Source organism: Chiloscyllium plagiosum, unplaced genomic scaffold, assembly GCF_037043375.1.
Source record: "Chiloscyllium plagiosum isolate Xiang-an unplaced genomic scaffold, Cpla_swu_hap1 HiC_scaffold_32, whole genome shotgun sequence".
Lineage (NCBI taxonomy): Eukaryota > Metazoa > Chordata > Chondrichthyes > Orectolobiformes > Hemiscylliidae > Chiloscyllium > Chiloscyllium plagiosum.
The window spans coordinates 16,251,141-16,519,458 of NW_028270170.1; the positions used below are offsets into that span (position 1 = coordinate 16,251,141).

At 40.9% G+C, this 268,318-nt stretch overlaps 1 protein-coding gene across 5 annotated transcripts; it reads right to left on the bottom strand.

Annotated features, from left to right (window-relative positions):
- Window positions 1-36,947: 36,947 nt before the first annotated feature.
- kcnh4b (potassium voltage-gated channel, subfamily H (eag-related), member 4b) lies at window positions 36,948-206,557 on the bottom strand. 5 transcript variants are annotated; one of them, XM_087977817.1, is made up of 16 exons: window positions 205,596-206,557; window positions 139,508-139,741; window positions 131,575-131,706; window positions 127,113-127,243; window positions 123,400-123,643; window positions 117,385-117,542; window positions 104,397-104,604; window positions 98,618-98,812; window positions 97,557-97,756; window positions 90,628-90,877; window positions 84,732-84,775; window positions 75,219-75,257; window positions 71,259-71,620; window positions 60,647-60,753; window positions 43,290-43,357; window positions 36,948-40,784 (listed from the first exon to the last, which is right to left on the bottom strand). In XM_087977817.1, exons 1-16 carry the CDS (start codon window positions 205,669-205,671, stop codon window positions 39,786-39,788), a joined length of 3,447 nt encoding a protein of 1,148 aa, XP_087833943.1. In that variant the 5' UTR covers window positions 205,672-206,557; the 3' UTR covers window positions 36,948-39,785. The 5 variants fall into 5 exon arrangements, with proteins under 5 accessions (XP_087833943.1, XP_043530898.2, XP_087833944.1 ...); XM_043674963.2 differs by having other exon boundaries at window positions 84,561-84,775; window positions 205,596-206,556; XM_087977818.1 differs by lacking the exon at window positions 205,596-206,557 and adding an exon at window positions 190,322-190,634 and having other exon boundaries at window positions 84,561-84,775.
- Between the last annotated feature and the right edge of the window lie 61,761 nt (window positions 206,558-268,318).

The window sequence follows — 268,318 nt, forward strand, 5'->3', positions numbered from 1 at the left end:
TTCTGTCTCAAGGTATTCTGCCTAATATTCATTTATATTTTATGTTCATTTGGTATTTATGACACAACTCCTCAGAAATTCCTCACCATGTCCAAACCAATCCACACAGACAAAAAAAAAGGAACTGCTGGAATATTTTAGGTAAAAATTCTGTTTGCCTAATATTTTCTCACGGGGACAAGCCCCATTTACCTTATTACGGAGAGCTCTGATGTAGTAAAATGAATGAAAAAATATAGAAATACACAGAAGTTGTAAGGCAGAAACTGGTGATTCAGCCCAAATTTAACTTGGGAACAGGAGTAGGCCAATTGGCCCCTTGAGTTTGCTCTGCTATTCAATGAGATCATGGCTGATCTGATTACCATATTTCCATATGCTCTGATATCCTTCCAGTCAATTTCTTATGAGGAATCTATCTACCACTGCCTTAAAAATCTTCAAAGATTCAGCTCCCACTGCGTTTTGAGAAAAAGAGTGCTAAAGTGTCATAACTCTCTGTGAAAAAATAAATTCTCCTTATCTCACTCTTAAATGGGTGACCCCTGGGTCTAGCTTGCCCCATGAAAGGCACCATCCTTTCCCATCCTGTCAAGACACCTCAGGGCCATAGATGTATCAATCAAGTAACCTCTTTCTCTTCTAAACTTCAGTGGATACAAGTTTAGCCATCAAACAGTTCCTTATAAGACAACCTGCCCATTTCAACTTTTGGGAGAATGTGAGGGCTGCAGGTGCAGGAGTTCAGAGTCAAAGAGTGTGGTGCTGGAAAAACACAGCCGATCAGGCAGCATCCGAGGAGCAGGAGGATCGCTGTTTCGAGCATAAGTTCTTCATCAGGAATGAGTCTTATTCATGATGAAGGGCATATGCTCAACATGTTGATTCTCCTGCTCCTCGGATGCTGCCTGACAGGGCTGTGATTTTCCAGCACCACACTCTTCCATTCCAACTATTTGTCTAGTAAACCTTCTCTAAACTGCTTCTTGCACATGTATATCCTTCCTTAAATAGGCAGACCAGTACTGTACATTCTATCCAGCTGTTGTATCACAATGCCCAGTATAATCTCCCTGCTTTTATATTCAACTCCCCTTGAAATAAACAATAATATTCTGTTAGTTTTCTAAATTACCTGCTGTAGTAACATACTTGCATTTTCTATAAATCATGCACTAGGAAACTCAGATCCTTTCTGCGAGCTCTGCAATCCCTCAGCATTTAGATAATATGCTTATTTTTTATTCTACCAAACAAATTGGACAATTTCACATTCTTCTGTAATATTCTCCATTTACAAGATCATTTCCCCATTCACTTAACATAACTATGTGCATTTGCACATCACTTGTTGCATTCATTTGCACACCACTTGTTGCATCTTGCCAATCAGAAAATGACCCATTTATGTCAACTTTCTATTTCCTGTTAGTGCCTAGTATTCATGCCTAGTGTTATCTCCGAACACCATGTCCTTTAATTTTCAATATTAACCTCTGATGTGGCACCTTATTAAATGCCTTATGGAATCTAAGTAGAATTAAAAATAGTCTATACTTTCCACACAGATTATTCCACTCTCTCACACTTATCTAATTCTTTCACATGTAGTGTGTTATCCACATCCATTTGTCGTAGACCCTCCATTACATTGTTTCATTCATTTATAATATTGAACACTTCTTTCAAGCTACTGAAATCTCTTCTGCAATAGGAAAACAGCCCCAAATTCTCAAGTCTTTTATCCTGTTGGTTCATTGCCATATGACCAGGATCATAGTGGACTTGTGCTGTACACTCTCCTCTGTCTCAATACCCTTGTTGTTAGCCCAACGTTGGGAGCCACTGTGCTCTAATTATGACGTAACTGAAGTTTTATGTAGATGCACCAGCATGATACTACTTCAGTTTTCTTTGGATAAAGCTCAAAAGGTCAATTTCGACTTTTGGACAACAGTTTGAAAAAGTGCACTAGCTGGAACAACTATTTGATAGCAAAGAGGACCACTTGATTTTGAAACTCTGGCTTCATTTAATTTCTGCATGAATCAGACATCCCAATGTAACTTAATGGACTGAGGCCTTTGGACGAGTTAGGCATTGCTGACAGAAAGGTGAATTACAGGGTGAGGAGTAACAACTGGGGCAGGAAAATATAGTAAAATTTGAATATTTAGTCCAAATGTGTCATCTTTACCTTAATGCAGAAGTCCAGTTCAGACCAGCACCATTATTTACAGGATTTACTTGTTTTTGCTTCTGGGTGGATGATATGAGACAGTAACAACCCATATTGGTTTTGTGGATCTTAGGGATACTCCTCTGGAGCTGAATGTGAAGAATCCCAGCCTTTAGTTTCCACTAGTGAGCTACTGTGGCTCATCAACCTTCAACAATAACGTGGAGCACAAAATGCCATAATAGCTCCATGAAAGCTGGTCCTCATGAGGATGTTGTCAGGAAGAGGAAGTACGACATATATCGTTCTGAATCTCTATTCACATTCGAATTAGAGTGAGAGACCGTTGGCTTAATAAGATCAATTATTGACTTGTGCAATCCTTTGAGCAGAATTCATGAATTCTTTGTGTTGAACAAACTGCCGGGATCAACTTCAATGCTAAATCAACCTTTACATTTGTTTCATTATTTTATTTTTTAATCAGATTCTCAAGTTAATCTGTATGCATGAATTGTCTTCCTGAACTGCTACAGTCCTTGGAGTGTCAGTGCACTCACAATGCTGTTATGGAAGGAATTCCAACCTTTTGACTCAGTGACAGTGAAGGAAAAGGGATGTACTTGTAGGTCAGGATGGCTTGTGGCTTGGAGGAGGATTTGCATGTTGTGGTATTTCCATGCGTCTGCTGTCCTTGATCTTCTAGGTTGTAGAGATCACAGGTTTGGAGCTGCTGTCAAAGCAGCCTTGGTGAGTTATTGCGGTAAATCTCATAATTAGTACACACAACTGCCACATTGTACTGATGGGAAAGAGAGCAAATGTTGAGACTGGTAGATGGTGAGCCATTCAGGTGAGCTTCTTGAGTATTGTTAAAGCTGCATTTGTTTGGCAAGTGGAGAATACTTCATCACACCTCTGGGTTTTGCCTTGAAGATGGGTGGTCAGGCATTGATGAGACTGGATTTTTTTGTCCCCATTGGCAACTACTTAGAGTCATAGAGTCGTACAGCACGGAAACAGACCCTTTGGTGCAACCCATCCATGTTTCCCAAACTAAACTAAACCCACTTGCCTGTGTTTGGCCCATATCCCTCAAAATCCTTTCCTATTCATTTACTTGTCCAATTGTCTTTTAAATATTGTAATTGTATCTGCGTCTACCACTTCCTCTACCAGTTCATTCCACATACGAACCACGTTCTGTTGGAAAAAGTTGTGCCTCAGGTCCCCTTTAAATATTTCTCCTGTCATCTTAAAAATATGTCCCCTAGTTTTGAACCCCCTTAACCAAGGGAAAAGATCTTTGCTATTCACCCTATCTATGCCCCTCATGATTTTTAAACCTCTACAAGGTCGCGTCTCAACTTCCTATGCTCCAGTGAAAACATCGCAGCCTATCCAGCCTCTCTTTATCACTGAAACCTTCCAACCCAGCAACATCCTGGTAAATCCATTCTGAATCCTCTCCAGCTTAATAATATCCTTCCTACAGTTGGGCGACCACAACTGTACACAGTACTCCAAAAGTAGCCTTATCAATGTCCTATACAACCGCAATATGACATCCCAACTCCTATATTCAAAGGTCAGAGGAATGAATGCAAGCATGCTAAACAGCTTCTTAACCACCCTGCCTTCATGTAATGCAAATTTTACCCCTAGGTCTCTCTGTTCTACAACATTACCCAGGGTCCTGCCATTAATTGTATAAGTCCTGCCCTTATTGTTTTACCAAAATGCAATACCTCGAATTAAGCTCCATCTGTCACTCCTCAGCCCATTGGCTCAATTGATCAAGAATCTAGATTAGAGTGGTGCTGGAAAAGCACAGCTGGTCAAGCATTATCCAAAGAGCAGGAAAATTGACATTTTGGGCAAAAGCCCTTCATCAAGAATGGAGGCAGGGAGCCTCCAGGGTAGAGAGATAAAGTGGGGTGGGGGGGGGGGGGGCAGGTGCTGGGGAAAAGGTAGCAAAAAGTATTATAGGTGGATGGGGGTGGGGATGAAGGTGATAGATCAGAGAGGAGGGTGGAGCAGATAGGTGGGAAGGGAGATTGGCATGTAGGACAGGTAATGAGGATGGTGCTGAGCTAGAAGTTTGGAATTGAGGTAAGGTGGGGGGAGGAGAAATGAGGAAACTGGTGAAGTCCACATTGATGTCCTCGGTTTGAAGTGTTCTGAGGTGGAAGATGAGGCGATTTTCCTCCAGGCGTCAGGTGGTGAGGGAGTAATGGTGGTGGAGGCCCAGGACCTGCATGTTCTCGGCAGAGTGGGAGGGGGAGTTGAAATGTTGGGCCACGGGGTGGTGGGGTTGTTTGGTGCAGGTGTCCCAGAGATGTTCCCTAAAGCGCTCTGTGAGGAGGCATCCAGCCTCCCCAATGTAGAGGAGACTGCATCAGGAGCAACGGATACAATAAAGGACATTGGTGGATGTGCAGGTGAAGCTTTGATGGATGTGGAAAACTCCTTTGGGGCCTTGGATGGAGTTGAGGGAGGAAGTGTGGGCACAGGTTTTGCAATTCCTGCAGTGGCAGGGGAAGGCACCTCAGAACACTTCAATGCCAGGGCATCAATGTGGACTACACCAGTTTCCGCATTTCCTCTCCCCCCACCTTACCTCAGTTCCAAACTTCCAGCTTAGCACCATCCTCATGACCTGTCCTACCTGCCAATCTTCCTTCCCACCTATCTGATCCACCTTCCTCTCTGACCTATCACCGTCATCCCCACCCCCATCCACCCATTGTACTCTTTGCTACCTTCTCCCCAGCCCCACCCCCTCCCCATCCCCATCCCCATCCTCCCATTTATCTCTCCACCCTGGAGGCTCCCTGCTTCTATTCCTGATGGAGTACTCACTTTTGCTCAATCGATCAAGATCCCATTGTAATCTTAAATAACCTTCTTCACTGTCAACTACGCTGCCAATTTTTGGCATTGACAAGCTTACTAACCATACCTCCTAAATTCTCATCCAAATCATTATGTAAATGACAAACAACAGTGGACCCAGCACCAATCCCTGCAGAACACCGCTTGTCACACCCTCCGTCACCACCCTCTGTCTCCTACCATCAAGCCAATCTTGTACCCAATTGGCAAGGTCTCCCTGAATCCCATGTGATCTAACCCTACTGACCAAATTAACAAATGAAATCTTGTCAAAGGCTTTACTAAAGCCCATGTAAAACAACATCTGCTGCTAATCCCTCATCTATATTTTTGGTCATGTCCTCAAAAAACTCATTTGTGAGATATAACTTGCCTCGACATAACTATGCTAACTATTCCTAATCAGTCCTTATCTCACTAAATGCATGTAATGCTGTCCCCCAGAATCACCTCAGACAATTTATCTACCAATGACATCAAACTCAGTGGTTCTGAGACAGCAATCTGTTATTATAAGCACAATATTTATTTGGCTGACCTACTCCATTTCTGGTCAACATTTAACTTCCGGGTGTTGATAGAGGGGGATTCAATAATGGTACTAAGGTTGAATGTCAAGGGGAAATGGTTAGATTCTCTCTTATTGTAAATGGTTATTGCCTGACACTTGTATGGCACAAATGTTACTTATCACTTATCGGCTCAAGCCTGAATGTTGCAACTGTATTTATGTGGCTAGTTTAGTTTCTCATTAAGGTGACCACACACCCCCTATTCCCCTCAACACCCCAGGGCGTTGATAGCTAACATTGAATATTAAGGCACATTGATTAGATTCTTCCTTGTTGGAGATGGTCATTACTTGGCATTTGTGTAACATAAATGCTACTTGCCACTTTTCTGCCCAAGCCTGGATATTGTGCAGGTCTTTCTGCATTTGGATATGCACTGCTTCAGTATTTTCAGAGTCACAAATTATGCTGAACTTTGTACAATCATCTGCAAACATTCCAATTCAGACCTTATGATGGATGGAAGTCACTGATGAAGCAGCTGACGATGGTAGTGTCTAGGATACTAAACAGAGGAACTCCTGCAGAGAGGACCTGAAGCTGAGATGACTGACTTTCAGCAATAACAACCATGTTCCTATGTGCCAGGTATGACTCTAGCCAGTGGAGAGTTTTCTCTCCTTCCCATTACTCTAGCTTTGCTAGAGCTCCTCGAGACCACACTTGATCAAATATGTCCTTGACATCGATGGCAGCCATTCTCACCTAATGTAGCTCTTTTGTCCATGTTTGAGGTCTGGAACTGACCAAGGCTGTATTGAGGTCAGGAACTGAGTAGCTCTGGCAGAAACCAAACTGTTCATCAATAAGCAAGTGCTATGCAATGGCATTGTTGATGACAATTACCTCATTTTACTAAGAGTAGATTGATGGGGTCATAACTGGCTGAGTTGACTTTCTCCTTTTTGTGTACAGGGCATACCTGGGCAATTTTCCACATAGTTGGGCAGATGCCAGTGTTGCAGTTGTACTGGAACAGCTTGGCTACAGGTGAGGCAAGCTCTGAAGCACAGGTCTTCAGTGCAATTACGGGAACGTTTGTCATGGCCCAAAGCTTTTGCCTTATCCCCTGCCTTCAGTCATTCCTTGATACCACATGGAGTGAATCAAACTGGATGAAAACTAATATCTGTGATGCTGCAGAGCTCTGGAGGAGGCCAGGGCTAGTCATCCACTTGGCACTTCTGGCTGAAGGTTGTGAGTGCTTCCGTCTTATCTCTAGCAGGTTCTCCATGAACAGGTTAGTAGCTGCCATGGTGAGCCAAGTCCAACACTGTCAGGGTGTGCTGGAGAGGTGCATACACATGTACTCCATCGCCCAAACATTTGTCCTCAGATTAGAAGGCATGACAACAAGGGGACAGGGAGGTGCCCTTTCACAAAAGGACTCAGAATGTGTGAATGGTTGCTTGTCACTGTATGCAGTGTCCTTGCAGCAGTCTGTCAATGTTAGCTGCTAGTGTGCCCTGCAATGCAAATTCCTGGGCACATCCTGCAGGTGGATGGGATTGGTGCCATGTTGACATGCCATGTGAAATGCCAATGTCAGTGGATGTGAAGTGCGAGCAGCTAGTGCCTATGGGTCATGCCCTGTGATGTTGTTTGATCCTGAGAGACGCAGAGGCTCCTTGCAGTCAGCGGCGAGCTAGAGTCGCTAGGTACCTGTTCTGACTTCCATTTGCAACATTCAGTTTGTTCAACACATTTGCAAAGATAGGAATCTGAATATTAATGAGGCTTGTCGAGCCATTAATGAGGCATTTAATAAGCTATAATCCTCTTAATTAGCAGCTCTTTGTTGCCTAATGAGAACCTCATATCATTGTGGGCAGTTGCATAAAAGATCTAATGAGTGAAGAACCTAATGAGTTACCCTTGGTGTCAAAGATGGGGTACTGGGCTAATGGTCGGATACTTGGTAGTGTGGATGAGCAGAGGGATCTTGGTGTCCATGTACACAGATCTCTGAAAGTTGCCACCCAGGTAAATAGTGCGGTGAGGAAGGCATATGGCGTACTGGCTTTTATTGGTAGAGGAATTGAGTTCCGGAGTCCTGAGGTCATGATGCAGTTGTATAAGACTCTGGTACGGCCGCATCTGGAATATTGTGTGCAGTTTTGGTCGCCATACTATAGGAAGGATGTGGAGGCATTGGAACGGGTGCAGAGGAGGTTTACCAGGATGTTGCCTGGTATGGAAGGAAAATCGTATGAGGAAAGACTGAGGCACTTGGGGCTGTTTTCACTAGAGAAAAGAAGGTTTAGGGGTGACTTGATTGAGGTGTACAAGATGATTAGGGGGTTAGATAGGGTCGACAGTATGAACCTTTTCCCGCGTATTGAGTCGGGTATTACAAGGGGGCATAGCTTTAAATTAAGGGGGAGTAGATATAGGACTGATGTTAGGGGTAGGTTCTTCACTCAGCGAGTCGTTAGTTCATGGAATGCCCTGCCAGTAACAGTGGTGGACTCTCCCTCTTTATGGGCATTTAAGAGGGCATTGGATAGGTATATGGAGGTTAGTGGGTTAGTGTAGTTTAGGTGGGCTTGGATCGGCGCAACATCGAGGGCCCAAGGGCCTGTACTGCGCTGTATTCTTCTATGTTCTATGTTCTATGTTCTATGTGTCGAGATAGGCTTCACCTGACTTCCTGTGCAAATCCCAAGAATAGACCACATTGTTCTCTTCCGTGGTTACGTTAGAGCCCGGGTGTCCTTGGAGAAGGAGCACGCGGTGTCGACCAACACCCTGGAGGAGTTCAGGGAGAGGTGGGCGCCGCAGGGAGTGGAGTGCATCATTTCTCCCTCCAACTCTATTTTGATTTAGTCCCTACCCTCCCCTTCACTGTTTTGATCACACAGCACTGCCCTTTGATGTGAAGGGCAGTGTTTGTCACTGGCCACCCGGGTGTTTTCCTATCTTCCTGGTGGTGGAAATTGAATAAAGATTCGTGCACTTTGTGCCTTTCACTGTGTCTCACACCTGCACACACACACACCATGGGTGCTGGGGATAAAATAAGCACTACCACACTTAGGTGGTAGTGTGGGGGTTTAAAAAAGAAAAAAGAAAAAAAAAGAAAAAAAATTGACCACATTGTTCAGGCCCCTACATGATTTCAGTGGCAGTGTCCAAAAGGTTTTACTTCACATGTGTTCAAGATATTGATTAATCATTGCCTTCACCTAGCTATCATTAATCTTAATAATACAATAAACATACCATGAATAGTCCTCTACTGGAACCATTCTATGATATTTTGTTCCATTGATGGCAATATAACTGAATTGCACTCACATGATATAACAGTGAGGACATTTGATAACATTTACTGTGTACCACTGTTTGCAACAAATTTCCACCATGTATAATTGAAGTGTGTAGAATGGAACAATATGTAAATGTAGACAGCTACTATACTCTTTCAAGAATCCCTGACCACAGTTAATGCTAATGCCGCTTTCTTCTTCTGTGCCAAGCTTATTTAATTATGGAGGATGAATGGATCTATTAGATTGTGGCAACTGTTCTGGGGCTACAAAGTGACTAGATCGAGACATATTATGCAGATCAGATATGCAAACAGCCATTTAAAAATGTCACCAGCTCTTCTCGTTCACTTTCAACTATTACATGGTTTGACTCATTGCTTTGCAGTCCTGTTCCTTGAGGAGACATGTGGTGTTAGATTAACAGGTTTCCTTAGCTGCAAAATCGCTGATTGTACAAATAAAAAGCAGAACAATTAGTCATAGAGATGTACAGCATGGAAACAGTCGGTCCGACTCGTCCATGCTGACCAGATATCCTAAATTAATCCAGTCCCATTTGCCAGCATTTGGTCCGAATCACTCTAAACCTTTCCAATTCATATACCCATCCATTTGCCTTTTAAATAATGTAATTGTACCAGCCTCCACCACTTCCTCTGGCAGCTCATTCCATACATGCACCATCTTCCGCGTGAAAAAATTGCCCCTTAGATCGGTTTTAAATCTTTCTCCTCTTACCCTAAATCTATGCCCTCTGGTTTTGCTCCACAGAAAAGAACTTATCTATATAGCCTATCCATGCCGCACATGATGTTATAAACCTCTATGAGGTCACCCCTTAGCCTCGGAAGCTCCAGGAAAACAGCCCCAGCCTGTTCAACCTCTCTCTATAGGTCAAACCCTCCAACCCTGACAAAATCATTGTAAATCTTTTCCGAACACTTTCAAGTTTCACAACATCCTTCCTACAGGAGGGAGACCAGAACTGTACACAATATTCCAAAAATGGCCTAAGCAATGTCCTGTACAGCGGCAACAAGACCTCCCAACTCCTATACACAATGCTCTGACCAATAAAGGAATTCCTTACTTTCTAAGTTCAATGCAGCCATAAAGGAATATTATGCTGTCAAAGGTGCCACCTTTCAGAAGAGATATTAAATTAAGTTACTATTTTATCTCTCACAAGGGGCCAATAGAGGCCCATCAAGTCTGCACCGACCCTCCAAAGAGCCTTTCTTTCTTTTATGTAATTGTCTGACTTAGCAGCTCACAAACTGTGATTCAAACTGACATTTCATGCAAGTGTGTCCAGAGCAGGAAGGATCTTACTGGCATTTTTCCAAAGATCAAAAAGGAAGGAAGTAGGACAAATGCACGTTTTGGTGCTTTAATAAGGCTGAGAATTGTTGGTCAATATCCAATGAGGCTGAGCACATAATGGCACAAACTGATGTGGGGAACCAACACAATGTGCATTTTGTGCATCGGGGGAGGTGTGCTATATGGGGCTGTTGTATCTGATGATTTCAGCAGTAATGCCCTTCAATCATCAAGTTTCAGAAACAGTAGAAAACAATATTCAAATCAAAAGAAAATAAATTTCAGATGTTGGAAATATTCATTTTATTTGGCTTCTTTTTTATGTTAATGGCCAAATTTACTTGTGTCTTCTAGACCTTGCAGACAGGAAGCTAAGGGGCAGTGAAACCAGGTCCCATGACTGAGCCTCCCAGTTCCTTATTCATCATTCAACTGAATTTTCCTGTGTAGATTTGAAGTTCCTTCCTGTCAGCTTTCCTGTGTTAAGTCAAAATGAAACAACCTGAAAGAGCATGGAAATGTTACAATCAAAGCTGTAATGAAGAATGACTGCAGCAAGCTATAATTCACAATTCATAAGGATTGAAAGACCCTTCTGATTGAGACTATTTCTAATGAATTGCTGGCTTGCGATATGTTGAAGGAGTTATAAGACCATAAGACATAGGAGCGGAAGTAAGGCCATTCGGCCCATTGAGTCCACTCCACCATTCAATCATGGCTGATGGGCATTTCAACTCCACTTACCTGCATTCTCCCCGTAGCCCTTAATTCCTTGTGACATCAAGAATTTATCAATTTCTGCCTTGAAGACATTTAGTGTTCCAGCCTCCACTGCACTCTATGGCAATGAAATCCACAGGCCCACCACTCTCTGGCTGAAGAAATGTCTCCGCATTTCTGTTTATGATTGGGACCATTAATGGTCCAGAGCAACGATTGAACTAGATTGCGTTCCTTTGATATAGATAAATACATACATTATTCCACCTTGAATTGAAGACATCTGGAATAATAATGCAGTTTACATTATCCCCATTTTGTGTTTCTTTAATTGGTTTTATAATTGTTGTCAACTCATGGTAGTGGAATCAGTGCCTAATGCAGAGGTTCCATGCAACTGATTACAACTTGGTAGTAAATCTGCTGTGAGTTTGCTGAGGCCAATGGCTATGAAGACCAGCTAACACAGGCCCCTTAGCACAATTTACTGGCCTGAGTTGAAAATAGCCAAGAGACCTCTACTAATGGCATTACACCATCCAGAATGTCTCTGAGCAAGCCTGAAGGTTTAGCTTCTATTATCATTCTTTTCATGTTCAATTGAGTTAGTTGATGTCTTGTAGGAGTGCCTGCTGATGTGTGGACACTAGTATACGTGCCCCTGGGCTTGGGAGGAATAAAAAAGCTCAGAAGTCAGACGATCCCAGGTTCTAGTCCAGTTTATTTGAATTCACAAGTTTTCGAAGCATTGTGATTGGAAATAAACCTGTTGGACTCTAACCTCATTTTGTCTGACTTCTGACCTTGTCCACCCCAATCCAACACTGGCACCTCCACACCAATAAAAAAAAGAAACCTGCCTTGTTTGTTGGCCAATGCTTGAAAGTGTGAATATGTCAGCATCAAGTCAGTTTGGGATCAGGACCAACTCTGGTGCCTTCTGTGATTAAATAGCCTGCCAACACTCAGGGTTAGGCTTCCACATGAGGAACTGGTACTTGGATGAGACACCTCGGGCTTAACAGACTCTAGAATTCACCCATAAGTACTTTACCACCTTCAGGAGAGGGGGAATAATTGGGGAAAAATATAAAGGATGTAGAAAATCTGTTGTCTACATAATTATATTAGTGGACATTTCTGAGGAGACTTTCTAAATCTTGATACGCAAGCAGGAACAACACAGCACACTGTGCTAAATTCTGTGAATTCCTTCCTGAGTAGCAGAGGTGATTGCAACTCCTTTAAACCATTCATTGAGGTCTGCATTTATTTGGTCAGGCAAACACAGCGCAGAGATAAATTCGCACTCCCTTCAATACGATGAAGCAAGATTTGTTGACTCTGACATGCAAAGGAGTGGTAATTTTGTTCGGAGCAGAATCTCCTTCATTTCCTGTAGAGGGTGCTCTCAACCATCTTAATACAGCCAACAGAAATTAAGTAACAACAGAGTTAATTCCCCGACAGTGTGATGTTTGGTTTTCAGGAGTGCAGCATACTCTAAGTTTAGAATATGTTGAAAATTAAAAACAAATCATTTGAGCGTTCTGTCAGGTTTTGAAAATTATGTCAAAGAATTGGTGACGATGAGCATGGCAATTTCGAAGGAATGTTACAGCACAGGCTTAGCACCATTCCAAATAATTCTCCATAAAACCAGAACAATTTCCCTAGGTTAGAGTGAGTTACCAATTCTCATTGAGCTGCCAGTTATAGACATTAGTAAATAAGGTTTGCCAGTAGACATTGTATTGCTGAGTGCCTTTAAAGGGCTGCAGCATCAACCGTATAAAGTCAAGTTTTCTAGTCAAATAGGCGCAACCATTTGTGTGCATTTTATCCTGCCATTATATCATTGTGAACAAATAATAACAGCCCCCAGCTTTGCAGATAGCAATGGGGAAAGGTTTGTTTAGCACCACAGTACATCATACCCACAGGCAAACAATTCCGGGCACCTGGGATGATAAATGCAACATCCAGAGAATTGTTCACCATGTAAGGACAAAGGTTTCAGGCTTGCAAATATCAACTAAGACAATGCTACAATGAGTAATTTATATCAAATACATAAAGTATGTATGACACAAAATGTTGCATTTTATTATATTGCATGTAGTTGTCCCATACAATGCTTAGAATCTTATTTATTTCTTAACAGACCTGCTCATGATGCAAGTCTGTTGCAGTTTATAGTTGAAACACAAGCCTGGACTAATTAAAATGGCATCACGCACAAAATAACCTTCTAACAAAAGCAAACTGCCCATTCTGATTGGATAGTTCAGATTATCTTCAAATTGCCATGTTCTTGTCCAATCACTCAGTCTGTCCAAATCCTAGAATCACAGAAGTGTTTTGGTGTAGAAGGAAGTCATTTGGCCAATTATGCCTGCACTGGCTGGTCAAGTGAGCACCATTACCTAGTGCCAGTCTCCTGCTTATTCCCCATACCCTGACATGCTATTTCTATCCAAATGAACATCCAATGCCTCAATTGAACCAGCCTCCACCACATTTCCAGGCAGTGCTTTGCATACCCAAACAACTTATTGAGTGAAAAGATTTTCCTCACTTCACCTTTACTTCTTTTGCTGATCACTTTAAATCTATGCCCTCTGCCCTTGTTCCTTTTATGAGCAGAAAACATTTCTCCCTATCTATTCAGTCAAGCTCATTCATGGCTTTGAAAATCTCTATTAAATCTCCCCTTCAGCTTCTGTCCAAGGCAAACAGTGCCAACTTCTTCGATCCATCTCCATAATTGTAGTTCCTCATTTCTGGAACCATTTTTGGAAACAACTTGTGGACTCTCTCATTAATTTTATTTATGCTGATGGGATATGGACTAGAATTATTGTTTTGTACACTTCTGAAATCTAACACTTTTGCAAAAGGTAGAGACAGTGAAGTTTGTCTTAACTCAGGCAGTTTCTGTTTCTTTGGGATGGTGTACATTGCTCATGGGATTTGATGAAGAAAAGTCCAGATGAAAAGTCACCAGACTTGAAATGTTAACTCTTTTTGCTCCCCACTGATGCTGCCAGACCAACTGAGTTTCGCCAGCAATGTTGGTTTATGTTTCAGACTTCAAAGAAACTTGGATGTCCTTATTTTAGGATTCATTAAAAGTTAACACACACACAACGTGCAGCAAGCAATTAAAAGGCCAATGGTATTTGACTTTTATTACAAGTCATTTTGGAGATAGGATTAAAGAAGGCCTTACTTGAATAATGTGGAGATTTGATGACACCACACTTGGCACATTGTGTACCAGAGTCTAGATTAGAGTGGTGCTGGAAAATTACAGCAGGTCAGGTAGTATCTGCAGTCCTTGTTTTTACCTAGTTGATTTTAACCCTACTGTGAATTGTCTTGCAAGGATGCCTGCCTTTTGAGTCTGTTCAAGATGAATAGATTTTAAAATATTTTTTAAAAGTCAAGGATATGGTGATATTGCTGAAAAATGGTGTTAAAGTTGAATACTAATCATGATCTCATGTCTGAACAGTGTGAGCTCAATAGGCTAAATGGCCCACTCCTGCTTCTCTTTCTCGCGTTCTTAAGGCATTGAAAGCAACCAAAGCCATCAAAATAAAACTGTCTTGGAAACTCTCATTTGTATCACCAAAGGTCTCAAAGACCTCAGTTGACATGGAATGTAAGCAGCAACGCATACGTCAGTAAGAACAGCACAGAAAGAAAACTGATGACAAATCATCTGAATTCATGAATCTTCTCTTTTCTTGTAAAAAAATCTACTTGCCTTGAAACTTATAAAACATAAAAATTGCACAAAAAGCAGTAAAAATGCCAAGAATTGTGCAAACATGTGAACAAAAGAAAAGCTATAAAGACTATGAAAATAATGATAATCCAAAAGGTGATGTTCCCCACAAAAACAAGAAAGATCTTAAGAAGCCTGCAAGCTCAGGTCACCAGTTAGTAAATAGCTGCATGCTCCAGTTACATGTGGGACACCACCAAGTGTTTATACAACAACTACTGACGGTGTATTCCAGCTCAGACTCACTTATCACTGGCACTCAATTATTTTTGTACAACTGTCCCATGAACCATTTACCGTGGGCTACTGTTGAGGCTGTGTCATAAAGTACGTTTAAGCCCCAGATTCTTAATTAGTAAAGGTTATGGGAAAATGCAGGAAAGTGGAGTTGAGGATGATCAGATCAGCAATGACCTCGTTGAATGCTGGAGTAGACTCGATGGGTTGACTGGCCTACTTCTGCTGTTACATCTTATGGTCTAATATAGTGTGTTTTTTTTGTACAATTTATAGGAGATTACAGTTCATCTGTAAGTATCAGCAAATCAAAGGGGTCTGAAGGATTTTAATGCAAGCTCCAAGTTGGCAAATTTTATGGTGAATAAGGCAATGATGTGAAAATATGTAGAATGCTGAGATTAATGTCCCTGAAAATGCAATGGCACTTTGTGAAAGGTTACCCTGACAAGCTCCTGAAACTGTGGCCCTCTCACCTTTGGCAGAACACAAACCCATTCCAAAGCATGAGTCTGGGTTACTAGAATACTAGTAGTGACATTACCACTATCCCACCATCGTCCTTTAAGTTGTTATGATCCATTTCATTCAAACGTTTCATTTCTTCTGTTGAATTCATTGTAATATTTTTAAGAGGTAGAGGTAGACAAGTTTTGTTAGGCAAGGGAATTAAAAGAGATCAGGAATAATTAGGGATATGAATTTCAAAATACAAACAGGCCAGACATGATCTTATTGAATGGCAGGGTCTGCTCAGGGAGAGAATAATTTACATCTGCTCCTATTTCACATGGACAGAAGTTCATTGGAAAGCATTTGCCCTGGAGCTTCTGAGTTGCGCTGACAATAACTGCAATGTTGTCTGTAATCTAAAGAGTTTCCCCACACCCCACTGCTCCCATTTTCCAAAGTATTTATGTTAAGCTATGATTTTCCCTTCCCATTATTAAACAGCTTGGAGCTTCATTTACTATCCAGTCTCACAATCAGGCTATTGGAGGAGATTCTGGATTAGTGGTGCTGGAAAAGCACAGCAGTTCAGGCAGCATCCGGGGAGTCTCGAATGCTACCTCAACTGCTGTGCTTTTCCAGCACCACTAATTCAGAATCTGGTTTCCAGCATCTTCAGTCATTCTTTTTACTTATTGGAGGAGATGCCTAATTTCCCATCCCTTGGTGTAAACCACCACTTTCTTGGGAAGACATAATAAACAGACAATTAAATAGCAAACATTATCCATTTATAGGGAAATAAAAAGAATTGTCCAAATTGTTAGCTGATAAACACTTAGACCAGAAGCTTCACTATTTAATTCCCAGTCTGTGTGAAAGTTTCAGCTTTCATCCCAGATGGAAGTAAATACTCTACAATTGATGTGTGTTAGTTATTATTGACAACGGTGCCAAAGGTTATAGTGTTGCAGAAAGACAAGTAGACTGGGGGCCACAATCCAATGAGCCATGATTGCATGAAACAGCAAGGATTTGAGGAGCTGAAGAGCCTACTCCTGTTTCTAAATCCTTGTGGCCTTACTAGCCTTTGGACAAAATGAGGAGGTTCCAGTCTTGATTGCAATCTCGTGATCCTTATTACAAAGTGCTGATGCGTGACTGTTTTATCTTGTCCGTGCAATTAAACCTTATTTAATCTTTGCGGGCTCTTGTGGTGCAGTGGTAATGTCTGTCTTTCTGAGCCAGAAGGCTTGTGTTCAAGTCACACCTGCTTCAGAAGAGTATAATAACATCTCTGAACAGTTGCTACAGTTTTAAAACCTCTTCTACATCAAGAGCTGTGAGTGACTGGTGCCAAATAAAAATGATTTAGAGATAATGTATATTGTGGCACTGAAATACCCATGCTTCTCAATGCTGATGTTGAACACCCATCAGTGTTTTTAGAAGATCAGAGAGGTACCTGTTGAGCAAATGGCTTTGTTGAGCCATTTCCCCCTCCTTAACACATTGTCACCCTACATTAATTAAAGAAGACAGAGGGACAAAAATCAGTTCAGGTGACTTTCGGCCTTTCTTATGTTGCTGTGTTGTTATCATCAATGGATGCTAATGCATTTCTTCCTCAACTTCATACACATGGAATATATGTACATGGGGTGGCACGGTGGCTCAGTGGTTAGCACTGCTGCCTCACAGCACTGGAAACCGGGTTCAATTCCCACCTCGGGCAACCGTCTGTGTGGAGTTTGCACATTCTCCCCATGTCTGAGTGGGTTTCCTCTGGGTGCTCTAATTTCCTCCCACAGTCCAAAGATGTGCAGGTTAGGTGAATTGGCTATGCTAAATTGCCTGTAGTGTTAGGTGCATTAGTCAGAGGTGAATGTAGGGGAATGGGTCTGGGTGGGTTGCTCTTTGGAGGGTTGGTGTGGACTTGTTGGGCCGAAGGGCCTGCTTCCACACCGTAGGGGATCTAATCTAATCAAATTGATACACTTAACGATTATCATAACACTGCAGACTAGTTTAATGAATGCAGTTTGCCAGTTGTCCTCAGCTTTATATTAATGTGAGAACGTGATCTGGATTTTATGTAAATTTGTGCTAAACAAATAAAAAGAGGTCTAAGTAAGTCATAATTTCACCAGTACTTTATCTCTACATTTAAGTATAAAGTGGAATCTGAATAAATTTGAAGGAAAAGTTCACTTCTTGTGCCTGGGAGATTTGGTTGCCTTGGTGCTATTTACTAGCAGATGTACAACTGGTGTGAATGTTCAGGAGCACATTCTGCTTCTCATTCACTCTCTTCCTTATTACTGTGCAGCAGAGGAGACAGTACCAGAGTGAAACGAGTGAAATCAAAGCATCAGGACTGTGGATCATGTTCCGGTGATCACCCAAATGATGCATGAAAAATAAGTGACCTATAATTGGATTCAGCCAATTTTGTTCAGATGTCTCTGACATCAGTCTAAAACAAGTTTCAGAACTGAGATTTTTGTCCATGTGAGTGAAAATGGGAGCAAGTGCACTTTGCAAATAGCCTTGACATTCTATGATGTGCTGAATTTTTCAAAGTATGGCTGGTCAAGTAGGGCAAGGGGAATATGGGAGCCTATGTACCTCCAGTTAATTGCCAATTAGTGTCTTAAGTGTGGTAATAGGGTGACAAGTCTAAAAACAATTTTCCAATCAGTGATTGGCAAATCCAATCTGGTTTTTCTATCACATCAGGTAAAGTATGGTGAGCCATCGGGCAATTCTCTCTCTGAGGAAAATGTTTTAGCAAGGAAAATTGTTGGCTGGATCGGGTATCTTTGTGTTGGCTTCTTGGCCAGTCCACAATGGGGTCAGGTTGCTGGTCTTCTCCATTCTCCAAGGCAGTGATGTGCCCCATCATGGCTGCCACCTGCCTTTGAGGATGAGCTCAGCTGTCAGCTGCTACCTCCCAGCTGAGTTCAGCACCAGTTAGTGGGAACTGACCTCTCTGCCAACCCAATCAGAGCAGCTCCGCATGAAGATAGGTTCACATGAGCAACATAGACACCGTATGGAAATGGCACCTGGACATTTTACTCACATTGATTTCATGATCCCAGATTGACAATGAAGCCTTGGGTCAATTGTATCTCTCAATGAGGAGCTTAATCTGCTACAGGCTTTTCTCCGTGAAATTCTGATGAGCAGACTAGGCATCAGGCTTACTTTGCTTAGGATTCTGCAGCACAGCACCCATCATCCAGAAATAAATTTCCTTGATTTTAATTTGTACAGAGACCATCCTGTGATACCAGCAAAAGCAAGAGTTAACGGTCATTTTGATGACTCCTGACTATAGCCATCACCGTGTGCTCTCTCTCTCCACAGATGCTGCCAGACCTGCTGAGTTTCTCTAGCACTCTGTGTTTGTTTTTACTGTTGATGTTCACTATCTGCACCTCCACCAGCTCCCCCGCTACAGGAACATACCTTCGGCCTACAATCAAGGGAAAGCAGCCTGACATTTTACACCTGTTCAAAGTTGCCATGAAAGTATACCAGCCACTGGTCCCTCAGGTGTAGAATATGTTTCAAGGTCCAGTTTTGTGCTGGTCTTGGGATTTCTTGCTAGGCAACCATTGAGTTGTACTTTCATGATGGAGTCTCGAGCATCTTTATTTGACGGAGGAGGCACAGCATGTGAGAGCTGCTAGTGAAGAACATTCTGAAGGAGAGTCATACTGGATTCAAAACATTACGTCTGTTTCTCTCTCCATAGATGCTATCAGACCTGCTGAGTTTCTCCGTCACTCTGTCTTTGTTTCGGATTTCAAGCATCTGCAATATTTTGCTTTCCTTATAGTGTTATGGAATCATACAGCACAGAAACAGGCGTTTTGGTACAACCAGTCCACGCCCACCATAATCCCAAACAAAATTAGTCCCACCTGCCTGCTCCTGGCCCATAACCCTCCAAACCTTTCCTATTTATGTACTTATCTCAGTGTTTTTTAAACATTGTAACTGTGCCTGCATCCAACACATCCTCAGGAAGTTCATTCCACACCTGAACCACTCTCTGTGTGAAAAAGTTGCTCCTCGTGTGTTATTTAAATCTCTCTCCTCTCACCTTAAAAATATATGCCCTCTAGTCCTGAAATCCTCCATCCTAAGGAAAGGATACCTACCATTAACTCTACCTATATTCCTCATGATTTTATAATCCTCTGTAAGATCATCTCTCAACCTCATACACTCCAGTAAAAAATGTCCCAGCCTATCCAGCCTTTCTCCATCACTCAAACCTTCCATACCTGGCAACAATCTGGTAAATCTCTTCGGAACCCTCTCCAACTTAATAAATTTGTTCCTATAACAGGATGACCAGAACTGGACACAGTACTCCAGAAGAGGCCTTGTCAATGTCCTTTATAACCTTAACATGACTTCCCAACTCCTCTACTCAAAGGTGTGAGCAATGAAGACAAGTGTGCTAAACCACCCTGTCTATATGTGGCACAACCTTCAAAAAATTGTGTACCTGAACCCATATGCCCCTCTGTTCTACAACACTACCCAAGGTACCACTAATTGTATGAGTCCTGCCTGTTTGTTGTACCAAAATGCAATACCCTGTATTTATCCAGACTGAACTCCATCAGCCCATTTAAAAAAAACTGATACAGTAATTTTACTGCCTTAGGACTCAACTTTCATTCAAGTGGGCAAGATATTGATGTGCATTGATGGCATTAGACGAGGAACCCACAGAAGCATCCTAATACCCTGAGCATATGAGTTCAAATCCTACCAGGTCAGCTCGTGAAACTTACATTCAACCAACAGTATGGAATTAAAAGCTAATTTCTTTGATTGTAGTTATAATTTTAACTAGAATTAATTGCCTGAAAACCCTTCTGCCTTTTGAATGCTCTGTAAGCAGCGAAATCTGCCATCTTTACCTGATCTACTCAAGGAGAAAGTGAGGACTGCAGATGCTCATCACAGAGTTCCTGACCCACAGGAACAGGATTCCCTCTCAAATGGCCAAACAAGGCATTCTGCTTAATTTGGGACAGGCCACAAGTGGTGGTTTTTCCAGTGACACCAACATCCCAGGTAAAAATATGTTTCAAAAGTTCCAACAGTAGAGCAAAAGGTGAAAAGTTGAAGTTCTAAATTGGAGAAAGACCAATTTTGATGGTATTAGGCAAGAACTTTCAAAAGCTGATTGGGGACAGATGTTCGCAGGTAAAGGGACAGCTGGAAAATGGGAAGCCTTCAGAAATGAGATAATGAGAGTCCAGAGAAAGTACATTCCTGTTAGGGTGAAAGAAAAGGCTGGTAGGTATAGGGAATACTGGATCGACTAAAGAAATTGAGAGTTTGGTTAAGAAAAAGAAGGAAGCATATGTCAGGTATAGACAAGACAGATCGAGTGAATCCTAAGAAGACTATAAAAGCAGTAAAAGTATATTTAAGAGGGAAATCAGGAGGGCAAAAAGGGGACATGAGATAACTTTGACAAAGGAGAGACCAAAGGTTTTCCACAAATACATAAAGGACAAAAGGGTAACTAGGGAGAGCATAGGGCCCCACAATGATCAGTAAGGTGGCCTTTGTGTGGAGCTGCAGGAGATGGGGGAAGATACTAAACGAGTATTTTGCATTCTATTTACTGTGGAAAAGGACATGGAAGATATAGAATGTTGGGAAATAGATGGTGACATCTTGAAAAATGCCCATATTACAAAGGAGGAAGTGCTGAATGGCTTGAAACGCATAAAAGTGGATAAGTCGCCAGGACCTGATCATGTTTACTCTAGAACTCTGTGGGAAGCTTGAGAAGTCATTGTTGGGCATCTTACTGAGATATTTTTATCATCGATAGTCACAGGTGAGGTGCCAGAAGACTGGAGGTTGGCAAACGTGGTGCCACTGTTTAAGAAGGGCGGTAAAGACAAGCCAGGGAACTATAGACCAGTGAGCCTGACCTCAGTGGTGGGCAAGTTGTTGGAGGGAATCCTGATGGACAGGATGTACATGTATTTGGAAAGGCAAGGACTGATTAGGGATAGTCAACATGGCTTTGTGTGTGGGAAATCATATCTCACAAATTGAGTTTTTTGAAAAAGTAACAAAGGGAATTGATGAGGGCAGAGCAGTAGATGTGATCTATATGGACTTCAATAAGGCGTTCGACAAGGTTCCCTGGTGGAGACTGGTGAGATCTCATGGAATACAGGGAGAACTAGCCATTTGGATACAGAACTGGCTCAAAGGTAGAAGACAGAGGGTGGTGGTGGAGGGCTGTTTTTCAGACTGGAAGCCTGTGACTAGTGAAGTACCACAAGGATCAGTGCTGGGTCCACTACTTTTCATCATTTATATAAATGATTTGGATGTGAGCATACGAGGTATAGTGAGTAAGTTTGCAGATGACATCAAAATTGGAGGTGTAGTGGACAGCGAAGAAAGTTACCTCAGATTACAATGGGATCTGGACCAGATGGGCCAATGGGCTGAGAAGTGGCAGATGGAGTTTTAATTCAGATAATGCGAAGTGCTGCATTTTGGGAAAGCAAATCTTAGCAGGACTTATACACTTAATGGTAAGGTCCTAGGGAGTGTTGCTGAACAAAGAGACCTTGGAATGCAGGTTCATAGCTCCTTGAAAGTAGAGTTGCAGCTAGATAGGATAGTGAAGAAGACGTTTGGTATGCTTTCCTTTATTGGTCAGAGTATGGAGTACAGGAGTTGGAAAGTCATGTTGCAGCTGTACAGGACATTGGTTAGGCCACTGTTGGAATATTGCGTGCAATTCTGGTCTCCTTCCTATCGGAAAGATGTTGTGAAACTTGAAAGGGTTCAGAAAAGATTTACAAGGTTGCCAGGGTTTGAGGATTTGAGCTGTAAGGAGAGGTTGAATAGGCTGGGGCTGTTTTCCCTGGAATGTTGAAGGCTGATGGGTGACCTTACATAGGTTTACAAAATTATGGGGGGCATGGATAGGATAATTAGATAAAGTCTTTTCCCTGGGATGGGGGAGTCCAGAACTAGAGGGCATAGGTTTAGGGTGAGAGGGGAAAGACATAAAAGAGACCTAAGGGTAGGCAATTTTTTCACGCAGCGGTTGGTATGCATATGGAATAAGCTGCCAGAGGAAGTGTTGGAGGCTAGTATGATTGCAACATTGAAAAGGCATCTGGATGGGTATATGAATAGGAAGGGTTTGGAGGGATATGGGCCGGGTGCTGGCAGGTGGGACTAGATTGGGTTGGGATATCTGGTCGGCATGGACGGGTTGGACCAAAGGGGCTGGTTCTGTGCTGTACATCTCTATGATTCTCTGAATCTATAACAGCAACTCTGATAAGATTTTGATTTGACAAATATATGTTTTTATTTCATTCAATATATTTGCTTGAGATTGTGCAAAAGAGAATTTCTTTTAATCCCCAGCTTTTGAGTTGTGATGAGGAAATGTGTTTTTTCCCATGGGCAGATTGATAATGGCACTAGTTTACTCCATATTCAACTAATAGCTGGAATGTGTTCCACAGTTTTAAGTGTAAATTGCACACAGCAACTGAATGGTGACGGATTTAATTGAATTGGTAATTAGTGCAGATTGAATCAAAACCAACAGGCTCTCTTTGTATCTAAGCTCATTGATTGCAAGTCTTTCTGCTTCACGTTTAATAAATGCAGATGAATAATAGCCCCAGCTGCAAAGGATGTACAATCGACAATCTCCAAGGCAGAATAACAACAACACTCGCCTGTTCAGATACCCAGGAGCAAGTCACAAGACTAAAATCTGATTGATGGACTCAGCCTTTTTGAAAAATATTAAAAGCAAAGTTTAAGTGGTTCATTATTGAGCTCCAAGATTATGGCAACAACCTTTTTGCTTCCTCCCTCATATTTGATATAATAAAATGTCCTGGGGCTGCTATTTCTTAGCGGTCATGATTAAAATTAAATTGTAGATGGGAATCAGTTGTCAAACAAGCACATTTCTTTTAAATAAGTTTTTAATCAACCTGTTCAGGAAGGTTATGACACATCTTCAGTGCAAGTGGGACTTGAACAAATGTCTGTGGGACTACAGGTACGGAAACAAACACTGCAACAAGACACTTACACATGTTTTAATACTCATAATCGAATTTAATTATGAGAATTGCATTCTTTGATCCTGTCCCATTTTCTAGAAAATACTGAAGAAATAGTCATTGTTAGACATTCACTTTATTTCTAGGCAAAATTGGGTACTGCAGATGCTGGAGATTAGAGTGATGCTGGAAAAGCACAGCAGGTCAGGCAGCATCTAAGGAGCAGGAAAATCAATGTTTCAGCCAAAGCCCTTCATCAGGAATGAGGCTGGGAGCCTTGGGATTGGAGAAATAAATGGGAGGGGGTGGGGCTGGGGAGAAGGTAGCTGTGAGTGTGATAGATGGATGGAGATGGGGGTAAAGGTGCTACGTTGGAGAGGAGGGTGGAGTGGATAGGTGGGAAGGAAGATTGACAGGTGGGACAGGTCATGAGGATAGTGCTGAGCTGGAAGATTGGAGCTGGGGTAAGGGGGGGAGGGGAAATGAGGAAACTGATGAAGTCCACTTTGTGCCCTGGGGTTGAAGGGTTCCGAGGCAGAAGATGAGGCATTCACTTTATTTCTGATTGTCTTGCTGACCTTGCCACAGTCTTTTGATAATAGTGTTATTTGTTCCTTCTCTGACTTCCCATTTCCAATGGCATGGGAGATGTGTGTTTGTTTGTGTGATGGATGTGTGTGTGTCTATGTGTGGGGAGGAGGGTTTGTGTGCGCGTGTGATGAGTGTGTGAGAGAGGTATGTATGAGCTCTTTTTGTTGTGTGTATATGTGTGGAGTCTGTTTCTGAAGCGTTTATGCACTGTTCAATCTAACACACCTTTTAGCTGCATTTTTCATGTACTAAATCATGGCATCTAAACCGATACAGTGTATAAGTCATCCCCATTTTCCTGACCTCAGAATCATGGTTTTGCATGTACTCAGTATACAACTTGACTTTACTCACATGAGCAGTTATCCTCAACTTTTCAGCTACAAATACAACAATTGCTAATATTTTAAACTTACTTATAAATACTTTCTAATCGGGTGCAAGGGATCATGTAATCACAATATGGGTTGCATTGCGAAGAGACAGCTCACTGCTTTGTTTAAGACAAGCATTGAATACAGAAAGCAATTCAGAATGGCAACCATGTCAGCAGTTCAATTTCATATTCAGTATATAAACCCAACTGCATTTTCCAAGGGATTCTTCTAAGCATAAAGGTCAACTAATGCGTGAAGAATCATGGTACATCAAAGTTAGCAATCAAATATATGAGTAAGTAAGTATGAATAAATCAAGACATAAATTGTAACAATATGGCACAAATGGAATATAAAACAATCAAAATAAATCCTTAGGAAAAAGAAAGATAGAATCTGGAGGAAAACAGGAATTAAAATCAAGACATAGAATACTGTGCACAGTCTTTGTGATTCCAACACCCAACTAGACCCATGTTCAAACTAATTTGTGACATTGTTATCTTCAGTCAGAGGTGCAGGTGATCCTTCTTTAGCTCCTCATGATGTCTCCAGCACCATTGGTAGTAATTTTCATGACATTCGATTCACTCCGTGTGACATCAAGGCACAGTTGAAGACACTGGATAATGTAAAGGTTATAGGCCCTGACAACATCCCAGCGATACTCATGAAGACTTGAGCTCCAGGGCTGCCCATGCCCTTCGACAAGCTGTCCCACCACAACTACAACACTGGCATCTACTGGACAAAGTGGAGAATTGTTGAAGTCCAGTCACAGCAGGACAACTCCAGTCTGGCCAATTACCGACCCATCAGCCACCCTTTGCTCATCTGGAAAATGATGGATGGGAGGTTGCTCACAAATGCCTGTCTCTCCAGTAATACCCACATCTCAAGAAGGATAAAGAAATGAACCATCCGTGCACACAGCCCCAATGACACTGGCATCATATCCAAAACCGAACTGTACCAACAAGCAGAAGTGAAAAGCAGAGCCATCACACCATTCTATTTTTGAATAACAGGGATAAATTGGAATAATAGTTTGCACTTTGCATTATTTGAATTTTCTTGGATGGGAGCCACTGGCATTTATAACCTAACACTAATAGCCCTGGAAAGGATAGTGAACAGCCTTCCTACACCACAGCAGTCCTTGGGCTGTTACAAATGGAGTTCCCAGAGTTTGACCCTGCAGCAGTGCAGGAGCAGCAATATTGTTTGGTGTGTAGATTGAAGAGGAGCTTTTAGGTTATTTATGTTCACGCACTAGTGCTCTTGATCTTTTCGATGGTGGAGGTCTCGGGCTTGGACAGTACCTTTAAAGGATCCTGAGTGAGTTGCTGCAGTGCGTATTGTAAGTGGTACACACATGGCGTCGAACAATGTGCAATCATCAGTGAACATCTCCACTTCTTATGATGAAGGAAGGGACATTGATGAAGCTTTCTTCAGCACACTGAGGAACTCCTGCAATAATGTCGCCGGGACTGATGATTGTTCTCCACCAACCACAACCGTCTTCCTTTATACCAAATATGACACCATCCAGTGGAGGACTTTCCTTTTGAGTCCAGTCTTGCCAGGGCTCCTTGATGCCATACTTTGCCAAATGCTGCCTGGATGTCAAGAGCAGTCACTTTCAGCTCAGCTCTGAATTTCAGCCCTTCTGTCCATGTTGGGCTGATGATGGAATGATATCGAGGTACCAACAATGAAAAGACTGACCATATAATCTATTTTTGATTGTACTAATTGGGAAGTAAATTTTGGGCAAGATGCTGAGGTAGCTCCCCCCCCCCCCCCCCCCCAGCTTGTTTCACAATATGGCCTCATTCATGTCCACCTAAGATGCAGACAAGATTTCTGTTTATCATCTCCCTTGATGCATCTCTGATCCAGCAAAACCTGCTCAGTCTTCTTCTTGACCAGAATCCATACATTGTGAAAGCAGGCCCACACTGACTCTCCGAAAAGCATCCTACCCAGACCCACCTCATCCCTGTAACCCATGGCTAATCCACCTAGCCTGCGCATCCCTGGACACTATGAGCAATTTAGCATGGCCAATCTATCTAATTTGCACATCCTTGGACTGTGGGAGGAAACCACCCAACGGAAACCCATGCAGACACGGGGAGAAATTGCAAACTCCCCACAGATAGTCTCCCGAGGTTGGAATCAAACCCGCATTCCTGGTGCGTGGGGTAACAGTGGTAATCACTGAACCACTGTGCCACTGGATCATGGCTGATGTCCTGCCACATTGGCCTGGTGGGTCCTGAGATAAAGTGGTTAAGAAGGTATATGGGATACTTTCCTTTTTTAGTCAAGGCACTGAACTCAAGAGCAGGGCGATTATGATAGCGCTGTATACAACTTTAAGCCACAGCTTTAGGCCGTGTGCGATTCTGGTCACCACATTATAGGAAGGATATGATTGCAGTAGAGAGGGTGCAGAGGGTATTCAAAAGGATGCAACCTGGCTGGAGAGGTTCAGCAATGGAGACAGGCTAAATGGGGTAGGTTTGTTTTCCTTAGAACAGAGAGACCTGAGAGGTGCACCTGATTGAGGTGCACAAAGTTATGAGGGGAAGAGATGGGATGGATAGGGAGAAACTATTCCCCTTAATAGATGGGTTAATAATTGGACAGAGAGTGTACAGTTTTAAGATAAGGAGCAGTGGGTTTGGAGGGATTGCAAGAACCTTTTTCCCCCAGAGGGTCGACTGCGTCTGGGACTCACTGACTGAAAGGATGATCAAGGACACTCAAGATATTTAAGAAGTATTTAAATGAGCAGTTGAAATGCCACAGCAGACAAAGCTATGAATTTAAATGGGGTCAAGATAGAATGTTTGACGATTGGTATGGACTCAATAGACTGAAGGACATCCTTCTGCGCTATGAAAACTCTGAGTTTGTGACTCTGTGGCTGATAAGTCCAATGCATGGCCAGCAGACTCTGCCAGATGCCAGGCAAGTGGTTCTTGGAGAGTTTGTTATTTGGAGCTTGGTACACTCTGACTCCTTGACTCCACCTCTTCCTGTTCTTGTTGGGTTCAACCTGAAGGAATATTCTTCTTGAGTTGGTAGGAATGTTGGCCTCCTTCTGGGGTGCTTTGACAACCTCCATAAAGTATTTCTACTCCCCTCCAGGGAGACTTACATCGTAATCAAATTCTAAGCATAGCGGAAGTCTACTGTTAGGCATATGAACATGTCCTGTACTGTGGCACTGGATTTGAATGACTAATGCCTCAGTGCTTTTGAGAGGATACTGCTGTTAGACTGCTCTTCTTGCCACCAGATTTGGATGAGACTGCGGAGGCATTGCTAGAATACCTCACAAGTGTTTTGAGTTGCTGCTGTTCATTGTTCAGTTATCTAAAGCATGTTCAGGTACTTAAGGGCTCTTGCAGAGGTCTGCTTTCAAGTCCCAGCAATGTGTAGTAGCATAGAATCCCTACAGTGTGGAAACAGGCCCTTTGGCCCAACAAGTCCACAGCGACCCTCCAAAGAGTAACCCACCCAGACCCATGTACCCCAGACTAATGCATCTAACCCACACATCCATGAAGACCATGGGTAATTTAGCATGGCCAATTCACTTTACCTGCACATCTTTGGACTGTGGCAGGAAACCGGAGCACCCGGAGGAAACCCATGCAGACATGGGGGGGGGGGGAATGTGCAAACTCCACACAGTCAGTCACCCGAGGCTGGAATCAAACTCATGTCCCTGGTGCTGTGAGGCAACAGTGCTAACCACTGAGCTACCGTGCATATCTGGTCATTAATTAGAACATATCTATCCAAATGCTTGAAAACCAGGATCTCACACTCAAGATAAAAGCAAAATATTGTGGATGCTGGAGACCGGAAAAGAAAATAAACTAGCAATATTTGTGAAGAGAGAAGCAGAGCTGAGGATTCAAGTCCAAAATGATTCTTTGAGACTGAAGAGAGATGGAAACATTATATGTGTTATGCTTTTGAGAAGGAGGGGCAGGCAAGTGGACCAGAAGGACAGGCTAGGGAAAGGTTAGGGGACATTGAACATCAACAACAGCTCATTAAGCAATGATGTTATGAAGACAAGGCATAAACCCAGCATAGATGCTAATAACAGAAAACAAAACCATGAAAAATAATACGATACAAACACCAGTGGAGGGCTAGGAGATGGAAGGGTGCAGAGAAGAGGAAGAAAAAAGTATCAAATTGAAGGACAGAAATCATGGTCTGAAACGTTTGAACTCAGTGTTGAAGCAAGAAGGCTATATCTTTCAGTCAGAGCTTTTGGCTTTCAGATGAATCCAATATAGTTAACATCAGAGTAACCCACCTGTGGGCAGTTAGCCCTGCTTCCCTCTCGTCCAGGCAAAAGTGAGGAAACCAGAGTCTAGATTGGAGTGGTGCTGGAAAAGCACAGCAGGGCAGGCAGCATCCGAGGAGCAGGAAAATCAACGTTTCGGGCAAAAGCCGACTTTTGCCCGAAATGTTGATTTTCCTGCTTCTCGGATGCCGCCTGACTTGCTGTGCTTTTCCAGCACCCTTCCCTCTCATCCATCTCTGCAAAACTGGCCTGGCATTGAGATAGAGCAGCTCACTGGCCCTTTTTTCAGCACCCACCTTTTTCCTGAGCATTCACAATCCTGCCCACACTCCCCATCTCCGGAAACAGATTTCATCTTGCTGCCCAGTTGATTTCAATTGCCTACAAATAGATTGACTAATTAAAAGTTTGTTAGAGACAGGCTATTAAGGAATTGCTTCAACCTCTGCATTCAAACCAGAAAATGCTAACCGTTTCAGAAAGAAAGAAAGAATTATCTGTAAGCACTCACCCTTATCCTCATGCTTGTATTCAGCTTTATCCTTGCTCACACTCACTCTGTATCATTAGTGCCTCTTATCCTTTTTTTTAAAAACGACTGCATCATCTCACTGATGATCATTTATATCATATTTCCCTTTTCCATTAAGTGGTTTGCAGGTGATTTAATGCAAACACACTCTATGACTGGCGAGTCTATCTTTTCTCTTCCCACTCTTTTTACTCTTTATCATTTCTGACCTTACTAAAATGCGTCTGTCTGTCTTTCAGTCTTACTCAAAATCTTAATCTGTCTTAGTTTTCACTGCTGTGTATTTTCTTGTATTTGGATTTCCAGTGCTTGGCAGCTTTTCTCCTTGACTTGACCGGCTTTTTTTTTTTAAAGAAAGCAATTTCATTGTTTCATTCCATGTTCATGGTTGTTTATAAGTTCCATCTTATTTTTAATGGGCTACAGTGAATCATTACACCTACTGCTGTTTATTTAGTGGCATGTATCTGACCTTTGACCTGTTATTTTTTCCCTATCTTGAGTGGTTTCTGCTCTATCAGTTCATCAGCTGTACTCTCCTACAATTACAGGGGATGGTGGAAATGCAGCATTTGCCTTTCATTAAACTGATGACAGCACAAAATCATCTCATCAAGGGTGGGTCGAAATTAATTATTTTAATGTGAAGTTGATGACCTTTCTGGCTTAGGCACCTCTGATGTAAGATGAGCAATGGATAAATGAATGTGTAAGGTAGAAAGGCAGGAAATTAGCCCAGGAAAAAGAAAGGATAAAAATATCTTCTCCTTACCAGGTCTAACAAGCCTACATATTTTGCGCAGTCTCACTCAAGTTTCTGATGGGATCTGCACAAAAACACTGTACCAATGAGACATATTGCTGAAGATTTTTAGACCATCAGGACAAATTCAAGAATATGAAATTTCAAATGACCACAACAATTTATACCTCAGCAGGAAAAGGTGCTTATTGGTTTTGTGTTTGTCATGATGAGTGTAAGACGATTAGATTAGATTAGATTAGATTAGATTACATTACAGTGTGGAAACAGGCCCTTCGGCCCAACAAGTCCACACCGACCCGCCGAAGCGCAACCCACCCATACCCCTACATTTGCCCCTTACCTAACCCAAGGGCAATTTAGCAAGGCCAATTCACCTGATCTGCACATCTTTGGATTGTGGGAGGAAACCGGAGCACCCGGAGGAAACCCACGCAGACACGGGGAGAACGTGCAAACTCCACACAGTCAGTCGCCTGAGGCGGGAATTGAACCCGGGTCTCTGGCGCTGTGAGGCAGCAGTGCTAACCACTGTGCCACCGTGCCGCCCACTGTGCTTTTAGTAAGATGTCTCTCTTTTCATCTTTTTTTAATTGATGGTTACTAAATTGGTCATCTGAACTGCAGTGTGCAAAGGTGGCCATTTTTTGGAAAATAGAAATACCACAGGCTGCATTTTCAATCTGGGTTTAGGAACCTGGGTCATTTCCAAACAGTAACTGCCACAACCCTACCCATGCCAGTGATGAGGTGCGATCTTTATATATAAAGGCTCCAGCTGAGTTGGTGAGCTCAGCACTCAATTAATGGGATTAAGTAATGCCTGGAGGCTGAAGCTGGCTCTGCAAGAGGATTTGCAAAGGTGGACAAGCCATGACTGGTCTGCCACTGTCTTAAGGAATGGAGCAGGCTGAAGAGTAGAGAGTCTGCAGTTCCATGGTCCATACCAGTGCTCCTTCATGAAGTACTTACTGTGCTCTGATTAAGTGATGTCAATTTAGTACCAACATTTGCAGCACTTCAACTTAACTAGCCTTTCTTTAAAGATGCTAAAGCAGCAGCCATAAAGTGTAATGGTTGTCTGTTAATGCTCCTAACAGCTACACACCAAGTGACCCAAATGATTCGCTCTTCCCATTCTTATCTTTGACAATATGATTCTCCCACTCTCCAGCCCATTTACAAGTTTTTTGATAAGCTTAAAAGTAGCTTAATTTGGAGGTATACAAGTTGCTGTTGTCTCCTCATCTCTTTTGTAGCAGATGTCAATAAAAATGACAGACAGGTGTTATTTTCAAAATGTGCCCAAATCCACCCTCGCCCTCACAAAGTACTGAAAATCCAGCCCCACCTCCCTTAAGTGAAGGTTTTTGGTGAAAGTTTGGGGCTATGGTGAACTTGAGTGAAACACAGATACATCTTACCTTAAACATTAAAAAAAACGTAGAATCTGGAAATCAAAAACAAAAGCAGACAATGCTGGAAAACTTAACTGGTCTGGCAGCATCTGTGGAGAGAAAACAGAACTAATATTCATATCCAGTGATCCTTCTTCAGAACCCTACAGAAACCTGTTCTGTTTCACATTTTACCTTGCGTGTGCTATGCTTGTTTGGTACATGTTTGATGCATGTACCCTCTACTGTGATCATAAAAACAAACCATCAATAAGCTGCCAGAAGAAGTGGTAAAGGCTTGCACAATTATACACTTAAAAGACATTTGGACAGCTACTTGAATAGGAAAGGTTTAGAGGGATATGGGCCAAACACAGGCAAATGGGACTAGTTCAGTTAGGAATTCTGGTCAGCATGGATGAGTTGGGCCGAAGGTTCTGCTTCCATGCTGTGTGACTCTATAATTTGAAAATAAAAATAACAGTTCAATGTTATCATATTTTACACTTGGAAATCCATTTCTCGAGATTGTTCTCTTAAAGTGATCAAAATTTGATTATAAAACCAGAAACCAGCTGGTAATGTGTTCTGGTAATCATTCCGTGATCACTTCACTATTGCTTCCTGTGATCGTATTGGAGGCAGTTTCCCCCACTGTTAGACGCCAGTTGTCCCAATTGTAAGATTATCCATTTGCATTTCATGTATCTGAGTAATGGCATGAGAATGCTAGCCATCAATAGTCCTTTAAGGATATCTTATAATTCTAACCAAGGATAACATTGTTGAACAGTGCTTCTCTGTGTTACGTTGCTAAGCAGTGGCCCATTCCAAAATGGAGAATTTTAGGTTGAGAGCACCAAATAATAGCACTAATGAATGATCCTTTTGTAAGTGCTAACATGCTGAGCAGCACGTTGTAGAGGCGAGGTTGGGCTGCTTGTTAACAACCTGCTTGAAGTTCCACTGACTGCTGAGCAGAATTGCTCAGTCATGGAGGAACAATATGGAAACATCAGCTAATCAATAGTACATAACAGGGGTCATTATTCTCTACCTAATGATCATTTGGGAAATTATTCAAATCGACCAGTACAGTCAGGTGCCAATTTAATAACAATGTATAATAAATTAAACATACATAGCAACTATTTTCACATGGGATGTAGTGCCTTGAACATTTTGACATGGAGCCAAGAAAGCAGTATTAGGAAAATGACCAAAACTCTTAGTCAAAAAAAAAGAGACCGTTAAAGGAGGAGAGGGACATGGAGAGGGAGAAAGACTCAGTGAGGGATTTCTATAACTTAGGAGCTGGAAGCTGTAGCTACAACTTATCAAGGCATGGCCAATCCCAACAGAAAAGTGAGAATCTACAAGAAGGCAGAGAAGGAAGATCACAAAACTTTCCAAGGCTTGTAGTAGCTTACAGAGATAGGAAAGAAGACTATGATATCATTTGAACACAAGGATAAACATTTTATATTTGAGGTGCCAATACTGACCAATAAGCATAAGAGTGTTGCATGTGTGGAACACTTTGCAGGGTATGATATCTAAAGCAGAGATGTGGTTGAGTTAATGAAGCTTGGAAGATGGGAGGTGTTCATGGAGCATTGAATTAGTCAATTCTGGAAATTTCTGATTTCAGGGGACAACTTGAATTTCCATTAATCACCGAGTTATTTCAAAGTTTCCTGAAGTAGGGATTGGGTCTGCAAGGGTGGCATGGTGGCTCAGTAGTGAGTGTGCTGCTTCACAGCACCAGGGACCCAGATTCAATTCCAACCTCGGACGACTGTCTGCATGTGTTTCCTCTGGCTGCTCCGGTTTCCTCCCACATTCCAAAGATGTATAGATTTGGTGGAGTGTTCAGGAATGTGCAGGCTAGGCAGATTAGCCTGGGAAATGTGGGGTTAGGAAGCTAGGGAGGGAGTTCTGGGAAGGTTTCTTTACAGAGGGTTGGTACAGAAATGATAGGTTTAATGGTCTCTTTCTGCACTGTAGGAATTCAATGAAGTGGGTTTTCAAGCTGAAATTTTGGGATCTTGAGCTTCAAACTCCCCATCCATCATCACTCTAGTCAGTCTCCCCTCCCCTCAGCCCACTGTTCACTGAGATGATGGGGCAACTTTGAAGCCTCAGGGTACAACTTTAATTTCCATTAATCACAGAGTTATTTCAAGGCTTCCTGAAGTGGGGATTGGGACTGCAAGGGTGGCATGGTGGTTCAGTGGCTAGCACTGTTGCCCCTCAATACCAGGTACCTCTGTTGACTGTGTGGGTTTCTTTCGGGTGCTCCTGTTTCCTCCAACAGTCCAAAGATGTGCAGGTTAGGTGGATTGGCCATGGGAAATGCAGGGTGACAGGGATAGGGTAGGGGGTGGGTTGGGGTGGGATGCTGTTTAGAGAATTGGTGTGGATTCGAAGGACTGAATGGTCTGCTTCCACAGTGTAGATATTCTATGAAATGGGGTCACGTTGTGAAAATGTTTGGAAAGCACTGCATAGTGCTCTAAATGAAATTGCATAAATTCCAAAATCTGATTGTGATTGTCACTTGCCGAACCAATGTCTTCTTTCTGTATTTGTTCCATGATCTTGACATTGATAATGAACTGGAAAGAATTTGTCTGCTCAAGGATCTGTGAACATCATTTAGAAGGATTGAAATTATTCTGGAATGATGCTTAATTTTAAAAGTGAGTCAGAATAATCTGATACTGTAATATTAAAAACAATACTGTAATATTACTAACCTCAAAACGATGCGATTGACCTGTTATGTTAAGTATAGATCTGCTGTTCTTAATCAATGCCTGGCACTCTTCTGCAAAATTATCACACGCAGTTTGTTACCAAACTTGAACTAACAGCCAATGACCTGACAAAGCAACGCTTTCTTGCTATAAAGAACATCATGTACCAATGCACAAGTGACAGTACTTCTATTTTTAGAGGGAATGTTTAGCAAATGTTTTGTAATGTCAGTACTCCACTCAGCATATAACAAGAGCAAAACGGTGTAATATTTTATCCTGCACACAATTTTATCCTTCATCAAATTAAAGGTTTGTTCCCTTGTCTTCTTCTCTATCCCATTTTCTCAACCCTGCAAAAATGTGACACTATTTACTTCTTGCAGATCCTTATTTATTTTGCTTTTGATGTTAACTGCTTTTTGATTATACAAATCTCCCCCAATTTCTTTCACCGTGATGATGTTGTCTACTGTGGGTCTCAGCTCTTCACCTAGACCTGGTAATATACAAAATAATCAAAAGATGAAAAAAGTAAGTCTAGAATTTTAAAAGTAGAATGATTTGTTCAATAGCCATTCTTCGCAATACCACCATTTGATATAAAATGAAAGAATCGCTTTTCAGAGCAACCTATGCACACTCAAATCCAAGAATCAAGTTCACCCCAAAGCCACCCGAACTCCAATATTTTGCTGTTATTTTAGATGATGTTGAACATACTGCCTTGTAATTCAAACTCTAATTAAAAATTATTTTAATAATTCTATATTGATCTCAGTCTCTGTTAACTGGTCTTCCATGGTCTGAAGAAAGGATTTGAACTGCCTTAATGTTGTTGTATTAACCATACAGGGGAAATGCTGCTGCAGAATTGCAATTAGGTAACAGCTTCAGCACAGTTATCAACTGATCACCATCAGCTCAGTTCTGGGGAGAAGCACTTTTAAATAATACTTTGATAACAACAAAGGTAAGGGAATTCAGTGATTGGCAACACAACAGCAATTAAGAACCAAGTGTTGTCACTATACATGTGCAAGTCCTTTCTAGGTTGCAGCAACAGTAAGCAAGCAATACATTATGACTGAATCCAGCGGATGCAAAAAAAAAACAAATGCAACTCATCTATTGCCATATAATTTTGCTTGCATATTTGAATAATAGGAAAGAGCTGAACTACATGTTCCCTGCAGCCATTATAATCATCTGACTAATGGCCATTAATTAGTAAATTCAAGATAAGTGGACAATTTGGCTATAAATACTAATTGAAATAAATTACAAACAGTTGCAGTTACCTAAATTATAATTAAGGAAAGAACAATACTTAAATTGTAAACACAGAATAGCATGAATTAACAGGAGCCATCATTTGGTAAAAATGTTGCAGGACATTGTACCAAGCTATAAATGAAGGAACACAATGGTATGATTGCTAGCACCTTATTAACTATGCTGCTGGAAATGTATTAAGAACCATTGTCAAAGTCTGTGTGCTGGCAAACAGCTGAGGCCAACACAGCAAAGCATGAGTGGACATATTGAAAATAATATTTTCAGGAAACCCTGTGTTAATATTCAGCCTGTCTCCCTCACCTTGAAAATGAGGTAATAGCTATTTTCCCTTTCTTTTTTTCTTTTACTCTTTCTTTCTCACAGTCACTTTTATCTGTTTTCCTTTTCTCCCTTACAGTTTCACCACCATTATGTCCTATTCTGCTTTTCTCTTACCATGCCACTTGTGCATTCCCTCCACCACATGGCAATTTCTAAGTATCTAGTTTTATTTCTTTTGAGACATCAATAAATCTCTCTTGACAGTCAAGGTCAGTGGACACGCAGTCTCACTAAGATGGCACCATGCTCTGTAACCCACAGTGCCTACCTTTTCATAATTTGGAGACGCCGGTGTTGGACTAGGGTATACACCAGGTTATAGTCCAACAGGTTTATTTGGAAACACTAGCTTTTGGAACACTGCTCCTTCATCAGGTGGTTGTGGAGAATGAGATTGTAAAACACAGAATTTATAGCAAAAGTTTACAGTGTGATGTAACTGAAATTATATATTGAAAATATATATATATATAGTTTCCGGGTCTTTTTCAATACATAATTTCAGTTACATTACACTGTAAACTTTTGCTATAAATTCTGTGTCTTACAATCTTATTTTCCACAATCACCTGATGAAGGAGCAGCGCTCCGAAAGCTAGTGTTTCCAAATAAATCTGTTGGACTTTAATCTTGTGTTGCGTGATTTTTAACTTTGTACCTTTTCATAAATCTTCTGAAAATCTGTATCCATCAAAACAACCATGTTTCCTTTAAGTATAGTCATTTCTTCAAAATGTAACTTGCCTGTCACAATTCTGTAAATTAATTATCTTAATTATTCCATGCTTCTCTAATTACTCATTAATTTATCCTGAATTCTGGATTCTTAGAGTTTTCCTGTGGCTGGTATTAGACTAATGGATTTCTCATTACCTTGGTTATTGTCTTTCTCTTCCACGAAGATGCTTACATTATGACAAAGTAATTTCATTGTGAAAATAAACTGAGATAGACAGAAGATGGCAAGCTATATGCACACTTTTCTTAATGTTCATAAAAAACTCCAGAAATTTAATTTGATCGAGTTCTTTATTACAAACTAATGCATTACTTTCTCTGTCTTCAAAAACAACCACTTTAATTTTATGGAGCAAGAAATTAGCCTCCTTAAAACCACCTCAAAATGACAACATACCTCCTTTAACCCAGCGAGCACTGATTTTATTATGCACTTTGAAGACATTAACAGAATCCCTTTGTTTCATAGCAACAAGAATGCTATTCTGTAAATTAAAATGGATATAAAATAACCAAAACAAATATTTTTAATGGAATAGAAATATCATGTATTTAACCTTCTGCATATGGCAAAAAATACTACTTGGACTTCAAAGAGTTTTGTATAAAGATAGCCTTGTATAGAATACAATTTTTTACAGACGTTTAAGCAAGGAATCTCGCAAATATATTAACATGCAAGTAGAATTATGACATTGAGACAATGTACTTTTTCTTCCCTGCAGCCTGGAGGGAATGTCCTCTGCCCCTCACATTTATATCAGATGAAAATAACTCAAAACATATTAAAAATACGTTACATTTTACATTCAACTGTCTTTTGTATCATGAAAGAATTCTTTGTATTGTTTCTTCTACAGTGCTTAGTACCTTTCAAAGCAATTCTGCCTTGTTTGTTTATATTCTTTTCATATCAACTGGGTAAGCAGAAAATACCACATACATCTTTTGGTTTCGAGGTGCAATCTCTCCACAATGTAGGTTCCACGAGGCAATTTGCTGAACAGCCCTCAGGATTACCACAGATTTACCGTCAAATAGACACCAGCATTTCACATTCATCCCACCCGGGCTCTTTGGATCCAGTTAGCCCATTTATAATTTATTCCTAGAATACAGAACATGGAACAGTACAGAACAGGAACAGGCCCTTGGACCTACCCTGTCTGTTCCAACAATGATGCCATTCTGAGCTGTTTCCATCTGCCTGCACAAGGCCCATATCCCTCTACCCCTTGCCTGTCCATGTGTCTAAATGCCTCAGCAGCAACGCGCAAAGTTCAGCTGCTCTGGCTACATTGTCTATAATAGCAAGATCCCCTTGTATACCAGCCAATATGCAAACCAGATGAATGAAACCAAACTGAACCTCACTGTGGGATGGGTTCATCTGTGGTAGATATACATTACCAGGGTTTTAGTTATCAAGTAGGTTCAAAATAAACAGATAATCTAAGTCCCCCTGAGATTTATATTTTTTCTGATTTAGCTTTCAATAGTTTTTTTTGTCTGGGTTTCAACATATGCAATTCCTGCTTTTTTCATTTTGTCTTCCCTGTCCTCCGTCTCTTTACAGTCTTCTGGCACCACTCGTGAACCAAGCCAAGCAGGTGACCCGATTTCAAAGTTTGACAAACATTGTTTTGTACCCACTCAGCAAGGATAGTATGGACTAAATTGTCTTCCTGTGTTACTTCCCTCCCTGTGGGTAAAAGGTACCCCATACCTTGGCATATCTGCCTGATTGGAACTGAGCTATGACTCTTGCCCTACCTCTCCATGCCAGTGCAAATTGGTACAATACTCCACTGCAAAGCACCAGCTCACTTCCAAATTTTTTTTAACTTTAAATATAATTGTTTGCAGAGATCTGTCGAGCTATAAGAGGTGAGTATTTGTTCAGTTTCTGTCAATTAACCTGTTCTTTGAAGTAGGTTCCCAAATTCTTTGAATAATAATGCTGAAAAGGGCTTTAACTGAATGTTAATTACTTCCATCATGGTGTACTTTATTTTTGTGGTGGTTTGTAGGCAGGCGGATGAGTCAAACTTTGACTCGCTCAGTTCCTTGTCATAGAGCCATAGAGATGTACAGCATGGAAACAGATCCTTCGGTCCAACCCGTCCATGCCGACCAGATATCCCAACCCAATCTAGTCCCACCTGCCAGCACCTGGCCCATATCCCTCCAAACCCTTCCTATTCATATACCCATCCAAATGCCTCTTAAATGTTGCAATTGTACCAGCCTCCACCACATCCTCTGGCACCTCATTCCATACACGTACCACCCTCTGCTTGAAAAAGTTGCCCCTTAGGTCTCTTTTATATCTTTCCTCTCTCACCCTAAACCTATGCCCTCTAGTTCTGGACTCCCTGACCCCAGGGAAAAGACTTTGCCTATTTATCCAATCCATGCCTCTCATAATTTTGTAAATCTCTATAAGGTCACCCCTCAGCCTCCGACACTCCAGGAAAAACAGCCCCAGCCTGTTCAGCCTCTCCCTGTAGCTCAGATCCTTCAACCCTGGCAACATCCTTGTAAATCTTTTCTGAGCCCTTTCAAATTTCACAACATCTTTCCGATAGGAAGGAGACCAGACTTGCACGCAATATTCCAACAGTGGCCTAACCAATGTCCTGTACAGCTGCAATATGACCTCCCACCTTCTGTACTCAATACTCAGACCAATAAAGGAAAGCATTCCAAATGCCGCTTTCACTATCCTATCTACCTGCGACTCCACTTTCAAGGAGCTATGAACCTGCACTCCAAGGTCTCATTGTTCAGCAACACTCCCTAGGACCTTACCATTAAGTGTATAAGTCCTGCTAAGATTTGCTTTCCTAAAATGCAGCACCTCGCATTGGGATTCCATTGCTTTCAAATCCGACCATGATGAACACACAACAAATTGTAAACTGGCACTTGCACTGCGGAAAGTCAATCCTGAAACTAAGCAATCCATAAGTCCAGATAATCATTTTAGCATTCACTTCCCTAAATGTGTCATTTGTTTAATAGTTAGAAGTAGAACACAAATAAGGAAATTTAATCCAAACCACAAGGCTTATTTGCAAGCTATTATCTGGGCCTCTAATCAATACTCAATTCTTGATCTCAAGATATACGTTCATCGCCCGTGCTTGTAGAGTTCAGTTCCATCAAATCCTCCTTAGAACTCAAGCCAGAAACAGCAGATAATGGGAAACACTGTTTAGAGCTTGGTGAGTTAAATATGGAGTGGCTAGGATTGGGAATAACTGAGAAGGATTGACAAATGTTTAGAGAGGTGGTCTCAGGCTGATAAGGTGTAGGAATGATTGAAATCAGTGGGCTGGGGGTTGGCGAGATTTGAACAGAATGCACAGAGTTTGAAGAGTTGTGAACAGGCTGCACGGAGCTTGAAGTTCGCAAAGCAGATAGATTCGCACCCGCAGTAATCAGAGGAGAGGTACTGGCACTTATAGATGGACAGAGAGAATGACAAGGGCTTGGCAACGTTGAAAGGTTGAGATTCTGGGATGCTAACGTAGGCCGCCCAGAAGGAGAAGCAGCAATGGAGCATCCACTGTTCCGTGAGACCGACCGAGCAACATTTGGAGAGCCTGCTACAGCTTGAGTAGGAACTCGATTCAAGTCTGAGTGATGCACTGGGCTCTTCCCCTGATCACCTGGAGGTATTTGATAATGAAATGATGCCACAGGACTTGAGACTGTGTGGAAACAGTTGACCGTTGGATGGTGAAGTTCTACATCCGCTGTCCTTTGGCATGATACAGTTGCCCTCACAGAACTCCCTGGATAGCATGCTGCAGTTGAAGGATTGCTGAAGTTCCAGGAGCTGGGAGTCCTTGTGTTTTGGCTGTGCTGAGTCCCAGTGATTGGGCCAGGCTGTGCATGTAGAGCAGATGGCTGTAAAGCATATGAGCATCTTGGTTGCCATTCAACCCCAGTGCTGTTTACAGAAGGAGTTGAGGATGAAACCATGGAGACAACATAGGGGGAGCAGTTCATTGTAGGGGTGTACTGTGGAGCAGCCAATTGCCTTTGAAGAAGGTGCATCATATGATGAAGCTCTTTGGCAAGCTGAGATACTTCCTGATTCAGATCATTCATCTGTAAATAGACAAGACAGATTCTTAGCAACTGAATGATTTTTGTTGCGTTAATTTCAGAAGATAGTATTCTAATTCCTGCAGTAACAGGTGTTATTGAAATATTAATGCAGGTTTAGCATTTGAACAAAATGCCAAAGTAAAATTAAAGTGGCTAATAGATCTCTTGAGCATTATAAGAATGCTGAAGGCATAAGTGCAGGTCTGGAGAATTACATCTTTCAAGGTTTTTAAAAAACTTTCTGTGAAGCCTGTAGCAGCAGTGTGCCATAGAATATTTATTCCACAAAAAACAGCAAATTCAGAAGAAGTCACTACATCAGTCAGTTTTTATATGACTTCATTTATTTCCTTCATATTCACATTTTTGACTTTCACCAAGAAACAAACCTACAGTGGCAAGGAATGGAAAGCATGAAAGCTTTCAGCAACACCATAGATGCTGTTCTTAGATTAGACATATGGGGAAAGATTTAATTCACACTCTTTCCTGCAGGGTACACAGCATCATTGCTTGAGTGACTTAACTCTGTTCTGCAAAATAACATGTGGCAAATTAGAACAGGCAACAGACTGGCAGTGCTCAAATACCAGGCATGCACAATAATGATAGCTGCCAAGGGTGTGAATTCCTCTGGGGCAGTGCCACAGAAGAAGGGGATATCCTCAGGAGGGGGAAGAAAGAAAATTGGCAAGAAAAATGTTCCAGTCTCATCAAGTTATGACATTACATATAAAATAGATGCCTTTTGTGAAAGCAACAAAATAGTAGAGACATCATCCAGAGATTAGGAAACATCTGGGAATAATCTTCTTGCTACACACAAACTGGAATACAATGAACTCTAGTTCCCACGTATATTTTGTGGAATTCAGCAAGCCTCCACCTAAGCACACTTTTCTGCATAAATGCTACTAATGATATCTCCACAGGACTTCATATGTAGAGCTGCTATCAAACAAATGGGAAATGTCAAGTTTTCAAGTTGTTTTCTCTGTGTGGGTGTAATTGTTAAATGTAATTAGTGCAGTGAGTTAGATACTAAAGGATATTGCTTACTTAAATTCATTTTACCTTTTGCCTTCAAGACATCCTGACTTTTCACATCACCTTGAGTGACCAATGTTTTGGGAGGCATCTGGAATACAGACTAGGCACCTTATCACAAAGAATGTGGTAGTCCCTCAGAACAAACATGACGCTTTGCTTTTGCCAAAAACCTGCAGTGAAGTCTTTTAACATTGGAAGGCTGCTGTGCTACCATATAGTTCTAGCTGAGCAGAAAACTCTCCCAACCTTACTGCCTGCCATAGTGTTATGGAGCAGACCAAACCCCCTCAATATATTTTAAGAAGGTAGCCTAGACCTGAACTTTTCTTTATTTTAAAGGTAGATGTGAAATGCCATGTTCCGGATGCTATGTGACTGATCAAACTATTCGACGTTAAGCAAAACAAAATGTATTTAAACATTATAGTTAGAATACAAACAAATAAAAGAGGAATTTACTGTAACTTAATGATTGGACACCTTAACTGAATAGTAGATACAGTCACTATTACTAATTAACTCTTCCAGTATAGTAATATCTCATAAACACATCCCTGGGCAACAAGGCAGATTCAGGCACAGTTTCTCTCATGCAGTTCTCCAATCCAGAGGTAAAAACCATCAAGAGAAGATTCAGAGAATGGCAGCTAGGAGACATTCACTGAAGCTTCCAACTCTTTTGAGACCCCAAATCGTTTCTGCTCAAAACTAAACCTAAAAACTAAAAAAAAACGAGAAAATCTGGTCTGTCAGAGCTGGCCACACCCAGGCTGCTTCCATTGTTCCAACTTTAAAACAAAACCTTACAAATTGTTTACTTTCTTAGAGACAGCTCGACACCTCTGTCTTACAACCTCTCTTCAAATTAAAGGTCAAAATGACCTCTTAAAGTGATAGCATCATCACAATAGCAGTATAACTATGTGTATCTGAACCTGGGGTGATGGGAGAGAAATCTGTATAATAACCCTCTGACTCAAGGACTCAGACCTTAGGAAGAATAACCTGTACTTCTTTTCTAGGATAAAGTGAGGACTGCAGATGCTGGAGATCACAATCAAAAAGTGTGGTGCTGGAAAAGCACAGCTGGTCAGGCAGCATCTGAGGAGCAGGAGAGTCAATGTTTCGAGCATGAGCTCTTCGTCAAGAATGTTCCTGATGAATGGTTTATGCTCAAAACATCGATTCTCATGTTCCTCAGATGCTGCCTGACTGGCTGCGCTTTTCCAGCACCACACTTTTCGACTCTGTCCTTCTTTTCTGAAGAGCAGTTTGAATTTTTGGTCCATTTATAGTGATGTTTAGTTTTAGTTTCCGTGAATCTTGAAGTTGCAAAAGCAACAACATTAGAGAGCGGCAACTATCCTATTTGAAGTGGCACGGTGAACAATCTATTACAGACAATTCAGCTGTAACAACAATCAGAAAGTTGTCAGAGTTTTCCACATACTTTACCTCCTGGTTAAGTCTGCAGATGTTCCGTTTTATTTCTTGTGCCTCAGCTGGGTTCACCTGAGATGCAGCTGTCAACAAAAGATAGAATCATTAAGGGAATATGGGGACAGAAAGGAAAGGGTTGAGAGAGGAGGCCTGAAGATATTGCATGATCAAGTCTGAGAGAACTGGAAGTTTTCATTTTATTTTTAAATTTTAACTTCCAGATTGGTGTCATTACTTATAGAGAGAAAGATGTTTTGGATGTAAGTTTGCTCGCTGAGCTGGAAGGTTTGTTTTCAGAAGTTTCGCTACCATACTAGGTAACATCAGAAATGAGCCTCCTGTGAAAGTACTGGTGTTGTGTCTCATTTTTTATTTGTTTCTTAGGGTGGGTGATAACACTTCTAGTTCCTCTTCTCAAAGGATGGTAGATGGGGTCCAAATCAATGTGTTTATTGATGGAGTTCTGGTTAGGATGCCAGGCTTGTCTCAATCGAAGTGGTGTCCTTCTTCGTCTGTATGTAAGGATACTAGTGATAGTGGGTCATGTGTTTTGGTGGCTAGTTGGTGTTCATGTATCCTGGTGGCTAGTTTCCTGCCCGTCTGTCTAATGTAATGTTTGCTATAGTCCTTGCATGGCATCTTGTAAATGGCATTTGTTTTGCTGGTTGTTTCTATTGGACCCTTTAGGTTCATAGCCGATGTTTTAGTGTGTTGGTAGGCTTGTGGGCTACTATGATGCCAAGGGGTCTGAGTAGTCTGGAAGTCATTTCAGAGATGTCTTTGATATTGGGTAATGAGGCTAAAGTTTCTGGGCGCATTGTGTTTGCTTGTTTGGAATTGTTGTCGAGAAATTGGCAGACTGTGTTTATTGAAGGGACAGCAAGGACTGTAGCCAACAATGCATCGGACACTTGGGCAGGAAACTAGCCATCAGGATAAATGAGCACCAACGAGACACCAAAAGAGATGACCCACTATCACTATGTCCTTACATACAGATGAAGAAGGACACCACTTCGACTGGAATAACACATCCATCCTCGGACAGGCTAAACAAAGACACATATGGGAATTCATAGAGGCCTAGCATTCTAACCAGAACTTCATCAATAAATACATCGATTTGGACCCCATCTACCATCCTCTGAGAAAAAGAACCAGAAGTGATATCATCCACCCTAAGAAACAAAGACAAATAAATAGAAAGTGGGACATAACACCAGCGTTTCACAGGGGGCTTACTGATGATGTTACCTAGTATGGTGACGAAACATCTGAAAATGAACCTTCCAGCTCAGCGAGCAACTTATATCTAGAATCTCAACCTGAGCTATAAATCTTCTCAAAGAAAGATCTTTGATAGTTGAATTGGTTCTATAGGCATCACTGCAGGTGGATTACTACATTCCAAATGGCTCCATATGCCATTGAGTCATTAGATATGCCTCAACAATTGGAAGTTATTAATTAAAAGTAATTGATACTTTCTCCAAATGTTTTTCAAAAAAGAATAACAAGAGTTTGAAATGGCAATACAGCCCCCACTTCAAAAACCAGAAGCAGATGTATCCTGAATCATGTGGCTGGATAAAGCATAAGAGACAAGACAGAATTGGCTAGGGACCTGGTGAATTATGCTGTCCATCAAAGGACCACAAACTGAGCATAATCCAATCTTGTCCACCCAGATAATACTCCAGAACTGTTGCCATGGCCACAGAACTGCACATCTCTGGGAATTAACAAGAAGTTGGAAACATGGAAATAAGGGCTATTAAATCTCTGTTGATGTTACTCCAAAATATAATGCATTTGTATAAAATTGTTCTGTCTGCTGTTTAATGCCACTAATGCTGACACTTCTACTGAAGTCATGGACTTACAGATGCATTACATGTTTTTCCATGACTACCTTCACCAGTAACTTCCAGACTAAAATTCTGAAGCGCACACTTCAATATAATTTGTCTTTTGGATTAAAGCATCAGGAAGTTTCTTATAAACAGGTTTTAAGAGGTGCATCTGAAGCATTGTTATGGATTTGGGGTTGTTAAACTGCAACTCATTGACTACAGTTCAGCCTTCAACACTATTATCCCCTCAAGACTGATTATTAAACTTAGTGATCTCAGACTAAGCCCCACTCTTTTCAACTGGATCCTTAGTTTCCTGACCCATGGGCCACAATCAGTGAAGACTGGGGACAATATTACATCCTCACTAACACTCAACACTAGAGCTCCCCCCAGGAGTGTGTACTCAGTCCCCTACTGTAGTCACTGTGTACCCATGACTGCGTCGCAAAATACCAGACTAATGTCATTTACAAGTTCGCTGATGACACCACCACAGCCAGTCGAATCTCAGATGGTGATGAAACAGATCACAGACGGGAGGTGGAGGACCTGGAAACATGGTGCACTGAGAACGACCTAGCTCTCAATGCCAGCAAAACCAAGGAACTCATTATTGACTTTCAGCGGGATGTTACTCATGCCTCCTACACATTAACACGCAGAGGTGGAACAAGTGGAGAGTGTCAAGCTCCTGGGAGTGGTCATCCACAACAAGCTTTCTTGGACTCTTCATGTGGATGCACTGGTTACAAAGGCCCAACAATGTCTCTTCTTCCTCAGGCAGCTGTGGAAATTTGGCATGACGACGAATACCTTTGCCAACTTTTATGGGTGCGCCATCGAGAACATTCTGTCTGGGTGTATCACTACCTGGTATGGCAACTGTACCATTCAAGATCGGAGACAATTATAGAGAGTGGTGAACTCGGCCCAGACATTCACAAAGGCCAACCTCCCATCTATAGAATCCATCTACCAGGCCCGCTGTCAAGGAAAAGCCGCCAGCATTCTCAAAGATCCATCCCACCCTGGCAATGTCTTACGACAACTCTACTATCAGGAGAAGGTACAGAAGCCTGAACACACCCACCAGCCGGTTTTGCAACAGTTTCTACCCTACTGTTGTTAGAATACTGAATGGACTCACAAACTCTTAAAATTTGCCTGTACCTGTATTTTTGTTCTTGCTGCTGTTTACCTGTTGTTATTTACTATCTATGCTACTTAACTCTGTGATGTGCTTGTATTGCTCACAAGACAAAGCTTTTCACTATGCCTCAGTACACGTGACAATTAATTCAATTCAATTCAATTTAAGATTTACGGAAAAATAATTATCCAGCCAAGCACAAAAAGAAGATATTCTCCTCAAGTTGTTATAATGGCATAATTATAATGATTATACGGATCTGATATAATGGCAGCAGTAATTCTAAAGTATTGGCGTTTTAAATTATCTGGAAAACAGGTGGATGTCTTACTAGACAGGAACTAGACAAAGTGGATACCAGGATGATATTTCCACTGAATTATCTAGACCTGGCAGCCACAATATTTGAATTATGGTTTGACCATTTAGGACTAATAAGAAGAATATTTTTTCACTCATTGTGTCATGAATCTTGTACCTCAAGAACCTATTAACGCTCAGTCATTAAACATATTCCAAGACAGAGATCAACGGAATTTTGGACATTTAGGAAGTTGGGGAACTAATTAGCTCAAATGGTTAGAGTGTGGTGAAGATAACTATCAACAGCAAGGGTTTAATTCTGCACTGATATACAGCATAATGATATCCTGAACAATTAGTTGCTGTATAGAGAGAGGAGGGATATACTGCAGGAAGGCGAAAGCAGATTTTCCTGTTCCTTGATGCTACCTGACCTACTGTGCTTTCCCAGCTCCACACTCTCGACTCTGTACTGCTGGAAGGTAGAGTTGAGGTAGAATATCAAATATGATATGCTCAAAGGGTCAATTGGCTTACTCCAGTTCTTATATCTTAGGTTTATAAGTCTGATCATCAGAGCAAGCAGTCGTAGCTTTACAGGACTTCATATTAAGAGGAAGAAATTTCAAATTCAATAGTTGCAGTCTGCTGGCAGATTGCAAAGCTGTTTCGGAAGCCACAACAGAGATTTTCTATCATCACCAGCTGGGAGATTTAATAGAGAAACAACAATGTGGGCAAAACCCAATCAATAACTGCTCACGGTTAGGCCCAACATGGTTAAGCAGTGATAGGGCCAAGCAAGACAAAAACATTGAAAAAAGACAACACAAAAAGTGCTATTTATTGACCTGGCAGTTGAGCATGTGGTGGAATATAAAATTGAAGGGTTATGCTGAGAGAAAAGGTAACACAAATGCAAGTATAAAGTGAATGGGCTGAATTTGCCTCTTCCTGTGCTGTCTGTTCTGTTATTGCTGGAGGGGTGGGAGATGTTGGCCCTGCCTTTTTGTTCTGGGTGTGACATGTGCTTCTGCTGTAAAGAAAACGACAGCAACCTCACAAATTGGAAATTTGGACTATTTTTTTTTCCCTCTAGAGCACTTCACTTCTGTGAAATGTTGTTTTCAGAATTATTCAAATATAAAAGCTAATAATCTCACAAGAAACGAAACATTGAAGATCAGCTACAACTGAATCAGGTATATATTGAATGGCATGTTATTCCTCCAGTCCTTTGTTTATATCCCATTTTCATGCTAATAACACTTCAGGTTGCAACTGCACTGTAGCTCATGCACATGAGACAAATGAATGGGTTTGTTTAATTCCTGGAAGATGAAGCAAGAAACACAATGTAAAGTAATAGGTGATGCATTATATATCACCCATCACTCCTGTGACTACAATAGAACTGCCTTCAGAAAACAATATGATCTGCATTCTCACTACAAATAATTTTCTTTCAATCATTATATTCATAGCATTGTACAAACTGTTCTTAGAGAGTATATTATGAGGCCTTGACTTATATCATGGTTTTTAAAAAGCCAATGAGTCACTATTGTTCATTACTATTATTTGGTTACATTATAGCAATTGTAGTATTGAGCAAGTACATCTTTAATTAATTGTTGATGAGCTAGACCAAGATTTCCGTGACTGGAATTGTACGAAAGCTAACCCAATGGGAGAATATGGGGATGTGGAGGTGTAATATGTTGGGGCGGTGGGGGGGGGGGGGGGGGGGGGGGGGGGGGGGGGGGGAGAGAGAGAGGGGCCTTGTCTGTTGGCTTTCAAGTATTGGGATTTTACCACTGGCATGGAAAAAGGTGGCGAATATCTGCACATTCCAGGTCAATTGAGGTCCGCTACAATGATGTTTTAACAGCATTGAATGGTGACTTATTCACACCTTTAATTCACCAGCACACCCTGGGAACGTTCCTGTGGGCTCAGGAAGTGGGCCTCCTGAAAGGGCATGCTGTGACCCACAGAGGACCTCCTGAGTGCCATAGGCTTCCTTGGCTGGAAGACCCCTTTTCTCACTCTGACATAATGGTGGACACATTTCAATTGCCAGGGCTTTACAATTAGGCTCCACTGAGCTGCGATCTGGGGTTCCTGGTTGGCGGATGTTCTGGGACTTGTTGCACTCCTGACGGGCACTGAGGTTCTACCCATCCCTGGTGTTGCAAAGGGCGGGTCTGGTTTCGGCACCATGGAATACTCCAAATAATTAGAGCATTCCGTGTCACTTGACCTTTATGGAAATATTTGCAAGGAAAATTTGACCACAAGTCCATCAGGAACTTGTGAGATCTTTCATGTATGCCCGCGCTCTGTGTGCCATGCATGCTATCCTCAAAGCAGCATTGGACCACCGAAGTGGCCCAATGAACAGTCTCAAAATGACAGTTTGGGTTGGTATTTGCCTACACTGTTTGCTTGGAATCAAAAATTTGCTGTTCTCCTCCGAGACTTCAGCACAGCAATCCAATATAATGTTGTTGCCAGTCTGCTTATTTACACACTATGAAGAGCTTTGAAGTCTCCTAATTTGAGGAAGGATGTTCTGGCTATGAAGAGAGTACAACAGAGATTTACCAGAGTGATTGGTTAGGACTATGTTCACTGGAGTTTTAGGGGGATGGAGGGGGATCTCATAGATGTCAATAAGATTCTAAGAAGACTTGACAGGGTAAATGCAAGAAGGATGTTCCCAATGACCAGGGAGTCCAGTACCAGAGGTTACTGTTTAAGAAATCACATAGTCCACTTAGGACTAAGATGAGGAGAAACTTCTTTTCCCAAAGAGCGGTGAGACTGTGCAATTCTCTGCCAGAAATCCATTGAGGTCAAAACATTGAATGTCTTCAAGAAGGCATTAGAGATAGATCAGAGGGCTAAAGAGATCAAGAGATATGGGGAGAATGCAGGAACAGGGCACTGAGTTGGATGATCAGCCATGATTATGTTGAAGGGGAGAGCAGGCATGAAAGGCCAATAACTCCTACTCTGATATTCTATCTTTTTATGTTTTGTAATGGATTCTGACAGTAATATATGCAATTACAAGGTCTTTGGTTGACAGCTTTACGAGAAGGTCAGAGGACAGTGTAATCCAACAATTGTGGAATAGTTTTTTAAAATTCTTTCTGGAGACTACAGATCTCCAGGGTTCATGATTTCTCTGAGAAACTGCAAACCAAAATCACGAATGGAACCAACCTGACTCTATCAAACTTGCCAGAGAGGGTTTAAAATAGCCACGCCTTGCCAAGGCTAGGAACACTGCGTGGAAAGGGATGTGGATAATGAGTGTTAATGCTTAAGATCATCTCAATCTTCCAACTCAGGACTTCAAACATAACGAGCAATGCTTGATTTGCATTCATGAATAAGCTATTTTGAATTCCTTGCTGCACTGAGCAGCCAAACCCCTTGGTCCTGCAATTTTGTCCATCGAACCAAGGAGTTTGGCCGTCCAATGCAACAAGGAATTCAAAATAGCTTCTTCATGAACGCATTTCAAGCATTGCATATCATGTTTGAAGTCCCAAATTGGAGGATTGAGGTAATCTTAAGCATTAACACTCGTTATCCACACCTATTTCCCATGATGTCTAAGAATGTCAAGAACAGGAATGGAGACAGGAATCTTGGAAATGATCCCCCCTCCCATTTTTAAAGGTTGGCCAGCTTGGTGAAAATCACAGATCAGGATCATCAGATTGGGATCAGGTTTCTGTAATATTAACAGGTTTTGCATTAATTTATGTGGAAATCAATTTGCATCAACGCAAAATGGCAACACAGCAGCAAATTGAGCCAAGCATTTGTTTGTATTTTTGGTTTATCCATTTTTAAAACAATGGATTAAAAATTTATGAACTTCTCAGAGAGACAACACCAAAACCTTTCGACATTTCAAAATGCAATTGAATATGCCCAAATCTTTTTGATCTCTCCTGTAGCAGCCAATTAACGTAAAGGAAAGCATTGGTTTAAAATAATTTCTGCTTTATACACAAGCCAATCATCCACTATCTGTTTCCCAGTAGTAAATTAAACTAATCAAATTCATTAAGACAATGCTAACAATGTTCAAAGTGGATGCTTCCGTCTCACTGACGAGCCATCTACTCTTACAACGAATTAGTCTAGAGATTATTCGCAGCTCCTTTTGTTGCAATGTCTAGCTTTTTATTCCTGTTACACACAAATCTAGAAGTCCTGCAATTTGTCCATCAAACCAAGGAGTTTGGCTGTCCAGTACAGAAAGAAATTCAAAATAGCTTCTTCGCGAATGCATTTAATGCTTTGCACATTATAGTTGAAGTCCCGAATTGGGAGATTGAGGTGATTTTAAGCATTAATCTCTCCCTAGAGTCAATTAATTATTTACATTTTGTAACTAACTAAATTAGTGTTCAAAAGGAGAAAAGCTACTGTTTCAAATAATTAAGTTTCTTCCATGGTTTCTCTCTCAAAGCTGGTGTAACTAGACAATAAGCTAAGTTGCTCCAACAGATGTCTCTGCTTTAGCTGAGTGGAGTAGTGTTTTTTTTCAGAATATAAATACCTCCAGGCAAAAAGATCCAAGTTCAAGTCCAATATTCCCTATCAGACGTGTCATAACCTGTCTGGAGAGGTTGATTAAGACAATTATAGATATAAATGTGGTTTCTGTGGCACAGTGGTAGTGTGCCTATGTCTGGGTTCAAGTCTCACCTTCCCCAGGGATGTGTCATAGCATGTTTGAACAGGTCAATTTAAAAGTATCTATAAATGCAAGTGCCTCTCAGTGCTTGCTGTCTGCCCAGACTGTCGAACTGAGAGTTTGAGTTATAACATTGAAATATGATGCAACATTGAAAAAAGTTAGTTAACATAATAAAGAAGGCCGGATCGATGTTGTGTTAAAGTTGCAGTGTTTGCCCATTATAATCTATAGCAACCACATCAGTGATAAAAGTGTTGCTGCTTTAGCTTGGAGGTTTTTGAGCTGGAGGCTGAGCTACAAACATTGCAACACATCAAAGAGGGGCACTGTTACCTGGATGTTTTGTTCCAAAATGCAGTCGCACCCCTTGGTGGGAGTTGTTTGCAGGACACTGAACAGCAGTGATAATGTGGATTACAATATGAGTCAAAAAATTAGAAATGGACATGACAAAGGTAATACAGTATTCATAAGGCACTCTGATTGAAATACAAACTTAGTAAACCTAATTAGCATAAATGTTGTGAATGACAGTTGCTTGGTTTTGTTGAGCAGGGTTTTGAGAAACCTACTAAGCAACAAATAATCTTAGACCTAATACTGTGCAATGAAAAGGGCTAATTAATAATCTTGTTGCAAAGGATCCATTAAGACAGAGTGGTCTCACTTTCTGATACCATTCTATATGTTTGAAGTGGTGTAGTTCAATTAGAAACCAGGGTTTTGAATCCAAACAAAGAAAACTTTAAAGTTCAGAGAGACAAATTAGTTATGGTGATTTGGGAAACTGTACTAAAACATATGACAGTAGGCAGGCAATCGATGGCATTTCAAGAGATGGTACATAACATACAACAAAAATACATTCCTTTCAAGCAAGGAAGCTGTTCCAACTGTAACTAACAAATGAAACCAAAGAGTCTTAGAGCAAAGGAAAGAGCCTATAAAGTTGCCAAAAATATTAGCACTCCAGATTTTTGAAGACTTTAGAATTCTTCAAACGAAAACCAAGAAAAAGGCTAAGAATGGGAGAATAGAATGACAGTAAACAAGTGTGAAACATTTTTTAAAATGTAAAAGCTTCAATAGGTATGTAAAAAGGAAAAGATTTGCAAAAACAAATCTGGCTCCATTATAAGCAAAATGAGGAGAATTTACAATGAGGAATAAAGAAATGACAGAGAAATTAAATAAATGCTTCGTGTCTGCTTCCACTTAAAAAAAAAACTCCCATGATTAATTGAGAATTTAGGAGTTAGTGTAAGCAAAGAACTGCAAAGTATTAGTAGAAAAGTAGTACCAGAGACAATAATGGGAGTTAAAGTGGATAAATCCTCAAGACCTAATGATTAACATCCCACAGTGTTGAAGGAGATACTCTTATGGATATGTTCACGGCGAGGAAGATGCGATGACAATTTAACAGGATTTCTGAAGAGGCTAATGGATTTGCAAAAAATTGCAGATGGAATACAACATAAAGTAATGTGAGGCTCTGGAATTCGGTCAGGAGTTTGGAAATGCAGATTATTTCTTAAATGATAAGAGGTTATAAAGCATTGAACTTTAAAGGGTGTCATTGTTCATGAGCCTCTGAAGGTTAACATGACCGTACAGCAAGTAATTAAGAAAGCAGTTGGAATGTTGGCCATAATTACAAGAGAATTTGAGTACAGGAGTAGAGATGTCTTACCGTTATATACTGCATCAAGTGGAGAAAGACCACCATCAAAGGTCTTTCGACCAAAGTATTGTGGGGGGGCCTGTTCAGTTATCGAACCCTCCCGGTGCCTCGATTATATGTAAATAGCATCTTGCATAAGAAAGAATTGCCTTCAGGTTTATTCGAACTGATGGGAAAGTTAAACTCCAATGTTTGTTTGTTCTCCATATGCAAAGACTGTACAGAACTAAACTGTTTTCATGACTTTACACATATAAAGATATTTTTATCAATAAAGTATAATTTCGAAGTTAAAAAAAAAACATGCTGCACTAAGACATAGCTTGGCAGGTGGTGAGAAGGGCACTACCTGTGAGATCCTTCATTACATCTGGACTCTCTCCGCTACTGCACACTGCCCTCAAAGTGGCTGTGGGGTGGGGGTACAGACTGTCACACAACCCTTCTGGAATGTGCCTTTGTAAAGAAGGGCTGGACAAAGATGCAGTGGTTTTTTGACGAGGGCTGTCCCAAGTAGCTCCGTGAAATGGGACTCCGTGCTCTACAGTCTGTTCCCCGGGACATATATCAAGCCAAATATTGACTGCGCTGGGAGGACCATCAACTCAATGAAAGGGGAATGATGTTCTTTGAATCTGTCCAAACACCTGTTGGTCTTCCAGATCAAAGAGTTGACCTCAACAGAGTGTTACAGACTGGCATATTCCAAGGCTTAGGACTTCAGCACCATGGGGGAAAAAAACACTGTCTACTGTCTTTCCTCTACAGTAAAATGGGGGCACATTCAGCAGTTAGACCGTCAGACCCTCTCACTTCCTCTAATGTACATGTACATAAATAGTGTAAAAGTAAGAACTGTCTTCGGCCTTTGCAAACGCAGGGATCGTCATATCCAAGGTTTGTTTCTCTTAATATGCAAATACTATAGAGAACTGTTCTAGTACCTGCGTATGTATATGAAAATATTTTTTCTGAATAAAGCATATTTTTATGATAAAAAATTATACAGTGCCTTTGTGAGACTGCACGTGGAGTATTGTGCACAATTTTGGTCTTTATGCTGAAGGAAAGATATATCTACCATAGAGCAGTGCAACAAAGGTTTATCAAAATAATTCCGAGGATGGAGGGATTGTCCGGTGAGGAAACGTTAAGTAGACTTGGCCCATATTCTCTGCCACTTAGAAGAATGAAAGGTGACTTCATCCAAATATACAAAGTTCTTACGTGCGATCAACTGGATAGATGCGGGAAGGATATTTTTTTCCTGGATGGAGGATCTATAACCAGGGACAGAGTCTCGGAATAAGGAGTAAACCATATAGGACTGAGATCAAGAGGAATTTCTCAAGGGGAGTTCTCTGCCCCAGAGGACATGAAGCTCAGTCATTGAGTCTTTCTAAGATAGATGTCAATTGACTTCTGCATATTAAAACAGCAAGGATATCGGGATACTGCAAGAAAATGGTGTTCGTGTAGAAGCTCTGTCATTAGGTCGCTGACTGGAAGGCCTTCTTCTGCTCCTACTAGTTATGGTCTTCAAACAGAATCTTACAGCATAGAAGAAAGCAATTTGATTGTTCACGCATTTGTTGGCACTGTGTAAAAAAGCTATCCGATTACTCCTACACCCTTACTCTTTCTTCTGAGAAAGTCTGGAAACCTTTTCCTTTTCAAGCCTATATGCAATGTGTGATTGAAAAGATTTATTGAAACTGATTTCACTTCTCTTTCAGGAAGCTCATCCCAGATTATAACAACTCACCATGTTAAAAAACAAACTTTCCCTTTTCTTCCTCTCTGGTTCTTTTGTTTTAATGTTTGCCTAATGTTTAAACACGCAACTTATTTTTTCCCAGCTACTTTCCACTTGAGTGAGTCAAGGTCTGGGACTCTCTCAGTGCCTCAACAACCAGCTACAATAATTTATTATACCTAACTCCCACTCAGTTTTATGTCTTCTACAGACTTGGATAATAGATTAGACTCCCTACAGTATGGAAACAGGCCCTTCAGCCCAACAAGTCCATACTGATCCTCCAAAGGGAAATCCACCCAGATCCATTCCCTCATTTACCCCGACTAATGCACCCAACACTATTGACAATTTAGCATGGCGAACTCACCTAACATGCACATCTTTGGATTGATGGGGGAAACCAGAGCAAACCCACACAGACACGGAGAATGTACAAACTCCACACAGTCAACCCCGGCACTGTAAGGCAGCAGTGCTAACCACTGAGCCACCATACTGCCCTAAATTCCACATCCAAATCATTAATATAGGTTGTAAATATCTGGAGCCCAAAGACTGATTCTTGTGATATCCCTATATTCACAGCCTGCCAACCTGAAAATGACCCATTTATTCTTACTGTCTGTTTTCTGTTTGTTAACTAGTTGTCAATCCATACCAGGATATCTTCTCAATCCCATGTGCTCTAATTTTATTTACCAGTCTCCTATTGATAGTCGCTGAAAATGTGTTGCTGGAAAAACGCAGCAGGTCAGGCAGCATCCAAGGAGCAGGAGAATTGACGTTTCGGTCATAAGCCCTTCTTCCAGCAACACATTTTCAGCTCTGATTCCTTGGATGCTGCCTGACCTGCTGCGCTTTTCCAGCAACACATTTTCAGCTCTGATCTCCAGGATCTTCAGTCCTCACTTGCTCCTTTTGATAGTCTTCTGAAGCTCTAAATACATTATTGCCCACTAGTTCTCCCATATCTGTTCTGCTAGTTACATTCTTAAAAAAAAACACCAACTGCTTTGTCAAAGGAGGTCTCAAAAACACGCACATGATTGATTCTTTAATGACTGGCAAGGACTCTATTTTTACAAATCCTATTTTTAAAAAGAAATTGCCTTCCAATGTCAACATTTCCAACTTCTCTATGTTGCTCTCAGTTCCACATAGAACCCATCTGGGACTAGTGGAGACCATTACAATGGAGTTTAATCATTTCCTACACTCCTTCCATCTGATATCACTCAACTATTTTGGAATCTTGGCTCATTATTTCTCCCCAGACCAAGTGATGGATGCAAATTCTGAGTAGGGGCAGGCAGGAAAGTCAAAGGACCTCAATCAAGTCAGTCATGACCTGATCAAGTTGCTCAAGGGGGTGAAATGACCTATTCCTTCTCCATGTCTCCAGCGCTATCTAGTTTGATAGCAGCTGAACAACTCAGACAAGAAAATCAATTCATTTTAACCACAGTACAATACATCTGGCAAAAAAGCCTGAAGACTAAATGCATTTAGCAAAGTTTCCTCTCTGGACACCATTTGTGTGAAAATTAATCTCCTTTTCTGATACAATGACAATGAATGGAGAGCAGAAGGTTAAATACTACACTTCTATAAACAGAAACACTTACATTTAGACAATGACCCATGACCCAAATCACAAAGGCATCTTGACATTTTGAAACATTTAGTAGCCCACGCAGTGCCGTACAGAACATTTGAATGTAGTTAATGTTGTAATGTAGGAAATATGGCAGCCAATTTACACAAAGCAAGCTCCTTTGGACAGCAATGTGATAATGACTGGATGATTATTTCAGTAATGCTGATTGATGATAAATACTGACTGAAATCCCCCCGGCTCTTTCTTGAAAACCACCTGAGAGGGCTGACAGGATCTCAGTCGATTATTTCATTCAAACTTACAAAAAGAAAAATTAATAAAACTAATTTGGAGCCTGCAATTTCATTTTAATTTCAAGTTTCATTTCGCCACAATCATTAAAAATTCCAAATTAGCCTTGGTACAGTCATTACATTTCTCAAATCTCTGTTGCCACAAGAAACAAAGAGCTCATTATATTTATTGGCAAAGATTTCTCATTTATCACATTTGTTTTTATTTCAAAACAACTTTAATACTCGAAAACATCTGTTTTCATTTTGTATAAAGTTACATTTATTTATTGCCAAAAATGTGGGTCCTGTTTAAGCTTTGTTTAGTGAAGAAATAATAGTTTTGTAAATCGAAATAATAGATTCACATCATGTAGAGCAGCAGATGGCTCAGTGGTTAGCACTGCTGCCTCACAGTGCCAGGGACCTGGGTTTGATTCCAACCTTGGGCTACAGTCTGTGTGGAGTTTGCACATTCTCCCTGTGTGGGCTTCCTCTGGATGTTCTGGTTTCCTCCCACATTTCAAAGATGTGCAGGTTAGGTGAATTGGCCAAACTAAATTGCCCATAGTGTTCAGGAATGTGAGGGTTGGTTGCATTAGTCAAGAGTAAATATAGGTTAGGGGGAATGGGTCTAGATGCGTTACTCTTCAGCGTTTTGATGTGGACATGCTGGGTCGAAGGGCCTGTTGCCACACTGAGGGGATTCTAAAAGTAGTGAAATTAAATGCGCAAAGCAACTCAACTGGGTAATTACAGAAAAAGCATTTTCACAGGTGGGAAACCCAATGGGGCATAATCTTAAAATGATAGTATGGCCATGCAGAAACAAAATAAGGAAGCACTATTCTAGCAATGGCACCAGTGCCACTCCTCGGTCAGTGGGAAGTTTTGGAGAGGTACATTAGAATCCATATTGTAACAAACGAGGCTCATGAAGAGCCTTGGTAAAAGCAGTTGAAGGAGGACACTGGGATTTTCTAGTTGGCCTCCAATTTCCCAAAGCAAAGGAATGAATGGAGTTTAAATGCCTGGTTGTGCCAGCCTGGGGAGCCTGTGCTCTGGCTAGGTCTAACTCTGCCCGGATGCTAGTGCAGCTAAAGGCTGCCCTCTAGATTCAAGGGACCACATTTCATTGGGCAGGGAACCTATACCGGAGGTAGAGCAGCTTGGTAAAAATCCTAAAGAGTGACTATTTGCCCATTTGTGGTTGAGTTTGCAACGCAGAAACAGTCCAGCACCTTCAAAGGAAGATTGTTCATAACTCCTGGAATTGCTGTCATTGCAACCTAGAAACCATTAAAAGTCAGAGACAAATCATCTCAGAAGTAAGTCCTGCTCATAGGAAAGTACTGCTATTTTTTTCATCAAGCTAGATTACACTCACAATAAAGGCAACATGAGGATTGCTTCTGGTCAATATGATATGCTTCAGAGACATGACAGACATTCATTGAGATAGGGTTGAGCCAGTCAATGGAAAATGCTAATTAGTGAATAAGATTGTAGGTGTAGGAATAGAAGCTGGCCACTCAGCCCATTGAGTCTGCTATGTTACTCAATAATATCATAGCTGATCTGATGATCCTCAATCCCCCAATACCTGTTTTATCCCCACTATACTTAGTCCCCTTATTGATTAAATAGGTTGAGCTCAGCCTTGAATACACCGAACATCCCACCCTTGATAGCCCTCTGTGGCAAAAAATTCCACAAATTCACTACCTTCTGAGAGAAGAAATTCCTCATCTCTGTCTTAAATGAATGAGCCCTCACTCTGAGATTATGTCCTCCAAACCTAAACGCCTGCACAAGGAGACACATCTTTCCACAACTACTCTGTCAAGTTCCTTAGGAATCTTACATGTTTCAATAAGGTTGCCTCTAATTCTTTTAAACTCAAATGAGTACAGGCCCATCCTACTCAACCTCATAAGACCATCCCTCCACATCTGGAATCTACCTAGTGAACCTTCTCTGGATTACCTCCAATGTCATTATATTTTTCCTTACATAAGGAGACCACACATGCAAAACATGCTGATTTCCCACATTCAGGAATGAACGTCATTCCTATTAACATGATGAAAGCATTGCTCCATGATGGGTTGGGAATACACTGACCATATGGCAGTGGTATAACAATGATCTCTACACACCTCCAATCCTTTTCTTTCTCACCCCTTCTATCCTTGTGCCATGAATTGGAGAAGAGTGATTTCTGCTTACATGTACTGGGCTTAACTTTTCTTTTTAGATTACTTACAGTGTGGAAACAGGCCCTTCAGCCCAACAAGTCCACACCGACCTGCCAAAGCGCATCCCACCCAGACCCATTCCCCAAATTTACCCCTTCACCTAACACTATGGGCAATTTAGCATGGCCAATTCACTAACCTGCACATTTTTGGATTGTGGGAGGAAACCGGAGCACCCGGAGGAAACCCACGCAGACATGAGGAGAATGTGCAAACTCCGCACAGAGTCGCGTGAGGCGGGAATTGAACCCGGGTCTCTGGCGCTGTGAGGCAGCAGTGCTAACCACTGTGCTATCGTGCCGCCCAACTTCTTCAAACGCATGTCAGAATGGACAAATTGTTTTAAATAAATATCCTCAAGAGGGTATTGGATGATTATTTGGATAGAAATAATGTGCAAAGTTAGGCGGGAAAGCAGGAGAGTAGCAGGAGGTGATGATGCTCAACTGAAGAGCTGGTGCAGCCACGTTGGGCTGAATGACCTCCTTCTGCATCAGAATAACTCCATGATTCCATGAATTTAAGCTGCTTTATTCCAAAGTACAGGAAAACATAAAACTGGGCACAGGAACTCATCACTTCATCAGGAAAGAGCCACAAACCAGTAATCCTGTCGCAACATCTTTCATCTGCTGATTTGCATTGGAAAGACTAGCAGTCACCGAAAGGAGTACGGTTTTTGGTGTTGGCAGGAGGGGAGGGGATCAGAAATGCCACTTGGTGAAGTATCCTGGTTTCTGAGGTGCTGCCTTATGCAAATTTAACTGTACATCACAGCAACCTGCTGAACATAAATCTTCTCACTTTCTTCAGTGGTGTTACACAGAAACCTTAACACCCATGCTGCTTGCAGCTGCGCAAGTAAGAAAAATACGTTGGAATTCTGACAATTTCTCAACAGGGCATTTTTAAAATACCCACCTCACCCCTTGAAATCATGACTACAAAGGGTTTCTTTCAAGGACTTTGCAGCTTGTGAAGATTAGAATTGCCTCAGATCCCCAGGCAAATGGGCAGAATCAGAGGCAGGGACTCACTGTGCCATGAGGTGGGCTCTACTTGTTGGATTAATGGCAGGGAGTACCATTAAGAAAAAAAAGTGATTGGGGATTTTCATAACAGTGGTTTTGCATGAGGCTTGTTTCAGGAACCTAGTCAAATATGACCAACCCATGCTGGTGGTTCGCAGGATTCTGAACCACAGAATAGAAGATTTAAGTGATTCATTGTAGAGCATGTGGGAGTCTGAGGTGGATGAAGAGTTAGCCATGGTCCACCACCAATAGTGGGCATCATTGCCTGTTAGAAAGGGACCGCAGTTATCCCACTTCAGTGGCACGACTTTACATCAACCATGGGTCACGACAAGGAAAGAAGTTTCCATGAACTTCCACAGTCAATATAGGGCTTGAACTTAGTCGATCGGTATCGTTCTACATCAAGCCATCAGAGCCCCCCCTCACCCTCGCTCACCTCCCCGCCCCCCCAACTCAACTCCCCAGGGCAAATGTGAACACCAGAGAAGGGCCTTAACTTGAGCCCAGCCAATGATCCCAGCAAATTCTGGCAGTAGAAGGTACTAGTAAGTATATCAATGCAATATTATATCATCCATAGTCTCTACATGTTGTTTAGAATATTCCTTTTGATCCATCTTTTTAATTAACTCAACTCTGGTGCAAACTTCCCTAAATACTTCCGGTTTGGATCAACCTTCCAAATGTTGAAAAACAGTCAGTCAATTACCTTTCTTTGGAGAAATTTTGGTCAGCTTCTGAAAATTCTGATCCACGTTAAAGTGAAATGTTGGTGTTTCATATGTCTTGCCATCATCTTCAATCCCATCAACAATTCTGCAAAATAAAATGTGAGAGATTAAATGTGAACTGCTTGCTCATGTGCTGACTATCAAGCTCATGTTTCACCCAGTAGGTGACTGTACCATTTCCAACTCACTCTATCAGGAACTGACTCGAGTGAATCTTACTGACTGACACCTCGACACACAGTAAGTAACAGATTCACCTTCAGAGCCGCATTTGATTCTACAGCCCCTGCTAAGCTATCACACACCCTGTCACTTCACAACCACAGGTCTGCAGTGCCCAGCACTCAGTTTCTGATAACTTCAAATATAAAAATTATGACTGGAACACTTTCCTTAAAATGTATAAACCAGATGGAAATGTAATTTGTGACTTACATTTGCCTTACACTGGTGGAAGGATCGAGCACCAAAAGTCACTGATTTAATGCAAACAGCAAAAGAAGTGATGACCGCATTAGGTTTTTATTCTTGCACGGCGAGTGGATAAGATTTGGAGTCCACTGCTCGAGAGTATACTGGCCGCAGATTCAATCCAAGCTTTTAGAAGATAATTGGCTATATATCTGAACGGAAAACATTCGCACAGTTATAGGAACAAGATGGTGCAAGGTGGGACTCGGGTGAATTTCTCTTCAAGTGCTGATTGGCTTCCTGGACTGTAATCATTCGATGATTTCAGAAGAGAGTGTGAGGAAGTGAACAAGAGAAATAAAATGAGAGGGATTTTTGGAGCCCAGAATGCTCCAATGGCTATACAGCCAATGTCCTTCCGATGTAAGATGACAAACAGCAGTTAACTAATTCCTGATGAAGGGCTTATGCCCGAAACATTGATCCTCCTCCTCTTTGGAAGCTGCCTGACCTGCTGTGCTTTTCCAGCACCACACTCTCGGCACTGCAAGTTCCCTCAAACACCATGAAGCCAATTGTATATTTTTATAATTGTGCACTATTTTAGCCACATTGTATATTTTAGTAATGTTGGCTGATGGCTAAATATTCTCCTTTACAATGATACCACCTCAGAAAGCTGGTGGAGCCTCTGCTTAAGATTTTATTTCAGAGACAGCACCTGCAACATCGCAGCACCAGCCTGTCTCACGTTATCAGGCCTCTTGACTTGGACTTGAATGAAAACCATCCAACTCCAAAGAGAAGGCACTGTCCTTTTTGAGCTAAGAATTACATTTAAGAAGCAGAGGAAATTATAAAACTGGAATGACAGGATCATCATCGAGAGCAACAACAGAAAGGGAGGCAATGACAGAATGGCACAAGGAGAAATTGGTAATCACTAAAGCTTTTGCAGTAAACCTGTCAGTAAATAGTAAAGCTGTGAGCTTTCAATAAAAATTCTATTTACTTTATTGCAGATACTGATGTATTTCTCTCAGTCCCAATTCGCTCTTGTTGCCAATTGTGCTGAAGGGGATAAACTCTACATTGAGGATAAATTCAGTGATTGCAGAATCATTGAGAAGTGGATACTTTGAGTACACAAATCCTGTACAGCCAGCACCCTGAAGCTGACCATGTAGAAGCTGCACTGCGTAGCGGGAGTGGGGAATGACACCCATATTTCTGCAATCGCTCTGGCAGCTGTATATGGCTACATGTTCACCTGGTTCTCAGCTCCTGACCTCTATTTTCCTCAATTTCTCTTTTCCTAAACTGCTACCACCAGGCTCTCCATTCTTTCAATAATATCTTCCCCTCACCATGAAAGATTCAACAGGTATCTAATCTAATCTAATCTAATCTAAGGTATCCTTTTCCTCCTCTTTATGCTGCCTGGTTTCTAGGATCTACAGCATCTCAAAGTGCACAGAGATTTCCAAGTCATCCAATGCCCCATATCCAGAGCTGCTGTTTCCCTGTGCCCCTCTAAAATCTCCCAGTTGACATTTCACTGAATGAATTCAGTTGTAATTAGTTTGTGTAATCCAGTGCAATCTTTTGTTGATTAGGTTTGTGCTGATCAAAATTTCAGATCTGAATCAGAGGAAAACAAATATTACCAATGCTGAAAAAAAATCAATGATTTCTACAAGTACATGTATATAAATCTAACAAAAAATGTTTAAATGGCTTTCTATTATATTTAAGGCTGTAATAGATCGATTCTTGAGCAGTTTAGGAATCAAGGGTTATGGGGAAAGGGCAGGAAAGTGGATTTGAGGAATTTTGAATCAGCCACAATTCTATTAAATGGTGAGCTCGGCTCAAGGGACCAAATGGCCGACTCCCAATCTTATTTCTTATAGTCTTGTGGTCTTATTCAGAAAGAGTTAATCTCCAGCATGGAGGCTGGTTTGTCCTCTTATCACCAGCTAACGCTGCCTTTGACTGTAGTCTAGCTGCTGGGGAGTCTGGGCTCACTGAACTTATCAGGTTGTTCCATACATGGGAGGTTGTGCTGCCCCCAATTGTAGGTAAACCCTCTCATACCAACAAAGTTCATTTAGTGAAGGCTCAAATGAGATTAGTGTATTCAAGGTGATTGAGTTCAGGTTTGAAGGTTAGCATCCAAGTGCGGTATAACTCATATTTCTTGCAATTGTCCAGGTGTAGAGGGTATTGATTTGCTAAGCCAAAAATGAACTTTCATCTCTATTTCTTTATTTTCTACTCATACCTAAGAAGGTCTGCAATGTGTAACCTTTAACTTTATTTCCTATGTTATGCTATAATTACTGCACTGTTTAACTTTTGACTTTGTTCTGTTATTCTGCCCTGTTCTTAGGTTTGTGTACCTTCTACCTTGTACAGAGGTAGCACGTTTTGTGGTGACATTGTACACGTTTCACTATACTCATGTACCTTTGTACTTGAGTAAGCAGGACAATAAAATCAAAACCAAATCAAATCAAAATTCAAAAACTGACATGGGAAATCAATGTTTCAGAAGGTGGACAGATTTAGCTTCACCCTGATATTATGGTTACCTTCAATTTAGATAAAAAGGTTAATGGCGAATTTAAAGGTTTTTTTACACCCCGGTTTCATCTTTGTTTCAGCTTTTTGACATTTTGATGTACTATTTACATTCCTGTTCAGCCAGTCTCCCACTAAATTTAATTCCTTTTCTGTCCTCTCCCAACTGCACACTTCTCTTGTCCAGATCCTCCCCACACCTCCATTTATATCCACAGTTGCTTTAACTCTTTCACATTCCCACTTTCAATTAGCATTACTCTCTCTCAATTATGCCATTCTCCATCAGCCACTGGATGGAAACACACTTGCTCAGGCTGGCTGTGCACATGGCTGGTTGTAAATGGCCAGCAGTTAAACCATTCAAAACTCTTCCAATAGATTTTTATACCATTTCATTTTACAACCAGAATCTAACCTCACTGGTGCAGCATGAAGGCACTCTGAAGAGTCTAGAAAGATAACAAAGCAAAAACACTCTTAAGTTCACACCTATACATCAGTAATTGTACTTTAGCATTCTTTTGTCTGTAATGTCACCTAAGTTTTCCTTGCAACTTTAGCACCAGATAATTAAATATAATTAGCAGCTCATTTATTTTATTTTTCCACCCTCCCTTGACAATGACTCATGCAGTTTTCTAACCCACATTCCATGCTATATTCAGGATTAGCAAAGAAAAATGCCAAAGGGTTTTATAATGTATTGCCTCCTTCCATCCCATTCTTTTTCGCAAAAGCTCCGTTGCACTTCAACTCTTTCTTCAGTATGAGGCGTTGCAGGAATATACAGTTCCTGTGTTGGATTGTAACTCAAAGTGCAAGTTCACAATTTGTTATTTTTAGACCTGACAGCATTGATATCTGATCAGTTAAAGTGTTACAGATCACAATAGCAATTAAATAAAATCAAGCTGTGCTTGGTGTGTCAAAATAAGTATAGTAATGAGCAACTGTCACTTTGGTTGAGCATCAGATAGCGGAGTTTGTACAATCCTAAAAACGCTTTAGACCTACAGTCCTTGTTCATGCTCCATTTTTCTTACTGTACAGAAAATAACTCATAATAGTGAAGAATATCAATAAATCATTAAAACCATTGATCATTCTTCTGCAGGAAATTTATTTCTTTTAACTGAGCAACAATTGTTCATTCTGACAGAGACACTGGACCCGAAAGTCAATTCTGTTTCTCTTCCAGACCTGCTGAGTTTCTCCAGCACTTTGTGTTTCAGAACTCCAGTTCTTTGCTTTATTTTGTTTCAATTGTTAATGTTTGTTAACATTTACTTCAAAATACCTGTGACACAGGCAATTGGACACAATGTGCCTCATGAAACAAGTAGACAACCCTCAGGTAGCAAAATTATCAACACAAGGTCAGCTTTAAAAAGCTTGGCCAGGGCTTTCTGGCACGGTCGGTAGTGTCCCTACCTCAGAGCCAGATGTTCACAGTTCAAATCCAATCCTGTTCAGGTGGCTTGTCATAACAGAGTCATAGAGATGTACAGCATGGAAACAGACCCTTCGGTCCTACCCATCCATGCCGACCAGATATCCCAACCCAAACTAGTCCCACCTGCCAGCACCTGGCCCATATCCCTCCAAACCCTTCCTATTCATATACCCATCCAAATGCCTTTTAAATGTTGCATTGTACTGGCCTCTACCACTTCCTCTGGCAACTCATTCCACCCTCTACATGAAAAATTTGCCCCTTAGGTCTCTTTTGTATCTTTCCCCTCTCACCCTAAACCTATACCCTCTAGTTCTGGACTCCCTGACATCAGGGAAAAGACTTTGTCTATCTATCGTATCCATGCCCCCCATAATTTTGTAAATCTCTATAAGGTCAGCCTCCAACACTTCAGGGAAAACAGCCCCAGCCTGTTCAGCCTCTCCCTATAGCTCAAATCCTCCAACCTTGGCAACATCCTTGTAAATCTTTTCTGAACCCTTTCAAGTTTCACAACATCTTTCTGATAGGAAGGAGACCAGAATTGCACGCAATATTCCAACAGTGGCTTAACCAATGTCCTGTACAGCCGCAACATGACTTTCCAACTCCTGTACTCAATACTCTGACTAATAAAAGAAAGCATTCCAAATGCCTTCTTCACTATCCTATCTACCTGTGACTCCACTTTCAAGGAGCTATGAACCTGCACTCCAAGGTCTCTTTGTTCAGCAATACTCCCTAGGACTTTACCATTAAGTGTAGAAGTCCTGTTAAGATTTGCTTTCCCAAAATGCAGCACCTCACATTTATCTGAATTAAACTCCATCTGTCACTTCTCAGCCCATTGGCCCATCTGATCAAGATCCTGTTGTAATCTGTGGTAACCCTCTTCACTGCCCACTACACCTCCAATTTTGGTGTCATCTGCAAACTGACTAACTATACCTCTTATGCTCGCATCCAAATCATTTATATAAATGACGAAAAGAAGAGGACCCAGCACTGATCTTGCAGCTCCCCACTGATCACAGGCCTCCATTCTGAATCACTCTGTCTTCTACTTTGAGCCAGTTCTGTATCCAAATGGCTAGTTCTCCCTGTATTCAACGAGATCTAACCTTGCCAACCAGACTCCCATGGGAAAACCTTTTCAAATGCCTTACTGAAGTTCATATAAGTCACATGCACCGCTCTGCCCTCATCAATCTCCTTTGTTACTTCCTCAAAAAACTCAATCAAGTTTGTGAGACATGATTTCCCACGCACAAAGCCATGTTGACTATCCTTTACCAGTCCTTGCCTTTCCAAATACATGTACATCCTGTCCCTCAGGATTCCCTCGAACAACTTGCCCACCACCGACGTCAGGCTCACTGGTCTATAGTTCCTTGGCTTGTCCTTACCACTCTTCTTAAACAGTGGCACCATGTTAGCCAACCTCCAGTCTTCCAGCACCTCACCTGTAACTATCGATAATACAAAAATCTCAGCAAGAGGCCCAACAATCACTTCTCTAACTTCCCACAGAGTTCTAGGGTACATCTGATCAGGTCCTGGGGATTTATTCACCTTTATGCATTTCAAGACATCCAACACTTCCTCCTTTGTAATATGGACATTTCTTCCATGTCCTTTTCCACAGTAAATACTGACAAAATACTTGTTTAGTATCTCCCCCATTTTCTGTGGCTCCACACAAAGGCCACCTTGCTGATCTTTGAGGGGCCCTATTCTCTCCCTGGTTACCCTTTTGTTCTTAACATATTTGTAAAAACCGTTTGGATTCTCCTTAATTCTATTTGTCAAAACTAGCTCATGTCCCCATTTTGCCCTCCTGATTTCCCTCTTAAGAAGACTCCTACTGCCTTTGTACTCTTCTAAGGATTCACTTGATCTATCCTGTCTATACCTGACATATGCTTCCTTCGTTTTCTTAACCAAGCCTGAACAGATTAACTAAAAAAAAAGATTTAAAAAGCATAGTCAGTCTGAAGTGGGATCAAACTGGTGGTGGGAGTAAAGTCTCATGGAATCATAGAATCCTTGTCATTTTTTAAAAGTGAGATGTTAATCAAGAACCCAGACAATTCTGTTTCTCTTCCAGACCTGCTGAGTTTCTCCAGCACTTTGTGTTTCAGAACTCCAGTTCTTTGCTTTATTTTGTTTCTGAAGGCATGATTCAGTGGCTGGGAGGGAGCAGTGAGTTAGCTTCCTTCCTTTCCCTCCCAGTCAGTTGTGCTTTTTTTTTACTGAAGTGTCCAATAACATGACTGTTCTGAGCTGTGGATCGCTGCCATGCAGGTTCATACGACCTATGCTTCATCGCACAGCAAACTCCTGGGGCCAAAAATACTCCTGGTTCCCAAACCTGCCTCCAGGGAAATAGTTGTCTGAAGAACATTATAACCAGGAGCAGGAGTAGGCCATCTGGCCCTTCGAACCTGCTCTGCCATTCAATAAGGTCATGGTTAATCTTTTCGTAGCCTCAGCTCCACTTACCCACTGTCTCACCATAAACCTTAATTCTTTTACTGTTCAAAACATTATCTATCTTAGCTTCAAAAACATTCAATGCGAAAGCCTCAGCTACTTCACTGGGCAGGGGATTCCACAGATTCTCAACCCTCCAGATGAAGAAGCTCCTCCTCAATTCAGTCCTAAATCTGCTCCCCCTAATTTTGAGGCTAAGCCCTCTCATTCTAGTTTCACCCACCAGTGGAAACATCCTCCCTGCTTCTATCTTATCTATTCCTTTCATAATCTTACATGTTTCTAGAAGATCCACCCCATTCTTCTAAATTCCAATGAATATAATCCCAGTCTACTCAGTGTCTCCTCAAGCCAACCCTCTCAACTCTGGAATCAAGCTAGTGAACCTCCTCTGCACCCCCTCCAGTGTCAGTACATCCTTTTCCCAAGTAAGGAGACCAAAACTGCATATAGTACACTAGTTATAGCCTCATCAGCACCCTGTGCAGCTGAAGCATAACCTCCCTCCTGGGACCTGGGATTTTGATTGGGACTCCCTCCCAATTAGCACAGTGATTGGTTCCCTCGCCAATGATTGTGGGAGTGAGCTCACAAATCTGGATGGCCAATCAAAAGCCCTTCAGCTTCAGCCAAGCACTTGACTCCACTACAAAGTAGGTCAATGAGAAATGACATCATCATGAAGGTACCCGCCCAACTACTTGTTAAAACTAATTTCAAGAATAGGTGCGATGATGGTGTCATGGCAATGTCACTGGCCTAGTAATCCAGAATGCCAGGCTAACTTCCCGAGCATTCGGGTTCAAACCTCAATATGGCAGTTAATGAATTTGATAAAAATGTCGAATTAAAAAGCTAGCCTAATGGTGAGTTACATTACTATAAACCAATTGTTGATTGTCATAATCAAAGGCAAATTTGGCTCACTAATGTTCTTTAAGGAAGATATCTGTCATTCTTACCTGGTCTCACCTATTTGTGAATCCAGACCCACAGTAATATGGTTGACTCTTAACTGCCCTCCAGGTAATTAGGGACAAGCAATAAATGCTGACCTAGTTAGTGACATCCACACTCCATGAATGATGTTTTTTTGAAAAATGCAGTCGGGTCACCTTTTGGGGAGAGGTGGGAGTCTTGGTATGAGGTGTTTTTTTTGCTGCACTATCACCAGGGATAAAGCAAGGGCATGCAGACCTGCCTACAGCCTGGCATCCTCACCTGCACTGGGTATCTGCCTCCAAGCAGTTGAGCTGCCCGGTGCTGCCAACAGGGAGCTAAGAATCTGTTGACCCTTTCAGTCAGTCCCTGAGTTATTCTCAGCTACTGTGTGCGTGTGTACGTGTGTGTGTGTGTGTGTGTATGTGTGTGTCAGCACAGTTCATAGCTTCAGCGGGTATGGGTGAGTGAAGACTACATAAAGTAAGGCACTGTATCTTGGTACTTGTGTAGACTTCAGAACTTTAATAACTGTTCCTAGATTGAAAGAAGCAGCAATAACTCTGTCTGGAATAAATTATTGGAGGACAAGGACAAATATTAAAGAAATTGAAAGGAATTAGCCAAGTCTGAGAAATGAACAAGTTTGAGGTTACAGAAACAAAACTGTGGGTTAGGTGCATTGGCCAGGGGTAATGTAGAGTGGTATGGGAGTGGGTCAGGGCGGGTTACTCTTTGGAGGTCATTGTGGACTTAGTGGGCCAAATGGCCTGTTTCCATACTGTAGGGATTTTGTGAAATTTCTATGAACGGTTGGTTGTAATGATTTACTGACAACATTGGACTTGTAACATGAAGATCTGGACTAATGATCTACGGATGAGAATAGCCTAGGAAGTTAGTCAGTTATATTTAAGAAGGCAACTGGACCTTTCTCAAGGTCTTTTAGAGACAGGCAATAAATCCTGGTCTAGCCAGCAATGCGTATATACTGCAGATGAATATAAAAAAGCCCTCTCACAATCGTGCCCACTTGGACTGAATAAATAGGGAAAAAATGTTCACATTTGTGAAAGCATTGCAAAAGAGAGGGTACAGATTTAAATTAGCAGAAGAAATAAAAGTGATATGAGGAAAAACATTTCTACACAATATGTGCATAAGGTCTGAAATGCACTGCTTGACAGTGTTATGGAGCAGGTACATTCAATGCTTCCAATGGGGAATTAGACAGCTATTTGAAAAGGAATAATGTGCATCATTGTAGGGAACAGACAGGAGAATGGCATTGAGTGAGATGTTAATTTGGAGAGCTGGTGCAGATAGGATTAGGTTTATGATGTAGAATCATTGAATCCCATTTGGCCCATCCAGTCCACACTGACTATCAAAAAAGCATCCCAACCAGACCCAACCCCCTATCCTATCCCTGTAACCCTGAATTTCCTAATCTGCACATCCCTGGACACAAAGAGCAATTTAGCATGGCCAATCCACCTAACCTGTACATCTTTGGACTGTGGGAGGAAACCAGAGCACACAGAGTTAACTCATGTAGACAGTTGCCTGAGGGTTGAATCGAATCCAGGTCCCTGGCGCTATGATGGGCCAAATTACCTTATTTTGCGTTGTATAAATTCTGAGTGCTTCACCAAAACTGCACCCAGTCAGGTATCTGTTTCATCTCCTTTAAGCAGGTTCGTATGATGATAGCCAGCTGTTAAGATCTAAATTATGTGTTGAATCCAAATATTTGAACATGCATATTTTATTAGTGCAGCATCTATTCAGCACTGGTTTCTATTCTCTCATCAAAATGAATCCATTACATGGAGCCTTTTCCATTCTTATGAAGCAGAGTGAATCACAAGGCAGTACCACTGAGCTATTACCACAACATTATAGAAAATTAAAGTTCATTTTCTAGCCAAGAAAGTAAAATGCAGTCAAGGACAGTCTGATGAATTATGAATCTCAGATTTGTTTGTTAAGATAATCAAAATTGAAACTATCAGTGTGGAAAATTATCCTGCATTTACTTCTTTACTTGGATAAGATAACTATAATAACACTGGTCACTGCCTTATAACGGAAAGACACAATAATCAACCTAACTGAATCCACAGTGACATTCCTCTTTTGAAGGGGAACAAAGGATTTTTTTTTCCTTTCTATTGGTGACTCACAAATGAAATTTCATCAAAATTGTACTTTTTGAAACTGGGCTTTGTTACAATTCTATTTATGACCCTGAATTATGGAGATTAGTCTCCTTTTTCTTAAAATGAAAAATTACACTCTCAAATGTCTGCATTTATTCTTAAACATTCTCTGATATCCTTTGTGTGTGGAAAAAATATCCACCCAAGACAGCCAGAAACAAAACTGGCCGAGTCATTTTTGGATTTGTTTCCGTTACTCAACAATCCTAGGATATCATTTTGGACCTTTCTGGCATTCAGTTGAGAAGATTATCTGCAGAATTTTCTTTAAGTGCAGACTTATCCTAATCCTAATAATGAAGAAATAAAACAATTCATAACGTTTGTATTATTATTCAGTATGAGCTGATCAACACCCAAATTTACTGTTATATGTATGGTCCTGCATAAATATGACTGAGTGAAGTACTGTGGTTCAATAAGTTCTCAACCTGCGTAATATATATTGAGTAATCACATTGTCATCATATTTGGTTTGAAACATACCTCGGACTTAAATCAGGAGGTCCACAGCAGTTTAGGGATGGTAGAAGTAGTTTTGATGGTTTTCGTGCATTACCATTTCCATTACTGGATGCAGTCTCTTCCTTCTTATATTGGGGGCTTCCACCCCTCCTGCACTTAGCTGGTGAACGACTGCCAAGTCTTATCGTTGAGTAATGCTTAAGGTCATCTCCAAGCAGGCTCCCGAGCGACCCTCGCCGGATTGGGCTGTTCAAACCGGGCAAGGTGAGCTTCCTCCGGGTCTTTGTTGCTGGTGAGAGATGAGAATATTCACCTGGTTCATCCTCAGTTTCCAAAATGGAGGGAAGCTTCTTGTTGGAATTGTCACCACTCTCCAAGTGGTTCTAAAACAAAAAAAAACAAATACAGTGGTCTCATCAGACTGCTTTTTAAGTGACGGGTACAGGGTCTCACTCTTTCATTTTTAATGAAATTGGCCAACCAATTCTCCTACTATTGGAGGTTTGTATGTTGTTATTTCATTTTCTGCAAAGCCGCTTGTCACATTGAATGGAATGCGTCTCTGCCAATATATTCCAGTCAATATATTTTTTCTCCTATTTCAATGTAAGAAAAACAACCACATTTCTGGCATTTGATTTAAGTGTCCTGTCAGAGTGGAAAGATTTTGCAGTGAGTTATCTATTATCACCTACTTTCACATCCCCTCTTTGCTTAGAATTTCTAACTGATGCCAAGGATTTATTCTTCAATGGTGGTATCTCAGAAAATGGCCATTATTCATGTGGACCTCTGGATAGAGTATGGAAAGACTTTACTTGAGTGTGAGCTCTACTCTTTTGTGACCCAACCTTCATATGTGTCTACATTTCTGATTTCCACCCTCCCTGTTTCAGATTCTACAGCGTCGTCGGCTGAGATTGGTTACCTCCACTGAGAAGAAGAATGGAAGATAGGGAGTTGCTCACCTTTCGAAAAAAACCATTGCATATCTGGATAATTAGCAGCTGGAGTAAAAATTAGTTTGAATTAACTGAGCCAATTACTGGGAACCTTCAGCTGTTATACACACAAATAAACCTCACTTATTGTATATGCGAAACATGTACATGAAGAGCAAAAATGCAATGGGGAGAGAAAAGGCCCTGAAAAAATCAATGAGGTCATCTATGTGCTGAATCACAAGAGATGGGAGAGATACCAAATGTACTGTGGAGAAAGACGTGGAAACTAGGAAACTTGGGGAAATAAATATTGATGTCATGAAAACAGTCAACATTACAAAAGAGGAGGTGCTGAAGGCCTTAAAACACAAATGTGAATAAACCTCTGGGACGTGGTCAAGTGCAAAAAGCTAGGGGAGAGATTGCAAGCCTCTAGCAGAAATATTTGTATCATCTACAGCCATGGGTGAGGTTCTGGAGGGCTGGAGGATGGCTAACGTTGTGCCCGTATTTGTTAAAGGTTGTAAGGAGAACACTGAGAACTATGGACCAGTGAGTCTGACATTGGTGGTGGGTAAGTTGTTGGAGGTGAGTCTGAAAAATGGATTTACATCCATATGGAGAGGCCAGGACTGATTAGGGATAGTCAACATGGTTTTGTGCATGGGAAGTTGTGTCTCACAAATTTGGTTGAGTTTTTTTGGGAAGTAACCAAGAAGATAGATGAGGCCAGAGTGGTGTTGTCTGCAATAAAGCCTTTAACAAGATTCCACATAGTAGACTAATCAGTAAATCACATGGGATTCAGGGACAGCTTACCATTTAGATCCATAATTTTGTAAGAGGCTGGTGGTGGAGGATTGCTTTTTGGACTGGAAGCCTGTGACCAGCGATGTTCCATACGGATCGGTGCTGGGTCCACTGTCGTTTGTCATTTATATAGGTGATTTGGATGAGAATTTAGGAGGCATGGTTAGTATGTTTGCGGACAAAACCAAAATTGATGGTAAAGTCAACAGTGAAGAAGGTTACCTAAGATTACAAAGTGATCTTGATCAATTGGGCCAATAGCCTAAGGAGTGGCGGATACCATTCAATTTGGACAAATGCAAGGTATTGCATTTTAGTAAAATAAACAAGGGCAGGACTTATATAGTTAATGGTAGGTCTGTGGATAGCATTATGAAATAGAGACCCAGGGGTTCAGGTGCATAGTTCTTTGAAAGTTATGTCACAGGTGGACAGGATTGTTAAGAAGGCATTTAGCACACTTGCCTTTATTGCTCACACTGAGTACAGGAGCTAGGATGCCATGTTGAGGTTGTTCAGGAAGCTGGTGAGGCCTGTTCTGGAATACTAAGTGCTCTTCTGGTCACCCTACTACAGGAAGGATATTATTAAATTGGAGTGGTTTCAGAAAATATTTACCAGAATGTTGAGGGACTGGGGGAGTTTGAGTTATAAGCAGAGGTTAAATAGGCTGGGACTTTTTTCAGTAGAATGTAGGTGGTTGAGGTTTATAAATTCAGGAGGGGCATAGATAAGGTAAATAGCAAAAATCTTTTCTCTAGGGTGGGAGAGTTCAAAACTAAGGGGTATGTTTTTAAGGTGAGAGGAGAAAGATTTAAAATGGAGCTGAGAGGCAACTTTTTCACACAGAGGATGGTTCGTATGTGGAATGAATTGCCAGAGGAAGTGTGGATGCAGGTACAGATGCAACATTTAAAAGACATTTGGACAGGTACGTGAATAGGAAAGGTTTGGAGGTATATGGGACAAACACAGGCAAGTGGGACTAGTTTAGTTTGGGAAACTTAGTTGGCATGAATGAGTTGGATCAAAGGGTTTGTTTCTGTGCTGTATGACTCTGTGATTCTACGAGAAGGTAATCGATTAATGCAAACACGATAGAATACAAAGGGTCAAATCATCAAATTCTTTTTCTTTTACATATGGAATAATGTTCCTTTTCAAGTTTAGTGGTTTCAGAAAAAAATGAAACGTTTATGAATTTCTGGACACAGGTGAATTGAGATGTTTTGTTACAAACCTACTCAGGAAAAATGCTCATTCTTTTCAAGTTAGATATCCTAGACTGTCCACCACAATGGTATTTTAGTGTCGTGATCTCTATTGGGGAGCCATAAACCAAAGGAGCCAGATTTGTCCATTGATCCCCAAATGAATAAATTACTAACAAGATTTTACTTTTTGCAACTTTTAAATGATCATGAATCAGAACACTGCATAATAAAACATGAATTATACTTTAAATAGAAAGTTACATTTCACTTTAAAACGTTGACACATCAAATTTGCATCTAATATGACTGTAAGTATTTGCGTAATTCCACACAGACAATCCAACAGTACACTGTTCTTTATTCATGTAAGCTAGGTCTGACAACAGTTTTTATCTTCTGAGTTTCATGGGTATGATTGGAACCCACAGGCGCATTTCCATGACGCCTCCTCTCCCTCCATTCATGGCAGCCCTGTTAATATAGCTTTCTGGATTTCCTTCTCAACCAACCAACCAATAACATCCCAGTTCACAGTTTGACCACTTTTGGCAAAAGCCCCAACCTTTAGCATCTCAGGAATTAGTGAAGATGGCCTTAAACCAACATATGGTTTATCACTTAATGGTGTACAACTCCAGTGTCCTGTCAAATTTGACATGTAAATAGTTGAGTGAACCGCCTAAGGCTGCTGAGAGCTGACAAGGACTTTGTTAAATACTAACGGAGTGAATTAATGCTAATTTGTGTATTCTGGATAGCTTTGTGCACATATGAAGCCACAAATGTTAAGAACAGGCTCCAAGGTAAAATTACAATTGCAGCCAGACAGTACTAATGAGACAATTCGATAACTGCCAGTTTAGATCAATAGCTCCACCACAAATACAGAACAAGCTTATCTAGAAGTTCCTTAGGATTGTCAACCAATTCTGTTTTTCCCAGTTTGTTTTATTGCTCATCATCGCCCTCATTTACACTACATGGTACGCACGAGAATATAACAGCCAACATACCTGGGAAAGTCTGGGGGATTTAGCGAACTTTGAGAATCCCTGTGAAAACAATAGATGCAATTAAGATTGTGCAATCAACTAGAACAGATCAGCAATCATCACAAGAGTGAGCTATATCTGAATTTACATTTAGAGAATCTCGTAATGATTATCAAATCCAGGTAGCAACCATAATATCTGAAGTAAATGGTACTGGGATTGTACTTAAAACTTATTGTGGCAGACAGAAATATAATAGGTTTGTTCGGGTAATCACTGATGTTGGCTGAAAATGTGTTGCTGGAAAAGCGCAGCAGGTCAGGCAACATCCAGGGAACAGGAGAATCGACGTTTCGGGCATAAGCCCTTCTTCAGGAAGGGCTTATGCCCGAAACGTCGATTCTCCTGTTCCCTGGATGCTGCCTGACCTGCTGCGCTTTTCCAGCAACACATTTTCAGCTCTGATCTCCAGCATCTGCAGACCTCACTTTCTCCTCTAATCACTGATGTTAACTGGTTAAAAACTGAATGACAATATCGACCTTAACCAACAAGGCATTGACCCATGTTGCACCCAGAATAATGGAAAGAAGGCATTCTTTAGATGCTAGACATTAATTAACATCAGAGCTGAAAATGTGTTGCTGGAAAAGCGCAGCAGGTCAGGCAGCATCCAGGGAACAGGAGAATCGACGTTTCGGGCATAAGCCCTTCTTCAGGAATAGATGCTGCCTCATTAATTAACATCAATCTGAGCAGACCCAAGCTACATTCTGAGAGTGTGGGCTGGCAGGACAAATGTGCCCTGGTATCAGCTGAAATAACAATGACTCCAGTACAGAGTAAGCATGGCTATTGTGAGAAATGGGAATGCCTCAGTGAGCCACACAATTCCCCATGACAGCATTATTTTGAGAGGAGAAGGCACTAAAACCAATCCACCTCTGATCTATCTATAAAAAGAAAATACTGTCTCAATTACATTGTGTGCCAGCATCTTATGGTCACAACTGTCCTGTAAATTGCAGCATCCTCATGAGAAAAATCATCTCTCAGCATGTTTGACATCATCTATCAGAATCTGGGAAAGGTGGGTAGGGTTTAATATTTGCAGAGACATCTTGATGGATCTCATCAGAACTATTTCCTGACAATAGTTAAATTATCCATTTGCATATTAACATTATTCACTTAGTATATTCAGGTATCCGAGACAATCATCATTTTAAGAGTGATTGTTCCTGGAAAACAGATCGGGAGTTCCATTTTGATCAGTAATTATCTCAAAACAGGAAAGATTCATTTATCACAAACATTATAGCCACAGCGCGCAGAGAAAACTAAACGGTTCAATTCCTTCTACTTATTAGCTACTCTGACATGTTTATAAGATATTGATTTTACAACACTGTGTGAGAAAAGCTGCTTTTTAAGCACTACATTTTTTAGCATGAAAAGTCATGACCAGGGGCAACTTTTCCCATCCTGTGTCTGATTAATATAATCTTCCCAGGAGTTGCTAACTGTTTCCTGTTGGCATTCGAGGAATTCTGACACTCTTAATCCCACCAAAACAAAATGTGTTATTGATACCAAGCGTGGAATTTTTTTTTGTTGAATCCTCCAATTTGTAAACCACCTTTGTAGCATCAAGCTAACGGACATTCTGAATGCTTGAGAGCAACAAGTCTGCGGAGTGCAACTTTGGAATTAGTGAACAGCAGGCTGGGTTAATCTCCGACTAGAAGGCAATCATAAATTTGCACAAAGTGCAACATTTGACATGGAACATTGCTGCTATCTTTGCAACAGCATGCAGCAAATGCACACTTGCATTTGGTGTGCATGGCAAGATTCCAGCTTACATGTACTTTTAACATTCCAAGGAACCCGAGACGAAATGCTGTGTAGAGATAGCACCTTGAATCTGCTCCATGCTACTGGAATGCTAACTCAGACCATGGTGAAAATTAAAGGGGGACAGAATTCCACAACTCTCTCTGCTGCTTACGTCAGCCAGGGTTTGTTTCATACTGGAATGTATGATAAGACAAGGTGGTCCTTTCTGTAGAAAACCTAATACTTGCATTTTGTTATTGTTATTATTGCCACACTCTAACTGCAATAAAAACCTCAATGGTTCAAGAAAGGTCAGGTAAGTTCTCAGATGCATTAAACATTATGACTGTGGCAGAGATTCCCCAAAATTTTGCACACAGTTGAGAAAAGAGCCCAGTTGTTAAAATGGTGTTTCTTGGGATTGAACAAAAATGTGAACAGATCTGTAGAGATTACACATGCAACACTGTCATCATTGGTGTGGGTTTTGAATGACTGGCATTACACATTAATGATTAACAAAATAATAAGTAATAATAAGGTAATATATAAAAATCCCGTGGGACAATGGTGCAATGGTCATGTTACTAGATAAGTCCTTCGCAGTTCTGAACTGACAATATATAACTGCTTTGACGAATTTAAAGCCTTCTTAGATGCAATAATATGAATTATGTAAACAAGTATGCAAACACACTTTCAAATATACAAACACTTGCACGAACACACAATTGCATCCACCCATGCGTTCAGTCCTAAACATGCATTCAACCCTAGACACACACACACCTTTCAATTTTTTTGATAGTCAAGCCAAGTCTTCAAATCGTAAAATGATGAATTTTAAGCTATCATTGTAACTGGAATAAAATCTTTGTGGATTAAATTTAGCAATTACATTTATATTCAAAAAAACTCAACGAGATTAGATCTTGAGAGCTGTTTTTACATGGAACAAAACCATCAGCCCAACCTTCTACCCTGCATGCACTCTCAGTGCCTGTCATCATAACAAATGTTAGAGCACAGATTTCTGGATTGTATTCCAGATTAGAATGCCCATGAGGTGACTCCTACATAAAAATAGTGTCCCATGTGATATGTTCTGAATCTGATTTCTGCTGTTGATTAAGTAGGGCACAATGTGATATATTAATAAACAGTTGGCTCTCAAAAGAAGTCGCTGAAAAATGTGTTGCTGGAAAAGCGCAGCAGGTCAGGCAGCATCCAAGGAGCAGGAGCATAAGCCCTTCTTCAAAAGAAGTCCACAACACCACATGCCCTAAAAAGGATTTTTATAAGCATCTGGATGTGATAAAGTTTCAAGTCATCACTTTTTGTGCAAGTGGGCAAAATGGGTTTATTGCTGTGAAAGATAGCAATGGTCAATACTGTTATTGCATCCAGTCAAATTTCCTGCTAAAACAACACGTTTCACATCCAGAGGCAGATAACACTTGTGTTCCAAATGGACATGTGTTTGTACATCCTGCACTAAACATGTTGTTTTCTTCAAACTGTGTTTTAATATACAGCAGATGATATTACTATGTCCAAAAGTTATTGAGAAAGCAAACCCTTTCTTCACAGGGATATGTCCACAGCACAAAAGGTAGACCACCACCATTAATATCAAAAGTAAACCATAAATATCAAACAACCAATCTATGAAGATAACTGCAGTAGGTGATGGAAAGGCTTTGTATTGGTTCAATAGAGTTCCTCTTTGAAGGTGGACATTGCGGAGATAAAGCTGAGGGTATTTGCTGTAGTTAACTCGCTGCCAAGGAAACTGCAAGTGGACATCAAGAAAAGCTGGAGTTGCATTAGAATCCAGTCCAATGATATTTAATGCTGTAATGAAGCCTTTACATTTTGCCGGTTTAAGAAGGCAGGCTCAATTCTGTTCATGTTGCTTTTAGACCTTCTTTGATATTGTCCTCAGTTAATACAGGGTTCTGGAGCACAGTTTTCATGTTCATAATGCTGTCAGTCCCAGGACCCTTTCTCCCTGCTGCTGTCACTCAGGTTGATCTCTCACCATTTATGCCTTCCTGCTGCTGGTCACGTTTCAAACATGCTTTGGTACAAGCCCCTAAATTGCTAGTTTATAGCTACTGTTTGTTAGTGGTTTTGCACTATGATTGATAAGGATGGAGAAATTGGAAAGGGGAGAAAAGATCTGCATGTATATAGTGTGTATATAATATATTTATGTATATATACATAAAATATGTGAATATTTTCACCAACCACCAGACCCCTCAAAGTGCTTTACAGTCAATGAAGTAGTCAGAAGATACTTCAGTCATACAGAAGCAAAACTTTGTTTTAAAATGACTGATAAGTGTTTCTGTGCTTAGTACTGTCAGGCAGACAAAGAAAATTTAATGGTAAGGTCCTAGGGAGTGTTGCTGAACAGAAAGACCTTGGATTGCAGGTTCATAGCTCCTTGAAAGTGGAGTCGCAGGTAGATAGAATAGTGAAGAAGGCGTTTGGTATGCTTTCCTTTATTGGTCAGAGTATTGAGTACAGCAGTTTGGAGGTCATGTTGCGGCTGTACAGGACTTGGTTAGACCACTGTTGGAATATTGCGTGCAGTTCTGGTCTCATTCCTATCGGAAAGATGTTGTGAAACTTGAAAGGGTTCAGAAAATATTTACAAGGATGTTGCCAAGGTTGGAGGATTTGAGCTACAGGGAGAGGCTGAACAGGCTGGGGCTGTTTTCCCTGGAGCATCAGAGACTGAGGGGTGACCTTATAGAGGTTTATAAAATTATGAGGGGCATGGATAGGATAAATAGACAAAGTCTTTTCCCTGGGTTGGGGGAGTCCAGAACCAGAAGGCATAGGTTTAGGGTGAGAGGGGAAAGATATAAAAGAGACCTAAGGGGAAATCTTTCCACTCAGAGGGTGGTACGTGTATGGAATAAGCATACATTAAATGCAGATTTATACTTGTGCCTTGTGGGTAATATACCAGGCCAGATTAGGATAGCTTTCAGCAAGGTATGACTTTGATAAATTGCCTAGTTACAAGGAAGTCCATGAGAAATGGGAATTTCAATGAGATTTTGATGTAAGAATTGCTTACAAACTGAACCCCAGACAGAGTGATTTTAATAAAGGCTGCATCATGATAATGGGGTCATCTCATTCATCGATCTTTGGATTTCTTTCCCAATCTTGTTCTTGATAAATTCCTTTCCTCAGGATTAAATTGACTGGATAATTCAGTAAATACAGGACAAAGATTTCTATAATAAAAACTGCAAATGTGATGGTTTCTCTTATGGGTGAAAGGATGATTTATTGAACCTGATGTGCAGTCACATAACAGCACAAGGCCGAAACGTCGATTCTCCTGTTCCTTGGATGCTGCCTGACCTGCTGAGCTTTTCCAGCAACACATTTTTCAGCTCTGATCTCCACCACCTGCAGTCCTCACTTTCTCCTACAAGGCAGGTACAGTAAAGGAAGACCATTGGACCATTCTTGGCTCATCCATCCATATTAAACTTACAGTTTTTTTTGCATCTCATCTTCCATGAGCCCTTTGTAAAGACTGTGTGTTTTTATTTTTCATGTATTTTAAAACTGTAGACTAAATGTGGAAATAACTGTTGTGAAATCCAGGGATTTACTCGGATGGCTGAAAGTTTTGAAAGCAAGAAACTTGATGATGCTCATGAACCTTGTATAACTGTTGGCTCCAGAAGTGTGGAGATGAACAGGAGCTGCTGCGTTGTGTAAAAGTGAAGCTGAGTGGTTTGTTGACTGAATGGTTTGCTTGCCAACAATGTGATTGTACAGCTAGGACTGTGAGTGAGACAGTGAGGAACTATTTCAGTCCATAAGAGAAACCAGCAGATCTGCAGAAGTCAAAAAGCTATTAGTTCTCTGCAGTAAGCCACTTTAAAGTTAAAGAAAGTCAACCCTTCTTTCCTTCAGCAGATACCATAAGTTGTAACATTGAATTGGATAAGTCAGAGACCTTTCACAGTGAATCAGCCAAGTGTGCCTTTTGCAAACCAGGGGAAGCATTTGGAAAAGGGAAGGCCAAAGTAAACCTCTGGATCAGACAGAATCACCCAACAATTCTTGTGAACAAAGACCAGGGAATGGTTTTCACAGTTTCCACCTATGTGTTCTTTTTCCCTTGTTTATTTTTGCTCATCTCTGTGTGTAAAGGGAGTTTAAATAGGGGTTTAGAGTTTTAGTTACAGAGCTTACTTCATTTGGTTTGTTTGTTTGCCTGTAGCTAGAATCTAATGACCTGTAATAAATAGTGATTTCTTGTTCATTACAGAAACTTAGTCCATGCTTTCTATCAACCTGGCTCTGACGACTTCAGGAATGGCAGGGTTTGATTTCCAGTCAGCTAGCCCAGTGAGTTGTGACACGATAAAAAATCCCATTCTGGGCAGTGTTCACACTGTTAGAAAGAAACTGTTGTAAAAAGAATGCCACCATTATCCAACCAGATCATGGAGCTGCTCTCTCATTAGAGAGAGATAATTGATAGACAAGAGGAGAGATTGAGTTGATCACCTCAGCAGGAATTGAACACAGTCTGCATCATAAACCAGCCATCCAGCCAACAGAGCTAAGTGACTCCTTGTTGCTATCAGCTCTTAAGTGATTAGATTACATTACAGTGTGGAAACAGGCCCTTCGGCCCAACAAGTCCACACCGACCCGCCGAAGCGAAACCCACCCATACTCCTACATTTACCCCTTACCTAACACTACGGGCAATTTAGTATGGTCAATTCACCTGACCCTGCACATCTTTGGACTGTGGGAGGAAATCGGAGCACCCGGAGGAAACCCACGCAGACACGGGGAGAACGTGCAAACTCCACACAGTCAGTCGCCTGAGGCGGGAATTGAACCCGGGTCTCTAGCGCTGTGAGGCAGCAGTGCTAACCACTGTGCCACCGCGCCGCCTTTACTTCTTTAGTTACAGCTGTGAGCTGTAGATGCTGGTATTGGACTGAGGTGGACAAAATCAGAAGTCACCTGATAAAGGAGCAGCGTTCTGAAAGCTTGTGATTTTAAATAAACCTGTTGGATTATAACCTGGTGTCATCTGACTCCTAGTTATAACTGTATTCTGAGTTTAACTTGCTTTACCTGGCCATTCTGTTTATTGTTTTAACTTCTAATTCATACTATGAAGCACCATAAGGTAATATAACTTTTCTTTTATTTCTCTATTTTGTATCTAAGAATGGTACCTACATATTTTGTACCTGTGATGGCATTGTGAGGGGCAACATTGTAAACTTTTCATTGTACTCCTGTACCTGGGTACCCATGACAATAAACCTAATGCTAATTCTAATTCAATGGCCCATGATTCTGCACAATGAGTGTTTGGGCCAGAATTATTGAAGAAATTATCAAGATCCAATGAAGTACTGTTTTCAGAATTATTTAGCTGCAGGCAGCTTTTGAAATTTGATACTTAATTCAAAGTGCCTGAACCAAACTTTGAGTCAGATAGTGAAATGAGTGGATTAATTCACATGGAGTGACACATTCATTGATGACGCACTCTGATAGATAACTTTAATTACTCATTATTGTTTTGTCTTTATGCTCTTCAGTCTAGGTTGGATTCTAATCAGCTTTCTTGGAAAAAAACAGTTGCTATTAATAATTATATTCATTCTTTGAAATGCACTGTGCTGATACACATTGGCAAAGGTTTATTCCATGAGTGTTATCCAGAATTTAGACGTGGAAGTGCAATCATATCAAGTTTTAGATTATATTAGATTCACTACAGTGTGGAAACAGGCCGTTCTGCCCAACAAGTCCACACCGACCCTCCGAAGAACAATCCAGCCAGACCCATTCCCCTATATTCACCCCTGACTAATGCACCTAACACTATGGGCAATTTAGTATGGCCAATTCACCTGACCTGCACATCTTTGGACTGTGGGAGGAAACCGGAGCACCCGGAGGAAACCCACGTAGACACGGGGAGAACGTGCAAACTCCACACAGACAGTTGCCCAAGGCAGGAATTGAACCCGAATCCCTGGCATTGTGAGGCAGCAGTGCTAACCACTGAGCCAACATGCATTTTATTCGATGTATACTGCCAATCCCATTAGAAGGTGCCCAAACTTGAAATGTAAAATGAGTGAAATCTCCTGATACCTCGACAAATACTCAAGAAAAAAAGATACCATTTTTTTTTGAAATATAAAAATTTAAGTTTCAATTTTTTTCAGCCACCCATTCATGCACATCAGACAGAACATACTAACAAATCTATGATCTTCAAATTTTAACATTGTTAACATTTTTATGCCACATAATACATTACAATACAATCAAAGAAACAAAGAATGTAGGACCAAAATCAGAAATTGCTGGAAAAATTCAGCAGGTCTGACAGCATCTGTAAAGAGAAAGAATGGTTCACATTTTGGGTCTCATCACCCTGCTTCAGAACTAGAAAAAGGTTGGTATATATTTTGAAGATGGAGTGGGGGTTTGGTGAAGGAGTAAACAATAGGTGGAGATGGAGCCCAGAGAGAGAAAGACAAACAATGGATAGACAAAGAAATGGGAAAGGCCAGCCTGGAAGAATCAATAGCTGCTAATGGGGACCATTAGTGGCTGCCAATGGGTTGGTTATGGTAGCAGCCCATGTGATGATAAGGGCTGATGTGGAGGAGGGTTTGGGTAAGGACATGGGAGAAGGAGAAGGTGTTCAGTCCCTAAAATTGTTGAACTCCATATTGAGTCCTGAATGTTGCAGGGTTCCCAAGTGGAAAATGAGATGTTGTTCAGCTTGCACAAACAAAGAATGTAGAATAGGTCTTGGGGGGGTATTGAAAAAAAAATTCAAAATGTTCCAACAATCTGACAGGAAAAAAAAAACACAATTGGAGATGTGATTTGGGTTGGGGTTACAGCTAGTAATGTGGTCACTGAACAATTTGGATGGAGGGTTTAATGGAGAGCAGTAAAAGAGCAAGTAGATTCAGGAGCATTGTGACAATAGGAGAACTTGGGGTGGCAGGGTGGCTCAGTGGTTAGCACTGCTGCCTCACAGCACAAGTGACCAGGGTCTGATTCCAGTCTCGGACGTCTGTGTGGAGTTTACACGTTCTCCCCATGTCTGCGTGGGCTTCCTTCGAGTGCACTGGTTTCCTCTCACTGTCCTAAGATGTGCAGTTTTGGTGAATTGCCCATGCTAAATTGCCCATTGTGTTCAGGGGTGTTTTGGTTAGGTGCATTAGTTAGGGGAATAGGTCTGGGTGGGTTACACTTCGGAGGTTTGATGTGGACTTGCTGGTCCAAACGGCCTGTTTCCACACAATAGGGATTCTATGACTATTTTGAACTCAATAATTTGCATTTAGAGTATATAGGTTCTGGCTGAGCTGCAGGTATATCTTCCAAACATCATGTCTGAACTTGAACGTACCCAAAGAAGGCAACTGTGTTTCAAACATGATATTTCTTAAAAGTCAAATATTTTCAAAGATTTGCTCTTACCAATGCTTCACGCCCTTCTTCAAGGTTGAAGGTCAGGTCATGGTGAATGTCAGCTAGGAATTTGCTTGAATATTCAGGATAAAGTTGCAATACCTCACTCAGGCCTCGCAAACTAATGTATTGCAGGTCACAATAAGTTAATGCTTTAACATCTGCATTGGTTTTAATCACCTTGCCCTTGGTTGAAAGGTCTGCACCGATCAGATCTCCTTTACCTGGAATGGAAAACAGTGCAGAACATCTTTCAGTATCTGAAGGCATCAATTAAGTTCAAATACAAATCTTTTTTGTGGGTAGGAATCGGGGAAAATGATCATGCACAGAGATAACCTGACTTATGTCAAGACCTAAAACAGGAGCGAAGACAGAACCACTATCAAAAGGTTGTCTAAAAATAGTTAAGGAATATCAGGTGAGAAAGACTTGTACAAGGTTTAAACAGTTGGGCTAAATGACTTGCTTCTGTGCTGTAAGTTCTATGCATGTAAACAATATTTATGTAGCATCCCTGCCTGTGAACCAGAAGGATTAGGTTCAAGCCCCACTCCAGAACTTGATGGCCAAGGAAGATGCATTCATAATGCAATCAAACAAGTTGAGTAACATACTGAAAATCCTTCTACACCAATGGCAGGCAGCACAGACAGTAAGATTCCTGGGTAGTCATGTGTTGGAAAGAACATTGGAGCATTTACTATCAGAATCCTTAGCTTCAGAATGCATTGTGCATCTGCAAGTACATGTTCTCACAACAACTGACTCTTCCTCACTGAATGGTAACACACTAGCACCAAATAAAAAAAAAATCTACAAACATTTCCACCAAATAATTATTAAAGAAAGTGAGACCAGGATATGATGCTTCAAAAAATCCATGTCTACCATTACCAGTACAATTCAATCAAAACTTAAATTTAATATTTCCACTTTGTCAAAAATGCTAAGATGGGGCAGAATAAAAGAACCGATGTTTGCAGTAACCATATGTGTCCTGGTTATCTTCCCATTTGGTGAAATCCCAGTCTTTGTCATGCTGTTATTTTGAGAGGTGACACAATCCTTCCTCACAGTGAACCAAGTTCTTCTTACATTTAACCAAAACTCCTCAACATTATATAATGTAGCTAACAATGGCCAGTCAGAAAATACCACCATTAAAACCTGATATTGGAAAATTGGATGGAAGATCTCAAGTAGGAGGCTTGAAACCTTCGTAGAAAATGGAGCTTAATTTTGAAAATTACAACGTATTTCGTGTTTGGGGCTTGTTAGCTCAGTTGGCTGGGAGGTTGATGAGTTGTGCAAACAATACAGATTCAATCCCTGCACTGGCTGTAGTTACCATAAAGGATTCTCCTTCTCAATCTTTCTCCTTGCCAGAGGCATGGGGAGTCTCAGATTAAACCACCATTAATCCTCTGTCTCTGTAAGAGAGCAGCCCTATGGTCCAGTAGAACTATGGTGACTACTTTTTTATTTGTAAATGCAGACTGGAAAAATCAATTTTTAGCTTACCCCACACTTCACTGCCCACTAATAATGCTTTGACTTTTTTCCCCAGAGTCTAAAAATAACTACCTTCACAAGACAATCATGAAAACTTGACTCTCAGACAAGTACCTCCAGTTTTTTTACATTTTGCTGTTTGAGCTTGCACAAACATATTGTTTCCTCAGTATGGTTTGACTATTCAGGATCATTGTATTATTTTGTCTATATATATTTGATCAATGAACTGACTGAACTGCAAATGATCATTCAATTTAAAAATACATATCTTTGAAACAAGGATTTCTTCACAAACTCTTTCAATTGACCATTAGTTTACACTAGCATTGCTTTACAATGGAGGTTGATTTTGAAAGCAGGCTGGAGACATTGAAAGGGTTCTCCATCTGTGAGCTATGAGGATCCTGCTTTATATGAGTTTCAAAGTCTTTTTTTTTAACCACTTCCTAAAGGTTACAATTTTATGTCACCCGAACTGGTTGACAACTGCTATTTCAACATTGGTCATTTTGACAGTTGAAAAATGTAACAAAATACATCAAGTTCAGTGAGAAGAAGAATAAAATTGACAGTTTTATGATTTCAAAATCATCATTTTTATTAGCATATTTGAAATTGTTAATTTATGTAAATACATTGCTTTCACCAATCCAATTCTTACTTTTACAGTTACGAATCATTTAAGTTGTTTGTCTAAACAGGCCAATTTAACATTGTATTAGTTTCTGCTGAAGGTGTTGTATTTTGAGTTCCTTTAGGCTCTTTTCATTATAAGTATCAAGCATTTTTTTTTGTGAATCAATTTGTTATTGTTAGAATCTAGAGACGCCAAGTACCCAGGAGGATATTGTGAAGATGTGATGAACTAGTCTGTTTCTAATAAACTTGATTGAACCAAACAGAAAATCCCAAGATCCACATGAGTTGCAAAGAAAATTATGTCTCACTTCAGTCTTTTTTTTTGAGTGCTGCAAAATCACGCAGCGCTGACAGGATTTGCTGCCCGCCTAATGTAGCTTTTGAATCATTAAGTCTTCTTCAGAACAATTTCCTCACTCACAGAAAGTACTGCAGTATCCCTTTATAATCAGCTGCTGTGTCAGTCATTTCATTAATGATGGGGAGGATAAAAGGGGAGTGTAGTCATTGTAACAAGGTCAGCCAGGTAGACCTCATAGAATGTGAATTCACTGACTGGGGCTGTTAAACTGGTCTAATCAGGGAGCCATGGCTGACAGATTAAAAAAAGGAGTTTCAGAGGTTTCAGTTCACTCTGAGAGCTGGCTCTGAGGGAGCTGGAGTAGTGTCAAGGACTCCCCATGTGTAAATAAAGGGTGACACGGTGACGGGATACCAGCTTCTGTGGAGTTATTTCAGAGAGAACAAGGCAAATTGTTTAATATTTGAATAGGAACTAGAGAAGGGGTTTGCAAATAAAAAAAATTGGCAACAGTTCCTGTTTCTGCAGTACCTATTATACACAGAACCTCAACGAAAGTACTCTCTCCTACTCATATTATATAAATCTGTAGCTTAGCAACAGCAGAAATATTGATGCGGGTTTTCAGCACATAAACAAAATAAACTGATTGGTGCTTTGACAGAAATTTAACCTATTCCAGGGTCACTGTTGCTGAAATGAGGCAGCATTATTTTAAGGAGACTACATTTGGAATCTGATGTAAAGAAAAACCACAACGGTTGAAAATTTATAAAACAGCCATCAGCTTTCTCACTGTGCTCGTCCAATTGTTTTATATATAAATTCCGTCCAGTCAAGCAAACTAGTGGACTTTAATTTTAATGCTGAAATGATAATCATTTGCTTCATCCTTTCCTCACACTCTAACACTTGTCAGCTTGGTGTAGCGTTGGCATTTTGGAATTGAAGGTTTATGGGTTTAAGACCCACATTGGGATTTGTGCATATAATCCAGGTTCACACATTACTGAAGAAATGGTACATTGTTGGGAATTATATGCCATTGTTTACATTGATGGGAATTGATGCATTGTTGGGAATTATAAACCATTCAAGGGATATTTGATAGCTAAGTAAGGAACTTCTTTAGAATTCTATGTTTCAATTGTTTGTTCATTTCGCTTGCTATTTGTGGTGCAGTTTAGCTGCACATATAATGATGACTACACTTCCAAAAAAAATACAGTAATTAATTGGATGTGAAACAAGTTGCACCATCCAAACTGAATTGTTTTGGCAGCTGGCACTGTAATTGAGCCATATTTTCTCTCAATCCACAGTAGTAAAGTGGCAAAGTTAATGCATGGAGCTTTCTGCTCTTTGCAAGTCCAAATCCTTCCTGTTTGCCAATAGCATAACAATAACAGAAATGCTGCATATATCGTTAATTTATAACATTGATGTTAAAATGAAATATTGAATTAAGGCATACAAAATAGGGTCCAAGTTTGTTTAGTGTAAAGCCCAGCTATATTAAATAGGCTAAACTATATGCTTGAAATGAGACACCCTTGCCATAGTCAATCAGACGAGCAGTTAGCCGTCAACAACAACCACCAAGCTTCCTACCGAAAACCAGTGGACACCAAGACACCATTTTTGTTCTTGTTTGTTCATGAGATGTGGCTGTCATTGGTTGGACCAGTATTTATTGCCCATTCCTAAAGACCATTTCAGAGCTCAGATAAACAAAAATGTTGTTGGAGATCTGGAGTCAGATGTCAACCAGACCAGGTAGCCTAAAGGAAAGAATAGACCGGCATTTATCTCCAGATTTTCATTGCATTTAAATTTCACCATGGTGCGATTCAGTCCTTCATTTCCAAAACACTGACTTGGGATTTTACATTCCAATCCAGTGACAACACCACAATGCTACTGCCTCCCCACAAACTACTAGTCAAACCAGCCAGTCCTCGCAATCCATCTGAGGTGAAATAGTGACATTTGATTTCTCAGGTTACTGAAGCACTAGAGGGAATTTAAAAAAAAGTTAAGAGAAACTGGAAGTGAAGGTACAGGTGTTTCATTTTCATGGATACAAGATGAGTCGGACCAGTATGTATCATTACTAAGTTTCACCAATTTCTTTCCTTCCGTAACAGGGAAACTAACAGCAGGAAGGCAGTAACAGAAGCAAGAAAATCAAAGGAGGAAGAGAGGCATTGGTGTCATTTGTATCTCGGAATCATCAGGAGCGATTAATGCAGTTGAAAAAGAATGGGAGAAGTGGTAGAGGTAGCAATAAGAGGCATTAGATGCACTAAAAGTCAGCTGTATCAATTATCACACATTCTCCCCCAACTAACTGTGAATCACTGTTGTGTTGCCTCATCACTAACTACACATTCTCTGCTGTCTCTCTTGCTGTACAGTTTGTCAGTTTGGAGCAGGAGAGGAATTCTATTAGGTGAGAGTTTGAGGCATATAAAAAGACTCATAACAATCAAAAATAAATTTTTCTTCTAAAATATTTAAGTGGGTTCATTCTCTGTATCTGTGTGTCCTTCCAATCGCACCTTGCTAAGTCTTAGTTGTAATAGACTCTTTTCTCCCATTATTCCCTCAGTTCACAGAATCAATCTTGATCTGGTCCTGTTTGCTGCCACTTTGCTGAGAAATTTCATTCCATCTGTTTGTCAAAATCAAACTGTTCTTGAAAGAAAATTAGGTCAAAAAGCAAATATTCAAAGTAATGGGCAGCGAGAATGGGAGATCAATGAGTGTAGGCAGCTCTTGTGGAGAAGATAGATGAATGAACTATGTTCGCCCCATAATTTCTTAAATTCAATGCCAGGATGCAAAATTCCAACTATTGAAAACCAGGTCCACTGCATGAAAATCAGTGATCCAATAGCATTTCAGTTACCACGCATAGTTCCATACGAAGATCCAAGATGAAACAGCAGTCAACAGTGGACAATGACAACTTGAATAGGATGGATCATCCTTATAGTATTGAATTAGCTTTATTGTCATACGTACTCAAATGAGTACAGTGAAATGTTTACAGTCATCGCGTTATAGTACCATCTTAGGTTCAAAGGTGCCTAGGTACAGATACTTAAGATCAAATTCTCAGGAAAGTAAAATAAATTGGAAAAGTAAAGACATAAATAGTCCAGTAATTAGTGAAGTTTAAATTCCTAACATTGCCTTACAAGGAATGATGCCAGGTGTTGAACATTGTATGTCTACCCAAAATGAGATAAGTTGACACAAATGCCACATTGGTTTAAGTGACGGCTTGCTGAAGTTGCTTAAAACGGACACACTGAGAATTGCAAAACTGATCTGTGCACTAAAGAACACCTCATTTAACAAGCCAAAATTAGGTCAAAGAAACGTCTTCTATTCTCGAACTGTACACAAGTACTGACTGTGCTGTTAGCTGCAGGAGGCTCTAGAATTCCCACCTTAAACTCCTCTACTTCTCTCTTTTCCTTTATACAAGCCTTTTTGAACAAGCTTTTGGTCACCTAATGACCACATTCAACTGAAGAATTTTGCAAGATACGTCAAATGGAATGTGAAAAAAAATGCCAACAGCTAAGTGCAAACTCTGCTAGCTCTTACCAAGAATGGCCAGTACCATGTTGTCTTTGAGAACTTCCATTGAACCTGAACACACGAAGTAATTTGCTTGCAAGGCATCACCCTGTCTGATGAGGTACTCTCCTGGGGCACAGAAAGATGTTTTGATGTGGAGAGACAATGATCTCAGGCACCCACGACTGGCCGATACAAACAGGGGTAACTGCAGAATCTCCTTGTTCAGATGCATAGCAATGTCTGCGCGTAGCTCATCCGGGAAATCTCGTAAAAGCTGCAAAACATGAAGTGAAGATTTGAATTTCAAACCCAACATGTGTTTTCATACATTCCATACAAAGGAGTTAAGATAGAATTCTTAGGGCTAAAGACATCAAAGGGTATGGGGCAAAAGGGTACTATGTAGTATGATCAGCCATGATCATAGTGAATGATGGAACAGGCCTGAATGACCAATTAGCCTACTCCTGGTCCTATTTTCTTACAGAACTCGATACACTTTCTCAAGGTAGAATTTGAAGTTAAGAAGTGTTTTCTAGTGCATAAATCATTTGTATTAGAGACATCAGATGTCTTTCACAGAGCTCAAATATTTGAGGTCAATATAGAACAGTTTTAAGCCAATCACTTGGCAGAATTTAATGTAGATAAAGGGTGGATCTTGGCTGTGGGTGACTTTCCGCCTCCTTTAGAGAAGGCCTGCCATATAAGTGGCCAGCAGTGGGCCTTCCTCAGAATGAAGGACACCAGAGACAAAAATCTGTCCTTCCAACCCTGATGGTCTAATCAGAGTTTGATTGCCGGTCATCTCCTTTGCAGACAGTGCCTTTTCCTTTCACGGTCGCTGCAGGCAATGCAAGGATCTGTATTAACAGGAACCTGGGCCACTGGTGACTAAGGGCAGCATGGAGGTTGCAAGCCGGAGGTGGAGGTGGAGGTGGAGGTGGACATTAGCGCAGGTTGGTGGTTCTCACCATCTTACAATACTGGCTCCCACTTTCTATTAAAGACATCAGATATCTTTCTATGACAGACACTTTCCCCTCTGCACAAGCATAAAGGCAAACAGAGTTTGTTTTCATGCTTTTAATGTGGCGTCTGGTCTGTCCACCACTTGTTGAATACCATCCCAGTGACATGGTGAGGGTGGGTTGGGGGGGGGGGGGGGGGGGGGGGGTGGGATGGTGCTGAGGACATTAATTGACCACTTAAAGTCTCAGTTGACAACAAGGCAGAAGGCACTCCAGCTGTCTTCCTCCCCAAGTTGTAATTTGGACAGAGACAGGAAGGTTTGGGTGGTCCCAGCCTGGCACCTTCCTGAGCAATTCCTTCTCCCTCCTACCCTCAAACATGCCTGTCCCTTAAAGCCATTCATTTCCATTGATTGTCTTTTATTCTTTAACAAGCTCAGAGATATTATATATAGCTCTGGAGAAGGATAGCCAAAGAACACACACACAGATTTGCAATGCTACACCCAGTTTACACTACTAACCTGCAATATCACTGAGTAAAGTGATTCAGGTTATGTTTATAATTCCTGCTTTCTCAGTCACACTACTCTGAACAAGCATCAAATCTACATGCTACCACCTATGGGTACCTCACAGAGGTTGGTTCAGCAATTACATTAGTGCAATGGAATGAGCAAATTAAACTGCATGTCCTATGAGCTAGAGTTGCTGCATGGCCTTAAGGCATTATACAATGCGTATATCACTATATCACAAATAACTAATTTGATTAGGGAGATTTCAATAAATTTAATCATGCCAAGAAAAAGAGATGCAAGATTCTTTAACATGATTACATAATGTTGCCAGGGTTAGAGGATCTGAGCTACAGGGAGAGGCTGAACAGGCTGGGGCTGTTTTCCCTGGAGCGTCAGAGGCTGAGGGGTGACAAAATTTAGGTTTACAAAATTATGAGGGGCATTGATAGGATAAATAGGCAAAGTCTTTTCCCTGGAGTCAGGGAGTCCAGAACTAGAGGGCATAGGGTGAGAGGGGTAAGATATAAAAGAGACCTAAGGGGAAACTTTTTCACGCAGAGGGTGGTACGTGTATGGAATGAGCTGCCAGAGGATGTGGTGGAGGCTGGTATAATTGCAACATTTAAGAGGCATTTGGATAGGTATATGAATAGGAAAGGTTTGGAGGGATATGGGCCGGGTGCTGGCAGGTGGGACTAGATTAGGTTGGGATATCTGGTCGGCATGGACGGGTTGGACCAAAGGGTCTGTTTCCATGCTGTACATCTCTATGACTCTATGACTCTATGATCTCAAAATGGTGGATTTTTCCAATTCACATCTCTATGTTACAATACCAACACAATTAGCCAGGCCCAAAGTCAACCATTGATGCATCATTTTGGATCAACATTCATTCACTTCAAATCTTATCCAGCCTCAACAAAGATTTTCTTGTCTAGAGAAGCTATTTAATTTCTCAGAACAAGTGAATGGACAACTAACCTTCACTGAATTCTTTCAATACTTAGAAGCCCCTGCAATTTCTTATATTCAATCTCAGTCTCCAAAACCGCAATGAGAAAGTGAGATGTACTGGGGCAGTAGGTAGCACTAGTCTAAATTCAAGTTTTCTATGGAGGACAGAGTTAGTCTGAGTTCAAGTATTAGTGCAGTAAATATGACTCCAGCAGATTTGGCTGGACCATGATAAGTACTAATATCTCCAAAAAAAATCTCTTTTCTAGTTTCCATGGGTGTAATTTTTTTTCACTCCCTGGAGGTGGTGAGGGATGTAATGAGAAAGAGAAATAATGTGGTGAGTTAATCCTATTGAGAAACATACCTCATTCTCACCACCTCGACAATGAAATAATGAGTGACAAATTCCATTGGTGACTTCCTAGACTTGCTATCAATTAATGACCTTTAATGGCCTCATCTCACCATCTCCCTGGTTAGCTGCTTCCTCAGTGAGTGAGATAGGTGAGTGGTGTTCTGACTGAGAAACCACAGTGACAGTCTGTTGAGTTGGGAGACAGCGGGGAGACCCTAATAGCCTTAATCTGGGGCAATCAGAGTTAACGGTAGGGGGCAAGCAGATGGCCTCTGAAAGCCAGCCCCTGCTCTCGTCTCAGACCCTCTTCTTCCAAGGAACCGCGGCCTGTGAGCAGAAGAAAATCCAAAAACTCGTCTTCTCACTACTGGATCCCCCAAGGGGCAGGCCTGGAGGGACAGACTTTAGAACCCAGAAGCTACTGACCTCTTATTGGTGTCTGTATCGAGGCCTGTGATTTGGTGAGATGTTCACCCTCACTTGCCAGTCAGTTCTTAATGTTTATCTCATATTTTAGAAACATTTGGGAACATTCTCACCAATGTGTGTAACAGGGTTTTATTCCCAGCACTTTATAATTGCTTGCTTAAAACTGCTACTTTGGTAGGAAAACCAGAAATGAAGAGCATTTCCTAAGTGTTGAGAAATGGACTGGGAACTGTTGATGTCCATGGTACCTGGGTGTCCATGTTCATAAGTCATTGAAAGCTAATATGCAGATGCAAGAAGTAATTAAGAATGAAATTGGCATGTTGGCCTATACTACAAGATGATTGGCATACAGGAGTAAAGACATCTTGCTGCAGTTGTATAAAGTCTTGGAGACACCACACCCTGAAATATTCTGTGCAGTCCTGGTTTCCTTAACTAAGAAAGCTTAAAGAGGGAGTGCTGTGAATCTTACCAGACTGATTCCTAGGATGGCAGGATTTTCCAATGAGGAGGAATTGAGGACATGAAGCCTGTATTCTCCAGAGTTCAGAAGAATGAGGGATGATCTCATAGAGGCAAATAGAATTCTTATAAGGGTCAACAGTATTACAGTTGCAGAAAGGATGTTTGGGGACTCGTCAACTGAGGTAGTATGGACTGAAGTTAAAAACAGGAAAGGAGAGGTCACCCTGTTGGGAGTTTTCTATAGGCCTCTGAATAGTTCCAGAGATATAGAGGAAAGCATAGCAAAGATGATTCTCAATAGGAGTGAGAGGGAGACAGGGTAGTTGTCATGGGGGACTTCAACTTTCCAAATATCGAATGGGAACACTATAGTACGAGTACTATAGATGGGTCAGTTTTTCTCCAGTATGTGCAGGAGGGCTTCCTGACACAGTATGTAGACAGGCCAACAAGGGGCGAAGCCACATTAGATTTGGTACTGGGTAATGAGCCCGGCCAGGTGTTAGACTTGGAAGTAGGTGAGCACTTTGGTGACAGCGATCACAATTCTGTTATGTTTACTTTAGTGATAGAAAGGGATAGGTGTTTACCACTGGGCAAGAGTTACAGCTGGGGGAAAGGCAATTATGATGTGATTAGGCAAGATTTAGGAAGCATAGGATGGGGAAGGAAACTGCAGGGGGTAGGCACCTTAGAAATGTGGAGCTTATTCAAGGAAAAGCTATGTGTGTCCTAGGTAAGTATGTACCTGTCAGGCAGGGAGGAAGCTGTGGAATGCGGGAGCCATGGTTTACAAAGGAAGTGGAATCTCTGGTCAAGAGGAAGAAGAAGGCTTATGTTAGGATGAGATGTGAAGGCTCAGTTAGGGCGCTTGAGGGTTACAAGGTAGCCAGGAAAGATCTAAAGAGAGAGCTCAGAAGAGCCAGGAGAAGACATGAGAAGTTGTTGGCGGATAGGATCAGGGTAAACCCTAAGGCTTTCTATAGGTATATAAGGAATAAAAGAATGATGAGAGTAAGATTAGGGCCAATCAAGGATAGTAGTGGGAAGTTGTGTGTGGAGTCAGAGGAGATAGGGGAAGCACTAAATGATTATTTTTCAACAGTATTCACTCTAGAAAACGACAATATTGTCGAGGAGATTACTGAGATACAGGCTACTAGACTAGGTGTGATTGAGGTTCACAACGAAGAGGTATTAGAAATCCTGCAGAGTGTGAAAATAGATAAGTCCCCTGGGCCGGATGGGATTTATCCTAGGATCCTCTGGGAAGCCAGAGAGGAGATTGCCGAGCCTTTGGCATTGATCTTTAAATTGTCATTGTCTACAGGAATAGTGCCAGAAGACGAGGATAGCAAATGTGGTTCCCCTGTTCAAGAAGGGGTGTAGAGACAATCCTGGTAATTATAGACCAACGAGCCTTACTTCAGTTGTTGGCAAAGTGTTGGAAACGGTTATAAGAGGTAGGATTTATAATCATCTAGAAAAGAATAATTTGATAAGGGATAGTCAGCACGGTCTTGTGAAGGGTAGGTCGTTCCTCACAAACCTTATTGAGTTCTTTGAGAAGGTGACCAAACAGGTAGATGAGAGCAAACCAGTTGATGTGGTGTATATGGATTTCAGCAAGGCGTTCGATAAGGTTCCCCACAGTGGGCTATTGTAAAAAATGTGTAGGAATGGGATTGTGGGAGATATAGCAGTTTGGATCAGTAATTGGCTTGCTGAAAGAAGACAGAGTGGTGGTTGATGGGAAATGTTCATCCTGGAGTACACCACCAGTTACTAGTGGTGTACTGCAAAGGTCAGTGTTAGGTCCACTGCTGTTCATCATTTTTATAAACGACCTGGATGAGGGTGTAGAAGGGTGGGTTAGTAAATTTGCAGACGACACTAAGGTCGGTGGAGTTGTGGATAATGACGAAGGATGTTGTAGGTTACAGAGAGACATGGATAAGCTTCAGAGCTGGGTTGAGAGGTGGAAAATGGAGTTTAATGCGGACAAGTGTGAGGTGATTCACTTTGTTCGGAGTAACCGGAATGCAAAGTACTGGGATAATGGTAAGATTCTTGGTCGTGTAGATGAGCAGAGAGACCTCGTTATCCAGGTACACAGATCCTTGAAAGTTGCCAGAGTTGTTAAGAAGGCATACAGTGTTTTAGCTTTTATTAATAGAGGGATCGAGTTCCGGAACCATGAGATTATGGTACAGCTGTACGAAACTCTGGTGCGGCCGCACATGGAGTATTGTGTACAGTTCTGGTCACCGCATTATAAGAAGGATGTGGAAGCTTTGGAAAGGGTGCAGAGGAGATTTACTAGGATGCTGCCTGGTATGAAGGGAAGGTCTTACAAGGAAAGACTGAGGGACTTAAGGCTGTTTTCGTCAGAGGTTGAGAGGTGACTTAATAGAGACATACAAGATAATCAGAGGGTTAGATAGGGTGGACAGGGAGAGCCTTTTTCCAAGAATGGTGATGATGAGCATGAGGGGGCATAGCTTTAAATTGAGGGGTGATAGATATAGGACAGATGTCAGAGGTAATTTCTTTACTCAGAGAGTAGTAAGGGTATGGAATGCTTTGCCTGCAACGGTAGTAGATTCGCCAACTTTAAGTACATTTAAGTCGTCATTGGACAAGCACATAGACGTACATGGAATAGTATAAGTTAGATGGGCTTCAGATTGGTATGACAGGTCGGTGCAACATCGAGGGCTGAAGGACCTGTACTGAACTGTAATGTTCTATGTTCTATGTTATATAACAGGTGAGACACAGAAACACTATTTCCCTTGGCTGGGGAACTGAGATAAGGAGGAATTAAAGCTGGTTAATCTTTGGAATTCCCGATCCCAAAGAACTGTGGAAAATGAATTATTGAGTTTATTCATGATGGAGATCAATAGATTTCCACATATTTGGGACAACAAGGAATAGAGGGATAGTGCAGGAAATAGTATTGAGGCAGATCAACCATGAACTGGTTAAATGGCACACCAAATCCTGCTCATATTCCATACATTCCTCTGCTTCTAGTTCTCACAGCCAAATCTTTCTATGGCTTATTTATGTTTCTCTAAATCCACACCTGGGCTGAAGCAATCAAGCACAGTGAGCATCGACATTAAACAGACTCACATAATCAAACACAGAACAACTGAACACCAGACTCAGCAAATGGACTTCTGGCTACGTTAAAGGTTCAACACTCAATGAATGCAAGAGCAGAATTCCAGAGCAGTTTACCTCGTTGGCATCAATCCCATTATTCACTGACCACGTCGTCTGGAAATACTCCAGCATTCGCTGTTTGAGCTGTCGAGGAAGGTGGTGAACTCGAATAAAGTCTTTCAGGTCCTTCATTCGGGTGTGATAGAGGGAGCGCCTTGAGTACATGCGCTGGATGATGGCAGTAACATTCCCAAAAACAACGGCATGCATTAGAGCTAGAAGGAAAGATGGAATAGACAAAGCTGTGAAAAGAAGTTAAATTCTGATTTATAATGGAGGGAACAAAAACCAACTCATCATCACTTGAGAGTTCTTTTCCCCAACATTTTCACAAGCCGTTAGATTTAATGACCAGTTCAACAGCTGTACCACTTAACTGATGTGATATAGTCATCCATTATGATTACTATGTCAGCCTATGTTTTACATTGGTTTCAGTCAGAAAGTGCAGAAGTTTCTGTGGCCGGTTGATGGTTTTAGCCTATCATGAATAATCATATAAATTATTCATTGTCTTATTCTTGTGACAGAATGTCTACAATAACAACTTGCAAGCATGTATCCCCTGTACCATAGCAAAATGTCTTGAGGTGCATCATGGGAATGTAACCAAACAGAACAATACTGACCCAAAGGAGATAATAGGAGCTGTCTCTAGAAACTTGGTGAAATTGTGACCAATTGGGTGTTGACTCATAGCACACCTTCACAAAGCAGCCAGACCAGTTCTTATTGGCGGTAGGGACCACACTAAGTGATAAATGAATAGATAAGCAATCAATACATCTGTCAATGTAGTTTCCTGATCAGTTGCTTAGCTCAGAGAGGAATTTCCCAGAGCTTTATGTTTTCCATCCAGACCATATCTCCCCATTGTCACTGGGGTTTTCTCTCTCCCAGTAGATCGTACAGCTGTGGACATGGGGCCGGGGCAAATAGAGTATAGCGGTTATCTTATCAGGATACTTTACCTGTGAAATATGTGAAATTGGTTTGAAGAACTGAAAGATTTTTTCTGCTTGTTATCTTCAGATACTTGAATAGGAGAAAAATATGACTGGAACAAAGTTACCTACCTCCTATAAGCATTGTGCAGATTGAAAATATCTTCTCTGCATCTGTATTTGCTGAAACATTTCCAAAGCCGACGCTGGTTAAGCTGCTCAGGGTGAAGTAGAGGGCAGCAATATAGGCACTTCTGACAGATGGACCACCAATTGAGTTGTTTGTGTATGGCATCTCTAACCGTTTTCCAAGCTCATTTAACCAACCTAGTGAAAGGATAATTAGAAATTCAAAAAGTAACAAAATGCATTAAATCTCACGTGGGCAAAACAGACACACAAACCTGCATTTAGACCTCCAAAAAAACCTAACACTCAGGCATTCAGTAGACTGTGACACCTAAAGAAGGAAGCAAGACATTAGGTGCTGGGAATAGCTTTGGACTGGTTCCTGGAAAATGAAAGAGACTTAAGAGACAGGGTGTAACTATGCTGGGGACTTTTAGTAATTTTTAAAAATTAACGAAGAAACATGTTTTCTTTTATTTAGCGTTGCCTCCTGAAATAGTGTTTAGTCAATGTCACTTCTAATTTATTTATTACAATAAAAGTCATCAAACTTGAAATCTTCTCACATGGTCTTTCTAATCCATCAGTGGAAATTTGAATAAATGTTTAAAAGTGATTGCTCTCTACAGGCCCCATAACACATATTACAAGTAAAACTGAGAAACTTGAAGTACAGACTACTAAAAACAAAAGAGTGGAAATCCCCATAGGCTACTTTCTTATTGGAAAGGAACAACTGGTGTTAAGATGAAGTTGAGGATCACAACATCTCAGGCCTGGGTAAGATTAAGGAGGTGAAGCTTTAATGGTGATCTCAACCAGGATGAGAATTGCAAACCATCCAACTGAACTAACCAACTCCCCAATTACAAAGACCAAACCGTAGCTGGGAAGGATTTCAAAATACATTGGAATACAACTCATGCAATCAGTACATAAAGAGATAAGAATTAGAAAAAGATACAAAACTTTGGTGGGAATACATGACTGATTTACGACATAAGAACTTAAAAGTGGGTAGATGCATGTACAGATCAGGAAGGTTTCTATGAAAAAGGAGCACAAGTACTCATTGTTAAACAGCTTGTTGATTAAAGAAGCCTGTCTGCTACTTCAAAGAAAGAACAATTTGGATCATAGCTCAAGGATTTATATTTCTTGCTTTTACTGCCTGTTTCCAAAATGAGTCAAAAGTTACTGGATTGACTTTCTAAAGTTTGCGTGTGTTTTATTGTTTGTAAAGAGTTTAGAGTCATAGAGTCATAGAGTCATAGAGTCACACAGTATGGAAACAGACCCTTTGGTCCATGCCAATCTGACCTTGTCCCATTGTAAGCGTTTGGCCCATATCCCTCTAAACCCTTCCTATTCATATTTCCATCCAAATGTCTTTGAAATGTTGTAATTATAGCCACCCCCACCACTACTCTGGCAGCTAATTCCATACATGCATCACTTTCTGCATGAAAAAAGTACCCCTCAGCTCCTTATTAAATCTTTCCCCTCTCAACTTAAACCTATGCTCCCTAGTTTTGGACCCCACCACACCACCCTAGGAAAAAGACCTTGGCTATTCACCCTATCTATGTTCCTCATGATTTTATAAATCTCTATAAAGTCACCCCTCAGTCTCCGATGCTCCAGAGAAACATGCCCCAGCCTATTCAGATTCTCCCATTAACTCAAATCCTCCATCCCAGCAACATCATTGTAAATGTTTTCTGCACCGATCTCGGGCGACCGAATCAACACGGACATTTACTATAAACCGACCGACTCCCACAGCTACCTAGACTACACCTCCTCCCACCCTGCCCCCTGTAAAAATGCCATCCCATATTCCCAATTCCTTCGTCTCCGCTGCATCTGCTCCCAGGAGGACCAGTTCCAATACCGTACAACCCAGATGGCCTCCTTCTTCAAAGACCGCAATTTCCCCCCAGACGTGATCGACGATGCTCTCCACCGCATCTCCTCCACTTCCCACTCCTCCGCCCTTGAGCCCCACCCCTCCAATCGCCACCAGGACAGAACCCCACTGGTCCTCACCTACCACCCCACCAACCTCCATATACATCGTGTCATCTGTCGTCATTTCCGCCACCTCCAAACAGACCCCACCACCAGGGATATATTTCCCTCCCCTCCCCTGACAGCGTTCCGAAAAGACCACTCCCTCCGTGACTCCCTCGTCAGGTCCACACCCGCCACCAACCCAACCTCCCCCGGCACCTTCCCCTGCAACCGCAAGAAATGCAAAACTTGCGCCCACACCTCCCCCCTTACTTCCCTCCAAGGCCGCAAGGCATCCTTCCATATCCACCACAAATTCACCTGCACCTCCACACACATCATTTACTGCATCCGCTGCACCCGATGTGGCCTCCTCTATATTGGGGAGACAGGCCGCCTACTTGCGGCACGTTTCAGAGAACACCTCTGGGACACCCGGACCAATCAACCCAACCACCCTGTGGCTCAACACTTCAACTCCCCCTCCCACTCCACCAAGGACATGCAGGTCCTTGGACTCCTCCATCGCCAGACCATAGCAACACGACGGCTGGAGGAAGAGCGCCTCATCTTCCGCCTAGGAACCCTCCAACCACAAGGGATGAACTCAGATTTCTCCAGTTTCCTCATTTCCTCTCCCCCCACCCTGTCTCAGTCCCAACCCTCGAACTCAGCACCACCTTCCTAACCTGCAATCTTCTTCCTGACCTTTCCGCCCCACCCCCATTCCGGCCTATCACCCTCACCTTAACCTCCTTCCACCTATCGCATTTCCAACGCCCCTCCCCCAAGTCCCTCCTCCCTACCTTTTACCTTAGCCTGCTGGACACACTTTCCTCATTCCTGAAGAAGGGCTCATGCCCGAAACATTGATTCTCCTGTTTCTTGGATGCTGCCTGACCTGCTGCGCTTTTCCAGCAACACATTTTCGGATCCCAACTCCTTTATGTCCAATGAAGGCGAACATGCCAAATGCCTTCTTCACCACCCTGTCTACCTGTGACTCCACTTTCAGGGAACTGTGCACCTGCACCCCTCGGACTCTTTGTCTCCAGGACCCTATCATTAACTGTTTATGTCTTGGTTTGCAGTTTATGTTATAATTCAGATATTGTACCAACAGTTTCCTGCTTGTTTTGCCTGCATCTGTATAATTATGCTATTTGTAAGTCAACTAATCCATTATTTTTAGTCTGAATCTATAAGTTCAACAGTGAGAAACTGGAGACATCGGGATTTTAACACCTTGAGGTTTGTGGGTAGCACTGAGTGGCAAGTGCAGCAAAGAAAGCACAGAACAAGTGAATCTTGGAGGTGGTGAATGAAGGTATAAGGTAGATATGACATCTGGATTGTAATGAATGTGGCCTAGAAACAATCTTCAATACATTAAATTTGCAGTATCTGCTTCACTTTATTGTGCGGTTCCGTTCTATGACACAGAAGTCATAGAATCTAGAAATATCTGGAACTTAAAATTATGAATTGGTGCAAAAACTCAATTAGTTCATTAAGGTCCCTTGGGGGGAATCCTACCTCCTTACACAACAATTAAATAGATCAATGAGCCCCTCACATCTATTCTGCTGCCAACCAATAAGATCATGGCTGATCTGTTTGTGTTTTGCATTCCACATTTCCTTCCATCTCTGATAGCGTTTACTTCTCTTGCCTAGTAAGAATAAGCCCTGAGCCCCTCCCCCCAGTACCTGTCCACCAGATGCAAGTAACAAGTCAGAAGTCTAATGGAACAGCCTGAATGAGTGTGAGTTCAACAATACTCAAGGAACTCGACATCAACAAAGATAAAGAAATTTGCTTGATTGGAAACAAAAACAGAAATTGCTGGAGAAGGTCAGGAGATTTGGCAGCATTTGTGGAGTGAAAGTAGAGTCAATGCTTCGTGTCCAGCGATCCTTCTTCAGAACTGGTGATTGGTACCTCGTCCACCAGTTTAACCATTCACTTTGTCCATTGGTCAGGTTGTTTTGCCTGCGTTGAATATAATCAGTCAACTAAGGCAGTTAACAGTTACTGCTATGTCCCCATGCTGACCATAATCCAATCAATCAGCACCACCTTCTTAAGCTACATCATTTGTTGTTCCCTTTCTAAAGTTGGTTTTCTATGTGCTTTAGTTCTGATAAGTGTAAGATGAGAATCTTTGACTCTTTTTAGCGGTCTAACTTCTGCAGTACTGACCAACATGATTGATATTTCACTTTAAGTTCACTCTCTCATTATGTCCCCATAATTCTAATGCCTTTGCTGCCCAAAAATGTATCACTAAAACAAAGACTTAGCATTAACTGGGATCGAGAATTCTATCACCCTCTGAGTGAAAAAAAATCTTCTCCTCAACTAAATGCTGTAGAGTTGACCTATTCATCTTGAAATAGTGATTCCTAGTTCTAGATGTTCCAGTTGGAGTTTACTGGCTTTGGAAGGATGACATTTGGTTTCTGTTAGGTGATTGGTTAAAACAATGAACAGGTATATCTTTAAATACATAGGAACAGCCCAACTAATGATCCTTAGAATAAGTGTGGGTGTTTTCAATGAACACAAAAAATATTTATTGTAAAAGACAATGTTGGCTACAGTTAATTGGTTATTGTGAAAATTTGTCATCCATCAACAGGGTACTGTCTTAAAAAAATGTGTGTTCCCTACACATTACTGTGCATGGGCCGTACCTATTTAGCTATTGTGAGGAGACTACCTATTCCAATGGCACACACAAATATGGAATACTCAGAAAATCAAACAGTGAGAATTATTTTGTGTAACTTACTTCAGTATCTCAGATTCAGTCTGGCAACATTTCCTGTCAAGTTAACATAGCTGAGCAAATATATTTCAATTTAATGAAATTTTAATGGTGTTAAAAGGGATGTGATGCTTTTCACAATATGACATAAGGACTTAATTGACAATCATTGTCAGAAGGAACATTTTGGCTTAATTTATTGCTTCAGTGTTTTATGCCCAATCAATTTTTATTTCTCTGATTTGAAATTTGATTGCTGCAGGAGATAGACTGTAGCTAACAGACTTGGCAGCATTATGCTATGTCTTTGAATAGGTTCAATATGACAGTTGGATTATCACCATTCTATTGCTTTCTCAGAATCATAATATTAACCCTTGGCAAGACAACAAAACCATTGAGATAAATAATTGAAAAAAATGGCAGTGTGCTGTTCTGTTGGCTCAATGGCACTTTGGTAATGAATAAAAATGTTGTACATGCCTAGATTTTCCAACTGCTATAATTTCAATCTGTTCGATATAAATATGTTGTTACTGATGTTGAGTTAACACCAATAGGAAAATATGGGCATTGGCACCAACAGTACAAAGACAGATGCCACATGAACAAAATTTCTGTGTCACTATTTTCTTCTAAGTAAAGACAGTCAATTTTATTGCCAATTGGCTCTTGTTAAAAACCTTTAATTGACCTCAGAAAGACACAGCAACTGTTGGTGTTAAAGGTTACATACAATTTCATTTTAACATTATTATGTCAAACACAGCATAGCACTCATGGATTTCTAAATAAAGAGTACCCTCAGATCTGCAATAAGCCACAAATGAATTATCTATTATGATCTAGCTTTCTTCCAATTGACTAAATTGGACCCAATATTCAAGACATTTTTAAACAAGAATGCATCCAGAGTGGTTTATGCTCAGCTGCCAGTGAACAATTACTTGTTAAGTTTCAAGATTTATAGGCGTAAGTCAAATATTTGTCTAATCTTACCAATGTCCCATGTGTGTGGATCATTCATTTCCATCTCCCTCCTGCCAATCACATACCAAATGCAGGCCATCCAGTGAGCGAGCAGTGCAAACATTGACATGAGAAGTGTGAGGACCATAGCACTGTATTGGGAGTACCGGTCAAGCTTTTGTAATAAACGCAGCAACCGCAACAGACGCACAGTCTTCAACAAGTGAACCAGAGAGGTCTGGAAAAAAAATTAGAACAATTCCTGTCATGTTCTTTTTCTGATGTAATTGATTTTTTTTTATTGTGAGAGCAAGGTTTAAGCTGACATTTAATTGGACTTACTTTGAGTAAATGAATTATCAATAACCAAAACTTCTAAGTGTGTGTCCCAGGCACATATATCCAAAACAGAACAAAGAGGATGGGGAAGATTTCCTCTGTGCATGATATTTAACAAAGTCAGAGGGAGGTTTTAATGAAGAAGTACTTTTGTGTCACTACCAGTACACCAAAAGGCAAATAAGCCAATATTTCGATCACAACCAATCTCTGCGTAAATTGTAATCATGAGTCTGCTTGTTCTACTGCTATTGTGTGTCTGAAACTACTGTCCTGGATTTAATGTAGACTGTTCTCTATAAACATGGTTACAATTTTGTTGAAAGTATCACATGGATAACATCTTTTTTCATTTGAACAGTATACATCCTGGGTCATAAATGCAACAGGAATTAATTGTTGGCAGGGAACATTACTGAGTTACTTAAGTTTTTATTTTTCCATTAACTATTTTGTTTTCTAAATTAACTGGGGAACCAGGATCTTTAAATTCAAATTAGTGAAAAGCAAACTAAAAATATTATTAGGAGGAATGTTGTTAAGACAACATAGTAAAGCTAAAAGCATCCAAAATTTATGGAGATATGATTAAGAAGATTAATTTACTGTTAGGAATTGGATTTTCTGGTCATTAGACTTCTTGTGTTACAATATACTTTCTTCCTTTTTATGAATCTTCTTGCCCTAAAACTCCATTAATTCAAGGAATCTGGTTTTCAACTTAACTTCAGGAACTTGACCATATTCGAATTTGTTGCAATCTGCAAGAACATGAGTGAACATAAACCCATATGTTTCGGTTTCCATTTTTATTTGAGAAGGCAATATTGATACCGCGACATGGTAGAAATAGTGGAAATAGGATGTAGCACGTTGCTACACCTCATTCTATGATACCAGAAGATGAATAATAATTACTTCTGCCACTCAAGGCAGTGGGAGGTCCCTTTTGTAAATACTATATTTGAATCTCAAAAACTAATTTCAGGATTTCAATAAAACAAGACATGGAGATAAGGTATTAGGAGAACTGATTACTTTTTGGCAAAGATGAGGATTCTGATCTCATTCATAGAATATTTTTAACGATATGGATTGTTTAACTTAGACTGTTGTTGGTAGTCTCAGTTGTTATGGTGAAATTTGTCACACCTATCAAAATGTGATCAGAGTTTTCTGAACAGCTTGTTGGAAATAAATTACTATGAAGCCTCCTCAGTAGGATGGAAGCTCTTAATTAAAACATTTATTTCTTTGGCCTTGGCAAGGAAAAGCCTCAAGGGAATGTGTGAAATAATAACAAGGTTGAGTTAGCACAAAATGTTACAGGTATTGTCCTCTACTGAGTTTCACCTAGTCTTCCTATTGTAGCTCTTCTTTTAAGACAAACATATATTTGGGCAAGTTTTTACAATTTCCACATACTAATATTGCTGAGGTGCAGTATCCTAAAAGACCAACTGTCCAGTCTTTCAACCATGTTTAACATTCATGTGCAGCCTAGCCAATGAAGGTTAGTGGACTATTTACTGTCAAAGATATCAATTTAAGCTCATTCTTGCCATTGTCCAAGTGTATGTGAAATATTCTTGAACCTTGCTTTCCCCATTTCTGGCTCAGGGTTGTTAACAACTCCCAAAGACTGCATGATCTGATACGCAAAATTTGGAGGTGCTGGTGTTGGAAGGGGTGGACAAAGTTAAAAATCACACCATACCAGGTTATAGTCCAACAGGTTTATTTGGAAGCACTAGTTTTCAGAGCGCCACTCCTTCGTCAGGTGGTGAAAGAGCAGCGCTCCGAAAGCTAGTGCTTCCAAATAAACCCGTTGGACTATAACCTGGTGTTGTGTGATTTTTAACTTTGATCTGATACTAGCCAATTCAGCAAAAATAACTGCAGTACTATAACTAGTGGTACCTTTAACTCCCAAAACCAGTCAATTAATTCAATGTTGAGAGAGATTTGAGACATAAAACAGTTTTTTCTGCAATTTGTATCATGTCTATTTGAGTTGAATAGCCTTTCCACAGAATTGAAGTTTACCAATTTAACAGATTGGTAACAATCAAGACAGATCCAATCATGTAGAATTACTTTATACTTTACAGATGGAACTCAGATCAGGTATTCTTACCTCATTTATAAAATAGTTTTCCTAAAATGTAAAACAAAAACCATATAATTTATTTCTCCTTACAAACACAATAGAAAGTCAACGATAGAAACTGCAAAGTGTTGATATTTTATCATGTAAATTTTGCCGGTCCAAGAAAAGCTGAATACAAGAAATAGTATCTTTGCAAAATGCATTTGTGAAAATTAATGGTTTTGACTTATTTTTCTGCATTTATAACAATATGTTAACCATAGCTGTGTTAACATATTAGATAGTTGTGTCTGGTAATATAGTAGAAGGTCATGAGGGCAGACATATCAAATTAGTCAATAATCACTTAGGGCAAACTTGTCACTCAATTTGTGTTTTGTGTCCAACTTTCATATAACATTTCAGTGAAGAAAGAAGACACAGTGACAAAGCCAATACAAAGCTTTTATTCTCAACAAAAAATACACAATGTTTAATGCAAGTAAAGCAATGTCTAGACATATAAGTCAGGTACACATTTTCATCTCTGTTGATAGTGAAAAAGTTTCCCCAATTACATATTTGGGACTTTAAAGGTATTGAAAAATGAAAGAAATTATAATTTGAGCAGTTAAATTTGGTGCATGATATTTTAGCCTGAAATATGCAAAAAATGAATTATTCAGAACATTTGAACTTTATTTAAAGGGCAAGTATTAAATTTCAAAACATAAACTGAAAACTCTTTAAATTGACTTGTGATGCTGTAAGACATGATGTTATTAAACCAGTAATACTTCCATTCACAAATTCAAATATTTATGTTTGAAAAGTCAGATGGAGAATCTTCAATTAAGATGTTCCACATGATGATCTTTATGACAGAGGTACACATTTACCTCTGCTACCAAACAGTACCCCAAACTCTCCTGAGGAAAGTCTTCAGCTGACTGATGGTTTTCCAATGGAGTGATGAGTGGGTTTTGTACATTACAATAATGCGTACAGCACATCAAGCAGGAAGAAACAATAACCAGGATAATGCAAACAATAACCAGTTCCCAGGATAATGCAAAATGGTTTGTTTTCTATTTGTTTCCCTTTGGTTCTGATTGAACCAACTTGCATCATGTTCTCAATTATAACTTTAAAGTATGTCTAAAGCATGAGGAATATTCCTTTTGCACCTCAGGGTGTGATAGAAGGGATTAAAGGACACAAATAAATGGTTGTGTTTGCATCAGAAAGGACATCCTTCCTGATAGAGTGGTCGTTCACAGCCTACACATTCGCTGCATCTTTATAACTATGCCCCCTCTGTTGTACCACACTCTTCATACTGGGTAGATGATCTTGTCAGCAGACCAAAAGATTGCTGTTGAAACATAAGGATGAGTTTGTTAAAATCAAATTAGGCTCTACATAAATTGAAGAACAATATCATAATAAGATTACAAAGAAACTGATCATCAAAGATAAAGATGTTCATTTTTTCGGCAAGGATGTAATAAGGGGTGAAAATATATCTTGTGCCTATGGTAGAAACTAACCCAGAAAGATAAAAAGTAGAAAATGAGGCATTGGCATCAAAACATTAACACTTTCTTTCCACAAATGCTGCCAGACCTGCTGAGCTTCTGTTTCTATTTTTACGAAGCCAAGACAGATATTTGAAAACACACTCTCTCTGCTCAAGTTAGTCACTGTTCCTAAGAATCCCACTCAGCAAAGGCAATGATATTACTCACATAGGAATTGAAAAAACTGGCCCATTATAAATGGCATATTAAAAAGAAGCAATAAAATAAGGCATAAAATTCTCCTAAGAGATTAACTATGAGCAAAGAGTGTATGAAATTTAATGCATCTAGCCATTCCAAACCTGACACTGTGGTGCTTAGTAGAGAAGCTGAATGAATTTATAAAATGGAAAAATGATCTGTTTTCGCGAGCTGCCACCCTTATGCCAATGCTCATTAAATTCAGCAAAACCAACATTTGACTTTACATAAAAACGTCTGCTTATGGGCAAGATAAATTTAAATATCTTACTCAGAGCCCTTGTATGTAAATTATAATAATGCACATTTTATGCAATATTGAATGATAATAACTACAATTTTAGCATGTATCTTGACAGAATAATGTTACACTCACCAAGATCTGTGGTCAGAAAGGAGCTGTTGTTCCACATGGTGAATCATTTGGACTATCTTCATTTCCCAAAACTGAATTAGTTCACATTGACGAGTTTGAAGTACCACATTCCAACCTTGTTTAAGCTTCTGTTTTTGCCTGACGATACACTGTGAGCCATTGACATGCTTTCAACAATCCTTAAGTGGCCTTTTTCGGTAATGTTCTACCCTTTCTATAGCTCTCCATAGTTGTCTTATAGCACCTAAAAATAAGCTTTGGAATTCTGTAAATTAATTCACAAAGCTAATTTACCTCAGAACCCCATGTTTCCTGCATCTCACTGTCTGCGTAAAGTAGGGAAAATTCAAAGTATTTATGCAATGTTTAATGATAATAACTACAATTTTAGCATATATCTTGATAGAATAGTGCTACACTCATCCATGGTCATAAATTTGTTGAAAAATTAAGCAGATCTGGCTCTTCATCAGAAGACTTCAAAAGAAGGGTTTCTGGACCCAAGACGTTAACTCTGATTTCTCTCCACAGATGCTGACAGACCTGCTGAGTTTTTCAGGAATTTCTGTTTTAGTTTTTGATTTCTAACATCTGCAGTTTGTTTTTTTTTCCACTTTATTTCCTTTTAGTTTATTTCCAATAGTGAGCATAGTTGTAATTGATGAAAACAACTGCCACAAGAATATGAGAGAATAGGAGATCTCATCTAATGTCGTTCCAACACAGCATGTTGAATTTTATCATAGAATCCTTACAGTGCAGAATGAGGCTATTTAGCCCATCAAATCTGCACTGACCCAGACCCACCACCTGCACCCTTCCCCTGTGTCCACACATGAACCTAACCCATCTTTTCAACAACCCTATACACTATGGGGCAACATTTTTTAAGCATGGCCAATCCACTAACCTGTACACCTTTGGACTGTGGGAGGAAACCGGAGCACCTGGAGGAAATCCATGCAGGGAGAATCCATACAGACAGTCACCCAAGCTGGGATTGGCACTGAGAGGCAGCTGTGCTAACCACTGGGCCACCATGCCACCCATTTTCTACCAATCTACCTGGCAATTTATTCCAAGAATTTCTAACACTGGGTTTACGTTTATTAAATTAAATTCCAGAAAATAGCCTGGACCAGCTATATATAAATAATGTGGTTATGTAAACATTTAGCGGCCAGTAACTCACTTCCTGACTTCCCAGTACCATTCACATCGCTAAGGCACAAATCAGGAGTGTCATGGAATACATCCTACTTGCCTGGATGAGCGCAGCTCCAACAACACTTCAGAAGCTCAGCAATATCCACTTGACTGGCACCAGATCTACCACCTTCAGATTTCACTCCCTCCACCACCCACTCACAGAGACAACAACATAGGGCATCTACAACAACACCATTCTGGGCTGGGAAGCCCAGGTTACTGGAACTCATTCAAGCTTTTCAACTGATGCCCCACCCAGAGTTAGGCCACACTGGACCACAGAATCACAGAATTCTAGACAAGCCACCATTTAACCTTGGACTTTTAGGCTGAGGTGGACAACACTATATACTGCACAATGAAACAGAGAGATGCGGTATCATAGATCCATTGCATTCTTTACTGAAGATCCCAAGAAGGCCAATGGCCTTATTGAACCTAATGAATGTCTGCCTGCTCCCCTATCAAAACACTCATCGTAATAGAATCCCTACATGGCAGAAAGAGGCCATTCAATCCATTGAGTTTGCATTGATGCTCTGAAAAGCATCCCATCCAGACCTAGCCCCCGACCCTATCCCTGTAACACCACATTTCCCATGGCTAATCCACCTAGCCTGCACATCCTCTGGACACAATGGGGCAATTTAACATGGCCAATCCACTTAATCTGCACATCTTTGGACTGTGGGAGGAAATCAAAGCAAACTCATGCAGATACAGGGAGAAGATGTAAACTCCAAACTGAGGGGCTGCCATGGTTGGAATTGAGTGCAGGTCTCTGGTCCTGTGTGACAGCAGTGCTAAGCACTATGTCACTCCAGTTTCACAATTAGAGATGCCCCAGGACTCTATACTGTAGCACAAAAACATGAGAAAAACACACTCAACTGCATTGATATAAAGATGGACTCATCTAAAGATAGCACACTAAGGAGAAAAACACTATTTAACTTTTTCACACCTAACTCCCAACATTTTTCAATACTTTCTTACTGTGAAAGTCCAGGCCACAGTAAGGTGTGAACAAATTGAAAATAAAGGATTTTTCACATTTTCACTGCTTCACTGTTTTTAATTGCAATTTAATTTTGACGTAGTGGGCAAATTTGGTCATATAGGGATCTCCTTGCCTTTCGTGAAACTCTCGTTAACACAGATTTTTGGATAGATCCCCTCTGCGAATGTGCTACAGTTCTTTCTACAGTGTCTAGAGGCCCTGTTTTCTTCTCACACTTCTGTTATGCTGGCAATCCTTCAGGACTGACCTTTCGAAATTGAACATGAATCTTGGTAACATTGCTCTGAATGTCCAGGCGAAACTACATGGAGCATTAAGTAAAAAGGTTTTTTTTTCTTTATCTCAACAATTTGGTGCATTGGTTGTAAAACATATTGGAAACTGGATTTTTGATTGAGAGTCAACAATCATTCAATGGAATAGTGAAAGATATGTTTGTTGCCCAATTGCAGATGGACATGTTGGTCAATGGGAGAGGGGGGCAGCAGGTCATGTGAAGAACTCTCTGGGGATTCGTCTGAGCATGGTTGGCAACCCACTCCTTTGAGCTCTATGAGAACTTGTTTTTGGATCAACATTTTGAATCATTCTGAAAATTGTCCAAAGCTGAAAGTAATATCAAGAGGTTGATGGCCTCCATGTGTGCCTTTTTAAGAGCCATTTTAAAGTATCCTACTTTATCTCCTCTACATCGGTGAGACAAGACGCCAACTTGCGAAGTGTTTCAGGGAACACCTCTGGGACACACGCACCAAACAGCCCCATCACTCTATGGCCAACTACTTCAACTCCCCCGCCCACTCCTCTAAGTACATGCAAATCCTGGGCCTCATCCACCTCCAAATCCAAGCCACCTGACAAGTGGAGGAAGAATGTCTCATCTTCGGCCTTGGAACCCTTCAACCACATGGCATCACCACTGACTTCAATAGTTTCTAAATCTTTCTTCCCCCTACCCCATCCCAGGTCCAATCCTCCAACTCGGCACCACTCTCTTGACGTGTCCCACCTATCCATCTTCCTTTCCACCTATCCGCTCCACCCTCCCCACCAAACTATCACAACTACTCCCCATCTGCATCCACCTTCCCAGCCACCATCCCCCCAACTCAACCCCCATCCTCCCATTTATTTCTCAGCAGCACACCCCACATTCCTGATAAAGGGCTTATGCCCAAAATGTCGACTCTCCTGCTCCTCATGGGCTGCCTGACCTGCTGTGCATTTCCAGCGTACTGTAGTAATTGTCTTTTCCCAGACAATCCTCTGAAACTGAACAAAGCCACAGTGTTCAGAGATGGAACATCTGTGTTTGAAATTGTGTTAAAAACCTGAAGGATTATGAGTTTTCACTACTTCAGAAAAGGCACAAATTTGTTTGGTAGAATGCCAAAACACTCAAGCCCATATGAAAATGGGAGGATAAGGAACCATTGCCAAGAATCCCACTCAACTAACGGAAACTGACTGATGTAGAAGTTTGCACGGGATGGGGTATATTGGCCTAAGCCCTGAAGAAGGGCTTATGCCCGAAACGTCGATTCTCCTGCTCCTTGGATGCTGCCTGACCTGCTGCGCTTTTCCAGCAACACATTTTCAGCTAAGACATATATCAATTGGATACAAAACAGTCAGTATGTGACCATGACACCTCTCCAGAATTACAGTCTTTAAGCAAAAGTTGTTCAAAGCTGAAAGTAATATCAAGAGATTGATTAAACTTTGCTTACAACTGTAAGGAAGGAATAATTTTTTGAACAACAATCAATGACTCTCTGAGGCAATGTATTTTGTGTAGTATAATGAGAAAGTATATGGTGAAATGGTGATGTATATCATGATGCAGCAGTGACTTCAGCAGTCAACTGGAATCGTCTATGTACATGAGACACGTATTTACAGGGAACAGGGTTATGTACAATAGTGTAAAAGAGCTTGCAGAACCAATAGTGTCAGGTAGCAATCATTGATGAGTAAGGGGTAACCATTACAGGCCACAAACTACCAACAGAAATAGTTATGTGTGCAGAAGGGAATCCCCGAGCCCACTGCAGTGATTTTAATGAGGTCAGCCAGATGGACCTCATAAAATATGGGTTCCCTGATTGCGGCTTTTAATCTGGTCCAATCAGGTATACCTGGCTGACAGATACAAATAGAAGTGCCAGAGCTTTTTTTTCACTCTGAGAGCTGGCTCTGAGGGAGTTGAATTAGTGTCAAGTACCTTGCACGTGTAAATAAAGGGTGACTTGGTGACAGGATACCTGCCTCTGTGGAGTTATTTCACCCACAGCCTCATGACAATACAAATCATTTAGCTTGCTTCATATTTCAAGCAATCTATATTTTACTATTGGAACCAGAATAAGTAGACTAAAATGTTCAACACCACCCTAACCACAGAACAACGATTTAAGAATTTAAAAAATTACAGGAGGTAAATAGACACAATTTCGTACTTAGCCTTTGGAGCATCCTGAATAAACAGGAAAGCAGACACATAACAGAGTGTAGACAAATGCCAGAGGCATAATTAAAAAGCAATTGAATAGTTTGCATTTATACCACGCATTTAACACCCCAGTACACTTTACAGAGATTCAAAGTGAAATAGATGTGGAAGTAGAGAACTATAAGCTAGGAACAATGACAGAGAATTTAAGCAAAGACTTGGATTTTTAACAAGATTTACAGGACAAATTCAAACATTTGGAGCATGGATGGCTAAAGGCATAAATCACCAATGGATGTGCAATAAGCTGCAGTCAAGTGATTCGGAAAGTATTGTAGGGCTAGACGATGTAAGAGATAGAGAGACACTAGACCATGGAGCAATTTGAAGAAACGGAAGAGAACTTAAAATTTGTAAAAGCTGGGGACACTGCAAGATTTTTTGGGGACTCTACAGGTCAATGTGGATAGGTTGTTTCCTCATGTGGGCAAAAGTGAGGATTGCAGAGGCTGGAAACCAGAATTTAGATTAGAGTGGTGCTGGAAAAGGACAGCAGGTCAGGCAGCATCCGAGGAGCAGGAAAATTGACGTTTAGGGCAAAAGCCCTTCATCGGTCATGTGGGAGAGTCTAGGACCCAAAGCATTACCTTAGAGTAAAGGGTTGTACGTTTAAGACAGAGATGAGAAGGAATATTTTTTCTTTGGAGGGTAGTGAATTTGTGGAATTCCTTACTGCAGAGGTTTGGTGAGGTTGGGTCATTAAGTATATTTAAGGATGATATAGATAGAGTCTTAATCAGTAAGGGGATCAGGAGTTTATGGGGGAAAGGCAGGAAATTGGATTTTGAGGATTATCAGATCAGCTATGATCTCAATGAATGGTGCAACAGAATCAGTGGGCTGAATGGTGTCCATCTGTTCCTACATCTTATCAAGGTCAGAGATGATGTTTGCCAGTTGGACACGGCATGATCAGCAGAGGTTATGGGTGAACTGAATTCTATGCTGATGAGATGATAGTGCACTGTCCAAGTGTGAAAAGTAATCAAGTCTGGTGAATGCCAAAAACCAATTAAGGATTCCAGTACCAAATGTGAGGTAGGCATGGCAATAAGATTAAGGTGGAAGTAGGTGATACTTGTGACTGATGGGATAGTTGTCAGTTCACAATTAAATTGTCGGCCAATGTTTAGATTGACCTGGAAGGCAAGTAATTTTCCATAACAGTCAGACTACCTGAAATGCTGGTAAAAATGATGGCCATCCAATGCTGGAGATTGGACAAATGGGCTGATTGTACAGATTGGTCAAGAGGCAACTGTGTATCATCAACATACATGTGGAAACTGACTTAGTAGTTGCAGATGCAGTGACCAAGAGATGGCAAAGTGATGAGGAACAGTCAAATATTAAGAATGGATAATCAAGGAATTGCTGTAGCAACTGTGTGGGTGTTATTGCTGGAGATGATCTAATTGAACACAGGTCAAGTAGAAAACAAGCCATGGCTAACCCACTGAACTGAATAGCAGAGTAGGGGACTTTCGGGACGATAGCAGCGGAAAGGTTAAGGTGAATGTAGAGGGAATGCTTCATTATCACAGTTGGATTAGATGCACAATAAACCAGGTGGTTCCATAATGGATGCAGATGGGTCATACACCACTTGACCTAACTGACTGACTGGTGTAAGTGGTATGAAAGTTCAGGATTATATCTGTTGGTTAAAAAAAACACAGTAAAATAAGCATCAGAAAGTAAAAGGGCAATATTAACTTTCATTGTGGCTGATGACTGAAGAGAAAAATACACTTTCTTGTCGACTTTGATGACTGCTGTTCAGTCCTGTGGGAGGATAACAACCCTTCCTCGAAGGATTCCGAGATTGAGTTACAATTCAAGAAAGGAGGAACACAGATCACAAATAACTGAACTCTAGGCAACCTGCATGTCCTAGTCATCTAACAGTGTAATGGTTGTTTAAAAATGAAATAGCCATTTAATCTGTATGGATGATCAATTATATAGGCCAAAGTAATCCTCAACTACAGTTAATTTAGTTAAGGCCTGCTGTAGCCATTTTATGTTCAGGCCCAGCAGGTTATTCAGTAAAAGCAGGAATTCACCAAGACCCTGCGTGAATTATAGCAATTACCCTGACCCAGGAAATTCTGCTGGTGTCAGACACCTTATGTAGATTGCTCCAAGCTTCCACCCAAAAATGAAAATCTTGGTCTCTGTCATTTTGGTAGATATTCTGCTGTACTGATAAAAAAAAGTAATTCATAGCATTAATTGACTTGCTACTTACTCTACTAATGAAAATAAAACTTTTTTTTCATAATGAAGTCAGAAACTGCTGCAGAAACTCAGCTGGTCTGACAGCATTTGTGGGAAGAAAGCAGACTTAATGTTTTGAGTCCAGACCACAATCGTTAACTTTGCTTTCTTCCCACAGATGCTACCAGGCCTCCTGAGCTTTTCCAGCAATTTCTGTTTCGGTTTCAGATCTCCAGCATCTGCAGTTCTTTGGTTTATTTTATTTATTCATACTTGTTGTTAGAACACACCAACTTGCTAAATAGGCACCGAGGCTAGCAGAACATTGAAAACCAACACAGGCTTCTCTATTAATCGTGATTAAGTCACTACAGAATTATTATATTGCAAATTTGTTAATTAACATTTTGGTTTCATAACAGTCAGTTCCGTTGTCTCATGACTGAAGCAATCCAATTGGGTATCAATTGCCAGAGGTACAGATGAATCAAACAAATTCAAGTTTGATTAAAGAGATTTCTACCATGGAATTAGAGAAACTTGAAACACCACAGAACATATAAGAATTTAATGGAAGCTTAGTAAATAAGGCATTTCTTATTTGGCACAAGTAGCATTGGGCACCTGAACAAACATCTTGCAGGCCAAAGTGGATGGTGATGTTCACTCGTATATACTTGTGGCAAAATGGTAAAAGCTTAAACTTGTCTTGATATGAAATCTGGAGTAGTGCTTGATATATCTGCTGACTGTTATTTCGCAAGGCAATCATCACTCTGAGTTACACATTGATGTTATACTGCAGAAGTATCTGCTCTCAAGCACTTTGCACAATGCTTTTACTTTACTGCTGCCTTCTGTTCCCTTTTCTTCTGTCCTACCTCCCCTCTGAAAGGGCAAAAATCTGAAAAGAGTTATGTGTAAAAGATAGATTCACAAAAAAGATGTGCATTTATACAGTGCTTTTCACAACCACAGGTCATTCCCAAAGCACTTTACAATCAATGTAAGATGTTGTCGCATAGGAAACATGGCAATCAATCTACAAACAGTAAACTTGAACAAACAGCAATGCAATGAGCAGCCACTGTAATATTGACTGAGAAATAAAGATCAACGAGGACTCCGGAGATAACTTTTCTTTGAAAGAGGGAGACCACACAAGGTTCTAGTATAACATCTGATCTGAAACTTGGTACTTCAGGCAGTGCAGCACTCCCTCAGTGCCTCACTGATTTTAATGCTCAGGTCCTGGTGGAGGACTTGAACCCATAAACTCCTAACTCAAAGGTGAGGGTGCTGTCAACCTATACTGTTACATAAACTGGGATAAGAAGTGTTAGTGAACATCAAATCTATCCATTCAGAAAGATCTGAGTCCCTCATTTTAGAATTGAATGTGTCCATGAAGCTTGCCAACAAATTAGCATTGGCCATGTTAACAGGGATATTATGGTCAGTGCTTACTTACCACAGTGATGTTAAAGGCATAAAGAAGATCAAATGGCAATGCAGCAATTAGATCCACAATAAACCATGTGGTTCCATAATGAATGCAGATGGATCGTGCATCATACACCACTTGACCTGACTGACTGACGTACGTGGTACGAAAGTTCAGGATTATATCTGTGGGTTAAAAAAAACACAGAGAAATAAGCATCAGGAAGTAAAAGGGAAAAATTAACTTTCATTACGGCTGGTGATTTGATAGAACAATACACTTTATTGCTGACATTTTAAGTAGAAAATAAATATCCTGTGGAGAGAATTACTTAACGATGTTGCCTCCTGCCAGCTAGTGTTGGTACAGGCATACATGAGTGTGGTATAAACTCATACAGGTCAGAGAGAACCTGGGCAGATCCTGATCTGTCCTGAGTTTGTTAATCTGCGCTTGAGCACAATATCACTAGGTCCTGGAGTGACACTAGAAACAGGTAGATTTCCTACTACTGATTACTCTTCATTATCCTATTAAAACAACAAAACAAAAATGATATCAGCTCAAAATGTATTTGACAAAAAAAATTGACAGTTGATTTGAGCACAGTCTTCAATTTTTTTGATTCATTCACAGGGTGAGAGGACCACTGGCTTGGCCAGCATTTATTGCCCATCCCTAGTTGCCCAGAGGGCAATTAAAATAAACCATAGTGCTGTTGGTCTGAAGTTATGCATAGGCTAGACTAGCTAAGAATATCTGCTTCCTTCTCTCAAAGACATTAGTGAATCACTCGTGAATTTGAATATAGTTTTTTTCCTGTCGGCTATAGTCCTATCAATATCACAGGTTTGTTTTGTTTTAAGGATTAAACAGTAAAACTGTTTGCAAAACAATAAAGGGCATGTTTCAAATTCACAAGTGTAGCTCCAATTAAGAATGTCATCACATTAATTTGTTCAAGCAATTCTCACGAAACAGAATCAATGTTAAAGAAATTAGCTTGAGATTGGAAGATTATTGAGTAAAAGTGTGTTTCAGTTTCCTGATGAAGGTGATATGTAACTGGAGGCATACAGACTAAAGGTTCAACTGTCAGCCTAAACCAAGTTCATTGCTCAGAGGCATAGTGCTGATATTTTCTAAATATCCTGTTCAGACATGCTATGTTTCACATCTGGAGCAGGTAGGACTTGAACCCAGGCCTTCTGGCTCAGAGATAGGGGCACTACCACTACACCAAAAAAGCCCAGAGGTACGGTTACCAGGTTGGCATAGTGACTCAGTGGTTAGCACTGCTGCCTCACAGCACCAGGACCAGGGTTTGACTCCAACCTTAGACGACTGTCTGTGTAGAGTTTGCATGTTTTCCCCGTGTCTGTGTGGGTTTCCTCTGGGTGCTCTGGTTACCTCCCACAATCCAAAGATGTGCAGGTTAGGTGAATTGGGCATGCTAAACTGCCCATTGTGTTCAGGGATGTGTAGGTTAGATGCATTAGTCACTGGTAAATATAGGATAACAGGGTAGGGGAATGGGTCTGAGTGGGTTATGCTTTGGAGGGTCAGCATAAACGTGTTGGCCAAAGGGGCTGTTTCCACAATGTGGGGATTCAATGATTCTATGAAAGTCCATTTATAATAAGCAGCCATGTTTGATTGCATAGGATAAGAACATCTGCATTAATATCAGTTACAAGTCAGAGCCTTGAAATGGTGGTGAGGGACAATCAGGAACTGGAGAAAGAATGATGTTTGAAAATTCTATGATAAAGACAGAGTGTAATTTTCCAGTGGCTTGTTAACGCTCCATGAAGTATTCATTGAATATTGTAAAAAAGATAAGAGTGCATACAGCGATCATACAGTGTGCTGAAGCCATTGGCAATTCTTCAATTAACTTTTAATTACAAATTTTACTACTGTCTCAATTAAATCCAGTAATTCAGCTAAAAAGTTGGGGCAACAATTATTAGGAAAAGTATGCAATGAACCAGGCCCAACAAATAGATGCTATGCAGGAATATGCAAATTACAAGTAGGGTTAAAAGATTCGGCTTCTCAATCCTGTTCTGTCATTCAATAAAATTGCAGTTGATCTGATTGTGGCCTCGACTCTACATTGCTGCTCTCTCCTGATACCCTTTGCCTCCCTTGTTTATCAAAAACTATTCTGCCTCTGCCTTCAAAACATTCAATAACTCAGTCTCCACTGCTCCCTGGGAAAGTTCCACAAACTCACACGCCCCTGAGAGAAATAAGTTTCTCCTTCTCTCCAATTTAATTGGGAAGCTCATTAACTTCAAACTTTGTTCCCTAATTCCAATCTCCCTCACAAGGCAAAATATCCTTTTAGCTCACATAGTCTGATATGACAGTTGGAAAGAAAGGTGAGTATTAGAAACAGAAATGAAAGGAGTTAGAAAATAGAAATGGTGAGCGATTAGTTCAATGAAGATTAAATGTTAGGATCCATTCAGTAAAATCTTGAGTAAACGGAATTCCATGCTAAATGCTGGTGTTCCAATGATGAGCACATGGAGTTTACTGTCAATTTGAAGTGATGTTTTCAGAGGGGATGTTCCACTTGAAGGTGTCATGGGTTGCACAGATAATGCACAAACATTTAGAGTGGAATTGAGTGCCCTCCACAAGGTAAGTTGAGAGAGTGGCCAGGGGGTATTTAATCAAATGGGATGGTCATGGGTGAGGACCTTGTTGCCTTCTGCCTTTGCTCTGTTGAAGTCTGGGGCAGGAACACCCACGGGTCAATTTTCTTGCCCCAACATCAATTGAGGCCCATAAATGGGCAATCATTGCTCATATAAAGGCTACATTGGGCTTTTGCTGGTAGTCAGCAATACCAACGCAGGGGGTATTCACATGGGAACACCAAGACATAAACAAGACATGTTTCTGGAGAGGAAGGGTTTTCCTTGTCAATCTGCCTCATTGACAGATCCAGCCTCACAAAGGCAATTGAAGTGGTCCACTGAGAGACATCACCCGTCCTTTCTTTCCACCACTGCTACTCCCTTCCACTAGCCAGCGTCAGCCCTCACCCTCACCAGTGACTGGGACCTTTGTTGATCCTGGGCTCTGGGTGGGTCCATGCCCAAGAGCTGCCAATGCTGCCCCGAGTGGTGATGAGAATCAGCTTCCCTCTGATTGACCGAGCGCCCTCAGGAGAAAGTGAGGACTGCAGATGCTGGAGATCAGAGCAGAGAGTGTAGGGCTGGAAAAGCTCTGCAGGTCAGCCAGGATCCGAGGAGTGGGAAAATCTACATTTCAGGCATAAGCCCTTTTCAGGAATCTGATGAAGGGGCTATGCCTGAAACGTTGATTCTCCTGCTCCTCGGATGCTGCCTGACTTGCTGTGCTTTTCCAGCTCCACACTCTCGACCAAGAGCTCTCAGGGTCCTTGATCCCAGGGAAGGCCCAGTACTGGCCAAGTGCTATCTCTACAGGAGGCAACATGGGGCTCTCACTGCTCGCTAGCTCTCCAGTGGGCGAGTTAATCATTCCCTGGCTTAAATAACATCATGGGGCCCCTAGAATGGAGCAATGGCACAGAGACAATTCCATCATGTAACAATGCAATTACACCATAAGTTACACTCCAAGCAAGTACCAAATGTTTTTGGCTTGACAGCAATCCTTAACAATGGTGCCAAACCAGCTGGCAAGGCCTGAACTACCCTAAAGCACAATTTACTGTCCAATGAAGCATCATCCAGGAACCTGACTGGCTTGATTCAAGCTGCAATTACACAAAAATTGGCATAAATTCAAACCGCTTCACCTGAAGCCACATACAGTTAAAGTCTGAATCGTCGTCTAAAAGATTTTTGTGCAGCTACTTCACCCCATTGCCCTGTTTCATTGGTACATTGAAGCTTTCATTTCTAACCATCCCTCTACCTGAAATAAAACCAGAAAGTGCTGGAGAAACTCAGCAGCTCTGCAGTGTCTGTATTAGACAGAAACAGAGTTAACATTTCGAGTCCAGTTCAACTCTTCTTCAGAACTGAAAAGAGTTGGAAAATCATGGTTTTTATATGAGTGACAGAGGGGGAGGAGAAGCAAGTGGAACAGATGGTAAGTGTGCCCAGAGCAAAAGACAAAAACAGTGATAATGCTGGTAAAGCTATGATAGAAATGTAAAATAGATGTAATTGTTAGCTTTGAAACAGAGAAAATAGGTCTGCTGTGCAGAGAGCAAAGCCAAGAAGACACAAACAAGACACTGCCAGAGGAGAGCGGGGAATATAAGAAAAATGGAGTGCAGAGGTCCTACTGTGAAAATGTGGAACTCAATATTGACCTGAGAGGCTGTAAAGTGCCTTCATGTAAAACAAAGTACTATTCCTGGCACTTTGGTGGAACATGTAGCAGGCCAAGAATGGAATTGTTAAGGTAGGAGCAAAGGGGTTCATTGAAATAACAAACAATGGACTTTAGTAAAGCCTTGGACAAGCTTCTGCCATGATAGACTAATTAGTAAAATTAGATCACATGGGATTCAGGGTGAGCTTGCCAATTGGATACAACATTGATTTGATGGTAGAAGACAGAGGGTAGTGATGGAGGCTTGTTTTTCAGACAGGAGACCTGTGACTAAGGGGGCTCCAAAGGTGTCGGTACTGGCCCTACCTTGTTTGTCATTTATATAAACTATTTGGAAGAGAATATAGGAGATATGGCTAGTAGGCTTGCAGATGAAACCAAAATTGGTGGTAGAGTGGAGAAGGTTATCTAAGCTTACAAAGAGATCTTGATCAATTAGGTCAATGGGATGAGGAATGGCAGATAGAGTTTAATTTGGATAAATGCGAGGTATTGCATTTTGTTAAAACAGTCAAGGGTAGGACCTATACAGTTAATGGTAGGTCCCTGGATAGTGCTGTACATTGGAGAGACTTAGGGGTTCAGGTACATAATTCTTTGAAATTTGCACCACAGGTAGACAGGATGGTTAAGAAGGTGTTTAACATTCTTGCCTTTGTTGCTCAGACCTTTGAGTATAGGAGCTGAGACGTCATGTTGTGGTTGTGCGGGATGTTGGTGAGGTCTCGTCTGGAGTACTGTATGCAGTTCTGGTCACCCTGCTATAGGAAGGATATTATTTAATTAGAAAGGGATCAGAAAAGATTTACCAGGATGTTGCCAGGAATGGAGGGTTTGAGTTATAAAAATAGGCTGGACAGGCTTGGGCTTTTTTTTCCTGGATCATGGGAGGTTGAGAGTGACCTTACAGCGATTTATAAAATCGTGCGGGGCATAGGTAAGGTGAATAGCAGGGGTTTTTTTCTCTAGGGTGGGCAAGTTCAAAAGTAGGGGGCATAATTTTAAGGTGAGAGAAGAAAGTTTTAAGACATGGGAGCAACGTTTTTACACAATGAGCATTTCATAAGTGGAATGAACTTCCAAGGCAATGGTGGATGCAAGTAGAGTTATAACATTTAAAAGATGTTTGGATAAGTACATGAATAGGAAAGGTTTGGAGGGAAATGGGCCTAACGCAGACAAGTGGGACTAGTTTAGGAAACATGGTGGACTAGTTGGACCAAAGGGATGGTTTCCATGCTGTATGACCCTATGATTCCATAACTGGATGGTCAGGGTCATTCCAATGGATAACACAGAAGTGTCTCACAAAGGGGTTACTCAGGGCATGTCTACCTGCCCCAGTATAGCCTGAGGTACAGAGCACAGAAACAGGCCATTTGCCCCAAGTTGTCTGTTTATGCTCCACTTAGATTAAAATGAGGCAAGACATAAGTAAATTCATCAGTGAAACTTAATTACCTCCACCCTAATACGCTTGACTAGCCTGTCCCAAAATGGATCTATACCATTCACTTCAACCACTCTCAGTAGTGGTAGTGAGTGCCACGTTCTTGTCACTCCTCAGTATTCCCTATTGGATTGTGATGGTGTTGGTGGGGGAGGGGGGGGGGGGGGGAGGTCAAGCATTTCCTGGAGAACCCCTGCCCAGTTGTATTCTGTGCTGCAGCATGTGATAAGATTGAAATCGTGGCTTACCGAAAATGAAAAGCATTTCCACAGCGATGTCACTGACGGTGGTGCTGCGTGAAGCAGTGGAGCTGTCATCACTTTCCGTGAAACAAACGTTGTATGGGACAGTCACAGCAACATAAAACGTAGCCAGTAAGATGAGCCAGTCCCACCCAGCTTTGAACATGCTGTAGTGCATGAGGATGAAGCGGGATTTCTGGATGGACGCCACTTTATATTCCGGGAGAGAGGACTTATTCTCAAACATGTTCTGGCAGAGGAGAAAATTACAAACTGTTACAAACATGACAGCCGACTGGCAACCTGTTGCTTTAGAAACATGAGCTTTGGGATACTTTTAGTGTCCTTTTTGTTTCAGTTACTGGCAGTACTCTCATACCATCATCCTCCTGCTCCATTTACTGGGGAGCAGTATGAGCTATCCACAGCATTTGAGTCTGTGAATGATAGACTGTGGGGGAGATGGTGGGGTTGTGGAACACTTGCACATAAATATCTCAGTCAACATGTTAAGAAAATATTTTCAGTTAAAACTTTGGAAACTGAGAAAGTACTTGGGAGGACAGGTAAGCTATGATATAGATAATACAGTAAGGTTCTCAGAACTGCTTCAGGGAAAAAAGGCCTGTTGCTGATTCCTCGTGTATATATCATCAAGAAAGACTGCTTCCAGAAATCTGGCTTGATGATGGATGAAGAAACCAGGAGCTCATCTTAAATCAGAACTGGTACCTTGGCATGTTGAATAGATTATTGAAGGGATTCAATCATTGAGATCCAGGCAAGATGGCAATCAGGGTGGTGCTGTACGACTGATGTGTAAAATCTATGCATGTTTTCTGAAAATAGTCAACAACAGCAGACACAACAGATGAGCTAATGGATCAGGTGTTTGAACAAAGGTCCACACCTACAATGCTGCCTGATCTGTTCTGCCCACAGATGCTGACTCATTTGCCGAGCTCTTCCTTTTCCGGTATTTCATTGCTTGTTTTGTTTTAGATTTCTGGCATCTGCAATTATTCTGGTTTCTGCATTTTCCAGACAGAAATTCGACCTCAAGAGCTTTGCTGTTCAAATAAATGTGTTTTTCAGAGAAAATACGGGTACACATAAATATTGCAGTGATGGAACCAGTGAAAGGGATGAAAGATTTTTATTTTTCAGACATTTCTAAAACGTGAATCGCCCTTGAGAGAGAACTTTCCCAGAAACATCAATCAGTTTGAGTGTCAGTTGATTGGAACATTCAGAAAGTACTTATTATTTGGCATTGTTTGATGGATTTGGCACTGACACACTGCACTGAAGTATGTACAACCCCTCAAATCATATCTATTCTGAATTAAATGCTTTTAAATCACAGCCTCAAAACCAGACTAGTAAAAAAGAGTTCACCACCTTTTTAATAAATACTTCTCCTATCCATTTCTCATCAAACTTTCTCCAGCCTTAATTATGCAGATTCACACTGAGATGTGTTTCCATGCACCCTAGGAGCCCTCCAGTACTTTGCCTGAGTGGCCATTATTCATGTGCCATCACAGCTAAAGACTATTTAACTGCAGAGGGCATCACAATTCAATTCAATATTGTTCAGGATTCCAGATTATTTGTCCCCTTTCACATGATTTTTCAAGCCAATGGTAGTTCTTTGCCTGATGCTCTTCTTGACTTCAGCTTATTGAACACAGAATGTTGATAAATCTGAGAATTTACATTACACTTTTAGGCCTCAATTGAGGTTAAACTGGAGGTGTGCAGATAGTAAAAAAACACCATTGCTGATGTGTGGGTTCCCTAATTCTATTCCATCTCTATGCCGTTATTCCATTGGCTGAATTGACAAGGTTACCTTGCAATGGTGGTAGCTAGCCAACTGACCATGTGAAAGGGCCTGTATTAGAGCTTGACGACAATTTTCCAGTCGGTGACAGAGCAGCTGCCTGGAAATGGCCTACTGGCAATAGATTGTAGGAATGACCAGCACTATACAATCTTACAGGCCCTCCCTTTCTGCCTGGAAACAGCCTCTGCTTGCCCTCTGTAGGGACTCCTCCTCCTCCTCAATCATGCCCCTACCCCAACCCTTCATAATTTTATACACTTTATTTGAGTCATCCCTCATTCTCCTTTCACCAAAGAAACATAGAAAATAGGAGCAGGAGTAGACTATTCAATCCTTCGAGCCCCAGCTCCACCATTCAATAAGATCATGGCTGGTCATCCAACACCCTGCTCCCACTTTCTCTCCACACTCTTCAGCGATAACAATTATATCTAACTCCTTCTTGAAAATATTCAAAGATTCAGAGTCAACCATTCTCTGTGGCAGAGAATTCCATAGGCTCACCACTCTCTGGGTGAAGAAATGTCTCCTCATCTCAAGCCTAAATGGCCTACCACATATCCTTGGACTATGATCCCTGGTCATCAGAAACATCCTTTCTGTGTTGACTTTGTCCAGTTAGAATCGTATGGATTTCTAGAGAGACCACAAAGATAAAGCCTGCCCAACCATCTTCCCTCACAGCTAAAATTCTGCAGTCCTGGGAGCAATCTTGTAGATGATTTCTGCACTTCCTCTCATACAATCACATACTGCCTCTCATGCATTGAACAGAACAGTGTGTAATACTCATTATTCTTAAATCTTGGTAAAGAAAAGAAAATAGGATATTATCTCCATTTTCTCTAAGATAGAAAAATCATTGACTAACATTTGATGTCTGTAATTTTCCCAAAATGTTAAAATTAGGGAGAGCATTCTAGTAATTCATAATTTTGAACAGAGAAAGGCATAATCTTAAAATAAATTAAACTGATTAAAATTGAATTTTCTCCTGAAATGTTCCAAGATTAGAAGATTGGATAATTAAAATACATTCAAATCCCTGAAACGTGTAGTTCAAATGTGCTGTAAACTGGCCGTTCAATTCTTAGCCCATTAATGCAATGGTTGCTTTTAACCACAGACTGCCTACTTCAATTTACTTCCACCTCATTGAAGTTGATAGAACATTATATTTCCCCGTACAACTTACTAATGCAATCTGTCCAAGTGTAACAGGAATGAACTCAGTGCAAAAGGAACACAGAACCTTTACAGCAGCATCAACAGAATGTTGATTGAGATTGAGGTTGAGGAGAAGAGTGAGCAGCTCCCTAATCAAAGGCAGTTTGTCCTGGACATTTCACTATTGCAGAACTTAAGTGAAACACAGAAGGGTAACATATAAATGCAGCAGGTAATCAGGAAGGCTAATGGAATATTAGCCCTTATCTCAAAAGATTTGGAGTATAAGATTACAGACTATATTGATATCCATGACATGTGAAGCACCAGGGCCAGTTTTAAGATTAAAATTAACTTTCTGGGAAAGATTTCTGATGCATTTGAGACCAGTATGGAATTTTGTATAATCTATGTCTCAAGGTCGCACAAACAAAGTAATTATCAAAGCAAACTAGACATGAATATGGATGTCACAGTGTGACTAAAGTGTTTAAAACCATCAACAAATCTGAATGCAGCATTCATAATTGATGCGCAATTCAATAACCAATTTAACCTTTTAGGTGTTAAGGAGTTGTTTGAAATCCGATTTTCGGTTAAGAGCAAACACACTATCAAGCATCAAAAGTCTTCACCCTTCACCTGTAACCATCATTGATTAAATAACGAAATTGATGAATTTGCAGGAAAGTGGTGTACTCACGTTGTTCAACGTGACTTTATTTTTGTCACGTTTCTGAAGGTGGCTGGTCAGATGGTAGAGGACAGTTCTGCCCTGTTTACGTGCAACACTAAAATGGGACCCACTACTCTTTTTGTTCTTCCGCTTTCCTTCTGTTGAGAAGAATGGAGTCAGAGAAAAAAACAAATCCCAGACAATATAAATGCTAATGCAAGGGAAGACAAAAACAAAAACTAAAAACATCCTCTCCAGTGGGTCTTTTTAATTGCTCTTTCATGAGGTTATCCAGAGTGGCTTGAGGAAATGCCACAAATATCCAGGATAGATATGAATGAATACGACCATTGACTTTCTTAGCTCATCCTTTCAAAAAGACACCGCAGACCACCAATGTTAACACTGAACTCTGATTTAATGATTTCAGTGCTTCACTGTGCTACCTAGTGGTCCATTGCAAATATTGATTACTTTGTTCAAAGAAGAAATTCATAGTGCCCGTTCTTAGGTAACCTTTCATTTGTCTGAACCATGAACCTTTCATTACTGTTGTTGTTTAGTTTGAAGTTAACCTTGTCTACACTCTTTCGTCCCTTACACATTTCTTGATTGCCCTTTCTGAAGTTTCTCTTGTCTTCCTCATATCATTACTTTGATGCTAATTGATTTTAAGCTTGCCATATGCTTGCTGGTAATGAATTTTCTATAATCTACGTCTCAAGGTAGTACAAACAGAGTAATTATCAAAGCAAACTAGACATGAATATGGATGTCACAGTGTGACTAAAGTGTTTAAAACCATCAACAAATCTGAATGCAGCATTCATAATTGATGCTCAATGCAAGAACACAAGTTAAGCTTTTAGGTATTAAAGAGTTGTTTAAAATCATGATTTTTGAAGTCCCATATAAAACCAATAACATTATAGAGATGGACCATTGTACTTCAATCAAAGCTGTTTCTCTTCCACCGTAAGTGGGAAGTGTTACATTACTTTTAAGCAAGTTGATAGTATTGACTTCAGAAAAAAAAGCAAATGACTTTTCCCTTAGTCATGGATTTCAATTATGTGTTGAATAAAGACCTGGAATATATTTGCTAATATCAGTCTGTGTTGAGAACATAAAGTTGAGTTCACCTTTGCAAAATCAAGGTTTCTTCCAAATTTCAGGAGACAGGCTAAGAGGTTGCAAAACTTGCAAGTAATGAATAAGAGTTATAGTTAATCATTTGGAAGAATAAAGATTGAAAGACTTGCACTTATATCAAGCTTTTCCTGACCACTAAATGACGTAAAGTGCTTCATAGCCAATGATATATTTTTGCAATGTACCACTGTTGTAATGCAAGAAACAACACAGTCAATTCACACATAAAGAGTATCCTCTAATTACAATGTGATAATGTCCAGATTTTTTTTTATTGAGGGATGAATATTGTCCTGAGGATACTAGGGAGAACTCCCCACCCCCTTTTCTTTGAAACAGTGTATGATATTGATTTTTGAGGTGAGGGATTTATTTTGTAAAGAATGGTTGAGCAGGTTAGGCCTATATTCATTAAAGTTTAGAAGAATGAGTGTTGACCTTTATTGAAGCAAAAGATTCTGAAAGATACTGAGAGGATGTTTCCCATCACAAGGGAATCTAGAATTTAGAGTATTCTGAACAATTCTGGGCCCCATATCTCAGGAAAGATGTATTGGCCCTGGAGCGGGACCAGAGGAGGTTCACGAGAATAATCCCAGAATGAAAGGATTAACATATGAGGAACAACTGAGGACTCTGGGACTATGTTCAATGGAGTTTAGAAAGCTGAAGGGGATCTGACTGAAATTTGTAGACTACTGAGAAACCTGGACAGAGTGGACATTGGGAAGATGATTTCATTGGCAGGAGAAACAAGGACCCAAGGGTACAGCCTTAGAGTAAAGGGAAGACTCTTTAGAACAGAGATAAGGAGAAACCTCTTTAGCCAGAGAGTGGTGAATCTGTGGAATTCATTGCCACAGAAGGGTGTGGAGGCCAGGTCATTGAGTATATTTAAAACAGAGATAGATAAGTTCTTGATTGCCATGGCGATCAAAGGTTACAGGGAGACAGTGGGAAAATGGGGTTGAAAAACTTATCATACATGATTGAATGGCAGAGTAGATTTGATGGGTTTAGTGGCCTAATTTCTGCTCCTTTGTCTTATGGTCTTATAGAAGTATACAGGCCTAAATTCAAAATATGAGGCCTCCCATTTGAGACAAAGACAAGGAGGAAACTTTTCTGTCAGAGAGTTGTTAGTGTATGCAATTCACTCCCCCAGACATCAGTGGAGGTTGAGTCATGGAATGTATTCAAATCCATTTTAGATAGATTTTTGATTGACAAGGAGTTAAGTATTATAAGGCATAAGGTAGGAGAATGGAGGTAAGGTTCCCATCAGATCAGCCACAATGTTATTGATTGGTGGAATGGGCTCAAGGAGGGACTGGCTAACTCTTGTTTCTATTTCCTATGTTCTTATGTTCATCTGAGATATGGCAAAAAAATTACAAAGAATAAAATTCATCCTTGACTGCTCATACTGAACTCCATTCTCTTGCAGCTCAATCCACATTGAATTGTTGCAACGTAATAGAAAATACCACAGTGACTGCTGTGGTGAAATTATTCCTTACAACATTAACAAACCAAATTTCTTAAACTGATATTTTAATGGAGATGTTAACACTAGCATGTTATAATATTGGATACATTCTGAAAAATTCATTAAATGTTCAAACCTTATTGTAAAATTCCACTCCCCCAAGAGTCAAATAAACGTTAAGGATGTCATTGAAAGAAAAAGAATATTCAATTGAATTCATGGTACTCTCTAGTATCCTTTGACTTTCACAGTCTATTATTAATTCCAAGTATCTCGGTAGTTAGGGACAGATCACATTGTAGCACTACTTGTTGATGTTGGGACCTGTGAACTGCCACAGAATGGTGTTGAAAATGTAGTCTTAAAATCACCACACTGTGTATGCTGTTCCACAATCTGCAAGTACCATTTTGGAAGTGATAGTTTCAAAGTGGTCCTGGAATTTTGTTTTAAATTAAAAATGATAATTGTAGCACAGTTAAAATAAAAATTAGAACAAAAACAAAGTTCTTTGACCAAGAAACTTTCAGAAAGTCAACTTTATAAATATTTTAATATTTGGAGCCTTGAAATAACAGAACAAAGCATTCAACTATTCTGAAACTAGCCATAATTTGGGAGGAGGGAGATGTTTGGTATAATTTAAAATGGATTGACAACATTATCAAGATGTGGATGTTATCACAACATAAATAATATCAAGTTCTAGTGAGTTTTGAGAAGATTTGTAGCTCAGATTGAGGTTCGGTATGTATGTTTGTTCGTTGAGCTGGCAAGTTCATTTTCAGACATTTCATCACCATACTAGGTAACATCATCAGTGAGCCTTGAGTTTTGCTTGTTGTCTGTATGGGGTATTGCAAGTTCATTAGCTGCTGTTTTATGGGGTTGGTGGGATTGTGGGCTATCATGACTTGGACCCCATTTACCACCCTCTGAAAAAAAGAACAGGAAAAGACATCACCACAGGAAGTGACATCACCAACCCAAGGAAACTTAAATACATAAACTGAAAGTGGGTCACTAACACGAGTGCTTCACTGGAGGCTCACTGGTGATATTACTTAGTATGGTAACAAAACATCTGAAAATGAACTTGCCAGTTCAGCGAGCAAAGTTACATACAGAATATCAAGTTCTGTTTCGATGTATAATCCAATGTGATATCCAGTACCATCTCTACTTATCATATTTATTGCAATAACTGCACAGAGGCCAGCATCCTGTCACCAAGTCACCCTTTATTTACTTGAGCACAGTACAACGGCTGTAGCCAACCAATTGTGAGTCAGTCCCCTGAACTGAAAAGATTCTCAATCTTCTGTTTTTCTTTCCTGTTTATATTATTTCATTAAACAGTACAAGTTACAAACAAACAGTTAACAATGAACAGCAGTTTACAAGAAACAGCAATTTACAGGGAAAGGGGTGGCGAAATCCCCTGTTTATTTTTTTTTCTTTTTTCTTTTTTTCTTTTTTTTTATCTACAGTGAAAGACACAAAGTGCACGAATCTTTATTCAATGCCCTGTTTATATTGGTCAGCCAGGGCTTTCTGATTGGCCCAGGTTACCAACCCCAAGTAAAGACCTCATAGTCAAAGACATCCACCTGGTTCCAAAGACTACATTTATCTTAATGGGAGAAAAAATTCAAATTTTACCAGAAAAAAGTATCATTCCTAAGAGTATTGAATTGATTGCTGTAAGATTAGTCAAAAACCAAAACCTTTGTATATTCTTGGGGTTTATTTTTCTTTAATTCCAGGGGGAGTGGAATTGTGCATTAACCTTTGTATAAAATCAAACAAACAATGTGCAATCATATCAAGTTCCATTACTGCCTTTACCTTCTTTCCCATCTCCTGGGTGGTTAATGCCTCGGGTATCGGTGACATCCTTAAAGGAAACCAGGAACAGTACAACCTCCCCCTTCTCATTTTTAATGGGTACAATGTCAAGCAGACACCAAAATGCAGTGCCTGTGAGCGAAGAGCAGAGAAAACGACAATGAACAGGTTCATGAAATTTTGTCTTCTGAAGATAGCAATATGCATTGAACAACCTTCCAGGGATATGTCAGAAATATCTATTTTTCTTATGATAAAGGAGCCTATACAAAATATTGTCTTATGTATTCCATCCCAAATTGTATTTATCCCATAATTATAACATATTAAATGATTTAGTGTAAGTCATCCATAAATGTCACATCAATTCAGATCAATGACATCCTTTAAAGATTTTCCCTGGAGTGAAACAGCTTCCTAAATAGGTCTAATTAGTTCCATCGCTGTCCCGCTGACTTCCTACAAGTTGCAATTGTAACCTACTCCTCTGTATTGAGGGAAAGGATATTCACTAGAAAATAGTGGCTTTCTTCCTTAAATACACAGATCAAGATTCAACCATTTCACCTGTTTGCTATTTTAAACAGAGATTTGCGAGGGGAAATTAATTGTGGCTTTTCCACCATGTTAACAGAGTAAGAAGGGAATTCAGGGTCTTAGGGAGGCCCATGAATGGATATACTTTAAATCTTCTTGTGGAACCAGAATACATAGAAGTCCCCTGCTGTAGGTTTGGACTCCTTCCCCAATCGCAAAAACCCATACATCATCTTTCCTGGGGTCATGATTTGGAGGTGCCAGTGTTGTATTGGGGTGGACAAAGTTAAAAATCACACAACAGCAGGTTGTAGTCCAACTGGTCTATTTGGAAGCTCTAGCTTTCAGAGCGCTGATCCTTCATCAGGTTGTTGAACTATTCCCTGGTGTTGTGTGATTTTCAAGTATTTCCTGGGGACATACGTGACTCTATCAATCATTCTTATAGTGCGCAGTTGTGGCCTCATGGTGGCCAGTGACTGTTTCCAAAGGGCATAGAATGCAAAGAGCAAACATAAAAAGTAGGTTCTAAAATAAGGAAGATGGTTTGAATTAAACAAAAAAAACCAAGATTGAACAAAAAGAGATTATTTTGTCCGGTTACCAAGTAGGTGAAGAAGGATTATCCGTTAAAATGACCACAGCTGGAGTTAGAAAAGAGTTTGGATGAAATGCTTTTGGAACAGGGTTTTTGGAGCACAGGGAGTGATTGTGCTGAAGACCATTTTATTTAAGGAACAATAACAGAAATATAAAAGGGAAGAAAGCAGGGAAACAAGATTAGTACCGGTACATTAATAAAGAATCTGCACAGACATGGTGGACTTCCTCTTTGCTGTGGTACATAGCTATCCTAGCTACTTAATAGATAAAAGATTTGGTTTATTTGTTTAGTTTGGTTCAATAAATATCAAACTAATCAAATCGGAATGTTAAAAAATGTGAAACAAATAGTCCCTCATAAACAAGTATAGCCTTACAGGAGGCACACAGTGTTGATAACTCTGAAAACATACTCTGTCTCCCACCATCAATATTTCCATTACAATTCTTGTTGATTCTAGAATTGTAAAAATGTTAAATATTTATCTTGTATTCTTGTTTGCTCATGTACAATACAGTTGATTGAGTTCAATGAATCAAAGTAACTTTGGCTTTTGAGATAAGACAGATTGAGCAGTTTAGGAATTTAGAAGATTGAAAGGAGACCCAATTGAGGTAAATAAGATGCTAAAGAGGATTGACAATATAGATGCAGAAAGGATGTTTCCTCATTTGGGCAATCTATAATGAGGGGTCATAGTTTTAGGTTCACTATGATTGTGAACTATAGTAAATGACAGATTCTCATTATATTACAAGGTAAGGATAGATTTTGCAGTAAAGCCTGCTTACGTTGAATACATTGTTTCAGAAAAAAATTCCTTGCAGAAATCCCTTTTGTCTCTATCCCACTGGAAGCTGCCTAATAAAATGAATAAAATGTTTGAATGAACTGCAGAAGTCTGGATGTACTCATCGAATTAAGTGTTGTTTTGCCTCACTGAAGTCCCTTTTGCCAATATCTGTGCTGAGCTCTTTTTCCAAGCATTTTGACAAGGCGTGAAAATTACTTTGTACTTTAAGTGATACAGTGATGTTTCAGAGTCTTTTTCACCTCATTGTGTTTTGGAACGCAAGTCTTTTGGCAGTCAATGTAAAGATTGCTGCTGTTTACGTGTGAAAATGCCTTATAAGGTATTAATACGCAAGTTTTGTGATATTTACAATTTACTCATGTTTTAGCGCTATGCAAATCTATTGGCTAAAACTCTGGTACTATGAATAATGAAAACACCACCTCAAAAGAAACCCATTTTTTCTCCTTCTGACAAAATGGAAATAATTGCAATGCTCAAAAGTTTCCTAGGTTCCAGAGTGAAATCTGTAAATAATTTGATGCATCTCAACTTTTTTATTTTAAAGTTGAATGCATCTTTATTGTTAAGAAGCAGTGGAGTAGGTTAAAATGCAGAAATGTTTTTAAAAGAATTTTATTTGAAAATCAGTTTGTATTGTTAAGTTTTGACCAAAATTAATGTGACACATAAAATGGATAAAATAATCAAACTGTTGAATTAATAAAGATGCTGGAAATACTTAGCAGATCCGACAGAAGTTCTGGTGAAAAGTCATTGACATGAAACATTAACTTTGTTTCCTTTCCACAAATGGGGTGGCACGGTGGCTCAGTGGTTAGCACTGCAGCCTCACAGGTTCGATTCCAGCCTCGGGTAACTGACTGTGTGGAGTATGCACATTCTCCCTGTGTTTGTATGCGTTTCCTCCGGGTGCTCTGGTTTCCTCCCACAGTCCAAAAATGTGCAGGTCAGGTGAATTGGCCATGCTAAATTGCCCATAGTGTTAGGTGCATTAGTCAGAGGGAAATGGGTCAGGGTGGGTTACTCTTCGGAGGGTCAGTGGGGACTGGCTGGGCCAAAGGGTCTGTTTCCATACTGTAGGGAATCTAATCAAATCAATTCTACATGACCTCTTGAATATTTCAAATATTTGCTAAAATACTTCATATTTCCCGATTGGTTTATACAGTTGTATGAATAAAATCAGTTCGCAAAGTATAATTCATTTAACAGCTTCTTGTCTGTTGAAAATGTCAAGAGAAAAAGTGTCGCTCTGACATCTCTGAAGGATGCAAGAAGCACCATAACAACTTCTGGGACAGCACAAAAATTCTGGGGTTAAGGGTAATTTATTAGCTTGGTTAATGGATTGGCTAACCAACTGAAAGCAGAAAAATCAGGGATAATTGCTCCTTTTCTGATTGGCTAGACATAATTAGTAGGGTTGAAAAGGGTGGCACTGGAAAAGCATAGCAGGTCAGGCAGCACCTGAGGAGCAGGAGAGTTGACATTTTGGACCGCAGTCCTGCATCAGCAATGCCTGAAACTTTGACTCTCCTGCTCCTTGGATGCTGCCTGACCTGCTGTGCTTTTCTAGCACCACCCTTTCTGACTCTGATTCTCCAGCGTCTGTGGTCCTCACTTTCTCATAATTAGTAGAGTGCCTCAGGATTTGGGTCCTCGGGCCCCAACTAATTATAATCTATATTAATGACTTTGATGTCAGGATAGAAAGTTCCATAACCAAATTTGCAGATGACATTAGAAGAGATGTGAAAGTAAATTGCAATAAAGAAATAAGCAATTTATAAATGGGTATATATAGGTTAGGTGAATGAACCACACATTGGCAGATGAAGTTTAATGTGGATAAATGTGAGGTTATTCATTTTGATCAGAGGAATAGAAAGGCAACTTATTATTGAAATGGAGAGAAACTTCAGAGTGCTTCAGTGCAGAGGGACCTGGGTGTTCTTGTTCATGAATTGCAGAAAGCTAGAATGCAGGTAAAGCAGGTAATAAGGAAGACAAATGGAATTTTGGCATTTATTACAAAAGGAATGGAGTATGAAAGCAGGGGAGTGTTGCTTAACTGTACAAGGCATTAGTGAGACTAAACCTTGAGTATTATGGACAATTTTGGTCCTTTTATGTGAGATGGGATGCAATTGTATTGGATCCAGTTCAGAGAATCACTAGATTGATTTAGAGATGAGGGGTTTGTCTTATGAAGAGATAAATGGGAGGAGATCTCAAAGTGACCACACAAGTAGATGGCTGGTAAAGATGGCATATGGCATGCTTGCCTTTATTTGTTGGGGAATTGAGTACAAGAAATCATGATGCAGCTTTATAAGACTCTGGTTAAGCCATACTTAGAGCATTGCGTTCTCTTCTGGTCGCCACATTACAGGAAGGATTTGGAGAGGGCGTAGAAGAGGTTTACCAGGTTGCTGCCTGGATTATAGAGTATGAGCTAGAAGGAGAAACTAGAAAAACTCAGATTGTTTTCTCTTGAATGGCAGAGGCTGAGGGTACACTTGATCAAAGTCTATAAAATTATGAGATGCATAGATAAGGTTGACAGTCAGAATGTTTATTCCCACAGGTGGGGTGAAAGGTCTAATACGAGGGGGCATGCATTTAAGGTGAGAGGGGAAAGTTCAAAGGAGATGTGAGGGGCAAGTTTTTCACACAGATGGTAGGAGTTTGGAACATGCTCCTAGGGGTGGTGATTGAGGCAGATATAAGGGCATTTGAGGGACTTTTAGATAAACACATCAATATGCAAGAAATGGAGGGATATGGATCATTGCAGGCAGACGAGACTGCCGGCATGTTCAGCACAACATCACGGGCCAAAGGGCTGCACTGTTCTATGTTCTATCTAACTGAGGAATATAAGATGCTAAAGGGGATTAACAATGTATATGCAGAAAGGATGCTTCCTCATGTGAGGCAATCTATAACAAGATATCATTGTTTTAGGAAAGGTTTAAAACAGATGAGGAGAAATAACTTTTCACAACGAGTTATAAATATATGGAATTTGCTAGCCCAGAGTGTGGTGGATTAGGGCTGGAACATTGAGTAAATTTAAGGAGAAGATAGATTTTTAGTTCGTCATGGGCTGAAGGGCTGTGGAGAGCAGGCAGGAAAGAGTAGTTGAGACGGAGACGAGATCAGCAATGATCATATTAAATAGCAGAACAGGCTTGAGGGGCTGAATAGTCTCCTCTGTTCCTAGTTCTCATGCTGTAACAGGATTCAAAAGTTACAGTTTGCAAATCAATGAGCAGTCAGTGATGGAATAGGTCAATTTGTTTTGGTCAACTCAACTTGAAAATAATATAAATCAATTCAAAAGGGGTTAGGGTAACTAAACATGAGGAGGCCAACTGATCAGGAAAAGCTCAGCGACTAAACATAATAATATTCACTGCAAGAAATTCCTGGAGAAGGAGTGTGATTCAAATCATTTCACATCTTTGAGAAGGTGCCATATAAACATCCATTGAGAAAAGGGGGCAGATTATTGAGAAACTGAAAGCTCTACTTGATTGTTTATTAGACAAGTCAGAAATGGAAGATAATCTACCATCAATTTATTATTGGCAGTGGAGTGGCATGAAGGAAAATGGAGTCCATTATAGGATAATAATGGGCGGCATGGTGGCTCAGTGGTTAGCATTGCTGTCTCACAGCACCAGGGACCTGGGTTTGTTTTCAACCTTGGGTGACTGTCTGTCTGTATGGAGTTTGCACATTCTCCCCCGGTGTTCTGGTTTCCTCCCACAGTCCAAAGATGTGCAGGTTAGGTGAATTGGTCATGCTAAATTGCCCATAGAGTTAGGTGCATTAGTTAGAGGCAAATATGGGGAATGGGTCTGGGTGGTTTACTCTTTGGAGGGTCGTGTAGACTAATTGGGCTGAAGGGCCTGTTTCCACACTGTGTAGATAATCTAATCTAATCATAATAAATGTAGAAACGGGACAATACGGGCTTGATGAGGGTCAATTCCAGAACCACAGTTCTGAAGAAGAATCAAATCAGACTCGAAAATGTTAACTCTGTTTTTATCTCCACAGATGCTACCAGACCTGCTGAGTTTCATTACATAATTTGGAATTCAGATCTCCAGTATCTGAGCAATTTTGATTTTATCTGTAATCCCAGCTAATGCTGTGGGCTGCAAAACAACAAACTGGCTTTGCCAGATGTTGCTCAGTAATATCACTGAAACACAATACTGACACTGCCAAGCACAGGCAGTGAGATTTCGAGAGCCCCACAGGATATCACGAGCCTGTAACCTTTAAACACTTTGACCTTTGAGATGTAAATCAGCAATAAAAATGTTGGAATCTCTACTGAAAAGCTCAAAACTGCTTTATATAAGATTTAAGATTTTGGAAATTTACTTAGGGATGAGAGCAGTGTGGCTATATAATATTCCAGAATGAAAGTGCTTGAATAAAGTATGAATAATTGATAGAACGGTGTTGATCCAACAGCTTTGGTGATTGAGATAAAGGGTTATTCACTTTATCAGGGGATTCTCCTCAATAGGCAGCAGTTATGATCTCAGGCAGATTTACAGTTGTCTGGTATATTTGAAATGTGAAGTGAAAATGGCATTTTCTGGCAATATATGCATGATCGCCTAAAAATGGAGATGCCAATGAAATGTTTTCTTCCCATTAACTTTGCTTGATAGCACAGGTGTAATAAACCGTGCATTATACAAAGAACAACAAAGAAAATTTACAGCCCAGGAACAAGCCCTTCGGCCCTCCAAGCCTGAGCCGATCCAAATGTACTGTCTAAAACTGTCGGTCAATTCCTAAGCATCTTTATCCCTCTGCTCCCCACCTACTCATGCATCTGTCCAAGTGCATCTTAAATGAATCTACCATGCCTGCCTCTACCACCTCTGCTGGCAACGTGTTCCAAATGCTCACCACCCTCTGTGTGAAGTACTTACCGCGTGTATTCCCCTTAAACTTCCCACCTCTCACTTTGAAAGCATGACCTCTGGTTATTGAATCCTTCACCCTGGGGAAAAAGCTTGTCTCTATCCACCCTGTCTATACCCTCATGATTTTGTAAACCTCAATCAGGTCCCCCCTCAATCTCCTTTTTTCTAGTGAAAATAAACTTAACCTACTCAACCTCTTCATAGCTAGCACCTTCCATACCAGGCAAAATCCTCGTAAGCCTTCTCTGCACCCTCTCCAAAGCGTCCACGTCCTTTTCGTAATGTGGCGACCAGAGCTGTCAGTACAGACACAAGCTTTGATATTTATTAAACTCCCTTGGAACATTGACATTAAAAATTTTCTTAACCAGATAAAATGTGGAATAAATTCATCTCAAGGTCTTTGTTTCAAAGGGAATGGTGCATAAAAGTAGGAAGGTTTTTCTGAAACTATACAAGCACTAGTCAGACCACAGCTGAAATACTGTGAATAGTTTTAGGCCCGTTGGCATTGGAAGCTGAGTCCAGATATAGATGCATTTTGTGGAGAGGCTGAATTGCTTTTATACTCATTGGAGTTTAGAAGGATGGGAGGCAACCTTATTAGAACGTATGTAATTCTTAGGGGACTTATCAGGGTAAATGTGGAAAGATTGATTCCCCTTGTGGGGGAGTCTAGGACAAGAGGAAATAATCTCAAAATAACCTTATCCCTTTAAGACACAGCTAAGGAGGAATTTCTTCTCTCAAAGGTTAGTGGATCTGTGTCATTAATTATCACAATGGGCAGTAGAGACTGAGTGATTGTGTAAATTCAAGGCTGAGGTGGACAGTTTTTAAGCAGTAAGGGAATCAAAGACTATGGGAAACAGGCAGAAAAGGAAAGTGGAGATGTGGATGATGAGATCAGCCATTGAAGGCGGAGCAGTTAATGGTCTAAATATCCTACTTCTACTCCCTGTGGTCTGATGAAATGGATGTGACACAAGCACACAACACTCAAAACCAAACATTTACCTGATTTCTTGTAGAATTGCACTTCTCCCTGAAACTCTTGCTTGCTGTCAAGTGCTTTTTCAATCTGCACAAAAACCTGGTCATTAGTCTCTGCTCCATGCAGGAATCGGCACCCACAATTCTTCTGCATGACTTCAGTGCGAGCATAGCCAGTAAGGTCGCAGAATCCATCTGAGCAGTACACAATGGGAAAGCCGCGGTACACCTGAGCATTTGCGAGGATAAAATTGCTGTCTGCGAATACAAAAAGGAAGAGATGAGTTGGAAATGTGATACTGAAAATTGTCTATGATAACTTAATTTCCTAAAAAATACTCACTGTTGGCTAATTAATAAGCATCTCTTCAATATTATTGAGCAGTGATGCTCATTTGAATAATTTAAGATATTTGAGACACATACAACACACAAATATTGAATATTTTATTAGAAACCAAGTCTGTAAATCTATGCACAAAAGCTGGAAATTATGTTACATTTACAAAACACCCATTGTGCAGAAAACTGTGTAGGAGCACTGCTAGTTTTACAACTTACCATCTGAGCAAGCTGACCACAGCAAAGATAATTAATTGACAGGTCAGGAAAGCCCAACGTGGAGGAAACAGGGGCACCACCTGGTAACGCCACTGCGGTTCAAGTTAACCACTGTGTGAGACAGGTTCAAATCCCACCACAGCAGAGGTGGAGCTTAAACTTAACTAATAAACCTAGAGTTAAAAAGCCAGTGATGGTGCCATGAAAACATTATCAAAAATCATAAAAAACCATCTGTTTACTCCTTCCCTTCAGGAAAGTAAATCTGCTGTTCTTGCCTGGTCTGCCTGTATGCAGATCCACAGCAATGTGGTTAACTTTTAACACAATTCGGAGATGATCCAGCAAGCTATTCACTTTAAGGGCAATTTGGGATAGGCAACAAATGCTGGCCTTACCAGCAATGCCAACATCCAATGAAAGAAGAACGCAAGAATCCATTATGACTGCCCAACAATATGATGGCAAGAATAGAATATCTTTAGACTTTCATGATCCTGTGACAGCTGCTGCGGTCTGGTGAGAAATAATTTCATGCTGGGGCTTGATTCACAACCGGCCTACAACAATCTGAAGTCCAAAAGTACAGCAGGTCAGGCAGCATCCGAGGAACAGGAGAGTTGACGTTTTGGGCATAAGCCCTTCATCAGGAATTGGGGGGTGGGAGGGAGGGGGGAGGTGGTGGAGGGGAAGGGGGCTGCGAGATAAGTAGGAGGATGGGGGTGGAGGTGAGTTAGCTGGGAAGGTGAGGGATAGATGCAGATGGAGGGTGATGGTGATAGATCAAGGGGAGGTTGGCGTGGTTAGGTGGGAAGGAAGATGGGTGGGTAGGAGAGGGCAGTGCTGAGTTGGAGGGTTGGATCTGGGATGAAGTGGAGGAGGGGAGATGAGGAAACTGGTGAAGTCAATGTTGATGCTGTGTGGTTGGAGGGTCTCAAGGCGGAAGATGAGGCGTTCTTCCTCCAGGCGTCGGGTGGCTTGGATGTGGCAGTGCAGGAGGCCCAGGACTGGCATGTCCTTGGTGGAGTGGGGGTAGGGAGTTGAAGTTCTCCTAGTCATTACAATCTGAAGTGTGCCCCCCAAACCCCCACATCCCCACCATAGATTGTCTGATGACGTTTCAAAAGAAATTTAATAAGTAAGGATCCATTTCTCCAACAACATTAATTCCTTTCAAGGTCAAAACAGCGATATGTTATTTGGAGTTGCACCAATCTGATGCATTTTCCAAAGTGAAGCTACAAGATGCATGGAATATCAACAATGTTACTTAGCTAGGTTATTTTGATCATGTCTTAATCATAGTTTTAAACTGAACAGGTCCAATTACTGCATGAATCAGAGCTAAAAACAAAACAATTTGGAAGCATTAGCAGTCATTTTGAGTTCGGATGTGACAGAAAACAGGTTTTTAGAAATCAGGGCTGGATTTTTATGGACCTCAGAAGAAGAAATGGAGGAAGTAGGAGACAAAATGTGGTGTACTGCTGGGGGCACCATATCTGCCTCCTGTCCTGCATGAAGATGTATTACCAGTAGAAGGTGAGTGGTTGGAGGATTTCCTCACTTCTGAACAACTGATGCCCCAACTGATGACCATCTAAGGTCACCGCTGAGACTTTTCTACAGGCAGGAAGGCCAGCACCGTGACTTTAGACTGCTGGGTAAATCCTGGAGAGTGTGTCACCAGTAAGGGGTGTGGGTATTTGGAGTTAATTCACCCCACCTTGCTCTAATGACTCTGGCTCCCCACCACACCCCTTTTCTCCTGGGCTTTCCAATTTGGTCTCAGAAAGACTGCTGATTTGCCTTTTTATTCCGTACTCTACTGGTGTCTCCTCTTTGGGATTGCCTGCAGTCCCAGTAGTGGCCACTGCTCCCTGTGATGCTGCAGGGATAGGAAGCTGCTGCCCCTTTGATTGGACAATAGATTGCTGGGGCAAGACCTCCTTCCAATTGGAATTGGAAAATCCACCTGAAGCCCACTAATGGTTCTATGATTCTAAATGGATGCAGGTGAGCCGGTCCAAGGAATGCAGGACTCACCACCAACGTTGGGAGGTAGAGACCTTGTCCAGGGAAAAATTTTGTCTATCTGCTAATTGTGCACTTTATCCAATTTTCATATACACTGAAGGAAAAGATTCAGCCAATTCACAACCACACCCAAACTCAAAAATCAGTTCAATACCCTAAATTCCCATATTGGTTTAAAACACAGTAACAGCACCAATTTAAGTCTAGAAAATAACATGTTGAATTGGAACAAACAGTGGAAAGTCGCAGGAAACTTGTCTTCTTAAAAGAAAAACAATCACTCTTACATCACTCCGATGTAGAATTTACATAATTCTAAAGTTTAAGATTGGACCTTGTATCAGGACCACTTTTCAGAGATTATCGCAAAACCGTTTGGTGCTCTGCTCCTGACCAACATTCTTTAGAGATTGCACCACACAAAATAAAAGAGATTACTAATCTGAATGACATCTGTGGGGCACAGGTGTAAGAATTATTTGTTTCTCTCCAAAACGTTGTTCAGTGTGAAATAAAGATTAGAGATGCTTTGACATAATAGACAAGAGCAAACATTATATTAAGCGTAAAGGCATTCATACAGTTCAGTGGTGCATTAAATTTGTTTTAAAAAAATTAAAAAGAAGCCAAGTCTCTGCTTCTACATTGGAAATATAGTAGTTAATGTCAATCTTCAATTCTGTCATGGCATTGGATAATAGGCTCTCTTTTTACAGGGTAAGATTGAGTTCAAGCCATATTCCAGCACTTGAGGTAAAGCTAAATGCTGATATTCAATGTAGTACTGAGGGAGTGCTGTGCTGTCATTCAGATGAGACACTAATCTGAGGCCTAACCCATTTCCTCAGATGAATGTAAGAAATTGCATGGTTCTGCTTCTGAAGGAGTTATCTCCAGTGACCTGCCTAATAAGTATCTTCCAATCAGCATCAGAAAAATGGCTATAGGTCATTGTCACATTGCTGTTTGTGGCAGTTTGCTGGGTAAAGATTGGTGCTGTGATTCCAACATTACAACAGTGATTAGAGTGCAAAAGTACTTCATTAGCTGGGATGACTGATGCCTACTGAGAAAAGTTGCTATGTAAATGCAAGTATTTTTATACTCTGCTTATTTGCAATCTGGCTTCATTGTCTGCATTCACACCCAGAAGTGGACAGAATCAGCATGCCAACCATAACCATCTCTAGTAACACATTAAACACTAGCTAATACGTTGCAAAAACAACACCAACGGACAATCTCTCCATCTGTCCTTACCCAATCTCCAGGAAATACCTGGCAGGGAATGGCCTTGCAACATTGGAAAATCTGCATTCATTACCAATATCACACTACAAAAGCATTAAATATGAGCTATGCACTGTGCAGATTATGGTAATAAACGCTTTTACGTTGGTCTGGAGTTATTGGCACTGATGGTAGAGGCTCCAACATTCTTTTCATCAACAGGAATATCTCCTGCTGTTGACAACTTATCATTAGAAAGTTTTGGAAGAATCTACAAGTTGATAAGCTGGTCGTGAAATGGACACATCTTCCTTGGTCATCATTAATAACAGGCTAGGACTCGAATCTGGAATTCATGGCTACACGATAAGCCACAAGTCTTCCAAAAAGAAGGGGGGGTGTCTTAATGCAATTATATAGGACGTTGATGAGACAGTGTCTGGAGTATTATGTGCAATTTTGACCTCCCCATCTCAGAGAATATATACTTGCCATAGTAGGAGTGCAGCAAAAGTTCACCAGAAGAGTTTGCCCTAATTTTCAAAGCTCATGAACAGCAGCAACTTCCAGAAATGGAGGTCAATGCCAATGCTGGTTATCATGTGAGGAACATTGGCATGGTTTTGTGCACAGCACAGAGAGAACATTGTTCACTAGGCTGATACTGGGAATGACAGGACTGTCCTGTGAGGAGAGGTTGGATTAACTGGGCCTATGTTCACTAGAGTTCAGAAGAAAGAGAGAGGATCTGATTGAAACATATAAAATTCTAACAGTGTTAAACAGACTAAATACAGGGAGGATGTTTTCCTGATCATAGTTTCAAAATAGGCCATTTGGAGGTGAGGTTAAAAACAATGACTGCAGATGCTGGAAACCAGATTCTGGATTAGTGGTGCTGGAAGAGCACAGCAGTTCAGGCAGCATCCAAGGAGCTTCAAAATCGACATTTCGGGCAAAAGCCCTTCATCAGGAATAAAGCTGAAGCGTGGAGAGATAAGCTAGAGGAGGGTGGGGGTGGGGAGAAAGTAGCATAGAGTACAATGGGTGAGTGGGGGAGGGGATGAAGGTGATAGGTCAGGGAGGAGAGGGTGGAGTGGATAGGTGGAAAAGGAGATAGGCAGGTAGGACAAGTCCGGATAAGTCATGGGGACAGTGCTGAACTGGAAGTTTGGAACTAGGGTGAGGTGGGGGAAGGGGAAATGAGGAAACTGTTGAAGTCCACATTGATGCCCTGGGGTTGAAGTGTTCCGAAGCGGAAGATGAGGCGTTCTTCCTCCAAGCGTCTGGTGGTGAGGGATCGGCGGTGAAGGAGGCCCAGGACCTCCATGTCCTCGGCAGAGTGGGAGGGGGAGTTGAAATGTTGGGCCACGAGGCGGTGTGGTTGATTGGTGCGGGTGTCCCAGAGATGTTCCCTAAAGCGCTCTGCTAGGAGGCGCCCAGTCTCCCCAATGTAGAGGAGACCGCATCGGGAGCAACGGATACAATAAATGATATTAGTGGGTGTGCAAGTAAAACTTTGATGGATGTGGAAGGCTCCTTTAGGGCCTTGGATAGAGGTGAGGGAGGAGGTGTGGGCGCAGGTTTTACAGTTCCTGCAGTGGCAGGGGAAAGTGCCAGGATGGGAGGGTGGGTTGTAGGGGGGCGTGCTCTTGACCAGGTAGTCATGGAGGGAACGGTCTTTGCGGAAGGTGGAAACGGGTGGGGAGGGAAATATATCCCTGGTGGTGGGGTCTGTTTGGAGGTGGCGGAAATGTCGGCGGATGATTTGGTTTATGCAAAGGTTGGTAGGGTGGAAGGTGAGCACCAGGGGCGTTCTGTCCTTGTTACGGTTGGAGGGGTGGGGTCTGAGGGCGGAGGTGCGGGATGTAGACGAGATGCGTTGGAGGGCATCTTTAACTACGTGGGAAGGGAAATTGCGGTCTCTAAAGAAGGAGGCCATCTGGTGTGTTCTGTGGTGGAACTGATCCTCCTGGGAGCAGATCCGGCGGAGGCAGAGGAATAGGGAATACGGGATGGCATTTTTGCAAGCAGACCGCGCCTGGTGCTCACATTCCTAGCAGAGCTCTTTAGGGAACATCTCTGGGACACCCGCACCAATCAACCACACCGCCCTGTGGCCCAACATTTCAACTCCCCCTCCCATTCTGCTGAGGACATGGAGGTCCTGGGCCTCCTTCACCACCGATCCCTCACCACCAGACACCTGGAGGAAGAATGCCTCATCTTCCGCCTCGGAACACTTCACCCCCAGGGCATCAATGTGGACTTCAACAGTTTCCTCATTTCCCCTTCCCCCACTTCACCCTAGTTCCAAACTTCCAGCTCAGCACTGTCCCCATGACTTATCCGGATTTGTCCTACCTGCCTATCTCCTTTTCCACCTATCCACTCCACCCTCTCCTCCCTGACCTATCACCTTCATCCCCTCCCCCAAATACCCATTGTACTCTATGCTACTTTCTCCCCACCCCCACCCTCCTCTAGCTTATCTCTCCACGCTTCAGGCTCACTACCTTTATTCCTGATGAAGGGCTTTTGCCCAAAACGTCGATTTTGAAGCTCCTTGGATGCTGCCTGAACTGCTGTGCTCTCCCATTTGGAGATGAGATGAGGAAACATTTCTTTACTCAAGTGGTGGTCAATCAGTGGGATTTAGTACTACTGGAGGATGTGGAGGCCAGGTCACTGAGTATATTCAAGAAAGAGACTGATGACCTTTCGATTTTAAATGCATCAAGGGGGTATGGACAGAAAGTGGGAATATAGAGGATCAGCCATGATCATATTGAATTTCAAAACAGACTGAAGGGCCAAATGGCTGACTCCCTGTTCCTAGTTTCTATGTTTCTGCATTTCTTAATGGGTTGAGCATTCAATTGCAAATCATTCCAACACAACCTCGTGGTAGGAAGTAAGGATGAGGAGAGATTCCTGGTCAGGCAAGGTGATGGATAGAAAGTTGGAGCCTTTACCTTTACTCATCATAGTCCCCCACTACAATATGCAGGTAAAAAAGTGTTTTTTGTCATAGCAAGATGACATCCTGAGTGAATTGAAGCACACCAACAGCAAAAGGGTAGGTAATATTTTCAGATTTCTCCAGTATTTTTTAACACTGTTTCAGAATTTTAACAATGACATATATGTGGAATGAACTAAGACCAATTACTAAGCCGATGGGTATGTGGGAGGTGAATAAGCAAACTTAGTTAAAATGACAAATGCCACTGACGTACTCCAGGATGCCCATTATTCAGTGGCACACTGCTTTTGCAGCTGGTTCAGCATCATTTCCAAACATTTTCTTTCCAATGAGGTCAGCAGCATTCAAATAAAAAACTATTCAAAGAAAAGACCACACAATAGAAAACACTCAAATGAAAAACAAAAATTGGGTCAGGCAGGAGGTGATTGATGTTACTGGCTGTGCAGTGGTGCAATGGAAAGATATGTCCTACAAAGGTTCTGGCAGATGATCAAGAGAGCAGATAAATTGAATGTGTGATGGGAAGTCGCAATGCGACTTAAACTATTTACCTACTTTAAACTAATAAAAGTTATGCAAGATGAAACTCCCATCTTCCACCCACCATAAGTATAATCTCATCCAAAACACTGCTGTCCATATCCTAGCTCATGCCAATTCCTACTGAGCCAAGATGTCATCCTCAACTAACTAAATTACTCCCCGCTTACCTCAACTTTAAAAAGCGTAACCTTGTGTGTGAATGCCTCCGTGGCTTCACCCCATCCTTTCTCCGTAACATCCTGTAGAGTTACTAACCTGTGAGATACAAGATTGGACTGTCCTCTTACTTATCCCCAATTACTAGCATCCCACCATAGGTGGTGATCATGGCTGACCATCTATGTCAACGCCATATTCCTAGTTGCTGTCTATGTCCCTTGATACCTTTAAGATCTAAAGATCAATTAATCCCTTTTTAGAATATATCCTGTGACCTGGTATCTACATGTTTTCAGTTGCTTAGGACTATGCTTCAGAATTACCAGCTTCAACCTCTCCAGGTCCTTTCCTCCTTAAAACCTACAGCTTTGACAAAACATTTGGTCCCCTTCCCCAGTTATTGTCTTACGTGGTTTCATGTCAAATCTCAGTTAGGCTTCTGTGAAATGTCTTGGGGGAGTTTGTTTTGTGGGTTTGGATTCCACTTTTGGATCTTATTGAACTTGTGGTCTGGTAAGAAGGTTACCTTTGGTGACTATAGCCCAACTCTTGTGCATTTCTGCAAAACCCAATTTATTTATTTACACTATTATACAAAGTCTATTGTGAGACAGTACACCTCTCTCTGATACAGAATGTTCTTTCTCTATACTTTGAATCTAGCACATAGCTGCCAATTTTGCATAATTGTATACATTAGTATCTCATTCAACTATATGCTTTATGCATTCATGCATTATGTAACGACATGTTGCAAAAGATGTGTTTCTAAGGTCAAGTGATAAGGTTAGTCCTTCTCCCTCCTCATTTCACCAGAATGTATAGACCTGGATCAACATATCTGTAGGTGCACATATTAAAGGTTTCATATTAATTACGCTCTGCCATGAAAAACCTGTTATAATTAATAATTAGAAGCACCATGTTGGGTTCCATTTTAGTTTTGATCTATTCCATGCATCAATAGTGCAAGGATTGTATATCAATACTGGTATTTCATTCATATCACTTTGTGCTTTGTAACTAATGCACTAATTCTCCCATTCCCTTTGCAGTGGTGATGACTGGAAATTGTCCCATTAGCATGATTTGTCTGCTATTTTCAATTTGTTATTGTGGATGAAAATACATTTGATCTCCACACAAGGCAAGTCCTCCTCCTTTTATGAACTTCATAATCATTCGGATCTTGAGAAAGTCCTTCTGCACAATATCTAATCAGATATCAGAGGTAATTGAATTATTCACCTCTGTGATCCCACTGCCAAATGCCAATTCACCATTTCTTTGACTTTGTTTTCTTAGATCATCTTCCCCCACTGTCTTTAACTTTAGTTTCCCAATTCCAGCCACCTGATTTATACATGATCCCCATCCAGCAATAACCTGTTAGACCAAATGTCCCCTTTTTTCTGACCTACAATAGCAATTTCTTTCTATATTATTCACTATTCTTTGCCTTGTCCAATCTTAGGATCAATCTGAGTCCAAAGTTTTCTTGTTGGTCACTGGTGCTTGCAGATTTTCCAGCCTCTATCATCTGCTGGTCTTCATACCCTACTCCTATGTCTGCCATAAACAGTGTGCCAACTGGTCTGGACCTATCACAAAACTCTCATTTGCCTGAACTTTATCTCTTTTCACAATCTCTCTTTGTTTTATTCTTTCCAAATAAGAGGCATTGCTATGGGAAACCATGTGGGTTATGGCTCTGCCTGTCTTTTTGGAAGATGAGTTCATTATCCTAGTCCCAGCCATGGCTCCTTCTTGACTTTCTGGTACCATTGAAAGAGAATCAACTCTCACTGCTGAGCTAATATTCCTTTACACTTTGTTTCTTTTAAAAACTCCTTTCAAATCAACCAATTCCTTTATTTTGACAGTTGTTATTGAATGATTCTGGCTTCTGTTCTGGAGCTTCTGAAATGCCCCTTTTCCTCATCCAAGGTTTCCTTTTAACTGTGGTCAATAAGCTAATAAAATGACATGGCCTCAATAATCTTTTGTATGTGAGAAAGACACAGAACACTGGTCAAAAAAACAAACCCAAAAATCATCACTTCAGCCTTTACTCCTTATATTCCCTTCCCCTTCCTACATGGTCCCTATGCCCCATCCATGCCAACTCTGTTGCCTCTTATAGTCCCTATGCAATAAGATGCCTCTGTACTCCCCATAGTTCCTCATACTGTCTACCCACTCTGTCACCCTATGTATCCACATCCACCAATGAACTTCTCATAGCCTCAATAACAATTTGGTGTCATCTCATGCCAGCCCAAACCAACACTCCCCATGTCAACTCTCCTGATATCCAGTATAGGCAAACTCAGGAGCTATGTTAGCAAAAAAGACACCTGTATCTATTGATGATATCACTCTTCAATAAAATCAATTATTTAACAAAAATATTCAATACATTGAAAATCCTTCAAGTAATCTCTTATCAAAACAAATATTTGCATTGAAAGTTCTTTGGCAACTACAATTGATTTATGCATTTTTTAGCTACTTTCACACCTACGTTCCGAAATCTCAAATGTTCCCTTGACTACTGCTCTCCCTCCAGGGTACCGAATCGCTACCCACTATAGAGTCCAGGGATTGTATCCACAGAGGTTCCTCACTTCGCCAAACTGGTGTTCTGGCAGTCTAAAAATAAATTTGGTGAAATCTGAACTCCCTGTAGTTGCTACATTAACTCTTCGAACCCACTCTCACCTCTCTGTGATTAGCTGCTCAGTCTATTTCAACCATCATAAGCACAAGTTCCAGAAACAGTAGCTGAATTTTCTTGCAATGCCACATAAACTTTCATTGCATAAGGTAAGAGCTCATGGAGTGAGAGGGGAACAGACCAGCAGGGCTGGAAGATTGACTGACTGCCAGAAAACAAAGAATGTGCACAAATGGCTCTCTTGCTGATTGGGAAAGTAACAGATGATGAGTGAACACCCACAGCGGTCTGTGTTTAAGGCCAGCTTTTTACAATTTATATCAATGACTTGGATGAGGGGAGTGAAGGCATGGTGGCTAAGTTTGCAGATCAAAACAATGATAGTTAGGAAAGTGTGCTGTCAAGTGGAGTAAGGAGGTTGTAAACAGATTTTGATAGACTGAATGAGTGGATGAAAATCTGGCAGAGGAAGTGCAATATGGGAAAATGTGATGTTGTTGCCTTTGGCAGAAAGAATATTTTTAAAAAATGTATTATTTAAAACAAGTACAAGATCAGAATTGTGGGGTGTGGATGGATCTAGGTGTTCTTGGGCTTGAGATGCAAAAAGTCAATTTTATTGAATGATGGAGCATTCATGAGGGGCTGAATGGCCTCCTTTTTATTTTTATCCATGTGTTTTATGTCTTCTGGGTATTCTGCAGCTCTATGGTCTGAATATTAGTTTTAATAACATTTCAGATATGTATCATTCATCAGAACACATTTCTGGTGAGGGAGGGGGATCTATATCCATGGTATTGCCTTTGTATTCTGTTGCTCTTTGGGGCTGTTGGAACCAATGTTTGAACCTTGCTCTCATTTTGAACTCATCCTTGCAACAAATGTCCAAATTCCTCACGTTACCTCTTTCCCTTTTTTCTTGTGTGCATTCTTCCTTTGTTTGACAATTATATTTTGATTTTTAAAAATATCTGTCTATTGCATAAGAGGTTGATTCTTCACAGCATTCATTAGTTTCTGCAACTTCCTTTCTGCAATTCAGTGTAGCTGTTCTATTCCCCTACCCTCATGGTTATCTTTCAGTTTTCATTTCTAACAAAGAGTAAGCTATTCAATATATTAACATTTATTTGCCTTTGCAGCTTGTGATGGAACTACTGCTTTTCCTGCACTTGCATGTTTTTGCTTCTCTTTTCTCATGTGGTTTTATGCTCACAGCCATGGGTATAAGTTCATGGACAGACTGGTTGAGGAGAAGATGAGGTCAAGAATTATCTTCAGGCTCGGGGTCCTTAATATCATTGTTTATTCTATATTAAGACTAAAAATGATAATGCCTGACATTCTAGAACAATTGCAGGCTCTAATTTTATTGTTATATTATCGAAAGACAATTCCATTCATGTTGTTCTCTCCAAGTATATCAATAACTCTACCCAGCTGTGCTATTTATGCCCAGTGAGGAGCAGCTCTGTGACATCATCACAAGTTTGCTCCAGCACGCTAAAGGTCTTACATGACTGTTACAAGCTGCAGCTTCATTTTGCTCATGACGTTATTTTTGGTTCATGATCAATGAATGAAGGTGGCCATATCCTTCCTGTGTTGAAAAGTGTGCCACTGGAAATGCACACCAACCAGCTACTAGTTGCTGCCAAGTATTACTCCACATGTGCACTTTGTTACCATTTCATCTTCCCTTACTGCTTGGATAAAGCAGCAATGTAAACACCACAAGCAATGAGGGGCAATAATCATTTCTCAAAAGTGCTGGGGGAGAAAGGGTATTGATAGTGCAGAGTCGAAAAGTGTAGCACTGGAAAAGCACACCAGGTCAGGCAGCATCTGAGGAGCAAGAGAGTTGACGTTTCAGGCATAAGACATTCATCAGGAATGTTCTTCCTGTATCAATTTAACCTTCATTATGGAATAGTGTTTTAGATGTTAATTTATAATGCAACAACAGCAAAGGCCCCAAACTGCTCAGTAAAAGAAGAACAATGCATTAATCTAAAGAAATCTGGACAGAAACACTTAGGAAACTTGAAATAAAAGGTTATCTTTATCTTGCATCAAGGGCTTTCACCATCTGATGAAAATAAAATTGATTGATGTCTGTTAGGATAAAGTCAGAAGAGATACAACACCAATTTATAGTCCAACAGATTTATTTGAATTCACAAGCTTTTGGAGCACTGCTCTTTCGTCAGTTGAGGTGGAGGGAAGTACACAGGCACAGAATTTATAGGGGGAGAGATAATTCCAGGTAATGAAGAATGTCAAAAGATAGTACAAATGATGTGAGTAGAGTGTCAACAGCCTGAATAACAAGTCTTTGCAGGTGATCAGAAGAGTCAAACTGTTTCTATGGGCCAAGTAGAGATAAGGATCCTTTTCGATCTTGGCAGTTTGGTTCATGGATTGGAACGTAGAAAATAGAACAGTACAGCACAGGAATAGGCCTTTTAGGCCACCATTTCTGTGCCATTCTAAACTAATCCTATCTACTTGTATATGGTCCATATCCCTCTATTCACTGACTGATATAAATGCCTCTTAAATATTTCTATCATATCTGCTTCTATCACCTACCCTGGAAGTGTATTCCAGCCAGGAGAAAATGAGGACTGCAGATGCTGGCGATCAGTGTCAAAAAATGTGGCGCTAGAAAAGCACAGCAGGAGCAGGAGAGTCAACGTTTCAGGCATAAGCCCTTTATCAGTGCATTCCAGCCACCTACCACCGTCTGTGAATAAGACGTGACTTACACATCTTTAAACTTTCCCCCATCTCACCCTGAACCTATGCCCCCAGTATTTGACATTTCCATCCCGGGAAAAAGACTCCAACTTTGCACCCTCATAATTTTATATACATCCATCAAGTCGCTTCTCAGCCTCCAACACTCTCGCAAAAACAATCCAAGTTTGTCCAACCTCTTCTTACAGCTAATGCACTCCAACTGAGGCAACATCCTGGTAAACCTCTTTAGCACCCTCTTTAAAGCCTTCACATCTTTCCTCTAGTGTGGCGACCAGAACAGCACACAATACTCAAAATGTGGCCTCACTGAAGTTTTTTACTTTGATTAATTTGGTTTTCATTATGTCCTGACTGTATAATAAATAGATGAGCAGGTTGAATATTAAATATGATTTCCACTGTAATAAACAATGCTACAGTTTATTGGTAGCCTCACTCAGAACACATATTGATGCAATAGGTTTTGCTTCACAGGCGACATAGGTCTGTTTCCTGATCACTCAAATCTCAAAGTCAAAACTGACAGCCCATTAAGAGAGTGTGGCGTTTGGAGGTACCCGTTCTCACCTGAGCCATTAAATTTAAGGTCTGTCTGCCCTCTTGGGTAGATGGAAAAGACCCTCTGGCTCTGTTCAGAAGAGCACCAGGAAGTTATTGCTTGTGAATGGGAGCCAAATCATTCAGCAATTGGCATCAGAAGAGTGATAGATTAATTGGTCATTATCAGAACCACTGTTTATTGGCTGCCACAGTTTTTGTGTAACAGTAATGACTACACTTGAACAATTACCTCATTGGCTGCAAAGCACTTTGGTCATGATCGGTGCTATGTGAATACAAATCTATCAAGTAGTCATGATGCCCTCATTTTGTGCCTCAGAACAGGAATACCTTTTTGATAAAACTGAAGTTTTATTTTGATTTTCATTTCGTGGCACAGACTCAGATGTAAAGTTCGGCTGTGACAGCGGGGTATTATTGTTCCAGATCTGAGAAAATATCCTTGTTGTATGTGTACTGTGCCTTTAAGAGAACTCACCTTTCAGGTCTCCATGTCCTGTGTGTATACAATGTTGTGATTCTGCCTGGGCAGTTAGTTGGCTATTGGTTTGCACACTGTACAAACAGAAATCAGTTGGTATGCTGTAATACCTGCTTCATAGCTTGTAATGTGATTTACTGCTTCAAATAAAGAATTTCACAGAATTAATTAATATCTGATGAGTTATTGATGAATAGACAATTATTATTAACATGCCTATCCTTGATACTAATATTTGAGTGCTGTACAAGAGGTATGCAAAGCCTGGTGAACAGGTCCAACCCAATTATTGTTGGGATCCTGCTATGGACAAGACCAAACCCTCTCAAAACATATCAAGGAGATAGTCTAGACCATAACTTTCATCTTATTTAAAGGCAAGTGTAAGGCACTATGTTCCAGATGTCATTTGATTGGTCAAACTTCCAGGTTTTAAGCAAAATGCACTTTATTGTTACACTGCAGTTAAAGTGTAAAACAAAAATAGCATAAGTTTAACTCTATTGAAATACTTAATAAAAGAATATATTACTTAACTACTAATCATAAACTGTTCCAAAATAATAGCATCCCATTAACACTCCCTTGGCAAAGGCAAATTCAGTAAATCAGATTTTCCCACATGCGATCTCTAGTTTGGGAGAAAGGAACATCAAAAAAATCAATCTAGCAGCAGAGAAACACTTAAAACATTTAGCTGCAGCAGAGAGAGCTGTATCTAACAGTTTCAAACCCTAACTTCAACTGAAAGCAAAACTAAAACCTTGGGTCTGTATGAGTTTGGCTCTCCCATTCATGCTCCCTTTGTCTCATGTTAAAAAGAAATACACTCAGGGAGCTCAAAACTGTTTATGCACTGCTTCTCTGAAGCAGACATTCTGGCGCCACTGGCAACACCCCTCTGAAAGAGAAACACCACAGAGAAAATCCCTCTTAAAGGCACAGTACCATCACACTACCTTTGGGCACAATTTAAGATGGTAAGCAATGAGGCAGAAATTGTACATGATCAGACTGGTGGCTACCAAGAGGGTATTCTTTCCTTTGCAACACCTCGATTACTGATTAGGTTTAGGGCAAAAAGACTTGTCAGTGGCCTCCCTGCACTGCAGTCAATTTGAAGCGCAACTAATATTCATATCAGGGCTTCATCTTGCTGCACATAAGGAACCATGATACATTAAGTTGGCTTGCTGGGTACTTGTGATGAGATTGCGAGGATATCCTTAGTTCAGGGCACTCAGTCCCTGTTTGAGGAACCTGGCATCAGCAAAGGGAGGATCACTTTGAGAGGCACCTCCTGCCCTTGCCTCCAAAGAGAAAATAATTAAATACCTCCCTGTGGAGTCAGAAACTCCCTAACTTTCCTGCAATGGATTGAGGTTTCATTTGGTTGGGGTTCCTGGAGATCAAATTGGCTGAGATGCTGCTGGCTTTGGTGTTGGACATCAAGCCCCTTGCCAGTCCTCACTAAATTCCACCCAGGTGTGAGGATACTCCTCCTGCTCAATGATTAGACCTGAACAAAAATCTAAAGAATTGCAGATGCTGGAAATCAGAAACAAAATCAGAAATTGTGGGGAAAAAAACTCAGCAGGTCAGGGCAGCATCTGTGGAGAGAAAGCGGAGTTTACATTTCAGGACCAGTTCTGAAGAATGATCACTGGATCTGAAACTTTAACTTTGCTTTCTCTCCACTGATGCTGCCAGAACTGCTGAGTTTTTTCAACGATTAAACCTGTGTCCCTACACATCCTATTACCCCAAATCCACAATTTTCAGTATTTATTCCATTCTCTTGAGCTGCCTTAATGCTCCGACCACAGAGTTCTACACAGCTCAAGGTACGTCAAGCATGTGGGTGTATCCTGGTTAAAATAAACTAACTAGAATAAAGTACAAAAGCAAAATACATACAGGGACCATCTGTCTATTCCAGTGAGAAACTACAGTGCTTCACCAAGCAACACATGCTGCAAAGATGCTAATATATCTTGAAAAAGGACATAAGAATTATTATTTAGCATTTGATTGGACAGCTTTCAAACTTCTCAACCTGCAATAAGCTCAGATCTACATTCATGTTCAACAGCTCAAACGTGGTGGATTTTCAGAACTGAGTGTCAGATTAGGATCTCAGGAGAGCATCAACATACTCCTCCTGACAGGTGCTTGAGATAATGTTCAGAAAATAAATGGCACAAGGACCTTGTAATGCACAGTGAGTAATACACAGCCGTTTCCATTAGCATCAGTATTAGCATATGTCAAATTCCTACTTCAGTTACTGACTGAGTCATAACTACCTTTATGAGCTGAGCTTCAAACAATATTTTCCATGATTTTTAAAAAAAAATTATTTCTAGGTTTGTGGCAAAACATTATACCACTAACTTATTACGGAACTGAAATTCAAGCACAAGTTGACAACATGCTGGTCAAATGTATTTCCAGCAGGTCAGACAGTCCAACTGCTCACTGCTCTCTTAAAGTCTTATCCAGAAATGGAAACAATATGGTATAGAAGTGGAGACAACATAGACACTACCTCAAAGATACATGCAAAGCTGTGAAGTGCTTTGGGACACCTGAGGTCATAAGAGGTACTATAGAAATGAAGAACTTCCTTTCTTCCTGGAAGGTTAGGCTCATCAGGATGTCCACCACTGATTGTTGTTGAAACTTTATTGCTGGAACAGCACAGCAGGTCAGGCAGCATCCAGGGAACAGGAGACTCGACGTTTCGGGCACAGGCCCTTCTTCAGGAATGAGCAGAGAGTGTTCAGCAGGAGAAGATAAAAGGTAGGGAGGAGGGATTTGGAGGAGGGGCGTTGGAAATGTGATAGGTGGAAAGAGGTCAAGGTGAGGGTGATAGGTCGGAGTAGGATGGAGGCGGAGAGGTCAAGAAGAAGACTGCAGGTCAGGAAGGCGGTGCCGGGCTGGAGGGATTCGGCTGAGACAAGGTGGGGGGAGGGGGGATGAAGAAACTGGTGAAGTTCAAGTTCATCCCCTGTGGTTGGAGGGTTCCCAGTCGGAAGATAAGACGCTCCTCCTCCGACCGTCGCGTTGTTGTGGTTTGGCGGTGGATGAGTCCAATGACCTGCATATCCTCGGTGGAGTGGGAGGGGGAGTTGAAATGCTGTGCTACAGGGTGGTTGGGTTGGTTCGTCCGGGTGGCCCAGAGGTGCTCTCTGAATCGCTCCGCAAGTTGGCGGCCTGTCTCCCCAATATAGAGGAGGCCACACCGGCTGCAGCGGATGCAGTAGATGATGTGGGTGGAGGTGCAGGTGAATCTGTGGCGGATATGGAAGTTTCCTTTGGGGCCTTGGAGAGAAGTGAGGGGGGAGGTGTGGGCGCAAGTGTTGCACCTCCTGCGGTTGCAAGGGAAGGTGCCGGGAGTGGAGGTTGGGTCGGTGGGGGATGTGGATCTGACAAGGGAGTCGCGGAGGGAGTGGTCTCTACGGAAAGCTGATAGGGGAGGGGAGGGAAATATATCCTTGGTGCTGGGGTCTGTTTGGAGGTGGCGGAAGTGACGGCGGATGATGCGCTGTACATGGAGATTGGTGGGGTGGTAGGTGAGGACCAGTGGGGTTCTGTCCTGGTGGCGGTTGGAGGGGCGGGGCTCAAGGGCGGAGGAGCGGGAAGTGGAGGAGATCCGGTTGAGGGCACCGTCGACCATGTCGGGGGGGAAATTGCGGTCCTTGAAGACGGAGGCCATCTGTGTTGTACGTATTTTGAACTGGTCCTCCTGGGAGCAGATGCGGCGGAGACGAAGGAATTGGGAGAATGGGATGGCGTTTTTACAGGGGGCAGGATGGGAGGAGGTGTAGTCCAGGTAGCTGTGGGAGTCGGTTGGTTTGTAGTAGATGTCCGTGTTGATTCGGTCGCCTGAGATAGAAACAGAAAGGTCTAGGAAGGGGAGGGAGGAGTCCGAGACTGTCCAGGTGAATTTGAGGTCGGGGTGGAAGGTGTTAGTGTAGTGGTTGAACTGTTCAACCTCCTCGTGGGAGCACGAGGTAGCGCCGATACAGTCATCAATGTAGCGAAGGAAAAGATGGGGGGTGGGGCCAGTGTAGTTGCGGAAGATGGATTGTTCCACATACCCTACGAAGAGGCAGGCATAGCTGGGGCCCATGCGGGTGCCCATGGCTACTCCTTTTGTTTGGAGAAAGTGGGAGGATTGGAAAGAAAAGTTGTTCAGGGTGAGGACCAGTTCGGTCAGTCGAAGGAGGGTGTCGGTGGAAGGGTACTGGGTGGTACGGCGGGAAAGGAAGAAGCGGAGTGCTTTGAGTCCTTCGTGATGGGGGATGGAGGTGTACAGGGACTGGATGTCCATGGTGAAGATGAGGCGTTGGGGACCGGGGAAGCGGAAATCCTGGAGGAGGTGGAGGGCGTGGGTGGTGTCACGAACGTAGGTGGGGAGTTCTTGGACTAATGGGGACAGGACCGTGTCGAGGTATCCCGAGATGAGTTCGGTTGGGCAGGAGCAGGCTGAGACGATGGGTCGTCCGGGGCAGTCAGGTTTGTGAATTTTGGGCAGGAGGTAGAAACGGGTGGTGCGGGGTTGTGGGACTATGAGGTTGGAGGCGGTGGATGGGAGGTCCCCTGAGGTGATGAGGTTATGGATGGTCTGGGAGATGATGGTTTGGTGGTGGGGGGTGGGGTCATGGTCAAGGGGACGGTAGGAGGAGGTATCTGCGAGCTGGCGTTTGGCCTCAGCGGTGTAAAGGTCAGTGCGCCAAACTACTACTGCGCCTCCCTTTCTGCGAGCTGGCGTTTGGCCTCAGCGGTGTAAAGGTCAGTCCACCACTGAACCTAGTACTTCCCAGCATGACTTGCAAAGATAAAAAAGATAGTCAACAAACAAGCACTGTGTTCCACCAGCTTTAGTAAATACTAGAATCATAGAATCCCAACAGTGTGGAAGCAAGCCATTCAGCCCATTGAGTCGACACCGACCCTCGAGAAAGCATTCCACCCAGACCTAGCCCCCCACCCCAACCTTGTAACCCTGCATTTCCCATGGCTAACTCAGCTAGCCTGCACATCCCTGGACATTGTGGGCAATTTAGCATGACCAATTGACCTAACCTGCACAGTGGGAGAAAATCAAAGCACCTGGGGAAACCCGCACAGACATGGGGAGAACGTGCAAATTCCACACACACTCTCACCCAAGGGTGGGATCAAACCTGGATCCTTGCTGCTGTGAGGCAGCAGTGCTGACCACTGAGCCACCGTGCCGCCCATTCTAGACAAATACTAGACAAAAGGTAAAACCAAAGCTATGGACAATTTCAGAGATATCTTTGGGAAATACTCGCACGACTTCAAAAGGAAATCAAGGAGAAATTGTTCAGTGAGAAATCAAGTTCAGGCAAGCTGAGGAGAGCAGAGGTAGATGGGGATTGTTCAGGCCTCTGGTTGAGGAAGAAGCCAGGAATTCTCAGCCCATCCTGGTAGGGAATAGATATCGAAGGATTGAACGTCCATGGTGAAAAGGAGGTATTTTGGGCCAGGACACTGGAAATTGGCAATACGGCAGAAGGCATCAGAGGAATCGTGGATGCAAGTGAGCAGGGTCTGGACAAGTGGTTTCCAACACACTGTTATTGACAGGACCCTTAACTGCATCTGACCTATCCCCGTGCTTCCACCCTTGTCCCTTCCCATCACTCACAACGGCAGGATCAGGTCCCCCTTGTCTTCACTTTTTATCCCATCACCCTCCGCATTCAAAGCACCATCCTCTGCTGTTTCAGACAACTCCAGCAGAATGCCACCAGCAAACACATCTTCCCCTCACTCCGCCCATCTGCATTCCACAGGGATCATCCCCTCAGAGACACCTTTCGCCATTCCTCGATGACCACTAACACCACCCCCTTCCCAAGGCACCTTCCCATGTAAATACAGAAGGTGTAACACCTGCCACTTCACCTCCTCCCTGCTCACCATCCAAGGGCCTAAATAGTTTCTCCAGGTGAAGCAACATTTCACCTGTACCTCCTTCAATCTTGTGTATTGTATTTGCTGAACCCAATGTGGCTCACACTACATTGGAGAAACCAACGCATACTGGGTGATCGCTTTGCAGAACACCTCTGGTCTATGTGCAAGAATGAACTCAACCTTCCTGGAGCCAGTCATTTTAACACAGCGCCCTGCTCACACGCTCACTTGTCTGTCCTCAGCATGCTGCAATGCTCCAGTGAATCACAGCACAAACTAAAGGAACAACATCCCTTCTTCAGACTTCGCACTTTCCAGTCTTCTGGACCTAATATTGAGGTCAACATCTTCAGATTGTGAACTCACTCCCATTTCTACCTTTGCTTTTAGCTTGACTTGTTGTGTTCTCTGTCACTACTTCCTCTCTCCTCTCTCCTGTGAGACTGTCTGCTCCTTCCAGTTTAGCAGTTAGATGCACCATTGTTCTGCCATTTTCACATCCCTATTACTCAATACCCTTTCTCCTCCAACACTTTCGAGAAAAGGTTACTACACCTCATTGTGTGTGGTGTTTACATTGTTGCTTTATCCAAGCAGTAGGGGAAGATGGCATATCAACAACGTGTGCATGCGGAGTAATATTTGGCAGCAATAGTAGTTGGTTGGTGTGTGCAATTGTCATGGATATCAATCAACTGGATGACAAATCTTTGATTGGTTCCAGGACAACTGAAAGGTGTGTGGGTGTGAATGATAGAGTGAGAAACCTTTGGACTGCTGGAAGGACAGGTTGTCTGTGTCTTTCTTTCTCTCTGTTTCTCTAATAAAAATACTTTGAATCCAGAAAGAAGCCAGTTATCTTCTCCCATCAGTTACAGGAAGCTGTTGCCTTCAATAAGCAACAAAGAGACATTGCAGTTCGTGCATCAATCATCCTGTACCTTCTGCAGAGAAATAAAAGAACCTAGAGAAAGAAGATTGAAAATGACAAATCCAGGCAAGCAAAAAGGAATATCCCAATGAACTCTGGACTGGTGTTATTGAACCCTGTTTTCCAGATTTTGTTTCCCCTCTGTTCATAAAAAAATTGGTTTGTGTTTGCCCCTGTTTGTATGTGTGTGTGTAGTGGTCTTAAAAGTAAGCTAGAGTTTTAATTAGTGCAGCCAGATGTTGGTAGCTCATAGCTGTTTGTGATTAAAATGTACTTATTTATAATAAACAGGAGCTCTTGTTAAGTTTTGGATTTTAGTCTGTGTATTCTGTTAACTTGATTTTATCGGACAGGCACTTTGTGTGGTTTGATAAAATCATTAACTTTTGTGATGACTCCAGGAGTGGTGGATTGACAATGAGCCACGTTCTCAAGTGGGTGGTAAAAACATTACACAATATCTCACAAAATTCCAGAAAGACTGGTGACCGTCAGTTATTTCCTAAATAGTGGCTTCACTTTGCGAGGCTAGCTCTGTTCCCATCAATATTCAGTGATCTTTCTATAATGCACCAAATGTTCATTCAATTATTCTTAGTCTCTCCCATCACATCCAGAGTGCCCTTCTGTTTACAAATCTTCTCCAGACAGTGTTTCTATCTTAACCTAATATCCTTGAATGAGGAAATACAAATCCAGATGAAATCACCACCACCAGAGGTAGGTTTATCCAAAGGTCTGCAATTATTCCATTTAATTTCAATTGTGTGCATCTGAAGGAAAACAGTATGCAGTATTTTTGAAAGATAAATCCTGAAATTGTTGTACAGAGGCACCTTGATTATCCAAAGGATACTGGCAGGGAGTATTCTGTTCGGTTAATTGAATGTCGGATAATCGAATGCTGGATAACATAGTTTAGACTAGATTTAGATCAGATTAGATTTTAGATTTAGTTGAGCATTGGGACCTTGTGATCTGGCCAAATAATCAGAAGTTCGGATAATCGAATGCCAGGTAATCGAGGTTCCTCTGTATATTTGGTCTGAAAATATTAAAACTTGACTGCCCGTAATAAATAACACTGATTGTGATGATGTCCTGGGGAATTGATGGGAGGGTAAAGTTCGATCTCGTAGGAGTCTGACCTACAGCTGTGTCTCTCAACAGTCTTTGTAGCAATGCAGACCTTATTCTTATAAACTGTAATTTGTTAAGAGATGCTATAAACTATATCTTGTTTACTCTATAAGACTCTTCTCAATGCACCAGAAAGTGGTTATTTCTGGACTCATTAGACCATGTAAGCCCATAAAGAACTCACACACGTGAAACATATGGGTAACAGCAGACACAACATGGTGATCAGGTGGGATCTGAAAATTTAATTTAGTAGCATCAGTCCCAATAAGGTAACTGGTAGTCTAAAAGACATCAAGAAAAACAGGTACGACAATGATTGCTGAGGACAACAAGCCTCCATAAACCTTGCAGCAACACTCAAAACTGAAGAATACTTCAAATAATTATCACGAAGCATATTAGATCTATCAACAGAGGCATTTGCAAGGGAAAAAAATCTTTAACTCATAAAGATACAGGCTATATCATGAAGTAATGGTTGGAGGGAACATTTCCAAGCATGGGATTGAGCCATTGAGCAGTTCAGTCATTGAGCAAACAGATTGCATGAGAATTCAGACTTAAACAGAATAAATACCTCACATTAGGAAACCCATGGCAACCCTAACATGACCAGGAAGGTTTAATTTCACAGAGGGGAATACAGAATACAAAATTAGACAACCTGGGGAAAATTATTCTTGACAGACTGAATAATTTTTAAACTGGATACTAAATCAGAAGCTGAACAAGTAAATATATTTCTATGCACAACTAAGAGTAAAGCAGTTGATGTTATTGCTCACAAAGGCATAAAAATAAAACAATGGTACATTAAAAGAATCTTTGACAATTATGTTAACTGTAGAACTCATAAAACTCTTTAAAGAGCAAGACTTAACAGAAGAATATAGCATCCAGCTGACTCCATAAATGAGATAATTAATGATCTCTAAAGCCTAGTGGAGAAATGCAAGCAAGGTGACTTAAAATCAGAATTCATAAGAGACCAAATTGCAGAGACATTACTGATAAGTCCTTGCCAGATCTATCACAGTCAGAAGGAAAACTAACTCTAGAGAAAAGCACACAGATCGTGAGAGAAGTAGAGGTCTAGAAGCAATATAAATCAATCCAAAGTGGCAAAGATCATACTTGACACAGAATCTCCTGGAATCTATTCAATTTGTAAGGTACAGAACCAGAAAAGAGACATGCCATAACCCAATGCAGTAGGTAGACAGACACCAGACACTAGAGGTCTTTGCCAATACTGTGGAGCAAAGCAACCTCATAGGCACAAACAATGCCTATCAGTTAAAACCAAATACTTTAATTATACAACATTAGGTTACTTTTACAAAATGTGTCAAGGAAGGAGCAAATAACAATCAATACTGAGGTAAATAGTCCATATAACTGCATGATCTAGAGGGCACTGCACTTTATAATAAAAGGTGTGCTACAGGTAACTCCACAAAATACTAGAAAAACTATACATAATTCAAAACAAGGAATTGTCTTCCTACTAAGTATAATCTTATACAGAAGTTGGAAGAGGTTAAACAACAAAAAGTGAAAGTGAGAACTGCAGATGCTGGCGATTACAGCCAAGGCTAGAGTGGTGCTGGAAAAGCATAGCAGGTCAGGCAGCATCTGAGGAGCAGGAAAATCGATGTTTTGGGCAAAATCCCTTCATCAGGAATTTCCTGCTTTCCAGTCAATTTTCCTGCTCCTTGGATGCTGCCTGACCTGTTGTGCTTCTCCAGCACCACTCTAAACTTAAATAACAAAGGGTCAAGGCGCAGCTAGTCAACGAATGGATAATAAAAGATTTTATGGATGACAGTAAAATGAGAGGTATGTAGGTTAGTTTGATCTTAGAGTAGGATAAAAGGTGGGCACAACATCAAGGGCCGATGTGCTGTACTATGCTGTGTTCTATTTTACAAGGCTCTGTAAACTCATGGCTGTGCCTAAATGAAAAACCTTGAAGTTAATTAGTTGAAATAAAATAGTGTTGAAATAAATCAGCGTTGAGATGGAAAGTTGTGACTATACTTGTTTGATAAAAATGTTTTCCACCGCTATCAACACTGAAAAAAGTTGACATTCCAAACGCAAAAAAATCTTTGAGATGAAAAGCACCCAAAATGGCAGCAAGTGAACAGTATGCCTGACTTGAAACAATTGAAGCATCTGCAACTGGATTGAATCCGATTTCAACACAGCACCAGTAAACAACTAGTTATGCCAACCAAAGCCCCACATTAGATACCAAGAGGACGAGGAAGGGAGAAGTTATAGAGTCATAGAGTCATACAGCACAGAATCAGACCTTTTGGTCCAAGCCAAACATAATCTCAAATTAAACTAATCCCACCTGCCTGCTGCTGGCCCATATGCCTCCAAACCTTTCCTATTCATGTATCCATCATCCAAATGTCTTTTAAACATTGTAGTTGTACCTACATCCATCACTTTTTCAGAAGGTTCATTCCACACGTGAACCAAACTCTGTGTAAACAAATTGCCCCTCATGTCTTTTTTAAATATCTCTCCTCTTACCTTAAAAAATGTGGTCCCTAGTCTTGAAATCCTACATCTGAGGAAAAGGACAACTACCATTAACTCTATCTATACCCCTCATTATTTTATAAAGGTCACCTCTCAACCTCCTTTGCTCCAGTGGATAAAGGTCCCTGCCTGTCCAGCCTTTCTTTATAACTCAAATCTTCTGTACCCACCAACATCCTTGTAAATCTCTTCTGAATCCTCTCCAGCCTAATTATATCCTTCCTATAACTGAGTGAACAGAACCGGAGACAGTATTCCAGAAGAGACCTCAACAATGTCCTGTACAACCTCAACATGACTTCCCAACTCTTACACACAAAGGACTGAGCAACGAAGGCAAATGTGCTAAACACCCTTTTAACTACCCTGTCTATATGTGACACAAATTTCAAAGAATTATGTAGCTGAACTCCAAGTCCTTCTGCTGTAGAATACTATCCAAGACCCTACCAGTAGTTGTATAAGCCCTGCCTTTGTTTGTTGGACCAAAATGCATTACCTCACATTTATCCAGATTGAACTCCATCTGCTATTTCTCAGCCCATTGCCCCATTTGATCAAGATCCCTTTGTAAACTTTGAAAACCTTCTTCACTGTCTAATATGTCACCAATTTTGGAGTTGAATGGAAACATACTAACCACGCCTTCCATATTCTCATCCAAATCATTTATGTAAAAGACAAACAAAAGCAGACCCAGAACTGATCTCTGTCGAACACTGCAAATTTAAGTGGAATGTCTGACCTCCATAACTTCAGAAAAAGAACTCTAAACAACCATAACAAATATCATATCAAGGGAGCAAGAATCTTCAGCTAACATAATCGAGGAAGTAAACACATTGAATTACAGGTGAAATTAATCACTGAAGATGCATCAGAAATCCAAACTAATCAACAAGTTGAAGTAAAATATTTACCTACTTCAGCACAAGTCTAACTGTGTGTTGTGCACAAAGATTCACAGACACAAACTGTTGGTGTGAGGCACGCAACTCATTGAATCTCTATGATTCCAGACACTGCAAAGAAAAAATGTGTCTGTTCTAAGCAGGGATGACATCCTCCACAAAGAAATGCAAGAGTTTAAAGGATTTTTAGCTTAGAGAAGAATTTCAGATTTCAGAATGTCAAGAAGATAATCCAGGAAAACTACCTTCTACACAGCAAACTATGGTTCATCCAAATAAAACAGCACAAACCACTTAAATTTGTAAATTTAAAGATATGGGAGGTGATGGGATAGCGCTAAGTGTAATCACAGTATCAAATGTGTAACAATACTGGTTATCAGAATTATAGCTTGGGGGAAGTGTTGTATATGGCTCTAATTTAGAAGTGCAGATTAAAACTCTTGGGATATAGGTTCAATTCCCACTATAATAATGGGTAGAATTTAAGCTCAATTAGCAAAATCCGGAATAAAACCTAACCTCAGTAATGGCAACCATCGAACTATCTTTGATTTTCACCAATTCCTAAGGGGTACACTCATGTTCTTTAAGGATGGAAATCAACAAGTCTGGCGTACAAATGACTACAGATCCACAGCAACATGGTTGACACTTAAATGCCCTCTGAAGTGGCCCCACAAACCACTCAGTTCAAGGACAATTAGGAATGGGCAACAAACTTTGGCCTTATCAGTGAAATTACATCACATGAAAGACTTTTGAAAAATTGCTCACAGGTAGCCAATTAATAGGCCACTTCCAGGAAGATAGCTCTGCCTGGTGATGCCAACAATCATGGCTCAGGATTCTGAATGTTATCCCAACATCAGGATCCTGAAGCGCACAGGGAAAGACCTATCCATTATTTTTGAAACTTTCTATAAAACATGTTTTTGCAAAAGGACACCCTTTAGAAGGACCATATGTGCATGGCTGGATTGACAAGGAAGCCATGACTTAAACAGATGCTGCGGTGTATCAGACAGAACAACAAATGAGAGTGCTGCTACACTTTTCCTTCAGGAAGAACGGTCCAATGGCTATAGATTGTTACCTTGTCTTCCCATAATATGGAGAGAGTTTTAGGTGAAATAGAGAAAGATGTGAGCAAGCATTTTCTTAAGGTTGCTTTAATTACCAGTCTCTACTCAGAAAAGAAGGTATTATAGGATATTGAAAAAAAATATCTTTATGTCGGATGCCTCTTTTTTTTTCTGCTGTGACAAGTCCCTGGGATTTATCACAGATTCAGGCAACCAGCTGTTTATGATTTTTATATTAAGGATAATAGCCATAAAATCATAAAGCTGCTTGATAGAATTTGCCATTAGATAGTTTAGTTCACCAAGCTATTCCACCCTAGCTCTGAGAAAGTGCAAAATAAGCTTCTATCTACTGATTTAATCTACTTTCTCCTGTCCTGGGTGTTATATCAAAATTCTTATCTAAATTTCCTTTAGAGATGTCAGCTGTTCCATTAACAGCAAGCCTTTCAACAAAGTCATGAACTAAAAACATCTAAAAGCTTTTCAACTAAGTCACAATTTACAACAACTTGGCAGAGCCTCAAGAGGTTGCATTAACATGACTTTCAAACCCTCGCAATGAGCAAAGAGATGCTTAAACAAGGAGATTATCCACAGAAAGTCACTGTTCCAAAACAAATCCAGACGGTGAAAGGGTAATGAGAGGACGAGCATTGGCAAGATCTTTTATACACGTCACACAAACAAAGAATGAAAGCAATTCCTGGCACTGGGAAGGCTTTATTTTTTAGCCATGTATGTGTTATTGAGTTACAGTGGTTCTTATATTGTTACAAAGAATGAAAACACTTTGGCATTAATGGGTGGGTTTCAGCAGTTTTCCCGATATTTATATTGGCAGGGGGTCAAACCAACCAAGTACAATGTCAATGTTAAATCACATGATCCATTAGCACAGGACAAAGCTGACATTAGGCTTTGCCTCTCTGTGATAGACTATTGTCTGGAAAACAAGGTATTTCCCTCAGACACAGCAGCTTTCATCACAGACTGACCTGATTCTACCAGTCTGTCCATTATGAACATGTGACAAAATGCTTTACAAATGATGACCTTCACAAATCTGCTGGCTCTTCATTTAATTACTGAATCTTTCTGACTCCCATACTCTCACTAAATGTGTTTATTTTCTGCATAATCTCTGATCATAACAAAATGGGAACACACTTTGTGGTTCATAAAGGTCTCCTTCAGTTCTGTAGAAGAGTTAATCTGAGATCTGAAAAGTGTCATACTGAATTCAAAATGTTAACTCTGTTTCTTTCTCCATAGATGCTGTCAGACCTGCTTTATTCTCACTGTTTGTTTCACACTTCCAGCATCTGCTGTATTTTATCTTTAACCTTTGTGCTGATTTTTCAGAACCCACTGTCATGAATACACACAAATAGACTACCTTCACCCATTAAAGTTAGGAAAAGGATGTTGGGTGTTAATGGTTCTTTTTTGATTATTGGTTAGACTGACATTTATGGATCTTCATTAATTGCCCTTGAGTATGTGGTGGGGTGAGCCATTTTCCTCACCCGATGCAATCCGTGTGCTACGGAGAAGTTTGAGTTACTTTGATTCTGTGGGGAAGTGACTATTGAAGTTGTTTGTGACCAATTTCTTTAAGCTATTTATTACTGTCTAAATTTATTTTTAGTGTTCATTTGTTTAAATAGTTCTTGCAATGAACAAAATTCCAACATCCCGGAATGAAGGAAAAAAAGACATCTGGCAAAAAAATATACAGCTACCATTGTTGCTGGTTTATATTTAGAAAGCAGTTTAAATGTATTTTTCTTGTACAGGTGTGATTATCACAATAAAAATAATGAACTCTGGGGAATACAATGTTTTTTTCGCTTTGCACTCCATGAGAACATCAAGCATTTTTTGGTTAGATATATTCTGAGAAAGATGTAATGGTCAACATTACCCAGACCAGACATGTAAACCCAATGACTCATGTTGTCATCATGGAAGAACAGTTTAGTGTCCTGCTTTCTTTTAAGCCGTCTGTACCTAATTGTTAAATGGTCAGGGAAAATCACTGTAAACACCTCTATATGTTCTGATCACTGGATCCGCCCAACCTCGTGATGTCAACTGTCAATTTGAAGGGCCGCCCATTCCAGTTGGTTCAGTGTGTATTAGTTCCAGCATCACAGAGATTTAAAAAAATTGTAACCTACTGCACCATTGGCACCAGTCTTATCAGCGGAGTGTTGTAACATTCTCCATACACTCGTCTCTATACACATTTAGTTCAGCTCCATTGCAGTGTTAATTTGCAAATTAGTCTTTATCGATACAGTAGAGATCAAGGCAAGGCAATATTTACATAAAGATTACAGTTATTTGCAGGTGACACGATAAGATTAATACACAAAGTAGAATTTGGCAAACTAAAATAGGAAATACTGTAAATACTCACTAGATCAGACAATTTGGCAAAGTTGTGGCGGATGCTGACTTCATAACAAGTTTAGGTTGGACATGAAATAAACTACTATTAAGGAATCCACAGCTATGTCCATAGACTGCTGTTAGTACTGAGCAAAACAGACTAGGCAAATTTTAAGTTCATTTCCTGGTCTGTGTCTAGTCAGCTAAAACCAACCAGATAATTCCATGGGTGGAGGGCAAGGGCAAGGGGTTTCTTCAAATAGCTTCATCAATTGAAGAGAGATTTGAAGCCATACCTGGCATAAGGGAAGATGGTCATTGTTAGAGATCAGTCATCTCAGCTCCAGGACCTCTTTGCAGATCCTGAGGGTAGTGTCATTCATCCAACCATCTTCAATGATCTTTCCTCTGTCATAATTTCAGAAGTGGGAATGTTTACTGATAACTGCACATTTGTGACTCTTCATATACAAAACAGCCCAAAGTCAACAAGACATGGTCTAATGAGGAAAGGCTGAGAGACTTGGACCTGTTTTCATTGGCAAGAAGAAGGCTAAGAGGGGATTTGATAGAGACATACATGATGATCAGAGGATTAGATAGGGTAGACAGTGAAAGTCTTTTTCCTAGGATGATGACGAGGGGGCATAACTACAAATTTGAATGCAGATTTCTCCAGCTTCCTCATTTCCCCTCCCCCCACCTTATCTCAGTCCCAACCCTTGGACTCAGCACCGCCTTCTTGACCTGCAATCTTCTTCCCGACCTCTCCAACCCCCACCCCCTCTCCGGCCTATCACCTTCACCCTCACCTCCTTCCACCTATCGCATTCCCAACGCCCCTCCCCCAAGTCCCTCCTCCCTACCTTTTATCTTAGCCTGCTTGGCACACCGTCCTCATTCCTGAAGAAGGGCTTATGCCCGAAATGTCGATTCTCCTGCTCCTTGGATGCTGCCTGATTTGCTGCGCTTTTCCAGCAACACATTTTTCAGCTCTGATAGATTTAAGACAGACATCAGAGGCAGGTTCTTTACGCAGAGAGCGGTAAGGGCGTGGAATGCCCTACCTGCCAATGTAGTCAACTCAGCCACATTAGGGAGATTTAAACAATCCTTAGATAAACACATGGATGATTTTGGGATAGTGTAGGGGGACGAGCTGAGAATAGTTCACAGGTCGGCGCAACATCGAGGGCCGAAGGACCTGTTCTGCGCTGTATTGTTCTGTGTTCTATGTTCTATGGACAATATCTAAGTTTGGACTCAAAAGTGACAAGTGACATCACCACTAACATCACTGAATCCATCACAATCAATAACCTTGGGAGGTGTAACCATTGATCAGAAACTGCATTGGACTCACCATATAAATACTACAGTTACAACAGTCTGTCAGAGGCTAGGAATCCTGCAGTGACTAACTCACTTCCTGACTCCCCAAAGTCTATCCACCAACTACAAGGCACAAGTTAACAGTGTGATGGAATGCTCCCCACTTGCCTGAGTGTGTGAAGATCTAAAAACACTCAGAAAGCTTGACACCGTCCCAGAAAAAGCAGCCCTCTTGATTGGCACCACATCCACAAATTTACTTCCTCCATCACTGACTCTCACTTGGAGCAGTGTATACTATTTACAAGATGCACTGCAGAAATTTACCAAGGATCCTTAGACAGCAGCATCCAAACCTATGACCTTTAGAATCTAGAAAGATGTGAGCAGCAGTACATGGGAATATCACCATCTCGAAGCCGCACACCATCTTGATTTGGAAATATATTGCTGTTCCCTCACTGTTGCTGGGTCAAAAGCCTGGAACTCTCTCCCTGATGGCATTATTGATCCACCTCTAGCAAATGAACTGGAGCAGTTCCAGAAGGCAGTTCCTCACCACCTTCTCAAGAGCAACTTGGAATGGTAAATAATTGCTGATCCAGCCAGAGAAACCAACATCCCATGAATGAATAAAGGACAAAAATATTATGGGGAGAAGAGACACAGGTTCTCACGGTTAGTTGTCATCTTGTGACCCCTATGAAAATGCAAATAAGTATAGGTCATATCATTCTGTGACACCTTCAACACAATCAGGCATCCAGAAACACTCATTACTAGAGGAATGCATGAAGCTTGCCTGGTTAAGAGCTTCCAGAGTGTTACCATTGACCAGAAAATCATTCAGCAGCAAACTTAAACTCCTCCAGGACAAAACAGAATCTCAAAATAGGGAAGGAAGATTGATTTTCTAAAGCTCTCTCCATTATGTAATCTCCACAAGATGCTGGTAAAATTCTCAATATGCTATTTCCATTTTACACATCGTTGAAAGGCAAGGCAAATCAGTTTTTGTTTCCTTCTAACAAAAGTTACATAAAGCTGGATAAACCATCATTTTGTAAGTTGTTCAAAACATGTTATCTGACCCCCCCGCAACATAGACCTTTTAACTGTTTAGTGCACCCTGCCTTATTTCATCCAGCAATCCTGAAATCCTCAAGATATATTATCAACCAGACCTGGCAAATTTTTACTCTAGGAAATATAGCACATACAATCCCTCGAAAGGAAATTGAACCAATGCTTCCCTAAAGGTCTGAAGGTTCAAGTTTGCAAAATCTGAGTTGCAGCCTTATCTTCAATCCCCATATATCACTGGCAATCACTTGCTAATGAGCATGATTATCCACTAGGAAATTGTGTGTCACTGGCGATGGGTTCTATGAGTCCTTGTGTGCCTGATGAGCCTAATCCTGGTGCTGCCATCTCTGACCACACATTTGCCAGGGGTTTCTGGGGGATGGATTTGGTCCTTGCCTTCAAGATCACTGGTATCACTTTCTCCAATTCCATTTCTATCGTTCTTCTTACTGACAGATGTTCTCAAAGAATAATGTCCCAGCATTCAAGAGGTTCCATAATCCACTGATAATCCTGATCTCCTTCTCCCCTTCATAAACACTTCCATATGTATTTACTGCAAATTGCAATAAGGGCTATTATGAAATATTATTGCAAAAGGAGGTAAAAGGTCTTCTTAATACTTTTACTGTTTTAAAATCATTTTCATTGTATTTCCTTGGTATTTCACAATTGCAAGATACCTTGTTATGGAGTGAATTCCCTTTTCAACATGCCAGAAACATATTCAACATTTGTATATGGGCTAGTATTGGGAGTGAACTCGTGCTGTTGGTAATATTTCGTATCTCTCTATGGCCATCTAACCAACTGAGCTAACGAATGCCTATTAGGCATATGTCCCTCTGTGTGTGCTGATTCGTTGCTATGTTTCTCAGCTCATGAAGAAGTGACTTATCTTGCCACAGGATAGTTGACAAAGGATTGCAGATTGCCAAACTGAAAAGAAACAAAATCAGCTAGTTTCCACAACATTCTACTCATCCATTCAATTTATGTCCAGTGAAATAGTGACACAGAGAAATGTTGTAGCCAATTTGCACACAGCAAGTTTCCATAAAAGACCATGAGGTGAAAAATTATCCAATAATTTTATAGTGCAACTGATTGAGAGATAACTGCTGATGAGGAAGACTTCCTTCATTTTTTGGTGTTGTATCAAGATACCTCTTATATCCACTCAAAAGTGTTTATTAATTCTTTCGGACCACACAGGGCACTATCAGATGAGAATATGGATGCAAGTCTCTTGAATGGGACTTGAACCCATAACCTTACTGACTCTGAAGGAAAACAAAACAGCATTCTATTTATAGTTTTCTCCTTTGTCAACTATCCTGTGGCAAGATAAGTCACTTCTTCATGAGCTGAGAAACATAGCAACGAATCAACACACACAGAGGGACATATGCCTAATAGGCATTCGTTAGCTCAGTTGGTTAGATGGCCATAGAGAGATACGAAATATTACCAACAGCACGAGTTCACTCCCAATACTAGCCCATGTGGGCTTTCCTCCTTGCTCACCAACCTGGCTCACTAATGTTCTTTAGGAAAGCAAATTGTTGTCCTCACCTAATCTGGCCTACATGTGACTCCAAACCCACAACAATGTGGCTGACTCTTAATTGCCCTCTGTCCAATTGGGGATGGGCAATGAATGGGGTGGCATGGTGGTACAGTGGTTAGCACTGCTGCCTCACAGCATCAGAGACCCGGGTTCATTTCCCGCCTCAGGCAACTATCTGCGTGGAGTTTGCACATTCTCCCCGTATCTGCGTGGGTTTCCTCCGGGTGCTCTGGTTTCCTCCCACAGACCAAAAATGTGCAGGTTAGATGAATTGGCCGTGCTAAATTGCCCGTAGTGTTAGGTGAAGGGGTAAATGTAGGGGAATGGGTCTGGGTGGGTTTGCTTTTCGGAGGGTCGGTGTGGACTTGTTAGGCTGAAGGGCCTGTTTCCACACTGTAAGTGATCTGAATGCTAGCCAATCAATGACTCCACATACCATGAATGAATACAATCTTTTTTCATTCCTTTGCTACCCCTCTGACCCTTCCTCCCTCCATTCGGCTACATCAAAAATCTGTTTGTTTCCCTTTCGGATTCAGATCTTGCAGTGAATGTGGAGTATAAATGTTTGAAGCCAACCATTTAACAGAAGTGGTTTGTCTCACTGCTCTCGACTGATGAGTAACCAAGACGCAAATACTTGGATTACATTCCTACTGTAAAGTTGGCCAAGTTACAATCACTGAAGTGAATCAAATCAAAAGAATTAGGATTAATTTATCACATCCCACGCTTCCTGGAAGACTGCAACATTATGTAAATCTTTAATGTTGCCTTACCTCTTTTTGTTCAAAAAAGATTTTCTTCAAGAAAAAACTGTTTCATAATTTTTATTCACTTGTGGGACATGGGCATCACTGGCTACCAGCATTTATTGCCCATCCCTAGACAAGAATAAACAAGAAAATAACACAATACAAAAATAGAGCTAGTCCTTACAAAAATAAAATTAGGAAGCATTTCTGCATATGAAGTGTGATAGAAATGTGGAACTTTCTTTTATAAATATCAACTGATATTAGATAAACATTAAAATCGGAAATCGATAGACTTTTGTTAACCAAAGCTATTAAGGGATTAAAAGCAAGAACCAATATAAATAATTAGGTTGTACGGCAGATCTGCCAAGTTTTTCCAGCCACTTCTGCTTTTGTTTCTCATTTCCAGCATCAGCAGTTCTTTCTGCGTGTTTTGGTGAATGGCAGCATAGGTTAAAGGGGCTGAATATCCCTTCCTGCTCCTTTAAAATTTCATGTTTCTGAATGAGTGTGAGTTTTTACTTGTAATCATTTATTATTTCACCTGAAAAAAAAATGTTCTTCACTAATTGTTCATTTCTCTCTCCCTTACATAGGAAAGAAAATAGTGTTGCTTGTTTGGAGGTGTCAATACAAGGTATTCTGAAATTCCTCGTGCATGATGTGCACAAGTGCCTGTTAATAGGTCATAAAACACATGAATTTTGAAGAGAGGCAACAAAACTTCTCTGCATCATAAATTCCAATGATGAAGAAGTCCATAATTCTATATCCCATTCAAAACTTTACTCAATTAATCTTCCCGTCCACTAACAATCTGCAGGCTGTGAATCCCAAATTAGGCATTTTCTAATCATTGCCACATCGGATATTTGCAACTTTAGCAACAATCTTTATTACGGCATCTTGCTGGGCTTTCAAGACTGAAATGCCACACTTGTAGAGGTGAGGACAAGTCAGGAGCTGACTAAAGTGCCATCAAATGACTTGTCTTAAATTGACTTTCCTGGCATTACCTTTTAAGAGAACATCCCTTTAAAATAAACAGAAAATGCTGACTCAACTAGGTTATTATATCGAATGCAGAACTTTAGCATTGTTATAGAATTATTATATGGGATTAACAGTTGCCCCAGTAAACCATGAACTGACCCAGAAAAGAAAATACAACAAACTGTCCACCCACACACCTGCTAGTTTGTGTCTACACAAATCTGCACAATCTGTTTATTAAAGTGCAGGGATGCTTATAGCTAAATCAAGCTAATCCTAACAAACCTGAAACCGATAAAAACAGTCTTGTAAAACATTTGTTTTCATAATTACATTGTTCATGGCAGAGCTATGAAATTATTTCATACAGTAGTGAGAAACTTTGCCCTCCAAGCAATACGTGCCATGGACTGACAAAAGAAAAATCACTGAGGGTTGTATGAGAGAATGGAGATCTCGCCACAGAGTATTTGTAATCCATCAAGCATACATTTGACTTCCATTTCCAGTTTTCTGATCTTGCACAGACCAATCGGAAGGCTCAGACCCGAAGCAAAATATTCTAATGAAGGGAAAGGAGGAACTCAGTACGTAATTAACCCGCACATCTCTCAAGCACAAACTGGAGAGCACTCCAAAGCAGTGCATGGATGATTACAATGTTAGAAGGCTGAAAATAATTTTGAAAAGCCGTGATAAAACCCAAATCAAGGCATCTCAATACTGTGTAGTGGATTATTTTCTGAAAAGATAAAACATGAAACAACTAAAGAACTGGATGCTGGAAATCAGAAACAAAAGCAGAAATTGCTGTAAAACCTGAGCAGGTCTGGCAGCATCTGTGAAGAGAAAGCAGAGTTATTATTTCAGGTCCAATGACACATCTGCAGAACAGACCCTTCTGAAGAAGGGTCACTGGACCCCAAATGTTAATTTTGCTTTCTCTCCTTAGATTATTTTTGACATCCATTGAGCATTCCCAAAGTCACCCACGACATTGATGAAGTGTGAAGCAATTTTTAAAAGTATTTATTTGTTTGTGGCAAGTGAGGGCCGTTAGAAAAGTTTGTTGCCAATCTCTGATTGCCTCGGAGTCAGTTAGCCATCTTCTTAACCCGCTGCAGTCCATGTAGAGTAGGGACACTCAAACTGCAGGAAGATAGTTCCAGTATTTTGATTCAGTACCACTGGTGGAATGAGGATGCATTTCCAAGTCAGATTGATGTGTGATTTGGAAGGAACAACTAAGTGGTGATGCATCTCTTGGCTTTGACCTTCAAGTGGCAGAGATGGCAGGTTTGGAATGTGCTGGTGAAGGAGTCTTGATACATGTTGGAGACTGTACACAGTGCTACCATTGCATGTTGGTGGTGAGGGAAGTAAATGTTTATGATGGTTCCATTGGGTGCCCAGTTCTCATTAATCTCTAACCTCAGTGAAGTGCCTCTTCCTGCATCAATATTACTTCTTCCAGTTTCATACCTTATGCCCTTTAAAACAGGTCCAATTGATACCAGATAACAAACAATGTTGCATTTCTAACTCACTTGTGTGTTAGAAAACCACCCCATTGCACTTTGCAAGCAAGAAAGAGAGGTTGACCGTTAATCCATCAGCACAGGCTAAACTAATCCCAGGTCTTCGAGTTTAAAAGTCATCTACATAGGTTATCATTTTAAAAAGTTATAATTATTATTTACAACCATGAGGGTAAGATATTTTATACATCAGTCTCTAGCTACATTGTGGCCTGAACAATTGTGAGGCTGACTCACATTAAAAAAGGACAGTATGTGTTCCAATTCAAATATTCACAGCAAATTAAAGTTAATTTATTTTAATTATGGGTATTGAAAGAACAATATGGATCATCTTGTCCAAAAAGTCATTAAGAATATTCCACAATTAATTCCAATGAATTTAAAATGTGCTTCATTGATAACCAGCTGTGATTTGCCATAAATCTAGACTGATACCTCTGTTAATAATAATTTAAGGACACCACTTTTTGAGTGATAGCAATGCTGGCCATCTGATACTTTAGATATTAACATTTTAGGTGTTAACTTTGGCCTCTCTTACAATGGTAGTAGTTTCATGTCTTTTTTTGGGCCAGTGGATTGCCTAAACTAACCTGAAATTCCTCCCGCCATTTCACTTTCTCTACTGTGCCAATGTATGTCCCTATACATCCGTCGGTGGTTCACCTGGAAGTGGCAACACGAGTGGATAATTTAACTAAGAAGGCATATGGAATGCTTGCCTTCATTGGTCAGGGCACAAAAATTGGCAAGTCATGTTGCATTTGTACAGAATTAGTTAGGCCGCATTTGGAATATTGTGTACAGTTCTGGTTACCACATTACAAGAAGGATGTGGCGGCTTTGGTTGATTTTCTTTGATATACTGTAGTCACATGTACCTAAGTACAGTGAAAAGCTTTGTTTGCGAGTAGTACAGGCAGACCATAGCAAACAAGGACATATAGATCATAGGGTGCGAAGGCAGAGTGCACACTGCACAGGAGGTGTGCAAAGTAAGAATTCCTGATGAAGGGCTTATGCCTGAAACGTTGACTCTCCTGCTTCTCGGATGCTGCCTAACCTGCTCTGCTTTTCCAGTGCCACACGTTTCGACTTAGAGGAATATGGATTGCGTAGAGGCAAACGATTTTTAGTTTAGAAAGGCCTAATGCATTAGCACAGGCCTGGTGAACCAAAGACCCTATTCCTCTGCTTTGCTTTTTGGAGAAAGAGGTTTATGAAGAATGAGCATGAAAGAGCAATGACCTCTGATTTCTCTTTGTAGTGATACTGTAAACACCTTGCTAAGTTGTTATGGAAAAAGAATAGGGGAATTGGACAAATTTTCAAAGAGCCACTACCGTAGTAGGATAACTAGCACATGTAATAATCACTCGCAATGAGCAAGGTATACTGGATTGAACAATCTGAACTTAACATGCCTTTACATTACACCTAACATTATGCTTATTGTGTGAGCTCCTGATGTTTCAGATCTCATGCAGCTGGCTGAGACCTGAAACACTTCATTCAGGATGTTTCAGACCAGGACTGGCAAGATGCAGAAAAAACAGGGTTTGATAGTGAAGGTATTAAATATTCACATAGCAAAAAGAGCCAGTCCTAATTCCTGCCTTACATTGCAGAGGAATGAATTAGACCATTTCCTGATTGATAGATTATTTCAAGGAAGCATGAGTACTGGGAGGGCAAAGGCTATAATGCATGAGAGTTTCATGACCTCCTTGCTTTGAAGCCTGGAGAATATAGCACCACTGCTCAGTCACTCACTGGCTGTGATATTGCAAATGTACACAAGTGATTCAAGCACAGAGTGGCTTTTGTTTAATAACCTGGTTTGCATGAATATCTCTTTGACTCCATTTAATACATTATGCATGCCTCCAGCTTCTTCTACATTTAAATTAAAAATAAATTACATTTGTTTTTTTCTTAATTTGTTTTTGAAAAAAAGTCTTACAAATAAAGTATAAGCCAATATATGTCTCCCCAAAGAAACGATAAAGGCGATGTATCTTCAAAGAAAGTAAGTGTGAAATGTGTCATTGCTTCGCAGAAGGGTCATACCAGACTCGAAACATTAACTCTGTTTCTTTCTGCATGGATGCTGCCAGACCTGCTGAGTTTCTCCAACACTTGCTGTTTTTTATTTCAGATTTCCAACACTGGGAGTATTTTGTTTTTGTGCAAAACATTTCAGTTGGTTTGTCCACATGGAGCTTTCCACACTAGTGACACAAAGAATGTCGAATGTAACATTGGGCAAGGGTCCAAAATTCAGGACATGACCATTGAGATAAACTTGAGCAATTGAGCTTTCCCTACTCAAAAGGCAAGTCAACCTTCTTGCCAGCCTTCAGTCCAGTAAGGTTGCTGTCTTTTGTCTGGCTAGTGAAATGTTGTCAGTGTACTACAAAAGATAAGGCAGCAACTGGTGATGGAAGTACCAATGCGAAAGGGGGCTTTGTGAAGCTGGAGGACATGGTTCTACATTAACATCAGAGGTGGTGCTTGTACCAAGTATTGCAATGCAACAAACAGCAGTGCATGTGGATGAAGAGCATGAAATATGTGAAAAGGAAAGTGCAGTCAAAGGTAGTGGGGCAAAGGTGGGCTTCTATCAGTCAGGTGGCAGTGATGCAGTCAGCCCAGGGATTAGGCTATTTCTAGTCCACCGAGTTGGCCATGGTCAGTCAGGCAGTTGGTCCAATTCACCTCCAGGATCGATACCTTTGTAGTCCATGGTCAGTCTGAAAAATAAGTTCTTGCCTTTCTGGTCAGTCATTCAGAGATATCGTGCAAACTCATTCTTGGGGATGGGCAATAATCAATCAGAGATATTGTGCAAAGTCAGTCTGGGGGATGGATCATGACTAATCATGACTGTTGCTAAAATGTGGGTCTGCAGTTTGTAGGGTCTGTCCCTGGCATTGTCAAGGCTGCAGGTAGCTCAAGACCAGGGATTGGTCTGCTTGTCAATATTCATATTAATAGGGGACAATTGAATGCAGTAGATGGGATAGATTTGTTTAATATTGTCACTTTACCTAGGTACAGTGAAATGTGGATAATGTTGCCACATTCTGGCACCATCTTAGATTACAGAATAAATTACTGAATACATTGCATAAATAGTAAAATATTGAATAAATTAATATTAAATTGATATTACATAGAACTGAAACAGCTTCAAAGGTTCATCTCTCCCTCTTGATAGACTTCACCCTCTCTGCTCCTCCAGTTGTCGCCATCCAACATCATCCCCAAAGTCCTGGCAATGTGCTCCTCTCCTGTTAACACTGGTGCTATCATTTCCACATCTACCACCTCTGAGCTGGAGACGGTCACACTGTTCAGGTCTTGCACCTCCCCAGGCACTGGACATTGACTGATGGCTCCCTATTCCGAGTCAACTGACGGGATGGTGGCTCCTCTTTCAATGGTCTCGAAGGGTGGGTCAAGGAAACTCAAGGTGACTCTGACCTTGATCTGGGGAAGGTACAGGGCTCTCAAGGATGAAGAGGAGAAAGTGAGGTCTGCAGACGCTGGAGATCAAAGCTGAAACTTTATTGCTGGAACAGCACAGCAGGTCAGGCAGCATCTAGGGAACAGAAGATTCGACGTTTCGGGCACATGCCCTTCTTCAGGAATGAGCAGAGAGTGTTCAGCAGGAGAAGATAAAAGGTAGGGAGGAGGGACTTGGAGGAGGGGCGTTGGAAATGTGATAGGTGGAAAGAGGTCAAGGTGAGGGTGATAGGTCGGAGTAGGGTGGAGGCGGAGAGGTCAAGAAGAAGACTGCAGGTCAGGAAGGCGGTGCCGGGCTGGAGGGATTCGGCTGAGACAAGATGGGGGGAGGGGGGATGAAGAAACTGGTGAAGTCCAAGTTCATCCCCTGTGGTTGGAGGGTTCCCAGTCGGAAGATAAGACGCTCCTCCTCCGACCGTCACGTTGTTGTGGTTTGGCGGTGGATGAGTCCAATGACCTGCATATCCTCGGTGGAGTGGGAGGGGGAGTTGAAATGCTGTGCTACAGGGTGATTGGGTTGGTTCGTCCGGGTGGCCCAGAGGTGCTCTCTGAATCGTTCCGCAAGTAGGCGGAAGGGTGAAGGCAACTTGATTGTGAGTGGCTCTGAGGGTAAAGCAGGGAGACTGGTTGCAACATCAAGATGTTCAACCAGAATGGAGAAGATAAATGGTCTTTGGGGAACAGGGATTGGGAAATGGTGGGAAAGGTGAAAAATGGCTTGGGGAATAGATATTGGAGGCATGCAACTCGCTATGGTGATCATAAATTCTGAAGCTGACTGTCATGATCCAAATATCAATGGCACAATTCATTTTAATTTGGAGAAAGTTATACTCAAAGTGTGAAGAGTAAATAATTTTTTTTTCTAACAGGAGGCAGGGCTGATAGTTGGAGTTTATGGCCAATTGATGGATCACTCCAATAAACAGGAGTCCAGTGAATGTTTAGTTTTTTTTACTGGCTCACTGGCTGGATCAGTATTTATTGCTCTTCTCTCATTGCCCTTAAGAAGGTGATGGTGGGCTGCCTTCGAGAACTCCTGGAAGATGTCAGTGAGATCCTTAATGAAAATATTGCGTCAGTATTCAAAAAAAGAGAAGGACATATAGATGGTGAGTCTTGGGAGGGTATGCTATATTGTCGAACATTTCAATGAAAAAAAAATGAGGTGTTGGGTGTTTTGAAAAGCACTAAGGAAGACAAGTCCCCAGGAGCTGATGAGATCTATGACAGAATGCTGAGGTAATCAGCTGAGGAAATTGCTAATGTCTAGTATGAAATCTTTGTATCCTCTTTAGTCATACGAAAGGTCCCAGAGGGTTCACAGCTCCCTGAAAGTGGAGTCGCAGGTAGATAGGCTAGTGAAGAAGGCGTTTGGTATGCTTTCTTTTATTGGTCAGAGTATTGAGTACAGGAGTTGGGAGATCATGTTGCGGCTGTACAGGACATTGGTTAGGCCACTGTTGGAATATTGCATGCAATTCTGGTCTCCTTCCTATCAGAAAGATGTTGTGAAACTTGAAAGGGTTCAGAAAAGATTTACAAGGATGTTGCCAGGGTTGGAGGATCTGAGCTACAGGGAAAGGCTGAACACGCTGGGGCTGTTTTCCCTGGAGTGTCGGAGGCTGAGGGGTGACCTTATAGAAGTTTACAAAATTATGAGGGGCATAGATCGGATAAATAGACAAAGTCTTTTCCCTGGGATCGGGGAGTCCAGAACTAGAGGGCATAAGTTTAGGGTGAGAGGGGAAAGATATAAAAGAGACCTAAGAGGCAACTTTTTCACGCAGAGGGTGGTACGTGTATGGAATGAGCTGCCAGAGGATGTGGTGGATGCTGGTACAATTGCAACATTTAAGAGGCATTTGGATGGGTATATGAATAGGAAGGGTTTGGAGGGATATGAGCCGGGTGCTGGCAGGTGGGACTAGATTGCGTTGGGATATCTGGTTGGCATGGATGGGTTGGACCAAAGGGTCTGTTTCCATTCTGTACATCTCTATGACTCTATGACTGGAGAATAGCTAACTTTGCTCCTCTGTTTAAGATGGGCAACAGAGATAATCTGGGAAATTACAGACCTGTGAGCCTTACTTCAGTCATAGAGAAATTACTGGAGGAGATTATTAAGGATAGGATTTACTTCCATTTGGAAAAATATGGATTTATTAGCATTAGGCAGCATGGCTTTGGGTGGGAAAGATTGTCTCTCACAAACTTGAGTTTTTTGAGGAAGTGACAAAGAGGATTGATGAGTGCAGGAAGATAGATATTGTCTATACGGATTTTAGCAAGGCTTTTGACAAGGTCCTTCATGGTAGGCTGATACCCCAAAGGTGAAGGCACATGGGATCTGCAGTGAGTTCTGAAGAAGGGTCACTGGACCTGAACATTATCTCTGCATTTTCTCCACAATTGATTAGATTAGATTAGATTACTTTACAGTGTGGAAACAGGCCCTTCGGCCCAACAAGTCCACACCGACCCGCCGAAGCGTAACCCACCCATACCCCTACATTTAACCCTTACCTAACACTACGGGCAATTTAGCATGGCCAATTCACCTGACCTGCACATCTTTGGACTGTGGGAGGAAACCGGAGCACCCGGAGGAAACCCACGCAGACACAGGGAGAACGTGCAAACTCCACACAGTCAGTCGCCTGAGGCGGGAATTGAACCCGGGTCTCTGGCGCTGCGAGGCAGCAGTGCTAACCACTGTGCCACCGTGCCGCCCATTATTGCTACCAGACCTGTTGAGTATTTCCAACACGTTTGGTTGTTGTTTCTGATTTCCAGCATCTGCAGTTCTATGGATTTCTGTTGTTATGAGTTTGGAAGGTGCTGTTTAAGGAGCCTTAGTGAATGTTCAACATCTGCCTTCAATTCCCACTTAAGCTGCACACTTTCCAATCATAGCCTGATCTCATGAAGTTCTGAGTGAAAGTACATTCACTCAGAATGACACTTTGTGATGCATCAGTTCTACATGAGTCAATGGAGCAAGGGATATTCCCTCAGTATCTCATCTTTCTCTTTGGAGATGGCAGAAGGTCACAAGGACTGAAATTATAACCTTGCAGCTTTCATGTATTGACAGACAAGACAAAGGATGATTGGTGGGCCCGAGTGTGGTTAAGTTGTGGTGGGAGCAGGGTAGCTTGTGGCAGCTGCTTTATGCCAAGGTTACACAGTCCCCTTTTAGGGCAACAAAAAAAAATTCAAAAACAAACACAGAATACTGGATAAACCCAGCAGGTCTGGCTGCATCTGTGGAGACAGAAACAGAGTTCACATTTTGAGTCTGGTCTGACTCAAAATTCTTCAGAACTGTCAGGCAGATTATAATGCATCAGGGGAAGTATCATCTGGGTAGAAGGTATTTCAGTCATGTTAGATGCCTCTAAACATCTGTGATAACGGGGCCAAGAATCTATTCTGTCCAGCCACACAATGTTGCAGCGGATTGGCTAAGTGCAAGACCAACATCTAAGGGACTTACTCAAGAACTTTGTGGGAAAGGATGTCATGGGAAAAGTGTCCCATTAATAGGACCATGTATTTCTCTTACTTTTCTCACAAATTTCCTGAAAGGGAAAGGACTGTAGCGCAGATCAGTGGTGCCAAATCTTTCTTGGGCTCCACCAGCTGCAAGAGAAGTGCTGTGAGTTCCACCAAGTATAGCAACAGCAGCGATTCCTGTCAGCTATGGTATGGCCAGCAGAGGGAGAAGGGATCGGATATGGGACACCACTTCATTGGAGACAGCGCGGTTGCCTCCTGTGCACACTGTGCACTTCACAGCATGCTTCTCTCCAAAGCAGTGAATAGAACACATCTGGGTGTCCCAAGACATGTCTTACAGCAAACAAGCCATTGGACAAAGACCTGTGACTACACAGACTGTGTGGTAATCCCATCCTGGTAGCCATAGAAGGTAACAGCTGCCATCGTAAGTGTATCCAAAATGTCACTCATCATGAGAGCCCACCGAATCATCCCTTTTCCCCCTTGAAATGGACAGTCAGGAAGCTGATGCACTCATTTTTTTTGTCATTGCTGGCCTTCTGCAGGTCCAGGGTACAATCGATCGCACTCACACATCAGTCACAGCATCCCATCATGTACTAGCAGTCTCCATCAATAGAAGAGGATTCTAGTCTCTTAATGTAAAAATAATTACAGCACAACTGCCAGATAAGGCTGGTCAACACTAAATATGCAGGAAGCTGCCATGACTCCTCTATCCTTGGGCACTCACAGAATTTTTTACATGGCAGAATGAAGCCATTCAGCCCATCACTTCAGCACCAGTTCTATTACCTGGTGCCAAATTCTGCCTCTTGCCCATATCCCTGCACACCATTTCTATCCGAATAACCATCCAATGCCCTCTCCGATGCCTCAAATGAGCATGAGTCCACCCAGTTCCAGATCATGCATTTCACATCGTAACAATTTGCTGAGTGAAAACATCTTTTTTCACATCACTCTTGTTTCATTTACGCATCCACAGGTACCCATAATAGTGTGATGGGGTTACAGGGGCATTCCCTCAAATATGGCTGATGACAGCTCTCAGAAATCTTCAACTTGAGACCAAGGAGAGGTACAACACTACACATGCTTCCACTGGAGACACTGTAGAGGAGACCAGAAGCCTCCTGAAAACCAGGCAGGTGGTGTAATGAAATATACTGCAGACACAGAGTCCCCACATCCTGGTACTGTGCTGTTCCCTCCACAACCTCCAGGCTTGCAGTGAATTAATTGGTTGTTAAACATGGTGCCAGAACCTTTGACCTTGGTGGGTCCTGCCTGAGGCAAGAATGTCCAGCACACTTACCATAAATGATTTGCTGAATCACTCACACAACATCTCACCAGGCACCTCACCTTGGGCCAGGACAGAGACATCAACCTTTAACCCGCTTGGCATCATCTTTAAACTCCAAAATGGAAAATCCTGGTCTTAGATTTAGATTCGATGTAGGTTTTGAGGCAAGGTAAGAATATTTGGTTCTAAGTAGTGTGCTGATATGAAAATGCAGAAGGGCACTCAACAAGTCAATCCCAATCATTCCACACACTAGGTCATCTGCAGCTCAGTTGGTTGCTGCCTTGTCTCTGACTCAGAGGGTTGTGAGGTAGAATTCCACTCTGACACTTAAAAATCAATCTAATGCAATATTAAAGGTATGGTGCCCTTTCAGGACTGCCATCTTTTCAATGGTGCTATATAGGGAGATCTCATCCCATTCTACCAAAGGTGGAGGCATTATTTTGAAGAGTAGTGAGGTATCCTTTAAATTTTGGTCAATATTTATCCTTCAAACAATATCAGAAAAATAGATTATCTTGTTGTTATTGCATTTTTCTTTACAGGAACTTGCCACATAAATTGGTTGTCACGTCTGCTATGTTACAACAGTACTTCCAAAGTGTTTAATTAGCTGTGGAGGGCTTTGGAATACTCTGAAATCATGAAAGGTTCTATATAAACACAAGTCTTTCTTCCTGCAATGGATTCTATCTGAAACCACTTAATTGTCTGTAAATATGTTTTCCAAAGTTTGTTACAAAATTCTCCAAAAGAAAAATCAAACCAGATCCTGGAATGCTTGTCCAAACTTTTATTCTACACAATATGTCCTCGCTTAGTTGCCTCCACTGACAGTGTGTGTCACACTGTAGCTGGAAAACAAGTATCCACCACTTGACTTAGAATTTATGCTGCAACCTACAAACTGTAGTAGTATGATCAGAACATAAACATAAACATAAATTGCAAGTGGGAACTTGCTTTATTCCTGCATATTACTATGAACTTCTTACTGAATTCAGCTGGGTTCCTCTATTCCTATAATTATGTCTTTTTTTTTCAAATTTTAAATGCAGTTGAGATCTACTAAGAACAAAGTTCCTCAATCCCAAGAGGTTTGACCTGTACAATGAATTAAAAAAACACAATTACATGTACTCACCTTTTTATAAAGCACTGTGATTTAATACTGTACTGAATATGTAAAATAATTTAGGGTGTATGTTGTATTGCACTCTATTTTTAAATTTTAAAATGCACATAAAATACACGTTGTCAGAAATGCATTTTGGTTCTTATCCTGAATGCAAGACCATGCTCACAATTGGAGTAGAAAGCACATTCAGTTCTGATTTTGGTAAGTCAAATTGCTCTCAGTCAGATTGCTTTATGTTGCAAAATGTTTTCTGATTTTCAATTGATAAATATTAAATAAATTAAAACAGGACATTTAGTAGAACACAATCATATTCATAGAAGCGGCATCAGTTTAAAAGCAATGCAGCACAAACTTTTAGTTTCTGTTTTCTGTATCCTTGTTATTTAGTGCTGGAGACAATCTATGTTTCTCGTCCCCACTGTGTTCTGCCATTCCAGTTTAACCACAGAGCTATGAAAGGGTTAAATACATCTTCACAAAATATCCCCAATTATACTGAGAAACATGGGTCTTGATTCAGTGCTAGAAAATCATCGAGCTATGTCTGAACTTTCACCTGCATTGAGAAAAGCTGTTAGTTATCCTGCTGCAACAAAACCTACTGGGGAGAAGTCAAAATCATTGCAGGGCCTTTGACCTACTGATTGCCTTTCTCTTTTCACAGAACTCAACTAAAAAGGCTCTTGCAGTTCTTCTTCATTCTTCCATTTGACCAGCCCAGTATCATGAATTGCAACAATTAAGGCATGGCATTAATTATGATTAGGAGCTTTCGCTAATGCTGGAAAATAGATCTATAGAGAGAAAGATAATTACGCTCAGTACAGCTTGAAATTTGTCTGCTGTGATAATACTATCCTTAAAAGGGGTAGTTAAAGTGTCACTGTGATAATGTGAAGTTTTTTTTATTATCCATTGTGCTTTTGTGGCATTTTTTTTCACATAGTTTACTGTGGAGGAGGCTGAAAGAGGAATAGCAACCTTTGATGTTGGGTTGCACGTTTTGGGAAAAAAATTACCAAACACATCTCCCGTATTTTGAAAGCTATGATCTTTATGGAGATTGCTAACTTAGCAATAGGGCAATTAAAGCATAAAGTATAAGCATTGAATGAATGGTAAGTTAAATTTGTTATGAATAGGATTATCTTTATATGGCTCGATGTTTAACATTACCCCCAAACAGAGTCTCTTATTACACTATGAAGACAAAACAAATGATTCAAATCCAGGTATGTCTCTAAACATTAAGCACATAAAAGCAATAGCCAGGACTGCCCGAGCCCTCCAACACAAGGATACTAATATTTTTTGAAAGAATTTGCACGAATTCTGGCATTCACCTACAAATTGTCAATGTTTCCTTTCTAACTAGGAAAATTCCAGATTTAAGCACATCACGTAACAGAAAATTTCATCCAAGCACAACATATTCCACCTAATGCTCAGGAGACTAAATATAACCAAGCAGTGCAAACTCTGCCCAGAGACAAAGGCACTGTGCCTTGGAAGCTGAATCATTCTTGCTTAAAGAGGAACTTAAATTATGCACTAGAATGGAGGGACCCTCCCTCTCCTCACTAATAATTGAGGCCCTCTCTATTTCATCTGACACAGTGAGCTTTCAGCTCGTGCCTGTCCTATTTAGATGGCTTCAGGTCTCCATGCAGATAAAACCCATGCTTAAAGATAAGAGACACTGAAACACTGGCAGCTCAACTCCGGCTTGGTTTTCCAAACCTGCAGCTAAATATGAAACTGGCACAAATGCTAAATATTATCAGGTGCTCAACACCAAAATAAAGACATTTATCCTGCCTGATCAAGACACCAAAATCCTTAAGACATGAAAAACTTACAATGATGTTTTAGCTGATTTACACAATTTGTAAACAGAAATTGTTGGGTAGACTCATCAGGTCTGTGAAGACAGAGAGTTAATGTTTTGAGTCCAAAATGACGCTTCTTCTCCTTTATACTAATTTAAGTTCTTCAATGAAATTGAGAATTCGAACCATAAAGTTTTTTTTTGTTTAGTGTTTCTTGTCATTTTTCTTTAGATTATGTATCTGAAGCTGTAATTTAAAGGTGTGAGCTTCATATATTGGCTATATGGATCGACAGCTAATGCAATTTCTGATACTGCATGTTGCCTGGCACCAGCAAAATGCACAGAACCACTGAAAGGTTGGCACTTTTCCAATTCACCACATAGTTGGTTCCCGTTCTAGTCCTGGATTTAAGTTGTTTTAAGAAGCTATTGTGTGAGGGCAGGTACATACCCATTACAGATAGGAAATCAATTGGAAGGCAAGGCAGTTTTCATGTATTCCCTCAATGGAAAACTACTAACTTGCATTTAAAATCAGAAGAATTCGCTTTCTTCCTGCCCAGTGAAGTCATTGAGGCTTCCTCAGTAAATATTTTTAAAGCTAAGATGTTTTGAACAGTAAATGAATTAAGGGTTATAGTGAGAGAGTGGGTAAGTGGAGCTGAGGCCACGAAAAGATCAGCCATGACCCTATTGAATGGCCTACTCTTGCTCCTAGTTCTTATATTCTTCTTCAATGCTTGAGAGATGGAGAGGAAAAATGATGAAAAGTAATGGAACTTGATTCATGGATATAAAACCTACTAACAAGCTTTATTCACATAACGAGTGAAATCATTTAAGATCGAAAATGTATACCTTACTTCCCCCACCCCATAATGGAAGCTAATCAAGAGATGCACGTAGACACAATTATTCTGAAAAGCTTAGATTATGCCTTGGTAACGCACGTTGTCTTGTTTTTCTGCTTTAAATTTGTGAGAAAAATGCACATATTAAATTGAAATTCATGTCAGTTTATGAAAATTTCCTGAAGTTTCTCTGATTGTTGAGAGATTCGAAGGTGAAACCTGTTCCAGAATCTGAGCCACACATTGCTACATTTGCTGCCACGGCAACAAATTGCTGCAGCAGAAATCGTATCCTTGATCTTCTTGTCAGGCACACACAACACATAAGGGCACCCAAGTCTAGCCTTTTAACTCCATGGGCCACATTTCCAATGGGCAGCAGAGATGGCACCAGAGGCAGACATTGGTGAAATATCCAGTCTATTTGCCAGTCTCCCACTTTGTTCCCACTACAGGAATGTCCCTGACTAGGTGGTATTCGATCTGCTGGGTGACTGGCTTTTAGACGATATTTGTCTGGAAGCAACAAGTGGCAAATTCGGCTCACGAAAGCGCCTATTCAGGTGACTGTATACACAGAGCCATAGAGATGTACAGCATGGTCCAACCCGTCCATGCCAACCATGTGGGCCATTAGACTTTTTCAGTCGCTGTGACTGGAATATATGAGGAATTGGGCCAACCATCTGGTGGGAGGACCAGCACTCTACCTGTTTTGGCAAGTCCCACTCCCACACCTATTGTAGCCGTTGCTTACACCTATCTATAGCTGCTATTGCCCAGTTTAAGGATTGACAGTCCATGATAATGGCTTGACTTAAAAAAAATCTAAAAGTCTTCAGAATGCCCTTCCATCTTGCAGCACAGAGGCCTTCTTTGAAAGGCATTGGCAGTTCCTATCTGTGATGGTGGCACTGCCAAACTCTCAGTGCTGCAGGGGGATAGGTTCCAAAAGGGGGCTACAGAGGCTTATCATCATGTTCCCTGCCATTTTCTTTACTTGAATACTTGCCAAAAGGAGCACCTGTAGATCTCAGCATTTATCACTCAAAGAAACGCAGAAGAGATGTCTTTACAAATAAACATGTGCAGCTGCTCTAAAACTGTGAATGTATAGAGTCCTGAAGCAGGAGTGCACTCTTTTCGTTGCTTTTCAGAAGCTGCCTTCATCTCCTAAGTCTGGTATGGCAAGATTTCATTCCTGAATTGGTCTGATTCATTGATGGTGGATAGGAGTTCACTTACTGCATGCTAATGCCATGGTCGGGCAGGAAATATTTATTGGGTACAAATCTCAGCATTGTAGCCTAATTTGAAAGCGTTAATTGGACAGAAATTGCTCATTAAACAATAAGGCAAAGTCTGCAAGTGTGTGGAGGAAAAGGCTAGGGGAGTCATCATCAAACCAAGTTTTGTTTAGAAAAAGAATCAGAACACACACAGAATGAACTCATTCTCATGTGTACTTAAACAAAGGCATAAAGTCCTAGAGGGGAACCCAGGTGCATGAGGCAAATGCTCATTAATTATTGTCTATTCTAGGTCAAATATCACACCCAATGATATTGTTTGGTTAGTGGACAGTGGAATAATACCATTTAAAGAACTGTGGATGCTGGAAACCAGAAATTGAGGAAGGGTCACTGGACCTGAAATGTTAACTCTGATTTATCTCCATGGATGCTGCCAGACCTATTGAGCTTTTCCAGCAATTTCTGTTTTGTTATTGAATAATATCACTTAACTGGTTGAGCATGTGTCAAATTTGTTACTATTCTGGATATTGATAGAGCAACAATTTAATGTAAATATAAATTGTTGAGTAGTATAGAACTTGAGTATTACTGACAACATTTTATTGAAGTTTCTTACCTTTCGTCAGGATTATTTGCAAGAAATACAGGACACAGAGACACTATCCATTGAGCTACAAGACTCCCATCCTCCGTTTACTTCAAAGTAGCAACATCAATATCAATCTAATCCCCATTCAAGGCAACTCTAAATGCATTCTGTACTTGTATATCAATCAAGACAGTTAGAGTATCAAACCTAAGTGCAAATGGAATGCTCTTCTCATACTCATAAGGGTAGGTGCAGGGTAGCTCAGGAAATGTTATGTTCTGTCTGGGTCTGAGTCTGACAAAGCTCTAAGTTCTATCTTTATGTTGGGCTGAACAATCTGATCTGTGCCACAGCAGTGGTTCAGAAATTGCAATTGCTTCACTGTAAACAGGTTGGGAAAGGTATGGAAACATGGAGGAAAAAGGTACAAACTTCTGTTGCTATTGAATTGCTCTGAGGATAAACTTTGCATTACAGGGTTGAATTTAACTGCAACTTACTGCCAGTTTGCCAACATTCATGAAAGAATACAAGAATACTCACTTGGTTGGTTGAGGCACTGGTGTATTGCTAAAACATGACAGATTTAAATCTAATTAGATTATAATTACTGATAATCAATCTTTCCTTCACATCTAAAATTTGTCATTATCTTAAGCTCAATAGTAAACGTGTCATGTTATGTCCTGTTTCCTGCCATCCCTTCAGCGAGTGGATTAAGAAGGACGTCCAGATTCATGAATTTCTTCGGATCTGTTTCTTTGTCGAACTTCAGCCTTGGATAATTAAAATCCTTCCAAAATTAGTGTCTTTCCCTTCCATAATGCAGATTTTATTGGCCAAGCAATTCCCTACAATATTTTTTATCCTATTACTTGAAATCCATTACTTGTGATCACTAAACTCCTCCAGTGTCAGATTTCTACTTAAAACTAATGCAGTTTTTTTAAAATTGAATTTTCTGTTGATCATCCTCTAGCTTCCTTTTCCAGGCTTGCCCTCGTGCTAATTTTAACTTCCTTTTTCTCTTGTTTTGGCCTATAGATAGTAAGTTCATTTTTAGGTGCAGTCTTTATGGTCAGTCTTTCTGTACCAATCTAGAAAATTAGTGTTAAAAGCTTAATAGCTCGTTGAAGGGGTAGCAGGGAGAAATCACAGTAATTTCATACACTGTCCACATTTCCACAGCAGATCACTCAATGGTGATCAAAACTGTTTAAATTTTCCCCCTTCCTTTCCTGTATTACTGAGTCTAATTACAATCCATTAACACCACTCTGGCATTGAATCTGGGACTTCCTTATTTGTTGGGCTCAGTGCCACAACAGATGGTGCATTTACTCATTGAGACACACTTCCTCTTAACTTCTTTCAGTTAGTTTTATGCCCAAATATATCCATTTTCTTCATTCCTAAATGCTGAAACTTTATGCACTGTTTTTTGTTTCATCTGTGCAATGTGGCCGGGCATTCATTGTGCAACCCTATTTGCCTAGAGGACAGTTAAGTGTTGACCACTTTGCTATGGGCCTGCAGTCATATATAAGACAGACTATGTAAGGATGGCAGTTTCTTTCCCCAAAGGACATTAATGAACCAGATGGGTTTTTCCAGAAATTGATAGTAGTTTTATGGACAACATTAGAATCTTAATTTATTGGATTCAAATTCCACCATCTGCCATGGCGGAATTCAAACCCAGGTCCCCAGAACATTCCCTGGGTCTCTGGATTAATAGGATAGGGATAATAGCACTAGACCATCACCTCCCTTATTATAATAATAGAAAATGCATTTTATTTTATGAGTCATAAAATCTTGCTTTACCTCATATATGTGTAGTCTAAAAGCCAGAGGCAGCTCCATTTGGGCACAGATTGGGTTTTCTTATGTGACTGTGTCCTTCTCAACTCATTGCTTATGCATGCATGGGTAAAATGCCAAATGTTGTGGCTAAACAGGCAGAAGAGTTGACCTCTGGTTGAAACAATCTGGGCTTCAACTTCCAGTCACCATCTTAAAAGCCATTTGGATAGCACCTCATTCTCTGCAACCCAAAAGCATAATTAAACCTTGGCTTATCAATTCCACCCAGCTCATCTGGGCAATCTGGCAAAACTCTCATCAGGTTTTCTCAAATTCAGCTACAGCTGCTGAGGTGGCATGAGGTCAAAATGGTAGGCGGAGACAGATGAAACAATAATTAATGTCATTATGCGTGCATAGCTAACAACCATCTGTACAACCAGACACTTGACCACAGCATAGAACTTCGTGCAACAGTCTGTGGTGTCTTTCAATCTGTTAAGACTTTTGACTATTTATGTTTTTCATATGAGTAATTGTATCTGTGGGAACTTAGTCATGGCTGTAAATCCAATGGCTCACTCATTTGGGTCCATGGTGAGCTAGAAAAACTGTATTACTCTCTCATAACAGGCACTAGTGAATTCATGAATGCACTTGTGGGCTATCATTTCTACACACGTCCTCAGATGACATTTGAAAGGAGCCAATGGTGAGGAAGTTCAATTCCGCTGTGATCTTCATTTCCACAGCCTTGGTACTGCCTCTTAAGTTTCCCAACCACAGCTCTTCCGCTCCGGGTGGCAGATGTAGGGACGGTATCCTGAGTCATGTGATGATGTTCTAGCTCTGGCCTTTCTGCAGGTAGTTGTAACATCTTCTGCACAATTACGGGATATGGTTGGGATGTTGCTGTCAGGGGTAGATAATTTGTGTTTTTTTTCTGCAGTGGGTGCTTCCCACCCCTGTGCAAAACCCTTAGCTGAGTATTGGCGCAATAGTATTTTTCAGTTTCTTTTCCATTCCCTCAGTTGGCTGTGTTTGTGTTGTGCAGGAACCCTTGCAAATAAACCTTGGATCCCTCCCACTTATATTGGTCAATCACTGTGAGGCCTTCTTTTGTGTTGCCTTTTAGGGGAGTGGTGGTAATTGTCAAATTTCATCTCATTCATTGCCTCTCTAAACTTCACTTACACTACAGATTTCCTCTGTCATGTAAATGGTCTACTCCTTTCCCCTGGTGTCTCCTCTGTTCTTCCTCAATCTCCCCCATGAATATTGAACCTTCCACTATATCGTCTTTGATATTCTTGCTCTTCCCCAATCCCATTCCTGTACAGCTCCCCATCCTCATCCTTTAATCTTTCATTGTCCCTTAATTAATCCAACTGCTCTTTCTTCCCCTCTTCAGCAAACCTAATTGCCCCATTGTTTATCCCAACTTAAATATCCAGGTCTTCCTTTCCCGCAAACACTGACTCTCCCTCTGCTCCCAGTTTCCCCTTTCCATTCCCCAGGATCTTCCAGTACCCTGGCAATCATTCCCTTTAAGTCCAATCCACTACTCTTCCTTTTTATCTCACATACCTTTATCTGAATCTTTTGGTTCTTACCTGCCGTGGTCAGGTTTTCCTGGTGTCAGCCAACGTGGCTTCCTCACCCTGGGCTTGTTAACCTGGTCAGGCTTTACTTCTTAAACTGTCGGTGTTTATGAACAATAAGAAGGATGTGACAGAGACTTGTCCTCAGCAGGTTAACTTAAGTCAGGCTTCACCCCTTACGCTGGATGTGTTTATGCAAAGAAACAGTTTAGTTCTAAAGGAGTTTGTACTCATTGGAGCATTTGGAAGAAGTCTGTTCCACAGGTACATTCCTCATCTGTAGTCAATTGAGAATACATGTGTTTTCCCCTGTTTTCCTAACAAGATTACACCCACAAGCATAATTCCCCACAGGCGGGGAGGTATTAATGAATAGTCATACATGCTCATACATTCTGATTATTTGTTTGTGGGATGTGGGCGTCGCTGGCAAGGCCAGAATTTATTACCCATCCCTAACCATGCTGGAGAAGGTGGCGGTGAGCTGCCTTTTTGAGCTGCTGCAGTCCATGTGGTGTAGGGATACCCGTGTAGGAAGGGAACTCGAGGGTTTTAATTAACAACAATGAGATAACTGGTTTACAGGTGGTGATGTCCCCTTACATCTTTGGCTTTTGTCCTTCTGGACCGTAGAGGTTGCGGGTCTGAAGGCTGCTGTTAGAGGAGCCTCAGTGAGTCACTGAAAATCTAAAACAGATTCCTAATCTTCATGGTTGAGAAAGCTGACCCATCTGAAAATGGTCTGAGAACTTAATAACAAAACTTTAACCTGCATTGGGAAACTGAGTTGCTGCATCTCACACAATGAGTTCCTCCACAGACCCCCCTGTCAGTGCCGGCTGAGGATTCTGTCCCATGTGTTGATTTTTATTCCTTCTCTCATGGACATTTTGACTCTTTAGTCACAATGTTCTGTTACAGCCAGTGCTTATGCTGCATTTAGTTCTTTTTCTCTTCTCACTATAGATCTAGTTTAAATATTTTCCAATTGCAGTGCAAAAAAACTATCTCTGGATTTCCAGTTCTTATGATTTAATAATAATAAAAAAGAAGTGTAATCCAGTTAGCTCCACACCCCCATCTTACTATATGTCCCTCATTACTTTTCTCCTTCAAGCATTTAAGAATTCCGTTTTGAATTGCACCTATTTCTAGTAGCCTATTGGTTAATGCATTCTGAATCTGAACTGCTTATTGAGTAAGAAATGTTTCCTATTGTGCTACCTTATGTTCTTTTACAAATCCTCAATCTGTGCCGTTCAATTATCAACTCTTACCAATGGAAACAGTTTCCCTTAATTACTTTATCTGAACTCCAGTTCGATATGATCAATAATTAAGAGGCCACAACTTCAACAAGTTCAACTCTATTTTTAATTTACTTTGGCATCACTATGCTCTTCTCTTTATTCTTTGTTTGGCAAGGGGTGAAAGTCAGCATTTGTTGCCCATCCCTAATTTCCCTTGACAAGTGAATTCCTTGTTTGGCCATTTACAAAACAAACTTAGATTGTAAGTTTATGTAGACCAATCCAGGTAAAGTTGGCAGATTTCCTTTCCTAAAGGGCATTGTCAACTATTTTTTTTTAAACAATAATCAGCTTTAGCATTACCATTACTAAGGGCTAGCTTCCTATTCTAGTTTGGAATAATTGAATTTAAATTCCACCAGCTGTCATGATGGGATTCAAGCTCATGTCCGTAGAGCATTAGTGTGGGCCTTATGGATTACTAATCCAGCAACATTACGACCATGCCAACTCCCGACTATATGTTAAAGGTAGGGCTCCTTTCTCATTTACAGCATCAGACACAGGATTATGTCTTCAAATTGTAACATCTCATCTATTGGGTATCTTCTTGCCTTACGGCTTTTGTGAATTCAACGCTCACCATTCAGACTCATCTCACAAAACAGAGAACGCTTTACCTTGCCTGGCCTTCACTGCCTCCTGATTTTTAAAACCCAAAATTGGTGTTACCTAATCACTTGCTGCTGATTTACATAATCTGTTTTACTCTTCTCAATGTCCGTGAGTCATGTTTTCCCATTTCTTTTATACACTTCGCTTGCAACAAAAAAAGAAAAAAAGCTAAAAATAACGCAAGCGATGTTGTGTTGAGTGCATTATATAAACTGCAAGTGATTTCTGTATCCCTGACAATTCCATTATAGAGTTTGAAATTTAGCTAATTTTAATACTATTAAAATCAGTTCGGATTTATAAAATCACATCAAGAATGACAGAGCATCATGGAGCTCATCCAATTCATTGCATTCAGATTGATTTAAGAAATCTGCAGGTTCCACTTTCTCTGTCATTCTTCTCTGTGATTAATAAATAATAATTCACCAAGAACCAGGAATGTCCAATTAGAAGTCTTATTTGACCAACTGCATATTATTCATTGCCTCAATGTCATACACAGACTGTTTTATGACAAGGTTCAAAAGTACTAAATGCATTCTACAAAAGCTGCAGTTTACAAAAACTACATGTTAAACATTGCGTCTTACAATAATTTGTGCATAAATACATGGAAGCTTCTTTTTTTGCTGTTATGTCAATTAATATTGTGAAGAAAGATTTTTATGTCAGACTAAAACATTTGTTGATCAAACTACTTTTTAGTGTAATGAATCCAATTATGTTATTAAAAACAACAATAAATTATATTTCCTGTGCAAAGGGAGCATCAGGCAAAGAAAGTAAAGCATTTGTTAGGGTTATAGTTAAAAGGCAATCTTTTTATAGATATAGATGAACACAACATAATCGGAGTGCACGTGCGGTCAGAACCTGATTTGAATAATAGCTAGCTGTGTCTAATTTAGTAAAGAACTGATAGAAAATGACATATTTATTTTCTTGCAGGTTTTTCTATTTTTCTGCATATTCATGAAGCATTCTCCAGTTTCTCCAAGCAGTGTGTTTGTTATGGAAAATTAGTCAAATGGCATTCCTGGTTTGAGGCAAAGGAGTTGCACATGTTCCCCACTGGGACAACAATAAAGAGACCAGTCACATGGGATGTTGTTACCTCCTCCACACTCCGCCCCACCACTCCGCCGCTCTCCCCCCCCAACCCCCCCCACCCCACCCCTCCACTCCCAGACCTGGATTTCTTTTTGTCAAATTACTGAAAGGTCCTTACAGGCTTATGACCTTCTGCGAAACGTACAACTAATTGTAACATGGCCTCTGTAAAAGTATTCAGTGTCACACAACAACACTTAATGGTGACTGCACCAGGTGATTGACAGGACAATGGGGATATGTACGGAAGATTAAATGCAAAGACAATTCTATTTTGATCAACAGGATGTCTCATACATATGGAAACCTAGAAATCAGTTTCTTTACCTATTGGAGTATACCACATGCTCTGCTTATAGCAACACACTTGATTTACCAAGTCCAGAAGGTTGGCTGACATAGCCAAGATTTGAAAACTCTTAAGTGTACTCAGGGGATTCCTAGACTATAGTAACATAAAATCATGCAGCTTACCAGTCTAGAGCATTGGCAAGCTCTCTCCAGCATCAAAAATAAATTATTACGACAATGGTTTGCAGATTGATCTTCAGTTGAATGAGAACCCTATCATTGATAAGGCTATTCCATCAGGTTCCGATAGAGTGTAACTGATCAATTACCAATGCATGCCATGCCAACTCATATTTTATGGGAGATTTGCATTTTTAATGTTCTATGATCCTCAGCTTTCAACACACTTTGCACATTGTTTCTTAAAAGGATAGTCAGACATTTTTGTTTCCAAATCTAATGGCTTCTACCATTCCTTGTGCACTCAACAATCTAGGCATTAAAACTCTGGATTCCCTCCCTAAATCATGCTGCCTCTCTATATCGTTCTCTGACTTGAAGACCTTCTTTAAAACATGTTTCTTTGGCCAGGGTTTTGGTCTTCAGCCCAAAAAATACTGCATGTGCCAAAGGGGTCAAGTGGATAACATTCCTGTGAAGTTCCTCGGAAGGTCTTTCTTCATTAAAGAAATGATTCATTAAAGTTGTTGGAAGCAGAAGAAGGATGTTTAAGAGATTTTAGGAAGAACGATAAATGGTATGGTTGTAGAGTTTTGCTTTCAAAGATAAGAGAAAGAAGAGTCACATGCTTTAAGGCAGCTGGAGATCTGTGCTACCGATGAAGCAATGAGGTGGTCAGGAGGGAGACAGAAGGAGAAAAACACAGAACACCCACATTGGAACAGATGAGGCTAAATGATAGGCCTAGGTAAAGAATGCATAGGCATGATGCAGCAAGACACCACAAGGATTTTAAACAAAAAAGTTTTGTAAACTGACATAATTAGATGAAAAGTCTGCATAAAGTTGATGAGCAGGGGAGCATGCAGGATCTATCACAAACTGAGAATTAAATCGTTTCAAGTTTGATATTGTTTAGTCCTGTAAAATTATTGGCTTTGGAAGTTTGCAGAAAAATATAGGTCAATGTGTTACCCAAGGTATCTATATGGTTGCCAAGTAAACACGTGAGCACACCATAACAGACCACTCCAATCCATGACTGGTACAGTATTTGTTTTTTATACTGCTGCACTTTCAAACTGGATTAGGTTTCCTTCAATGTGAGCAAAATGCTCCGACAGAATTCCAAAGGGTCTTCCAACAGATTATCATTCTGTGGGAATTTCCTATCCAGTGCCTGGAAGTTTTGAACAATGTGTCCTACTTGTTAAGCAGAGGTGTATCTGCTTCTGAAATTGGTCAAGTTGACCCAATTCCTTTTCAAATCATTTTTGAACCTTTCCAGCTAGACAGGCTCTCAAAACCAGCAACTCATTTCATCCTTTTTCACTGAACTGTGCCCAAACTGCTTTATAAGAGATTTTTTCAAACACTTATTCACTTGCCTTTAATGAGATATGGATTCAGCTTCCATCATTGCTTCTACTAGGGCAGGTATGTCCTAACAATTATTACACAATGTTTTCTCTTACTCTCTCTCTTTGGTCTTTTATTGCTGATTATAAATGTATGCCTCCAAACTGACAACACATTGATGAATTTTATTTCTCACAATTTGCCTTATCAATTCAGTCATTGATCCATGTAAGCACTCTGTTCTTCATTTCAAGATGTTCAACTGACTAACTACCTTCGATCACATTTCTTTGCAAGATGTGTTCTAGGTTTTCTTGAGACCTTGCCAAATTTTCATAATCACTACATACATCTGGAACTTTCATCCAATGCTTCTATTGCACTTTGGTATACTGAGCAACCAACATTTTCCATTGCATTGTAGCACTGCCAACAGTACAACATCAAATATTTATATTAACACTTTGAATGTCTAAGGGAAGAAGTGCTTGCATTATGGATAGATATCATTTCATCTAAAATAAATCCATAGCTAGAAGATAAATTGCATATTAAAAATTGAGTCTTATTCTATTTCAAAAATGCATGATGTTTTGGGTAATATCTTCAAAGAGAATTACACCCAGACCCAACTCTATCCCTGGAGCAGGAGAATTGACATTTCGGGCATTAGCCCTTCATCAGGAAGCAAACATTGATTCTCCTGCTCCTCGGATGCTGCCTGACCTGCTGTGTTTTTCCAGCACAATACTCTCGACTCTGATCTCCAGCATCTGCAGTCATCACGGTCTCCAACTCTGTCCCTGCATTGCTCATATCTAATCCACCTGACCTACACATCCTTGGACACTTTTGGCAATTTCTCATGGTCAATCCACCTAACGTGCACATTCTTGGACTGTATGAGGAAACTGGAGCACCTGGAGGAAACCCATACAGACACGGGAAGAATGTGCAAACTCCACAAAGTTGCCCAAGGGCAAGATTGAACCCAGGTGCTTAGCACTGTGAGTTAGCAGTGTTAACCACTGAGCCACCATGCCACCCCAATGTTCTAGCTCCATTTCTGAGCTCTTTATTATGCTTTCCTCATCCAGTTCTCTTCCCCACAAATTTGAAAGTGAATATGCACACTTATCTGTGATATGTAGGTCTCACACCACAGACCCTTGTGACCTGCAAAATACAAGGGTCTGTTACAGATCCAGTGAAAAGTAAATAATGAGATCCAGATTATATGGGTTATGCATTTGAAGCATTATTGTATGTTTGGTTCAAGAACCGTTTAAATTGGAGTTATGGAACTTTGATTGGTGCTACATAAATCTAATTCCAAGATTAACTGGAGGCTTCATTAGAATCATTATTATGTAAAATCAAAAACCCATTTCCCTTAATGTGATAAGATTTAAAGGAATGTTGACATTTCAATTAGAGTTACTTTTCAGGCTATATGTTAACAGAATCTCCCATTATTCCTTGACTAAATGGGCAGCACAATGGCTCAGTGGTCAGCACTGCTGCCTCACAGCACCAGGGCCCTGAGTTCAATTCTAGCCTCAGGCAACTGTCTCTATGGAGTTTGCACATTCTCCCCATGTCTGTGTGGGTTTCCTTTTTAATGACTACAGTTGAAAAGACAATTTGGTAAAATTCTAATTATTTTTCAAATTTATTTTGATGAAGGCAAAATTATGAGTCAACAAGACACATAACGCAAATGCATGTCTAAATATTATTCTTCAGCAATTAGTGAAATACAACTCAATATTGCCTTAACAACACACTGTAAAACAACATTACAGTGTGAACGATATGTTTGATTGTTATGTCAGGTCAAATCGTGCAACTCAATTGCTGGAGACAACCATTAGATTCAAATAGAAGTAAAAATTTCCAAATCTGCATGTAAATTATAAATAAGTCAAAGAAAACATTGACGAAACAATCATGTCTCAAGGTTTACATAATTAATCAGCTGCTCACATTATTTTGTTGTGATTCGGCATGTTTGTATATGTAAGAATATACAATGCTTTTTCAACCCATCAATGTTCAACTGTTCTCTAGTGTAAATATTAAATGCTAACAAGAAAATTCTGTAACTTCAGTGGTTCTCATGCCAAAACTAATCTAATCACATAGACATGCAATACCTACAGTATATGGTAAATCAGATTGCCTTTTCTGCACCAGATTTGCAAGCCGCTCTCAATCTCATTAACCCTGCAGACATGAACCTTGACCCATCCTTGAATGGGTCAAAACAGAGTTTAAATATCAATTTTCGGAGTTGGTCATTTAAATATTCCACTTCCCACATGCATTGAAGGACAGACTCTGGAATATATTGAGCACTTCCCGTATCTTAGAAGTGACCTCTCTCAGGTCACCATTAGTGAGGAGTTCTGACAACAGATGAGCTGTGCCTGTTAATCCTTCTACAAAATGTGACAGCAAGTGTTTAACACCAAAAACTTTTCCAAGTCAACTGAAATCCTCCAGTTGTCACCAGACTCTGACACTGCAGTGACACTATATCAATGGCACGTAAGAATGCTAAACATTTCTTCCTCTGCCACATTCTCCAGAGTCAATTGCAGGACAGTTAAATCACATTAGTCTTGAATCCAGCTTTTGAACAAAACTTGTACAACGTCAACCACAATGAAGTTGATTCCATTCTATTGGGTGAAAACATCTCCCCTGGCCAATCTTGTTTTCTCAACTCTCAAGTGGTCGATGTTCCAAGGGTTACAAAGAAAATGTGACAAAGACACTTGAAATTCTCCTTGAAGTTGGTAGCATTGACATTAATGACTGAGCTGAGCTTGATACCAAGTGTTCAAATGGCACATTATGCACTTTAGATCTCACTACTTTGTGAGGCATCCTGTCCCATGGACTGTGGGTCAAGAATCAGCCTTTTCAGTCACATGACAAGTCATGATAGAAACTTTCAACCTTAAGACGATGTTATCCTCAAACAGAGGGACAGCTAATGGTGTACATTGGTAGCATTCTTCACCTTTACATAATCTGTCAGCCATGGCACCACCATAACATCATTTCCACCCCACTTTCCTCTTGTGCCATGATTGTAGCCCTGTATTTTCCCTTTTAAAAATCTATAGTCGGATAGTATCCAATGATAATGTTAAAGGAGTAATGATTTGGAGATGCTGGTGTTGGACTGGGGTGTACAAAGTTAAAAATCACACAACACCAGGTTATAGTATAGTGTGCTTCCAATTAAACCTGTTGCACTATAACCTGGTGTTGTGTGACTTTTAACGTTAAAGGAGTAAACCTTCTTTTTCCATTCTGCATTGTTAGTACTGAACTTTGAAGCATGTAATCATAACTCTGAGGTGATATATGAACGCTTCATGAATTTTGCGTCATTCATTTTTGGAACTTACTGAAAAGGCCAGAGTTTTTATCCACCCTGAGTTATCCTTGAAAAGCTGACAGTGAGCTACTTTCATAGTCTAAAGCAGTATGTGCAGTGAACTCCCAGTACTTTTTATGTAGCAGTTTGATACAACTGAGGCTTTCAGGGAACGGTTAAGAATCAACCTCAATACAGTGGGTCTGGAGTTATATAGAACATAGAACAATACAGCACAGAACAGGCCCTTCGGCCCACAATGTTGTGCCGAATGTTTGTCCTAGCTTAAGCACCCATCCATGTACCTATCCAATTGCCGCTTAAAGGTCACCAATGATTCTGACTCTACCACTCCCACAGGCAGCGCATTCCATGCCCCCACCATTCTCTGGGTAAAGAACCCACCCCTGACATCTCCCCTATACCTTCCACCCTTCACCTTAAATTTATGTCCCCTTGTAACACTCTATTGCACCCGGGGAAAAAGTTTCTGACTGTCTACTCTATCTATTCCTCTGATCATCTTATAAACCTCTATCAAGTCACCCCTCATCCTTCGCCGTTCCAACGAGAAAAGGTCTAGCACTCTCAACCTATCCTCATACGACCTATTCTCCATTCCAGGCAACATCCTGGTAAATCTTCTCTGCACCCTCTCCAAAGCTTCCACATCTTTCCTAAAGTGAGGTGACCAGAACTGCACACAGTACTCCAAATGTGGCCTAACCAAAGTCCTGTACAGTTGCAACATCACTTCACGATTCTTGAATTCAATCCCTCTGCTAATGAACGCTAATACACCATAGGCCTTCTTACAAGCTCTATCCACCTGAGTGGCAACTTTCAAAGATCTATGAACATAGACCCCAAGATCCCTCTGTTCCTCCACCTCACTAAGAACCCTACCGTTAACCCTGTATTCCGCATTCTTATTTGTCTTTCCAAAATGGACAACCTCACACTTGGCAGGGTTGAACTCCATCTGCCACTCCTCAGCCCAGCTCTGCATCATATCTAAGTCTCTTTGCAGCCGACAAGAGCCCTCCTGTTGTCGGCTGCAAAGAGACTTAGATATGATGCAGATACATGTCGTGATCCAGGATAAGGATGGCAGATTTCTTCATCTGGGTACATTCATGTGCCTTATGGACTTTTACAACAGTCCAGTGGTATCATGATCAGTTTTGGTGAGATTATTCTGGTGCATTAATTGATTTGAATTCCCAGAGCTGTTAAAGTGGGATTTGAGCCCTTGCCTCGGGACAATTCGTCTGGGTTTCTGGATTGCTAGTACAATTCCTGTATCTTTATTTTTCTATCCCTCTGTTTTACAATACTACACCTGGCCCTGAAATGTATGATTACCTTCTTGGCATTGGGTGTTGGAGTTAAATTTTTTGAAAGTGCCAGTTAAGTCAAGGCATTCTGCATTTTCAGGATTTCATTACTAACAATAGCATAGCACCACTAATTAAAGAGGAAGAAATGAAGGATTTACATCTATGCAGTGCTTTCGTGACTACTGGAAATCATAAAGTGCTTTACAGCCTTTTTTAAAAATATTTTGGCACTATTGAAGTGTAGGAAATTTGCCACTCAGAGTTTAGTCATAGCAAATCCCCACAAACAACAATGACTATGTGTCATGTTTTGTATTTGTTATGTTCTTCAAAGGTTAAATAGTAACCGAGACACTGGGGATAAATTCCATGTTCTTCTTCAAAATGGCAGGATTTTTAATATGTCGACCACAGCTAGCAAATGGAGCCTCTGTGTAATGTCTTATCCAAAAATCAGCACCTTCAACAGTGCTCCTTCTGTACAGCATTGAAGTATCAGCCTAGGCTTCCATGCTCAAGTCATGACTTATAACTGATTATAATGCATTGCACGTTTAAGGACAATCATGTTGTGTCAATCCTGTTGTTTTAGAGCTAAAACTTTAAAAGGCATCCCATCAATGCAATGTGGAAGTCATACTTTTGAAAGTCTCTGCAGCACTGACAACTTGGATGAGGTATGGGAGGAAAAAAAGCTGGTCAGTTCCTTTTGAGAAAGTAGAACAGCAACTAAAATTAGAAAGAAATCAACAAATAACAGGTAGACGTGTTACCTATTATTAGGGCCACTGAAGAAATGCAGCAAAATCAAATTCAATTAGATAGTTTCAGAAGGTGAGGCACAATGAGCAAACAACCTCCTCTGTCATCATTTCTGTGTTATACATTCTTCTATCAACAAGGATCTGGAGGGAAGCACAGAAAATGTGCTATTTTCCAAGTGATATAAAAATATACTCAGAGTCATCCATATGAGATGCTGAAAACATTCTTCATCCTTTAGCTAAGAACATGAGTTAGAGCTCAATATATGTTAAGTGCCTTTGGAATGATTCATCAATGTAGAACCTCAATAGCCCTGTCCTCCAACAACCTCCTTTCATCTCAACCACCAAAGGTGTTAGAAAAGAAAATGTCAGAAGTCGCACGACACACGCTGATAGTCCAACAGGTTTGTTAGAAATCACAAGTTTTTGGAGCGCTGCTCCTTCATCAGGTGACTGAATGGTTGTGTGACTTCTGACTTTGTCCACCCCAGTCCAACACTAGCATCTCCACATCAGAAAAGAAAATGAAATAGGAAGAAGGAACAGGAGTAGGCCAACCAGACCCTCCAACTTACTCCACCATTCAATAAGATCATGACTGATCTGATTGTAATCTCAAATCTGCATTCCTCCCTGCCCCTGAGAACCTTACACTCCCTTGGTTGACAAGAATCTACCTACCCCTGCTTTAAAAATATTCAAGGACTCTGCATCCACTATCTTTTCAGGAAGAGAGTTCCTAAGACTCAGCAATATCTGAGAGAAAAAAATCACCTCATATCAAACTAAATCTCAAATTGTAATAGAAATAAACAGAAGTATGGGCAAAGTTTACTGGGTCCATTTGACGATCTGATTTTATGATTTGTTGAGATTCGCTGGAAAAGGTGTAATTGTTACTTTGCAATTTCAGCTGCATATTGTGCATCAGAAATGCTCGTGTATGAAACATGTTCGAGGGTTCATTTAGTATCTTAAAATGAATGGAAGTTCTGAAGATAACATTTACTGAAAGAGAAAAAAAAAAGTGTTTTTTTTTGTGTGGGTTGTTTGAGCACATTACGGTTAATTAAGCTTCTGCAATCCACTTGAATGGGTCCAAGCGACCGCATTTACTAATACAGTTGCTGTCCGTGGTGCTGAAGTACTGGACCTTTCACACTGTGTGATTGTAAACATGCCAATTTAACCTTACACCAGCAGGAGGGCGTGACCTGAAAAGCACCTCTCAACCTTTAATGGAATTGTAACCCTTAGATCTCACAATTTAGCTGGGCAGCTCCTGGGAGCAGAGGGGGATTTTAACCGAGGTTTCCCAATAAGTGCCCTGTTCGTATTTTGGAGGCAATGACATTGTGCTCATCCAGTGGCTTTGTGACTAAAACGTTGCCCCCAGTCCCTACACCCAATGTAATCTGGAAAATGCAATTTGGAATATCGCCGAAGCCCTGAGCTTGTTTACCAGCTACCGTCTCCCTGGAGACCACCGGCAACCAACAAACAACCAGTTTATTTTTCCAGTTCTGAGGGGCCGTGTGTTGTTTTATGCACAGCGCACCTTGTCGAGATTTCACCTGGTTAAAAATCACACAACACCAGGTTATAGTCCAACAGGGTTAATTGGAAGCACACAAGCTTTGGGAGCGACGCCTTATGAAGGAGTGTCGCTCCGAAAGCTAGTGTGCTTCCAATTAACCCTGTTGGACTATAACCTGGTGTTGTGTGATTTTTAACTTTGTACACCCCAGCCCAACACCGGCATCTCCAAATCGAGATTTCACCTGGCACTATCGAGTTTGCATAACCTGACAGGGTCAGATTGTTCACGGTGTTACTCTATTGCATTAAGAAAGTCATAACTTTAGGTATAACAGAGAGTTGACGCATTGGAAATTCGAGTTTTTTTTTTAAGTTTAGCGCTTATCAGCAAAACCTACTTGAACCATGCAGCCTTTATAAACTTAGACTAACAGCCTCAAAAAAGATTGGGCAGCCAGTAATTCAATCCTTTTTTTTTCTAGTGCTCTTTCTCTTTCAGACTTACGTGTTCCATCAAACCGCGTTGCTATGGTGTCTAAGAAGGTATTCTGAGGCGCTAACAAGCCTTTCATAACAGGCATTTTTCCCGTTGTTGATGAAGAGTTCCTCACTTTGGAACTATACCATTGGGGATGATTGAAGTTTGTCTCGGTCGACAGGCCAGAACTTTGAGCGGGGGCCAGGGTCACGTCCCCGTTCCCTTCAACTCACACCGCGAAACCCAATCTGGCTTCCGAGATAGCGCATTCCTTGGGACTGATCTAGCACATCACACGCCTCCCGTCCATCTCCATCGCGGCGATTAGTCGTTGGTTGCCCCTCGGCACAACAGCTCAGAGCTCTCCCCCCCCATCTCCATTCTCCACTCTTACATTCCCAGTGTAACTCTTCAGTCGGTCCATTGGACCGAGCGGCAGTCTCTCGCACTCCCTCTACCAGCTTCGAATCCACTGGGTGGTTGCATTTGCCCGATGACAATGTGACACAGTGAGCGACTGCACAAACACTGCTCCTATTCCGGGTGCTCTGTACCATGAAGAGACTTCCTCCTCCTCCCCCCCATCTCAGCAGTTACAAACTCTGTGTGTGTGTGTGAGGGGAGGATCAAATTTCTTGTTCGAAAAAATAACAGAGGGATTTTCTATATGAAAGACGCCAACTTAAGTCTTTTGAGGCGAAATTACTCTTCTTTTAAAGACAAGGCCAGTGAGATTGACATCCAACATTTCGAGCGAAACCTCGTTTTATTCTTCGTTGGGATTACTCACAGAGAGATAATGAAGCGATCATTCACAGCCAGCTGAGGGGATGGAGATAAGCTTCGGGTCTTTTCCCCACCACAAGCAGTTCGCGTTCCGCCGAAACCCCTCCTTCTGGCGTTGGAAAATAAAATTTAAGAGGCGAGTTCACTGAAAAGTGGGAGGAATCCCCCGGGTTAATTTTACAGGGGAAAGAATCAGAATGGAGTGAAAAATCAAGCCATCTGCGAGGCAGAGCTGGGAGAAACAGAAATAACTTCCCTGATCACAAAGAAACTTCAACTTCCAATTGACTGAGGGATTCAGTCCACATTCCTGAACCTTCCCGGAACAGAAAAAAAACAGCCACTTGTAACCAGGGCGTTAGGTGCTTCCTGTTTTATTACCTTTACTTTGGCGCATAGGGGGTTTCGTTTTTACAAAATTTCACTTGAAAATATTTTCTGGTCTATATTGGAATGGTGTGAAGTTAGCTATCACGATTAGAAGGAGAAATTCTGCCTCAGTTCACTAAAATGAACATCTTCGATGGCAGAGTCCAAAGACATGGCGAGGGGACAGATTGTGGCAAACTGTGAGATTCCAGCTTCACCTTGGATTTGCATTGATTCAAAGGCAGATTTTCACCATTTTGGGAAATAACTGTCCCTCCTATTCATATCAATGATTATGTACTGGCCACATTAGGTCTTTCTGTGAAATAGGCAAAAGTAAGGACTGCGGATGCTGGAAACCAGAGCTTAGATCAGAGTGGTACTGGAAAAACACAGCAGGTCAGGCAGTATCCGGCGAGCAGGAAAATCGATGTTTTGGGCAAAAGCCCTTCATCAGGAATAGAGGCAGGAAGCCTCCAGGGTGGAGAGATAAATGGGAGTGGGGGTGGGGGGGTGGGACTGGGGCTGTTGTACTCTTTGCTGCCCCCCTCCCCACCCATTTACCTCTCCACCCTGGAGGCTTCCTACCTCTATTCCTGATGAAGGGCTTTTGCCCAAAAAGTCGATTTTCCTGCTTCTCAGATGCTGCCTGACTTTCTGTGAAATATCCAAGTTCTGGTCTTGCTACTAGTTAACTAGTTTGGATCATGTTGTTTCTTGAACTCCTTCAACACAGCTCTCAATCTGTTTAAAATAAATGGACTGCAATAAATATTTCCAAATATATTATGGTTCACCCATGTACAACCAACCTTTCACTGGCATCTCCACGCAAAGAAAGGTAACCGCTGTTTGTAAGCAAATGAACTATCCTATGCAACTAGACAAAGGTTGATAATGCCCTCTTGAAATAGCAGAGCAATTAATGTTGTCAATGCAGACCCCAGATAATGCTAGTCAATCTAATCAGATATGCAATGACATGTGAATGGAACATGTAGGATCCCAATCTATTTCTTCTAGCCCAGAGGCATGGAAACGTTAACTGCACTACAAGAGCCTTCCTTGGCATGGGCCTTGTATAGTGCTCTTTATCCCACTGCTGTTGAGTAATTTGGGTGGAGAAGAAACATAGAAAATAGGTGCAGGAGTAGGCCATTCAGCCCTTCGAGACTGCACCACCACGTCTAAAGGGATCAAAGAGTAGGGGGAGAAAATAGAAATGGGATACTGAGATTGCATGATCAGTCATGATGCAATCTTAGAATTCCAGTTCCACTTTCTCCCCCTACTCTTTGATCTCTTTAGCCGCAAGGTCCACATCCACTCGCTCATGAACATGGGAGCCATATAATCACACAGGGATTGAGCACTTCTGTCGAGAGGAGGTTACAAATTCAGAAAATTTTACAGAATTTGCTGTTATTGTTAAAACAAGAGATGGTCACATTGTGGAGATTTTATTTTGGCCAACCATGATGTAGCAACAGTATCTGAGCATTAACTGTGGACTCACATTGAAGTATCCATTGAATTGCTACTGCAACTGATCCATCTGTGCCAGTTTTCCAACAACGTTCCAGTCACTGTCATCAAGGAGATGACTGGAATATATGAACGTGGTCTTCCTGCTGAAAGGCATGAAGGCATCAGGCTTGCCAACCAAAGATCAATTTCAAGAGAAACAAAGAGAATTGGCCTCTCACTCCAAGGTTATTAACTTAGGGGGAAGAGATGGCATAGTGATATTGGATTAGTAATCCAGAGACATAGATCTAGAGAGCTGAGTTAGAATTCCACCAAGGTAGATTGGTGCAATTTGAATTCAAAATACAAATCTAGGAATGGAAGTCTAATGATGACCATAAATCCATTGCAGGTTTTTGTTTTACAAACAACTGGTTCATTTGGAAATATGCTGTTCTTACTGGACCTACATGTAACTCCAGAATGAGAGCAATGTGATTGACTCTTAATTGCTCTCTCAAGCAAGACACTCAGTTATATTAAATTTAAAAGGCCTCTAGAAGAGAAATGAAACCAGACAGCCTACCTTGCACAGACCTAGACACTGGAAATGAAGGCAGCAAACTCAGTTCTGTTGAGTCTTCAACATTTTTTTTTAGATTAGATTTTTTTTTAGATTAGATTACATTACAGTGTGGAAACAGGCCCTTCGGCCCAACAAGTCCACATCTTCCCTGCTGACACCTAGTGTCAAAATTGCAATAGCTATGATGTAATATAGTCATACTCAAGGAATTATACCTTACAGACTATGTACCAGACAGCTCCATCACCATCCCTGAATAAGTGGTGGTGCTGTGATACACAGCCCTGGGAATCCTCAACATTAACACTCCTGCTGGTTACCATATACCACACCTCTTTCCTGCAAACATCATTCCATACTGAACATTATTTGGAGAAGGTACTGAGGGTGGCAAGAGTGGAGAGTGTGTTCTGGTCAAGAGGCTTCAATGTCATCATTAGCACCACTATTAGTCAAGTTCTAAAGAACATAACTGCTCAACTGGTTCTGTGGGAGCTGGTGAAGGATTATTGAAAATGGATACAGCTCCTTATTTGATAAGAGATTCAGGCATCAAAACCAAAACATTTACGAACTGCATATGTTTACCTACGCTTCTATCAAAATCCCAAGCAGCCACTCTAGTCAATTCCAATTCTGCACTGAATCATTTGAACCTTCTGGTGGGATGTTGCCTCAAGTCTGTGACACTTTTATCTGCCTCCTTTATGTATGTACGTCCTCATCCACTTCACTAAAATGTTAAGCTGTACCACATAGGTTTCTTTTTAAATCCTTTTTTCTTCAGCTTCTCTGACTTCAGATCATCCTAAAATATTGCACCTAGGTATATAGAGTCACAGAGTCCTACAGCACGGAAACATGCTATTTAGCCCAAATCATCCATATCAACAAGGTTTCTTAAACAGAACTATTCCATTTGCATGTATTTGTTCTTATCCCTCTAAACCTTTACTATCCATATACCGCTCAAATGCCTTTTAAATGTTATAATTGTACCTGCCTCTACCACTTCCTCTGGCAGCTTGTTCTATATACGCAACAAACTTGGTGAAAAAGTTGCCCCTCAGGTCCCATCTCACCTTAGACCTATGCCATCTAGTTTTGGGTTCCCCTACTCTGGAGTAAAGACTTTGGCTAGTCACCTTATCTCTACCCATCATGATTTTAGAAACCTCTATAAGGTCACCTATCAGCCTTCTACATTCCAGGGAATAAAGTCCCAGCCTCCCCTTATAATGCAAACCCTCCAGTTTCAGTAACAGCCTTGTAAATATTTTTTGCCCCTTTTCCAGTTTAATAACATCCTTCCCATAGCAGGACAATCAGATGTGGGCCTTACCAATGTCTTGTACAGCTGTAACATGGCGGCTCAACTCCTGTAGTCAATGCTCTGATTAATGAAAGCTCGTGTGCCAAATACCTTCTTCACCACACTGTCTACCTGCAATTCCACTTTCAAGGAACTATGTCTCTATATCCTTAAGTTTCTCTGCTCAACAACATTCTGCACCAAGTCACATATTGTAATAATGTTTTTCACAAGCTTCAGTGGGTACCTGTGTCAGAGTGAAATAAATGAGTTTTGTTTATTTCAATATTTCAATCCTGCAATAACATTTCCACTTCTCCAACAATACATTTCACTTTGCAGAATTTAGTTTTCTCTTATTAATGCTCATTCCCCATTTTTCTTCATGTATGATTGTATGTCATATCAGCCCTCTCTTTTTTGAAAATTCCTTATGATTGTTTCCTAATGTACAAAAATATTTTTTCGACAATGTTTTTTGAAAATTAGTTTTTAAAAAACTTTTCCCCTAAAAGTCAGGCATCCTTAAAAGTCTGAAATGTATGAAGAGGGATAAAGTGGCCTCCTCTTTTCAACCTCTTTGGTTACGTTCTTTTTAGGTTGAGAAACACCCCTCTAACAAAAATGCTATTACCCTGCTATAGGATTGGCTCCTTATTTAAACACTGTTTTAATAAGGAGTCAATTACAAAGTTTCGTAAATGAAAGAAAGAGGAATTCTATTATCTCCTAACTTCAAGAAAAATAATGAAGATGTGGCATTAAGAATACATACACAATGATACCAAGTTAAAAAGGATTGGTGTCCATTACAAACGTAATACCAAAGAAGTGTACAGTCTAAATACTTTAAGTTGTCCTCAAGACATAATAGAATAGAACAGAATAGAAATTTATTTGCCTGTGCTTTTCTACATGAAAAATACAGTGAAAAGTTTGAGAAGCAGTCCCAGCACGACACCTATGTCAATGACTTTTGTTATACATAATAAGAAGAAAAATGTAAAATTAAGACAAAGTTCATCACAGTTCAGTTACTGGCTCCTGGGTTCAGGAAAAGTCAATTAAGGAATGATGGAATATCCTGAAAACACAGCTAGGATGAGACCACCATTCCAGGATGAGACCAGTACACCAGGGCAACTGGAATACTGGGCTGGAAGCCTGCCCTGAAGGAGGGCTGGGCTGAGACTGAAACAATAGTTGTTTAATTGATGTCTGGCAGTTACAAATATTTTAGTTGTCCTTAGAGTTTTCAATGGTCTGATGTTTCTTTTTAATCAGTTCGGTTATCAAACAATTTTCTGTCTTAAGAGACTAATAAAGAGAGCTTACTCAGGTTCTGCAGTCACAAGTCCAACTCCTTTACTCCCCCAAAAGTAGTTTTTTTTTAAAAGAAAGCTTGTATATTTCACAGAATCACAGGATTGCTACCATGGAGAAGGGGGCCACTCAGCCCATCATGCCTGCAGTGATTCTATTTCCTGATGGCAATCTCCTCCTTTGATTTCACACCCCTGCACACCACTTCAATAATCATCTTTTCAAAGCTTCAACTGAGTTTTTCTTCAATTTCCACATTTCCAGGCAGGGCCTTCCATACTCTAACTACTTGCTACGTGAATGATTTTTCTACATCACTGTTGCTTCATTTGCATGTCTTTTTAAATCGTTCTTTTGCTTTTTTATGATTGGAAACATTCTCCCTGTCTACCCTATTTGCAAACTTGATAATCACAGGTAGTGTCTTTCATCTCCAAAATGTGGAGCTGTTCATAGAGTTGCAAATCAAAATAGGAGACAAGTATTTCTTATGCCGATTGGGTGAATTAGTTGCAGTGTCTGTTAATTTCGGTTCTCACTGTTGAATTTATTCCACGTTAATTTCATGAAGCTAAGTTAACTTGTGGTCAGCTGTTTGATGTGGCCATCTTAAGCTAGTTTTTTTTCCACCTGTTAAACCAATTCAGCACATGGCTGACCCAGATCAAACTTATATGATGGAATGCAAAAATAGTCTACATTCAACCACTATCATCACAAATGCTACATAAATGCAATTGTTGCTGCAACTGAGTTTTGTCCCAAAGTTAAATGTCTGGGACAATAGCTTTTTTGTAGCAAGGAGAGAAGTATTGGTAAATAGTTATGAAACATGTAAGGTAAGGTTGTACTTCCCTAATCGAGAGAATTAATTGCTCTTGGCTGACCCTCAAGTACTTGGTAGCTTTTAATCAAGAATAGACTCAATGGGCAGAATCTTCTAGGGGCTTGAGCAACATGGGCAATGGTGAGATATGTGGCAAAACTATGTCAGAAGTCCAGCAAAGCCTATCTTGACAGAGAGAACAACTTGCTGCATATTTTAACTAAGGTCTGGGCATCAAGGGAGGTTCTTACTGGGCAGCAATGAATTGGCTATTAAAAGGGGATTACTGCTTGTTAATTACCTTACTAACTACAGATCTCACCTTATTAATATGCAACTTTTTTTATCACATTATTTGCCAGGAGCAACGAGATACTGAGGGCTCTTGACCTGGAACTTACAGCAGGCACCTGGCATCTGACATGCTCCAACCTCGACGAACACACGTGGCACCTCTCCAATTCATTTGCAGATGCTTCTGCACTTAAGGGTTGTAACTCAGGGGGCACTAGCAACTATCACTATAATGTTGCAGCAAGGACACTTTGTGTTCAGGGACACTCACCCAGCTCATGGACAACACCAGGCTGTATCTCTGGTCTGTTTGTTTGTTCTTTTAGCACTCTCTAACCTGATGATTTGTGCCCTGTCCCTCAGCCAGCGATATCAGGATCACAGCACTGCTATGTTGTCATGCTGCTGAGACTAAACAATAAATTAGGAAACACGTCATGGTTGTCAGCACCCCTTATTCAAGTCAAGGGAGATGGCCTTCAGTCAGGGTCTTGTCAAGTCAGCCTCCGATAGCATCAATATGATCAGTTAGCTGCTGTAGGCAGTTAGAGACAGGACAATCTCTTCATTAGTGGTGACAAACCGAATGTCAGGCACACCACCTTGTCTCTTTATGCCCTGTTGTGGATTGCTTTCCTTCTGGAGTGACAGAGAGGCAGGTATTAAGGAACATGTAACTGGGTGGCACAGTTGTTACTTTGGTGCAGTCAGGGACTTGGGCAAAGCAAGTGAATAGGCAGCACACGAGCAATGCAGAGTTAGTGATGCCTGAGATTTGGGTGAGTGAAGGAAGATGTTGCAACCAGTAGTAAGAATGGTAGAGCATAAGTATTGATGGGAGGTTGGAACAGTAGATATCTCAGGGCTTATGGAGGATTTGTGATAACTAAGAATCAATTTGGTGAATTGTGTCTTTAATCAGGGTAAACAATGAATAGTGCAGTTCTGAACCGTGGATCTACTTTCACATTTTACTCTTGGACTATAACGGCATGAGAGGTAAATGAGTAAAGGACATTTATTGAAGTACGAGCGATCACTAGGCTTTGCTTGATCATCTGTCACAACAACATAACAGAATCTTTGGACTAGACAATCCCAGTCATGATACTACTTGATACAAGAACATGCATTTGGCCATAAAATGAGCACACAATTGAACTGTTCAGAGAATCAATCTGATGTACTCTGTCTTAATTTGAAAATACTCAAAATCACAAGTTTATTGTAATCACCAAATTTCCTGATTCCTCTATATGATATTCACATTTTGCTTAAATAATTTTAGAATTTTCCATTGATTTATCTGGAAGTCTATACTATGCATCAATTAGTATTTATGTGAAGAATTTCCTATCATTAACTTTTTACTACTTTGAATCTGTGAACCCTTATACAACTTTCATAGAGTCATAGAGTCATAGAGATGTACAGCCTGGAAACAGACCCTTAGGTCCTACCCGTCCATGCCGACCAGATATCCTAACCTAAACTAGTCCCATCTGCCAGCAATCGGCCCATATCCCTCCAAATCCTTCCTATTCATATATCCATCCAAATGCCTCTTAAATGTTGCAATTGTACCAGCCTCCACCACATCCTCTGGCAGTTCATTCCATACATGTACCACCCTCTGTGTGAAAAAGTTGCCTCTTAGGTCTCTTTTATATTTTTCCCCTCTCACCCTAAACCTATGCCCTCTAGTTCTGGACTCCCTGACCCCAGGGAAAAGACTTTGCCTATTTATCCTATCCATGCCCCTCATAATTTTGTAAACCTCGATAAGGTCACCCCTCAGCCTCCGACGCTCCAGGGAAAACAGCCCCAGCCTTTTCAGCCTCTTCCTGTAGCTCAGATCCTCCAACCCTGGCAATATCCTCGTAAATCTTTTCTGAACCCTTTCAAGTTTCACAACATCTTTCCGATAGGAAGTAGACCAGCATTGCATGCAATATTCCAACAGTGGCTTAACCAATGTCCTGTACAGCCGCAACATGACCTCCCAACTCCTGTACTCAGTACTCTGATCAATAAATGAAAGCATACCAAACGCCTTCTTCACTATCCTAAGTACCTGTGACTCCACTTTGAAGGAGCTATGAACCTGCACTCCAAGGTCTCTTTGTTCAGCAACACTCCCTAGGACCTTACCATTAAGTATATAAGTTCTGCTAAGATTTGCTTTCCCAAAATGCAGCACCTCGCATTTATCTGAATTAAACTCCATCTGCCACTTTTCAGCCCATTGGCCCATCTGGTCCAGATCCTGTTGTAATCTGAGGTAACCCTCTTCGCTGTCCGCTACACCTCCAATTTTGGTGTCATCTGCAAACTTACTAACTATTTACTTTGAAGTAATTTGGTGGATTTATTGCAAAAAATTTTTCCTTACATTTTTAAAAAATATATTATTTCATGGGATGTGGGTATCACTGATATGCCAAACATTTATTATCCTCCTCACCACTGAGGAGCCTACCTGGCCATTTTAGAATCCACCACATTGCCACAGACTTGGAGTCACATGTAGAACAAACCAGGGAAGACAGCTGATTGCCTTCACTGAAGGGCACTTAGTGAATCAGATGAGTTTTTAAGCAAATTCATGACAGCTTCAGCAGATTTATTAATTTGATTTTTTAAAATTAATCCCACCAGCTCCCATGGTGGGATTTGAATCCACACCTGTAGAGCATTAACTGGAGTCCCATAATTTCTGGCCTTATTACCATGGCATTATCTCCCAGCCTTCTGGAATGAGGGAGCAGCTTTTGGCCTTTTTGTCTTACCCATTCAGATGCTGCAGAAAATTGAGGTTTCATTCAAACCCACCCTCTTGCACAAAGATAAAATCAAGCTTAATGTGTTTGATCAAAGCATGACTTTGACCACCACTTTGCTGCTTTGACATTATCACCGTCATTCCATTTACTTTGTTTATTGTTCTTCTGCAGCTTTTTTGTCATGTTTGGCACTATGTTTATTAATTACATTAACAATAGTTATTTCACTTAGAATGCATCTTCCTCCAATATGGACCAACCTTTAACCATATTAAGTTGCTTTTGTCATTGTCACATCTACTTCCAGAATAATTCAACATATTTTGTATTTTCTTAACTTACTACCTGCAATCCAATTTGATCAGTTTTAGAAAAAGACCAGTACCTGTCTGATCATTGTGTCTTCAGATATAACAGAGCAAAAAAAAAGTCTTTGGCACTCTTTCTCAAACTAGTAACATCAGATAGAATTCTGATTTAGCTGCAACTTGTGTCTCCACAGTAAATGAGCCGATAGATGCTCAGAACAAGTATGTAGCACAAAACGCAGGAAAAGAATGAAATAAAAATATGAAAGATACAACTGTTAGCCAAAGGTGGCAAGTCATGAAATTGAAAGTAAATTATGGAACTAATAAGAAAATTTGCTGAGTAGAAGGAGACAGTAGGATTGGACTTTCCTCATATGGGCAGGACACAGGAGTTGGGACTGGTTTCAGAGTTGAACCAGCCTCCAGTTGGATGTTGATTAAAGTCAAGATTGTCAATGTAAGTGAGCTCTTACTGGCATGGAAGTAGGTTCCCTGACCAATTCTGGGTGGCAGGCTGTCTCTCAAAGCTGGAGAGAACATTAGTAACCATCAGATTCAGAGAAAATCCAGGATGCAGTTCAAGCGAGGTAATTGGGAATGCATCTCAATGAGAAAGCGCCCTCTCAACTACTTTGTAATAAATCTACTTTAAAAGTGGCAAAAAGGAGCTAGGACACCAATGTGAGGAATATGGTTGGGGAAGGAGCCCCCCCTCTAGCCCCTTTAACCAGGCAGGGGGGTTGAGTCTGCCAGAAGCATTGATACCAGGCCTTATGCTGGGTGTTTACAACTCCTCTTGCAAAAGAAACCATATGCCCACTGAAAAACTGCATTAGGACCCATCACCTCACTTTTCATGACTCTTACAAACCTGTCTAACATTTGGAGGCATGAAATAGGATTGTTCAAAATAGCTAACATTGGAAGCAACATCAGGAAGTCAGCATGTCTGTCAGCCCCATAACATTCAAGCCTTATTCACATCCATTCCCAATTTTGGCTTGGCCCGAATGTTATAGAAGTCATGCAGCATGGAAGCAGACCCTTCGGTCCAACCAGTCCATGCTGAACAAAGTCCCAAACTAAATTTGACCCATCTGCCTGCTCCTGTCCCATATCACTCTAAACCTTTCCTATTCATATATCTATCCAAATATCTTTTAAATGTTGTAACTGCACCCACATCCACCACTTTCTCAAGAAATTCATTCCACACGTGAACCACTCTCTATCTAAAAGATTTGGCCATCTGCCAGAGTGTAGAGATAGTGGGGGTTACTCTTATTGGTGAGATTTGACCAGTGGTTTCCCCCAAGGATCTGTTTTAAGCCTTCAGTTGGTCACTGCAGTCATTATAAACTCACATGATATGACAGAAAGTCACATCTCCAAATGTGCCAATGACATAAATCTGGGTAGTAATGTAAGCTGAGAAAGAAACTTGCTGTCAAAGCTTTTCATCTTGCACTGATCAGCACAGATGCACTAACGCCAACATTTCAGAGCGAGCAACAAACCAGATCTGATTAAAGATCATCTTGAACTGAAACATCAACTCTGTTTCTCTCCACAGAAGCTGCCTAACTTACAAGCATTTCCAATCCAATGACACAAAATTATTTCGCAAAATATTTTTTACTGTGGTCCTGGGTCTGCTGCCAGGCTGACTACATTATAAGGTTGTTCTCTCATTAGAGAGAGATAACTGGTGGTGATTTAACCTAAGGGTCACCACAACTCAGGTAAAGGGAGAAGTTGAGAAGGAGAACCCTTCATGGTCACCTCAGCTGGTGCTGGAATTGCACTTACGCTGTTAGCATCACTCTGCAGTACAGACTTGCCTAGTGAGAAAACTGCACTCCCCCCGCCCCCGCCCCCCCCTGAAGATAGGAGCCATAATATAAGATAAAAAAGAACTAATTTACAAAAATATTTTAAAAATTGCTTAAATGCATGAGAAATTGTTACAAACCATTTTCAGAGACCTGTGCTTCACTAGGAAATTTGAGCCTGGTTGTCATTGTCTAAATCTAAGTTATATTAATTAAAACAGAAACACTCTTTCACTATTTGTGGGATTAACTTGAGAAACATTTTTCCAAACTTCTTCATAGATCATGCTAAAGTTGTACCCATTTTAAATACTGAAGTCTCTGATTCACAATGAGTAATGATATTCTCAAAATAGATTGCAGAATAAATACGAACATTTTAACATTATATTGGGAGTCTTGTCTGTTTCCCTAGAAACTAAAAGATAACTGGTATAACAGCATCTGTGGGGAGAAGAATAAACACAATGTTTCAGATGGTGACTTTTCATCAGAACCAGCAAAAATTGGAGATAAAGTGTTGATCTTCTTCACTTTATGGAAAGGTAATGTGGAAACTGGAATGGATGTTGGAGAAGGAACAGTCCCTAAGGAATGCTGAGAGGTGAGGTGAGGGGAGCACATGTTTGATGGTGGCATAACATGTTTAAAATGGTGGAAGAGGAATTTTTCAAAATTCTTGTTTTCTTAGTTAGCTAAGTTGTAGTTCTTAACTTGCTTGTCTCTTTAAGACCACTGCTCCTTGTGGACCAGTGACCTAAATTAATAAGTTCTGAAATCAATTAGGGTTGAACAAAGAATCTGTAGTTTCTTGCGGGTAAATACTGATTTCTTGTCAACCAGCCGGGGTAGAGCGAGCTTTAGGAAATGATTTGCCTTGTTCCCTTTTATATATCATACTGAAGCACACTGGATGAACATGCAGAAGGAAGAGCTGTATTTGGATATAAATATACTGACAGTAGCAAAAGTCAGGCTCCATATAACTGGGAGCGTTAATTAAAATAGGACTTCATTCATTTCGAAAGATCTTCATCTCTTTATGTTGCATTTTAAAATACCAACACAGAAAAAGCTTAATTAGCTACAGATCCTTCACCAAGAGTTAATCAAAAGAATTCAGCTTGGTTTCTAGGTGTCACTGGAGCATGTTAACCATCCCAAGCATAATTATATTTTCGCCTGTTTAGAATATTGTTCTGTTGTCCTAGTTAGTTTGGTGATTTACAGTACATGGCAACATTGCAGCAAATTTCAATTGTAAGCACTGAGTACAATTATTAACAATGACAAAAATCTTGCTTTTTTTGGAACCTCTGATTCAAGAAAACATAAACAAGAACTAAGGCAATTCCAATTCAACATCAATCTCAGAAAGACTGATCCGACAAGCTTATTCCAATCTTTTTAAAGTGAATCATAATTGGTGATGATAATGTAACTAATGTTCATTTTGACAAGCAGAAAATCTTTTCATAAAGGTCCCTCACGACTGTCTTGCAGCTAAAGAAGGATGTTGTAAATTCCATATTGTATTTGCTTGTTAAAAGTGAGACAGTTGTCAACAGTAACAGCTCTAATCAGAGTGACCTGGCAAAGAGCATATCCCACAGTTAGTTCTTAAGTGCATACTGTTCATAATGACATAAAAAAGATTGATGTGGAGATGACATTCAGATCAGAGCCTGCATTTTATCAGAAATGTACAGTAAAAGAATATTTGGAAGAAATAAAGTAACATAATACAGGGATGCTGAAACATCCAGACATGTATAATATCTAGCTCAAAGTAATAAGCAAAGTCCTTTTGATCAATCTGGCATGTTTAATTTTTTGGATGGTCCAGTACCTCTGCTGATTAATGCTTAAAAATAACATCGCATTCCACTGCAAATATTATACTTACCCTTTGCCCTGCATGTCATTAAAATGGCAATACTAAATGTTTATCTTCTGTCACTATTTATAATATGAATACACTTACTGCAAGGCCAGGTTACATATGAACTTTCTGAAATAATTTGCCAATCCAAGGAAAGACCTAAGCTATAGTACAGTATTGGGAGCTGGAGCATCTTTGATCACTCTCACTTTATCTTCCAGTGGGTGCAACCTAGTCTTATCGACTCTGGAGCCCATGTAAGGTGCCTGGAACACACATATTTGCCTTCTAAGGCATATGCCCACCTTGGAGAAGGACTATGTCCAAGTTGTCTAAATGTTCCTTATTGATCTCCCCTGTTATTAGCATGTCATCCAGATAAATGGAAACCTTGTAAAATGTTCTCCATCATCCACTGAGAAATTGCATAGGCTAATGAAACCCATAATGGCACTCTCGAATATTGGTACAAACCCTCATGGGTATTAATTGCAGCATACTTCTGTGAATCCTCATCTAACCGAATTGCAGGTACACATGGCTCATGTTCAGCTTCCTGAAGGAAAGCCCCCCTTGCTAGCTTAGTGCACAAGTCCTCTACGTGAGGGATTGCAGCTGCGAGAAGCGGTTTACCATTTGTTTAAAATTCCCACAAAGGTGAACCGACCCATGTGACCTCAGAATCAGTACAACCGGTGCTGCCCATTCCACAACTGGACTGGTTTGATGATTCCCTCGCTTTCCAGCCTCCTGATATCTGCCTCTACTTTTGCCTGTATGGCACTGGGCAGGCCTTGCAGAATCATGGAATTGCTTCCTGGTCAACATGCCAGGCAGCCACGGCTCCTTTGATAGTCCCTAGAGCTTCCTGAAAAACATCCGCTTATTTAATTAGGACTTCATTCAGACAGCTATTTTCTAATCGAAAACTGTTGAGCCAATCGAGGTGAATCTTATGAACCAATTTCGTGCCCATCAGTTTGGGCCTGAGCCTTTTACCACAATCAGTGCAAACTGAACGAGCTGCTTCTCATCAGTGACCAGGACCAAAGTTGTACCCTTAATCTGTAAAGGTTCCCTGGTATAGGTTCTCAGTCCAGCTGAGACCTTAAGCAACTGTAAGGGTTGGACTCATCCAGACTGAATTTTGTTAAAGACTGGTTCTGCAACTACTTAAACAGCTGCACCGGTATCAATCTCCATTAGAATTGAGTGACCATATAATCAGACGTTTATTTTGACTGGTTTGGATGTTGTTAAGCAATTGAACTGTTGCAAGCCAGATATGGATGGGCTTTCCAGGGCATGCACTCTGCTGAATACCGGCCTATGAGTTCTCTTACTCAATCAGGCCTAGTGGGACTTTTTTGCTGTCTCAAGTCTGCATACCAGCAGCAACTACAATGACCTGCCAGTCCAGATCTTGATGAAACTTTTAACTGTTTTACTGAGGCTTGGCTTTGGGGTTTTGCTCTGAGCTGATCTAGAGTCCCTCTGGTCAGGATATGTCCTGAGTGAGGCGATGAAATTGGTGCTCCCCCAAGCTCAGTTGAACTAGCGAGGGTGTCAACTTCCATCAACGTACTCTGTAAATCATATGCTCCATTTGCCACATTTTCTAATGACAAAGTGAGTTGTAGTGCCCGTTTGAAATCCAGTTGGGCTTTAGCTAGTAAGTTTTCCATGGTACTATCATTAATCCCACTCTCATCACCACTGAAATAACACCACAAAGGCTGGTATCCCATCACCAAGTCCCCCTTTACCTACAAATGGATAGTCCTTGACACTGATCCAGCTCCTCAGCGTCAGCTCTCAGAGAGAACAGAACCTCTTAACACTCCTGTCTATATCTGTCAGCCAGGGCTCCCTGATTGCACCAGATCAATGGCCCTATCAGGAAAACTCATACTCATGATGTCTACCTGGCTGACCTCATTCCAACCCTACATCAGCCACATACTTTCTTCCCCCAGCTTCTATAACCCCATTGCAAGGAGATGACAGCAAAGTGATGTTGACACTGAGCTAGTATACCAGAGTGCTGGGCTAATGTCCTGGGGATCTGGGTTTGAATCCCATTATGGCAGATAGCAAAGTTTAAAGTCTATAAAATGTGTCATTAAAAAAGCTACACTAATAGTGACCATTTAACCCGTGGCGAATCGCACAAAAGCTCACTTGATTCTCTAATACATTTTAGAAAGGAAATCTGCTGTCCTGAACAAGTCAGGTATGCATTTGACTCCAGACCTACACAAATATGGTTGACTATCAACAACCCTCTGAAATGGCCTCCCAGATTAACCAGTGCACAGGTAATTAGGAAAGAGCAACAAATGCCAGCCTTGCCAGTGATGCCCATGTCCCAAATTTAAAAATTACACCGTAGGCAATAACTGCAGAGCTATCAATAGTATTCAGTATTGTACATTATTTACTATGTAGGAAAATGATTTCATGACATAAGGAAGAATAGGAAACAGTCTGGATATGACATTTGGCATCAACACTGACTGTAAGAGCGTTAATATATCCAAACCATTGAATTAATACGGAAGCAATAGGGAAAGTATAACCAGATTTATTAAATGTAGCTGAATCTACAAACATTTCACTGAGTGAACTTTGTGCTTATTCAAGTCAATATGACTATTAGTTCATAACGCAGAAGATTGAACAGTACAGCATAGGCACAGGCCCTTCAACCCACTATGTCTGTGCTGAACCATGATGTCATTCCAAGATAATCTCATCTGCTTGCACACGGTCCATGTCCCTCTGTTCTCTGCCTGTTCATGTGTCTATCGAAATGTGTCTATCTGAAACTTTGCTGCCATATCTGCTTCTAACACCTCACTTCTCAGCACTTGCCAATGTGTTCCACCTACAACCCTCTGTCCTTGTACATCTCCTTTAAACTTTCCTCCTCTCACATTAAACTTATGCCCCCTAGTAATTGACATTTCCACCCTGGGAAAGACTAAAAATCCTATCCATGTCTCTCAGCATTTTATATACATCTATCAGGCCACCCTTCAGTCTCCGATACTCCAGCAAAATAATCCAAGTTTGCCCAACTCTCCTTATAGATAATACACTCGAGTTTAGGCAACATCCTGGTAAACTTCTTCTGCACCTTCTTGAAAGCTTCCACATCCTTCCTGTAGTGCCGTGACCAGGACTGCACACAATGTTCCAAATGTGGTCAAACTAATTTTATGTAGTTATAACATAATTTGCCAACTTTTATACTCAGTGGTCCGACTAATGAATGCAAGATGCCATATGACTTCTTTACTACTTTATCCACTTGTGTTACCACTTTCAGGGAGCTATCGACTTGTACCCCAAGATCCCTCTGTATATCAATGCTCCTAACAGGCCGGTCATTGACTGTATACTTTCATCTTCACTTGACCTCCCAAAATATACCATCTAGAACTAGAGGGCATAGATTTAAGGTGAGAGGGGAAAGGTTTAAAAGGGACTTAAGGGGCAACTTTTTCACGCAAAGGGTAGTGCATGTGTGGAACCAGCTGCCAGAGGATATGGTGGAGACTGGTGCAATTACAACACTTAAAAGCATCTGGATGGGTATATGAATAGGAAGGGTTTAGAGGGATATGGGCCAAGTGCTGGCAAATGGGAGTAGATTAATTTAGGAGATCTGGTCGGCATGGGTGAGTTGGACTGAAGGACCTGTTTCCATGCTGTACATCTCTATGTATCTAACTTACACTTGTCTGGATTAAACTCCATCTGCCATTTCACCGCCCAACTTTCCAACTGGTCTATATCATGCTGAATCCTTTGACATCCTTCCTGATTATCCAAAACTCCACCAATGTTCGTGTAATTTGCAAACTCACCAGCGATATTTTCATCCAAATCTCTTATATATTACAAATAGAGAGATCTCAGCACTGGTCCTTACAGAACACCACTGGCCACAGACTGCTTTATGACAAATTCATCCATGACTCCAGTTTGTATTTACCATGCAGACAGTAGAGCCAGCTTTTTCAAAACTATTTCCATTTTCAATGGGCATGATAATGATAAACTAGATTCAACAACTTAGATCTGCTTCATTAACTCCTTCAGAGTGGCTCATTTGTAAAATATACTGCCACCTAGTGTAGGAAAATTCCCAGCTGAAATGTAGGTTCATAAAGAGACACAGTGGGTATTTTTGGAAGAGGCTTTGCAGTAAGGTTATAATCAACTTGGAGAAAGTGAGGACTGTAGATGCTGGAAATCAGATGAAGAGCCTATGCTCAAAATGCCAACTCTCCTACTCCTTGGATGCTGCCTGACCAGCGGTGCTTTTCCAGCACCACACTTTTGGTCTCATAGAGACAGAGTCAGAGTTCATAGAATAGAATCACAGAAGCATCTGAAACAGAGAAACATAGGTATGGAAGAAACAAGAAAGGAAAATGTAGCCCAATATTTTTCCTCCTGGAATCACTAGCTTGGTCAGCATTTATTATCCAGAGGGCAGTTAAGAGTCAAATGCATTCCTGAGGGTGTGAGTCACTTTACACAAGATCAGGCAAAGATGGCAGAGTATTCCCCGCAACCTCTCCCCCATCCCCCAATAGTTACACAGTCACTATTAGGCTAATGTTATTATTCCAGATTTTTACTGAAATCTTACTATTTGCCATTTGACTTGAGCCCATCCCCAGATCATCAACCTAGACTTTTAGATTAATGCCACAATATGCCTGCCTTCCAAAAAGAGTCTGACTGTTCCAATCAGGCAAACTTTTTCCTTCATTCTTGCCTCTTATATGTCAATCTGGAATTTTTCAAATACATTCCAATTCCTACTGTCCTTTTCTCTGAACTAGAGTTTTATGTTTCTATTTCTGTCCAATATTTTCTAAAGGGAATGTTACTGCATTACCTCATCATTTCTATAAAAGGCTTTAAGTATTAAAGATTTGTTTTTCTTCCAATATATTCCATTCCCTTCCCAACAACTCAATGATAAATCATCAAAGTATTTTCATCTGTGCTCACAGTCAGTTGATCCATTTTTCATTCCTGCTCTGAACATAGAACATAGAACATTACAGCGCACTATAGAACCTTTGGCCCTCGATGTTGCACCGACCTGTCATACCAATCTGAAGCCCATCTAACCTACACTATTTCATGTACATCCATATGCTTGTCCAATGACAACTTTAATGTACTTAAAGTTGGTGAATCTACTACCGTTGCAGGCAAAGCATTCCATACCCTTACTACTCTCTGAGCAGAGTATTAAACCAGCAGAAGTTAACATAGCTGACCTTTTCAATTTTTTGCTCATCACTCAACCCTGCACCCCCATGTCCTCATCCCCAAGCTATTAAGTCTATTAAGGACTCAATCAACTACAATTTTTCATTGTCCACTGCATTTTAGACACATTGGATGTGAAAACAGTTGGGAGTGTTTTCCAGAAATTACACCAAGATCGTACAAGAGAAATCCCTTGATTGAATCTAGCAGCAAATTCTGCTGAAGATGGCACTAGCTATGTCCTTTTAACTCTACTGTTTTCTTTAATCTATGCACATTCAAGAAAACATCAATAATGATTCTGAGAGCAGTGACGTTTTAACGTTTAACCACGACTGACTTCCAGCTTGTGGCCATATCCTGCATGGCATGAATACCTAGTCTGAGAGCCGATTGGATGCCAATGGCCTAACCAACTAGGCCCAACATAAAACTGGCTGAACAGTTTCTGCAAGCAAGGCCTAATGGAATGCGAAGAGGCCAAGGTTACCACAGGTCAAAAGCCACCAAGGACCAGCCTAGACCTGTATTACATATTGAACAGAGGTGATTGATCTTAACAATGGGAGAGTTATTATGACCTGAAACTCATTGGGATGTACTCAGCCAGAACATTATGTTTGTGCTTTCCCCAGTTTTGGCCAGACCGTTTGCACTATGGAGTAATTATATCTTGGAAAGGGGATGGGTACACAGAGAATGACCTGACCTAACCTCATTGGGCACTGTGATCCCTGTCCTGTGGCCCCCATTGGCTGAAGTCAAAGAACATTCCAGAAGGGCTTGGAAAGGAAGGGGATAAAAAGGGCCACCAAGTGGCCATTCCCTCAGGAAAGACTCACCTTCGAACGAAGAAGACCCTCAGTGGACCCAGTCGATAGAGCTCAGTGAGTTGAATCCAGCACCCCAATTGACTTTACTGGAGTGGTTAGTATTTATGCTTTTCAGGCAGTCAGCCTAGTTTGGGAAAAGTTATCTTAATTTTTGTAAGAGTTGTTTTCTTTAACTTGAGTCTTTTATTCAGAAAATGTTTGAACCATAGTCCTTTGTTTGTATTGAGTAAGAGCAGCTGGGTAAATGTGTTTTGTCAGCAATAAACTGGTTGAAGTGTCTTTGTAGAATATTCCACAGGTAAAGGTTGAGACACCACAAGCACTGATACAGCAGGATGAAATGGAATGGACATCAACAGAAGCCTGGTCTACGCTGTCAATTTCATGTAATTGTTCATCACAAAGAAATGAGGTTCGGGGCTTTTTGAAAAGGTGGATGGAGAATTGGTGAGGTAACAGTTTAAGGAGAGAATTTGGAGTGAGGGACTGGATAGAATGCCCAAGAGAAATAGGTGCTTAGTGCTGGGGGAAGAGACAGTGGCATGGTCATATTTCTTAGTCATATCTGTAAGGTTCTGGGGAATCAGAGTTCTAAATCCCACTATGGCAATTGGTCAAATTTAAGCTCAATTAATAAGTCATAGTCATAGATTTCAATCATAGAATCCCTACATTGTGGAAGCAAACCATTTGGCCCATTGATCCACACCGACTCTACGAGGAGCATCTCACCCACCACTCCATAACCCTGAATTTACTATGGCTAAAAATACCCAACCTGCACATCTTTGGATTGTGGGGAGAAACCGGAGCACCCAGCAGAAACCCACACAGTCACAGGGAGAATCTGCAAAGTCCACACAGACAGTCACCGAAGGATGGAATCAAACCAGATCCTTGTGACGTGAGGCAGCAGTGCTAACCAATGAGCTGCCATGACACCCTACAGAGTGGCACAGTGACTCAATGGTTAGCACTGTTGCCTCACAACACCAGAGACCTAGGTTCAATTCCTGCTTGGGTGAGTGTCTGTGGAGTTTGCACATTCTTTCCTATGTCTGTGTGGGTTTCCTCTGGGGGCTATGGTTTCTCCCCACAATCCAAAGATGTGCAGGTTAGGTCAATTGGTCAAGCTAATTTGACCATAATGTGCAGGCTAAGTAGGTTAGCCATGGGGAATGCAGGGTTACAGGGATAGGTGGTGGGATGCTCTTCAGTGGGTCAGTGTAGACTTGATGGGTGGAATGGCCTGCTTTCACACTGTATGGATTCTATGACATTCTGATTCTCCTGGTGCATCTGGAAACTATAAAGTGAGTTATAGTACTGCTGAAAAACAAACTATTGTTGATTGTTCACCAATGTCATCTGGTCCACTAATGTCCATTTGAGAGGAAATCTGTCCTTTTCATACTGATCTGGACTCCCATGTAGGCCAGATTAAAGCAATGCAGTGGACTATTAACTGTCCTTTTCTACCAAGGACAATCAGGAATGCGGACTTTGCCAGTGATGCCCACATTCAGTGAAAGATGAAAAAAGCCTCACATGTAGGTTTAATTGTTTCCAACATTCATGACTTTTTCTTTTAAAAAACTAACGAGGATAGATTTACATCTCTATAGGAGTGTGACGTCTCAAGTTTAGGAGCCCTTTGAGAATCAGCTGTTCCCCATGTCATGATATCCATGGTGATAATATTTCTTAAATGTTAATATCAATTATGACCCTAAAATGAGATAATCATGCCCTCATAGAGTCATAGAGATGTACAGCATGGAAACAGACCCTTCGGTCCAACTTGTCCATGCCGACCAGATATCCCGACCTAATCCAGTCCCCTTTGCCAGCACTTGGCCCAAATCTCTCTAAACCCTTCCTATTTAAATACCCATCCAGATGCCTTTTAAACATTGCAATTGTACCAACCTCCATGTCCTGTTGATGAAACTTTTTTTTTCAGACCAGCTTTTCAAACAAGCATGAGATTCAAATTGGAATGAATCGATTCAGTGGGAAGTGGCAGAACAAGGATTCTTCTTACTCTGATTGTCTTTTTTTAAACAGGATCCTTACTAGGACATTCTCTAAGGGGTAACAAGTCAAATTCACCACTTCTTAGGCTCTTGTGGTGCAATGGTAGCATCCCTTCCTCTGGGCCAGCAAGCCTAGTTTCAAGCTCTACCTATCATGGCACGATGGCTCAGTGGTTAGCACTGCAGCCTCACAGCGCCAGGGACCTGGGTTCGATTCCAGCCTTGGGTGACTGTCTGTGTGGAGTTTGCACATTCTCCCTGTGTCTGTGTGGGTTTCCTCTGGGTGCTCCAGTTTCCTCCCACAGTCCAAAAATGTGCCAGTCAGGTGGATTGGCCATGCTAAATTGCCCATAGTGTAAGATGCATTAGACAGAGGGAAATGGGTCTGGGCGGGTTACTCTTGGGAGGGTCCATGTGGACTTGTTGGGCCGAAGGGCCTGTTCCCACACTATAGGGAATCTAATCTAATCTACCTAATATCCTGTCCAAACAGATTTAAAATATCCACACTAACTGATGTATGGCAACACCATGTTTAAGATCCCCTCCAAGCCACTGACCATCCTGACTTGGAAATATTGCGTTTTCTTTACTGTCGCTGGGTCAAAATCCTGGAATTCCCTCCCTAATGGCATTGTGGGTCAAAACACAGCAGGGGAACTGCAGTGGTTCAAGAAGGCAGCTCACCACCACCTTAAGGGTAATTAAGGGTGGGCAATAAACACTAACCAGCCAGCAACACCCACATCCCAGAGATGAATAAAAAAAACACCAACTCTTGGACTTGCCTCGAAAGTGGCTGGGATCCGAAAAAACACTGCAAAATTAGTGAGATACACTTACCCGAAAAAGGTCTCTCATAAATCTCATTGAACTGGAGCTCAAATGGAATCTTGCCAGACCTTCAAGATGCTATTAGACTGTGGGGCAATAAATCAGATTTAATCCCTATGTGCACCTAGGTAAGAGATAACACAGACAAATGGAAGGTCTGCAGTCCAGACCTGAACATTCATTGTTGAAAGAATGTGGAGGTGCCGGTATTGGACTGGGGTGGATAAGATCAGAAGTCATAGGACACCAGGTTGTAGTCCAACAGGTTTACTGGGAATCACAAGCTTTCAGAGCAGTCCTCCTTCATCAAGTGAAGTCACCTGATGGAGTAGCACTCCCAAAGCTTGTGACTTCAAATAAATCTGGTGTCATGTGACTTGTGAGCATAGTTGAAAGAAAGCTGGCTGTTAAAAGACCAACTGAAACCACGTTTGCCAATTTTAGAATGTATTTAAATATCAATGTATTAAAAATAGAAAATTAAGATACAAGATGTAACAGAGAACATTTCTTTTGCTGCGGGTAAACTTTAAAGTTTCACTTTATTTTCAGAAGGATACATTTGTATAGATTGACATTAATGTTCGCAATACAGACATTCGGGCACAGGAAAATTTTCAGATTGCTTTGCACTACAATAATCTTTGAAACTGCCATTTTTAAAACCAACAAACACTGATAACTATCTCCAAGATAATGGACAGAAACCATCCAAGCCACAGATATGGAAGAACTAAGTCACTAAGGTATTACTGCTGTCCATACATACATAGTTTCAAAAGTTGGCTTAAACATTCTCTAGGGTTTAAACCTTTATTGCCCAGTTCGATCTCTGCATAGGTCTGTATATCTAGGTTTAGAACCCAACTGAAATATGTTTCCAGGAGTGAAGTAATATTTTGACATCTTCCCACTTCTTCCAGTGAAAGGGTCTGAGGTTCGTGTCTTTTGCCCATTGTAAGAATGCCAGTAGCCTGGTTCTCTAAGCCATGAAGGAGGTGATAGAGGCGGCTATGGAAAGGCTGAGCACTTGTCTTCCTCTTGCCCAGAGTGAGGATGCCAGCTGCATGGTTTCCAGCTCCATGCAGGAGATTAATAACCTGGCAGGAGCAGGTTTGTTGACGACAACATTTGGGGATGTTGGGAGAGGCGAAGGCTAATGAGTAGAGCAGGACCAGAGTCAGAATGGCACACAACCTCTGCAAGACAAAGAGAGAACTCTTAGAAGGAAGACACTGTTTTAAGATAGGCGTAAACAGGTGTCGTCCAACACCTATCACTAATAACTCATTAGGAATCAAGCAAATGTCATTCCTTAAGGTCTCTCTCTCTCTAGTTCTTCCTTGACATTCTGATATCTTGTAAGTATTTTTGTTTTTACTCCAGAATCTGCAGCATTTTGAAATAAGAACAAAAGACGTGGGAGAAATAGTCTGGCAACGTCTGTGAAGAGAGAAAACCAGAAATAACATAGTCCAATACAACTCTGCTTCAGAACTCAGCATTTTGCACTTATTGCTTGACCAATTATCCATTTGGTTAATAAAATACAAGTAACATTGACCATGAGTGGCCATGCGAGCTTCATAGCTGGGGGAAGATGATGGAATAGTGGCAATGCCACTAGATTGGCAATTCAGAGACCCAGGCTGATGTTCTGGGATGTGGGTGAAAATCATGCCATGACAGCTCCTGCAATTTAAATTCAAATGAATCAAAATCTGGAATTGAAAACTAGTCTTGGTACTGATAATCATAAAACTACCAATGATTGGTCTAAAAACCCATCTCATTCCCTTAGTGAAAGAGATCTGCTTTCCTTAGCTAGTCTGACTGGCATGTGACTTGGGAACCAGAGTAAAGTGGTTGAGGAGGAGACAATGGTCTCACGGCATTATTACTAGACCATTAATCCAGAGATGCCAGCAACCAGGGACCCTGGTTCAAATCCTGGCATGGCAGATAGTGGAATTTGGATTCAGCTAAAAATCAGGAATTGAGAGTCTAATGATGGCCATGAAACAAATACCAGTTTTTGGGAAAAAACCCATTTGTTTCGTTAATGTCATTGAGGGAAGGCTACTGCCTCAAATAATGCTGATTTTTTTAACTTAGAATACCTACAGTGTAGAAACAGGCCCTTTGACCAAGAAAGTCCACACTGACCCATTCCCTTATTTCCTTGACATTTCCCCTACTACAAGTAATTCAGCATGGACAATCCACCGAACCTGCACATCATTAGATTGTGGGGGGAAACCAGAGCACCTGGAGGAAACACACGCAGACATGGGGAGAATGTGCAAGCTCCACACAGACAATCGCCCAAGGCTGGAATTGAACCTGGGTCCCGGCACTGTGAGCCACCGTGCTGCCCTCTCTTGTATACCCTGTGCAATATTACCTACATGCCTCTGTTAAAATCTTTTGCTCTGTACATCCTTGCTTACTATGATCTGCCGGTACTGCTCATAAAGCTTTTCACTGTACTTCAGTACATGTGACAATAAATAAATCCATTTGTCCCTGGTCCAGCCTACATGTAATTCCAGACCCCCAGCAATGTGGTTGACTCTCAACTGCCCTCTGGGTAATTAGGGATGGGCAATGAATGCTGGTCTGGCCAGTGATGCCCATATCCCATCAATGAATAAATAAAAGACTCTTAACTACTCACAAGCCATTCAGTTCAAGGGGCAAATCACAGGTGAGCAATAAAATACTAGTCTTCTGAGCTGAGCCTGGGCACAGAGGTCCCAATGACATTGCCTGATCCTCCTCAGGCCCCAATGAGCAGCACCAGGGCCCGTGATTTGTGTCTCTGCTCCTGCATACTCGTGATGCTCACATCCCATGAAAGAATACTTTTTGGAAAACCTCATTGCCGTGTATACTTTAGTACGTGGTGGTAACACGGCAAAGGGGAAAACAGGGTTGTCAAAGTGTTTGATTGTTGAGAGAGTGGTTAATTTACTTTATCACTGAACGTTGTCCGAAATTTGTTCAACACATGCACAAATGAGTTACCTCAGCTGCAGGGAGGCAGTTCCTATTGAAGTGAGCATCTGTAACTAAAACAACATTGCCAGAGCCACACCTGTGCTAGTCTGCAATTTTTCTAACCAACATGCATCAAAACCTATTATTTGTATTTCATGCCCCATATATTTATGAATGCAAATGCATTGAGAATTTTGCTCAAGGTTTATAATTGCTCTTCTCACAGAAGTAAGAGGGTTCATCTTAAACTCCTTTATAATATTCACAGCCATAGCTCCACCTCAATTATAATGTGCCTTTGGTTGTCATTTGACATTTTCTATGTGATAAGCGCATTCAAGTTGAATGTGCTTAATAACAATAATGTGAAAATCCTAACTCACTACAACTACCTTATTAATAACAGTGGAAATTAAGCCGTACCAATGGATCTTGGCAGGAACATGACATCAACATGCATCCCCTGGGGAAAAAGACGAACAAAGATAAGCAAACTGGAACACAGCCAGGACGAGGAGGATAAAGAATGCATGAAGGCGTAATAATATTTAAACAAGATAACAAACAAAATTCATTACTGCAGATACACAGTGAAAGTGAGAATTGGACAAATAGTCTGAAAACTGTCTTTACACAGCATAATAAGTGAATGATGACAGATATTTCAGAAGGAAATAGAACATTGGTGGCAAAGATACATGCAAATCAATATGATAGAGCAGGCTGACATGCACAGGAATTAGAATTACTACAGTGTGGAAACAGGCCCTTCAGCTCAGCATGTCCACACCACCCTCTGAAGAGTAACCCACCAAGACCCATTCCCCTATTACTCTACATTTCCCCCTAACCAATTCACTCAACCCGCAAACCTTTGGACTGTAGGAGGAAACTCACACAGACACAGGGAGAATGTACAAACTCCACACAGACAGTCACCCGAGACTAGGATCAAACCCAGGTCCTTTGCATTGTGAGGCAGCAGTGCTAACCACTGAGCCACCATGCCAGCCTGCCTTCATTAGCACAGAGATGTGCTCAGAAACTGATATGTTCCGTACACCTTGATCCATTTTCCCATTGATTACTGCAATATTTGTGAAGCCAACTATATTACACACGTCCAGCATCATAATTCACGAAATGGTGTGCTGTGCCAAATAACTCGCTTTTACGGACAATCCATGAAATTATACTTAGCTTCATATCTCACAACTGGTTAGAATTCTGAGCATTTTCATCACTTAATAAAAGCAACTTGGAATGGATTCGCTGTTAAAAGCAAATTAAAAGAATTGGTTGAAAATGCTTTGTGGTAGCTTAATGGAATCTGACAGAAGACCATTCAGCTTCCCTTCGAAAGATCTCACTTTTCCCACAGGCACACTAACATCTCCATTTGAAAGCATTTCTCCCATTCTCTTTTCGAAAGTTGCTGTTGGACCCTCTTTCACTACCCTTTCAGGCATCACATCCACAGTCTTTGACAGAACTGATGTAACATTACATTCATCCAGATGTAGAGCAACAATTAAAATGCAAACATTTCACTTGAGCAACTCTGAACAAGCAGGGAGATCCTCATCAGCATCAAACAAGGTAACCTTCCACTCTCAGCTGCTTAACTGCTCGAAGTGCTGAGTGGTAATCAGATAATTCTCCAACAAAAAGAGAAGCAATGGGAAAATAGCAGCAATCTTCTAGAATATGCTTCAGAGTCATTTCCAAGGCCTGATCGCAGCTCATTGGTCTGTCCTTATCATCTGGAGGATGAGTTGGGACATGTAGAACTTAAAGAAATTGGGGTAAAATCAGTTTTAAACACACTGCAAGGAAAAACACTTCTATTTCATAGATTCCCCTATAGTGTGGAAGCAGGCCATTCGGCCCATCGAGTCCACACTGATTGGCCGAAGTGCATTCACCCAGGCCACCCTGACCCTGTAACCCTGCATTTCCCATGGCTAACCCACCTAGCCCTGGATATTATGGACAATTTAATATGGCCAATCCACCTAAGCTGCACACTTTTAGACTGTGGGGGGAAACTGAAACACCCGGAGGAAACCCAGAGACAGGGAGAATGTGCAAACTCCATGCAGGCAGTCACCTGAGGCTGGAATCAAATCCTGGTTCCTGGTACTGTGAGGCAGCAGCACTAACCACTGAGTCACTGTGCCACCTATGTCTGACAAATAAATTACATAACATAAATCTGATTCCGACACCAAAACAGATTCCATAGAAAACAACCTTTAAAAGGAAGCCAATGTGTTAAGGAAGAAAACAAATGACAGTAGTTCTCGTCGTAAGACATTGCTAATTACAAGAAATATAGATATATAACAGAGGTAAATGCATTCCAATCAAACATGACTGCAATTCAGAAAGTGAACAATAAATGTCAAATATCAAAAGTAATTCTTCCACATTTTTCTTCAATTGTCTTGGCATATCTGGCCTCTCTTTTTTTATAAAATGAACAGAAGATACTGAAAATACTCAACAGATCTACCAACATCCATGGAGAGAGAAACAAAATTAATGTTTCAGATCAACTACTTTTCTTTTTAAAAGAACCTTTCTTCTAATCATAGCTTTTCCCCCCTTTCCAAGTTTTACTTTACCCAACTCCCCAACTCATAAAAGCACAGGTAAACATTACTTTCACTGAAATGGTTTCCATCTTGGAAAATGTGTGACAGCAGCGAGCACACACACATATACAGCATACACTTGACAGAAACGTTCCAGTCTTGCTGTTGCACTGAAGAAGAATTAGCTTCTAACTCCATATTTATATCTTTTTCCATTCCTAATACATCAGTATCTTTTGTCCATGGTCAATGGCACTATCAAAGCGCACAACACATATCAATGATTCACACCATTTTCAACAGGTAGAGACTCTCATTAGCTATTAAGTCATTCATTAAAGAAAAGGAAAAATGGAAAGAAAACATGTAAACTTGGATATTATCTAAAATCACCATGTTACTGGAGAATTCATGCTGTTAATAGTATGCCAAGCCTTTGAGAACAGACCCAATTTGTTTCAGCTTTTAGTTTGTCTATTCTACTCATCACATTAGCTTTCATTTGATTTTACCTGAATGGACTGTGTCTGTAACCTGGCACTAATTAGCTTTTGATCACCAAAGGCATTTGCTTCTCTTCCTGGAGATAATAATTATTCAGTTTATAGTATTAATGCTTAAAATCACTGGTATTTCTTTAGTTTTGCAGAGAACGTCTCCATTTTAATCTTACAAAAGACTTTTACTGTCATCTGACTATCATTTTTAGCTCCTGTCCGAACAAAAAAAAAGTCTTAATTGCAGTTACATTTTGTTCTTAGCTTTGGAAAAATATATAATCTTTGATTTTTCTTCTCCATACTAAGGTTTTTTTCAAGGATCTTTTGAAACATTAGCTTTCCAAAGAAAAAATACAAATTTCATTTTTATTTTCTGTCAGTTCACAGAGAAAGAAGAAATAATAAACAGAGGCTGGGTTAATAATGGAACCACTAAAAAAGAGTACTATTGCATTTATCAGCTGTTGAGTGACAGTGAGGGGCAGAAGAGAGGTGAGAAATCTAATTGTCTTGCCCACAATTCTCAGACCTCTCCATGCCAGGTGGCACGTTGGATCAGTGGTTAGTACTGCTGCCTCAGAGGACCAAGGACCTGGGTTCAATTCTACCTTCAGGTGACTGTGTGGAGCTTGCATATTCTTCCCCCTTTTGTGTGGGTTTCCTCTGGGTGCTCCAGTGTCTTCCCCGAGTCCAATACTGTACAGGTGCAGTGGATTGGATGTGCTAAATTGCTGGTAATATCCAGGGATGTGCAGGCTAGGTGGATTAGCCAGAGGAAACGCAAGGTTACAGGGATAGGTGTGGGGGGGGTGTTTCTGAGTTGGATGCTCTTCAGAATAGCAGTTTGGACTTGATGGTCTGAATGGCCTGCTTCCACACTGTAGGGATTTTACGATTCATGTCCTCTCCTCCCTGAAAATTACATGAACTTGTTTGTCAGCTGTGTCCCAGATGTAGTACTCTTCCTGAAACAGCGTCTGAGGTCTCATTCCAAAAAGAAACAAGTCTGATACTCCAGTGCAGTCTTTTGGATGCAACATTTCTTTTCTTATTCACTCATTGGATGTGGGCATCACTAGCTGGGCCAGCATTTAATGCTAATAACTAATTGCTGTTAAAAAGATGGTGGTGAGCTACCTTCCATTTGTTGTAAGTAGACTTGAAATGCCATTGGGTAGGGAGTTCCAGGATTTTGACCCAGTGACACCAAAGAAAGGTAGTACATTTTGAAGTCAGAATGATGTGTGGCTTTGAGGGGAACTTGCACATGGTGACATTCCTATGTTTTTGTTGTACTTGTCTTTATAGATAATAGTCATTGTGAGTTTGAAAGGTGCTACCTAAGGAGCCTTGGTGAATTCAGCCAAGATATCATTTACCTGCTTACATGCGAGTTTGAGAACCCATGGCATTATTTCAAAGAAGAGCAAGGAAGTTTTCCTTCCTGTTTCAATTTCACTAAACATCACAGATTACATAGTCATTAAAACACTGCTGTTCTTGGGATTGAGCTGTGTATAAATTGGCTGCTGCATTTTGTAATATATAATAGCAATTACATTTCAAAAGATCCTGACTCTTATATAGCAATTTTGAGATCACTCATGAACATTGGCATATTAATGCAAATCCATACTTTAACAGGATTCCAAATTGATCCAGGAAACAGTAAGGACTGCAGATACTGAAAGGTAGAGTCAGTAGATGTGAAGCTGGAAAAACACAACAGTCAGACAGCATCCAAGGACCAGAAAAGGAGTTTTGGCCCGAAACACTGACATTCCTGCTCCTTGGATGCTCTCTGACCTGCTGTGCTTTTCCAGCTCCACGTCTATTGACTCTGTATTGATCCAGTTCAGTTTCAATAATTTGTTTTAAAGTTTACACTGTTGTAGTGTTCGAATTGTACTCTCTTCCTTTAGTACTCCAACGTAAGTGGATTGAGTCACCTTTTGAAAGAAAATTAAATCACCTTTTAAAAAGACTTTGTCTTTTTTGAGCAAAGTGATGCTCATATAGATCTAGCTCTCTCCCAGCACCAGGAATGTGATTCATAGTCAAGTAATTTGACAAGGATGTTGTTGATTGTGAACCAAACTCTGCAACTACCTATCTCAGGGTGATAATACAGTATAACAGCAGCATCTTGTATTTTGAGACGTATAACTATTGCAAGAAATGTTTTGATTGGCTTAAAGTTAACATATAAAAAAGTTTGCTATCACCAGTCACAAGAAGAGCATGTAACCTTAGACAGCAGGAGCAGGTCAATCATCTCCTCAGACCTCACTGTTTCTTTTCAAAACCCAATCCCTTGCTCTTTCCTCATAGCCCTGTAATTTGCTGGCCTTTTCTTGTGCCAAATTCTCTTTTGAAAGTTAATATTGCATCAGCTTCCACCATCCCTCCAACCAATATATTCCAGCTCATAAGTATTCATTGCATAATTTAAGAACAGAACTCCCATCCACCTTGCAGTTCTTTGTCAACTATCTGAAATTTGTCCTCTAATTTACCAACACTGCCACTGGAAAGAGTTTTTCCTTATTTCATTGTCAACTATCGTCAATCGTATGCAAAACCCTTCTTAATTGACTCATGTCCTTTAGGGAAGGAAATCTGTCATCTCACTCAGTCTGGCCTACACGTTGTTAAACACCAGACATTAAAAAGGTTAGTTAGACAGAGTCCAGGCATACACTTTTCTAATCAGTCTTGTTTTAACTTGCATGTCACAAAATTCCAACACACTGATTACTTGCTCCCCATGTATACACACATTTAATTCTCATCCAGTTATTTGTTAATTAAAAATTCTGGCACTACTAGCAATATTCACATCCAATGAAAGAATAAAGAAAACTCAAGGTGCAGGAGTGCCATAGCATTAAATGATCCTAACAGACAAGAATTTAATAAGAATCATAAAAATTACAGAACTACAGGGAAAGAGAAACAAATGGGCTTTGCAAACTGCCTCTCAGGCCCAACAGTATGAATGGCCTCCTCCTGTGCTGTAAGTGTGAGAGAATGTAGCATTAGTTTTGCAGATCTCAATATAAAGCTTATTTATTTCACCTAGCCAGCATTGAAATGCATTATTGGTTTAGAATGTTCTAGTCGGCGAACAAGTTTGAAACAGCAATAATTGAATCAGGAGATAGTTAGTCATGCAAGAGGGAATTGGGGTTGTTTCGAATGGAGGAGTCAAGGCAGGGATATAAAGGTTGGATTCTTGGGACAATCATGATCAAGAACCCTGGGGACCAAAGCTCGAACCCAAAACTCCAGAAATGTGCAACGAAATGTGACATGTGCTCTCTGGGTCCATTTCCCAGTCTTATCCTTGCATCAAACCCTTGCACAGAGACTCAGTAACAGACCAACTAGTCTGAGACAAGTCAACTTGGTGAGACGTAATATAGTGTGTTAATTGAGAGTTTTGCATGTTGTTTGTAATTGGCTTGTTAGATGATTTATTAAAAGAAATACGTTGTACTAACTATTGGTGTCTGTCACATTTGCTACTGTTACCTTGCTATCTTTTAATGCTGTTGGTCAGGAGTTGGACAACACAAGGTTATCTGGTGTTCAACATTTTTGCTCTGGATGGAGAGCAAGATTGCAAACATATGTTTACTTTTAGTAAACAGAAAATGTGATGCAATGTTGATCTCTCTCAAGTACAAGCTGCTGCTTTGACATTGCACAATCAACCTGAGACAGGTAAATGCACAGTCAACAAGGCCTTTCTCAAATTACCAGGCTGTGAGTCATATTCCTGCTGCCAAATGAGGGCTGTGTATTTTTTTGTATGCTTACAGATATCAGTGATATATATTCTCTAGACAACAGCATAATTTTATGATAAACAATTTTGAAACAAATTTGCTTTTTTCACTCATTCTAGACCATGTTTATTTCTGAGAAGACTCAAGATTATGAATCCAATAGAAATGCACAAGCTTAGAGTCATAGAGGTGTACAGCACGGAAACAGACTCTGAGAGTCAACTCATCCATGCCGAACAGATATCTCAATCTAATCTAGTCCCATTTGTCAGCACCCAGCCCATATGCCTCTAAGGAGAAAGTGAGGACTGCAGATGCTGGCGGGTAGAGTCGAGAGTGTGGTGGTGGAAAAGTACAGCAGGTCAGGCAGTATCCAAGGAGCAGGAGAATAGACGTTTCGGGCAAGGTGAAGGGCTCTGGGATTCTGCCTGACCTGCTGTGCTTTTCCAGCACCACACTCTCGACCCATATCCCTCTAAACCCTTCCTATTCATGTACCCATCCAGATGCCTTTTAAATGATGCAATTGTACCAGCCTCCACCACTTCCTCTGGCAGCTCATTCCATATACTCACCACCCTCTGCGTGAAAACATTGCCCCTCAGGTCTCTTTTAAAGTTTTCCCCTCTTGCCCTAAATCAATGCCCTCAAGTTCTGGACTCCCCCACCCGCAGGGAAAAGACTGTGTCTCTTTACTCTATCCATTCCCCTCATGATTTTATAAACCTCTATTAGGTCACCCCTCAACCCCGAATGCTGTAGGGAAAACAGCCCCAGCCTATTCAGTCTCTCCCTGTAGCTCAAATCCTCCAATCCTGGCAACATCCTTGTAAATCTTTTCTGAACCTTTTCAAGTTTCACAACATCCTTCGAATAGGAAGAAGACCAGAATTGCACATAATATTCCAAAAGTGGTCTAACCAATATCCTCGACAGCTCCTCCCAACTCCTATACTCAATGAGCTGTCCAATAAAGGAAAACATACCAAACGCCTTCTTTACTATCCTATCTACCTGCGATTCCATTTTCAAGGAACTATGAACCTGCACTCCAAGGTCTCTTCAGCAACACTCCCTAGGATCTTACCATTAAGTGTATAAATCCTGCTGATTTCCCTTTCCAAAATGCGGCACCTCACATTTATCTAAATTAAACTCCATCTGCCACTCCTCAGCCCATTGGCCCATCTAATCAAGCTCCCATTGTAATCTGAGGTAACCTTTGTTAATGTCCACTACACCTCCAATTTTGGTGTCATCTGCAAACTTATAAACTATACCCTCAATGTTCACGTCCAAATCATTGATATAAATGATGAAAAGTAGTGGACCCAGCACCAATCCTTGTGGCACTCCACTGGTCACAGGCCTCCAGCCTGAAAAACAACCCTCCACCACCACCCTCTGTCTTCTATCTCCGAGCCAGTTCTGTATCCAAATGGATAGTTCTCCCTGTATTCCATGAGATCTAACCTTGCGAAGCAGTCTACCATGAGGAACCTTGTTGAATACCTTACTGAAGACCATATGTCCACCACTCTGCCCTCATCAATCCTCTTAACTTCTTCAAAAAACTCAACTGACTTTACACCAGTTTCCATTGCCAATGAGACTCTGGTACAGTATTGGGTAGTGTTGCATGGCTGCAGGTAGCACTAACTGGATTCAATTTGAAAACATTGATCTACTAGCCAGTTTAGTTGGATGTTGAAGGTACACATTGTGTTACACAAAGACCTTCAGAGTCCACTGGGTGGACCATCACCTAACTAATTGCACGAGAAACAAATGAACTGTCCATTATTTCATTCAAAATTTATGAAACTTTTGTAAAGGGTTAACTATACGTTTACTCTAAGGACAGCTATTGAGCATGCATGTGAGGAGTTGTGTCATAGTGATCATACAGGCATTGTAGAGTTCAGAAAATACCTTCGCTTAACAGTCAAATGCTGGCAAATGGGACTAGATTAATTTTGGAATATCTGGTCAGCATGGATGAGTTGGACCAAAAAGTCTGTTTCCATGCGGTACAACTCTATGACTCTATGTATATTCTGACTCTGAGTACAGGATAAAACAGAATTGAGGTATAAATACTTGCTGCTTCAAGAAAATTAAGTATGGAAGCTAGGAAATATTACCAGTTAGAAACAAAAAAGGTGAAACTATAAACATGGTCGAAATAAAACAGGCAGCCTGTCAAAAAAAATGAACTTATGAACTTATTTTCACCTATTGAGCAAGCACATTGTGTAAATTATTTATAATTTTTATCTATAGACTGTTGGATAGCACCACCTGGTGGATTTGAGCATTCACATTCTCACACTATTGGCAATAAGGAGGATACCTACAAAATCAAATGCTTCCAGATCATGATGCCATTTGTTGAATAAGTGGAAACTACTATTAGCTGAATCTAACATCAGTGATTAATTATAACAGCTGTAACTGGGAGGACTGAATATTTCTGTGTTCTGAAGCAGGGTCACTGGTCCCGAAATGTTAACTCTGCTTTCTCTACAGACTTGCTGAGTTTCTCCAGAAATTTGTTGTTGTTTCTGCATTTAGTGTTTGCTTATTACAAAAAAAGTGTATTTTCTTTAAATAGAAAGATGTAGCAATTATTGATCCATTGAAAGCATGTTTTTTTCTAATGCTACAGCCGCATTGGTGTGCACCTTGGCCGGGGGACATGAAGTGCCAATATCCACAGCATGTCAAGATACAGCTTTCCATCACAATTATCTGCGAGAAAGTATAGTTCTTTCTACCAAGAGAAGATTTCACCAAAGTGAGCAGAATGCATTATTAAATGCTGTCCCTATCCTGAGCAGTAATACATTCAAGTACATAACTGAGCAAAACAAAAGCAGACAAGTCTCATACTGGGGCTTATGAAAACACATATATTACATCTATCTCCTACAGTTATATTCTTAATGTTAAGTCCTTGTGTAACATCTAAAGAAAAATTATAATTGTTTGCTTGTAGGATTCTTACAAAGTCTACAGTCATTCAAGAAAATGGAGGGTAGCTTAAAACTAAAGCCATATAAACAAATTTATTTTTAGTTATATTTAAAGAACAGCATATTAGACAATTAATGTACAGCACAAGTATGGTAGTGACAAAGTTTCATCCTTCACAAAAAAAAATAATCTAGCAATTACTTTAAAAACAGACACAGAAATTACAGATTCAGTGATTCTTCTTCAGAACTGATTGTGGCTAGGAAAAAATTCATATATATGTTGACGATGGAAATTAGGGGGCGGGGCGGGGAGCAGGGAAAGAGTAAACAAGAGACGGAAATGAGGCCCAGAGAGAAAGAGAACAGGAGTTGGAAAGACAACTGCATGGGTAAAGGTTAGCCTGGGAGAATCAATAGATGCTCCTTGGGACTATTAGTAGCTGACAATGTGTTGTTTGTAGTAGCATGCCATTGTGATGACAAGGCCTGGTGTGTAAGGGTTGGGGTAAGGATGTTGGAGAAGTAGCTCAGACCCTAAAATTATTCAACTTGATATGGAGTCCTGAAAGCTGCAGGGTTCACAGCAGAAAATGTGTTGCTGGTATTCTGCACTGCAGCAAGCCCAAGACAGACATGGTGACCTGGGAACATAATGTGTTGAAGTGGCAAGCAACTGGAAGCTCAGGGTCATTTCTGTGAACAGAACGTAGATGTTCTGCAAAGCAATCGCCCGGTCTGCATTTTGTCTCCCCAGCATTGTGGAGACTACATTGTCTGCAGCATATACAGGAGACCAGATTGAGTGAAGTGCTGGTAAATCACTGCTTCACCTGGAAGGTGTGTCTGGAGCCTTGAATAGTGTGAAAGAAGAAAGTAAACAGGCAGCTGTTACTGTGGTTGCTGTGATTTCCCTCAGGCTGACCTTTACCCATTCATAGAGTCATAGTCATACAGATGTACAGCACTGAAACAGACCCTTCAGTCCAACTCATCCATGCCGAACAGATATCCCAACACAATCTAGTCCCATCTGCCAGCACCCAGACCATATCCCTCCAAACCCTTCCTAGTCATATACTCAACCAGATGTCTTTTAAATGTTGCAATCGTACTAGCCACCATCACTTCCTCCAGCAGCTCATTCCATACACATACCACATTCTGTGTGAAAAAGTTGTCCCTTAGGTCTCTTTCATATCTTTCTCCTCTCACCCTAAACCTATGCCCTCTAGTTCTGGACTTCCCCACCCCAGGGAAGAGACATTGTCTATTTATCCTATCCATGTCCCTCATGATTTTATAAACTTCTATAAGGTCACTTCTCAGCTTTCGACGCTTCAGGGAAAACAGCCCCATCCTATTCAACTTCTCCCTATAGCTCAAATCCTCCAATCCTGGCAATAACCTTACATATCTTTTTTGAACCCTTTCAAGTTTCACAACATTTTTTCCGATAGGAAGGAGACCAGAATTGCACGCAGCATTCCAAAAGTGGCCTAACCAAAGTCCTGTACAGCTGCAACATCACCTCCCAACTCCTGTACTCAATACTCTGACCAATAAAGGAAAGCATACCAAACGCCTTCTTCACTATCCTATCTACCTGTGATTCCACTTTCAAGGAGCTATGAACCTGCACTCCAAGGTCTCTTTGTTCAGCAACACTCCCTAGGACCTTACCATTAAGGGTATAAATATGCTCTGATTTGCCTTTCCAAAATGCAGCACCTCGCATTTATCTATCTGCCACTCCTCAGCCCATTGGCCCATCTGATCAAGATCCCGTTGTACTCTGAGGTAACCTTCATTGCTGTCTACTAATTTTGGTGTCACCTGCAAATTTGCTAACTATACCTCTTATGCTCACGTCCAAATCATTTTTATAAATGACAAAAAGTAGTGGACCCAGCACCGATCCTCGTGGCACTCCACTAGTCACAGGCCTCCAATCTGAAAAACAATCCTCCACCACTATCCTCTGTCTTCTACCTTTGAGCTAGTTCTGTCTCCAAATGGATAGTTCTCCGTGTATTCCATGAGATCTAACCTTGCTAACCAGTCTCCCACAGGGAACCTTGTTGAACTGAAGTCCATATAGGTCCCATCTACCACTCTGCCCTCATCAATCCTCTTTGTTACTTCTTCAAAAAACTCAATCAAGTTTGTGAGACATGATTTCCCACGCACAAAGCCATGTTGACTATCCCTAATCAGTCCTTGCTTTCCCAAATACATGTACATCCTGTCCCTCAGGACTCCCTCCAACAACTTGTCCACCACCGACGTTAGGTTCATTGGTCTATATTCCCTGGCTTGTCCTTACCACACTTCTTAAACAGTGGCACCACATTAGCTAACCTCCAGTCTTCCGGCACCTCACCTGTGACTATCGATGATACAAATATATATTAGTAAGAGGCCCAGCAATCACTTTCCTAGCTTCCCACAGAGTTATAGAGTACACCTGATCATGTCCTGTTCCTTTTTCTGTCCATTGTTTTCTCTCTCCAGACTTCCCATGCAGCAACTGCACTAAGCACTATGCAGAACAAACAGGCAGACAGCGAGAGATCCACATCCATGAACACCAACCAGCAACGAAGTGACATGACCAACTCTCCCTGGTATCCCCACACGCAGACCACAAGAACCAGGATTTTGACTGGGACAACACAATGATACTAGGACACGCTAAACAAAGAACAGCAAGGGAATTCTTGGAAGCATGATACTCATCCTCAGACACCAATCACAAACACATTGAGCTGGTCCCAATATACAAACCACGGCAACGGAAAAACAAGAACCAGTGCCAACTGGAAACGGCTCAAACAGAACCACATCAATTCAAAGTGGAACAGTACAGCAGCACTTCATAGGAGACAATACTGCAGTGGTGGTGTCACCTAGATAGGGGCAAAACATCTTCCAAAAAACCTACCAGCTTGGCAAACAGACTAACAACAAATCTAACCAGCTCCCGAGCTACAGATCTTCACAAAAGCTTTAAATTTCACCTCTGCAATAACCTCTCAGAGGCCGGTATCCCATCACCAAGTCACCTTTTACAGTGGAAAGTTCTTGACACTGATCCAGCTCCCTCAGAGCCAGCTGTCAGAGTGAACAAAACCTCTGACACTCCTGTCTACATCAGGTCTCCCTGATTGGACCAGATTAACAGCTCGAATCAGGGACCTCATATTCTATGAGGTACACCTGGCTGACCTTGTCACAATCTCCACCTATTGTTTACTCCTCCCTTCCTTCCCCCACCCCATCTTCAGCATGTAGACCAAACTTTTCCTAGCTACAATCAGTTCTGAAAGGAGTCTCTGGATCCAAAATATTAACTCTGTTTTCTCTCCACAGATGCTGCCAGACCTGCTGAGTTTTCCTTGCAAGTTCTATGTTTGTTTCTGATTTCCAGCATCTGCAGTTCCTTGTCTTTTTTTACTGTATATAATAGGTACAGCTGTTCACAACACAAGGCAACATGTTTATGACGATCTAAAGGACTAGTCAAGCATCAGAAATTTAAGTAAAATCCAAAAGATTTTCCAGCACCCACAGTATTTCTTTTGAAGGCAAGGCTGTTAATCATAATTCCAGATAGAAATGTTGATGTTCGACATTGAAATAGATACAAAATTTCATCATGCACTTTATGGTAACGTCCTAGTGAGTGCTGCTGAACAAAGACGCCTTGGAGTGCAGGCTCATAGCTCCTTAAAAATGGAATCGCGGGTAGATAGGATTGTGAAGAAGGCGTTTGGTATGCTTTCCTTTCTTGGACAGTGCATTGAGTATAGGAGTTGGGAGGTCATGTTGCGGCTGTACAGGACATTGGTTAGACCACTTTTGGGATAATATGTGCAATTCTGGTCTCCTTCCTATTGGAAGGATGTTGTGAAACTTGAAAAGGTTTGGAAAAGATTTATAAGGATGTTGCCAGGGTTGGAGGATTTGAGCTATAGGGAGAGGTTGAATAGGCTGGAATGTTTCCCCTGGAGCATTGGAGGCTGAGGGGTGACCATATAGAAGTTTATAAAATCATGAGGGGAATGGACAGGATAAATAGACAAGGTGTTTTCCCTGGGGCGGGGAGTCCAGAACTAGAGGGCATAGGTTTAAGGTGAGAGGGGGAAAGATATCAAAGAGACCTAAGGAGCAACCTTTTCACACAGAGGGTGGTACATGTATGGAATGAGCTGCTGGAGGAAGTGGTGGAGGCTGGTACAATTGCAACATTTAAAAGGCATCTGGCTGGGTATATGAAGAGGAAGGGTTAGGAGGGATATGGTCTGGGTGCTAGCAAGTGGGACTAGATTAGTTTGAGATATCTGTTCGGCATGGACGGGTTGGAGTGAATGGCCTGTTTCAGTGCTGTATATCTCTATGACTCTATGACTCTAAATACCATAAAGGTTCCATGGTTTAAATCAGAAGGGTAAACACAGACAGTCTAGAATGTTAGCTTATTTAAGACTTCAGCTTTTTGGATGAGTGTCAAACCTACAGATGTTCCACAAAGCCAATCAAATATTAAGCCCAGATCGGGGCAGCAATGGACAGTATTAATCCAGAAACTCAGCTAATGTTCTAGAGACTTGGGTTTGAACCCTGCTACAGCAGATGGAATTTGGATTCAATAAAAAAAAACTTGGAAGTAAGAATCTACTGATGACTGTGAAACTACTGTCAATTGTCAGAAAAAGCCCATCTGACTCATTAATGTCCTTCAGGGAAGGAAATCTGCCATTTTCACCTGGTCTGGCTGACATAAGACTCCAGACCCACAGCAATTCGGTTAACTGTGAACTCTGAAATGGCCTTGCATGCCACTCAGCTGTATCAATTGCCACAAAATCTCACCAAAGAAATAAAAATAACCAGACCACCTGGCATCAACCCGGACTCCAAAAAGAAAACAATGGCAGAAAAACTCCTGTTGACCCTGCAAAGTCCTCCTTACTAACATCAGGGGACGAGTGCCAAGATTGGGAGAGCTGTCTCACAGACCAATTAAGCAACAGACTGACGTAGTTCATAGTCACAGAAGCATACCTTACTTATACTGTCCCTGGCACCATCATCACCATGCCTGGATATGTCCTGTTCTCCCGGAAGGACAGACCCAGCAAAGCTGGCAGCACAGTGGGATACAGTCAGGACGAAGTTGCTCTGGGAGTCCTCAACATTGACTCCCGACCCCACGAAGTTTCATGGCTTCAGGTTAAATATGGGCAAGAAATCTCCTGCTGACTATCATGTACCGTCCTCCCTCGGCTGATGAATCAGTACTCCTCCATGTTAAACAACACTTGGCAGAAGCTCTGAGAGTGGTATGGGCACAAAACGTACTCTGGGTGGGGCATTCAATGTCAACCACTAAGCGTGGCTTGGCAGCAACATGACTGGTGGAGCTGGTCGGGTCCTAAAAGTCATAGCTGCTTGACTGGGTCTGCAATAAGTACTGAGGAAACCAACAAGTGGGAAAGGCATACTAGACCTCATTCTTACCAATCTGCAGGCTGTCAATGTGTCTGTCCGTGACTGTATGGTAAGAGTGACCACTGCACAATCCTTACGGAGACAAACCCCTACCTTCACATTGAGAGTTGTGTGGCACTATCACTGTGCTAAATGAAACAGATTTCAACCAGATTCAGCAACTCAAGACTGGGCATCTATAAGGCACTGTGGGCCATGAACAGCAGCAGAATTTTACTTCACCACAATCTGTAACCTCATGGCCCGGCATAGCCCCCACTCAACCATTACCATCAAGCCAGGGGATCAACCCTGGTTCAATAGAGAGTGCAGGAGGGCATGCCAGGAGCAGCACCAGGCAAACCTGAAGATAAGCTGTCAACCTGGTGAAACTACCAAACAGGACTACTTGCATGCCAAACAGCCTAAGCAGTAAGTGAAAGTGCTAAATGATCTCACAACTAATGTAGCAGATCTAAGCTCTGCACTCATTATTTCCAGTCATGAATGGTGGTGGACAATTAAACAACTCACTGGAGGAGGAAGCTCTACAACAATCCCCATCCTCAATAATGGAAGAGCCCAGCACACCAGTGCAAAAGACAAGGCTGAAGCTTTTGCAAAAATCTTCAGGCAGAAGTGCCAAGTGGATGATTCATCTCAGTCTCCTCCAGTTGTAGCCAGCATTACAGATACCAGTCTTCAGACAATTTGATTCATTCCCCATGATATCAGGAAATGGTTGGAGGCACTGAATACTGGTTTTGGGCCCTGACAACATTCAGGCAATAGTACTGAAGATTTGTACTTTGGAACTTTTCACTCCCCTAGCTAAGCTCTTCCAGTACAACAGTGGCATCTATCTGACAATGTAAAAATTGCCCATGTATGTTCTGTACACTAAAGCAGGACAAATTGAGGGTGGCTTATTGGTTAGTACCAGGGACCCAGATTCGATTTTACCCTCAGGTGACTGTCTGTGTGGAGTTTGCACATTCTCCCCTTGTCTGTGCGTGTTTCCTCAGGTGCTCCAGTTTCCAAGATGTGCACTGGGGTGGCTTGGCAATGTTCAATTGTCCATAGTGCCCAGCAGTGTATAGGCTAGGTGGATTAACCATGGGAAATGCAGGGTTATAGGGTGGGGGTGGTTGGGGCTGGGGGTGATACTCTTCAGAGGGTTGATGTGGAATTGGTCCAAATGGACTGTTTCCACACTGTAGGGCTTTTATGAAATCCAACCCGGCCAATTACTCCCCCATCAGTCTACTTTTGATCATTGAGAAAGTGATGGAAGGTGTCATCAAACAGCTATCAAGCAGCAGCTGCTCAATAAAAACCAGGTGAGGGGGATTGGCCATGCGAAATTGCCAATAGAGTCCAGGGATGTGCAGGCTAAGTGGACTAGCCATGGGAAATTCAGGGTTAAGGTGGGGGGTGGGAGGTCAGGTAGGACTCCTCAGAGGGTCAGTGTGGACTCGATGGGCCAAATGGATTGCTTTCACACTGTGGGAATTCTATGATTCTAACCAGCTCAGTGCCCAGTTTGTGTTCTTCCAGGGTCATTCAGCTCCTGAGCCCATTACATTGCCTTGCTTCAAACATGGACAAAAGAGCTGAATTCCAGAGGTGAGGCGAGAGTGACAGCCCTTGACATCAAGGCTGCATTCAATCAAGTGTGCCATCAAGGAACCCTAGCAAAAACTGGAATCAATGGTATCAGGGGCAAACTCTCTGCTGGTTGGAGTCATACCTGGCACATAGAAAGATGATTGTGGTTGTTGGAAGTCAGTCATCTCAACTCCAGGACACCTCTTCAGGAAGTCCTTAGGGTTGTCCGAATCATGTTCAGCTACTTCATCAATGATCTTGCCTCCATCATAAGATCATAAGTAGGGATGTCTGCTGATGATTGCACAATGTTGAGAGTGTGGTGCTGGAAAAGCTCAGCAGGTCAGGCAGCAGTTAAGGAGCAGGAGAATCGACGTTTCAGGCATAAGCTCTTCATCAGGAATGATTGCACAATGTTCAGTATCATTCGCAGCTCGTCAGATACTGAAGCATTGTTTGTTCAATAATACCTGGACAATATCCAGGCTTGGGGTAATGAGTGGCAAGTAATAAATGCCAGGCTATGACCATCTCCAAAAAGGAACAATCTATTCACTGCTCCTTTACATTCAATGGTGTTATCATCACTGAATCCAACACTATCAACCTCCTGGGGATTGTCATTGACCAGAAACTCAACTGGACTCACCACATAAACACAGTGGCTACAAGAGCAGGTCAGAGACTAGGAATCCTAGACTGAGTAACTCATCTTCTGACTCCCTAAAGCCTGTCTACCATCAACATGGCACAAGTGAGGAGTGTGATGGAAAACTCCCCAGTTGCCTGGATAAGTATAGTTCCTGCAACACTCAAGAAGCTTGACATCATCCAGGACAGAGCAGCCCGCTTGATTGGTATAACATCCACAAACATCCACTCCCTTCATCACTGACATTTGGTAGCAGCGGTGTGTACTATCTACAATATGTACAGCAGAAGTTCAACAGAGATCCTCAAATAGCACCTTCCCAACCCATGATCACTTACACCTAGAAGGACAAGGGTAGTAGATACATGAGAATCCACCACCTGCAAGTTCCTCATCAAGCCATTCACTATCCTGACTTTTAAATATATCAACTTTCCTTCACTGTCACTGTCACAAAATCTTGGAATTCCCTCCCTCATGGCATTGTTAGTCTATCTACAGCAGGTTGAAGAAGACAGCTCACCACCACCTTCACAAGTGCATCTAGGGACAGGCAATAAATGCTGGCCCATGACGCCCATATCCCACGAGTGAATAACGAATAAATGGGATTGCAAGGTTATATGATGCATCTTTAATTATTGTAGAATTTAATAAACTTCATAGTCAAGGAAGGCTGCAGCATGAGTACACAATACATCTCTTAGAAACCTAACTCCAGTAATTTCTTAACTGTCTGAGAGTGAAAATTTAACACTGCTGAGAATATATTCCTGTCAAAGAGAAGGAATTAGGGAATAGTGATTGCAGTGCAGAATGGAGAAATTAATATTTAGAACAAAAGACATAGTCTAATTAACTCTTCTCTGAGTCCAGTTATTTTTTTTCTGCATTTTGAAAATTAACTCTGTAAATTACATATTTTGTTTTTTTTTTCTATTTTCATCTTTTCCATAAATGAATGGATCCAAACACTTAAGGAACCATAGACACTCTTCAGAACAGTTGCGTGTTCCAGAATGTTCTAGAGGGAGATATAAATTTGGACCTTCTCTTTATCACTTCTTGTCCCATTTTAAAATTGAAAACTGCTAAGGGGCATCCTGAGAGGAAATATTTGTGTTGAATTCTGCCCACATCATGTGATCATTTTCCTTTATAACGTAAAATGCGTCGGCAAATCATAACTGAATTTTAAAGCTGCATGTCATTATTTAATTTTAATGAGAGTTTCCAGGATATGCAGTCTTAAAATAATTTTGTATATTTGTAAAAACTAGTAGAATTTCCTTGGCACTGATCATATCAAATTAATAGTTTTGTACTGTTTCCAGATAATGATGATATTATACCATGTAACAACATATGATTATTCTGCTGCTCAGGGGCACTCCTGTGTAATTAAAGAGAATCTTGAATATGATTAGAAGATGAAATTCCAGGCTAATCAAATTGCAAAATACATACTTCAGAAAATAAATAGATCAATTGAGATCTCTGACATCTCCAAGGTACTTGGAAGGTGTTTTCTCTGCTTTGGTTATTTGGAGGTTGATTGACTGAAGTAGTTGCTAAGGCCACTTAGAAGTCAGGCTGGCCTTTTTTATATATTCAAGAATGACTCAGAAATCTGTACTAATGACAATTGCAACCATTTGTACCAGATACAGCATTTGTTTGAGTTCAATCTGTGGTATATTAACCTTGCACCTACAACACTTTCCATCTGCAAAACCTCATTTTCCTCCAACCCTCCAACAGAAATTTTTAACATCCTTGTTTGTGATAGAAATTGCTAGTTTAAGCAAATCACAACATAATTACATCTTGCTACAACTACTGGCCTTGTCACACAGCATCTCAAAGCTTCAACTGCAGAGTATTCTCCAACTTCACCTTCCCAAACTGCACTATTACAAATAGTTACATATAATAACAATTGCATAATTACAAATAATATAAAACTAAAAATAAATTAGGAATATTAGCACATCTTAGTTCAATTGTTCCAACTCTCCAAGAATACACCTCATCTAAATTTCTTATATACAACCCCATGGGAAATACTTACACATATAGTTTTGGAATTTTTTAAAAATTAGATTAATCTCTCAAAAGATCCATTAGAATATATTTCTCCCTCTGTATGACTATGGGTCAGAAACAAAAGAATAGTAGCAAGCTATTTAGCCCATCAATTTTCCCCTCCCTTCAGTTCAATCATGGCTAATCAAACACTTCAGTGCCTTTTACCCACCCCACCCCCATAACCCTGTCCACCATTGGTAATCAGACATTTACCAATCCCAACCTTAAACAGACTTAAAGACTGAGCTTCCACAGCCTGCTGTGGCAAAGAATTCAAAGATTAATCACCCTCTGAGTAAAAAAAGATTCTCCTTATTCCAGACCTAAGTGCATTCCTCTTACTTTTAATTTGAGTCCTATATTCTTCAACGTTACCTGTATCCACTCTGACTACCATTTGACTATTTTGTAAGTTTCAATAAGGTCAATTTTCATTCCTTGAAACTCCAGAGAATCCAGGCCCAGTTTGCCTGATCTCTTATCATTGGGCTATCCTGCCATCCCAGGAACAAGTCTGATAAACGTCAGGTTTACCGATCTCTTAGTTCACTGGAATACTTCAAAAGGTCCCATTGAAAAAGGTATTATTTTCACAAGGAGGACAGGTCTCAGGTTTGAAGGCTTATTAAAAAGGGTGAAATGTTCACATTTCTATTCTGGGGATCTCAGAATACTGAGACAACTGGATGGGGTGGATGTGGATAAGATGTTTCCATTAGTAGGAGAGACTGCAACCAGAGTGAAGGAACATAAAACAGTACAGGCCCTTCAGCCCTCGATGTTGTGCCAGCCTTTTATCCTATTATAAGATCAGACTAATCTACTTACCCTTCATTGTAATATCTTCCATGTGTCTATCTAAGAGTTGCTTAAATATCCGAATGTATCTGACTCTACACCACCACTGGCAATGCGTTCCATACACCCACCACTCTGTGAAAAGAATCTACCACTGACATCTCCCCTAAACCTTCCTCTAATCACCTTTAAAATTTTGCCCCCTTGTGATAGCCATTTCCACCATGGGAAAGAGTCTCTGGCTATCCACTCCATCTAAGCCTCTCAACATCTTGTTAACTTCTATCAAGTTGCTTCTCATCTTTCTTCTCTCCCATGAGAGAAGCCCTAGCTCCCTCAACCTTTCTTCATAAGTCATGCCCTCCAGTCCAGGCAGTATCCTGGTAAATCTCCTCTGCATCCTCTCTAATGCTTCCACATCTTTCCTATAATGAGGTGACCAGAACTGAACACAATATTCCAAATGTGGTCTAACCAGGACTCTACAGAGTTGCAGTATATTCTTGCAGCTCTTAAACCCAATCCCCCGCTAATGAAAATCACCACACCATACACCTTCTAAACCCAACCTTATCAACTTGGGTGGAAACTTTGAGGGATCTATGGACATGGACTTCAAGAGCCCTCTGTTCCTCCACACTGTCAAGAATTCTGCCTTTAACCCTGTATTCTACATTCAGATTGGATCTTCAAAGTGAATGACTTTGCTCTTTTCCAGGTTAAACTCCATCTGCCACTCATCAGCCCAGTTTTGCATCCTGTCAATGTCCCATTGCAACCTACAACAGCCCTCCACATGTTCCATAACACCACCAACCTTCGTGTCATCGCTAAATCCATTAACCCACCCATCCGCTTCCTCATCAAAGTCATTTATAAAAATCACAAAGAGCTGCAGTCCCAGAACTGATCCCTGCGGAACACCATTAGTCACCAAGCTCCAGGCTGAATACTTTCCATCTACTACCACCCTCTGTCTTCTATGGGCCAGCCAATTCTGTAAGCAGACAGCCAGATTTCCCTGTACCTCATGCCTCTTACTTTCTGAATGATGCTACCATGGGTAACCTTATCAAACACCTCGCTAAAATTCCTGTACACCACATCTACTGCTCTACCTTCATCAATGAACCTTTAGAATCGAGAGAAGGAGGTACTTTTTCAGCCAGTGGCTGGTGAATCTGTGGAACAGATGCAGAGGGCTGTGGGGGAGTCATTGAATGTCTTTAAGACAGAGCTATGTTATTGATTAGTAAGGGAAGCAAGAGGATGGGATTAAGTACCATATCAGCCATGATTGAATGGCAGAGCATACTCTCTGGACAGAATGGCCTAATTTGGCTCCTATATCTACGGTCTCACTCAGAAAAAATAATGGCAGATCTGTTGCTGAATATGTACATTAATTCCAGAGGAAAAGAAATCAGCACTTACTGTAAGCATCCAAACAAAAGAATTGCTATAAAGGACTGCACACATAAGGATTCACTTTGCACATTCATTCACTCTAAAATACAAAGATATGCTATATCTGTGCACACCAGGTATAACTGCATATTTTCTATTTGGGTAGCTGATGGGATCACCCCCACAGAAACAGCTTTTTAATGAGACTTTGTATATGTTATCCAAACCAGCCACACTAAGTTGATTTCCTTATATTTGACTCTGGATTTTTTTTTCTTTTGTTCCATCCCTAAGGAATGAATTTAATCAGAAAAATATGTTGCACTAAAAGCTAATTACATTTAACTGGGTTTAACTGCTAATGTACACATGGAAAAATAATTGGAAGATTTCTGCTCATCATCTGAAAATATTAATAATCAAATTGCTGATACCAATTTTTAGAAGTGAGATTGAAAAAGCAATTGCCGAGCAGAATCGGAATTGGTCAAACAAATGCAAAGGCCAGCTTGAACAATAGCCTTTATAAAACAAGTTTGTTTCTAATCAAGCAAGACTCACAAATCAAATTCTACACAAAGGAGCTATCACTTCTTAATGAGTCTTCTCCCTACTCTTTTGAAATAAAGTTAAACAAGTTAGATAGCCCCCAATGGGGCGCTATAACAAAAACAAAATCAAATGCTCAGTAGAAACATATAGAGCTGCAACAGAAGCTTGTCAACATTCAATCAAAATGTCATATCTGGGGTAATAATGCACTCCAAGGTAATGATACACCCAGCCTCTGCATGCCCACTGGTCATGTGGACACTATATTCTCCCTCTTAACAGCAATCTCAGTGCCAACATAAACCTGGAAGAGGGGCAGAAAACTTTGCTCTATGAGCCCATCCACACCTGGTGCCCTGGACGTGAATCTTCCTTCTATCAGCATTCAATCAAGTCTCTTCATGACCTAAGAAAATACAACAGGTGACCTTTTTGCAAAATTTGATTGGTCCCTCACAAGATTAAAAACTAGTTGAGTCCATGAGTTACCATGTAGTCCTAGTTGACTAAATATCAACTCTTGATCATAATTTAATTTGATAATTGGAACCTGTGTGATCACATTTTGAACACACGTGTTATGGACTAGGCCAGATCACTCAAAACACTCTTAAACAGGCAGTCCGGACGGTAACTTTGCTATTTGTTTTGGTTAAGTGTACAGTGAAAATTACCCAGAGTAGGTTAGCTAGTTTGACTACCAGGTTTTAAAGCAGACAATAATTTATTCATAAAATTATGGAATGAAACACAAAGAATAGAATAAAGAACAGCAACAGAACTCTCTATCCAAACCAGACTTACTGATGCTGTTCGGAATGTACACAACAATCCCAATAAACACACCCCTTAAACATAGATTAAAACTGAAACAAAAGCTTACAGGTCAAAGATAGAAGGGCAGAAGGAGAACGAGTCGAGCAGCCTGTTTCTACATAGCCCACTGCTGCACTGAACTAACTAACTACAAGAATTCAGCTTTCAGGACTGACCACTCCCCTTTCATTATACGAGTTACTTCTAAAACATGAAAGCTGTGGCCTAAAGTCTCATCTGTTTACGTATAAACAAAAATCCTTCCCAATCCTTTTTCATCTCTGTACCAACCCAGCCAATTCAGAACCCGGACTGTTTTATGACCCCTCTGAAAAAAAATCAAGCATACAGTATTCTTGAGAAAAAGAGCAGCATTTAGAAAAATGGACCAGCTTTGTGACACCTTCTCCTTTAAAAAAAAGAACCATCAATATTCAAAGATGGCATCATTTCAAAAAAAGGTTAGTACTCTAATACACACATATACACTGCACTGACTGTACACATGCAAACATACACAGCCACATTCAAAATTCAGGCCGTGGCACACCTGCCACCAAACGCCTCCTTATCTCATTTGAGTCTCGACAACACATTGGCAATCACGTTTTCTTGACCTGCCGCATGCACAATTGTCAAATTAAATGGCTGCAACCACAAGCTTCATTTAAACAGTGTGGCAGTTTTGTCCTCAAATTTCTCCACAAATGTCAATGGGTTATGATCAGTGTGCACGATTGTCTCAGATGCATTACACTGAAATGTGATAATGCTAACACCAAGTTCGAAGTCCCTTTCTCAACTTGATAAACATTCAACTTCCTGGAAAAATATACCCAATGGGTCTTTTATCCCCTCGTCATTCTCCTGCAGGAGCACCACACTGACACCTACATCACTGGCATCGATAGCTACCTTGAAAGGCTTCATGTAATCAGGTGTGGCTAATATTGGGGCAGTGGTTAACACAGTCTTCCGGCTGTCAAATGCCTTTTGACAGTCCACTGTCCACTGAAACGTCTTGCCCTTTTTTAACACTTCGGTGAGTGGAGCAACCACCCTGCTAAAATACAGCACAAACTTACAGTAAAATCCACTCAATCCCAGGAACCGTAGCACTGCTCTTTTCATCGACGGTGGGGGAAATTCCCCAATTACTTTCATTTTTGCATCTGGTGGGGCCATTTGTCTGTGTCCAATAACATAGCCCAGGAAGGTGACTTGAGCTTTGGAAAATTCACTTTTAGCTAGGTTTACTATCAAGCCTGCCTTCTGAAGTCGACTGAACAAGTCCAATAAATGCTATAAATGTTGCTTCCATGAGTGACTAAAAATCACCAAGTCATCAACATACACCACACAGTTGGGTAATCCAGCAATTACCTTATTAGTTAGCCTTTGAAATGTTTCTGGAGCATTTTTCGTACCAAATAGTCCATTGAACTGATATAGTCCATTTGGCATTACAAAAGCCAAAGTTGCCTTTGCTCTTTCTGCTGAAGTGACCTGCAGTAGCCTCTGAGAAAATCTAATTTAGAAATGTAAGTTGCTTGTCCCACCTTTTCGACACAGTCTTCCAACTGCAGAATTGGATATGCATCAGTCTTTGTAACAGCATTGACTTTTCAATAATCCACACATAACTGTTGTGGGCTGCATGGTGGCACAGTGGTTATCACTGTTGCCTCACAGCGCCAGAGACCCGGGTTCAATTCCCGCCTCAGGCGACTGACTGTGTGGATTTTGCACATTCTCCCCGTGTCTGCGTGGGTTTCCTCCGGGTGCTCCGGTTTCCTCCCACAATCCAAAAAATGTGCAGGTTAGGCAAATTGGCCATGCTAAATTGCCCATAGTATTAGGTGTAGGGGTAATGGGTCTGGGTGGGTTACGCTTCGGCGGGTCGGTGTGGACTTGTTGGGCCAAAGGGCCTGTTTCCACACTGTAAGTAATATAATCTAAAACCATTGGGTACCATCTGGCTTAGCACCATGTAATCATGATCACCTCCTCCTCTTGCTTTCCTTCCCTGTCAAAATACCTTTTGAGCAGATTCACATGACACACTCTGTGAGATTTCTTCCTGTCTGGAGACCCTATCAAGTAGTTCACCTCACTCAATTTCATCTCAATTTGATAAGGTCCACTAAACCTTGCTTTTAAAGGTTCACCTATTACTGGAAGTAACACTAATAACTTATCCCCAATGGCAAATTTGTGAATTTTTGATTCCTTATCTGTTTCCTGTTTCATTGTGTGCTGTGATACTTTTAAATGCTGTCTAGCCAACTCCCCAGCTCTAGTCATTCTCTAAAATTTGACACATAGTCCAAATGAGTGATCTCTGAATTTTGTCTTATTAATTTCTTCTTAATCAATTTTAATGGTCTTCTTACTTCATGCCCAAAAGTTAATTCAAATGGACTGAATTTGGGCAATTCATTTGGAGCATCTCTGATCGCAAAAATGACAAATGGAACTCACTTACCCCAATCATCTGGATAGTCCTGACTATAAGCCCCTAACATTGTCTTTAGTGTCTGACGCCATCTCTCTAGCGCTCCCTACGATTCTGGATGGTACAGAGTAGATGTGACTTGTTTTATTCCCGAGCTATCTATAACCTCCTTGAATAGTTTGGATGTGACGTTTGACCCTTTATCTGATTGTATTCTATTAGTAGTCCGTATCTAGTAAAAACTTTGAGTAATTCTTCTCCAACCCTTTTAGCTGTGATATTGCATAATGGGAAATCTAGTCGATACATCCATTATTGTTAATAAATACTTATTCCCACTTTTTGTTTGAGGCAGGGAACCTACGCAAAAGACTCTCAGCGGCTGAAAGAGCCATTGCTATCCCAAGCTTTGTCTACCCAACCAAACCAACACCCGAAATAGAGACACTCACTGTTTAAATCCCCCAAAGAACCCCCAATCTGTTATGGATGAGACCAGACCATTCAAAACATTCTTAAACAGGCAGCCCAGATGATAACTTTGCTATTTGTTTTGGTGAGTGTACAGTGAAAATTAACCGGAGTAAGTTAGCTAGGTTGACTACCAGGTTTTAAAACAGACAAAAATGTATTCATAAAATTCCAATATGAAACATATAGAACAGAAAAAGAGTACCTACAGAACTCAGTCTATCCAAATAAGACTCAATGATGCTGTTCGGAATGTACACAACAATCCCAATAAACACACCCCTTAAACATAGAATAAAACTGAAACAGAGGCTTACAGGTCAAAGTTAGAAGGGCAGAAGGAGAGAGAGTCTAGCAGCCTGTTTCTACATAGCCCACTGCTGCACTGAACTAACATCAAGAATTCAGCTTTCAGGACTGACCTCTCTCGTTATATGGGTTACTTCTAAAATATGAAAGCTGTGGCCTAAAGTCTCATCTATTTACAAATAAACAAAAAGGCCTCCCAATACCCTTTTTATCTCTATACTAATCCAGCCCCCGATTCAGAGCCCGGATTGTTTTACGACCCCTTTGAAAAAAAAATCAAGGACACAGTACCCTTGAGAAAAAGAACAGCTTTTAGAAAAAGGGACCAGCTTTGTGACACACGACCACTGATAAATAATTTATAATGTTTTCCCAATTGCACTTCTTTGAAATTGCAAAGAAACACATGTAATCAGAGAGTGCGTCTATGTGGACACATGAGGTGAATAAACCAAGTTACTTAAATGATTCTTCATATATTATGCCATTTGGATGGGAAAGGGTTGTTGGAGCCCAGATAACAAATTAGCAATAACAGGAGACAGATCCAGATGAACAAAGCTGATGGGTCAAGGTTATGGTCCTTCCGAGGAAGTGCAAAAATCACATAGAGAGAGAAATCTTGCCTCCCGTGAAGCAAAATGAGTGGGGGATTCTTTGGTTATTCAGATCAAAAACTTGCTGTATTGTTTTTTATTTAACCTATTTTTCCTAACCAACCTGTTCAGAAATACTATTACACACCTCAGGCGCGGGTAGAACTTGAAGGTAGGTCTTATAGTTCAGAGGTATGGACACTACCTCTCTGCAACAAGAGGGCCCTTCATATTCTATTGTACTACCTCGGAGACAGCTATCCTGATAATGGGACCAAATGAAGGAAACAAATGGCTTAAGAAATCATGACATTCACATCTAAGCAATGTTCCAATCATTACATGTTGCAAGTATGATTGAATTACAAGATTTCAATTTTGACAATAAATAGTGATGTAAGAATAAAGAATTCATTTTAACTTTAATTTTTGGACCTAAGTCAGTTTAAAAAAAAATCAAATGATTTAATAGCCTTGAATAATTACAAGATCCATTCCATTTACAAGCATGGTTTCACTGAATTCATTAAGACTAGCCTAAGAAATACAAAATAAATGATACTTATTAAGGTAGTGGATTCAGTCAATTCTTAATTAAATAAAAGCAAAATACTGCAGAAAGCTTACAGAAACTTACAACATACATAGCACTGGAAAACTATATGCAGTGTATGTCAAACAAGGTCAGAAATCAGACGACACCAAGTTATAGTCTGACAGGTTTATTTGAAATCACAAGATTTCGGAGTGTTGCCCCTTCAACAGATGACTATAACCTGATGTCATCTGACTTCTGACCTTGTCCACCCCGTCCAACACTGGCACCTCCACATCATGCATAGTGATAATTAGTGTGCATTCCGTTGATATAGTCTTGAGTAACGAAACTCAAAAGAGGATTAAGCAACCTTAAAACTAATCACACACAATTATACATTGTAATTCAAACAAAACATTTAGCAATAAGGTATGGCTTTTCTCTCTTAATCACTAAAAATTAAAGCTAAGCCAAAGTAGAACAAAGCATTTATTTTCTTTATTCCCACTTTACACAATAAGCCTTTTCAATGTTCCCCTTATAATGACGAGGCCAGGTATTAATAAGGATTTGATGATGTGATTTGATGCAAATTCCACCATGACGTGAAAGGATGTGAACTTGCTCATGCAACCTTTAACAGTTGCAAATTCTCATTCTGTAATGTGAAAACACCTGCAGCAGGACACTCCTGTTACACTGACTACAAGTAGTCAGAATATAATTTAATTCCTCACTTACTTAATCAGTTCAAATTATTGAAAAAATAGTTCAATCCTATAAGCTAAAGTCTCTTTCTCACTGCAGAGATAAAATATCATTTATTATTTGTGTAGTTGCTTGTGGTTTTGCAGCTGCCAAGCAACAATATTGGGTTGATTCTGTTTCTGAATAAGTAAAGATTTTTGTTAGAAATGGCATTGTGTAGACTACTATTTCAAAATAGCTTGCCCATACAAGAGTAATAGGGGCAACAGTGGGAAGATACAAATTCAGTGTACTGTTCAATTCACTTTCTTCTCTGAGTCACACAGTGTGCTGAGATACTGAAAATGAAAATGAAACGTCATCAGTGTCCTGGCTACTGACATGGACCAGTGATTGCAACGGTCTCCTAGTTGCAGACTGCCCCTTGTCACAATGCCAAAACTTGTGTGTATCAAGTTAAGACAAATCATTTGTGAGCTGACAGTAGCTGAAACTCTCTGCACATTTGTCACAACAAACATGTTTTATTCAGCCAATCCAGAAAAAAAAATGGCTCGGATTTTGCAACCTGCAGTGAAGGGGGATGCTCACCACTGACCTCAAAAAATTGTCCACAAAAATTTAGTAAACTCCAGCTTATTAGTTTCTTTTGAGATGATGTGCCTTTGAATTTGTTGCCATCTTTGATATGTAACAACTTTATAGACAGCAAATTGGTCAATTGACCAATCACAGACTGCAAATTAGGAAGTAAATCAGGTTTCATAGTTAACATTTCAATCATTTTATAGAGAGCAAACTAAAGTTTGGAATTGAATTGGAAGATAAAATTTCATCTATGAAGTTATACAATGTTTTGTGTTTTGCAAAATAATGGAACTTTTAAATGTTCTCCTAAGGGGATGAGACTGCACACTTGTAAAAAATTGCTCATTAGTAGTCATTATATTGTTCATCATTAAAAACTCATTTACTCTTCATTCAACGTGCCTTTTCAATAAATTACCCACTGAGGGTCATGTCAGTTTGCTGATCCTGTACTTATTGCATTTGCAAAGAAGCATCAGTGTATCCTGTGAAGAATAGAATATCACTGTCAACAATTTCCAGATTTCTATTTTTACCTGTGCATGTGTGGGTGCCAAAGATTGCTGTCACCATAATGACAGTAAGCACCAGCATTTTACTGCCATTTTCAGTGCACATTTAGGCCATTGAAAGAGTCTACTACATTACTTATCTAAGAAGATGAAATGAGGTAAGAAGATTTATTCCAATCTGAGCTTGAAAAATGACTGGTAAAACTAATATAATCACACATGTTACTAAATCCTGCACCGGATATATTGTGATTTTCTCTTTGCAGTCATTTCAAAGTCTTAGTTAATTCCAATTCCTTTATGCAAATCCATGTCTAATGTGCAATTATTCATATGCATCGCCAACATCCCCTGTTATGCCTCAGGGAATTGGAATAGGCTGAGTGTTGTGTCACTGAGCACAGCGTTTGTTTGTGCACTCATGTTTTGTTGATTCTTTTTGCGTTGGAGTCTCACGGGCTCTTTTCCTATTCATCATTGCAATATAAATAGTGAAGTTTGAAATCCCACACACAAACACATCAGCAGTAGGGATAGCGGAGGTGGAGCAAATCAGCTTCTGAATCCCAATGGATCTTTATTGAGCTTTCTACATTTCCAAAACAATATTTATTTTATTCATTCACGGTATGTGACTAGACTAGCATTTATTGCCCATCCTTAATTGCCCAGAGGGCAGTTAGGAGTTAACCACCCTGCTTGTGGGTCTAAAGTCACATGTAACCCAGACCAGGTAAGGATGGCAGTTTCTTTCTCTAAAGGGATTAGTGAACATGGCTTATTTTCCCCCAACAATTAACAACAGGTCCAGTGACTTGAAGGTGCTAGTGTTGGACTCGGGTGGACAATGTTAATAATCACACAACACTAGGTTATAGTCCAACAGGGTTATTTGGAAGCATTAGCTTTCGGAGCGCTGCTCCTTCATCAGGTGATTGTGGAGCTTAGTGCTGCCCAATCGACCTGTTGGACAACAACAGTTTCAGGTTCATCATTAGACTTTTACTTCTGGGTTTTCTTTTTACTGAATGCAAATTCCACCATGGCAGGATTCAAATCCAGATCCCCAGAACATTAGAGCTGAAAATGTGTTGCTGGAAAAGCGCAGCAGGTCAGGCAGCATCCAAGGAGCAGGACAATCAATGTTTCGGGTATGAGCCCTTCTTCAGGAATGAGGCCAGTGTGCCAAGCAGGCTAAGATAAAAGGTAGGGAGGAGGGACTTGGGGGAGGGGCATTGGAAATGCGATAGGTGGAAGGAGGTTAAGGTGAGGGTGGTAGGCCGGAGTGGGGGTGGGGGCGGAGAGGTCAGGAAGAAGATTGCAGGTTAGGAAGGCGGTGCTGAGTTCGAGGGTTGGGACTCAGACAAGATGGGGGGAGGGGAAATGAGGAAACTGGAGAAATCTGAGTTCATTCCTTGTGGTTGGAGGGTTCCCAGGCGGAAGATGAGATGCCCTTCCTCCAGCCGTCATGTTGCTATGGTCTGGCGATGGAGGAGTCCAAGGACCTGCATGTCCTTGGTGGAGTGGGAGGGGGAGTTGAAGTGTTGAGCCACGGGATGGTTGGGTTGGTTGGTCCGGGTGTCCCACAGGTGTTCTCTGAAACATTCCGCAAGTAGGCGGCCTGTCTCCCAAATATAGAGGAGGCCACATCGGGTGCAGCGGATGCAGTAAATGATGTGTGTGGAGGTGCAGGTGAATTTGTGGCAGATATGGAAAGATCCCTTGGGGCCTTGGAGGGAAGTAAGGGGGGAGGTATGGGCGCAAGTTTTGCATTTCTTGCGGTTGCAGGGGAAGGTGCCGGGAGTGGGGGTTGGGTTGGTGGGGCGTGTGGACCTGACAAGGGAATCACGGAGGGAAAGACCCATGCCCGAAACGTCGATTCTCCTGCTCCTTGGATGCTGCCTGACCTGCTGCGCTTTTCCAGCAACACATTTTCAGCTCTGATCTCCAGCATCTGCAGTCCTCACTTTCCCACAGAACATTAGCCTAGAACTAATACCCGAGTGATAATACCAATAGGCCACTACATCTCCCGTTGTCTAAGAAGTCTAGAAACACACCACCCCATGTGACTTGACAGCTGATTTTTTTGGACATTGGCAATTGCTTAATTAATTTTCTAAGCCAAATTTTCATCCAACTATTCACATTGCATGGTGATCTGGGATGGAATACCTTTAATTTGTCAGGCAAGTTAATGGGGAGAATCCAACCATCTTTTTCTCTCCTCATAAATATTCATCTTTTACAGCTCTCACATCATCAAAAATCATTGGTCCACATGCAAATGTCCTTCAGGGAAGGAAATCTGCCATCCCTACCCAGTTTGGCCTATGTGTAACTACCCTCCAAAATTACTTAGAAAGCCAATCAGCTCAAAGACAATTAAGGCTGGGCAACAACTGTTGGTCATGCCAGTGACTCTCTCATCCCATGTAAGAAAGAAATAACTTTAGTGGAAAGCCAACCTTGATGTAAAGTGCTTGATGCTCAATAGGCAACACATTTGATGAATAGGTTGGGAACATCAGTAGGATTTTACAATTCACAATTTTAACAGAAAATGTGGGAAATACTCAGCAAGCCACGAAGATTATATGAAGGGAGAAACAGTTAATATTTCAAGTCAATGATCTTTTAACAAAACACTTTTAATGTCAAACAAGATGGAGATCTGAGTGGCAGACCAAGAGATTTTTTAGATATAGTCTAGGCAGCTGAACCAATAACAGAGGTAAGACAAAGAGTGAGATGACATTGTTGTGCGCAATATTCTGATGCTTAGTTAGCCAGGAATTGAAGTGAAGAATACAAGTAGGATCTGCATGTGTCACCTACCATTCTGTCAATGCATTGTTAAAAAAAAGACATCTCTAATCTCTTCCAGGCACAAAAACCTCTGAAATCTCTCTGCTCTTCAAATTCAAGCCTTTGATCATCTCCAACATTCCTTATTCCTTAATTGATGATCTTCATCTGCCAAGACCCTGGGCTCTGAAAATCCTTCCCTAAATCTCTTCATTTCCCTCCCTCTCTTTCCTCCTTTAAGACCCCATTAAAACTTAATTTGTTGAGTAAGTTTCTGGTCATTTGCCCAAATATCTCCTTACTCAGTATCAAATTTTGCTTCATAACACTCCTGTGAAGCACCATGGGATATTTTACAATGCTAACATTGCTTTATTGCTATAATGTTGTTATGGGTGGCACAGTGCCTCACAGTGCCAGGTGCCTGGATTTGATTCCATCCTTGGGTGAATATTGGTGTGACATTCTCCCAGCTTGGATTTCCTCCAGTTTCCAGCTCTGGTTTCCTCCCACACGCTAAATATGTGCAGGTTAGATGGATTGGCCACGCTAATTTGGTCATAGTGTCCAGGAATGTGTGGGTTAGGTGGATTAACGATGGGAAATGTAGGGTTACAGGGATAGGTAACCCCTGGGTCTGGGTATGATGTTCTTCAGAGGGTCAGTGAGGACTCAATGGGTTGAATGGCCTGCTTCCACACCGTAAGGATTTTATACTAATTCAACTTGTTGCTGATCACTGTAATGCTGTCCTAAGTTAGCTTTAAAAGACATTTGGTCCGGGATATGGATAGGAAAAGTTTAGAGGACTAAACACAGGCAAATGAGACTAGTTCTGTTTAGAAACCTGGTCAGCAACAGTGAGTTGAGCCAAACGGCCTGTTTTTATGCAGCATGAACCTAAGTCAAACACTTTCAAAAATTGACTGGAGGCAGATGTTCACAAGTAATGGGACAGCTGGAAAATGGGAAGCCTTCAAAAATGAGATAACAGGCGTGCAGACTATGTTCCTGATAGGGTGAAGGGCAAGGCCAGTAGGTGTGGGGAATGCTGGATGATGAGAGAAATTGAGGTTTTGGTCAAGAATAAGAAGGAAGCTTATGTCAAGTACAGACAGCAGATATCAAGTGAATCCTTAGAAGAGTATAATGGCAGTAGGAATATACCTAAGAGGGGAATCAGGTGGGCAAAACGGGGACATGAGATAGTTTTGGCAAATAGGGTTAAGGAGAATCCAAAGAGATTCCACAAGTATATAAAGGAGAAAAGAGTAACCAGGGAGAGAATAGGGCCCGTTAAAGATCAGCAAGGACTTCTATGTGTAGAACCACAGATGGGGGAGACACTAAGCAAGTATTTTGCATCAGTGTTTACTGTAGAGAAGGATATCAAAAATAGAGAACGAGGGGAAATAAATAGTGACCTCTTTAAAAATGTCCATATTACAGAGGAGAAGGTGCTGGACGTCTTAAAATGCATAAAGGTGGAAAAGTCCCCAGGACCTAATCAGGTGTCCCCTAAAACTCTGTGGGAAGCTAGGGAAGAGATTGCTGGGCCCTTGCTGAGATATTTGTATCATCGATAGTCACAGGTGAGGTGCTGGAAGATTGGAGGTTGGCTAACATGGTTTCCACTATTTAAGAAAGGTGGAAAGGAAAAGCCAGGGAACTATAGATGAGTGAGCCTGACATCAGTGGTGGGTAAGTCATTGGAGGGAATTCTTAGGGACAGGATTTACATATATTTGGAAAGGCAAGGACTGATCAGGCATAGCCAACATGGCTCTGTGCATGGGAAATCATGTCTCACTAACTTGATTGAATTTTTTGAAGAAGTAGCAAAGAGGATTGATGAGGGAAGAGTGGTGGACGTGACCAATATGGACTTCAGTAAGGCGTTTGACAAGGTTCCTCATGGTAGACTGGTTAGCAAGATTAGGTGACATGGAATACAGGGAGAACTAGCCATTTGGATACAGAACTGGCTGAAAGGTAGAGGACAGAGGGTGGTGATGGAAGATTGTTTTTTGGACTAGAGGCTTGTGACCAGTGATGTGCCACAAGGCTCAGTGCTAGAGGGCATAGGTTTAAGGTGAGGGGGGAAAGATTTAAAAGGGATCCTCGGGACAACATTTTCACGCATTGGGTGGTATGTGTATGGAATGAGCTGCCAGTGGAAGTGCTGGAGGCTGGCACAATTATAACAGTTAAAAAACATCTGGATAAAAAACATGAATAGACAGGGTTTTGAGAGAGATGGGCCAAATGCTGACAGGAATTTGCCTTTTTTTAGGATATCTGGTCGGCATGGTTAAGTTGGGCTGAAGGGTCTGTTTCTGTGCTGTATACCAGTCGTTCTGCTATTACACGACAGTTGCTTTCCTCTGCAACCTCGCGCTCTAGACAATTGCTATATCCATTCAGTAGAAAGTTTGCATTATCCAAACAATGTCTACAATTTGTCAATTGCATTATAGTCAATGTGTGATGACAAAATGCACGTTAAACCAGAATGATTTATCTCCAAACCCAATGACTTTTGACATTTGGCTTTTGTTCATTCAGTAAACCATCCACAGGGATATTCCTATCATTGTTGCACTTAGCAGCTACTATTGGAATGTTGAGAGCATATAAGGATGCATAGGTATAACAGAGAAGGACAAAACCTATTCAGGCCATCACATCCTCCATGCAAGGACATCGATCTCCAAATATGGAATTAAAAGAGTAACTTTAGTACTTGCCAGATCTCAAATACGGCTGTAATAAAGTAACCATCAATTCCTATTCAAGATTTTTCATGGCATTTCATCAACTTTGGAATTCTGACTGCTTATATAATCTTGAATTTGGATAGTAGGATGTCTACTTAAACTAATCTTGTTCTGGCAACCTCAGGCTGAGAACAAATAAGTAGAGAATAATGGCAAAAAATAGTTTTCCACTGATATACAATACTGCTCTAATAATATTTAAGATTCATCAGGATAGATGAGTAAGAGGGTTAGTTTCTTGACTCACATCTTAATAATGTGTAATAAGATGTGTTATTTCAGATTCTAGACAATGTTATCTTAAAACTGAGAGATACAATAACAGGATAAATGTAACTGGGTAACTGCAATAAGCCTTAACATTTCTACTTAACTTATTCGCACTGTGTGTATCACATATCCTTCATTAAAGCTGAACCATTCATTGTTTGCTAAGTCCAGGGAACATGTGTTGTTCTAGACTGGAAATGAGTCAGACAGAACTCTTTAATCTCCTCACCTTACCCCCAGTAAGCAAAGTGGTTTTAATTTTTAATTCTTTTCTTCCTCATTTGAAACAGGCTGTCAAATGTTTTCCCAAACCCCTTTGTGAAATCAAATTTTAAAGTCGCTGTACAGGACATTGGTTAGACTACTTTTGGAATACATGTCTTTCTGGTGTAACGTGCGTTTAGTCAACACGAATTGGCTAAAGTATGATTGACGATTTGTGGATGTTTGTTTGGATAATGAAAATGTTTTACTGAACGGGTCTAGAGATTTCCTTTAGCGATCCTCGACAGTGCAACTTTCCTTAGTGTGAGGTTGCAGAGCAATGCAACTGTCGCATTACAGCAGAACAACCTGTACTGCATTCAAATCTGGCCACCCTGCTATAGGAAAGAGCTAGTGAACTTGAAAGGGTTAAGAAAGATTTACAAGGATGTTGCCAGGGTTGGAGGATTTAAGCTATTGGGACAGGCTGAATAGGCTTGGGCTGTTTTCTCTGGAACGTTAGAGGCTGAGGGGTTATTGAGGTTTATAAAATCGTGAGAGGAATAAATAGAGTGAATAGCAAGGTCTTTTCACCAAGGTAGGGGAGTTCAAAACTGGAGGGCATAGGTTTAGGGTGAGAGGGGCAAGATTTAAAAAAGACCTAAAGGGCAACATTTTCACACAGAGGGTGGTGCATGTATGGAATGAGCTGTCAAAGGAAGTGACGGAGGCTGTTACAATTACAAATTTAAAACACATCTGGATGGGTAAATGAATAGGAAGGATTTAGAGGGTTTATGGGCCAAATGCTGGCAAATGGGACTAGATTAATTTAGGATATCTGGTTGGCATAGGTGAGTTGGACTGAAGGGTCTGTTTCTGTGCTGTATGTCTCTATGACTCGATGATAGCAAAATCCTTTTAGGGTTAAATCAGAATTATGATTTGGTTCTGCATTCAGACTCGAGTGTAAAGGAATGATTATTGCAACACGTTCACGCACAAGCACAAAAGGACAAAATAAACAAAGAAAAAATGATAAGAAAAGAGTTTACTAGAATAACATAGAATAACATAAAGATATTAATTCACTTGCATGCCAGGATCCAGTAAGTTAACAACCAGAAGATTCTTTCCCATAATAAATCAGATTCAGATGGATTCAGCTATCTCAAAGTCAGGAGCTGCAGGATTCCTTTTCATTGTGACAAAGGCATATCAATATGAGGTTGGTGCACAGCGACTTGGTCCACTTTTCAGGTGATGACAGAAATTTCAAGAGAAACAGGGAAATTTAGATTTGAGGCAGAGTTAGCTATCAGCCTGAGGTATGGCTGTGTATTACCAACTGGTTAGATTCTTAACAGAGTCAATGTTATCAGCAGCCTGAAGAGGGTGCAATGAAGCTTTTCAGGGACAAGGATAGTTTTCATTACGTGTCATGATGATTACAGTGTTCGTTTCA

Bases quoted from the DNA above. Each gene is read 5' to 3' on its own strand.
- kcnh4b (XM_043674963.2), bottom strand. From the start codon at position 205,671: ATGCCTGTTATGAAAGGCTTGTTAGCGCCTCAGAATACCTTCTTAGAC. The intron at 139,742-205,595 runs GTAAGTCTGAAA...TTGTATTCGCAG, and splicing joins AACGCGGTTTGATGGAACAC to ACAGCAATTTTATCCTCGCA. The intron at 98,813-104,396 runs GTAAGATTAGAC...TCCTTTCACTAG, and splicing joins TCCACACACATGGGACATTG to GTTGGTTAAATGAGCTTGGA.